At 45.5% G+C, this 220143-nt stretch overlaps 3 protein-coding genes across 11 annotated transcripts; 1 reads left to right on the top strand and 2 right to left on the bottom strand.

Annotated features, from left to right (window-relative positions):
- Positions 1-1109: 1109 nt before the first annotated feature.
- Positions 1110-29826, bottom strand: RNPEPL1 (arginyl aminopeptidase like 1). 2 transcript variants are annotated; one of them, XM_053309570.1, is made up of 11 exons: positions 28633-29826; positions 21213-21353; positions 18424-18575; positions 17222-17338; positions 15053-15288; positions 13507-13620; positions 11549-11661; positions 10367-10475; positions 9510-9737; positions 6693-6835; positions 1110-3966 (listed from the first exon to the last, which is right to left on the bottom strand). In XM_053309570.1, exons 1-11 carry the CDS (start codon positions 29680-29682, stop codon positions 3694-3696), a joined length of 2676 nt encoding a protein of 891 aa, XP_053165545.1. In that variant the 5' UTR covers positions 29683-29826; the 3' UTR covers positions 1110-3693. The 2 variants fall into 2 exon arrangements, with proteins under 2 accessions (XP_053165545.1, XP_053165546.1); XM_053309571.1 differs by lacking the exon at positions 6693-6835.
- A 5177-nt stretch (positions 29827-35003) lies between these two features.
- On the bottom strand, positions 35004-126232 carry ABCC5 (ATP binding cassette subfamily C member 5). 8 transcript variants are annotated; one of them, XM_053309561.1, is made up of 30 exons: positions 126021-126226; positions 122565-122744; positions 81719-81879; positions 81316-81471; positions 80775-80922; positions 76098-76331; positions 75473-75646; positions 73641-73788; positions 73016-73164; positions 71313-71420; positions 68971-69318; positions 67848-67919; positions 66367-66491; positions 65531-65603; positions 64796-64999; positions 63981-64124; positions 62031-62133; positions 61329-61522; positions 56493-56639; positions 56000-56129; positions 55686-55839; positions 55444-55572; positions 49166-49352; positions 48040-48129; positions 47106-47295; positions 45005-45164; positions 44469-44547; positions 43266-43379; positions 36466-36630; positions 35004-35539 (listed from the first exon to the last, which is right to left on the bottom strand). In XM_053309561.1, exons 2-30 carry the CDS (start codon positions 122688-122690, stop codon positions 35438-35440), a joined length of 4314 nt encoding a protein of 1437 aa, XP_053165536.1. In that variant the 5' UTR covers positions 122691-122744; positions 126021-126226; the 3' UTR covers positions 35004-35437. The 8 variants fall into 8 exon arrangements, with proteins under 8 accessions (XP_053165536.1, XP_053165539.1, XP_053165537.1 ...); XM_053309564.1 differs by having other exon boundaries at positions 81719-81876; positions 126021-126222; XM_053309562.1 differs by lacking the exon at positions 126021-126226 and adding an exon at positions 124748-125536.
- Positions 126233-175061: 48829 nt separating this feature from the next.
- Positions 175062-215917, top strand: EIF2B5 (eukaryotic translation initiation factor 2B subunit epsilon). Its single transcript, XM_053309553.1, has 16 exons — positions 175062-175268; positions 183895-184019; positions 186585-186770; positions 187158-187335; positions 188951-189031; positions 192195-192272; positions 193398-193710; positions 194417-194562; positions 195266-195407; positions 198128-198229; positions 198883-198990; positions 200059-200149; positions 200425-200548; positions 209725-209850; positions 212518-212628; positions 214048-215917. Exons 1-16 carry the CDS (start codon positions 175113-175115, stop codon positions 214111-214113), a joined length of 2133 nt encoding a protein of 710 aa, XP_053165528.1. The 5' UTR covers positions 175062-175112; the 3' UTR covers positions 214114-215917.
- The last annotated feature ends 4226 nt before the right edge of the window (positions 215918-220143 follow it).

Here is a 220143-nt window from a genome sequence, read left to right as displayed (position 1 = left end):
GGGGATTTGTTAATTGCCTGGCAAGCCACACCATAGGACTGGTGGGATGCATTAGTAGGACATGGCAAGACAAGTTATGCAGGCCTACCCTTGATACATTATCTTGCAGCGAGTCCGGGGGGGATCTTCCCAGCAGACTGGGCAGAACAGAACATAATTTTCTCATATTCCTTTTGGCCATACCACTACCGGTACTAGCCTTGTCGTCACTACTGGCAAAGCCAAAATAATAATCCTTAACATTTGTAGAATACTTTTGAGCACTTCACCTATATTATCTTGTGATTCTTACAACCATCCTGCAAGGTAAATATTCTTATCCCCGTATTGCAGATTGGGAGACTTGGGCTGAGAGAGGAGAGTCTCTTGCTTAAGGCCACCGCGTGAATTCAAGGCAGAGATGCGTTTCGAACTGGGTACTTTCTCACTCGTAGCTCAGTCACCTACCAACGGGCCAGCCCAGCTCCCCAAAGAAAAGCAAAAGCCAGTCTCTGCTTGCTCCAGGCAGCCTCCCTTGGGGAACTGGGACTCTGCCCCAGATGCTGCTTTGGTGGCAGCAGCGGAAGCAAGAAGCAATGCTTCCGTTTTCCACTCCCACTGTAGGTGTCCCTCTAGTTCAGAAAGGAAATCTGCAGGGCCAGTGGGAAGCACCACATGCAAACCCTTTGCATGCTGCTTCTGGAACACGGAGGACGATTCTCCCCATACCAGGAGGGCGGCACAGTGGATAACAACTGAGTAGGGCCCTTGGCAAAGTGCCCTTCCATGGCTGCAGGTGGCATCCCTCCGCCCAGATTTGTGGGACTTGGGCAGTGGGGGCGGCCAGAGACAAAAGTTTGGGCGGTATATAAATGTGATGAATAATTAAAATAAATGTTGCAAGTCTTGTTCTCCCCCCGCCCATGCTGCTAACAAAAGCACAATTTTAGGACGTGGTGGTGGTGAGGAGAATAGGGTCTCCCCTGCCACTGGCAGATGGGCCCAATCCTCCAAAGGTATATGATCCTGCTGGGATGTGGAGGCTCCGGCAGCTGTCCGTGTGTGCGTGCGTGTGTGTCCCAAGTGCTAACAGCAGGCATGCAGAACAGATGAGCCATGAGGTTCAGAAAGTCATGACATTTAGTTTAATTCAATGTGTATCAGTGATGTTATAAGGCATCAATGTATGTTTTTAAAAGAATTTCCACCAGGGTTACATACATTCTCCTGCAAAAATAAAAATGTAATAAAACCAAGGCCTAAAGCAGGGGCGGAGGGGATGCTAGACACTGCTGATCGCTGCCAGGTTAGAGCCGGCACCAAAAGGTGCTGCACGCCCAGAGGGACAGATCTTTGCAGCACGACCAACAATGCAAGGGAGCACATGGGAGTGCATCGGGGTGGGTACCAGGGGTCCAACATATCCCCCACCAATTCATGAATCCCTGTTGTGAAGGAGAAGAGAGCTTGCTGTAATTTCAAGTATCACAACATAGGTGGAGCAGTTTTCTAATGCCTGAGTTAATTATTGCTTTACTCCACTTTATCTTCGGCTAAAATTAATATCAGATTAAAAAAAAAAAATTCAAAGAATGGGTGGGGGACCCAGAACAGGTCTGGTAACAAGCCCCTCAGCTGCATGCAGAGGTAAATGGTTTTCGGACTGCTGCCTGAGATTCCACATACTCACACCCTTACACCCTATAGGATGTTTTGGACACAATCCAGTTGTTAGCACTTACACAGCCCCCATTTCCCCCCAGAACAGGTAACCTTGGCAGTCTTGTGAGCAACCCCCATGACCTCTTCACACACTGCTTTGGCACACCAGCTGAATAAGCCCATGAAAGCAAGGGGGACCATGTGTGTCCATAGCCATACACATGGACCAGAGCATCACTTCCAATAGCGACTCTCTGGGGCCAATCCACGGCATGGCACTGAGCATGTGGGGACATAGGCCTCATCTTCACGCATCACGATTTCTGCAGCAACACCACACACCCCGTCTACCACATACAGCATAATGTGGCCCCCAGGCACATCCCTCTCTCAAGAGGGCAAGCAGAGCGACTTAACACACACCTACACCTTGCCCCTGTCCCCACATCCTCTGGCCAACGTATGGCACTTTCGGCTTTAATGGAAGCCTCTTCATAGACCTGGAGGCAAGCGCTCTCAAACTTGGACCTCCAGATGGTGTTGGACTGCCTATCATATCCAGCCACAATGGCCAAAAGATGATGGGAGCTGTAGTCAAATATCATCTGGGGACCCAAGTCTGAGAATCCCTGGCTTGTGAAGTTATTAGTTGAACTGGTCAACAATCCACTCTGTGGTGCTTACAAACTCAGGGGGGTTCTAAAAATTCAGCCACTCAGTAGAAAAATCTGACCAGATGCTATTTTGCCCACCTTTGGTCATCTTCTGAAGGATGCAGCAGTGCCTTCCTTATTACTACCCCTCTGTTCATTTTGCACGGATACCGATTATGCTGGTTTGCCTGCAGAAGGCAACTGTTGCAGACTCACTATCTACGCTTAATGGTCAGTGGAGAAAGGTTTGTGTGAACAGCTCTGTGGATGGGCAATATGGTGCTGGACCCATGGGCTGGGCTGAGGTTTGAAAGCCACCTTCCTCCAAGAGTCATTTTCTCCTCTAGAGAGCACCTAAACACTGTCCCCAGCCTTTCTTCAGTAAAGCATAAGTCTCTCTGGGAACAAACGAGAAGTTTCTCAACAAAAAGGTATGCCTGGTTGTTCATTCCCATGGTTTTTAGGCAGCATGGAGAGACCACAGACACAAGGCACCAGGATCTTCTCTCATGTTGGCCTCTTTAAAGTAAGAGGAAGTTGCACAATAGCACACATGAAGAATTCCTGGTGGATTGTGTCCATGCTCATCCATAAATCCCATTGACTGAGTTGGAAGAAGAGGCAGATCACCCCTTCTGCTTCAGGGCTGTCTCCCAGGCACTAGCGAAGGCCAAAAGTTGGGTTTGCAGCAGACCTTAATTGGGGGGGGGAGTGGGGAGAGAATGGCCTCATTGCACTTTAGTGGAATCTGGGTGTCAAACATCCTGCAAAGGAGAGGGACAAGGCAGAACCGAAGTGTGGGAGGACACTGAATCTGCCAAACTATCTAGGCACTGCTAGAAAGAGATTCTTCGTTGTTAAAGTTTCTCCACCTCCCAAATCAAACAGTAAAGAGCACAAAACAAAATGCGTTCCCCACCCCTTCCTTTCAGTTTTATCAAGTCCATTCTTTGCAGAGCACTGCCCCACTTTCAAGATCTTGATAATCTCTTTTTCTTACTTCCGCAATACCATGCAGCCAGTGGCAATTTTGTCTCTCTTCAGAATCAGAGGGCACCCTGCCTCCCAAGTATCTGAAACAGAACCCTTTTCTGCTTGCACTGGGAGAACCAGTCACCCTGGAATTCACATTCATGATGCACCGTCAAGAGATCCATCCCGAAAACAGTTTCCACTTGCAGCTAAGAGGAGATACATCCCTGATATCTGGCTGTGCCAATGCATCAGGCACTTGAAGGCACATGTGCTAGGTTCTTTGGGGGCCCAGGGTTCAAGAGATCCAGTCCCCCAGTAGTGGCAGCTGGGGCACAGAGGGTAAGGCAGCAGCATTTTCTTAAGCCTTCCCCGCGTCTCCTGCCTGCACCCCCTCCAGCTTCAACACCCAGCGGGAGCTGGCAAACTAAGCAGACACATTCACGTCCCTGAGAGAAATGGCACCACTGGCAGCTTCTGGGGGCTTGTCGTCAAGCCCAGAAGCCAGGGCGTCTGCAGCAAGGGCTGTTGTGTCCATGGCAAGGAGGGGGTTCAAGCCCTGCGTCAAGATCTGCTGGATGGTTTTCCGCAAGTTGGGGTGCAGCTGGTTCTGGGTCTGGTAGAAAACTTCTAAGGCAAATGACTTCAAGGTGCCAGAACAGAGGTCCTCGTACAATGGAATTGTGTACATCCGGGACATCTACAATGAAACAGAAACAGATGAACACCCACTAAAATATTCTGACAGATGTTTATTTTGTTAAGAGACTGAGAACTGGCATAAAGTTACAGCTAAAAGACTCCGCTACAAACTGGGATGTCCCAAGTTCAAGCCAAGAGGAGCTTACAATCTAAAATTCAACTTATGGGAGAGAAAGGAAAATGGAGATGGGTAGAGAGGGGGAGACAATGCGTTTATCTCAGTTACATGTACTTAGGCTTAACTACAGTGGGATACAGGGACTAAGAGAATGTGCCAAAGATTTTGTGGGGGGAAGCGTGTTTTGAGGTGGCATTTGAAGGAAGCAAGAGAGGAGGCACCATGCAGGTGTTCTGGGAAGCAGGTTCCAAGCAAAAAAGGGGCAGTAAAGAAGAAAGGGCAAAAGAAACCTTTGGTGGGGTGAGCGTGGTGGAGCTGGAAGACATGATGTGGGATTTTCCAGAAAGTGTTGGACTGGAAAGTTTCCCCATGCAATTTTTCTCATGTATATACAATTTGCATGAGATTTCATAGAACATTTTACTGTGCAAATTTCCTTGACACCCTAAATATATTTTGACCTGATTAGACATGGTATCTTCCCTTTTTATTCAGGCGACTAATGACAGACAGTCGACAGACAGACACCATGTTAATTTTACATTCTTAAAGATTTTCAAGTAGTTGAACCGAAATGTTTGTTTTGGAGGGGGAGAAATCAATACCACACACACGTAATGCAGTTTAAATGATATATTCCAGACATATTCAAAGCTCACTTGGAAATAATTTATACTGGAATACTTGTAAATATCTTAACATGACAATTCATCTGTATAAGATTTAAAGTGTGTGTAAAGAAAAAAAGGCACTGAAAAAATGTTAACATATTCAGTTTTCTAGAATGCCCCAAAGATCTGTTATTTTCTGTTAATTTACTTCAGCCCAAGGATGTGAGTAGGAAAACCTTCTGCAGAAAAATGTGTTGGTGGGAGGTTTTCCAGAAGATTGTCATGGCTCAGACCTCTGAGTCAGAAGAGTCAGAGGCGGAACGGGAGGACTTGGTTGGGAGTACAGGCTCAGAGGCACAGCAGCAGGATTTGGCAGGGAGAACAGATTCTGGAGCTGAGCTGGAATGGCAGCAGACAGGGGAATCTGAACAGCTGGCAGAGATGAGGGCTGAGGAGACTGATCAGGAGGAAGCTGGAATTTCACCTGTGTTAAGAAGACGTCTCAAGAGAAAGGCTCAGTGGGAGACACGCAGGTACAAGATCTCGCAGGAGAGGAAATAGAAATGCTGAGTCAGGAAAGCCCGATTGGCTGTCGGTTATCTTGAGCCCTATATTAAGGAGACGCTGTTCTTGGGACAGATTACTGTCAGCAACATTGCCTATCGCAGACAGTGTTCATACTTAAGAATTATTCAACCTTTCGTGTTTCAGCCTGTCCTTGTTCTGTTCATTCCTTGTTCCGTTATTTTCAGTTATTACTCAGTTATCGTAGAGGGGGGGTACCTAGTTTAGTTCAAGGGACTTTAATTTTGTTTATGCTACTTTTTCTTTGTGAGTCGTTTTTTGCTTTCGTTCGTGCAGCTAAGCTGCTACCCTTATCTCCAGACTTTCTATTTAACTCACAGAAGTAGAGCTGAAGGGACTGTAAATCCTGTCAGGTCAGACGAGCCAACAGATTTACGACAAAGATGTTCCGAAGATGAAGTGGAAAGTTTTCAGAAGATTCCACATCAGTGGTGGAAGAGTGAAGGTCAGAAGAGGTAGGGAGGGGCAAGGCCCACAGAGCTTTGTAGGCAAGGGCAAGGAGCTTGTGCTGATCTGGAAGAAAGCAGCAATCAGCTTTATGAGCCTCCAGGCAGGTGTCTGGCTCAACTCCTCCTGCCCCAGCAAACAAACGTCACCACATCCCTGATCTACACACTTGGCCAAGTATCACAAGGTCCTGGGTCTGCTGCACATGACATGTTTCATGCCCAAATGATTACTAAAATATTTATACACCACTTTACAACAAAAAGTTAGCAATGCAGTTTATGGACAGCAAAAGGAATAAGAGGATTCCCTGTCCCAAAGAGGCTCACCATCTAAAAAGAAACACAAGCAGATGGAGGGACTCTGTGCTGGGTCTGGATAGGGACAGTTGTCCTCCCCTTGCTAAATATAAGGGAATCACCACTTTTGAAAAGGTGCCACTTTGCACAGCTAGCAAGCACCCTCATGCCTCGAGACATACAGGTGGCCCTCATTATCCAGTTCAGTTCCTGCTAATTTCCACAGATAATGGAACTGTGGATAACAAGACGTTGAGGCAATGGAATTGGGGTGCGGGGGTGGGTGGGGCTAGGTTAGGTTCCCAGAGGTGGGGAAAGGGCGGGGGGGGGGAATGGAAATCATGTTGTACCATGTTCTGCAGGTCTCCATCAATCCCCACCCCACCCCAATTCAGCCTATTTTCCATGGAAAAACTGTGGGTTTTTGTTTTTTTTAAAGAGCCACACAATGGTTCCATTTAGCAAAATGGTGGATGGCAATGACCTCAGAGGTAATTTCCTGCCACCCAGAAACCACAGGTAGAGGAATTCTTATGCATTTTTAAGACCATGGATACCGAATCGGGTCTCTATAGCCCAACCGTGGATACGTGAAACCGCAGGTGCCAGGACCATGGATAACGAGGGCCACCTGCATGGGCTTTTTCGTCCAGCACTTATGTACCTGGTTTTCCAAGAAGCGTCGGACTTTGTGAAGGTCAGGGTAGTAGTCGTTGCGGACAATGATCTGCAGCCAGCGAATGCGGACCTCTGCGTTCATGCTATCCAGCTGGGTGGAGTAGCATTCTGAGAGCTTAGAGATCACTTCTGAAGCACACACATTAAAGGTGGTTAAGAATGGGAACCAGAAGGACGGCACACTCAAAAGGAAGGAGCTGCTCTAACTTAGATAATTTAAAAGCAAGGCCCAATTCAAGTCCAACACAGATGCCCAACTGGACACAGCCACTAAGAGATTCTGAGAAGGTAGAGCAAGCCTAACCCAGCCTAAAATTCAACTGGAGGAAGGCAGCTCACACTCACTATCATATACTTTCATTACATACATTTAAAAACAACTTCTCGAGTCAGGGGCTCTCTACCTTGAATCCGTTTGGGCTGGGGATGGTGGGAGTTAGAGTCAAGCAACATCTGGGAACCAAAGGTTGAGAACTCCTGCCCTAAGTGATCTCAGCACAATAAGATGCACTGTAACATTAGGTTGGAAGACACAGCATGCAAGCTCTAATCTTTCCAAGAACAGTTAGAAGATTAAAGTATGAAAGGAGTTTCTTAGGAAGATGTTTATGGGAAAGGGATCTGTCTCAGAGCCTTACAAATCTGCTAGAGCCTTCCGATGGGCCTTGGGGGCCCTGCTCAGTGCCACTTTTAACACATTCATCTGGCAGATACAAGAAATATGGTCTTTTTGGTGGTGGTGCCACAATTGTGAAAGTCTCTTCCTGGGGCGATCTGATGAGCCTCCTTCCTAACTGCCTTTACATGGGCAATAAAAATGTTTCTCTTTTGCAAAGCTTTTAGTGGTCCATTTTAAACTAGTTGGAGAAGGACTGCTTGGCCAGTGTAGTAGTGCCACTGTTCTGTTTATTGTGGAAATGCTGTTTTATTGTTCTTTGTTCTTATTGGTTCAGAGAACATTGCAGGTTCAGCACCCGCAGTTGGGTAATGAAACCTGATCTCAGTATATGCGAGGGGAAATGGCGGGGGGTGAGTGGGTTAAACTCACATATCCGCCAGACAGGGATGGGCAGAAGTAACCTTGGTGGTCATTTCTAGCCGTCATTTTGTTTTCAGGAGCCATTTTATGGCTAATTTTAAAATGGGGGGGGGATGATTTTCGGCCAGTTTTTGGTGCCGTTTTCACTCATGGGCGACTCTGGAGCATGACAGAGAACTTTCTTTGGTCAGCTTACTGGTTTGGGAGGCGATTGGGGGCAGTTCTGGTCAGTCCAGGAATCTAACCACCCGATTCCCATAGCCTTAATGCTCCATTATTTGAAGAGTCGCTATTCGTGGCCCTGTCCCTCAGAATGGAACTCTGCAATTTGAAGTTGGTTATTGGACATTTTGGAGCATTTGCAAAGGTGGGATAAAAGTCCCCCAAACTATTAAACAAATAAATGATGGCAGGTTTCCTGCCCTGCCGCAGGCACAAAGTTCAGAGCAACTACTCACATCAGTCAGGGCCATGCTGTAGTGCAGCAGTTCCTAACCTTTTGCTTTATGTGGTCCACTACATTGTCAACAAAAGCTATTGCACACCATGACATAAGCAAGTTGTTTTTAAAGATTTTCAACACAGCCTCTGGCTGACAGGAGTAAAATCAAAGGGTATTAAAAGCACACTACATTATTTCTAGCGACCTAATGGCACAGCAGGAAATGACTTGACTAGCAGGCCAGAGGTTGCCGGTTCGAATCCCCTCTGGTATGTTTCCCAGACTATGGGAAACCCCTATATTGGGCAGCAGCGATCTAGGAAGACGCTGAAAGGCATCATCTCATACTATGTGAGAGATGGCAATGGTAAACCCCTCCTGTATTCTACCAAAGACAACCACGGACTCTGTGGTCACTAGGAGTCGACACCAACTCAAGAGCACACTTTACCTTTACAGTATTTATAACAATTGATTATGTTACAACGCAAAAGAATGCTTGTGAAGGAATCACATTGCAAATAATAATGTAACACTGTATATGATGCATAAGAGGTACATGGATATTATCTTATCTTCTCCCCACTCCCACGGACCACCTGCAGTACCCTTGCGGACCACCAGTTGGGAACTCCTGCTGTCGTGGAATTTGTCTGCCCCTGCAAGCCAATGCCATTGATACGGGACAGGCCCCGACTCTTATGACAAGCTGTTCTCAACAACCTGGCTGGCGAAGGGAAATTCATCATGGCACACTGGTCACTGCAACAGGGTTGCAATACGGCAATATTGAGACCGGCCCTCTGTGATCTATTTTAAGAAGTGTGCATTTTTGCCATCTCACTGTTGATCCTTCTGCTATGAAGAGATGCTGTCCCTCGTTTCCTCCGAGGGGCAACACGATATTGGGCACCAAGCATCCTCTTGAGTCCGGCTCTTTTGCCAAAGTCTAGTCGGATGGGTCCAGTGTTTCCTTAATGGCCTTGTGGAAGGGGGCTGGAGCCCAGTGGTCCCTTCACATGCACAAGATCCCAGGTTCAATCTCTAGCACCTCCAGGCAGGATTTGGAAAGACAGAAACCCTAAGGAGCTGCTACCAACCAGTGTAGACAACACTGAGCTAGATGAATCTGACTCGGTTCTAGGCAGGTTCGTATTGCTAATACCAGAAGAATTCAACACAACTGCCTGGTCACTTGTCCTCCAACCTTATACTTTGATTCTCCTACTCCCTGCTCTCTTTACTTGTAGCCTTTATGTTTTCTAACTGAGCCCAACAGGGGACTGACACAGAGACGCATCTGCCAAGTCAGCGAAACTCACCATGAGGCAGTGGTGACCCATCCAAGAGTCTGTCCAGGAAGAGTACAGTTTGGAACGTTCTCCACTTTGTAATGTCCACACTGCTTGCAGCAGCAGCAGCATCCAGAGGCTCGATGGTCCAGAGACTGAAAAGTGTCTCTACTGGGCTGGTCAGACTGGATCCCTGAGATAAGTCTGGCTCAATTAAAGGAGGACCTGTTGCATTGAGCCAGCGTTCAAACTCTAGTCCTGCAATGAGACAGAAGGAGAGGTCTGAGCTATGGCTGTTAAGGCATGATGGCTGCATGGAACCTCCAGCAGAGTTCTTGTGGAGTGATTGTGTATTATAACAGGACTAGTCATATGTAAAGTTTGAATACTACTCATGTGTAAAGTGGATGAATCTATTACTGAAATTCTGCACAGATATAAAAGGTGACAGCTGTGTATAAAAAGCCAGTTGCCTAATGACTCAGACAAGCAAAGGGGTTTGTTTTGTATCCTCCACCTGAATTATTATACGTTTGTTGGGTACAAAAAAACCCAGCCCCCACAACTGGGTGGGAAGGAACCCCATTTCCCACCTCCACCAGATGTAGCCGCTCCTGGACTGTGGAATGCACTCCCTGCAGACATCCATAATTTGAATTCTTTATTGGAATTTAGGAGAGCCCTAAAGACCTACCTGTTCAGCCTGGCCTTCCAGTGCTCTTAAATTGTTAAAGGGTCTTTGATGTTTGTGAACCGCCCTGAGCTATTCTGTAAGGGCGGTCTAAAAACCAAACCAAACCAAACCAAACCAAACCAAACCAACCAAACAAGATGTCCCCCTTGTGCTAATGCAAGCAACTCATAAGATCACAGACTTTCTTTCCTACCTGCTTTGCTCTCAATGCATTGTTCTTTCAGTTCTGGGAAGAAAGCCAGGAAGGAGTCCAAGAGATCTTGGGCCACAACGCTAGTGAACTTATACTTCTCGATGTATGCCTGAAAAAGAGCAAGGAGAATGGGTTCAGGAGATTATTATTATTATTTATTCGATTTCTAGGAGATGGCAAGTGTCAGGGAAAAGGGCAAGACAGCTAAGAAGCAAGATGGACAGTAATAGGGAACTGGCCTGAAAGCGATTGGGGAACAAACAGGCTAGAGGACAAAATGTAATATAACTTTTTCCCATAGAGCAGGAGTCCCCAACCTTTAGGTCCTCAAATGTTAGACTGCAACTCCTATCAGCTCCTGCCTTTGACTATTATGGGTGGGGATGATAGGAGTTGTAGTCCAACAACATCTGGGGGCCTAAGGTTAGGAACCCCTGCCACAGAGAAAATATTACGATTTACAGAAACCCAAGACGCTAACTCAGATTACCACTATGACCCCCAAACCATAAGAGCCCCTTCCCCTGGAAATTCAGCCGAGACCATGGACCTGCTACAAGATCTTGTTTTGAATTTCTGCTAAGTATATAGGACAGCCTAGGCAATGAAAGACATTATTTCAGAAGCCTGTAGTAAGTCAGTTATAGGTATGAAACACAGACACACCACACAACACAAATGGATTCCTGGACAGAGGGAAAGCACAACGAAGAGCAGAATTGCAACACAGATGAAAGATGTGAAGCGCAGCAGCAAAAAGCTACTTCTGAGAAAACTAGTGAAGGTTCAGGCAGTACAATGCATGTCCGCTGGCTCCCATGACAGCCCTAATGACAATAATCTCCAAGGACATTTGGTGGATTTCAGGGCCAAAACCCTCCACACAGAAATGCCTAGACATCTGGACTTAAAAAGCATAAGGAGAACAGGCCTCAAGACGGTGGCTATGTTCTGAGCAAGTTGTTCTACCTAGTGTGCCAAAGTAAGAGGCATGAAAACTCTTTGCCTTTGAGGAATACACAGGGGCAACCTTCCTATGATAAAGAACTACTCTCAAGTCCTCACTTGAGGTCTGCCTCTTGCTCTCCTCCCCCACAGATAGCTGGACTGAAAGACAGACAGGCAAGGGTCTCTCATACACGTACATGGAAACTCCCCAGCCCTGAAACCCAAGTTACTAACTCGCAGGAAGGCATCAAAGCACGCTGGGTCTCCACAGAGCTGAGACAGGTAGTAAACGAAGCAGTAACCTTTCTCATATGTGAAGAGGTTCATCAGGTTGCTGGGATTCACACCTGCAAATGGGGGGGGGTGGAGAAAGAGAACAATAGTAACTGGGTAAGCCACTGACAAACATTTCTTTGGGTTATGTTGTGGCTACCCCTAAAAATAACTGTTTATACAGCACCTTTACGAAGTTTTATAAACAAAAAGTAGACAAGTCATAGGAACATAGGAAACTGCCTTATGCTGAATCTGACCATTGGTCCATCTAGCTCAGTACTATCTACACTGACTGGCAGAGGCACTTCAAGGTATCAGCCAGGCATCTTTCCCAGCCCTACCTGGAAATTCTAGGGATTGAACCTGGGACCTTCTGCATGCAAAGCAGATGTTCTACCATTGAGCTACAGCCCCATCTCTGCCCCTAAAGAGCTTACAATCTTTAACAAGACACTGGGCAAGTCAAGAGACAAGGAGAGAAAGAGACTGAGGATAACAAATACAGCTCCACACAGTTGCAACTGAGAATGAGGATCCATGGGTTAAAAGCCAAAGAGCTCACCAAAAAAGTGGGTTCCGAGGAGGGGTTTTATATCAGACAAATAGTGGGCTAGCTCTCCCTCAGCTCCTTCTGTCGGGCAATCTAGGTGCTAGCTCTTATCTAAGTCACTAGGATTGTAAAGACTATTCTGTAGAATAATCTTGATAGATAGTAAAATAGACCAAACACTGGAGAGCAATTGGCTGAAATGTTGCCATGTTATGGAATGTTCATGAACATTCTAAATACTGAGCCCTCTCTCACGAGCAGAGAGAAAGGGCTACAGGGTTTGTGGGGAGGAAACCCTAAAGAGCTTACCTCCCCGCAGACTATCATTGCACCTTCCCTGGGCAGGCGGATTGCCCACCCAGACAAGCACCATCTCTTGCCAGCAGCTCCGAGGGTCGGGGTGCCGGGACGTGTCACACACACACACACACACACACACCTCTGAGCTCCAAGAGTGTGCGGTGCATTATGATTATGGGGATCCCCACTCACCTCCCAGAGTCTGACAGATCTTCAAAACAAGGTTAAGCGAGCACTCGCTCCCTTAACCTTGTTTTAAAGGGAGGCTTCATAGTCAGGTTTGCCACTGTGGTGCCGATCCTGGTAGTACACATGGGTGTGCAAAACTTGGCTGGGCTTCCTTAGCCCAGTTTTGCAAGCGCATGTGAATAGCCTCACTGAATGCAGAGAATCAGTCAAATAATGTCAACAATCAGGGTGCATTATTGCAAATCCTAAACACAACATTCAAATAATGAGCACAACATTACTCAGATATTGAACACAACATTCTTATTTAATTGCTTCATCATATCATCAGGTTACGCTTAAAAGGTTAGCTTTTCTACGCTTTCAAAGCATGCTTAGTTCTGATTAATTAACTTTGAGGACAAGTTTGATCTTACTTATGTGACAACGTCACAGGTGCTGTGAGAGACGCTAAGGTTCAATTTGTCAGAGAGGGAAACATGACACAGGGGCTTAGAAACAAAAAGCACTAAGCACAAGAAGAGAGGCAGGCTCTCTGTGTGCTGGAGTGATGACAGAGAAGGGTAAATTCTGGAGGGATATGTGTTGAATTCAGGTTAACCAGCTACATACCTTATAACAAAAAGCTTCAAGCATTTGGAAGACAAATAGCTTCTATTATTATGCTGTAATAAATTCATGCTTCATTTCTGCCTGTGACATTAAGTTTGTTTTGTGGAACTGACCCAAAAGCCAACCAGCTATTTTTGGCTCAGAAAAATGAGCAACAGTCTGAAACATTCCAAAGCTGCTGAATGGGCAGGCCAAGCCGGCCAGGATCCCTGCCTAGCTTTTTAGAAGCCGAAGTCCAGCCTGCTTCTCTCCAAACCAGACATACCTGGTTCCAGCTTAACCTGAAGCTTGCTAACAGGGTTGTCCTCTCCAAGGAGCTTCATCTGTCTGTGGAGGGCATCAAGACGGAAAGCAGTCTCTAGGCACGTGAAGGCAGCACCTGTCCTCAAAAAATGGTTTTGTTTAGACTAGTGGCCTGCAGCCAAATGTTTGGCAGGTCATTCCAAATCTCTGTGAACTTTGCCTCTCACGCCTCTGCAGCTCCTGGCCGCATGCATCTCTTTGCCTTTCACTCTCCTCTCTCAGCCTCCTCCTCTTGCCCTCACTGAGCTGGATTACTCTATCCCAATGCCTATTTCTTAAGCCTCACCTGAGCCTCTACCTATTCCTTCCCTTCACCCTTCTGCCTGAGCTGCTCAGATCACGATGGCAGCTAGAGACCCTTTTGCCTATCCCATCACGCGGCTCTGTGGCATTCCAGCAGCACACAATCCTTTCAAGCATGACCAGGTCAATTGATTATCCAGAGTGTGGACTCTGAAGGCTCAGGTGATCTCTCACAACATAGGTCTTACAGAACGGGTGAAACCAAGGGTGAGAGGATGTAGCTAGAGTAAGATCATCTACCAAGTCTCAATCCTGGGTTTCTCACCTAAGCCCAGTAGTTCTACAGAGCAGATGATATGGGATCTTGAGGAGAGAGGCTTGGGAAGGTTTTCCATTCAATTTCAGTTGTCACCCTTGCTATGGCAAGTGTTGCAATGCCCTCTGACAAGAATAAGGAACGAAGCTTTCTACATGCCACTGGAGACCTTCCTTTTTGTATATCCATAATTCAAAACCCAAGGCTGCGATCCACAGCTCATTTATGGCAGTGCAGTCTTATTGAACTTTAAAGCAAGGCTGCACATCTTTATGGTTTATTTTATTTAATATTTTTATACTGCCCAAAATTTGTGTCTCTGGGTGGTTTACAACAAAGCAAAAAACAAACAAATAGAAAGAGTTAAAACATTACAACAATTTAAATATTTTAATACAATATTTAAAATACAGTATTTAATACAATATTTTAAAACTATTAAAACAATATTTAATCAAAAGCCCGGGTGAACAGATGTGACTTTAAAGCCTTTTAAAATGCTGTCAGAGATGGGGTAGTTCCTCAGGGCAGCAGCGGAGAAGGCCCGTTCCCGAGTAGCCACCAGATGAGCCGGTGGCAACTGCAGACAGACCTCTCCTGATGATCTCAATGGGCGGTGGGGTTCACAGCGAAGATGATGTTCTCTTAAGCTTAACTTAAGCCCTCCTGAAGATGTTAGCCTATAACTCCCTATTAGCCACTGTTTACAGGGATTATGGGAGTTGTGGTCCAAACACAGCTGGAGGGTGGAAGTTGTGCAGACCTGCTTTAAGGAACAGTAGCTTCAGTGGCCCACCCTGCTATCTGAAGCAGGCCTCCCCTATAAAGGCTCATGCCTCAAAAAGGTGCCACAGGCTCCATTGCTTTTGCTACAACTAGCATGGAGTGAACATGCCATGATAAATACTGAAGTGAAACCACCCACTCTCAGAGACCAGCTGCAGCTTACCATAGGTCTCAGTGGTGATCCGGCGCTGAGCGTAAGTGGCCAGCCCCTCGCTCAGCCACATCTCTTCCCAGGTGGCATTGGTGACCGCGTTGCCAAACCAGCTGTGGGCCACCTCGTGGATGACATCGATGATGAGGAACTCGTCGCTCTCCAGGATGGAAGAGATGATGAATGTCAGGCAGGGATTCTCCATGGCAACAATGGGGAAAGATGGGGGAAGAAAAACGATGTCGTACCTGGGAGGGACAAACGAAAGAGAGGACCCAGCTCAGGTTCTCAGGATTTATTTATTTTTTTAAGCCAGACTCCTTGGTATGTGGCAATGCACAAGAAATAATGAGGAGAGGTGAAGGTTGAAGGACAAGAAACAAAGGGTAGAAATAGACAGATGGTTTTCACAATGGAAGGAAGTAAGAAGTGGGGTTGCCCAGGGATCTGTACTGGGACCATAATTCTTTAACTTGTTCATACATGATCTAGATGTTGGGGTAACCAGCAAAGTGGCCAGATTTGCAGGTGACACTAAACTATTTAGGGTACTGAAACACAAGACAGCTTGTGAAGAGCTCCAAAAGCATCTCTCCAAAACTGGGTGACAAAACGGCCTCTTGGAAAAGAGGCAACTACGGGGAGACATGATAGAGCATGTGACCGAGAATTCCATAGATTAATTACGTGCTGTGTGAGAAAGTACTTCCTTTTCTTGGTCCTAAATTTCCCAGCATTCAGTTTCTTGGGCTGACCCCCGGTTCTAGTGTTGCGAGAGAGGGAGAAAAATTTCTCTCTGCTCTATGCATGATTTTATAGACCTTTATCATGGCTCCCTGCAGTCGTCTTTCTTCTAAACTAAAAAGCGCCAGGTGTTGTAGCCTTGCCTCATAAGGAAGATGCTGCAGGCCCCTGATCATCTTGGTTGACCTCTTCTGCACCTTTTCCAATTCTACAATGTTGTTCTTAAGATATGGTGACCAGAACTATACATACTCTAAATGGGGCCGCACCATAGTTTTGTATAAGGGCATTATAATATTAGCATTTTTATTTTCAATCCCCTTCCTAATGATCTCTAGCAAGGAAGTGGCCTTTTTTGCAGCTGCCACACACTGAGTTGGCAATTTCAATGAGCTACCCACCACGACCCCAAGACCCCCTCTCCTGGTCATTCATTGGCAGCTCAGACCCCATCAGCATATATGTGAAGTTGGAGTGGTTGTTGTTTTGCCCCAGTATGCATCACTTTACACTTGCTTACATTGACCCGCATTTGCCATTTTGTTGCCCACTCACCCAGTTTGGGGAGATCCTTTTGGAGCTTCTCACAATCTGCTGTGGATTTCACTACCCAAAACAGTTTAGTGGCATCTGCTAATTTGGCCACCTCACTGTTTAACCCAACTTCTAGATCATTCATGAACAAGTTCAAGAGCACTGGTCCCAGTACTCGGGGCTACACCACTTCTTACTTTCTGCCAATGCGAAAACTGTCCATTTATTCCTACCCTCAGCTGTTGGGGCAGTGCTCGGCCAAAGTACCTCCACGTGGCACCAGCACAAACATGGTGTCCATGCATGCGCAGGTGCCATTTGCATGGTCAGCATGATGCTGCTAACGACACAAATAGCGCCTGCACATGCATGGATGCCATGTGTGTGCTGGCACCACACGGAGGTACTTGGGCCAAGTGCTGCCCCAGCAGGAAGATGCAAGGGGTGGCAGAGAGCAGGCAAGGTCCTGCTCTCCTCTCTCTTAAAGCTTCCACTCCCCTCCCCACGGCACCAAACCGGTGCTTGAACTGCGGTTTGTGCACACCCCTATCTGGTAAAAGCATCTTTAAATTTAGACTAAGACTCCCATGGGTAACAGCACCAATGGATGCATGTGCCTTTATAGGGCTCCATGTCAAGCACCACCACTCCTGGCACCAGAGATGATGGAGGAGTAGCAGAGCAGAGAAGCAGCACCTTGCAACTCATTGACTCAGACCAGCTGTTTCTGAATTGTTGCCTCCCATGTTATTCCCCCTCTTTCTGACAAGGGCATATCAAGGAGCTACACAATTCTGGCCCTCCTGCAGGTGCTGGCCACTGTGGCTGGGGAGTTGCAGCCCAACAGTTGGGAGGGTCAAATTATGCCGCTCTGGCAGATCATGTGAACAGAACCACACTTACCTTCCCCATATATAGGGGCCATAGAGGCTTTCTGCAGCACTCAGCCAGCGCTCAACCCGACCCGAGAGTTTGCTGACCGCTGTCGACAGCAGGCACCGTTCTGCCCACACTCTGCTCCTGTTGCAAGAGAGGCAAGAGGCAACCAACTGGCTTTACACCAGGTCAGGCATTAACACTATTTACCAGAAATTCTGTATGTCATAAGAACATAGGAAGCTGCCTCATACAGAGTCAGACCCTTGGTTCGTACTAGCTCAGTATTGTTTACCCAGACTGGCAGCAGCTTCTTCAAGGTTGCAGGCCAGAGTCTCTCTCAGCCCTATCTTGGAGATGCCACCAGGGAGGGAACCTGGAACCTTCTGCATGCAGGTGCTCTTCACAAAGTGGCTCCATTCCCTAAGCGGGAATATCTTATAGCGCTCACAGGTAGTCTGCCATTAATATGCAAACCAGGGCAGACCCTGCTTAGCAAATGGGACAATTCTTGTTACAAGACCAGCTCTCCTCCCAAATATAATTCAACACATACTTGCAAATCCCAAGTCCCCAATAAACGCCAACTAAAGTAAAAGTAAAGATGTGCCGTCGAGTCGGTGTTGACTCCTGGCACCCACCAAACCCTGTGGTTGTCTTTGGTAGAATACAGGAGGGGTTGACCATTGCCATCTCCCACACAGTATGAGATGATGCCTTTCAGCATCTTCCTCTATCGCTGCTGCCCGATATAGGTGTGGAAAACATACCAGCGGGGAGTCCAACTGCCAATCTCTTGCTCCCTGGGCAAGTTATTTCCCTGCTGCGCCATTAGGCATGTCCCATATTCCTTCTCCCCAAAACATGTAGATAGGAACACAGAAAGCAGCCTTATACCCAAGAGGCCATTGGTCCATTCAGCTCAGTATTGTCGACACTGACCAGCAGCAGCTCTCCAAGGTTTCAGATGGCTTTTCTCAGCCCTATCTGGAGATGCTGCCAGGGACTGAACCTTGGATTTTCTGAATGCAAAGCAGATGCTCCATCAATGAGCTGGAGTCCCATCCCAGATGAAAGCCTGTGCGAGAGATCTCTGGCAGCACAGGCAAGTTCTACAAGCCCATAGCCCCACATTAGCAGGAACAGGGTTTTCTTCCGAGCCACCCTGCTTAGCAAATCCAAAGTAGCTCTGCCCATGAACTCAGCTAAATCAGGCACAATTAGTTTACCTGGGACCAATGTCTGCAGGTACGAGGTCCCCTGCTACCAGCGCCACCAGATAGGCAGGAACTGGGTACTCCATGTGGAATCGGTAGATGCCTTCTTGCTCCTCGTAGCTGCTTTGGGTGGCACTCATCAACACTTGCATGCCTGCAGGAGCCTGGGGGAAAACACAACACCTGACACGGCTGCTTTACAGGCTGAAGAGACCAAGTGTGTGTCCATACTAGGCTTCTGCACCAAGGCAATCTAGAGGTCAGCCCAATATTCAGAGTGAGTCTAATGACACCCAGCTCTACAATTCCTTTTCACTGCAATCAGGTGAGGCAGTAGAGGTTTTGAACTGGTGTTTGGGATCAGCAAGGGACTAGATCAGGGCTGCACCACTTTAGCTCTTCTGCAGATGGTGGACTGCAACTCATGTCATCCCCGACTACTGACCACTGTAGCTCAGGATTATGGCAGCTGTAACCCAACAACTTCTGGGAGGCCAAAGTTTTGCAGCCCTGGACTCAATGAAGTCCAGTAATTTGAGGCCAACTGCAGAGAAAACAGATGTTCTGTTGGTGAGTGGCTCATCTGCCTGAGGTGGGGTTTAGCCTATATTGGATGGGGCTGCACTCCCCCTAAAGGACCTGGCTTGCAATCTGGGCGGTTCCTGCATCCAGCAGTGTTACTGGAGGCCAAGATGGCATCCATAACACACAGCATCTCTCACCAACTATGGCTGGTACACAACATCAATTACTGCATTACTATAAAATGCAACTGCTACATTAGTAACTGAAACCAGAACACATTCCACCAGTTCCCCAACAGCAATTCTGGCTGCCAGTCTGTTTCCAGGATCAATGCCCTATAAAGCCCTAAACAGATTGGGACCTGATTACCTGAAGGCCTGCCTTCTGCAGATCTGCCCAGCCCAATGATCTTCAGAGACCATTTGAAGTTAGGCAGGTGGTCACCAGACAGTGGGCTTTTTCAGCTGAGATGCCCTCAATCTGCAATGCCCTCACCAAAGAAGCTCGCCTGGAACCAGTTTTGGTGTGTTTTCAGTACTAGGCAAAGACTTTGTCTAGCATCTCATGGTTAGTTTAAATTGTTGCTATATGGTTCAGCGAGTTTATATTGATTGACGCTGCTGTCTCAGCATGTTCTCGTGGAATTAAATGTTCTTGTGTAATTTTTTACAGAGATGAAAGAATTAGACTCATCACTCCTATCTTAGTTAAATACCTGGGAAGAAGTTTGGATTGGTATCCGACCTTTTTATTGGCCTATACCAATACAATCTTGACAGAAATAATTCCTAAATTTCTTTTTGCTGTAGCTAAGACTAGCAAAAGCAGCAGGTTAAATGCAAGTCTCTGGAATGTTATTTTGAAATTTGTCTAAAGTTGGTGATTATTTTATATAAAGCTATTCTCTATCTTCTTTTTCCCTTTTAAACATTTTAGTATGCTTTTTGTGACCTGTGGTTTGGTGTTTTTGTTACTTGTTTGTATTCTGTTATTTGTTTGCATTCTGTTCAATAAACTGAACTTGATTGGCTTTTTGGCTAGCCATTAAGAGATCCAGAGAGCTGTGAAGGGCACTCAACCCCTAACCCCGCATTTGATTGGGAAAAAGCATCTCACCACACCTGGCTTCTGCCAAACTAAGCACTGGCAACTGAAAGCAATTAATAAGGTAGCCAGGCAGATCTCCCTAAGCAAAGCATTCCAGAGGGTGGACACCAACACCGAGAACATTCTGTCCTGTGTCCTGGCACAGAGGTAAGTAGAGGTGGTCTGCTGGTTGATTTCTGATGAACCATTTAGTCACAGGTACATCCAAAGGATTCTGGACTGGGTAGACCTTGATTCAATTGAGTCAGGTAGTTCATATGTTAGAACATACAGAGTTGCCTTATACCAAGTTAGATCACTGGTCCATCTAGGTAAGTACAGTCTATGCTCACTGGCAGTGGCCAGCTCTCCAAGTTTTTAGACAAGAGTCTTTCCCAGTCCTACCTAGAAACTTAAGAACATGAGAGTATTCCTACTCTCTGTTTCCTGTCCTTCAACCAGCTGCCGATCCACACATGTTCTCTTATTCCACGACTGCTAAGTTTACTCGAGAGCCTTGGGTGGGGTCACCAGGGATTCAGCGCTGCCAGGGATTCAACCTCGGACTTTCTGCATGCAAAGCAGGTGTCCCAGCACTGAATTACAGCTTCTTCCCATTCTTAAGCTAGGGTGCATATTCATAGGCACTTCACACAGAGGAATTGTGCCTTAGCACTGAAGAGAACATAAGAACAGCCCTGCTGGATCAGGCCCAAGGAGGCCCATCTAGTCCAGCATCCTGTTTCGCACAGTGGCCCACCAGATGCTCCTGGAAGCCACAGGCAGGAGTTGAGGGCATGCCCTCTCTCCTGCTGTTACTCCCCGGCAACTGGTACCCAGAGGCAACCCGCCCCCGAGGCTTCAGGTGGCCTACAGCCCTCCGACTAGTAGCCATCAATAGACCTCTCCTCCATGAAGAGATTCTCTGGTTTTGTAAATGTAACTCATATCAGTAGACCACAGAGATTCTGTCCACAGCTGCCATGAGCAGTAGTGTACTGGAGGGGCAGGGCATACATATTTTGAATAAATATATGGCCAAATGGGGATTTGAGAGAGTCCTCCTAGACCTATTCCAACACTCAGATGTGCGACATATCTGAAGAAAGCCTGCTCAGAAGGACCAACGGAACAGCCCAAATTAGTTTCCTCTAGGCCCGAAGAAATGGTCTCTGTGACTGGCTCTCTACCTTGACAATGGCAGAGTAGGTACATTTCACAGACGGGGTGTCAAAGCAGGGGAAGAAGGAGCGGTTGCACACCGAGTGGCCTTGGGTGAAGACAAAGGGCTTGGAATTGCCATAGGTCAGCTCTGGATCCAGCCACCAGATCTGAGGAGAAAAGAAGAAGGGATACATGAGAAAAACCGATGAGCGAGGGGAGAATGTCAAAAATGCATTTATAGGAACATAGGAAGCTGCCATAACTGAGTCAGACCATTGGTCTATCTAGTTCAGTATTGTCTTCACAGACTGGCAGCGACTTCTCCAAGGTTGCAGGCAGGACTCTCTCTCTCCCCCCTATCTTGGGAGATGCCAGGGAGGGAACTTTGAAACCTTCCGCTCTTCCCAGAGCTGCTCCATCTCCTGAGGGGAATATCTTGCAGTGCTCACACTTCAAGTCTCCCATTCATATGCAACCAGGGTGGACCCTGCTTAGCTATGGGGACAAGTCATGCTTGCTACCACAAGACCCAGCTCTTGGTAAAGGTGAACTGAGAGCACACTCGTTCGTCAGTATCACTACGATCAACATGCCTTGGGGAGCACCTTCTTCCTATACCAGGCATGGCTGGCGGGAGACTCCCCAGCTGGTGGGAGATGCAGCTGGCGATGATGGGGAGTTGCAGCCCCCCCAGGCGGAGAGCCTCAGGCTGGCCATGCCTGTCCTGGAGGTTCCTTCCCCTCATCTCAGAGCCTCAGCTGTGGCCTTCCACCGCATGCCCCAAGTTAGAACTTCATGGATTGGGTGCCCTCCCCGGGGAGCCCGACCCTTCTACACTTTTAGCCAGCAAGCAAAAAGCCTTTTTAAAGTAGGAGTGCTGATGGCTCCAAGCTCAACTTTATATGGATTTTACTATCCTTACAGGATTCCAAGTGGGGTTTTTTAAAACAAGCATGTTTTAATTATTTGTTTTACTTTGCAGCCATTTTGCAGAGACGAGGCAGTAAGCTTGATAAACCAACATGCACTGAGCACCAACCGAGTACCTAGGAACAAAGGAAGCTGCCAGATACTGAGTCAGACCCTTGGTCCATCTAGCTCAGTATTGTCTTCACAGACTGGCAGCGGCTCCTGCAAGGTTGCAGGCAGGAGTCTCTCTCAGCCCTATCTTGGAGATGCTGCCAGGGAGGGAACCTGGAACCTTCAGATGCTCTTCCCAGAGCGGCCCCACCCCTGAAAGGGAATATCTTACAGCACTTACATGTAGTCTCCCATTCAAATACAAACCAGAGTAGACCCTGTTTAGCAAAGGGGACAATTCATGCTTGCTGCCACAAGAGTAGCTCTCCTGGTCACTGCTTCGTCCACAGATATGACACTACCCCTGCCCAGATGGCTTGCCACTCAATGGCTTTCCCCTCCAGACCAGCCCTCTTGGCCCCACTGCAGTTTCCCTCCTCCTGGCCCAGGACTTTTCTTAGTGCATTTCCAGCTTTGTTTTCCTGGAATTGAATGTTATTTTTTCCCCATTTCATGTTCTTCCTGTAGTTGTGTGCCAGGACTTGAGAAGTCAAAATAATCCTCTTTTCCTCTGTGTTTGATATTGTGGCAACTACTCTTTGCTCACGTAGCAGAAGAAGAAACCTCTTCCTGTTGTTATTACCTCGTTCAGAAATGGGGGAGCTGGGTGGGGGGAGAGAAAGCGTTCTCTGCTTGCCCTTACCAAGTGTGGCAAACTGGAATCTGCTGCACTGGGGTGCCCAATTTATTGTGGCTGGGGGTGCAGGGAGTTGGAGTTCAGCAAAATCTGGAGGACCACAAGTTGAGAACCCCTGGAGTATATCACTATTGGTTCCATGCCTCTCCTCCAAGGAACTCAGGGCAGCATCCAAGGCTTTCCTCCAACTTTCATTTTATCCTCACAACAACCCTGTGAGGCAGGTTAGGCTGAGCGACAGCGCCTGGTCAACCAGCAAACCCCAGGACGAGTGGAGAGTCGAATGTGGGTCCCTCAACTCCTGGCCCAACACTCTAACCACACTGGTTCTTGATCACGTGATATGTAAACATGCCCCTAGAAACAACTGGCTGCAATGCTCGGAACAAGAGCGGCAGTAAGCATGAGGCTTACGCAGAAAGCCAAGGCACATACAACAGAGCAGGACCTGCTCACACTGGGCAGATACACACACACAACCATTTGCCAAGTGGTGACTTACCATGGTGCCTGGCAACCACTTTGGAAGCTCTCACTGGGCCCTGGGGCAAGAGGTGGCCACAGCACCACCACACCACGAGCTTGCACCCACCCCCCACCCCCAGTTTGCTGGGAAGCAGTGGTGGGGGGGGAGAGTAGCAGCTTCTCCTCCCCCCGCCCCATCCTCCAAGGGCAGAAGCACCCGGCACTCAAGGATCCTGCAGTGGGGGAGGCAGCTCCTTCCCGCTATGGGAAAAAGGAGAGCGGCAGCCGCCATTTGCAAGTCCTTCAGCAGCAACGCCTCCCTCTCCGACAGGGGCGGAGCTCTAAGAGGCCACACGAGTCCCCAAAAGCCGTGCTGCCTTGCCTCTGGGTTTGCCCCTCTCTTCACATCGGCCCCGCGGCGGCGGCAGCGCACGCCTTGACCCAGCAGTCCACGGAAGGCTGCTTCCGCCTCCCACTCAGCTGGCCTCTGAGCAGGCATGCATGGCGGGCATTTGTGGTCGGCACAGCACTTGGCAGCCATGCTGGTCACTCAGCTGGCCTCTGCACATGCACAGAGGCCAGCTGACTGGCAGGGGCAGGCAGCCCCCCTGTAGGCTGCTGGGTCGGGGGGCATAATACTGGCACCAGCACCACTGGGGGGGGGGGCTGCCCGACAGGCCGCCTATGTCTTCCCTACGCCACTGCTCTCCTGCCAACCAGGGCTTTGCTCCCCAAAGGTCCCCGTCTCCTTGCATCCTTTTGGGGAGCAAGCCCACTGGCCAGTGGAGAGGACAGGAAGAGGGGAAGCGGCCGCAGATGTCAAGATCGGCGTAGCAGCCTCTCCTGCCCTCTGCACAGGCGGGCACTCTCCAGCTGCAGCATGGCAAAGGGGCTTGGGGGTGCCAAGGGGCACAGCAGCAACCCAAGACGATGGCACAGGGGTTGGCCAGGTGAGCAGGCCTGGGCTGCTGGATGGGGGGGTGGGTGGGCCTGGGCTCATGCCTGACCTGGCCAACCCACAGCCCTGGCCGAGCAGTCTTGCCACATTTCTGCACTGGAGCAGTAAGACTCTCCCCACTGGATACAGCTCTGCAGATGAGCCACTTATCAAGGGTCTACACGCATTGCACACCCTGTTTCGCTGTCAGCACACTGAATGCTGCTTCCACCAAGCTTTCATCACCAAAACTCTTGGCAGTCACAACACATACTTGGGAGTTGAACACACACTTGCATGGCCCCAAACACATTTTAACATCATTTCTCCCGCAATCCAAGATTTAATCTTAATACGGAACACAACAACTCAAAGATCTGCCCAAGAAAGGCTCTTTCCACAGACACTCTTGAACCAGATCAACCTTTCCCCTCATCCCTCTGCTTCTATCCCAGGGCTGCACAGCTTTGGCCCTCCAGCTGCTGTTGGACTACAACTCCCATCATCCCCGGCTATGGGTCACTGAGACAGGGGATGATGGGAGTTGTAGTTCAACAGATGGAACGCTAAAGTCCTGAAATCAGACTCTACCCTATTTGCATGTTTGAAAATTCCAAGCTCACTCTGGCACACTGGGCCACACTTCAGAATGGAAAGATGCCCTTCATCTTGCTAATCTGAAATATTTTTCTAGTCAAGGCTACAAACCAAGGTGTCATATTCTTGGGCTTCTTCCAAGTAGGAGCCTCTCCAAAATCCCTGCTCTGTACCAATCAGCACGAAAGGGAAAAACAAAACTAAAAACATTCATCAAATGTCCATCCCACACAGCAGAACTGTGGGGAGGAGCACACGGAAATAGAAAGAAGTGAATTCAGAGCGATGACAACATCTCGAGCGAAATGGCACAGAGGTCTCCAGCTGACCATGGGCAACCTTCCACGCTGCTGCACAGAGAAAAGGACATTCTTTGTGTAACCTGATGGACGAGCATGACTTGTCAAGGAAGCACCACAACAAGATCAGGGGTTTAGTAGCAAGTCACACAGCTGGGAAATTCAAATCGATTTAAATAATTAAATAAAAATTACTCTCTACCAGATTATCACAAAAAGAGAAAGAAATTAAGATATCCTCCTACCATATATGAATGCGTGCTTCTAAAGCTGTGAAAGTCCAGCCCATTCTCTCAGGCTTACCTACTCACAATAAAAGTAAAAAGGCCCCATGTGTTTGAAATGAGGAAAAGGAAGGAAATAGAGGGGGCTAGTCGTTACTAGCTGCCCCAAGCAATAATGTACTGGAGGAGCAGGGTATAAATATTTTTAAATACATATTTTATTAGTAGTGTAATGCAAACCATTTCTGTGAGTTTGCAAGCATCTCAATATCAAAGTGTTTTTTAGAAACCATTTCCCACAGAACAGAATTGTGTTATTAAATTTGCTATTTCATCATCTACCCAACTTCTCAGACTTTAATTCCTTCAGCTTGCACCCCAATACTCTGACTTGCACTCTTGCTTCTGAGGACAGGACTAGACTAAATGGTTGAAGGAAGCAAATTAAGGCCAGGGATTCCCCACCTGCGGTCCTCCAGTTGTTGCTGAACGACACCCTGAACACAGCCACTGTAGTGGGGGATAATGGGAGCTGTAGTGGTTAGAATGTTGGACTAGGACCAGGAAGACCCGAGTTCGAATCCCCATTCAACCATGAAACTCGCTGGGTGACTCTGGGCCAGTCATGTCTCTCTCAGCCTAACCTACCTCACAGGATTGTTGTGAAGATAAAAATAAGCATGTGCACCGCTCTGAGCTCCTTGGAGGAAGACCACAGGTTGGGAACCCCTGATTCAGGCTAAATTGCAAGAGCTGTTCAACAGGGAAACAGTCTCCCTTGTGCAGTGATGGGCTCCACTGAAGGTTTTCAAGCAGAGGCTGTACAGTCATATGTAATGGTTATTGTAGCATATTCCTGTATCAAACAGAGGGGGACTAGAAGACCTCCAGAAGTCCCTTCAAACACTAAAATTATATTTTAACATTGACATATTATATCTTAATACTTCTACAGAGATGCAACTGATCACTGAAACAAATGTAATCAGCACACAATTTGCTTAAATTCTTTAAGCAAAGAATTGGGATTGTTTTTAATGAAAGGCGGTATATAAACTTAACAATAAAAACAAACCAACAAACCAACAAACCTAGTGAGATATGAAAGAATATGTAAGAACTGAGCCTCCCTTTGGACAGCAATCAAGGTAATTCAATATACCTTGCTTGCAGCCTAGAGGCAGACTCAATTTCTACATATTTTTTCATGTCTCATTCATGTCTCAAAGGACCTAGAGATCAGTGTTCCCTCTAACAGGGATTCCCAGATGTTGTTGACTACAATTCCCAGCATCCCCAGCTGCAATGGCCTTTACTTGGGAATTATGGGAGTTGACATCTGGCACGGAGGGAACACTGCTAGAGATATCTTAAACTAAATGACAATGGGCTTAAGGAACTAATTCAGCAGATGTTACCAAAACAATCTGCCATGCTGATTAATTTGGGAGGGGGGAATATTCAAAATTTATTTTGAAGTGGTAAAGTTTCAATGATTTTTTTTAATGCGCTTACATTGCTACCCGACTAAAACAGACAGGATGGGATGCAATAATAGATCTAAAAGTTATTATAATAATAATCTGAGTAATACTGGAAACAGAAGACTGGAACATCAACAACCTTTTGGGTTAAACTCTGCATGGAAAATTACAATCTCGTGATACTGTAAAACTCAGCCTCTATGCTGCAAAAAGACATTGATCCAAACCAAATACACACTCCTTCTTGGGCTATAGAAGAGGCTTTGAAGTAGCTAGGGTAACTTCATCTATTAATCCATCTGAAACAAAACTGTTCCAGGCACAGAACTGAACCAACAAAGTATTATTCTAATAAGAAAAATTCTGTTTATCCAAAGACAGTTTAGAAGCCAGCAAAAACCAGGGTGAGATAAGCAAGTACAGATATTTGGGGCAAACAGCCTCGAGCCATATTGTGCCAAACTCATGGTGGAGAAAACTGCACTGATTTTTTTATTTTTATTTTTTAAAAAAGAGATAAATGTAATACGTCACCATGTCCACCTTCTTTCAAAACATAAAAAGCAAAATTTTGGTAATGCTTATCTGGATCAGACCTAAGTTGAATGCATTCAACTGAATCCCACTGCACGCTTTTGGGAAGTCCACAAGGAGAACATGATAGCCATCCATCACCATCTCATTTGTTCACAGCATTTGACAATCAGTGGTGTATTGCCCCTGGACATGGCAGTTCCATTCTTATTTATTGTTATATGCATTGTAGTTGCATGTTGGTTCTAGGTAAGGCAGTGTTTGCAATTAGCACAGGAAGAGTTGCTCTGTAACAGAAAAAGTGCCAGTGTGTAGAGGCTAAAAAGAAGGGTTAGGCACCAGACCCACCACACAGATCTGCCTGCCATGAAACTTCTACATATTGCAGAGGATTCTGGGATGCTTTCTAAGGCACATTTCAAGTTGACAACATTTTTTGTTATTTATTACATTTACATCCTACTCTTCATCCTATGGGGAGCTCAGGGCAGCATACAGGGTTGTCTTCCCCGCCCCCATTTTATTCCATAATACAGACGCAATAAAGAGAGAAGAGCTGGTCTGGTGGTAGCAAGCATGACTTGCCCCCATAGCTTATCAGGGTCTGCCCTGGTTGCATATGAAAGGGAGACTAGAAGTGTGAGCACTGCAAGATATTCCCCTTAGGGGATGGAGCCACTCTGGGAAGAGCAGAAGGTTTCAAGTTCCCTCCCTGGCTTCTCCAAAGATAGGGCTAAGAGAGATTCCTGCCTGCAACCTTGGAGAAGCTGCTGCCAGTCTGTGAAGACAATACTGAGCTAGATAGACCAATGCATGGTCTGACTCAGTACATGGCAGCTTCCTATGTTCCTATGAAGAGAAGCAGGGCTGAGTCTGGTCAGCACCTGGATGGGAGACCATCCGGGTACACCCCTTCTAGGTCGATCTATCGTGGGAGAGCAGCAAGTCACAAATGTAATTATTAATTAAATAGCTAATTAACAGACCACCAAGCCACATTTTGACATCTGTCTTCTGCTGTAGCATAGAGGCCCCCGCCCCTCCAAGAACAGCCAGCTTTGCACCACCCACCTTTACTTTGCTGGCTTGGTAGGCCATCCAAGGCCGCTTTGCACCACAGCCCCCCTCCCCGCCCCACAAATCCAGCCTTTGGGGCCACAAGAGAGAAGGCCCCGCAAGGCAGACTTACGGCCGGCGCATCCACGGTGGTGTAGCGGATGATGATCTGGAAGGGCTGGCGAGGCTCCAGGCAGGAAGGCAAGGAGATGGTGAGGGACGAGCCGTAGTCCGTGAAGGGGTCCACCCTGAACATAAGTGGGCAGGGGGCTGGGGAGGCAGCAGAAGGGCCCGGGAAGGTGGGGATGGGTGGAGGAGCCATCTCCGGGGCCAGAGGGAAGTCGGGGAAGGAGCAGGCCAAGTGGTTCAGGGCAGGGCTGGCTGGGGCAGCCAGAGGGGATCGCCGGCCAGCCCCACAGGCCTTGGGGTCTAGGCAGAGGGCATCAGCACCGGCCGCGGGGGCAGCAGTGAGGGGGCCACCCAGGAGGACAGGGGGGCAGCCCCGGTGGGGGCGAGGAGGCACCGCAGAGGAGGGCCCATGGTGGGGGCCAGCCAGGGAGCTGAGGGGGCAGCAGCGGGCCGGCTCAAGGTCCGCCAGGGCTGGGGGTGCGGGCCCCGAGGCCGAAAGGGCGCTGGGGGTGCTGAGGGGGCAGTGGGGGTGGGGGTCCGAGAGGGGCACGCTGGGGGAGGGGCAGCCTGCCCGAGGGGGGCAGTGGGGCGGGAGGGGCTCTGGACCCTCCGAGGAAGAGGAGGAGGAGGAAGAGGAGAGGGACGAGGGGGCGGAAAGGGGGTCCCAAGCGGGGCACTTGGGGCGGGCGCCCCGCTTCTCCTCCTCGCCGCTGCCTCCGCCCTTCTGGCCCTGGGGGCTCGTCCTGCCGCTTCCCCCCGAGGAAGAGGCGGCGGCGGCGGCGGCGGGGAAGACGAAGCCGCAGCGTTTCTCGCCGTCCTGGAGAGTGCGGAAGCCCACCGAGGCCACTCGCAAGGCCGGGTGCGCGTCCAGCACCAGGGCGCCGGGGCTGCCGCTGCTGCCGGCCCGGGGGAGCGCCTGGCGGGCGCAGAGCTCCAGCACCAAGCAGCCGGCCAAGGCCTGGGCGTCGGGCCGCAGCTCCAGCCCCAGGCGGAGGTGGCGGAGGCGGAAGAGCGACGAGCTGGAGGCCGAAGCCACGTCCGGGGGGGCCGCCATGCAGGCAGCAGCCGGAGCCCGGGCAGCCGGGAGGCTATGTGAAATCCATGGGCCGGCGGCAGCGGAGACTCCGGCGCAGCGGATGGCTCAGGCAGGCGGCGGCGGCGGCGGCGCGGGAAGGCCGCGCTGGCTCGCCCGCGCCACCACCACGGAGAGGCCCGGCCCGCCCGGCCCAACCCTGCCCAGTGCGGAGCAGCGCCGCCGGGGCCGGCCGTGCAAGGCACACACCGCCGCGGCGCGGACGCCTCGGCCGCTGCGGGGCGCCAGAGAGAAGCAGGCGGTGGCCCAGAGCGAGGAGGCCGCCGGTACCGGCCGCCAGGGGGAGCCCGTCTGCCTGTCGGCGGGGCCGCGGAACCGCCTGCCTCGTGCTCCGGGGGGAAGGCCTTCTTCTCGGGAGATTTCCCTTCCCAGCACGGCGGCTTGGTGAGTGGTGGGGAGGAGCTCTGTTTAAACCGGAGCGGGACCGGATTAATAAGGCGCCCCTTCGTTCACCCCGCCTCCACCGGGCTCTCTCTCCTTCCATTCCGCCCCTGCGCAAAGGGACTCGGGCTCCCCTCCCTCCTTGCACAGCTGCGCCTCTTGCCCAGCTAGTTCCGAATCGAAAATTGGATATTCCCCCTTTGGAGGATTTCATCGCCCTCGGCGCTTTACAGTTTGTTAGGAAATAAAAGGCAGAATATGATCTCAAACCGCTTTCACCGGGATGATGTTTCGTGCTCGTGTGTCAGCACCGCCGTTATTGACTTAAATTACCTCTTAAATTTACCGTAAAGGTGGATGTAAGGCCGGCCTAAAAAAGCAATAAAATAAAGATATGGCCAGGCCAGGGTTTGCTTACCGGGGGAGCTCGCAAGTCATCGGGTGGTGGCAACAACAACAGCCGCCGCTGTGTGTAGTACGAGCTGAGGGGCTTTGGGCTTTTCAGTCGTCATTGGTGGTACCCCCAAGTGTTGGAGATTTGTTTGTAGAACAAATTCTTAATAGCAGCAGTAGGGAATTAAAATAGGCAGAACCCACTGGTAATGAAAGATTCGTGTGAATGCTTGCAAAGGACAACCAGAGCAACACGAATCTTTTCCCCTCTCTCTAATGCTTGCATTTAGGAATCTGGAAAAATAGATATTCCTGGAGGGAGGCGGGGATTTCCCGTTTGACAAGCGCCAGGGAGGAGAGAAGCAAACTTTTCCTATAACCAGGCCGCTCTCCAGCATGTGGCTAATGGGTTCTGCCGTTTCTGCGGCTATGATGAGATCCGGACACTTGTAAGGACAATCCCAGACCGATCATTCCAGTTCCCATGATGAGCGTTTAGTCCTGCAGCTTGGATCATCTCCAGCTCTGCGATAACCTTTGAGATACAGACCTTCCCTTATTCAGGGATAAAAGCTCTACACCTATTCAATTTTAATTATATTGGAAGACTGTTTTTAAAATAAAATAATGTTCAGCACCTCGGCCTCAGTGCTTCTGTGTCTTGCTCAGAGAGAGAGAGAGATGGGTGGATTCATGTTTAAACTGAAGTCTGAGATGCCATAGAGCATGCACAGAGTGTCTTTTCCCTTCTTTGAGGAGACAGCTGAACAAAAATATAATGTAATGACAGAGTGATGAGTGACCCCCCTCAGAAAAATATAATCTTAAAAAACCAGCAGTGCCCCTTCCCTAGCTCTCTCAGATCTGACCGTGGTTACCCACATACTGGTTAGACCAGAAGCTGGGATTCTCCTGAAGACTTCAGAAACTTCAACTGGTGTAGAGTGCAGCTGCCAGGCTACTGACTGGTACCTGTAACACTTTTGTTGTATCATGTGCACTGGGCAATCGTCATCATCTTTGTTAGGCGCCCCATAACAAATTGTTCTCTGGGCTCACAACAAATGATTAAAACATTCAGTAAAAACACAGCACATTACAGTAAATCATAACAGACCCCCTCAAAAAAGTCAAGTTAATCTCTGTGTGTGCAAGTCAAGGTCCTGGTTGCTACCCATACAGCCCCAATAGCTTAGGACTTACTACTTGAAGGATTTATAGGACTTGGGGAGGAGAGCTGGTTTTACAGTAAAGTGTGCTGTTGAGTTGGTGTCAACTCCTGGCGACCAGAGAGCCCTGTGGTTGTCTTTGGTAGAACACATGAGTGGGTAACCATTGCCATCTCCTATGCAGTATGAGAAGATGCCTTTCAGCATCTTCCTGCATTGCTGCTGCCCAATATAAACCTCCCCCCCCCCCCATAGTCTGGGAAACATACCAGCAGGGATTCAAACCGGCAACCAGTGTTCTCTCTCACATGTTTTTTTGATGTCCGTACAGTTAATCTTAGATCCCGCTCAGGCTGAATCAGGAAGGCCCCACTCTGAATGCATGAGCACACACACTGCCTAGATACTGCCACCCAGAACAAAATTCATTCTGCACACAGGCAAAAAAATTAGAGTACCGCTGGCAACTTCTGGCTTGCTAGTCAAGTCATTTCCCCGCTGCGCCATTAGGTGGCTCAGTAGTAAACATGAACTGTGCCCTTTGCTAAGCAGGGTCCTCCCTAGTTTGCATTTGGATGGGTGACATGTCAGCACTGTCTGCTGTTAGATATTTCCCCTTAAGGGATGAAGTAGGGCTTGGAGACACTCCTGCCTGAACTCTTGGAGAGCCACTGCCAGCCAGTGTAGAAAACACTGAGCTAGATGGACCTATGATCTGACCTGGTATAAGACCGCTTCCTATGACCACCCCTCCTCAACTGCATTTGCTCAACCCAAAATCATTGTGAGGTTTTCTTGCATGTTCAGTTGCCATAAGATGGTCTGCTTATAGCTAACATAAAATGGCCTTTTCTGCTGTGGCACCCGGCCTGTGGAATTTCCTGGCATGTAAAATTCAATCAGATCATCTTCTGCAAAAGAAAAGGGGGAGTGGGGAAGGAAAAACCTCTTTCTGGCAGGTTTTTGTCTTGGTTTATGCTCTCTGTCAATTTTGGTTATTTTGTCTGTTTTGTAGTTGATGTTTTTAGCTTAGTTCATGACTTCATGTTGATTTTGCTAATTTTTTAATTGAGTGTAAGGCTCTTTGGGCTTCTGGATGGAGAGGAAAGGTGGGATATCAGTGTGAATAGAAGACCCTCAGGAGAATAAATTCAGAACCGAACAAAGTTGTTTAGTGGTTAGAGTGCTGGACTAGGACCAGGGAGACCCGAGTTCAAATCCCCATTCAGCCATGAGACTTGCTGGGTGACTCTGGGCCAGTCACTTCTCTCTCAGCCTAACCTACTTCACAGGGTTGTTGTGAAAGAGAAACTCAAGTATGTAGTACATCGCTCTGGGCTCCTTGGAGGAAGAGCGGGATATAAATGTAATAATAATAATAATAATCTTATTTCCATTTGTGCCTCGGGTGTGGATTTTATGATCCATTATGATGTGGAAGGATTCTCTATTTCCTCTTCTATGTTCCCGTATTGTATGGGGTTTGGCTCATTTGTTCAGCTTATTGGGAGTTATTTTATAGGAACTATTCTGCAGTGCACATGGTTTTTCCTGTTGTACCTGTACACTGTGGACCGAACAACATTTTGCTTGTGGAGGCCTCAAAGCCGACCAAATAACCCTTTGGTCCCTTGCAGCTACAGGTTCCAAGTCCTAATTCTCCCATTTTACTCCTGTCACCTCACCTGCCCTAGCTAATCCTCCTGTGCCACTAATGCCAAAGCAGGAAGTCTGGGGGGAGAGAGAGCACAGCTTGTACCAATCAATGCAATGGTTATTGCATGGACTGTTTTGTCCCAAAAAACGTACACCAAAGTACCAGCTATTATTTGTACAGAGTAACGGGGCAACTTGCCTGTCTGCTAAAGTGGTACTAGCCCCGATTCAGGACTGGTGGTTTTGACTGTACAAATGACATTAATGTTACCCTGCAGATACACATGGCTTTCTGTACCTCTGCTTTACAGTGTAGTTTGGAAATACTGTACCCCAATGTGCTGGCATTTGGTGCTTTTAAAAAGGGAAGTTGACTCAATACAGTCAACTGCTGCTTTCTTCACCAAGTTGGTGCAAAGTATCCAGTTGCAGAATTGTCTAGCCAGAAATGGGGCTTACCTCCGTATCTTTTTATTAATGTATTGTTTTAAAATTGAATTGTACGTGTTATAAATTTTTGGATCTTTAGTTTTATCTGATTGTGAGCTGCCTCGAGACCTTTGTTACAGGCAATATGCAAATATATGAAACAAGCAACAAAATGCTCTACTAAAAAGGGACCTCTGTGGCCCAAAGAAATAAACTTCACACAAGTGTTTACAAACCCAAAATAGTTTTTATTCACTTTTTCGGATTTTTGTCTTGACAAGACATTTTGCAAACATGCTAAGGCTATAAAACGTCCAATTGGACAACCCCACCCCCACCCTCACACAAAAAAGATGTGCAACGCTGACCAATTAAAAAGTCACAGCTATTACAGGACTGACCATGCCCACCTGGGCTACTGGTCCCATATAACAGGGATGGAGTACAGTAACCATGGTAACGTACCACACAGGACTCAGCAACCTGAGGTAGGTCTCTTTACAGTAAGAAAATAAAACTTCCCACACCAGTGTCAAACCCTGATCAGCAGCAGCCTGCTAAAAAGTTGCAGATGAGGAGAGGGCAATAACTTTAAGACATATGCAGGAAAGGAAGTTTGCACTCTTATCACATCGTGTGAAGAGTTAATTGTTACAAAGTATCTGAAGAATTTTCCAAATGAAGCATTCGCATCTCTAGATCAATAATTCAGCAGAGGCAAGTTATGAGGACTTTTGCAGGCAGCACCAGGATCCCAGCCGGAAGGATGCTCACTGCTGTCGCTTATTCATAATGATGTGGCAGGAGGCGTTTGTATTTCCTTTCTAACAAATGACGAATCAAGCTCTACCAACAGAGAGCACTAGCATATCCCTTTTATTGCACCCAGGATGAGTGAAAACGGGGCTCTAAGGTGTCTGAGGCAAACACGTGGTGACCCCATTTGTAAAGTCACAAAAAACTCCCCTTTTCCAGGAAAGAATAATGGGAAATAGTTTCCACTACTTCCAAGCATCCTAGCAACGCATCAGAGAGTGTGACAGTTGTGATACAGACAGTTGCATCACCAGAGCCCATATCTCCCTGTGCAAGACAATGACACAGGCACAGAAGGGCCCAACTGCAGATGCTCTTCCTCCATCCGGAGACCTGGAAAAATCCAGCACTATGAGAAAACTGACTGCAAGAGACAAAACAGGGTCCAGTGCAGTGTGGCCAGAGCCAGATTCCCAGTACCATAAACTGTACACAAAATGATAGAAAAGAATATGCACTGGTATTAACACAGCGCTCATTTTAATATAAAATAAACAGCTTACATTTCCACTGTAAATATAGGCTATGTACACAATTCTGTATAGAGATATAGCTACATGTATAAAGCTTCAATATAGGCCTCTTGATACATTTATAATCCTGGCTCCCTGAGCCATTTTGTAGAGTGCATTTAATAGCAAAAATTAGTAAGAAGAATATGGAATAAATACCATAATAAAAACTGTGAAGAACCCTCTTTACAGTACTTTTTTTTCTTTTTAAAAGGTCAATCTTTACTCACAATGCTAAAAATTAAGAAGGTGGAAAGGCAATAATCTGCTTGGGGAACATGGAGATGGAGGAGGAAGAGGAGGTGCCTGCCACAGGCAGGGAGCATTACCCTCCCAATTAAAGTGACACTGCCCTGAATTCTAGCCCTTGACAGCGATCTTGTTTTCTGCAGCAGCAAAAATGGCATAGAAGCGGGAGTTCTCATTCGACAGGAGAGCTGATGGAGTGTCAAATTCCACCACCTAAAACCAATGAAGCAGGGAGATTGTTAGCAGAGTACAAAATATGTCTTGGGGCCCAAATAATGGCCACCTTCACATCAGCCAAATCATGTGCTGAGACCCCTTCTCCAGGTACCCCTGCCGTCAAGAGGGAAGCAGGGAATGACTGGAGAGCAGAGAACTTTCCTCAGTTGTGATGCCCCAATTATGGAATTCTCTCCTCTGGGAGGTTCACCTGGCATCCACTCTGCTGTCATTTAGGCACTTGACAGCTTTATTTTCCCCAAACTCCTGAGAGATTGTTACTGCTGCCAGTTTTATCCACAGTTTTATTCTGTGTGGAGTGGTAGCGATAGTCATGTATTCTTATATACCTTTTGTTAGATAAACACCTTGTGAATATTTTATATAGAAGGGTGGTTTATGTTCATTAAATAAATCACAAAAAAAGCAAGCACCATTTACAAACAAGCATTTACAAACGAATGTTCAGCAACACCACAGCACTGAACCAAATGGCACACAGAATCAAAGTTGAAAAGGGATCCAAATACATCATAGTCCAGTTCCCATCCTTTAGAAAAGCTTACCCTAGATGTTAAAAGTGTTCCCACCAAGAACCTGTCCAGTTGCTCCTGACAGACTTCTAAGGAAGGTTGTTGAATTATCTCAAGACCATTGGTTCATTGCTGAATCCCTTTTATATAGCTTGGAGGTTGTCTAGTGTTTAAACTGGATTCCCCTTCCAAGATTTTTTATTTATTTAGCATAGTTATATAACATCTACAAAAGGTGGTTCAAATTTTAATTAAAATATCCCTTTTAAATTTTATGCGTGCTGCAGAATTTTGTCTCAGTTTGAAAGCACTGTAACAGTTTGAGGACACTTAATCTGTATGAACTGGCAAAGGATTTTTTTTAAAAAAGAGCCTTCACTTCTTGCTCACCTGGCCTTGCATCAGCACCATGATCCGATCGGAGCCCAGGACTGTATGCAAGCGGTGAGCAATTGTCAACATCGTGCAGTCTGCGAATGCCTCTCTGACAGTCTCCTGAATCAGCAAATCAGTCTCCGTATCCATGGCGGCCGTTGCCTCATCCAAGATCAAAACCTGGAAATAGATAATAATCTGAGCTTCATTAAAAATACAGATACACTCTTCTCTTTGCACAAGGCATTCAAAGATGTTTCTTTCCACAGTCAACTGCGATTGCTACAAATGTGATTGAAAACCTTAAGATAATCTTCAAATTAGACTGTTGGGAGAAGACTTGCAATTTCCTTTCAAAACTCCTTGTATAAAAGAATTTGATAGGTATTCCTTCAAGTGTGTCACGTTCAGATACACTAGTACCCCCAAAAGAGAAGTGACTGTGGCGCGCAAGACTTAAATCTCAGGTTTTCAAAGCATTTGACATTTTTAAAGTAATCTAAGTTGGAGCCTTTTGCTCTATCAGCTACGTCCCTTCAGCAATCCTGGCTGCAGTGTTTGGTGTGGTTCCTCAGCCCAGCAGAGGGCATAAGAAGAACCAGCATGTGAGAAAGAGCAAGAGGACCCCCATCTTTCCTGCCTGCTACCTTAAAAACATAGGAGCAGCCCAAATTGTGCCTTGGTGCACACTGCACCAATCACATCAAGCGGTGCACTTGGCATGCACAAGGCGTGCCCCTACTTTCCCCACTCATTTTAAGAGAGTATAATTAAGGAGTCTGAATGGACAATTAGAAGAATAAGCATCTGGCTTTAAAAAATTATTATTTAGTGCAGGGTTGCTGCCCAAGTTCGGAGGTACAATTTTATATTTCTAGGTAGTGTTTGATCTTGGCATGATAGTTTTCTGATGTATATCGAGGAATTACCATTTCTGTGGATACCTACTGGGCATTTCTGGTGGTGAAGTTGTTTCATCAAAGAGAAGACTAATCTTAATAATTAACATCTAGACAAATCCAGTAAATCTCTAATGAGATGTTTGATTTACTTTGCTTAACATCTTTAATTTATTCTCTTTAAATCCCCGATTGGCTGGCTAGCTGAATGTTCTGCTGTTTGGGAACAAATGAACTAATCTGCAACTGCATTTGTTAATTAATCCTGATTACTCCTAATTCAGAAGAGATTAACTGAGTGAATCGTTGGCACTTACCTGAAAGGTCATTTTCCTCAGAGGTATGGGTTGTATCCGCAAAGGATGCTGGGCAGATACAACCCATTCCTCTGAGGGAAAATAGCATCTTCATGTTCAGATTAGCTTTGATTAATCACTCTTGATTTAGAATGCTTAAATTGAACTGAAATTATGAGGCTATTCTCACGACCAGGCGAAACTGGCCTAAGGGAGCCTAGCCTGGTTTCGCCTGGTCATGTGCTGTCACGAGAGCCACACAGCTCCCTAAATGCCTCTCCCCCTTAAACAAGGTTAGCTGAGTGAGCGCTCTGCTAACCCCGTTTATTGGATCGTGTATCATTGCGGCATGGCTCTGCGCCGCAGCAACTCACGAGGAGACCCCTGACCAGGAGGCTACAACAAGCCTCCCGGGGTCGGGGGCTCCCCAGAATGCCCCGCGCACTCACGCGGGGCATTCTAGACTTCCAGGGGCCAAGAAGCCCCTGATCTCTGCTGCCCCAACTGGCTCCATGACGGAGCTAGTAATCATGTGGGTGGTCTATCCGGCTGCCCAGGGCGAGCTGACTGCTTGTGTGTGGGAAGAATGGGCCAAGCCTGCTTTCCCCGCAAACGCCCTCATGGCCCTCCACACTGCTCATGTGGAGAGCCTTCAAGTCTCTTGACTGACTGAGATTTATTACTGCTTATCTGGGATATTTGAATTAATTTAAAACTGTGTTTTCCAATTAATCTTGACCGACTATCATCTTGGAACTGCAGCTTTAATGAGCTGAGTGACCACTGGCAACTAGATACAACCGAGTTAAACTACAGTTCAACTCTATTTTTCCACTAACTCTGGTTAATCTGTTTATCTGCATTAACTGATCTGCACCTTTGCTATTCAACTGGCTTTGATCACAGCTAAGCCAGTTATTTGAGTAATTGCATTTGTCTTTTGATTAACCATGATTGTTGCTGATTTGGAATAACTAAACTAATTTGTAACTGTGCCCTTTGATTAAATTTGGGTAACTATTAACCTATATGCTCCATCTTCTTTATTGATCATTTTGTTGATAATTTGATACCCCCCTTTTAAAAAGTTATAATAATTATTTGTTAGCATGTTGTGACAACAAGGAATGCAATAAACTGAGTAAGGTATGGAGAGTTGCAGTTTGAGAACCAACTTTCAAGATCTGAGCAAAGAAATCACACACAAATTGCAGCAAACAAGTCAGGAGATACACGATCAGTTAAAAACAGAAGCACATTTAAAAGAAATTAAGCAACTAAAAAACTCTGCCACTCAACACTCAGACCAATTAGAGAGTACTCAAACTAATTAAAAACCAATAGATTACAAAAGAATAAGGATTGTTTCTGCAACCCAGGAAAAAGAGGTTTTCCAACTTAGACATGTTGAGGATAAGCTGGCTCACAGAAGTAGGAACCTTCATATTAAAATTAGAAGGTGGGAGAAAAAGAAAAGATACGTTACTGATTTGGAGAATATATTCACTTCTATCTTGGGGTCAGATTTCTATTATTATTATTTATTTAAAACATTTATACCCCGCACCTCCAGTACACTTCTGCTTGGGGAAGCTCACAACAACAATAAAATAGATACAATGTAAAATAAAAATAATAAAATAAACCAAATTAAGTAAACAACTTAAAAGTCCCAGCTAAACCTACAATCAGAATTAAGTTTCAAATTAAAAGTTATTTTAAAAGCTAAAAATTGAGAATTATAAAAACTAAAGCTAAAGAACCTGCCAGATATAACCAAAGATGAAGCATTAAAAAGCCTCTTTTTAAAAAGCAGCTTTTAAAGTTCTTTTTTAAAAACACTGAGAGAGGGAGCATGGCGAAGCTCTTCATGAAGGGAGTTCCAAAGCCAAGGGTCCACAACTGAAAAGTCCCTGTCTCTAGTCCCCGCCAACTAGATCTTTGTGCGTGGCGGGGTCATGAGCAGGGCCTGAGACAATGAGTGGAGGGCCATGGCAGGTTCATATGGGTGAATTAGGGATGTGCACAAAACCAGTTTGCCCGGTTCGGTTCGAATTCGAACCACATTCAAACCAGGAGGTGGTGGTTCGGTTTTGGTTTTGCTCAGACCTCCTCCTGGTTTGGTTCAAACTCGAACCGTTTCAAACCGGTTCGGACATCCAAAAATTGGTAGGATGGTAGCTGGCACCCAGTGGTACCTGCCACCCAAACCCCAAAGCAATCGGACACTCGTACGATTTTTAATGAATTTTTGAAAATTATTTCTATTTTTTTCTCATAGGGTATAATGGGACACGAACCAGCCCATTATCCCTTATTGTGGAGCACCCATGGGTGCCAACAACCATGCAAACCCTGAAGCAATCGGACACCCCTATGATTTTTTATGAATATTTGAAATATTTTTAATTATTTTTCTCATAGGGTATAATGGGACCCGAACCAGCCCATATCCCCTATTGTGGAGTACCTAGGGACACAGAAGTGGGGTGAGTGGTAGACAACCAGGGGTTCCTACTGTCCACAAAGTTCCAAGGCGATCGGACACTCCTCTGATTATTGGTGAATTTTAAAATTATTTTGGAATTCCTCATAGAAAATAATGAGGATTGCAGCAAATGTATAGCTTCACGTCGAGGAGAAAGGGGTGTCCTAGAGTGGAGTGTGGTAGTTCCCAAGGTGGGCAAGGAAGCTATGAGAATTATTTGAAAGGAATTGGGCAAAAGGCTGATTTTTAAGTGATTTCTGAAGTTTACGCGACTTTAAGGTTTTTCTCCATAAAGAAGCATGGAGGTGTCAGCAAATGTATAGCTTCACGTCGGGCGGAAAGGGGTGTCCACGAGCAGAATGTGGTGGGTGGTAGTGCCCAAGGGGGGCCAGGTAGCTATCAGAATTATTTGAAAGGAATTGGGCAAAGGGCTGATTTTTAAGTGATTTTTGAAGTTTGTGTGTCTTTAAGGTTAGCAGATGAGAGTGGATTCATGGTTTGTCATTGAAAATCTTATATGCTACCAAAGAATCTATACTCAGAACACTTCAGAAACAACAAAACCCAGTACCCCATGGGTTAGCAACCCATGGAGGTAGTTGGCACCCTCGCTCTGGGCCACCCCAGCACCCCCCAAGTGCAGTTATGGGGCTGCTGGAACCTCCATTCTTCCCTATGGAGAAAAACCTTAAAGCCACTTGTGGAGTGCTGGGGTGGCCCAGAGTGACTGGTGGTCTAGTGCAAAGAGGGTGCCAACCACCCCCATGGGTTGCTAACCCATGGGGTACTTGGTTTTGTTGTTTCGGAAGTGTTCTGAGTGTAGATTCTTTGGTAGCATATAAGATTTTCAACTCAAAAGATTAAACTATCGATGAACATATCCTTGTAGGTATTGTATATTTATATTTATGAAATATACATATTTATATTGGCCTAACGAAACTTGACATTTGTAAAGCAATACGCTATTTTTATGAGGACTTCTATAGTGATTATAGTTATAACTGTTATGTCATTCATTTTGTTTGCAATAAATATTAAAAAATTAATTCGAACGGGAAAGCCAGAGTTTTCCAGCTAAACATGTACTAGCTTCTGTGCTTTCGTGACAAATCTGTAGATGCATGAAATAAGCAGCAGAGCAGCCCACAGCTCCCTGACACAGTTGGAAAGGAGCAGAAGTTTACATACTTTGTTACCTACAGAACCTGTTACCTATATAGCACTCGTCCCAAAGCAGAGACAGACGGCAGAGCGACCAGGGCGATCGCCTCCAGCTCCGCGCTCAGACAGACTCCCCCACTCAGCACCCTGGCTGAGCAGCCTGCCCTGCTCTCTCTCCTCTCCCAGTGCCATCACATGCATGAGCCCGGCTTGCATACAAAGGCAGATGCAGAGAGGAGAGATGCTTAACATGCTGTGTTCTTCCCCCACCCCAATCCTATGCACTATTTAAGTGCTTAAAGTGTGTGTTACTTTTTTAATACTAATAGTGTTCATGAAAACCAGCCTGATCCAATATCTTGCAGGATGGGTTGCATATGGAACAGGATTCAAATCCTCAGCCGCTAAAGTCTAAGCACCCTTGGAGTTCTTTGGCAGGTTACTCTTTCAACATGTCCTGCCTCACAGGGTTGTTATGAACTAGAATATAATTAACCAATGCCCCAGAAATCAATCAGAACTCAAAAGGATAAAAGCGGGATGAACATGCAACATTAATTTGTCTTCCTAAAACTTTTAGATGCATGTCCCTTTTACAGAGGCGTATCTAGGGAAAATAGCGCCTTGGGCAAGCATTGAAATTGCGCCCTTACCTGTAGCCCCTTTGAGGGGCTTCCTAAAGGCTGTGGCTGGGGGTCTGCAAAGGTCCCCCCTCCCCCCTGCTGGCCTCTAGGGCCTCACAGGGACCATTTAAGCATGTGCAGTGGCCATTTTGTTTTTGGCAGGCTTTTTTTAAATTAAAAAAATAATAATTTTAAGAAATGGCGCCCCCTTCAAGTGGCGCCTGGGGCACGTGCCCTGCCTGCCCCACCCTAGATACGCCCCTGCCCTTTTACTCCCCCAGACACCAAACGGATTCTGCAATTAGGCGAGAATCATATTAGCAAATCCCTTCCCTGTGCATCTGAATGTAAGATAAGCACACACATCTGCACTGATTCTTAAACAGAAATGCATTATATAAAGAAGTTGTGTGAGTTAAGCAGTCTCTAACAGGACACCAGGCAAATAAACAATTGGTTTTAACTGACTATGTCTTTGTTTTGTTGTTGTGAACCACCCAGAACTGATAGATGGGGTGGTATAGAAATATAATATATTATGTGGGGTGGGAATACGTTAAGTTACACACTGAAATGTTCTGCTAATGCATATCTGCATAAATAAACTTGTTACAACCTTACACTCTTGTTTGTTCAGTTGCTGTTTGGGCCCTCAAGAACTCAGGCGTTAAACAGTGCGTGTGTCACAGAAGGGTTTTTATAATTTCATGGAGGAGAAGTCTATCAACAGCTACTAGCCGGAGGACTATAGGCCATCTCCAGCCTCAAAGGCAGGATGCCTCTGAGTACCAGTTGCAGGGGAGTCACAGCAGGAGGGATGGCAAGCCTTCAACTCCTGCCTGTAGGCTTCCAGCAGCATCTGGTGGGCCACTGTGTGAAACAGGACACTGGACTAGATGGGCCTTGGGCCTGATCCAGCAGGGCTGTTCTTATGTTTGCGTAGGGGGATGATGCTTTTTGGAATGAAGGTTATGCAAAAGAGCGAGAGCGCGAGCGAGAAAGAGAAAATGAATGTATATTATATTAAAATATTAAGGAGGCTGCGCACATGCTGATTCGCCCCCAGCTCCACAACCCTCTAGGGATAGCCCTGAACAGAGGACAGGGAATGAGTGATTGGAGGTAGTGGTGCACTGCAGAAAGCAAAGGAGTTTGTCTTCTGGATCAGAGGATGAAGCCAACACACAACTATGCTGATGAAAAATAAAATTCAGACACAATCTTCAGCTACAAGTGTGGTTGCCATTCTTATACAGCCTCATTCCTTTAGAACTGGCTTCCAAGTAGATGTTTCTCGGGAAAGTAGATTTCAAGCTACATACATGGTTATTTCCCTCCACCTCACCTTACAACGACGTAGCAAGGCTCTGGCAATGCAAAGCAACTGCCTCTCCCCAACAGAGAAGTTTTCACCATTTTCCATCACTTCAGATTCAAGTTTCATGGGCAACTGAGAAATCTGGTTGAGAACAAGGGAAAAAGAGATGAACCAATGCGATGGCCTAACAAAGTCACAGCACCATCATATTTATTAGAGGCAAGGCTGTTGTGACAATGCAGACATGGGAAAATGCCCTATCCATCACAATAGTCCAAATACCTAGTAGACAATGGAGAAGAGCACATAGATATTAGTAACCAAGATCAGCCTCCACATTTCAGAAGCTTCTGATGTAGGCTATGTCAGAATGAAAGAATGACACGGAAAGATCTCTAGAAAGAATTCATCCCAATCAATATCACACACAATAATTCATGAGCATGTATAAAATTTCTGAATTAGAATACTCTTGGAAAAGAGTTGGAAACGAATTCAGAATATATTAGAATTATTTCATTATTTTATTTTCAAGTTATTACTGTTTCTGACAGCTTGTTACCCCTGTGGTTCCAGGTCAGCATAAAAGCAGTGATCTCCAGAACAATTCTACACAAGGAACACATGTCATAGCAACATAGGAAGCTCCCTTATACCGAGTCAGATCATTGGTCTACCTAGCTCAGTATTGCCAACAATGACCAATAGTGGCTTCTCTAAGGTTTCAGGCAGGAGTCTTTCCCTACCGGGAGATGCTCCCAGGGATTGAACTTGGGCAGATGCCCTACCACTGAGCTATGGACCCACTCCCTGTCGCAGGAAATGTTATCCAAATCTGTTACACAAAAAACCCCATTATCTAACTTGTTCTCCCTCATCCTTTTTGAAACCCCACATCTCTAATCCTGCTTCCAATTTATCCAGTTGTTTACAGACATCCCAGGCCTTACTGCAGGAACAGAGTCTGAAATAATATGTGAAAATTTAACAGCTGGGCTTAATTTCAAGACAGGTCATTTGTACAGAGAATGAATGAATTCTTGCTGATTATTTTAAAAACAAACCATCTACATCTTCCAGTGCCTCCTGCTCACTCTATCTTAGAGAATTATCACGGATGGTCAGCAAGATTCTTTATTGCTTGCACAAAGCAACTTTTGTCCTCATAGAAGGGGTTACAGTAAAGTTACTGCCCCGCCCCCCCATCCTGCTACCAATCCCCAAACTTACACATTCTTTCATGTGAGTCCTTTCCAAAGCATCCCAAATTTGCTCTTCAGTGTACTGTGTGAAAGGATCCAAGTTCGATCTACAGAAAAGGAAAGTAGAAATAGAAAATAACCACCCAACCTGTGTGCATCCACCATAATTCATACCACAGAAATTCACACATGAGACGTTGTTTTAAAAAGCCCTCCAGTGTGTGAAGCCCCCAAGTGAAAACCATTTATCATGTATTATTCAGAAGTTGAAAGCACCACAGATCCTTATATTCATATATATATATATATATATATATATAGAGAGAGAGAGAGAGAGAGAGAGAGAGAGAGAGAGAGAGAGAGAGAGCGCGCGCTAGCCTTGAATTAGGTGCAAAATGCAGTGAGCAGAACCAGCCTAGCACATTATGTTCTCATGTCACTTACTGTTACATGCCCCAGTACCATGGAATGTCCACTTCTCTTGTGGCTAATTGAACCTTAGTTGAAGCGAGCAGAGTACAAGAATAACGCTTTCCTATTCCTTTGCCTATGAATTCTACTAACCTCACCGTACCACTAAACAGCACAGGCTCTTGAGGAATTATGGAGAGCTTGCTCCGAAGATCCGCTAAGCCAATGTCATTGATTTTCACTCCATCAATTTTAATGCAGCCTCCTGAGAGTTCAACTAAGCGGAAGAGAGCCATTCCTAGAGAGGACTTCCCTGAGAAAAAGAGAAAAAGGAGGAATGTTTTGAGAAACACACAAATCTGATCCTGGTCCATAAATCAGACCAAAACAAATCCATTAAAATCTTACTATTACATTGTACTTGCAGAGCTGTTATGTCAGGCCTTCTGCAGCACCAAAACAGCTCTAAGAGGACTAGGACAGCTACAAAGGTGCTGCACCTGGAGGAAGCTGGAAAACTGTTCTCATCTACTGTGCTGTGAGGTATTTTGCTCAGAGAACAAGAGCCACCCACTGTTAAAGAAGGCTGCTGTTCCACTCCAGCATGCCCTTATGATAGGCAGAAGCGTGAAGCACAGACTTGCACTCTCTGTGAAGTCAACAGCAACAGAGTAAACCTCGTTTGAGAGGAAGCTGCATTAATATTATTTATTTATTTATTTATTATTTTTATTTATATACTGCCTGACTCCAAAGGCTCTAGGCAGTTCACAAAAACAAAAGTAAGAAAAACAAAATAAAACAAACTATTAAAAATAGCAATTTAAAATTTTAAAACATTCAGAGATTACTAAAAGCCTGGCTGAAAAATTGTGTCTTAAGGGTTCTTTTGAAGGCTTGCAAAGATGTTAAACCACGAATATCTATAGGGAGCGCATTCCATAGCCCAGGAGCGACTATGGGGAAGGCCAAGTCACCACCAGATGAGCCGGCGACATGGAGATGATCTTCTCTCGATGATCTCAATGTGTGGTGGTGATCATGCAGGAGGCAGCGCTCTCCTAGGTAACCTGGTCCCAAGCTGTTTAGGGCTTTAAAGGTAATCACCAGTACGTTGTATTTTGCCCAGAAACCTATTGGTAGCCAATGCAATTGCTGTAAAACAGGCATAATATGGTGTCTCCAAGACACCCCAGAGATAAATCTAGCTGCTGCATTTTGAACCAACTGAAGTTTCCGAACCACATACAAAGGCAGCCCCACGTGGAGCCCATTGCAATAGTCAAGCCTAGAGGTTACCAGAGAGTGTACCACAGTTCTGAGATCACTATTTCAAGGAATGGACAAAGTTGATAGAAAGCACTCCTGAGCCATAGCTTCAACTTGAGAAACCAGAGTCAGGCCTGGGTCCAGAAGCACTCCCAAGCGACATACCTGTTTCTTTGGGGGGACAGTGCAACCCCATTCATAATAGGAAGATCTATCACATCCCTCAAAGCATGAAACCTTACCATGAGTACCTCCATCTTGCTTGGATTCAGCTTCAATTTATTATCCCTCATTCAGTCCATTACTGCCTGTAGGAAGGCATTTACGGGGGCTATGTCATTTCTTGATGATGATGTCAATAGAGCAATAGATTTGGGTGTCATCAGCATATTGATAACACCCAGCTCCAAATCTCCTGATGATCTCACCCAGCGGTTTCACATAGATATTGAAAGCATCAGAAATAGGATGGACCCTGAGGGACACCATACAATCGCTCTTGTTTCAGAGAACATTTATCTCTGAGCGACACCATCTGGAATCTACCTGAGAGATAGGAACAGAACCACTACAAAGTAGTGCCACATATTCCCAAATTTCCCAGACAATCCAGAATGATACCATGGCCCATAGTATCGAAAGCTGCAGAAAGGTCCAAGAGAACCAATAGATTCACATTCCCTCTGTCCATTCCTTGGTAGAGATCATCCATCAGGCCAACCGATTAGTAACAAAGAGGGACTATGTGTGTGTATCAGCTGGACAGGCACATATGATAGCTCATGTTAGTCAGCCAGCAGTCTTAATGGAATCTGTTCTGACATGGAAGCAAGTAGGTTTGTTGCACTTTTCCTCTCTACTAATAGTAATCTCTACCTACATGACCACTAGATGGCTCCAGTCAGCTCTTATCAGTACTGATCGTGGGCTTTTCAGATAGAAATGATTTCAGCTTCCTGAAGGAGTCCTCCAGTTGCTTCCTTACCTGACCCTGTCCTCCCCACAATGCCAATCTTCTCCTTGGGTTTTATGGTGAAGGAAACCTTTTTCAGAACAAGGGGAAGGTTCTCCCGATACCGCATTTCTGCATTTTCAAAAAGGACTTCTCCTTCCTGGGGCCAGTCTGGAGGGGGAGATTTGTTCTTAATCCGAGCTGGAGCCTCCAGCGAAAGAGTCTTGGAAATAATGAATGGATGGGGAAAGAGACAGAATGGAGAAAAAGGACAGTCAGGCTTCAGCAGTGAATAGTCTTCTTGGGAAGGTTTCAACAGACCACAGCTGAAAGCAGTTAGCTGCGTAATGGAATACAAGCAAGATTCAACGGGAACTGAAATTTGTGTGCTAGAAAGCAAGCAGAGGCAAGTATTTAAGAAATGAGAACATGGCTACTAGTATTATCAAATCTAGAAGTCAAACAACTTGCTATTGGAACTAATTATCTGCTTGGGATTCATCCACTGGCTGTTCTCTGGCAGAAGAAGGTTGCATCCCCCCGCCACTCTCAAAAGGCAGCTAGATATATAAATATATGTATAGACAGATAGGTAAGAGATCTCTCTCTCTCACTCTCACTCTCTCTCACACACAGCTGTAGGAACATAAAAACCAAGAGGGCTCCTCTTCACAAAGGAGGTTCCAAAAGCCTCCTGATGTGGACAAGAGGAATTGCCCATCACCACAGGATGTCATCCTCTCCTAAGACCAGAAACAACCAATACATGCGCACACACACGTGTTCAGTTTCTGATATCAGTGGTATTGTGTCAGATAAAGAGATGTCCCTTGATTCACTATCTTTCAAACGTTTATGATCATGCTTAAAACTTTAAGCACTTCACAAAGTCAACTGAAGTCAATGTTAAGCACAGCTGAGAACAGCTAAAGCAATTAGCAAAACATTGGGAAAACACTTTTGATACCTTGATATAGTGATCAATTCTCTCCACGGAGGTAAAGCGGGCCTCTGTCTCTGAAGCCAGTCTGACTGTGAACTGGAATAAGCCTGTTAGCTGAGGAAGCAACAAAGAGTGTTTTAATCCACTTAAACGCACAGCTCTGGCATGTCCATTTATTAGCTTATCTAATGCAGCATTATTAGCTGTACAGCACACCTTTTGAATATTATAACTCAAGTAGTTTCCAAAATCTCAACCCAACACATTTTTCAGGCAACGGAATGGTAAACATGAGCAAGACACAAAGGAATAGCCATGTACTAAAATAAAAAGAGTTGCAATTACAATTGATACTAAACCACCAATAACGAATGCAGATGAGTCTATCCCGAGCACTATGAATGAATTTGCTATCAGAGTTAATATGCTGTGTGCCTGTAAAGCAAACACCACTATCAACTTATCAATATTTCTAAATATGTTCTTTTCTGAACATACTGGTAACAGCTTTTGCTGTCTCTCTTATCTAGGCTTGATTATTTTTTAAAAAAATTGTAGGGCTTCCTTAGTTCTATTTCAGACTACAGATATTACTTCATTCTGCAGTCCATCTCTTATTTCTTGACCATAAATGACCATGTTTCTCCCTTTTTTCCCTTTACAATAGCTTCCTTTCCATTACATATAGTGTTGTTTAAATCCTGTTTTATTTTAAATGCTTATACTCAATGGTTTATCACTCTTCTTTCATTTGTCTTTATATTCTTCCCAGAGCTTTGTGTTCTTCTGGTAGAGTTTTAGTTAGACCAAGGATTATACCTGTAACAGTACACAGTCCCTCCTGCCCGTAGGCCCTCTAAGGTTTGCCCTCCAAACAAGTATTTATTTTCCCACACAGAAGCTAAATGATTACTATTCCTCCTGCTGACAGCTTTCCTCCTGAGCATCTAGAATGCTCATAAGCATTCCATGGCAAGATTCCACCAATGGCTCAAGGGCTTCTAAGACAAGATGACATGCCAAAGAATCATTTTTAGCATACTATAATGTCCTCTGCTCAAACCAATATGCTCTGCTATCGAAGTAGAACAGCATTGTTGCATGTAATTAGAGTTCCAAAACACTTTTGAAAAACTAGAGAAACACTCACCTGAACAGCATAGGAGATTGCTAGCCCGGCATAGGCGGGAGATATCTGGCCGTGCATTAAGACAATCATTAAGCCAGTGGTTGTAATGAGGGCAATGCTGACTATGTCCAGTCTGACAGCTAGCCAACGCATTGCACAGCTGAACAAGTAGAATGGTGCCTGGTTGTCATCCAGCAATTTCTGGTACCTGGAAAGATGGAGAAACACTTGCAGAGGAAAAGGAGCATTGGTCACTCACCATGAAGGCTTCTTCTTGCTGCTGGTGTTGAAGACATTTCACATGGGTTATCCTGCCCAGCATGCTCCAGAGGGCAGGACATATTTAAATTAGTCAAAGCCTTTAAGAGGCCCGGGAGAATAGCCCCTCCCAGTTTAGTTAGTCAAGCCAAGCTTCTAGAAAGGAAGGGAAAAGACCATAAGAGATAACAGTAAGTGTGAAAAAACAAGCAAACAAGGTACAGACCAGTAGCCGCGGATGCCCCTGATCGGTTGAGATGTCCTCAACAACAGCAGCAAGAAGAAGCCTTCACAGAGTGGCCAATGTTCCTTTCTCAGCTGCTGGGTGAGGACATCTCACGTGGGACATGGCACAGCTAACAAGACCCTGGGAGGGAGGGCGACCCCGGCTACTTGGGAGGAAGGACGTGTTGAAGCACACTCCTGCCGAAATCAGCCTGAGAGGAGTGCAGTAGGTCTAGCTTGTACTGTCTCATAAACGTGGATGGAGAGAACCACATTGCCGCTCTGCAGATGTCTTCCAATGGAGTGTTCGTGGAGAAAGCCGCCGAGGTGGCTGCTGAGCGAGTGGAATGAGCTGTGAGCTTCAAAGGAGTAGGAAGGCGCTGGACTTCATATGCCAAGGAAATACAGGCCTTGATCCATCTGGACAAAGTAGATGTCGAGACTTGTTGTCCCATCATGGATGGTAGGAAGGACATGAACAACTCTTCCGTGGAATGGAATGAAGAGGTCCGAGACAGGTAAGCCTTCAGACAGCAAAAAACATCAAGCTTGTGCCAATCTCTCTCTCTTGGGTGAGAGGGGTTACGACAAAAGGACGGTAGGACTAGGTTCTGAGATCTGTGGAATACTGAAGACACCTTTGGTAGTACCAAGGGATCCGGTATCAGAGTAACCGAATCTAAGGAGAAAGTGCAGACTCTGGGATTGGTGGATAGGGACCTGAGTTCAGAAACTTGCCTGGCTGATGTAATAGCTATCAGGAAGGCTAGCTTCATGGACAGAAGGCGGAGAGAGATAGAACGCAGTGGTTCAAATGGAAGTGCATGTAGTACCCTGAGGACCTTGTGGAGGTCCCAGGAAGGGAACCTGTGAACTACCAGAGGAGATGATGATGTGGTCCCTCTCAGGAAGCATTTCAAGTGTGGGTGCGAGGTCAGGCCTTTCCCTTTGAAAAGTGACAGAAGTTATCTTAGGGCTGCTGCATGTCGTTTGATGGTGTTGGCTCGTAGTCCTTTGTCTAGGCTGTCTTGGAGGAACAGTAAAAGTCCCGGAAATTCACATGTAATTGCTGAAAGTTTGCATTGCCTGAACCATCGAAGAAAAATGCGCTAGGTCGATTGATAAATTCAGTTGGTAGAAGACATTCTGGATGCCAATATTGTATCTAGGACTTGCCTGTCATATCCAAGACAGCCGAGTATGTTGCATTCAGTCGCCAGGTGGCAAGCCTGAACCAAGCTGGGTCGAGATGGAGGACTGGGCCTTGACTGAAGAGATCGTTCTTCGGTGGAAGGAACCACAGGCTATCCACCGCCAGGTGAAGAATTTCTGTGAACCATGGGCGGTGAGGCTAGTAGGGAGCCACTAGAATCACTTGTGTTCCCATCAATCAAATGCAGCAGAGTAGTCTGCCAAGGAGTGGGACTGGTGGGAAAGTGTACAATAGTTCCCGGGGCCATGGAGCTGACATGGCATCCACCCCTTCTGCCTGTTGGCATGGAAAGCGGGAGAAGAAACGAGGTAGTTGGGTGAGATGCGAAAAGGTCCACCAACTGATGACCCAAGACTCTTGTGAACAGATGGAAGATCTGAGGGTTGAGTTTCCATTCCGCTGGCTGCAACTCTTGGTGACTCAGCCAGTCTGCTTGAGTGTTGAGGGAACCACTGATGTGATGTGCTATGATGGAGGACAGGTGCGTCTCTGCCCAATACATTAGTAGGACCGATTCGTGGTGGAAGGACTGGGATCAGGTCCCTCCCTGGGGATTTACATGAGCTTTCACTGTCATGTTGTCCGTGCGTATCAGGACATCCTTGAGTTGGACCTGTTTCTTGAAGGCCATGAGTGCTAAACGTATGGCCCTTAGTTCTAGCCAGTTCATGCTGTGGCACTTTTCCTGTGGAGTCCAGGTGCCTTGGGCTGAGTGTGATAGACAATGTGCTCCCCAACCGTAGAAGCTGGCGTCTAACGTGACAATTATACTGGAAGGGTCCAGAAAAGGTCTGCCCTGACTCAGGCGGGAAGGTTTTATTCACCAACATAGAGATTCCTTTATTGAAGGAGGTAGAGTGACCCTTGTGACATTTCTGTGTGATCTCCAATTGGTATGGTAGGAGAAACCATTGTAGAGGGCAGAGATGGAAATGTGCCCAGGGAAGTGCTTCTAAGGTGGACACCATGAGACCCAGTAGTTGGGCTAGGGTCATGACTGACACCCTCTTGAGAGACAATAAGGGTTGGGTTAAGAGTAGTATCTTGTCCTTTCTCTCCTCCAGGAGGAAGAGTCTGTCTCTTAATGTGTCTATGACCACCCCCAGGTGTTGGAGTTGTGTGGAGGGAGTCAGGTGGCTCTTGGCAGTGTTTATTAGAAAACTGTGAGAAGATAATGCAGCGAGGGTGGTGTTTACATCTTGTATTGCGGACTCTCTGGATTGTATGAGGAGATTGTCTAGAAAAGCAAAGAGTCTGACCTTTGGGAGTTGGAGGTGAGCCACTAGGAGGGCCATCACCTTGGTAAAGATCCTTGGGGCCGACAAGAGGCCAAATGGTAGCGCTTTGTACTGGTAATGGCATCTCTGGTAGGAGAAACAGAAGAGGTGGCAGATTGGTATATGAAGATATGCCTCCGTGAGGTTGGTTGATGCTGGAAGGTCTCCATGATGTAGAGTTTCCGCTATGGAGCGGAGCATTTCCATTCGGAATTTTCTGCGTCTGACCCACTTGTTGAGGTATTTGAGACCCAAAACAGGTCTGAAGGAGCCGTCTTTTTGGTGCACGGTAAATAAGATAGAGTAAATGCCTCAGAGTTGGTGTGGAGGAACTGGTTCTATTGCCAAAATGGTGAGAAGGTGGTTGATCGCTTGTTGTAGAGCCACGTGTTTCAGGTGGGATTTGGAGTGGGGCGTGGGTAGGAATCTGTCCCTGGGACGGGCGATCAACTCTATTTTGCAGCCGTGGAGGATCTTGTCTAGGACCCATTTGTCAGAAATGGAGGCTTCCCATGCCTGGAGAGTCAGGAGGATTGTTGATGTTTGGATTGTTGTCCAAAGTGTTGCTTCGTAGCGTTAGCCTTGAGGTTGATGCGAGGCCTGTTCCAGTTGGTCCACTGTGGTCTTGTGTCCCTGTCTCTGGGATGAAAAGTGGGTCGAAAGGGCTGGTTGAATCTTCTATTATGTCACTTGTCATCTTTGAAGGTGGACAAAGGGAGTGCTTTTTTCTGATCCTTCGTCTCCATTAAGATATCTTGTAAGGCCTCGTCCCCAAAACATTTAGTAGTTGTCAAGGTGACTGATGACAGGTTAGAGTGGGAAACTGTGTCGACCTGCCAATGTTTATGCCATAAGGTGCATCTGGCCACGATGCTGTTGGCTGTGGCATGTGCCCCGAAACGTACCGAATCAAGTGTTGCATCTGCTATGAATGCTTGGGCCTTTGAATTTTCAAGAGAATATGTCTCTGTCTGGGTTGATCAGGCAGCGGTGATTGAAGGAGTTTGTCTGTCCAGAGTAGTGATGCCCTAGAAAAGACAGAAGCTGCTATGGACACCCGTATGGATAAGGAAATGCATTCATTTTCTTGAGCTGGAATTCAAGCTTCTTTTCAGTGGGGTCCTTGAGCACAGATTCTCCATCTCGGGGCAGTATGGCACCAGATGTGAGAGCAGCCATGTGAGCGTCAACAAGAGGTGTCTGAAATAAGGTTGCTGCTGTAGGGACAAAGCCATAGTGTTTGTTAGCCAGTGTAGTAGTCTTCTGCTGTACAGAAGGAGCCTGCCATTCCTGTCTTAGTACTTCTTCAAAGGTTTCCGGTAGTGGAAACAACAGATCTGGAGAAGAGGTGGTGGGAAGGAGCAGTATTACCGTGTAGGCCCTCAATATTCAGGCCGAGAGTCTGTAAGGCTATTACAAACAGGTTAGAAAAGTCTTCAGATAGAAAGAGCCTGCGTGAATGGGGAGAGGGCTCCTCCTGTTTGCCATACAACCATTCTGGTTAAATGACCAGCACTGCATTTGCGGCGTGGCCTGGAGCAGCTCTTCCCTGCAGGGAAGAGCCGCTCCAGGCCATGCCGCGAACGCAGCGCCAGCCCGAGTCTAGCTCCCGAAGGGGCTGCACGGCCCCTTCAGGAGTTAAATGGCCAGCCCTGCGCCAGCCTGACTCACTCACTCCCAACTCCCGAACAGAGCTGTGGGGCCCTGTTCGGGAGCCAGACCACTCCCCCCGCATTTGACGTCAGACGCAGGGGGTGGGGTGAGTGGAGCCACCGCCGCCGCACAGGGGCCGCTGGCGGTCAGGGTCCGCCACTGGTCTGCCCTGATCCTGTGGGGGCAGGGGTTCCATAGGCCTGCCTGGGTGAGGGTCAGGGGAGTCAGTCAGTGATCAGGGATGAATGCTCAGCCAAGGATTGCTTATGCTTTCGGTTTCACTTTTTGTATTTTTTTCTCTTGGACTTACGGGAATGCTTGTGATTATGACCTGTTTTTGTCTTTTTAGGAGAGGGTCCAGAAGACACTGAAGAGAAGTCCGAGTCCTGTGAGAAGAAGGAAGTGGACTACTCCCTGCACTTGCTGTGCTTTTTATGTGGGCAATTCGGGTGGTGTTTTTCAAGCGTTTGGTTTAACAGAGAGGAAAACCAGAGATGCCAGGGTTCAGGTACTTCTCTGGTGGGGGGGGGGGGGCGCGGGACGGCAGGGCCTGTGGGAGGTTGGGGACGCACTGGTCCACTAGGGGCTACTTGCCCAAAGGGTCCTGGACTCACCAGATCAAGCTGAAGTGTGCTGGCCAGCATTGTCGGCGTCTCTATCTGCGTACTCTCTGGCTGAATAGGCGGTGGTTGTAGCGGCATCGCATTTGGAGCTCCTCCACCCACACCCTCAGGAATGGATCAAGGGGAAGGCGTTTCTCCCTGCGATGAAGAGTCCGGGAACCCAGCAGAGTTGGCTGGCAAGGAGGAGCCCATGGATACATCGTCCGTCCCTTCTCCGGGTATCGGTTTGCTTTTCTTTGGGGTGGGCTTCGTTCCAAGGGACCCAGGTGGCTTGGCCGGAAGCGGCGCTGGCCATGAGATATCCGGAATGTTGAAGACAGCCTCCTCTAGGACAACGAGGTTGGGGCTTTCAGGCCTGTTGAGGGGGGAGGCTGAATGGTCGCGATTTCAAGCGCGTTGGATTGCTGCAAGTCGGCCACTCTGGTGTCCCTTACACCCCCGCCCCCGTCATGCCCATGAAGATGCAGTGGTTCGTGGCGGGGCGTCTTGGGAGGCGTGCACCATCACACAGTGGTGACGGGGCTTACCGGGCTGGAAAGAGTCCGCTGATTTCTTCCCCTTCCACATCAGTACATAAAGGATGCCGGATCTCTGAGGCTCCATCGGCAGGAGAGGAGAAAAGAGCGGGGAAGAGAATGGAAATGGTAGAGGAGATGTTTTTTGTTGTTTTTAAAAGGTGAAGAGAAGGGTGAAGGAGGAAAAGAAAAGTGGAGTAAAGGCAGAGTGGTAATAAAAGCAAGGCAGCATCGTCCGCTCTGGAGCTCTGCAGGACAAACTAAACTGGGAGGGGCTATCCTCCCAGGCCTCTTAAAGGCTTTGACTAATTTAAATATGTCCTGCCCTCTGGAGCATGCTGGGGAGGATAACCCACATGAGATGTCCTCACTCAGCAGCTGAGAATGCTACACCTTCCAAGTATTTAGCTTATTTAAAGTTAGCTGAAAGAGGCTTCATGAGAGTTGACTGACAGATTGCCAAGTATAACAGTCAAAATCTAAAGTCCAGCAGCATACATACAATGCATTTCAGAGATAAAATTAGCTGACTAACCTCTGTAAGAACTCCTGCCCTTTATTGTAGGCATGGATCGTAGAAAGACCCTGTATGCTTGAGGTGATGTGTGAAAGGAATGGAGACTGTGTGATGTTGTCCAGGCGCTTCAGTTCCCGAATGAAGACTCTGCAGATGAACAAAAAGCCAAAGTGAAGTGAGAGATCTGGCACTGCAAACAATTAAGATCACCTTCCTGGAAAAACACAACTGAGCAGTCCCTGAACTATGCTTGTATTTACCTGGATACAACGTGCAGGATAGTGAAAAGGACAATGAGGGGCCCAACGGCCATCAGGAACCACGGGAAGACCCCAGCGATCATGCCCACACAAAAGAACACCAGGATGACGTTCTGTATAAACACTTCAGCTTGAAATGGCAGGCGGACATCAACTGGAAGACAAAGACCAAGAGATGGCCACCTTTACACAGGAAACTAAACCAAAGCATTCCAGCCAACGCGGGCAACACTTCCACCCTACTGGAGTTTTCTTTTTCTTTTTTCCTGGTGGACCAACACAGCTACCTAAAAGGTTTAAGGGAAATTAGTTACCTTCATCCATATCTTTAGAGAATCTATTGAGAATCCGCCCAGTAGGTGTGGTATCAAAAAATTTCATAGGGCTGCGGAGAATCCGTCGGAAGAGCTCATCATGGAGCCTAGAAGAGGCTCGCAACGTCCCCTGCAACAACGGTAAAGGAGGGTTACTGGACCCAGGAAAGAACATCAGCTGTCTGTGCCATGCAGCCAATCACTGCAGGCTCCAAATGGAGAGTCACCGGCTTCCCCATCAGCTCGTCTCAAAAGGAAGAGTTCAGTGGCTGGCGCCACAAAGACAAATCCCTCCTCCCTCACAGGAGCAAGACACAAAGGCTCCAAGAGAAACAAAGAGGGCAAAGCAATCGCCCCAGGAAGCTTTCTAATGTATATCTGGTGAAAACAGCCCTCCTTAGGGGACTACCAAGATGTAAGCCAGGCTACCGGGCTCTGCTGCACTGAACAGCGGAACAAAAAGAGAAGATGACATTATGTCCCCTGCACATACCTTGACAAAGACGACACCACGCACAGCTTTCAGAATCAGCATGACCCCCATTGACAGTGCATAGATGCCGGCATAGTAACGCATGTGAGGGTTGTCCTTCATACTGTTGCTCATAACCGTTTCATTTCCCAGCATCAAAGTAGTGTTCTATTAAAAACCAACACCGGTCACATGACCAAGACGGAAACAGGATATTGGTTTGTCCTGCTTCGGACAGTCAGCTGACCTACTTCTAGCTTATACAACTTTCTTAGTTTTGCCTGAATATACATCATAAAGGTTACAAGTGCTGGAAGAGACTCCTATGGAACTTGACAAATCTCCAAGACTCTGTAACCCCTATAAACCTAGTAATTCTACAAGTAACATATTGGTGGAATTGTTAGTAGCCTTCTAAAAATCCAGGGTAACGCAGAAAAATATATGCATTCTTACTGCAAGGCTGTTTAGACTGCCAAATGTATTAGATTCACAAGTGGTTCTTAAATTCCTCAATAAATCTGTAAAGCGTGGTTTCCTTTGACATTGTCTGACAATATCTTGAACACTCTTTCTTGTGTATATATACTATTAAACTTACAGATCTGTCATTCTCCATCCTTTTCCCTAGCTTTTTCTAAATACAGGACCAACAGATGCTGTCTCCCTGCAACTTGGTACTGCTTCAGTATTAAAGTCTCCCTAGAAACAGTTGTCAACAGTTGGATTACTGGAGCTCTAAACTCATTTTACACATGTTGATATTGGCTTGGCTATCCCTTTACCTCCCTTAAAGAGATTAGAGAGGCAATCCTATGCACACTTACCTGGGAGTAAGACCTATGAAACACAATAGCACTTGCTACTGAGTAACTGCATAGAACTGTACTGTTAATATGCAACTCACCCACTTTACAGTGTCTTGGGATCCACCTAATATAAGATTCCTTTGGCCACCTTAACCTTTAGTCCTCAAACAAGATATCTACCATGCGTATTAAAGATATTTTTAATCTGCCTGTCATAAAGACTATTAAATTGCCCTATAAATACTACATTAGCGGGGGGGGGGGAATCAGTCGTAGCAGTATAAGTGAGAGGAAGCTAATCACGACAAACCAAAAGACCTATGGAACAGGGGTACCTGGCCTGACATCTAGAAGTCAATAAATAAGGAGAAAGAACAAAACTTCTTTAAAAGTAAGTTCTACAAAGGTAGCCCTGTCCCATGTCACCCATGCTTTACCAGGATGTGCCTATTTTTATGGATGGATGGATGGGCTTGCTTTTCAACCCAAATTCCCAAAGTGAGTTACAATATGAACAAGCAGCAATAAATGCATGAACACTTCTCTCAACATCTCTGATGGAGGATGGCTTGTTGACTGTATGGTTGAAGACAGGCACAGCTCTGGGAGCGGAGGAGCCGGATCACAAACTGGTTGCAACCAGGCTAATGGAGGGGCCTGGCTCTCTGATGAAATAGCGGCGGATACATGGGCGTAGCGTCCATTGTGCAAGGGGGGACAAATGTCCCCAGGCCTGGAGGATCAAGGGGCCCACAAGGCCCTGCCACCTCCGCCCTTTCTGCGCCGGGCGCTGGTGCCCTACAGCTGGCAGCTAGAATGGGGCCAAAGGCAACCAGATCAACGTCACCAACAAGGAGGATGCTGGGTAAGCATGGCAGCTTTTCCCCTTGGCGGGCCGGTGTGGAAGGCTGGGCCCCAAGCCACTTCCATGCGGCCTCGCAGCAGCAGCTACCTCCCTTGCCTGCTGTAACGGAATGGGATGGCTGCTGCGCTGTTGTGTGGCACGCCATAGCCCTCTCTTGCCTCACTGTCCCACTTACAGGCTGAAAAAATGAGTCAGGCAGGCCCTCCTCCTCTGTTCTGGAGCAGCCTTTTGTTGGTGCCATGTGGCAGCAGAGGGAGGGGCAGGCGAGCCTGTCGCCTGAAAGGGCCACTGTGGACTCGCATGCCCTTCCTGGGCGTGCTTTGGGTAGCAACCGCTTCTAACTACGGGGCTTGGCTGCTTTTCTCAAACATGCACCTGCCTTGCTTCCTCTTAACCACTTGATGGAAGCTCTCTGTAGCATGCCGAAGCTTGCTGGAGAAGAAGTAGAGGACTAAGCATTGCCTCCCATGAATGATTTGACCAGCCGCATTACTGGATGTGCTTCTGTATTGCTGTTACAGGGGTTGTATAGTTAGTGTGCTTGTAAAGTTTCAGGTGGTTCACTTTTTCAATGTGCTTCATGCAACTGATAATTTATGGTGGCCAGGAGGGAGGGAGGGAGGGAGGGAGGGAGTCACTCCCTGCTGGGCGTGGCAGCAGATGCTGACTGAGCAGGAGCCATCTTACTTTGCTAATTGCCATGCCCCCTTGCATCTGACTAACATAGAGGGCATGGCTTGGGGCACTGGGTCATGCGATGGAGGCCCCCTGCCTGCACTTTGTCCCCTGACAAGCTTGCTACGCCCCTGTGCAGATGTATCCACTTCTTAAGAGAGGAGAAACCTATGCGAGCAGTATTTGTAACTTTTACTTCAGCTAAAGCACTTTTTATTATTTTATTTATCATATTTTTATACCACCTGATATGTAAATGCTCCCTTACACTTACTTTAACAGAACATTAGAGTTATTTATGCTCCCTTACATTTACTTTGTAGAATTTGCTTTGTGCTTAACATTCATCCATGACCAGAGACAGAATACCATCTAAACAGCCCAGTATGACAACTATTTTCTCCCTATCACAAGGTGCTTTTATAAGGTCCAGTTTGTGTTGAGCTTCTGCATTATGACACCCAGCAAGCATGATTCTTGACATTCGCCAGAGCACTAAGGCATAGGAGCACAAAATGAACTGGATGCATTCACAAGATCAAAGTCTAAGAGGCTCTCAATACAAATGACCCAAGCCCATTCACTATGCAGGAGATGTGGATTGTGGTGCTACATTTATATCCACTTATATTAAAGTCCGATATGAAACTATAGAAATGGCTAGTATGAAAGTATTACTTTACTAGCTAGTTCTTGTTTAACATAAAATAGGATGTGTCATCCAGAGCTTGTTCATGGAAGGGTTCCTTTGCCTGTCAAGTTAGAGATTAAAATTGCTTAACCAGTTCTGGGGGGAAGCTTGTTATCGAAGTTGTTTCCTGAACTCTGCAAGAAAAAGCCTGCTAAGGCTCTGTGAATTAGGTTAAAGGTTCCTCAATTTCAAGACTCAGTGCATTCATTACTAACTTGAATTCTGCTCTGAAGGCTTTGGTGACAGCTTTTTTTGAACCAGACTCGATTGGACGTTGGTTTTGCTAGCTCTGGGGAAATATAGGACAAGTACGTAATTTTAATGAAACCTGAGAATGACTCATGTGTGCACTTGCATTAATAGAGCGGCCTCCTCACTTAAGCGAAGGCAATATGTCAATTTTCCTTTTTGTGGTTGCCCCTTGTCAAGTCACACACATTCACACTCTACAAAGAGGGTCATAGTCAGGGGTGGAGCCACCATTGGGAGAATCGGTTCAAAGAACCCGGGCCGCCAATGGAAAAGGCCACCGACACCCTGTGGCTCGGGCTCCAGAGGAGCCCAGAGCGAACTCCCCCCTCCCACGCCCGGGCCACCGAGAGCCCGGGCAAACTCTTCCCAGTTATTTCAGGCAGCGCCGACAGCCCGATAGAATGTTTTTCCCTTCCTCTCCCTGGAGGAAGAGAAAGGGGAAGAGGTCCAATCAGGCAGCTCATTCTGGCTCTCGGCAGCCCAGGCCACGCCCCCTTGTCACGTGACGTTTCCCCCTTTCTTTCCCTCCAGAGAGGGAAAGGAAGGGGAAAACGTTCTATCGGGCAGTTGGTACTGCCTGAAATAATTGGCGAAGAGTTCACCCGGGCTCTCAGCGGCCTGGGCGTGGGAGAGGGGAGTTCACTCTGGGCTCCTCTGGAGCCCAAGCCATGCCCCCATGCATGTGATGTCATGCACATGGGCGTACTGGAGGGGGCCGCCGAGCAGGGCTGGATGCAGGCCGCTGCTTGGCTGGCTCCGCGCCTGGTCATAGCACTTAATGAGTACATGTGTGGCAGTGAGCACATCAGTGAACCAAACAGCCATTGGTTGGCCCCTTTGTCTCTGCAGGCTTCTCCTCCTCTTGGGAAGCAAAGCACCTCATTGCACACTACCAGAGATGGAAGGCCATGTTGCTTCCACATCAGATATTTGGCCGAAGGGCACTTCGCTTACAAGCAGTGACTGCAGGACAAGGAAAAGGCCAGGGGAAAGGAGGCATTCTGCTCCAGGGCATTTTTCCTTCCCTGTTTGCTCTCCCGCTGTCTTGCAGCAGCTTCTGCTGCCTCCTCCAGGTCCTGCTGAGAAAGCACCTTTTCAGATAAAGGCATGAGACAGAAGCAGCACAACCTCCTCCCACCTCAGGCAGCCTTCTGTGTCGCTATTTGTTGCTCAACAGGAGGAGGGGGCGGGGAGCAGCCCAGTCAGTAGGTGAAATATATACCAGCACTGGATTTACTGAAATGCTACTGCCATAGGCACCCTTTAAAAAGACAAAAGAACGAGAGCTCAAAGCATTTAAGGCACTAAGAGTCTTATTTTAATGTACCTCCATTTTCACCCTTAAAACTTCCCACAATATTTAAGCCCCCCACCCACCCAAGACCGAGCCAGAACACAGGGACTAAGACCTTTTTCCTGCAGATTTCTATCAAAACTTAGACTCAGATTATACCATTTCTTGCTCCTTTAATTGGGAATGTGGCTTTTCCTAGACTAATCACAAATCATCCCAGGAAGACAATTCTCTTAATCCATTAGAGAGCCAAAGACACCACTGATCTTACCCCACTGCCTTGCTTGATCCAGTAACTCAGCCACCAATTGCTGAACGCAGTGCTGCCCACATTCAATATAAAGAGTGCCATGATGATGAGAAAAGCAACTGGGCCTCCTGCTGCCTGGATATAGACGCCATAAACTGACCAAGGGACAGAACCTTTACCCTTCTCTTCCATCTGCACAAGCTGGCCTAAAGCACCTATGTACATGGGGGATGGGGAGAAGAAGAGACGAAAAAAAGGGAGTGAAGATTGATGGGTCGCACCCAGAAACTGCAAGCAATACTGCAAATGCTTTAGAGTTATCAGTGTATGGTTCTCTAAATGGGCTAGAATTAGGATCTGCTCAAGTTTTACCCATATAAAAATACAGTCCTAGCCATTCTCAGGAAACCTGTAAGCATTTACTGCAAAGCTCTAGCTCAGGGCATTCGAGGCAAGCATGCAAAATACAGCAAACACTCATCTGAATGGATTCATTACTTTAATAATTAGAAAACATATCTCTGGATGACAAGAGTTTAAGGATTTAAAATGCAAAAGTGTGTAAACAAAGAGAAGTTGGGAAATCTCCACCCAAGTCTAGTAGTAAGCTGTACTGAAAATGGCATGGGATATGCTGCATCAGAACAGAATGAATTCACCTAACAAGCCATTTTAAACCAGATCCCCAGGCAAGTGGGAAGTATTTCTGGGCAATCACTGTACCTTCTTCCTTCTTGACCACCTTCTCTTTCTTCACAGATCCTGATTTGGTGCCCTTATCTTGGTGTTTTTTTAATGAACTGTTGGTGGTCTTCTTCAGGTTAATCTGCAAAAGAAAACAGAAACTGAGTGAGACACGACCAAATCTGACCTTTAGGACAAAAATTTCATGCAGCAACGCCCCCCCCCTCCAAAATCAGGTTTATTTACAATCTCATATGAAAAGTAAGATTCTATACTCTTCCTTTTAGCCCCCAAGTTAGATTGCAATTGCCATTTTACAGTGCTAATCCTCAGAAAGAAACTTGTTTTCTTTCAATGGTCAAAACTAAACACAAGAAATGTTTTATTCTCAACACAGTCCCTGTAATGGCTTTGGAGATTAAAGGGGTTATGTGGCAACTTGCTCTCTATCCCTTTGGGCCCCTAAGGGCACTGGAAGCACTTATACAGGGCCCAAGGAATGAACAGTACAAGCTCCTGGTGGAATATGAAAGCTTGCTTTCTCTCCCCTTTCTGTGGAGGCGTGCACAAGGCTAAAAGAACAAAAAAACGGGATGGGGGGAGACGAGAAACTGGTCTCAGCTTAAAAGATGGGTCTCTAGAGACAAGACCAATCCCCACACCCACAATGCAGGTATTCCTCAACCTTAATGAGGTCAATTGCCCTGTGAAGTTTCCTTCCCTCACCCCCTTGCAATTTCTTGCTAATTGCAGTGTATACTATGTTGTGTACGAGCCATTTTGTATCTTGAATGGGGAAATGTAACTGACCAGCACCAGCTATTCAGCTATTTATGAATGTACAAAATATATCCTTATTAGTGATACTATTTCTGCAGCTGTTCTATTTCTGTACTGCCAAAAGGAAATGCTTAATGAAGGGTTGATTTCTCTCTTTGCAGCTGGTGTCATGCTCAGGGCAACCTCTTCTCCATCAGGTTTTTTATTTGGCACATTTGACCTCAGCACCAGATTAGCCAAGTACACTCTTTATTTGGGTGAGAGTTAAGAAGCAGTAGAACTGCCTCTCCTCACAACTTACAGGATTCTGGGTTAGGTTGAGGAGCAATGGGCTCAGAGGACACTTTTACAAATCAATTTCTTCCCTCATTTTGGACCTCAGACTGAAGGGAAGCATATGGCTGTCTGTCTGCTCCAGCCTGCCAGGAGCTGGCCGGGGGCTCATGTCGTGAATTACTCTCTGCTGTCAACATTCACGGGCAGCATGAGAGAAGCGCTCATGCACGGCTCTTGGTCCACACAGGTGTGCTTTTGGGGGTGAGAGGAAGAGGCAGCCTTTAAACAAATAACCACAGTATTCTCCTGCAAGTATCAGGGGTCCTCCTCCACCACCACTCCGCTTCTCTGAAGGGATTCGCTCTGGCCTTTTCCCTCTACCTATTTGAGTTCCCAAGTGTGCCTGCATTTAGGCCACCCACTTTACAAACAGAGTGACAATCTGGACACAAACCATGATAAAGAGGGGCAGATTTCATACTGTTAAAGTACTATTGCCTTATGAATATGTGAAGTTGCCTTATACAGATTCAGACTATTGGTCCCTCCAGCCCATCTTGTCTACTCTCACCAACAGCAACTCTCTCAGGTCTCAAACTGAGGCCTTTTCTGCCCCACCACCTGAAATTCTTTTTAGCTGGACATGCCATGGACTGAACCTGGTACTCTTCCATGCAAAGCAAGTTCTCTACCACTGAGCTAAGGGTCCACTCTAGATTATCTTCCAAATGGTCAGTGTTTTTTGTTAAAAGAAGTCTCTTACTATTCTCTAAAATCTGTTGGGAAAGTTCTGTTTCATGACCCTTCCTTCACTCAGCACAGCTGGCCCTTCTCTCCTATAGCATCCACTGTTTGGAACATGCTTTTCCAAAGATGCTCAACTGACCTGCACTCTGACAACTTTTCACAGAGAATGAAGAAAGTGTGGATCACCTCAATGTGTGGAGTATCTCCCAGCTGCAGGTTGTTAAAGATGGCTGCGTAGTCACCATTCAGATTCATCAGGTCCTCATGGCTTCCCCTCTCCGTGATACAACCCTCTTTCATGAAGACGACTTCATCACAATCCACAAGATACTACAGACCAATGATAGGGAGAATAACACACTCACTTAAAACTGACAAAGCAGCGGGGTGGCCTGCTGGCTGGTGGAGATTATCTGCTTCATTGAGAAAGGGAACTTTATTACATGATGTTCACATTATTATTAGAGGAGGAGGAAGAGACATCTCTCAATCCCTCTCCAACGTAAACAACTGCAAGTCAGTTCTCAACTTCTTTCTAGGCAAAGGGATACTTCAGTATGTCCATCTCAGAACTGTGTCCAATAAATCCATGTTCTCACACTTTGTGAGTAGTAGGTTCTTCCTATGCACACTGTCCACATTGCCCATGTTTAATCAATCACTTGCCATTTAGCTAGGCTAGAAATGCCAGCCCGCTGTAGCCTCTTTTCAAAAGGAATATATGCCTCTGTCCCAACCTCAAAGTTTTCTTTTCCCCCATACCTACGTTATATGCAACTGCTGTTACTCATATTCTTGACACATTTGTCTTTCCTTCAAGTCCTTTGGTGCTTTTCCCTCTGGGCTATGTTTAAGCTAAACAACCTTTTGGAGTTTTAGATGTGTAGAGCAATCAACATGTTGATCAGGTTGCACAAATTAGCCAATTACATTAACAACAGGAGCAGCTATTGCCCAGCATAATGTACCTCATTCAAGGTATGGGGGAGGCACTAACGTACCTGTAGCTGGTGGGTGATAAAAAGGACCGTTTTTGATCTCAGATGCTTTCGTATTGCACTGTTGAAGATGTGGTTTCCAACATGGGCATCCAAAGCACTGAGAGGGTCATCAAGGATGTATATGCTCTTGTCACTGTACAGTGCGCGGGCAAGGCTGATCCTCTGGCGCTGTCCCCCACTCAAGTTTGCACCTCGCTCACCAATCTAAGGAAAATAAGCCTGATTAAGACATTCTCTTTTGTATCTTTTAAGGCAAAACATAGGGCCTTACTTGTTACTTTTGTAGCCTTATGCTTACTTCAGAAGAGCTCAAAGCAGCATTTTGGCTGCACAATAATCTAACAAAACAGGCAAATTAGTATCTCTTGGCTGACCCTAAAATCCCCCAGTGAGCATCATGGCTGAGCAGGTATTGGGACCTGGGTCCCTTAGGTTTAAGTCAAACAGTCTACCCCAGCACACTGCTTTACAATAGGTCTGTGCTTTGGCACCACTGAACAGTCTACACCCTCACATTGCTACCATGTGAAGGCAGCCACATCTCCACACCGTACTGCTCACCTTTGGTGCAGGGGTAGCCCTGTGATGCCCCAGCAATGCCTGGGATAGCTCACAGAGTGCAGCAACAGGTGTGCATGAGAAGTGCTGTGAGCCACAGTCCTTTCCCAGCACACACACCTGGCACCATGCCCCACACACCAGTACTGGGCTGGTACGGTTGAACAAGTTTCCTACCTCTGTCAGGTCCCCATTAGGCAGGATAGCCAGATCAGGTCGAAGGCAGCAGTCATTTAGCACAGTGTTGTACCTGAAAACAACAATGAACAGTGAACAAGCAGCAGTGCTTCCAGGTGTGCAGTTAACTGGAACAGGAATATCCCTATAGCGTTTACCCTGAATCCATAGAAAAGGCAACTCAACAAAAACATAACACACCCACCCATGTTAGACACATGGGCCTTTTAAAGAAAAGGTGTTCTTTGGTTTTATCCCAAATGTGACTGTGGCAACATTAGATCAGTCACAGTTGAGGGACTATAGGCCGCCTCCAGCCTCAGAGGCAGGATGCTTCTGAGTCCCAGTTGCAGGGGAGTAACAGCAGGAGAGAGGGCATGCCCTCAACTCCTGCCTGTGGCTTCCAGTGGCATCTGGTGAGCCACTGTGTGAAACAAGATGCTGGATTAGATGGGCCTGATCCAGCAGGGCTGTTCTTATGTTATGTTCATTTGAAGCATTAAGATTCAATCAAAGGAATCATGCAATGGGTGCAAAAGAAGATTGCTCACTAAAATTCAATTAGCTAAATGAGCTGTACCTCCAGTGTTGGGATGCAGTTGTCGAGTAAAATAGAAATCAAGGCATAGCTACGTAAAAAGTGTGACTACACAAATATCAGCTTAGACAGGAAACCATAGTATTTTAACCAGCCACAGACTGTCAAAACAAGAATTGCAAATACTAAAGCAAATTGCAATGAAGGTACAGAGCTGCTATACAGAGCAGCGTTTCCAACTCATGCCAAACAGGCTGGACATCTGCAAAGGGTCAGCATGTTAACATAGCTTACAGACCTTTCTTCATCAAACTCCTTCCCAAAGAGGATGTTATCTCTAAGCAAAGCATTGAGAATCCAGGCCTGCTGGGCCACATAGGCAAACGTTCCATCCACAGAAATGCTGCCTTCCAGCAGAGTCATCTGGAACAGAGAGCAGCAAGTCTAGAAATGCCATTCCACACATATGGAGGAAAGGTTTTCATACACACAACTCACTGGCTTGCAAAACCAACCACAAACGTTTGAGTGCAAGAGGCATAGCTATAAAACACTTAAAGTCTTAGAATATGCCTCACTTTATTGCCTTTTAAGATCAAAGTCTGAGGTCAAATGCATCATTTGTCACTAGCTGAACCTGCACAGAGCATCTGTACGGTAGTTTACTTCCTTTTTGGATTAAGTTGGGATAATTCGTTTGGCTGGTCCTCCCTTTGTAGCCGTGCATTGCACCCTGTTCCCCTCTCCCCTCCCCCAGCTCTCTCACTTGCTCACTCTGTCTCCCCCACAGCTCGCTCGCTTGCCGCTATCCCCCCGGCTCTCTTGCTTGCCCCCGCCCCCGCCACCCCCCCGGCTGGCTGGCTCGCGCGCCCCCCCTCCGCCCCCCCCCGGCTGGCTCTCTCACGCGCCCCCCTCCAGCCCCCCCCGGCTCTCTCGCTCGCCCCCCTCCGGCCCCCCCCGGCTCTCTCGCTCACCCCCCTCCGGCCCCCCCGGCTCTCTCGCTCGCCCCCCTCCGGCCCCCCGGCTCTCTCGCTCGCAACCCTCCGGCCCTCTCGCTCGCCCCCCTCCGGGCCCCCCCGGCTCTCTCGCTCGCTCCCTCTGGGCCCCCCCCGGCCCTGGGGCTCGCTCGCCCCCTCTGCCCCCCCAGCTGGCTCGCTCGCCCCCTCCGGCCCCCCAGCTGGCTCGCTCGCCCCCTCCGGCCCCCCCCGGCTGGCTCGCTCACCCCCCCGGGCTCGCTCGCTGGCAGAACAATGGCACTGCGTTTTTTCTTTTTGGGCAGGAAGGTCAGCAGTGCATCCTCACAATCACAACGGTTTTTAGCAGCCCCTTACCTCCCAGTGATTTGGGGCTTCATTTGGTTCTCTGTTCTGTCGTTTACCCACCAGCTGCCCACTCTCTGTGGTCCGTTTCCTCTGCCTTTCCTTTCCGTTCCCGTCTGCTGATTCCCACCTCCCTCGCTGCTGCTCCCTCCCCAGGCAATGGCTCTTCCTTTCCCCTCTGTCATTCCTCCTTTCTTCTTCTGTCTCCTGAGTCTGCCGATTCCACCTGCCTCCCTAGCTCGCTGCCCCTCCCTTCCCAAGGCAATGGCTTCAGGCATCCACACGGCTCCAGACGCCTCTGGACATAGTCCTCAACTCGGTCGTCCATAAGCGAATTATATATATAGATGTTGACCAATGGTACATTGAACAAAATGCAGCTACTGGTTTCTTGCAGAGAGCAAACATAACCAGCAGTACTGACAGCATGAAAAGGAGAAACAAATATATTCTCTCTCACCTGTCCCAAAATGGCTGAAATGAGCGAAGTTTTTCCACTCCCCACACTGCCACAAATTCCAACCAGTTTCCCCTAGATCAGAACACAAAAAGAAATAAATATTAATGAACGAGAAGGCAGTACTTCATACCTTTTATAATACTATCCGTAACTTAAAATGTTTAACAACTGAACAAATGCATGAAATAGAAAAAGAAAAACAACTAGACTGTATCAGTTCGTACGAATTGGAAGCAAATTCACACTTTGAAAGTTAGCCCTCAGCATAAGCACTTGGAGGCAAGTTGTTAATTCCTTCCTGACCTAGCTTGCAATATTTTGGAGGGAAAAATACTATAAAACTCAACATAGCCAAGATATTCATTGTATAAGAGAGAAGGCATTTTAACCTCTGTGCTACAACTACAGTTGGAATGACCAGCTATGTTCCAGTATCTACAGTATTCCCTTATCACAACCTCTCTGCTCTTCTCTCCTGATGCATCCCTGTCTGTGACCTTTGCTTGTCCAGGTCCATCACCTTCAACTGTCCCAAAATATCCTGCTCCTATCAATGACTCTGTTCCTTATGCCTGTAACTACCTTCCAGAATACCACCACTCATTGATTCCCTTCAAATCAATCCTTAAAACCCACCCAACTCCCTAGTCCCCATAAAGTGGTAATTAAGCCCAAGCAAGCACACACTGAACTAATGGCATCTTCTTCCCTAGTTCTATCCTTGTCCACTTCCTTCCCCTTCTTCTGTTAATCTTCCTTGAGTTTTTAGACTGGGAGTCCCTTGGGAAAGGGATCTGTCCTCCCAAGAACCATACACATGGATGGCATATAAATAAAATAAGGTAATAAACCATAGAGACTTGGGAGAACACAGGAACACTTGCAGATACCCACAGTGGGAAGCTGCAGAGGGCCTCAGCTCTCCAACATATGCCTGTTGTGTGTTTAACACACATCTTTCTTTCCAAAGTTTAGAAAGTATTTCATTGTGTGGATATGCTGAAAGTAAGTTTTCAGCATGAAGCATGGAATACCCTTCAGTAATCATCTGCTCAAGTCCAGGAAGATGTGCCATTATTCTTAGAGAGCTGATTCAAAGAGACAGAGAATTTTAGCTTCTCACCTTTTCAATTTCCAGGTCAACGTTGTAGAGAACCCTCTGCAGTCGGACGTTTGTCAGGTGGACACGACTGTTCTCTTCTTCAGGGCTTGGGGGATCACTGTCCAGTAAGAGGTGGCCCTTCTGCTCAGCCAGCATTGCCTGCTGTCCCTCACGCTGCTGCACCTTCATCTTCTCTTTCTTGCTTTTTGCCATCTTGTCTTTTTTCATTTTAGGGGTCATCTTGGGTGAGCTCTGGACGCTAGCATGGGAGGATTCCCATGCCAAAGTGGCATTTTTCAACTCTATGGCGATGTGAGGACTGGCTGGTTTTTTCTTTACCATATGAACCTCCTCCATTAGAAACAAACTCTGATAGGAGTTGTGAGAGAGGTGCAAAGATGAGACACCTGGTCAAGACTGAGGATGGGGACAAGCCTACGGCACTCACACGCAGCAAAACACATGAGGCTATACAGTGGGAGGAAGCTGAAGAGCAAAAGGTAGCTCATTAGTGACAACTAACTTTAGGTCCGCAAAAGGGCCTGGTTATCCATGGATGAGGCAGCTCTCAGATAGAGGAGACTTCTGCAGTGTTACCCTACTGATGTGCACAAAACATGGTTATGTTTAATACTGCTTGCCTTCGTGCATCTTGCGATTCAGGGCTTAGAGGAAGGGCTTCCTCATCAGAACCACCACAAAGCTTAAAATGGATGGAAAAGGTTTCTTAACCAGCGTTTGGAAAATTCTATTCCCTGCACAAAATTCAGAATTTGACAATATCAAGTCTAGACATAACACAGTACTATTAGAGAAGAACCTCGATATCATGCTTCCCCACCACATTCACCTACTCATGCTCTCAAAAGAGTTCTGCAATATCTGTCAGACAGTTTCAATAGACAAGTCAATTGAAGACAGAACCTATTCTAGTTAGTTAATTAGTATTTCCAACATCAACTGCCAACCCCAAAGTAACTGTGATAATTATACTGAAATGCTGCCCAAATGAGCAAGCTACAAGTCCCTTACTTAATGAGACAGGTTCACTCAGGATTATTCAAGCTGCTTCTCTATTCTCTTCTACCAGATCATTTATTTTAACATATTACTTTAAAATGGTTTTCTTGGAGCCCTCACTTAAAAATAAAAAGGTTCACGTGACCTAAATCTGCTTGTGAACTCCTTCAATACCAGTGGCTTTTGTTCCATGCTCATAATAAACTGTCTTTAATTTACAGTCTTGAATAGAACATATTATTTACTGGCAAAACAAACAAACCTGGGTCCCATATTTGCAGTTGGGTTGCCACATGCACCCAGAACCCCAGAGAAAAAAAGGAATGGGAATAACATATTTCCCTTGCAAAGTGTAAACATTTTCCTTGCCCCTATCCTTACTTTTGCATTATAGTATCAAGTCCTTTCCAGCATGTGAAAGGCACTTTAAGCATTAAAGTTACAGGCTAGGCATTTCCAATAACTTGGTGAGAACAGACACCTGTTGACTTTGTTCCTGAGAACACCTGTGCTATTCATGACTGTGGGAGAAAATAAATTTATACCCAGTTTTCTTCCCACTTTGCTCCTTGGGTATTCCAACTGGAACTGTGCTCTCCAAAAGTGAGCATCTAAGACTACATGAACCAAGCTCTTTGATGCACACTTAATTGACAGACTGTGGATGTGAAGGCAGGACTTATCTGCCATTCAAGCTCAAAAGCAATCGTTTTCAAACTGTTCTGGGAAACCCTGAGGATTCCTTGGAAGCTTATCAGTAGCAGCAGATAAATTGCCCGCATTTACCAATCTGGAAAATATTAGTTGTGTTCCAGAGTGCACTCCCAACAGGCCTGGGCAGCTCTCCACCTGTATGGACTGTGCATCTTAAAACATGATCCACATTTTATTGCAGTGAACAGGAGTGCCACAGAGCAGGCAAGCTAATATGGAAAGGGCTTGCTGAAGGTCCTTTGAAAGCCACCACTCTAAAGGATCTACCACCATAAGCTATTATGCAACTTGTATTCCTTTGTCTAGAAGCTACAGAGGTTCGTGTATGTGCATTTATCATAGCCTATCCCATTTCCTTGCTCTATAGGCTTACACTTACAGGTTTGCATCCCTATTTGAAAGTGAGCGTGCCTAGTACTTGAGGCGAAAGTTCATCAGTTACAGAGAAAAGTCCAGCATTGTCAAGGTTCAAAAGTAACATGCCCAAATGTGGTGTGAAAGGAGCTAAGAAAGCAGCAAGGAAAGAGGTTTAGCATGGATAATCCTTGAGTTTTTCCCAACAACAAAACCCATGATACACTGAAGGCCTTCACCCCTGCTAATAAGAAACTAGCAAGAGGACTACTCACCTTAAATCTGTCAGCTGCCACAGATGCTTCAGAGAGAGATTTCACAGAAAAAGGTGTGACTTTCAGAGCAAAGGTCATTGAATTGAATACTGTGACCACTGTAAAAGCCTGAACACAAGTGGAAAAAAAAGTTTTCATTGCAATATCTGTTAATATAAATAAATCTAACAAACAAACAGTTAGGAATAGCAGACAAAAAAAGGGGGGATTGCAGGTGAAATTTAAGGGTAAAACTTAAAGGTTGTTCCAGAAAGTTGTAATGTTGCGAAGCGGGGAGAAGTTCCAGTCCAACTGTACTTCAGTCTTCCTGCCCCACTGCTTAACTATAACAAGAAAAAACTAGGCACTTCTATAGCTGCCCACTTGGATGGCCTTGCTCATTCAAACCAACAAAACAAGGGAGGACACAGTTCCATTCAAGCTCAGCTCAACCTTGCAGTAATTTTAGACTAACAGTTGGCTATCACAAGGGCCATACATTCTTTTCAGGAACACACCTGATAAGGACTCAAGAGCAACTGTATGCTGCTGCATACTTGTGCATGTCAGAGAGACTCTGGTTACTGAATTAGACTTTTGGCAAACAAAATGCAAGTTCTGCCTTTGCTCTTTTAAGGCAACAACAAAATGTACCATCCAGAAATACACACTCTGTATGGGCTATTTTCAAATGCAGCAGAAGCCATAGCTGGGAGAACAGAAATCAAGGACAAAAAGTGAGTGCAGGATGAGAAGAGAGAGACTTCTGCAGGAACATTTGAAAAGAAAGGAAGGCAAAAGCATTTCCTGCCATGAGAACCATCCTCGGCCCAGACCAAACAGTGACCTGGAAGAGGAGTGTCTTCTGTGTCCCCACACCATACTTCCCCCATTTGTTTCACTTTTGAATATTTTGCATTTTTTAGTGTATCTATAGTCCCTTCATGATGTGCATGCATTATATGCCTTCATGATTAATCTGTGTCATATAAATATACGTTTGCATGCATGAATCTTCAAGTCTGCACTTATGCCACATACAAATCAAGTAAGAAGAAGTTTATTTGGTCTAGTCTTACAAAAACTGTTTAATCTTAAGAAAACTTGAAATCCTGGGTATTTCAGGTTTTCTTAAAATTGATTTATTTGTGCCCCCCTCCAAAGACAGCTGCCTCTATCACCTGCTCCTGTCCAGCTCTGCCCACTTCCTATCACAATCTGAGAAGGCAGCCACTACCAGCATACTAGGCACAACCTACCATAACATTGATCCTTTCTAGTTCAATATGTCCCCAGCTTGCAAATTTCAGCACTGGTATTCATGCTAGGGACTAGAGATCAGCGTTCCCTCCAACAGGGATTCCCCGATGTTGTGGACTACAGCTCCCAGAATCCCCAGCTGCAATGGCTTTTGCTTGGGAATTATGGGAGTTGTAGTCAACAACACCTGGGAATCCCTGTTAGAGGCAACGCTGCTAGGGATGTGCCTGAACTGGCTCAGGCAGCTGTCCAAGCTGGTTTAGCGCTTCCCTAAGGAGACACTGAACTGGTTCAGGCACATCCGTATTAGGGACAAAATCTGCCAGCCATTAAGCTGGAGGACTGCCCTCACACCCTTTATCATGACAGTAATGTGCACTAGTGTTTCGGACCATTTTAGAAACAGGTTCAGGATTCCAGTACCACATCTGAAGTGAACATGCCCTCATCCACTGAGAAGTTACCTGAGCTGCTGTCAGGTCATGGCCAAGGATCATATGGACAGAGAAGGTTACCACACTGGCAATAACCACAACTATGGGGGCCACTCCCACAGTGATGCTCTGGAAATAACCAGCACGCTCCAAGATTTTGCGTTCTTCCTCTCTAATTTCTGGAGACATGGAGAGCAATGCACACACATGAGGTAATATTCAAATAAGCAACACACAAAAATACAGCACATGCATGAAGCCCTCCAAGATAATTAGACGTTCCTGTTTTGACATTCACAGCATTACAGACGTGTTCAGAAGCCAAACATACAAAACAACAACATATTGTTATTTCCACCAATGACAGGAAATGCGATCATGTTTTACATTTAATCATATATACCACAGGAATGAGTCTGTTTAAGACTAACATTCCCAGGCAATGCAATTTCACCATGTATGAAGTTCCTTGTACTTCATAACCAGTCACAGAAGAGCAGTGAGAGTAGAAAAGCCAAATTCCTCTTTTCAAGTCCAGGATCAGAAAAAAAACAGAGCATGATCTAGCATGAACTTTTTCCTGCCAGATGGCTTGGGGGTGCAGGGGAAGTAGGCACTGTACAATAAGTAATGGCGAGGGAAACCAAACACTCACTTTGAACATTCTGGGAAAAGGCTTTGACCCAAGCATACATTTTAATGAACTTAATATAAGTAAGAACTTCATTCATCTTCTGAACACGCTCATCAGTTGCCGATACACATTGTCTTCTGAAGTAAGCAGTGAGGCGAGATGCAAACATCTGAAACAAAAACAAGGCATCATAAAAACAGAACTGGCTGGCTGGAGTCTGGTGCAAGGCACAACAAGGATTGTGCAAGGAAGTTTAACATAGAGAGTGGAAAATGTATTTGCCTGCCATTCTACTGTGTTCCTCTCTAGGCGTGCCTCTGCAGAAAAGAAGGGGCCACAGCAAGACTAGTGCCAAGTTTTCACTATAAGGAACTAATGAAGACTGCCTTGAACAAACCACATTTTACTCCTCTTGCTTACAGTCACTATGGCCATAATTTTCTATAGTGTACACGCATATTGTGAACCACCCAGGGACATTTTTGTATGGAGCAGTACATAAATGTTTTAAAAAGAATAAATGTGAGTGCGCATGCATGCACCTACATACACACACACAGTCATGGCCATGACCAAGAGAAATGAGATGTCTGTTCACAGTAGTCTTCACAGTTTCCTTGTAAGGAAAAGTTGGTACTAGTCACCCTACTCGACACAATCATATGACTATTGGCAGAAGTACAGTGCCACTCAAGCAAGAAATTAGTCACATTTGAAGCAGACCTTCCGCACTCTCCCCTCCCTTGATATGTAGATTATGCAAACTTTCAAGTTTATAGTAATACTCAACAGAAAGGGAAATGTGGTCAATCCTCAAGTGCATGCATGATCTCGTTACTGCTCAGTAATGTCATTTGCTTGATTTCCTTTTAGGTCTCATTGAATTTGGATAGGGTTTCCTACAAGTTTCCGACAAGGGTTTCCTAATAGCTTTAGGACCAGACTGTCAGTCAGTTAAGGCCGGTAGGAACCTCATTACAAAGTAATTAACACAGCGCTGTTAAGTGTAACATACTGGAGTTCCAAACTGAGTTAATATTCCTAATGGCTATATAAGCTTAATTTCAAAAATTCGAGTTATTGATTTCATGTCAAGATTGTAGAAGCAGGGGTTTATTTTATATACATACATATCTGCATTTGTCCCCTCCCAGGAAACAGCCTCTCTTGTCCCTTTCAATTATTTCAATCCCTTGCAAGGGATGTTCCATGCACATCCCTAGCACCCATGTATAGGACAAATGAGTGCAAGTAAAACATAGTAACATAGCCTAAAATATGTCACATAATAGCAATAAACACAAGATATAAAATACAAAATGAAGACAAGGTTTCCATCAGCAGCATCTAAAAGCAGCAGAGGAACTCTCCACTTACAACCAGGCCAACGAAGCCCCTACTCTCTGAAGAGCCAGATGAAAAGTACAACATTCCACCATTGGCAGAAAGCCAGGAGTGTAAGGAAAGAACAGATATTCCCATGCAGAGCAGACCAAAATCTGGGGGAAATCACAAAAGTGGCCCTGTCCCCCATGCACAACAGAGTGTCACCTGGCACTGGCACTTTGAGTGCCCACCTTCTCCTACAGAAGACAGTATAGGACAGGTTGACTCAGCACTGCTGAGTCAGTGAGGAGCAGGCAGTCCTTCAAGTAACTGGTCCATGCCAGTTGGAGCTTTAAAGGCAATAACCTTGAATTTTATTTGGAAGCAATTTGGCAGCTTGTGAAATAAGCTAAATAGTAATGTCTCAACTGCATCTCTCTCAGACTCTCCTCCTCAATACTCTCTTCTCATCCACCTGCAAAAGCAGCCTTCACTTTTTGTATATATGCCAACAGCCACCTACTCACCATTGCTGGGTAAAAGAGGATGAAGACTGCCGATCCCAAGAAGCCTGTTGGTCCCAGAATAATAACGTTATAAACCATGCCTAGGATGGCAACAACAGGACCTCCAGCCAACAAGCTACCAACAGCCGCTGCCTCAAACATTCTCTGTCCATCATTGGAACATATGTTAATGAGCTGGAATTCAGAACATACAAGTGAAAGATGTCAGAGGCAATGATCGGGTTCATCCTCAAAGGATGAAATGAAGAACTATGAAAAGAGCTTTCAGACAGGCACTGCAGCTTTTGGAGCATCCCACCAGCAGCAACACAGTTATTCATTTTAGATTTAGACTACCCAGCCAGGTCAGTTGCAGACAGCTAAAACAGCAGCACATCTTATTAGATTAAGCCTAGGCAGGGGTAGAGTGAAACCTTTTGGGAGTCTCTGAATAGCTGGTTTGTGCTCCCTGTGTCTAGCTGTAGGCAGACTATACTGAAAATAATTGGACTACTCATGACTTAGTCTGGATGGCAACCAGCATCTATCTGCTCGACTCGTAGGAGATTCAGAGTGAGTGTTGGATACCACTACACCCACCCACGTCATTCCTCACAACACATTTGTTTGATTATTATTGGCTTACCTCCCCCAAAGACTTCTCCTTGATATTTTTCAGCTTGAGTATTTTCTTAAAGGCCATGGTCAGGATAGCTCCTCGCAGTCTGACCCCAGTGCGGTAATTTAAAGCCCAGGTTAAAGCCAAGGACCAGGAACGCACTATTTCAGTTATTAAAATGCCAAAAACTAACAACAGGCTGTACTGTAGGTTGGGATCCGTTTGCTGTGTGTATTCAAGGAGATGTTTCACAACAAATGCCTACGGGAAGAAATGCAAACCTGCATGAACACCCCAACATGCTAGAGGAACCATCTGATAATTTTATGTTAAGTTAGAAATAAGTGAGCTACTTCATTTCCAATAAGAAATTCCATATTTTTAAAAAGAGTGAGCCTTTGGATAAGAAAGAACTGCAATTGTTAAACAAACCCTGCTGAAATAAAGCAGTAAAATCCAATTTAGCATGGGGTGGGGGGAGAGTAATTTGGAACTTTCCAATTCCTCACACCAGACTCTTGCTCCTTCACATCTTCTAACTTAACATAAATCTGTCAGTTAGCTGAAAGCAATCCATCATTATCATGTGCTTTAAAATAATTTGTACTTATGCAAAAACAGAGCACATTAAAAGATATATATTCCTTTTACATGACATTAAGACCTTGTTTCAAACGTGCTTATTTTATAAAAAGGAACAAATGTACCTACAGTTGAACTGGGGAAGAGTGTGAGAAGGATATTTTGCAAAACATTCCTGAAAATAAACATCAGCAGTTTAATAGTAAAGCAAAGGACAAGCAGCAAAAAAATAAAAAAAGGTGATACCACAGATTAATTTTTTAAAGACCCTTCACCCACACCTCCCTGTCCTCCCCCCTTCCAAAGACAAAAACTATTTTACCTCAGAAACCACATTTCAAACACGACCTGCAGAAAGAGAAAATAGCCCCCAAGCCACAAATCCCCCATCACGCTTGCTGTGTGAAGGTACAGTGCAGTATCACAACTCACGTTCATCAGCAATATTAAATACTAATAAATAAGAAGCAGTAAATTTTTATTCTTTGTTGTTGTTGTTTTAAGTGTCATGTTAAAATGGGTAACATCTCACAAACACTGTACAAAAAAAATAAAGGTACTGTGGAAACGTACACATCTCCATGCACAAGGGAAAAAAATATACAGGGCCTGAATCCAACATACAGTCTGGCTTCCAACACAAAATCGTTAAACTTCACATACACACAAAAAAATTAAATACAAGAAAAGCAGAACCAATATTTGTTCACAGAGTCCGGCAGAGTGAAATCTGTATAGCTAGTCAGGAAGACTTACACGGCTGGGGTGGGGGGCAGGGTTTCTCACATTTGATTAACAGAGCTTGGTTAGAGTAGGCTTTCCAGCTGAGCTTTTCCAACAACGATGCCTACAGATGCTGGTGCTTAGGGTTCTTTAAATCAGAGCTGATAACTATATTTTCTCACCACAAAAATCCAAAACCAAGGAAGTGGTTTGGGAAGACTTTCAGAGTCCATGGGAAGTCCTCTGAACTAACACAGGCTTTGCAAATCAGAGTTCTGTGCAACACAAGAATGGATGGAAAACAAAAGCACACTGCTTCAAGCAAAGGCAACAGTTGCTAAAGCCCAGCATCAAGTGATAAGATTTAAAAATAAAGGCAGAATGAATATGCAAGTCTTGAGGTAGTTAATTCCGAGTGCCGCAATTGAGAATTCAGCTGTATCGCATTTCTCCCATGAGTGATCCACACGCACATGTTGAGAACCAGATGTCCAGAAGGTTCCCAAAGTGACCACCATTTAGAAAAAACAACAACAACACCACACACACACACACACACACACACACACACACACACACACACACACACTTACACTAATCTCTGATCAGAGTGCAAGAGCTTATGTTCAAAGGGTTCTCTATGCCAGTTTTCTCCTTCATCGGCTTTGTTTTAAGTCCTGTGTGTGGATATGTTAACTGGCTACACAGCTGATTTGCTCTTACTCAGCAAAAAGATCTTTGGTTCTTTATCCACTGTCAATCCAACAAAGGCAACTGAGTCATCAGAAGGGTCAACAGCCCCTCCCTGCTTTAGGTTCACGAGCCACAACCCAGCCGTTTTCACATACGCCATGGTATAGAAGGGAGAGTCTCCAGGGGAATGTGTGTAACATCAGCAATAATTCTTTTCTCCCCTTATAACTTAGAGGGTAATGTTTTGGCAGACAGGATCAGCGGCTCCAATGAAGAGTAAGAAACATGGCTTGCTTGTTAAAAAAAAACTTGAAGAGCAGTTTTTAAAAAATTGAAGGGGAGAAGACAACATTTACAATCTTAAAACATTGTTCTTCATTAAAGACATGAAAAGAAATACCTACGCATACATTTTATAAGAATTATAGCTATTCAGACTAGCAGAGGTATGGGAAAGGACTCCTGAGACTATCATTGTAGCAGCTGTCCTTGGTTGCTTGGCTGTCTTAAGCATTCCCATTGAATAAATGTCACCTTACCTTTCATCTTGGCGTTGGATTCTGCCCAGCTTGACTGTCTCATTCTGATCGCAGAATACAGCCATCCTGGAAATTCTAAAGAACAGCTTCTGTCATTGGTTCCACTACAGAGCAAGATTCCCCCAAACCACATCCAGCATTTTACAGCACAAAGCAAGCTGTGACTGGAGCGGACCTGGAAGAGTGGGAGGCTTACCTCAAATGACTCCCCGATCCAGCCACCCTTCCCACACCCCACAATATCCTCAGAAACTGAATGAGTACTCAAGATGGGCTTCACTGCAACACAAGTTTTTACAGGTCATTCAAAAAAGGGAGGGCTATTTCTGAGCTACCATGCTGGATTTACACCTTCGTCATCTTTCAAGCCCAGATTTAAGACCCCTGGCTGGATCAAGCAACAATTCTTTGTCCCAAACCGGAATATGAGCTGCACAGCAGTACTCATTACAACTTTGTTTTTAATTATTTAAAGGCACCTTTTGTTCTGACCTACTGAATCTTGAAGGCTGGGGGGGGGCGGGGCTGTCTCAGCTGGATGAAGGGCAAACTGAGAGGGTGCCAGACAAGAACATATATGTATATGTGTGTGTCGCACACACACACACATATAGAGCTTCCCCCCTGCCCCAAGGACAGGGCTATTGCAAAGTTGGATATGCAAAGAGTTATGAACAGCAACACCCCCACTTTTAGGCATAAATTACTACCAATAATTTTAACAACCCTTTATATCACTTCCCTCTAGCATTCCAATGTTTATGGATCTTCGGAATGTTAGATCACAAAGATGTTTTAACTTAACTTATCAATACAAATGGGCAAATAAAATCCCCCCTCCTTCTTATATTTTCCAGGCACCACTCTCCCCTGAAAGGATGAACATTTTTTTGTTTTTGATTTTTAATGCACTGATATTCTAAGCAGAGACAGCACTCAAGGGTTGTTTTTTTAAAAAGATATATATTAACGAAGGTTATGGTAAAGATTTTTCTTTTGTTCCAAATGATGAAATCAATAAGAGAGCTCTTCATTCAGAGAACACAGATGACTGGACAATGGTGGACGTGCAAAGGAAGCCTCATACATCCAAATGATTGCATACTATCCCGTTGCTTCATATCTCATGGTTTGGACCTGATGGAGTGGAACCATGCAGCCTAAAGACATCGGGGACAACTCTGCTAGAGGTAGAAGCATCCACGGGGCCCTGTAGTGAAACAATGACAGAAGCTCTTCTTGGGGGAAGCTGGTTCTGTTAAAGCCTCATTCTTACTGGCAATTAACAGCACATCCAATAAAACTGGTTCCAAGTATTTCCGTTTCCAACATTAACAAGAAGTACAATGACAAGCGATTTACTCCCTCTTGACAAGGAATATAAGAAAAACTTTGTCAAGATTTTAAAAGACAGATGGGATTTGGTAATTTTAAAAAAAGACAAGAGACAAGACTGGTTTTTAACATTAACAGTGCACCTCAGCTGTACTTACCCAAGCACTGAACCATTCCGCTTAACAGCACACTGAAATGTGTACTACAAGTAATAACACTGCTCCTACTCCTCAAGGGAAATTTGTAGAGAACAGATTTAGTCAAGACGTCAAAGAGTAAATCTTGCACAGCACGTGCAACAAACAGGTGACAATAACATGTTGTGTATGTCCAAACCTATACGCTACATCTTCATTACCAACTAAGAGTGGCAGCAACAACCTTCCAACCATGCCACCAAGAAGGTAACCTACCCAACTGTCTTCATACAACTTAGCAGAAGCTTCTGGGCCCTGTTACTATGAACTTGAAAGTGACTTAACACCAGCACTCTGTTCCATTTCTTGACGCACAAAGCAAGTGACCTGCAAAGAACTGCTTTGCTCATTGGTAGCTGATTCTCAGTCAGAAGACCTCAACACCCTCCCCTATCCAACCACCTGGTATATGCACACACAAAAAAGTCACACACACAACTACAAAAGTTTGAAAGCCTTCTCAAGATCCCTGCAGCATTCTGGAAAGGCCTACTTTCTTTCTGCAAACTGCAAGGCATGTTTCTATCTAATCAAAGTGTTTAAGGAGATCCTCTGCAATGGAACTTGAAGACATTAGTGCTGGCCATGGGATGGAGCCCACTGTGGACATTAGACAAAGGACTGATAGTACTTACTGGTCCACAGAAGCCAGCAAGTTGAGTGACCATCAAGCACACTATGGAAATGATGAGCCTGGTGCGACAAAAGACCCACACAACCCTTCTGAGAGAGGCTTCATCTGGCCCACGTTCTTGCAATTCTTGGTGCCACAACCGTTCTAACCTGGAATAGCATGAAACACAGATCAATGGAAACTTTCTGCCAAGACAACTAATAAAACAAAATACTGTTTGTTTGCTTTTTAAATTAAGGTAAAGGAAAGATAACCAAAAGAAGAATCAACAGTGGAGCTTTTATAAGTACACAAGAAAAATTGTATTCAGCTCCTTTCTGGAGGAAGAAAAAACAGAGACCAAAAAGAAGTATGTGGCCAGCTTCCACAGAGGGTCTTCATGTTGGAAAGACTCTCAGTCACCCAACATGAGGCTTATAGTGGGCTCCACTAACAGCTGATGGAGTTTAGGAGACAGAATTCTGTGAACCGAGGACAGCCACCATTAAATAAATAAATATGCTCTGTATATACAGACAAAAGAACAACAAGCATATCCGTACCTTCTACAGTTAACTTCTGAACACTCGTGCGTTGACAAGGTACATACATCTTCTGTCAGTAGTTCACCTTTCTTGTAGGCTAGACGTGCCAGAGGGGTGAGCCAAGAAAAAGTCATATAGGAAAAAAGTCCAGCATTGTCTATTGGGTATGGATGTCTAGAAGAGAAGAGAAGAGAAGAGAAGAGAAGAGAAGAGAAGAGAAGAGAAGAGAAGAGAAGAGAAGAGAACAAGAGGATGAATACCAATTTCTCTTTGAAAGTATAACTATACAAGTGCAAGCACAGTTTAAGGTAATGCTCCAAGTTCTTCACACACAACCGCCCAAAAAGCATATTTCTATCACATTTTACTATTCCTGATTTCAGGCCAGCTTAGTCTGCAGCTTATTAACAGAAAGTCTTACTTAGAAGTAGTTCGAATGGGTTTCAGCAAGTTCAAGCCATGGTGATATTTCCCTTTGTGATGGCTCTCATCCAACACTCCCAAGGAAGACTTCGCTGTGACATCCAATGGAAGGCCTTCTGCACGAGCAGCTATTTCCAATGCATCTTGGAATTCCACCTGCTTGACAGAAATGCGGGGGCGGGGGGGGGAGAATAAAACTGAAAATATGCCACAGATTTGACTTTAAAGCCATTGTTTCTGTCTCAGGCCATTGAATTTCATAATAGTTCTCAGAAAAAACAGGAACTAGAAAGCAATGCCCTGCTTAACTGGGCAGAAAAGCCACATTTTGCCCTCAGCCACTATAGCAAAACCACAAGCGGAATCTTCCCTGAAGGGAAATGCATCAGATCATCTGTTTACCTCCTCTGACAGGATATATGTTGGCTGGCAAATAGCTTCCCAGGACATCCTGTATGTTAAGTACTCCTAAAGGTCACCAATTGTTAGCTATAGCGTTTCTAGTCCTTCTAGTTATACAATCAAGTTGGCTTTACTACTCTTCTCCCTCAGGTCATGCTCATTGTATAAAAGTATTATACAGCCAGGGGATTAGAACTCTACATTAGTATGATATACCCCTCCATCATTTAATTGCGGGGGGGGGCACATGTGCAGAATCCAGAGCATCTTAGCTTTCTGTAAAAAACAGAACAGGACACACCAAACCATCACTCAAGAATTCAGAAAGTGTTAAGAGAAGGCAATGCTGTAAGTTCAATATTGAGAACATAAGAACAGCCCTGCTGGATCAGGCCCAAGAATGCCCATCTAGTCCAGCACCCTGTTTCACACAGTAGCTCACCAGATGCCGCTGGAAGCCTACAGGCAGGAGTTGAGGGCATGCCCTATCTCCTGCTGTGACTCCCCTGCAACTGGGACTCAGAGGCATCCTGCCCCAGAGGCTGGAGCTGGCCTACAGCCCTCCAACTAGTAGCCGTTGATAGACCTCTCCTCCATAAAGTTATCCAAACTCCTCTTAAAGCCATCCAGGTTGTTGGCTGTCACCACATCCCATGACAGAGAATTCCACAAGTTGATTATGTGTTGTGTGAAAAAGTACTTCCATTTGTTGGTCCTAAATGTCCTGGCAATCAATTTCATGGGATGACCCCTGGTTCTAGTGTTATGTGAGAGGGAGAAAAATTTCTCTCTATCCACTTTCTCCACACCATGCATGATTTTATAGACCTCTATCACGTCTCCCAGCAGTCATATTTTTTTCTAAACTAGGTAGCCCCAGGTATGAGGCCTTGCCTCATAAGGAAGGTGCTCTAGGGCTGGCCCCTGATCATCTTGGTTGCCCTCTTCTGCACTTTTTCCAGTTCTGCAATGTCCTTTTTAGATGTGGTGAACAGAATTGTACACAGTACTCCAGGTGTGGCCGCACCATAGATTTGTATAAAGACATTATAATATTAGTATTTTTATTTTCAATCCCAGTCCTAATGATCCCTAGCATGGAATTGGTCCTTTTCACAGCTGCTGCACATTGAGTCAACACTTTCAACGAGAAACTGAAGCAGTCTTTGTGGGGCCTCCAGGCACCCTGGAGTCAGAATTTGCACATACTCTCTTTCCAACTCTTTCCCATAATCCTGTTTATCACACTGCATTTGATATTTATTGCCACCTGTTCTGGCTTTATGGTCTCATTTTAAGATGTTCATTTTGTTGAATTGTGGTTTCAAGGATTTATGCTAGCTGCATTAGAACTGTTGCAAAGAGGCAGGCTAAAATACATTTTTCAGCCATCCATGCAAGCACTCTGTCCCTTTCAACACCAAGCCCATATGCTCATTTTCAAGTTAGGCAACTTCAACATTCTGTAACGATGCTAATTCACAGCACAACTAGCCGATCCTTAAAGCTACTCAGCGTCACAGGTGGACTTGGTTCAGATATAAAACTGGAATCACATGAGGCTATCAAGTGAGAATGAAGCACTTTGCAACTTTCATTCATTTTAATTAATTAATTTCTGTATGTAAACCTCTTTGGGAACTTTAGTTGAAAAGCAGTATATAAATATATGCCGTATTCATATGCAAAGAAATATTCTCAGGGCAGATATTTTGGGCAACAAGAACTCAGAGAGAAAGAGCTCACACCTCCTCTAGCAACTATATGCATGTCCTTAAGCTTCCAATCTGAATTTTATTTATTTCCAAATATTTTATTTATTTTTACAGTTTTATCCCTCTCTTCCTCCAAGAAGCCCAGAGTGGCCTACATGCTTGTGTTTCTCACAACTACTTTGTGAGGTAGGTTAGGCTGAGATAAGTGACTGGCCCAGAGTCACCCGGCAAGTCTCATGGCTGAAAGGGGATTTGAACTTGAGTCTCCCCAGTCCTAATCCAACACTCTAACCATTTGGTTAGAGTGCTTATGTTCTCATTTACAATCCTAATCAATAAGACCAAAGAGCTTCTAATCCAGCATTCTTTCCCCAACATTGATCAGCCTAGCAGCTCCGAAGTAAGACATGAAGTCAACAGTCTACCACTGCTGTATGCCCCCGAGCCCAGCATCTGGTATTGTTTCTGAAAATAGAAGCCATTTTTAAAAATATGTATATACCACTTGCCAATGAAAAGGTTCAGTTAGTTTACATAAAAAGAGAAAGGGGAAACTGGCTCCCTGTCCCCAAAGGGCTCATAATCTGATAAGAAATGTAAGGAAGAATGCAGCAATGGTCACTGGGAGAGATGCGATGTTGGGATAAACAGGGATAGTTGCAAGCAATCCAACCCTCAATCAAATATGTGGAGTTTGTCCCATTGACAGTAATATGTCAGGGCGTATATTCCATACTTTTTTTGTTTTGTTTTGTTTTTTAAAAAAGGCACAGAGGGCAGTACTAGATCTCAAGGTGCTGAATTATCACATTCTCAAACAGTCATACAGAGTGGAATCACTGCAGACCATCAAGGAGGTGGTGGAGAACAAGGATATTTTGGCCTCAATAGACCTTTCAGAAGCATACCTTCATGTCCCAATCAACCCAGACCACTGCCACTTGCTCTGTTTTTTAGTCAACAATCTTCGCTTTCAATACTGACCAATGCCTTTCAGGCTCCCATCAGCCCCAAGGGTATTCATGAAGATCACGGTCACCCTAATCAAATTTATGCGCACACAAGCCATTCACATACACCCATGTCTAGATGATCTTCTGATCCGATTCAGAGAACCCTTCGCTTGCTCCAGTCGCATCGGTTCATTGTAAACCTACAAAAGAGCCATCTCCTCCCGACTCAATGATTACACTACTTCAGGCCCATTTTTGACACTTCGATCAGACTAATCTCACTCGCACAGGATTGAAGGGAAAACATCTTCAGTCTCACCTCTGCAGTCCTACGCAACCACTCAGTGAACCTGATTCTTCTAGCCCAACTATTGGGCTCTGTGATCTCCTGCCTAGAATGCATCCCCTGCGCCAGATGGCACTCCCACTCCCTCCAGTGGTTCCTCCTTCCCTTCCAGAAGATCAAGGCCTGCACCACAGGGAACTCCCCATCCCTCTCCACCTACGCTTCTCCCTCTGCTGGTGGAGATCCACAGCACTACTAGAGAGCTTCCCTCTAAATCCTTCTCAGCGCATTACCATCACCACAGATGCCACAGCCTGTTGGGCTGGGGAGCCCACTGCCTCAGCCACTTTGCACAAGTCAAGTGGAGCCTACGGGAACAAAGGAGTTCAATCAACCTACTAGAACTGAGAGCCATCCGGCTTGCTACGATTAACTTCTCACCACTGATCAAACACACCCATGTCCTTGTCAGGACAAACAACCTGACAGTAAAGTCTCATGTGATCGGGGGGTACAAAGTTGAGGTCTCATGTCAGAGTCCGAATTGTTCTTCCTGTGGACAGAGCAGAACATCCTCTCCATAATGGCCAAGCACCTGAGCGGGTCCTCCAACCTAAGAGCAGACTGGCTCAACTGTCAAAGGGTTGAACCAGTTGAATGGTTTCTCAGTCCACAGGTATTTCAGCAAATGACCAAGGTCCTAGGAACTCTAGTACTAGACCTGTTCACGTCCAGCCAGAACAACCAAATACTCAGGTTCTTCTTCCAATTCAGTCATCCTTGTGCAGAACCCAAAGACGCCTTAGCACAATGGCCCAAGGGCCTTTCCCCTTGGGCCACCGTGTCTTTCCTCCCACGGCGATACCTGCAAAAGTGCTTCGGAAGCTATGTCAAGAACAGGCCCTCATCATTCTAATGGCCCCTCACTGGCCACAAAGACCATGGTTTGCCGAACTAGTCTCAATGTCCACCCGCCCTCTATGACAACTTTCCAAATGCTGGGAGCTCAAGGGCCAATCCAGACTGGCTCCAACTCTATGTGTGGACATTGAGCAGATGTCACTAACTTATCACGGCTATAACACTAAAGTTCAGGACACTAGCCTTGCATCCAGATGACCATCTACTACAAGCGTGGATGACTTTCTCCTTTTGGGCAAGGAGAAAAGGTTTACTTCCTACTTCAGCAGGTGTCCCAGAGGTCTTGCCTTTTCTTCAGTCTGATCTAGACTTGGGCCTCTGCCTGAACACACTTTGAAAACAAACAGCAGCTCTATCTTCAGTTCTAGACATCAACACCCTGGGTTCTGCTTCCCTCCTCCATCCCCACATCAGACGCTTCCTCAAAGGGGCAAACAACCTGGCTCCTCCACCAGTACACAGATTTCCAACTTGGAATCTAAACAAGGTCCTCAGTGCTCTCATACAACCTCCCTTCAAACCTCTCTATGATGTTTCCCTCAAAGTCCTCTCCTACAAAGTCCTGTTCTCAGTGGCAGTCACTTCAATCAGGCAAGTGTCTGAACTGGGGGCTCTGTCAGTCCGCAAAGAGCTGTGCATTTTTCAACAAGATGCAGTCATCCTAAAACTCAACCCCACATTCATTCCAAAGATCAATTCTCCTTTTCATTGATCTTAACCTGCTGTGCTTCCCTCCTTCTGCCCAGCACCAACCCACGCCAAAGAAAACAATTGGCACACACTTGATGTAAAGAGGGCTCTCCGAATCTATATGTCAGACCAAGTCATTGAGCAAGTCCGATGCCTTCTTCATTTCCTTCCTTCCGGCATCAGTAGGTAACGAAGTCTCCAAAACAACTCTGTCCAAATGGATGTGAGCGACCATTGCTCTGGTGTATGAGTATCTACATATTCCAGTTCCTCAAGGCATCATGGCTCATTCCACCATAAGTGCTTCAGCCTCGGCAGCATTCTCTGTGAATGTCCCTCTTCAGACTATGTGCCAAGCAGCAATGTGGTCTTCCATCTCTCCATTTGTATGTCGCTGTAAGATATCCTCATTCCATGTCAGCCAAACAGCCCTGGGCCGAACCGTTCTGCAACAGGTAGTGTAATATTTGCTTCCCTCTCTGATACCTTGGTGCTGGGTTTTGGTAGTTCCCTGTGATGAAGGATGGGCTCAGAACACAGTGGAAAAAGAAACACTGGCCTTACCTGTGAAAGGTTATTTTTCGCTGTAATCGGAGCCAATAAGGCCCATTCGCAATATTACACTACTTCATTTTTCCCTTCTGTGAGTGCCCCCAGTCCATGAATCTACATGGTTGTATTATTTGGGGGGAGGTGTTACCAGTAAGGGTGGTGGCCAACGCTCAGGGTGATCAGTTGGTTTTTTCCCTTATTACTAAATGTTTCCCTTATTACTAAAAGGATGTGCTCCAATTGCAGTGAAAAAGAAACCTTCAAAGGTAAGACCTATGTTTCTCCATCACATCAACATTCTCCTTGCTGAAAAGCCCCTCCCCCAACAGCAGGTACTCAATTTTATCCTGTATATCTTGTTGTAACAAAGATGACCTGAGCCAGGCATACCTGCAAAGCGAGACTGCCCTGGACACGGTGCAGGACTCAGTCTCTGTCAAATGTTTTTTTGTGCTCAGAGACTGTCTTGTCACACCTGCTAACCTCACAAGAAGTTATTTCAAACGAGCCTGGAGGCAAGCATGTGCTTCTTACATGTCCTCTTTAAAGCCTTCCCATACAGCATAATGAAATCTGGACATGCTGGCCATATAATTTGATACTTTCATGCAAAGCGATGAGGAATAGATTTTGCAGTCCATCGCGTCCAGTTTCCTGCCCTCTTTGTCTACCAGAGTAGAATGGCGCTTGCCTGATCTTGATGACAAAGTAGAGTCCACCACAAGAGAATATGGCAGTGGATATTTAAACTAAGATTGACAATCTTCCTCCTATACATGATGGAAGTTTTCTAGTCGACAGGAGGGGGAAGACCACTGATGAAGGGGCCTCCCAGGCTGCCTTTGCTGAACTAACAAGGACCAGCAGCATGGGTAAGGCTGACCGTGTGGAGATAGTAGATGCTGCCATAAAAATCATAGACTGGATCACTCAGTCTTTGCAAGAGATTTTAATTCAAGACCAAGTGTCTTCACCATTTTGGAGACATGTATCCTACAGGACTTAGTCTTTTGCACAGGTGGGTCTGGTGGATTATTGGCCACATTATCATCTGGCAAGGTGCCCGAAGATGTTTCCGTAATGTCTGAGTCCATCTCAGTCAGATGAGGATGTGTAGTCCTCATCAGGAACTGGATTTCCAGGTAGAACGGGTTGTACGGGCGGTGTCACAGGGTCAATAGGTTGTTCAGGTTCAGGTTGCACAGGCTCCTGAGGTGAAAGAGTGGGCTGGGGATGCAGGTATAGCAGGTTGAGCTGGGGGCAGATTCAAGCGTCCAACTGATCCTGTCCCATTGTAAGGGTCTGAGGGTTGACCCGAGGGGTAAGGGAAGCTGTAAGGTTTTTTTTATCTTCCACAAATGCAATTCCTCATAATCATAAGATAGAGGAGAGTAGCCCATCATGCAGTCACGAAAGCAATCCATCCTGCGCATGTAACCATGATCTAGAGCTCCTGGAGAACTCCGGTAGTCAAGGCAGCACCTATATGGAGAGAAAGGTAACATTGAAAAACCTCAGTTGCTCTCTCCACAACTGTGGCACAGGGGCCAGTGGGGAGACAGGAGTAATTCTGGAAGAAGAACCTGCTAGAGTTACCCTGGCCGGAGAGGCGGATTGGGTCTTGGAGACCTAAGGAGTTTTGATGACAAGCTCATTTTTTATGTCTAGTCCATGGAGAGGGACACCTTTGAACGTCAAACCCTATGTCATCAACAGCAAGTCCAAGATGGCGTCAAAGTCGGGAATCAAAATGTCCCGTGATGACGATGCCACCAAAGAAATTCTGACATTGGAGGCTAAAGTCAACAGTGAAGAAGGCTTTAAAAGATGGGTCAGAGTTGACAGCATCAATTGCGGGTGAAGAGCATACAGTTGATACCAGCGATGTCAGAGGAGCAGTTGGCATCAACATTTAGGCAAAGGAGAGGAGTTCGCTTGACTTCGGAATAGGAGATGTGACCAGCTCCAGTGACGATGAGGAGTGAACTACCACTGACGGAGTCGGCATAACAGGTATGGATGAAAATTGTTGATGGGGCAGAAACTGTGATGCTGAATATGAGCAACATTCCACAGTCGACCACCCCATAGGACATGACAGTCACTGTTGATTGCACTTTTGGTGGCAGGTGCTTCAAAACCATCAGCTTCAGTGGAGCCTTGGACACTGAAGCTGAAGGAGGCTCAGAAGGCTTACAATGCTTTGAGGAAGCAGAATTAGAATCTCTGTGCTTCCTTTTTTGAGCTGGTGTTCAGACTCCTTAGAAATGTCCTTGGGCTTTTTAAAAAGACTATAAGGCAGAGTCTGTCAATGATCTCAGCATCGACGCTGGCTTCAATATCAATGCAGTCGAAGTAGAAGGCATAGGCAGTCAGAGAGTTGACTCTGGAGGGTGGCCCTCAACCAGAGTTCTTGGATTTTCCTAGTCTGCTTGGAAAACAACAGGCAAAGCTTGCAAGTTCTTATGTTATGGTCCTCTCCTAAGCACAGCAGACAGAGCTTGTGGCAGTCCGAAGATGGTAAAGTGCCATGATACAAGGTAGAACATTTAAATGTTTTCTGTGAGTCCATGAGGCTGAGGTAACGGGAAATGTAGGAAGCAAAAGCAAGGCTGAGGCAGTCCAAGTCAGAGCTGAGAAAACATCAAAGTAGTTCAAAGCCAAACAATAGACAAAAGACTAGGTCAAGGGCAGTCCAGGTTTAAAATAAAAAAAAAATCACCAATGTAATGAAACCAAGCAATAAGCAAAAGAGTTGGTTGAGTCAGTCCGAGTTCAAAGTCCAGAAATTCACCGAATTAACAAAGTTAGACAGGAAACAGATAGGAAAGTCAAATAAGCAGTTGGAGTCAAAAAAATACCAAAAACACTCACTAACAAACTCTAATTCTTTTTCGTAGGAACTGAGGATGTGCAGCAAATCCATGGGGAAGCACACAGCATGGTGGACTGAGAGAAAGAGGTGCTTGCCGTCCAGGAAGATCGAGAGCGCTCTGAGCATAAAGTGCAGAGCTACAAGCACCTTGTGGAGCTGTTGAATCCTTCCGCAGGAGCAACTGCGCAGATGCAGAGCCCAATGTTGGGAATGATGCCTAGCCTCAAAAGAATCTACAAAATATCCAGGATCCTCTAGTAAAACCTGCCAGGTTGGCCAGGGTGATGGAGTGCTCTCACGCCTTCCTAAAAAAAGCTGGTCAAGCAAGACTCAAACAGAGACAGAACAGGGGTCAACAGCTTCCAAGGGAGCCAGTTTCCCAATAAAGGCTAGGTCTGACAGAGGCATTGTGGACAAAGACAACTGAGCAGCCACTCTCTGCTGCTACTGCTCCAAGCTGTTCAATTCAGCAAAGCCAGTGTGCATGGAGAATACATGATAGAAAAAAGATCTTGGCCTATTTATTTTTAAAGTGATGTATAGGCTACCCTTCAGGAAAATCTACCAGGACAGCAAAAAACAATTTAAACACCACACACACACACAAAGCAAAGCTTAGTCCAAACTGCAGAAAGAAGTCACTTTGAGCACTGCTTCTACCAAAAGAGCCACAACTGTGTGATCCAATTCCGCTTATACAGAAGAACCTCGCTATTCGCAGTTCTGCATATCCACGGGGTGTCTTACTGACATCTGTTTTCAGGATCCGTAGATACTAATGGGTTAAAACCCATGTATGCATGGTTCTTAGAGGGTGGGAAGTGACCACAGAGGTCACTTCTGGCCATCATTTTGTCTCTAGGAAGCAAGGAAGAGACAAGATGAGCCATTTTGTGGCTCATTTCTGGGGGGAATTGACTTTTTCCTTTGTTTTTTACAATTTTGGGGAGCAATCTGACCTTTGGAGGACCAGTGCAGAATGCCAGAGTATGTTCTGGCCCATTTGGGGGCTGTAAAAAATGTTTCCTGCCACCCTGGAACTTAACCCCACTTTCACCATAGACCTAATGCCTCGTTACTTGCGATTCTGTTACTCACGATAGGTGAGGAACGGAACCCCTGCAAGTAACTTGTATGTGAATAAAGAATGGTCAAGGAAGTCCAACACAGATTCGTTGGACTTCAGAAGAGGAAAATTCTCAAAAATGAGGGCACTGGTAAAAAGGAATCTGAAAGGGAAAGTCAGGAGGGTCAAATCACTCCAGAAAACATGGAATTTATTTAAAACCACAATAATAGAAGCTCATTTGGAATGTATACCAAGGAGGAAAGGTACCACCAATTTCAGGAAAATGCCAGCCTGACTAACAATATATAAGCTATGAAGGGGAAACTATGAAGGGGGAAAAACTTCCTTCAGAAACTGGAAAGCCTGCCCAAATGAAGAGAACAGAAAGAAACACAAACTCTGGCAAAAGAAATGAAGGAGACAATAAGGGGTGCAAAAGACGGAGCATAGAAGTGTCAAGGGGAACACCACAAAGTTAGTTCAATATATTAGAAGCAAAACACCTGCCAGGGAGGCGGTTGGACCCTGAGATAATGAGGACATGAAACTGATTATTAAAGAGAATAGATTGCAGAGAAACTGAAAGTATTCTTTGCATCTGTCTTGACAGCCAAGGCTACTGACCATATACCCTCTCTGGAATTGAGCTTCTCAGGTTTAAGGGATGGACTGGGCCAATTTGAGGTGATGCGGAAAATGATCCAGTTGACATAGTATACTTGCGACTTCCAAAAAGCTTTTGACAAAGTTCCACACCCAAAGGCTCTTGAATAAACTTAGCAATCATGGTTCATGTGTGGATCGATAACTGGTTGAAGGACAGGAAACAGAGGGTAGGAATAAATAGACAGTGTTCACAATGCAGGGAACTAAGAAGTGGGGTTCCCCAGGGATCTGTACTGGGACTAGTGCTCTTCAACTTGTTCATAATCGAGAAGTTGGGGTAAGAAGTCAGGTGGCCAAATTTGCAGATGACACTAAACTATTTGGGGTAGTGAAATCCACAACGGATTGTGAGGAGTTCCAAAAAGCTCTCTCCAAACTGGGTGAGTGGGTGATAAAATGCTAAAATAAGCAAGTATCAAGTCATGCACATTGGGGCAGAACACCCCGACTTCACATATACACTGATGGGATCTGAGCTGTTGGTGACAACCAGGATCTTGGGGTCGTGGTGGACAGCTCACTGAAATCAGTGTCGACTCATTGGTGTGTTTTTTTAAAAGGCAAATTCCATGCCAGGGATCATTAGGAACATGATTGAAAATAAAGATGCTAATATTATAATGCCCTTATACAAATCTATGGTGTGGCTATATTTGGAGTACTGTATACCGTTCTGGTCATTGTACCTTAAGAAGGATACAGGAGAACCTTGATATTTGCGAGGATTCCATTCCAGGCTGCAGACGCAGATATGGAAACCGTGAATATCAAGTAATGGAACCAATGGGATTGTGAAGGTTAGGTTCCTGGTCATCCGAATAATGGCCGAATTTTTTTGGGGGGGTACTCCTTTCCTTGCTCTGTTGCTCCCAAGTCATGCTGTGCCCCAAAATCGGCAGAAATTGACCAAAAATCGGTGTTTTGTTCCCTAGCTTTCTTTCTTTTCTTTTCTTTTCTTTTCACACAAAGACAGGAGCCATTTTATGGCTCCATAGAAGAAAATGGCCAGAAATTACTTCCATGGTCATTTTTATTTTTAAAAACTTTAAATTGTTTAAATTTTGTTTTTGTTTTAACTAATGTTTTACTTTTTCTGTTTTTACTTTGTTGTAAACCACCCAGACACACACGTTTTGGGCAGTATAAAAATATGTTCAATCAATCAATCAATCAATCAATCCCAGCCACCTCCAATCCACAGAAACTCAAGGTCAGCATGTTTTATTCTTTTGTTTTCATTGTATGCTGAGATTGTGTGTCTTTTCCCCCCGACCATGGATATGCGAATCCATGGATGACAAGGTCCACCTGTATTATAAAACTGGGGAAGGTGCAGAAGAGGGCAACCAAAATGATTGGGGCCTGGGGCACTTTCTTTATTTTTATTTTTATTTTATTTATTTTTACATTTCTATACTGCCTTTAGTTAAAAGAAAACCCCAAGGCGGTTTACAAAAATTAAAACATACAATAAAAAGCAATAAAAACATCAAGCAAAAAACATCAAGCTAAAAACATATAAAACAGGGATAAAAACAATACAACAGATAAAAACACACAGAAGCAGCAGTAAAAACGATTATGTAAAAGCCTGGGTAAAAAGCAAGGCTACATCATCTGGGGCTCTTTAGTTTGGAAAAGAGACGACTAAGGGGAGACATGATTGAGGTGCATATAATTATGCATGGAGTAGAGCGAGTGAACAGAGAAATCTTTCTCCCTTCTTACAACACTAGAACCAGGGGTCATCCCATGAAATTAAACGTCAAGAAATTTAGGACCAAGAAAAGGAATTACTTTTTCCCACAACACATACTTAATCTATGGAATTCTTTGCCACACGATGTGGTGATGGTCACCAGTTTGGATGGCTTTAAAAGGGGCTTAGACAAATGCACGGAGAACAGGTCTGTCAATGGCTACTAGTCAGGTGGCTATATGCCACCTCCAGCCTCAGAGGTATGATGCCTCTAATACCAGTTTTAGGGGAGCAATAGCAGGAGAGAGGATATGCCCACACCTCTTGCCTGTGGGCCACTGTGTGAAACAGTATGCTGCACTAGATAGGTGATCCAGCAGGGCTGTTCTTATGTACTGTGTTGCATTTGGCAACGGATTGCTGTTAACCACCTAGTTAATAATCTCAGATTCAACAACCTGGATGAAACAGATGGAACATCAGTTAGTTAGATAAAGCTGAAAATTAATGCTTCCCCACTCCACACCCCACCCCTTAAGGAGCTTTTCAGAACCATTTTCTAGCTTGTATACTGTTTGAGTGCTTGGGATAATTTGAAGAGATATCTTATGACATGCAAGTTATTGTGCTGCATGCAATCTCTCTCTTTGCTCTGCCCGATTTGAAAGTGTTTTACACACACACACACACACACACACACACACACACACACACAGAGGAAACAGTTTCTGCTTTTGTCCTCAAATATATTATCAATCCCCCCTCATCTCACCAACACAACTGTGGAGAGATGCTTGCTGCAAAATGTGAACTTCAGATAATAAAATTTCCAATATTTTCTCAATTTGTGCTTGGTCACTCCAGTCATCATCTATCCCTTCCAGCCTTGTAACTTAGAAGAAATAGATATATTCCTCAACATAAGAACAGCCCTGCGGGATCAGGCCCAAGCCCACAGGCCATACGTGAGGGCATGCCCTTTCTCCTGCTGTTGCTCCCCTGAAACTGGTATTGAGAGGCATCGTGCCTCTGCGGCTAGAGGTAGCCCACAGCCACCAGACTAGTAGCCATTGATAGATTTGTCCTCCATGAATTTGTTTAAGCCCCTTTTAAACCCATCCAAGCTGGTGGCCATAACCACATCTCATGGCACAGTGCATTAATTATGCACTGTGCAAAAGAGTACCTCCTCTTGTCGGTCCTAAATTTCCCGACCTTCAGTTTCATGAGGTGACCCCTGGTTCTAGTGTTCTGAGAGGGAGGAAAATTTCTCTGTCCACCCTCTCCACTCCATGCATAGTTTTATACACCTCAATCATGTCTCCCCTTAGTCACCTCTTTTACAAAGTAAAAAGCTTCAGATGCTGTAGCCTAGCCTCATAAGTTAGGTGCTCCAGGCCCCCAATAATCTTCATTGCCCTCTTCTGCACCTTTTCCAGTCCTATAATATCCTTCTTAAGGATACTGACCAAGGATATTGACCAAAGCTGGTGACCAAAGCTGTACACAGTACTCCAGATGCGGCCGCACCATAGATTTGTATAAGGGCATAGTAATATTAGGAGTTTTATTTTCAGTCCCCTTCCTAATGATCCCTAGCATGGAATTGGCCTTTTTCACATCTGCTGCGCACTGAGTCGACATTTTCAATTAGCTTTCTTCTACAACCCCAAGATCTCTCTCCTGTTCAGTCACTGACAGCTCAGATCCCATAAGTGTATGGAAGGACAGGTTTCCTACCTGTAACTGAAGTTCTTCAAGTGGTCTTCTGTGCATTCACACTTGGGTTATATGCCTGCACAAAGACCAGATTCCAGAAACTTCCATAGCTTCACCATAAAAGGAAAAAAGAACAGCAAACCTAGTTTCCCCTATAGGACCATACCTCACTCTACCTCAGTCAAGGAGACCACCGCAACTGAAGACCAGAGAGATAAGGATAGGCTGCTGCAGGGAGGTAGGACAGGAAGTGTGAATGCACAGAAGACCACTCGAAGAACTGCAGTTACAGGTAGGAAACCTGCCCTCTTTCTTCGAGTTCTCTGTGCAGCACACTTGGAATCATAGCAAGCTGTCCTTACCTAGATGGAGGGAGCAGCCTATTGAGAGACTGACTGGAGAACCCCAAATGCAGCCTGCAACCTGGACTGAACATCCAAGCGTCCCCTTGGCCCTCAGAAGAGGAATCTGAACCCTGTGGGTGTTCCACTTGGGCAGAGTCAGGGGAGGTACCATATTGTGACTGGATAGGTAACAAGCAAATTGGACTAGGTGCCAGTGACTGGGGAAGCCACATGTGTTTTGTTTTGTTTTTCATTTTGTGCTTCTTTGGCTGTTGAGCCTCTGCTTCCGCTAGTGTTGGAGATTTGGTATTGCATTTTTTCTTCTTAGCTGGCTCCTCCCCTGCCACCATCTTGGTTTTTTTGTGCTTCTTAAGAGCCTGCCCCATCAAACCCAACACCTGGTCTGATCTTAAAAGCGCTGTCGGTACCGATGCCTCCTGCTCAATACACAGCTTCTTGGCCTGAGGCTTAGCCTGGTGTGAGCCTGTCGGCTTCGGGATCGGCTGCTTCTGAGCCGGAGGAAATGTTGTAGGCAGTCCCACCCTGCATGTTTGGTGTCCCTCCCAGCAACATTGAGCCCAACAGTGCTCCTGGGCTAACAGTCGATATCAGGCCCAGGGGACAGTGGTCCCTCTAATTTTTTTCATCTCTGTGCGGAATGAGTTTTGATCTGGGCGGCAGTATCAAGGCACTGTGTGAGTACATTCATTCAGAGTGGGGCCTTCCTAATTCAACCTGAGCCGGATGTAAAATTAACTGAGCAGACATCAGAAAACTTTTGAGTGTGTGCATGCCTTAGAGGGAGCAGTGCCACGGGAGCAGTTTGCAGCGGGGCCCCACTCTGGGTAACAACAGCGGAAGGCACCGAGGGTTGCAGGACAGTCACGGGGTGCAGCAGGGTGGTGATTAGTCCCAAGGCAGCCTCCGTCCCGGGCGTGCCTGGCGCAGACTACCCAAGGTTAGTTTTGGAAGGGTGAGTCCGCATAATGCTTGCTCCTGTTGCAGTGCTCCCCAGCTTAGCCGCAGTATTGGAAGCTTTCAGGGGGCTACTGTTGGCTTCCATCTTACTAGCCTGGAGAGCTCACTCCCAAAGGAGGGCCCCCAGACAGAAAGCTCTGTTATGCCTGGCCTGTTTAGTGAATCCCTGGCAGACCACGCAGGCTTCCACTCTATGGGCTTCTCCAAGGCATGGAAGGCACTTTGTGTGCCCATCAGAAGTAGGAATTTTAGCAGCACAGTCAATGCAATGTTTTAAAGTAATTTTTGTTGCTGTGGCCATAAAAAAAACAACGGCCCAATGGCCTGCCGAGCCTAATATTCCCTTGGAAGAATAGCGGTGGGGGGGGGGGAAGGGGGAGACAAGAGAGAAAACCATGCGCAAGATGTAAAGAAAGAAATACTGAGAAATAAGAAAGGAAGGAAAATAACGAGAAAAATTAACCAGATATCAAGCAAATATGCCTGATTTAGAATAGGTGATGCCTGAGGCATGTTCCAGGATGCTACTCCAGCGGCTGTTGACAAAAGACTGAGGTAGAGTGGAGTATGATCCTATAGAGGGAGCTAGGTTTCCCGCTCTTTTTTTCCTTTTATGGTGAAGCTATGGAAGGTTCCAGAATCTAGTCCCATGTCAAGTTGGGGTTTTTTGCCCCAATGTGCATCACTTTACAACTGCTTACATTGAACTGCATTTGCCATTTTGTCACCCATTCCCCCAGTTTGGAGACATCTTTTTGCAGCTCCTCACAATCTGCTATGGATTTCACTACCCTAAATAGTTTAGTGTTATCTGCAAATTTGGCTACTTTGCTGCTTACCCCAACTTCTCAAAACAGGTGGTAAGTATTTGAAGGAGGGAGAGGGGGTTCTTGTACTGTCAAGAATGTTTAGAGCCCAGCTGTAAGTTGGGCAAGGATCATTCCTCATGAGCAAGGGCCTATGATGAGCAAGAGCAAGGGCCTATGATGCATCCTCTCAATGTCGTCCAGCAGGGCTTTTCCGGATGGTGCAGGGGCTTTTGAAATTTGACCCCAAGCAAGATGTATTAGAACCCGCAGTAGAACACTGCCCAGCACTTAATGCCTCCTTGAGAAAGGGAGTGGTCCTAGCTCTATTGAAGGAAGCTATTTTTTGACCACTCCCCACTCCTAAAAGAAACACAGTCTGGTCTGAGAGGATGTAAACAACTATAGGCCTGTGGCAAATATTCCCTTCCTGAGAAAGGTCCTTGAGCGTGTAGTGGTTCCAGACACTCTTGGACGAAACTGACTATCTAGATCTATTTCAATCAGACTTCATGTCCAGCTTTGGAACAGAACTACTTTGGTTGCCCAGTGCAATGACCTGTGCAGAGAGAGGGAGAGACAGGGGGAGAGCAACCCTGTTAATTATCTTGGATCTCTCAAAGGCTTTTCAAAAGGATACCATTGACCATGGTATCCTTTTGGATAGGCTGGCCGAGTTGGGTGTAGGAGGCACTGCCTGGAGAGGATTCCGTTCCTACCTTGAGGCCCATTCCCTAAGGGTGCTGCTGGGGGATTACTGCTTAACCCCTTCTTAGTTGTGCTATGAGGTTCCACAGGGTTCCATTCTTTCCCCTATGCTATTTAACATCTACATGAAACTGCTGGGAGAGGTCATTCGGAGATTTGGCCTGAGGTATCATCAATATGCGGACGATACTCTGTTGTATCTCTTTTTCATCAGACACAGGTGAGGTGGCAACTGTCCTGAATTAGTGCCTGGATGCAGTAATGGAATGGGGGAGGGTGAACAAGCTGAGACTCAATCCGGACAAGACAGATGTACTGCTGGGTGGTGGTTCCTCTGCCTGGGTGAATGATGTTTAGCCTGTTCTAGATGGGGTTGCACTCCCCTGAAGGACTAGGTTTGCAGTCTGGGAATGCTCATTGATCCAGCACTGTTGCTCGAGGCTCAAGTGAACTCCATGGCTTGGAGCACCTTTTATCAGCTTCAGCGGATACACCAACTGTGAGCTTACCTGGATAGAGATAGCTTGGCCACAGTTACTCATGCTCTGCTAAGATTACTACATTGTATGTGGGGCTGCCTTTGCAAACCGTCTGGAAACTGCAGCTGGTACAAAACAGGGCTACAAGATTAACAACTGGGATTGTACGTTTTGAGTATATCACGCCAGTACTTCATCAGCTGCACTGGCTCCCAGTTCAAAGTGCTGGTTTAAACCTTTAAAGCCCTAAATGGTTTGGGATCGGGTTACCTGAGAGAGCTCCTTGCCCACATCTCCCAACCTTAAGATATTCTTCAGAAGCCCTCCTCCAAATGCCTCTGCCAAACGAAGTGAAAGCAGGTATCTACTAGGTAGAGGGCCTTTTCAGTGGTTGCACCACGTTTATGAAATAGCCTCCCCAGTGAGGTTTGCCTGGCTTCATCATTTTGTTCTTTTAGAGGCCAGGTAAACATGTTTTTGTTCATTCAGACCTTTTAAATTTTGATTTTTAAATTTAATTTTAAAACTGACTTTAAGAGTTTTTAAAATTGCTTTGTATTGTATTTTGCATTTTCTTTTTTCCCCTTTTAGTCTGTTATGATTTAATGTGTAGTGTGTTTTTAGTTTGTGTTTTAATGCTGTGTTCTGAGCTGCCCAGAGACTAATTTGTTATTGGGCAGCTAACAAAGTATTATTATGGTCACAACAGGCTTAGTGAAGTAGGATGCTCTCAAAACAAAAAGTAGCAGAGTTCAGTGAGCTCCAAGAGTAATACAGCCACTAGCAGCCCCTGAAGCCAAGTCTGGAAGAGGGCTTTTGAAGCAATCAACCCCTCCCTTAACCTAAAGAGCGAACCGGAAGTGAACCCTGTCCTGTCAGGCAGTAACCTCCAAGGATCAGCCACTCAGCACACAGTGACTGGGACCTAGAGGGGCCTTGAGGCACAAAATGAAGAGATTCTTGTTCAGTTGGAGCCAGGCAGGGAAAGCAACAGGTTGGCTGGTCAAACCATGGCAGCAACCAGGAATTCTGAAGGGGCCTGAAGTCTCTACCATGGATTTGGTAAGTTCAGGGAAGAAGTCAGGACTTGGCTTCAGAGAAAGGTTTAGCCAGGGAACCATGTGTTAGGTAGCTGGCATCAGATTTCTTTATTTTAGTGCTTTGCAGATCCTTACAACTGGTCTATTGTCTTTTATTTTGTAACGTAACTTTCTAAGAAACCCTAAACCTGAGCCCTTTTATCCAATTAGGGCTCTGTAGAAGTCTCTGTATCCTGTAAAGTTGCTTTTAAAGGTTCCTTACAACTGGGAGTGTTTTCTTTTGTATTTTCTTGCATTAATGTTCTATGCAACTGAGTAATCAAGATCTATAAAGTGTGCCACTCCAAATACCAGTGGAGTGTTCTTTGGAAGTAATCTTGTAAAGTACTGAGTGTTTGCTGTTACCTGTAACTGAAGCTGAGAGAAAGCTTCAGACTGAAGCAGTCTGTAGTATTTTGAATAAAGGTTGTTTTTTCTTTTTGGTCCTTTACAATTTTCCACCCTTTGAGTGGATTTTCAACTCAGGAAAGGGGGAGGGGCTCCAAAAGCATTTTACTGTGGTGCCTCAAGTTAGATTGCTCAGCAGCACACTACCACGTTTTTCTCCTCAAGCGTAGGCTACACATCGCAAGTTCCCTGGACATTTACCCAAATCCAGGGGGGGCAAACTCTGTAATAATTTGGGTGTGATGACAGTGATTACCAGAGGGACAGCCTTTGTTGAGCAAACATGGAGGGAATGAATCAGCAATTTTCTTTCCGCCACATGGACCTGCTCTGCCATTCATTAGTTGCTATGTGTTACTGTTTCAGAAGTATGATGTTAACAAGCAAACACCTCTTTCTTGTTTTCTGGTATGATGCACATTTTGAATAGAGCAAACTGTCTGTGTGGTATAGAGACAGGAGTGCTGCAAGGTCCAAATACAGACGGCCCAGGTTCAAATCACTATTCAGGTTGCTTCCAACTTACTAGTGGCCTTGGGCAGCCCATTCTCCCCCAAATTGCCTGCTACACAACCAAAGCACCATTCTTGAGCTCCCTGAAGGAAAAGTAGGATACAGATGCAAAACCAACCACCTTTCTCTACATGCTTTCCACTACCCAGCCCCAGTTCAGTGTCAGGTGTTATAGCAACAGATTCGATAGAATATGAATATGACATATCTATATACCGCTTTTCAACACAAGTTCCCAAAGAAGTTTACATAGCTATAAATAGCTAAATAAATAAAATGGCTCCCCGTTGCTAAAGGGTTCACAATAAAAAGAAACCTAAGAGAGACACCGGCAACAGCCACGGGGGATGGATAGGGCCAGTTGCTGGGGATGGATAGGGCCAGTTGCTCTCCCCCTGCTCAGTAAAGAGAATTGCCAATTTTAAAATGTGTCTCTTTGCTCAGTTAGCAGGGGATAGAAGGCCCTGTTGGTGCAAACAATGTCTAGCTTCCTGGCCAGTATACTCTCATCAGGCAATTAACCAAAAATCACCCCTTTGCCCAATTCCTTTCAAATAATTCAGGTAGCTTCCTTGCCCACCCTAGGAACTACCAGCCACCACACTGCACTCTACGACACCCCTTTCCCCCCGACGTGAAGCTATACATTTGCTTCAATCCTCATTATTCTCTATGAGGAATTCCAAAATACTTTAAAAATTCACCAATAATCAGAGGAGTTTCCAATTGCCTTGGGATTTTTTGGGTGGTAGGCACCCCTGCCTGTCTACCACCCACCCCACTTTTGTGCCCCTAGGTGCTCCACAATAGGGGATATGGACTGGTTCGGGTCCCATTATACTCAATGAGAAAAATAATTAAAAATATTTCAAATATTCATAAAAAAATCATAGGGGTGTCTGATTGCTTCAGGGTTTGCATGGTTGTTGGCACCCATGGGTGCTCCACAATAAGGAATAATGGCCTGGTTCGAATCCCATTATATCCTATGAGAAAAAAATAAAAATATTTTTCAAAAATTCATAAAAAATCGTACGAGTGTCCGATTGCTTTGGGGTTTGGGTGACAGGTACCCCTGGGTGACAGCTACCATCCTAGCTACTTTTTGAGATCCGAACCAGTTTGGTTCGGATCCGAACCGGTTCAGATCCGAACCGAACCAGGGGGTGGTCTGGACAAAACCAAAACCAAACCACCCCCTCCCGGTTCGGACCCGAACCGAACCGGGAGAACCGGTTTTATGCACATCCCTAGTTTTATCACATTTTAGATTTTGCCTTCTGTGATTTTGAAGTCTGCCTTACTACACTTTGCAACACTGCTTCAGTATCTCTTTCCATTTCTTCAAGGAAAACAGTCTACATAGTCAGGGATGGATGGAGTTACTGCTCTCCCTGTTATATGCCTCAGTTTCATTCCCCCAACTGGCTACATAATGCAGACTCTTATTTATGAAGTTATTTTAAGGTATGCTTCATAACTCTTTCTCCAATCACACTTGCAACTGCTTACCAACTTGAGAGGTAGAGGATTTGCTGCCATTTTACAACTAGGAAATCCAACATGCAGTACAGCTCTCGTGCACAATTATAAAATTGGCAAAGTTTAACACTGAGCATTTGATCAGTAAGTATTTGAGATCAAGTGGTAGAGTACACCAGTCAAATCCGAACATGTCAGAACACGCCCATGCTAACTAGGCTACGAGCCACCTTTTAAAATGGTGGTTCTTTGGTTGGTGGATAGCAACTGTTCTTATTCATCCCAGCACCCTGCTCAATGGCTGCTACTAACATCGTGTGTGTGTGAGTGTGTGTGTGTGTGTGAGTGTGTGTGTGTGTGTGTGTGAGTGTGTGTGTGTGAGAGAGAGAGAGAGAATATGAATTATTAGCTCCTTAGAGTACAGGGAAGCATTTTCTCATTCCTATTGCTATGTAAACCACTCCGAACTTGTTGCCATCATGATAAAATTGTTTGACCAGAAACACTATTGAATGGTTGCTTTTTCATTCAATTAAAAAAAAGTATTCAAAACCTTTATGGCCCTGCCATTATCACTGTATCAGTCTCCCTGCTACAGAAGGAAGCTGTCATCTTACATCTTCATCTATAGCCCAGTTTAGACACAAATGTGACTTGGAATAGCACAGCCTCAAGTGAATGACTCAAGCCCTGATTAACTTTTCAAAAACATGCTCCGGTTTGTCTCGAAGCTCCCCCGAGACATCATAATTGAAAATCCTATCATCCTCTGTAATCCCACACACGCTGCTATTACATGTGATTTGAAAATCACAAGGCCTTTATATGGTAGCTGTTCATTTTTCTGAAGCCATGAAGTAAGGAGGGGGAGGAGCAGCACACACACACACACACACTCGAGACATAAAGCCATGCGTGCATACACACACACTGGCTCAGCATTAGAGAGAAAAGCAGACACAGGCTGTTAACCTTTGCTCACCTAGATATTGCTTCCATATAGGAAAGGGGCTTTGCATACTTCAGTTAAATGCCTGATAGGGATGTAACAAGCCTGCAATATGTTCAACAAGTCTAGAATGTCTTCTAGGAAGTTTGGTTTTGCTTTTTGTTCTCTGCCAAAAGAATTTAAGCCCGCAGAGACATCTTTGTTACAGGAACTATACCAATCTATTAAATAAAGAAAGTTACTTGATCGAGGAGAGGGAGATCTCTCATTAGAGATGCAGACCGTGGCAGTGTCCCTATGATTGACTGATTAAATGTTGTCAAGTCGGTGTCGACTCTTAGCAACCACATAGATAGATTCTCTCCAGGATGATCTGTCTTCAACCTCGCCTTTAAGGTCTCTCAGTGGTGAGAGAGACCTTTAAGGTCTCTCAGTGTCCATATAGCACTTGGCTATAAACAATTTTCACCTGTGGGATTTGTAAACAAAGCAAGCTCAACCTTTTAGTTGGTCATTTGCAGACTCATCTCCTATGCTAGTTTCAGACATAGGGTCTGAAACAATATCAAGGAACTTTTGTACTTGTAAAGTGCTGCACCTCAGTCCTTAAAGGCCATGAGGGCACCATGCACAGCTGCCACAAAGCCACTTTCCAGTGCCCTTTCTTCAAAGAATAGAAAATAATTAATGCTGGTATGTATAAGTACACTGTTCCCTCTAAGAGGGATTCCCAGATGATGTTGACTACAACTCCCAGAATCTCCAGCTGCAGTGGCTTTTGCTTGGGGGTTATGGGAGTTGGACACAACAACATCTGGGAATCCCTCTTAGAGGGAACACTGGTACGGTATACTACTCCTATGGCCTTCAAGCAACAAAAAGCTCCTCAGTCAACTAGGCCTGGTATGACACTGGTAGACAAATAATTATTTGTAATCCACTTGCAAGGGTTAGGAAGGTAAGAGAGAAAAAGCTGACTATGCAAAAAGAAAGATAATCTGCCACAAAATTTCTTCCAGTATGGTCTGTAAGAAAACACAGAAGCCTGCAAAAGCAAACATCTTCCAGTTCTAGAACTAAATAAAGATTTCTTAGCCTTGACAAAAACATTAACTGGTGTAAGACATATAATAGAGCAATGTATTTTCCACATTGTAAAGCACAAAATGGTACATCAAGAACAAAGAAACCAGACGGATCTTAGGTTGAACAGAAGTCTTTTTTGCCTCTGCATGGCCAACTTTCTTCCCTTACTTCAACAGAAGACTTGAAAATGCCAAGTGGCCCAGACAACCAGAAGGTAATGTCGGCACCTAAGGATTTTAGACATCATTCTGTAAAATCTTTTTCATGCAATATATATCATCTCTGGATGATAGTGAAAGACAGATTCAAATTCTGGAGAGGCTTTAAAAGTCTATCAGAATGAGAATGTAGTCTGAAGACATTGTTGTGGTGTTCTCTGTGCCAAATTTCAGGCAGATTGGACAGATGGTTTGGATGTTTATGACCAATACACTGTTCAGGGCTTATAATGGTAGAATGTAGTTTTTAATATTTCAGCTTAACAATACAGTACCTCTATAATAAGATACAGACTTCCAGGGCTGTTTCACCACATCTAGCCACTCCATCCTTATATTTGCTTTAACATCCAGTCTGCTGAAAAGTTCTGGAGAACTCAACTGCTTGCTTAAGACTATATCATTTCCATTGGTCCCAAGATATTGCTTTTAACACAGGAGTTCTTGATTTTATAGCCTACATTATACATACATAATATGAACCAAATTAAGTACGGCTGTAGCAACACATAGGGATGCCTCAATGGCATAGTTTGCAATGATTTCATTCACCCCGATTCAAGATGGCAAACGCATGAATGTTTGGGGTGCAAGTGGGCCAATGTGTGAACCATCTAACCGATCGGAACCAAATTTGCTACAATTGAAGTGACACATAGGGATGCATCAATGGTGTAGTTTGTGATGTCATCCACCCCAATTCAACATAGGGGATGTGTGAAGACATAAGGCTGAAGTGGGCTAACTTGTTAGGATGGTATCATGACTCCTACCAGAGCCAGAGGAGCAGGGGCGTGTTCACTGGAGTTGAATCCTTATCTGTAAGGGATTTACAATAGGTTGCCACCATCCACTTCATTTTGATGTGTGAAAACCCCATATAAGTTTCTGGGGGGGAGGGGGTAAAGTGGCAAAACCCTCCCCAAAAGGGCTAAGCAGTCCTAGGCCTTCCAAGGCATGTGACTAAAGCCAACCCAAAAGGAAGAGTACCACGCTTCACCAGCAAGGGTTTAGTTATTAAAAGAAAAACAAGATTATGCTATAATATCAGTTGTCTCTTCATAAAGCAGATTGTAAGAAAGAGAGAGTTGTCATTAAACCTGACAACTCAGATTCCAAGTGATACAAAAAAGAAAAGAATACAAGTTCCCTCACCAGTCTAACTGAACTGGTCCTAACGTAATACTTATAGGCTGCAGCCTTCCCATTTCCCCAGGAACTCTCACCCACTGCTTCTTCAGAGCCCTCCTGGGACAGAACTAAGCTAACAAAGCTTTCTCTTCTTCAATAGGTGGCTGTGTGGATAGTTCCCGCCCAGTCCTCAGGATTGGTCCTTTGGTTTTGAATTTCCTGGGCTTCCCTCCCATCCCCAATTAGGAAAAGCCTAGACTGCCAGCAGTTGCTCTGAGTGAGGCCTAGTCCTCCCCCAAAGCCCTACCATCACTACAGATGGTAATTAGTAATTAAGATTATAGTGAAAGGGTAAGTAGGCAGTTTAGTTCTTACCAGAACAACTTGTTCCAAGAATGCATGCTTGCCACCTAGACATACCCCCTTCCTCTCATAACTGCAAACTACATGTTTCATATTTATTTCTCTTGGATGTTATTGCTTGTTTTTACTCTTTTTTAGAAGTCTTCTTTCTTCCCTCACTTATACCTCACCTCATCTCTTTTGAATATTTAAGTTCTGTCAGCTGCAATTTAGAAACCAATCTGATTTCTCCTCCTTGGCACAGAGCTACCAGAAATTTCAAATAGTGTAATAGGATTTGGCACCAAGTTACTTGCTCTCCTCTTAGTCATAGAATTAAAAGTTTCTGGCTCACTAATTGTATCTGCAGTTGAGGGTAACACAGCCAACAGCAATGAGCTCGCCAAAAACCCAGGAAAATTTAAGCATCTTAGATGTTATGTAGGCAGTTCAACAAATCAGAGTTTGGGAGTCATGTAAGGTAACTTGTCAGGACATCAGGAAGTTCCTTAATTATTTAGAAATAAAAAGAGCAGCGAATAATGCATTAAGAGGCTGCCACATCTCAGTGCACAGATTCTTAAGTTTGCTTTAACATTTGTCAAACAATCAAAGCTCATGGGATTCTGGTATCATGGATGTTTCAATGCTTGTTTGAGAGTTTATTTCAGATTGCTACAATGCCCAAATTTACAGGCTATCGTCAGCATACACTTTACCACAAGTGGAAACAGCAATCAAACCTCTCCCCCACCTACCATCTCCAACTTTATACTCACTAATGCTACTCCCAGATCTCCAGCAACCTGCTCCTCAAAGGCCCCAGCAGACAAGATCAACTCAAGATCAACTTGGGGAGTAACAGCAGGAGAGAGGGCATGCCTTCAACTCCTGCCTGTGGCTTCTAGTGGCATCTGGTGGGCCACTGTGTGAAACAGGATGCTGGACTAGATGGGCATTCTTGGGCCTGATCCAGCAGGGCTGTTCTTATGTTCATCTTTTACAGGTATGCAAATATGCTGAAATAGTTTTGTCCTTGCAGAATCTCTTTTTGTACTGCAGAATTTGAACCCATGCAAAACATTTAAAAGGCTTGGCTGCAACATCTTATTTATTTATTCGTTACATTTATAAACCGCCGCATCCAAAGGCTCTGGGCAGTGTGCAACAAATTTTAAAACACATCATTTAAGACACAGTGCTAAAAACAATATAAAAACAATATTAAAAACCAATTAAAACCATTTAAAACCAATTAAAATACTTTAAACACCATTTAAAAACCTTGGAAGGTTTATGTATGTTCTTGAAGAACATTTCACTTAAAGGATAAGGAATTAAAGATGCTCACTGTTTCAACAACTTGGTTTTCTAAATGTTTGTTTTTACTTTCTGCCAAGGCCCTTCAGTACCAAGACCACTAGCACTTTCATGCAGCAAACAGTTTAACACTTATATTTCTCAGTGATGATCTCAACCAGGTCCGAATTGTCAATGAATGCAGGGACTGAAACCCGTGTCTAACAAAGAGGTTCATGCACTCATGAACCAATCAAGTGTGTGTGATCTTTAAGAAACAAAAGGTGGAATGGCTGGTCAAGAGGGTACTGAATGGGTGAACTCAAAAGCTTTATCCGAGACTGGGACATCTCTTCCTGGGAGAGTTTGCAGCCCCAAAATGAGCTGTTTTGGTAACCCCAGACTGCCTTCCACCATCGAGAACATCCAGAGACTAGACCAGTGTTTCTCATACTGGTTATGGACCGGTACATTATTTATGTGCAGTTTCCTGGACCAGCAGTTAGTAAGGGGGTCACCTCCCTCACCCCCAGGCACACACCACCACCCCCTGCAAAAAGCCAATTTCAGGCAGCTCTCTGGAGCCCATTTCCAGGCAGCCATCACTGCTGGATAACGTTCATTTCGAGGAAGTAAAATGAACGTTATCCAGCAGTGAAGGCTGCCTGGGAATGAGCTCTGCAGAGTTCCTGCCAGCCCCTGCCAGCCCCAAATTGTTTCTTGGGGGGGGGGTAATTTTTATTAGTGAGGCCTCACGGATCGGTACCCAACACCTTGTGGACCAGTGCTTGAGAAACACTGGATTAGACTGCATAGTGGCTGAAGTGTAGTGGACAGAAGAGAAGAGTGAGAAACACATGATCTGACTGCCAAATGGCTGCTGGCTTGGCTGGAAAAGGGAAGGCAAAAGCTCTCAATAGGAGAAGAGAGACAATAAAAAGTTTGAAAGGGGCAGTTAGAAACAGAGGTTGGTGCAACAAGAATTTAAGAAACACATTCTAGTTAAATAAGCTCTAGAGGTGACATAATGCACAACCAGGCAACATATAGCAACAGAAGGAGCAAGCATTACCACCACTTTGGGGGTGCACAACAGCCTTCAACAATATTTAGAGTGCCTAAAACCTGCTCAAGAGCTCTACAATTGAAGAAGAACCTACATATGAAGAAAATAGAGGGAAATGAAAACAAGAAGCAAGGTACAAAGCTAGAAGCAAGAAGGTACAGGGGGGAAATCAGCTAGAGAACAAAGAATGCAAGTTTAGGGCACTGCAAATATAGGGAGTGGTGAATTCCAGTATTCAAGTGCTCCAATAGATAGGTACAGGAACAAACTAGGAGGAGATAGAGTTTACCCCAGCTAGCTGAGCAGAGAGTTACCTCTTAAAGTAGGGATTCTCTTCTATTTATCAAGAGGAGAGAAACTGTCCATACACAACACCCGGACAGTGTCTTTGGTAGTTGCTGTTGCTAGTGTCTACTTTGTGTTTCTTTTTAGATTGTGAGCTCTTTTGGTACAGGAAACTATCTTATTCATTTTTATGTAAAAATTAAGTGTTATATAAATACTCATAATAAGTAACTTAAAAATCTGTACCAGCAGAATGAAGAGGAAGAAGAAAAAATGAAGTTATGTGGGAAAGGCATGAGAAGGGAAAGAATTAGACTTAAAATAAGCAGCCTACACTGAATGCAAAGAGAATGCAGCAGAGAAGGAAGTAGCAAAAAGGAAAGATATGATTGGTGTGGTGGATGGAAAGAACAAGCTAAGTGGAGTGACAAAGCAAATAACAGAAACAAGAAGGTAGAAATAAGAAGCAGGGTGATAAACCAGATACGAGGATGTTCAGAGCTAAAACAGACAACTAGAGCAAGTACAGTGGAAAGAAGAGATAAAATTTAAGATGAGATTGAAGTGACAGGACTTCACTGTTGAAATCTGAAGAGAGAGAGAGAGAGGAAGAGATAAGAACTAAAAATGATTTTCAAATGACATTTTGGCGAATCTACTTTGTAAGTAGATGTATACCACCTGCAAGGTGGGATGTCAGATTCAGGTTTCATAACAGAAGTCTTGCTAGAATACATCTAGTTTCCAACAGCATCCAGCGAGATGCTTCAAGGAAGCTAACCAGCAAGGTAAGAGGGTAGCTGCCCTCCCTTGTTTGCAACCCCCTTAACTGGTGCTCAGTGGCATACCCCTGAGCCTAGGGGTTCCATTTAGCTACCATGGCTGGTAACCATCAATAGATCTTTGCTCCATGAATTTGTTTAATTCTTTTAAAGTGATCCAAAAAAAAAGGTCATCACCTACTCTGGCAGTGAATCCCATGCATTAATTGGAAGTACTGTTGTGTTTGTGTGTTGTGCTTGTGTATTGTGAAGTACGTTTTTTTGTCAATCAACTGCCTACTTTTGTCGGGTGACTACTAGTTCTAGTATTATGAAAGGAATCCATTTTCTCCACACCATCTGTAAATTTTGATTTTTAAATTTAATTTTCTTAGCTGACTTTTAAGATGTTTTTCAATTGTTTTGTATTGTATTTTGGTGTGTGCATGGTGATTTTATGTTTTGTTTGTTTTTACTTGATGTTTTAGTGCTGTGTTGTGAGTCGCCCAGAGAACAATATGTTATGGGGTAGCTAACAAATAAAGTTTAATTTTATTTGATTGATTGATTGATTGATTGATTGATATACCACCCTTCCAAAAATGGCTCCTTAAGGCGGTTTACATCAAAATAAAAAAACAATTAAAATCAAAACTATAAAAACAGCATAAAACAATTAGTTTTATTGTTAAAATATTTAAATTTAAAATATTTAAATAGTTAAAAACCCTGGAGAACCAGGCCAAACAATTACAGCAGTTAACAAATTTTTACAATCAATTAAAATCCCTGGAAGTCCAGGCCAAACAGATAGGTTTAAAGGTCTCTCCTGAAGGCCAGCAATAAATCCAGATTACGGATTTCTGCCGGGAGTACATTCCACAGCACCAGGGCAGCTACAGAGAAGCCCCGCCTCTGAGTCACCACGAGACAAACCAGTGGTAACCGGAGACGGACCTCCTCAGATGACCTTAACGTATGGTGGGGATGATGTAGAAGAACGCACTTTCTAAGATAACTAGGACCTAAGCTGTTTAGGGTTTAAAGGTAATAACCAGCACTTTGTATTCTGCCTAGAAACACATCAGCAGCCAGTGTAACTGTTTCAAAACAGGCATAATATGGTCTCTCCGGGTTGCCCCAGAGACCAATCTGGCTGCTGCATTTTGAACTAACTGAAGTTTCCGAACTACGTACAAAGGCAGCCCCACATCATCCTCTTCTCATCATCCTTATTACTATTATTATTAGTTTTGAACACCTCTATCAAGTCTCTAGTTAATTGTCATTTTTCTAACCTAAAGCAGCCCCAAACGCTTTCATGGGAAAAGAGCTCCAGTTTCTTGATCAGTTTCGTTGCCCTTTTCTGTACCTTTTCCAGCTCTACAATATCATTTTTGAGATAGGGTGATCAGAACTGTCTTTATATATATCTTTTTCTAAGGCATACCCATCACTAATCCCATGCGTAGCAGCTCTTGTGAGAGTTCGCGAGCAGCTGCCTGAATAGCAATGGGGGGGGGAGGGAAGATATATATCACACACACACACACACACACGTGCGCATACACTAGTCAACCCTCACAGAGCATCTGTGTCAACCCTCACAGAGCATCTGTGTGTTCTTTGTGGGCCTGCTGTTCCCCACCTCCAGCCCCACTCTATTTTGCCCCCCACTCTCTTGCCCCCCACTCTCTTGCCCCTCTCCCCCCTGCCCCACTCTCTCTCTTGCCCCCCTCCCACCACAGTCAGGTCATTCTTACCCGGGCAGCGGGCTGAAAAGTTTCCCTCCCATCCTGGCTTCCAATACCTCCGGCGGCCAGGCCTGGCCGCCACCTCTTCCATATCTGGGAAGGCCAGGCCAGGCCGTCCCGCCACCTCTGGCTCCCACTTGGTCAGGCCGCCACCGCCTCTCATACTTGGGACAGACTGGCGAGGCCGGGACAGACTGGCGAGGCCAGGCCACCCTGCCACCTCCCGCCAGATCGGGCCGCCGCTGCCGCCTCTTCCATACCTGGGACGTCCTGGACAGGACAGGCCGTCCCACCGCCTCCGAGCAGCCAGCCGAGGCCATGTCCTCTGTCCGTTTTGTGGCCCGCCCCCACCACCGCAATTTTTTCTTTCCCCTCAACTCTCGCAATGTGTCGCGAGAGTTCCACAGCCAAATCCAGGAGGACACACACCAGCTAAAAGAATTAGATAGATAGATAGATAGATAGATAGATAGATAGATAGATAGATAGATAGACAGACAGACAGACAGACAGACAGGAATACTGTGTACTAGCTGGGCCGGGCACAGAGCATCTGCTCCTTTAGTTTGCCCACTGCTGCTTTCTCTCCCCACACCCGCCACTGCTTTCTCCCCTCACCCCTGCCACTGCCTTTTTGTCTGCCTGCTCACCTCCTTCGCCAGCCATCGTCTTCACCCACCCACCAGCCGTTATCTCTCCACCCCCGCGGCCTTCTGCCCTTTTGCCCCGTCATTTTCTTTGGCTGGTGGGCATGGGGGGGAGAAAGCGGCAGCAGGCGAACTAGAGGAGCAGATGCTCTGCGCCTGGCCAGTACACAGTATTCCAAATGTAGCCACACCATCCATCTGTATGAAGGCATTACAATACTAGCAGTTTAAATCCCCCAGCCCCAGTACACACACACAGTGCACACACACGCACACATACTATATTTTTATTTAGACACATATTTATACTGCCCCATACGCAAGTCCCTGGGCGGTTCACAATCTAAAAAACAACAATTAAAATATTAACACAATTAAAACAGTTTAAAATACAGATTAAAAAGCTTTAAAACTATAAACTTAAAAGCCTGACTAAACAGGTATGTTTTAAGGTCCCTAAAAACATCCAGAAGAGGATGTTCTCTAATTTTGTTATGAAGTGTGTTGAAACTCCTGGGGCAACCGTAGAAAAGGCCCAGTTTTTATTTTATTTATTTGATTTGATTTATATACCGCCCTTCCAAAAATGGCTCAGGGTGGTTTACATCAAAATAAAAACAAAACAATTAAAATCAAAACAAAATTAAACAATTAAAATCATTTAAAACCAACATGAAAAACTTAAAACCATAAATCTAATTAAAATCCTGGGTGAATAAGTGTGTCTTCAGTGCCTTTTAAAAAGTTGCCAGAGATGGGGAGACTCCTATTTCAACAGGGAGCACATTCCAAAGTCCAGGGGCAGCAACGGAGAAGGCCCGTTCCAAAGTAGCCACAAAACGAGTTGGCAACAACTTCAGACAAACCTTTCCAGATTATCTTAACAGGCGGTGGGGTTCATGGTGAAGAAGAAAGGGCCTAAGCTCTTTAGGGCTTTATAGGTAATAACCAGCACCTTTTCTTTTTCCCGGAAACTTATTTGCAGCCAGTGTAGTTCTTTCAACACAGGAGTAATATGGCCTCTCCTAGATGACCCAAGACCAACCTGGCTGCTGCATTCTGAACCAACTGTACACTGCGGTAATCCAGCCTAAAGGTTACCAGCATATGTACCACTGTTTTGAGGTCATTCATCTCAAGAAATGGACGCAGCTGACATATCAGGCGAAACTGATAAAAAGCACCTCTGGGCACCGCCTCAACCTGGGATACCAGGGAGAGTTGCATTCAATCAAGCTGGTGGCAACCACAACCAGATCTCTCCATATTATCTTAATAGGCAGTGGGGTTCATGAAGAAAGTGTTCTCTTAAATACCTTGAACCCAAGCCTATCAGGGCTTTATAGGTAATTAACTAACACATTGTAGTTTGCCAGGAAACTTGTTGGCAGCCAGTGTCATTCTTTTAAAATGGGCGTAAAATGATCTCTTCGGGTAACCCCCAGAGACCAACCTGGCTGTTGCATTCTGTACCAACTGCAGTTTCTGGACTACATACAAAGACAGCCCCACATACAGCACACTGCTGTAGTCAAGTCTGGATGTTCCAAATATATGCACCATTGTTCTGAGGTTGTTTATCTCCAAAAATGGATGCAGTTGGTGTATCAGCCAAACCGATAGAAAGCCCTCCTGGCCACTGCCTCAACCTGAGAGACCAGGGAGAGGTTTGAGTCCAGAAGTACTCCCAGACTACATACCTATTCTTTCTGGGGCAATATAACCCCATCCGAAATAGGCAGATCTAACCCACTTCCTATGCTCTGACCTCTCACAATGAGTACCTCTGTCTTGCTTTGATTCAGCCTCAGTTTGTTCTCCCTCATCCAGTCCATCACTGCCTCCAGGCAGGCATTTAGGGAAGTTCATCAGCATATTGATAACAAACTGCACCAAATCCCCTGTTGATCTCTCCCAGAGGTTTCATGTAGATGTTAAAAAGCAATGGCGATAGAATGGAGCCCTGCAAGACCCCATACAATAGCTCTTGTTTTGAAGAGCAACTATATCCAAGTGACACCATCTGGAACCTACCTGAGAGGGAGGAGTGGAGACTGCAAAGCAGTGCCTCTCACTCCCAATCCCTTCAGGTGCTCCAGGAGGATACCATGGCCAATGGTATCGAAAGCCGCCAAGAGATCCAAAAGGATCAACAGAGTCATACTCCCCCATCAATTCCGATGGAGAAATTCTGTGATTTCTCCGTTTGTTTAATGAGCAGAGGCCAAACCATCGATCAGGTCCAAGCATTTATTGATCACGACATGCCGGGTGTCTCTCTTCCAGGAGCACATACACAGGCTTTTGGCAGAAGTCTTTTATACTGTTTACAGGCTATAGGACTGAGTACAGAGCCTATCAGAGGCCAAAGTTTCATGGTATACACCAATCATACTTGTACAAGCAGAATAAAGCTTAGCCATTGGTAGATAAGGTGAACCAATTACAAGGCAGAAACCAGCAATAATGAACCAATCGGTTTTATCTGTGCTTATCTCTAGTCAGGCAGGGCAAGCTATGGTCAACCTGTGCTTATCTCTAGTCAAGGGGGGCAGAGTATTGTTTCCCAGAAGAGGGGCCCTGTAACAGCAGAGTGCAGAAACTTGTGGCCTTTAGGGCTTAGGTAGGTGACACAACTAGGTGAAAAGGGATAGTGGAGTTTTCCTTCATCAGTTCCTAATTGGAGATAATCCAACAGGCCAACCAAGGCCGTCTCAACCCCATAGCCTGCCTGAAAGCCAGTATGAAATGGGTCCAGATAATTTGCTTCTTCCACGATTGCCTGGAGCCGATGCCACTACTCTCTCACTCAACTTGCCCAACTATGGGAGGCTAGAGACAGACCTATAATTGCCCAGTTCTGAGGGATCTAATGCAGATTTCTTCAACAGTGGTCTAATAACTGCCTCCTTGAGACAAGGAGGCATCCTTCCCTCCCTCAGAAGCATTAATGAGCTTAACAAGAACCTCTCCAATAACTTCCCTGCTAGGTTGTATAAGCCATGTAGGGCAAGGATCAAGTGAATAGGTAGTAAGATGAAGTGCCCCAAGCAGCCTGTCCACATCCTGGGAAGTCACAATCTGAAATTGATCTAATTTAACTATGCAAAAGGAGCTGCTGGGGACCTCCAAGTGGGCTCTGCAGTAACTGTAATAAGAGAGTAAAATATCTTATTCAGCTTGAATAAGAGAGATTTCATCAGCCCAAACACTCATTAACGGGTAATTGATGGATCCAAATTCTCATTCAAGGGAGATGGGGCACGTACTAGACCTCTCACAATCCTAGACAACTCCACTTTGTGTGAGCTTGCAGAAACAATGCAAGCAGTAAAGACCTGTTTCTTTGCTGCGCACATTGCCAGAGCATAGATCTTAAAATGCACTCTGTGTTGTAATCTGTTGGACTCGAGATAAGTCTTACTCCACTTGTGCTCTAGCAATCTACCTTGCCCCTTCAGCCCCATAATTCTTCCGTATACCAATAGTTCCCAACACAGAATTTGCCTTCTTCACTGTTGCCACACACCAGCTTGACGTCTTCCATTGGCCTATCCACTAGGACCCCAAGCCATTCCAAATGCTTTATTTCAGGCAAGTAAACACAGCCAGTGAATCACTCTGGATTAAAAGAACATAAATGTGAGGGAAGCAACTGTCATGGCTCTGTGTTTGTTCCCAGAACAGTCAGGCTAGTTCAGCCCTTCGGACAAAAGATTAGAATGTTCAGGATAGGAGAGATGGAATTCAATGGTCACACTCACCAAATTAACAAGTGTCTATCAGCACCCCTACCTCCATACACATTACATGCCTTAAAGCAGAGCAGAAATGTTGCCTCTTTGGTCAGCAACTCCCTTTGATTCTCCTGAAGCCACTTGCCATTTCACATTCATATAAAAGTCTAATTTTAAAATAGAATGTCCTGCAATGCTTTTCTGAAAACAGACCTCTTTTCTTGCCATGTACTATTTTTCATTTCACAACCGATTTCCTGGACACAATGGGTTCTGCTCTCCCTCTGGGTGAGCAGCTCATATTAAGATTGCACTGGCGGGGGACCCCACAATCTAGTCTTTTGCACAGAACCCTCAGTTTTTGTTGTCTGAGCCTACAGAAGATCTGCCCAACATGCGCACTGCAGAACACAGTACTCCCTAGTTCACTCCTAATATTGAATTTGGCTTTGCAATGCTGTTACCAGGAATCACATGATGAAGTCCTTCCTCATTTTTTATAGTATTTTACCAGAAAAAAGCCCACCTCACCTTAAAATTAGTTGACTATCAGTACATGAACAGAGTCAACATTTCAATACTTAACTCAGAACAGAATGTTTGAAATGTCACTGCAGAATAAGCTCCAGCATGTTAACAAAAGCACCCGCCTAGTTAATAGCTCCAGGCATTTATCCACCTTAAGCACAATAGGAATCATGATCTTTTGAATAAGAGTGCCTAAAAATATCTTTTTTGAAAACAGATGAAGTGTTACCCCTAGAAACGAGTACTGAGATTTAGTTTTATGATAGGTTCCTAAAGAGAGAGACCTAAACTAAAATTCCAGAACTGGTGGTAAAAGTCAAGGGTCCTGGTTTATCCTTGTCTGCTTGAAAGAAAAATACAGGTATAACAAGTAAGACTCATTGCTCAGCACACTCTTGCCTTTATGCATCTCACATCAAGATATTAATCGTAGGGGTGACTTGAAGGTCTCAACAGGTCCTTCGTTTACTGAAGAATAGTAATAAAAGAGTACCACAGATGGAAAATCCATCCAGATTTTGCATAAGAGATTACTAAGAGGAAACCAGATCCCTGCCTCTTCTCGCTCGTAGATGCTTCCTCAAGATTTACATGGAGGAATGCAACTCTTTCCAGGTGCATTACTTCAAGGAAGAGCACATTCCAAAGACTGATTCAGATTACTCATACGATTTTGATCTGTTTAGATAAATGGAATTTAGTTGTACTGCAAGGAGGATGCTCTCAAGATTACTGAAAGGTATTATTATTATTCTGGCAAGAATTCTGTGAGCGGTGTTAGGAATGACATCTTCAGCTACTACAGACAAAATATACTGACGGTCACAATAGTTAGTCTTCCATAATGGCAGAAGTAAGAGCACATTCAATGGAAAAATAACCATTCATGTATCAGAAAGTGAGGCAAGGTGGGAAGAGGAAGAGAAGAGTAGATAAACAGATTCATCAGAACACTGTGTGCTACATGCACTCATTGCTCCATTATTTTGCCCATGACTGGCTATTACAAGTTTTAACAAACACTTATTTAGACAATTACTACTACTGATTTTAAATTAAGTTTTAGCACATTCTAAATATTGAACAGAAACTAGTTCCTGAAAGAACGCACTCAAACTCACCCATCTTTTCGCCCAAGCTTTCTCAGCTTCCTAAAAAAAATTACGTTTTAATCTCTGGTTTATTTTTAAATTGTTAAATTGTTTTAAGTTTTTTGTATATGTTTTTAACTTGTTTTATGCTATTGTTAACCGCCCAGAGATGAAAGTTTGGGGCGGTGTACAAATTTGATAGATAGATAAACAAATAAATAATTAAAAAGGGAAAAAATTTCACGTTTGCCCAGCTTCAAAAGCAAGGAGCTGCCATATCCATCCATCTCCAGTTTTGTTCTTACCAGTGAATACCACAGGCTGCAAGATATTGCCTTGAACAGAGTTACTCAGGGAAACCATGGCTGAACTGGGATTTACTTTGGGGTGTCACAGATCACATACACTGGCTACCTTTAAATATAGCATATGAGAGAGAAGGCAATGTATTTTATTGGATGGTAGCATTTATCAATCCTGTTGAGAAAGTTTCACATATTTTCAGATTACTTTTAATCCTGCCAAGTTCTCTATATCTTATTCTCACAACATACATGCCAAAACCATTCACTAAGGCAAACATATTAGTAATTTCAGGTAAAAACAGAAAAAGGAAAAAAAACCCAAACCAACTGTCTATCAGTCAGCAAGGTTACGAAGTTTGTTCCAGGAACTAAAAAGGTAAAGGTAAAGTATGGCATCAAGTTTATTTCGACTCCTGCCACCCACAGAGCCCTGTGGTATTCTTTTGGTAGAATATAGGAGGGATTTACCAATCCTGCTCCCGCACAATCTGAGATGATGCCTTTCAGCATCTGCCTATATCACGGCTGCCCGATATAGGTCTGGGAAACACATTCGAACCGGCAATCTTCTGCTTGTTAGTCAAGCATTTCCCCACTGTGCCACTTAAGGTGAACTGCCCCGCTAAAAAAATAAAATAAATCCTGCTCAATTTACAGACTTTTGTACGTAAACAAGTTGTTTTGTATCTTTTGTACAACTAAGGCACAAGGAGAATGTTGTAAGTTTGGAAAAAATGTGGGCTCGCAGTGACAAGTAATAAGCATTTCTTCCCACATCGCACACTCCTTCACAAGCCTTTTAGGCAAATTCATTTCTTGAGAAACATTCAGTGATAACTGAATGGTAGTTACACAATTTCACTTGTTGATTGTTCCACAGTTGCACTCCCCAAGGAAGAAGCTGGTGGTACCACTTAAAGATTTGCAACTTTCAACACTCTTGTAGCATTCTCAAACTATTCAGCATTACTTACATTGTTATGAAGAAGAAATACTTTGCTTTTTAAAACCCATTCTGAAAGTATAACCTAAGTTGCCAACCTTTAGTTTATTGCAACTTTAGTTCAGCTCTCTTGTGTTTATGTCCATCCTGATGCCATATATTACCCAAACTTCAAATACCGGTACCTTATTTTTACATGCCTTTCAGTGCACAATTTTATCCTTGTAGTTTACAGATATTTAACAGACATCCCAAGTTCTAATGCCCAGATCTCTAAGGATAACAGAGGACATTCAAGGCACATTGTGCTAGCTTTAGGCTGTGCAGACAAAAAGCCGCTTCTAGCTGCTTCAATCTGCTTTGCTGAGGAAGTTACACAATGCATAAGCACAATTATGGGCACAAGCCAATTGCAAAAGGCTATAGCTTCAGCGAGGTTCAAATCCTTGCAACTTTTTTTTTAAAAAAAGGCTGCCTGCCAATAGTAATACTGTTGTCAACAGCAACATGACAGTGAAGTGCTCCTATTGGATCATGGATTTTGCTAACAGCACCAGAAGGCTACTAAGCAGCTCAGTCGCACTGCCAGCATTTGAGCACAAGAGTCAGATATTCCTACTTCCCCTCCCCTCTACAGCAACAGTCATATTTTGCTGAGTCACAGACCAAAGCAGGAAACCAAAGAACAGAATGCCAACAAACTGCAAGCTGACACGGCACTTGGTATTATGTCCAAGCTCTTGTAGTACATACCTGTTAAAAGCATTTTTCTTTATTAGCGACAAAAAAAGCTTCTAATCTGTTCACACAAGTAAGACTCAATTAACCACCTAGAATCTTATGGCATAATCTTTCATGGACCACAATTGCATCATGTTCAGGTGTAACACTAATGAAGTTGCAATTCTGGCCAAAGAACATTCACTCCACAATAAATTTGTTAATGCTTAAGGTGCCACAAGAGACTCTGCTTTTGCTCAACATAGCTACCCCGCTAGCAGTTTATTTGAATCACCCTAACTAGCTGCCGGAAAAGCAGGCTCTTAATAGTGAGAACTAGTAGCATTTTCCCCATTGAGGAAATTGAAGTCTTTTCTGAGGTGCTGACCATCAACCTGCCTCCATTGCAGAGGCGATCACCATAATGAGCTCCATAGAGGACTGCACTTGGAAATCAGCTTTGTGTGGGTGCAGAACACAGCGTCCCTTCAGAGGGAGAGTGACTAGAATATTACTATATTACCAAAGGAAAAGAGAGAAAGAGTGAATGGAACTGCCCCATGGCTGCCTCATTCTTGTAGCTACAAACGATAGTTTCCCATTACTCCTAAACGCAAACTATATCTTTAAGGAAACATTTCTAAGAGAGTAAGTGGTCAATCATCCAACATAAAACTGAATAATTGCACAGACCACTCTGAGCTGTATTATCATAAACTAACACTTTCCACCCTGCTCAAGTTTATTTCCTATTGGTTTTTTTCTTTCTAAAATTAATCTGCTTACAAAAGCCGAGTTTGTGTCTGTTAAAATTATTAGGTCTCCCCATACTTTCTAAAAGCCAACTAGAATGTTTTTCAGCCTGGGATACTTGAATTGGTCTACACAACATTGCAAGAACAGCAGGTCATCAAAAAGGCAAGAAAATATTTAGGGACAACATTGATTATTAATACGATGTATTTCCCAATTAAGTATACACATTTCTGAGGACAAGAATTGGGATCTTACATCTTGAACAGCATGCAGTGAAGAATCACTACTAAGTATTATATATGAAACATTCTTCACACTGAAAACTCACACTAAGTTAAACATTAGCTCTAATGAAATATTTTAAGAGGCAGTGCATGATTAAATATGTATAAAGTGCCAGCTCTGAATCAATCATAATTAGTCAAAAGCACTTGCTAGTTAATTTGGTTTATTTACAATTGCTTAAACATCTCACCAGTTATTTAGGTTAACTTTTATCTGGAGATTTCCCCTTGATTCATCAGCACTTACCACAGATCTCCACATATCAGTCACACCATAGGCAGACAAAACTGTACTCTCTCCAAGGCTCTCAAGCTCATCAGAACCTCAAAAGTCCCAGTTTTAATGTTGGCAGGAACAAAAGTAGGTTTCTAGCCCTCATTACACAAATGATAACTATGATCATGTGACAGCAACAGCATCCATTTATAATCTCATAAGATGTTGTAGTGATCGGACTCCCCTCCCACTAGAGTGAACTGGAAATGAACCCTGTCTCGACTGACAGGCTGATGAACTCCAGGGCTCAGCAAATCAACACAACAGGTGGATGGGACCTAGAGAGCTGCTGCCAGGAAGAAGCTAAGTAGGAGATGCATAGGACGACTTGTGGCCATGGAAGTTGGCTGTAGGAGGAAGACTGCAGCTCTTGGAAGATAGAGCTGCAGGGGCTTGTTTCTCAACCAGAGTTTGGTGAGTTCAAGGAAAATGGAAGCCAAGGTGGCTTCGCAAGTTTAGGTCAGGAGAAAATGGTTTAGTAAAAGTTTGCATTAGAATGGCTCTGGCGCATGTGGTTTGGCACCAAACCATACCCAACAAACAAGAGTGAATCAGTATTCATTCAAGAGATGCATGCATGATTCAAAAGCATCATTTATTAAAGCAACCTATAACATTCACAAAACAACTCAGTGATGTAGTATAAGTTCTAAGAGGTCATCAGTTCAATCTACAGCATCTTTGCCTGTTTTTTTATATGTTTTTATATTTTTTAGCTTGATGTTTTTATTGCCTTTTTATTGTGTGTTTTCAACTTTTATAAACCGCCTTGGGGTTGTCTTTTAATGAAAGGCGGTATAGAAATGCAACAATGAATAAATAAATAAATAAATCTTCTTTAAGGATGGGGAAATACTGGAGAGCTGCCACCCAAGCAAATCAAATTTTAGGGGGTAAACACATGAATCACTGGTCTCTCTCCATACAAGACAAATTCCTGTATCTTTCACTACTAAACATGCACTAATACCAGCAATAATTGTAGAACCCAATAATCAAGAGTCCACAAAAATGGTTGCCAGAATAGCTGTACCTTTAATTTTAGTGACCAGCAGGGGAAACTACTATGCATGGGAACATCACTTCCAAACTGAATTACCTTGCTCTTTATGATCTGCTGGAGAAAGGCCTTGCTCCATGAAGCAAAATCTAATGGAGCCTAGGGCAGGGCATTCACTGTAGTGGCAGCACCACCACTTTGGAAGCAGCTTCTCAGGAAAGCCCACAACACTAGATCATTGCTGATCTTCATGCACAAAATTAAAACCTTTTATGCCTTGTAAATTGGTTTTTAATTCAAGGCTTTCTCCCATTTTTGTTGTTGTTTTATTGTATAAGTTACTTAATTTTGACTATACATTGCTTTCAGTGCATGTTTTTAAAAGAAATATAAATGATAAAAAAGTAGTATAGTCCACCAGAGGAGTAAGGAATTTGCTAGTTTATGCCACTGACAGAGACGGAGTGCATCTTGTGCTTGGATACAGCATCAGTGTCACAGGTTGGAGGAACAAGTTGTTTCAAGCATTACTCCCTCTTCCACAAATGATACAAAAAGGGACAGACTTACTTTGGCTTTGTGAAACAGGCAGCAAGATAACAGAAGTAAATTAAGCTCAGCTACTAAGCTCAACCAAAATATATGGAGTCCAGTCAACGGTGGTATAGTTTCCCTCATTAGCTTGCTTTTTCTTTGCACAGAGAGGAACTATTTGGCTGATATCCTAATTAATGGTGTGCATGTGCAATCATAAAGAGCATGTGTGCAGCACTAGCAGCCTCACTTCTGAAGTGTGAATGCTCAGACAGGTGGGAGGTGATTTTCACCAATCTCCCCTCCATCTGTAAGTGCTCTGTAAGACCCAGAAGTAGGTCTCTGAGGGTCACACAGACTGCAGGGACTACTTCCAGGCACAGAGTGCTCCCAGTGGGAGAGAAGATTGGTAAAAATCGCCTCCCTACCTGCACAAACATCTGCACTTCAGAAGCAGGGCCACTCGTGCTGAGCATGTGCTTTTTTGGCTACACATGCACACCATTAGTGAGAATGTTGGCCACTGTTTTTTGAATGTTTACAGTTAGGACTCTCCTCCCAGCACATATTGATATCAATCATCAATGTACATTATGTCCTTTTCAGTGATCATAAATGAAAGTACAAACAGATTATAATTATAATTATCATTACAGTTAAAGTTGATTAGGGGCAAAGTTGACATCATAAAATTTAAAGTGAATACATTATGTAATCCAATAAAGTGCCACACCGGTCTGTAAGTGGAGGACGAAAAATCAAACCAAACAAACCCATAGCTCCTGACCTTGTACTTCTCTTGCTGGTACTTCTGCTCTTCTTCTTCATGTTGGTTCAGGCTGCTTCTCTCTCTCACATTTCTATATCCAGGACTTGGTATAACATACTCTTTCCCCAGATCGATATCTTTCATCTTCTCCTTCCGTAAACGCCAGGGTTAACAAATATATTTGCCAAGCAGAAAAGTCTGGGTGGTGGGGGAAAGAGACAAAGCAATGTTGTTTGAGAAACAGTTGCACCCTGCATTTTCTTAAACAGGCTTGGGTTACAGTTTTGAAATCCCATTGCAACATATGGTAGGCCAATGTACTTCTAGTACTGCCAAGCAGAAGACAGATACTATTTCACACGTACTGCTACTGAGGTGACCCCAAATGATCCCAAAGTACACTGGCTACAAAACTGGGTTGGAAACAGTTAACACAGCAGCTCTATATATCTCACCCATATTTTCTGCAATATAGAAAAGAAAGTCATAAAAGAAACCCACCCTTTCCTATAAAAGGTTTCAAGCACTATTTGGAGTTCATATTTTTTTATTTTTAAGTTGAACCAACCTATCTTCAAAATTCATAACATACATCAATCTCTCTACAAACACAGATCACCACATCTTGGCAAACAGTCTTATTCACACAAAGAATCCCTCACTGTACATGCACACTCCAAAAACGACCAATGTGTAGTATCATAAATCAAGCTTTATCTTTTGTTGGAGCAATTTTCTTATGTGCAACTATGCAAACATCAAAATACACAGAACTTTTCATCATGCATTTTAAAAATGTAGCTATCTTCAGCAAAACAAGGAACACAGATGGTTACGAATTAACCATATTTTAAGGGTTAATGGTCCTCCAGCTGTTGCTGAACTACGACTCCCAGCATCCCCAGCCAAGCTACCAATAGCACAAAAACAGTAACAACAGCTCTAAAAACCCCACAATGTAAACACATTTGGAAGTTACTTGCTAGTTTGTCTCCATCATTCTTCCGCAATATTAAATGCCCCTACAAAGGGCAATAATAACATATTAGCCCATCTTCCTTTACTTATTCTTTACTCTTTCCAAGCCTATTTCCCAGACATGCCCTTCATCGGTATGTTTCTTTTTCTTTTTAAGGCAAGGGTCAAGGAATCAGAGATGATGTGAGCACTTTGAGAAAAACGCACACTAAATAAATAAATAAATAAAAATAATCCAGCTACTTAGTCCCCTCTTTTGAAGCAAGATCTTCCTATGTCCAACAGTTCATTTAAGATTTTAACTGGCATGTTGTATTCATCACACTGCATGTTGTGTGCAGAACAACAAGTACTTAAATAAGTTACATACATTTCCATAAAAGCATAACTGCTCCTCTTCATGTTAACATGGTATTTGACTTCCTCGAAATGTTCTCATCACTCACTCTCTCTATTTTTAAAGATTATGATAAATCAACTGACCTATAAAGCTCTTGCTCGAAAGTCACCTTGTTCTGCTGCCATTATACCTTCTACCTCTAGCGCATTTAAAGCAGCCTTTAGGGTTGGATATTTTTTTAAACATACTACATCACAGGGGAAGAATGCCTCATACTACATGAGTCAGCAAATCTTGCCTGTTAGGAGGAGTCACAATTTTTTGTAACACACACAAAAAATCTTACATCAAGCATTTAAAAGATAGTCAGCAAAGCCATTTTCCTAAGATGACAACTAGCAGGTCACTGCCTACTTTCATCTTCAGCTCAAGGTAGTTTCATGAAAGGCATTTCAAGAAGCCCATACCGACATCTCCCACACAGAATACAACATGCACACCCGGCCTTGCAGAATTGTTTTTGTGTGAGCTGGAAGATTATTCTGCATCCTCTCTCTGCTGCCAGATGTGTTGCTGGATCATACATTACCTCTTTTGTAGCACCCTCTGTGGGGCCAATTTGTAAACAGCACTGAGCAGTTTACATTTCAAATGTATCTTCCTTTTAAAAAAGCATTATTCCAGAACTGGAGGGCAGCAGCGTCAACCGCTATCCCTGCAACCTCTACATCTCCCGAAATACAGCTATCCTTTAAGTGTTTCAGGAAGAAAATAACCACTACCCTCTCCAGGCAGCTTTCCCCTTGCAACTGCAGCAACAAAAACAAGGGAGAGGTCCTCAACCTGCAAAAGCCCTTCTGCACACCCACTTTTATAATCTCACCCATGCTTTGTAGGCGTACACAGCAGGGATTTCCTTCTAAAGAGTCCAGCAGCAGGTCAGACACCTGAAAAATCCTTGGATTGATGATGATGATGATGGATTAGCAAAAAGAAACAGAATAACCTGTTTCCACTAGACCTGTGGGAAGTACTATTCTGTCGGTGGGGAGCGGAGGCTGAAGGCCTCCCAGCACCAGAACTGCACAATCCAGGGGTCCTCAAACTTGGGTCCCCAGATGATGTTCAACTACAACTCCCATCATCCCCAGCCACAATGGCAAAGGCCATCGTGGCTGGAGATGAGGGGAACTGTCGTCCAACATCTTCTGGGAACCCCAAGTTTGAGAACCCATGGCATAATCTGAAGGGGAAGAGATCCCAAACAACACATGAGAACAGCTGCCTCTTGAACTCCCCCACTCCATCCGCCTGATATGGCCAGTATCTCTTCCCTGCAAAAGGCTCCCGACGTCCTTCCCAAGTGAGGAATGGCACTGCCCACATAAAGCCACCCCAATACACCCTGGCCTCAAAAGTCCTCATCAAGGATCCACTGATCAAGGTGTCACCGAGGTTGCCAAAAAAGATAAGTTAGCAGCCACGGGGCGGGGGCGCGATCTGGCATCCCAGCGGCACTAGGGGAGAGAAAAAATGGACTCCTCTTTCACACAGGGACAAAAACTGTGACTCTCTAGGCACAGAAAGGAATAGGTCATGCTGTGGGAAGGAATGACTGGGAGGTTTTTGGTTTTTTAGAAGTCCCCCTCTGTCCTCCTGCAAGAGGGCACTCCCATTATTTTCCCCTTTGCCCCCCCCCACTCGTATATCCTGGTACTGTAGTCAGTCCCAGTTCTAAACTGGACACACACACACACACCCCGCAATCCAACACATCTCTTGCAAAAGAGGCTTCTTAAACAATCTTAAGAGGAAGTCCATTCAGAATCCGGGGTGGGGTCCAGATGGTCACAGCTCCCCCACCCCTCAAATTATACCATGAGCTCCCCCCCCTCCACCCAAAGAAGACATTCTCTTCCACCCACAAGCCCCTCCCCCTTTCCTCTTGGGGGGCTCCCCTTAACATGCCCCTCCCTTAAAAAAAAACACCCCCAAACACCCCACATTTTAATCGCCCCAAGATTACTGACAGCGCTTGCCTGCCGCGAATCCTGCCCCCCACCCCGCTCAGAAAAAGCCCCTCACACAATGACAACCCCTCCACACACACACACCACTTCGCGAGCGTGCGCGCGCGCGCGCGCGCGCGCTCTTACCTGGCCCAGCAACAGCGCTGCAGCCCTCAGCAGCCCTCGAGCCCAGAAGGAATAAAAGCGGGGGGAGAAACCGCCCCTACCACCTTAAAGCAGCTCCGCTCTCTCGCCCCGCCCTCGATGCGCCTGCGCGGCCCCCCCAGCCCTCCCTCCGGCTCTTCCCTCTCGCTGAGCACGGCGGGGATTGTGGTCCAGCTCGCCTCCCGGCCCTGGCCTCAGCCTGAAGGGCAGAACTACGCATCCCACAAAGCACCCTGCGCCGGCCAGCCGGCTAATTTCCATAGGCCCCGCCCTCCTCTGGCTCCTCCTCTTGTCTTCCCTTTCCATCCCTTGTCCCCGGTGCCGCAGCGCGCCGGCCGGGCTGAGGTTGCGGGGAAGAGCGGGCAAGAGTGGCGAGGACACGTGAACCGCCAGCGCCGTACACGTGCTCGCCTGGGACGGGAAGGAAGCGAAGCGGGGAATTTCCAGAGCAAGCGAGGAGGGGTGAGGAAAGATGATGCTCAAGCGACCCGCTTCCAGAAGGACTGGCGGCCGGGCTCGTGTGATGCCGCTGCAGAACTAGAGCCGAAGAATCCTGTGGCTGCATGAAGGCAGCATGCATGATGGGTGGCACAAGCTTCTGTGGAGTCCAGAGCAGGCCACTCACCCTACTACTCCTACTAGGAACTGCTTATCAACAAAAGTTCTCAAACTGGTTTGCATAGAGAGATTAGAATCAGGGCTTCTCAACGCTGGGTCCCCAGATGTTTTTGGACTTCAACTCCCATAATCCCCAACCCAAGGCCACTGGGGCTGGGGGTTATGGGAGCTGAAGTCCAATAACATCTGGGGACCCAAGGTTGAGAAGCCCTGGATTAGATAGATAAGATGGCCGCCTGTCCCAAAAGGACTCGCAGTCTAAAAGAAACCCAAGGAAGAAGCCAGCAGTAGTCACTGGTGGGAAGCAGGTGCTGTGTGTGTTAACTGGACTAGTTGCTCTCCTGCTTGATATAAGAGAATCACCAATTTTAAGAACATAGAAACAGCCCTGCTGGATCAGGCCCAAGCATCCTGTTTCCTAGCATCCTAGATGACCCCATCTAGTCCAGCATCCTGTTTCGCACAGTGGCCCACCAGATGCTGCTGGAAGCCACAGGCAGGAGGTGAGGGCGTGCCCTCCCTCCTGCTGTTGCTCCCCTGTGACTGGTACTAAGAGGCATCCTGCCTTGGAGGCTGGAGGTGGCCTATAGCCCTCCGACTAGTAGCCGTTGATAGACCTCTCCTACATGAAGTTATCCAAACCCCTCTTAAAGCCATCCAGGTTGTTGGCTGTCACCACGTCTTGTGGCAGAGAATTCCACAAGTTGATTGTGTGTTGTGTGAAAAAGTACCTCTGTTTGCTGGTCCTAAGTGTCCTGGCAATCAATTTCATGGGATGACCCCTGGTTCTAGTGTTATGTGAGCGGGAGAAGAATTTCTCCCTGTCCACTTTCTTCAGCAAAGGGTGCCCCTTTGCTCAGTTAGCAGGGCCTTAGAGAGTTTAGTTTATTTATTAAATCTATTATGGGGACCCTGCTTTTAATCAGTGATAACTATCAATTCGATTTCTATACTGCCCTTCCAAAAATGGCTCAGGGCAGTTTACACAGAGAAATAATAAATAAATAAGATGGCTCCCTGACACTAGTTAAAACAACCCATATTAGAACACCGAATAGAATAATATTTATCTATGAGCCAGAAACTGTGTTTGAATCTCACCTCACCTCTGCAATGAGGCACTTTTAGCTAATGTGAGTGCAGATGCTTATCCCTATTTGAGGTCACTGGTGATTCTATCCAGCTAGTTGCCCAGAACAAGAGCCAGACACTGCAAAGTGCTTTATGGGTCATTCATTTTCATAATAACTTGGCAAGTCAATACTCATTCATTTTCATAATAACTTGGCAAGCCAATATTCCTCCCTGTCCTGATTTTAAGGACAGACTGTAGGGTACAAATTCCCAGTGCCATCCACTCAGCCTTTGACTGAGCATAGATATTTATCTAGGTTCAAGTCCAAAATTATCCGCTATGCCTTGATAGGCTGCTTTACACATTATAGCAGGATGGAACACACATTTTCTTTGTTTAGTATATGGTGAACACAGGAAACCTCCTAATTGGGAGTTTCTTGCAGCATGGAGCCATATCAAACAGCAGCTTTAAACACATTTTGGATGCTAAAGGTCCTGTTTGTATCATGTAGGATACAGGCACATGCTAGAAACATAAGAACGGCCCTGCTGGATCAGGCCCAAGGTCTGTCTAGGCCAACATCCAGTTTCACAAAGTGGCTCACCAGATGCCTCTGAAGCCTACAGGCAAGAGGTAAGGGCATGCCCTCACTCCTGCTGTTGCTCTCCTGCAACTGGTATTGAGAGGCATCTTGCCTCTGAGGCTGGAAGTGACCTGTAGCCACCAGACTAATAGCCATTGATAGGCCTGTACTGTGTGAATTTGTCTAAGCCATCTAAGTTAGTGGCCATCACCACATCTGGTGGCAGAGAATTCCATAGATTAATTAGATGTTAGAGAGCATCTTCTTCACTATGAGCCCCACCACCCATTGAGATCATCAGGAGAAATTCATCTGCAGTTGCCACCGGCTTGTCTGTTGGCTACTCGGGGACGGGCCTTCTCCGTTGCTGCCCTGAGGCTTTGGAACACGCTCCTTGCTGAAATAAGCTTCCCCATCTCTTACGACATTTAAAAAGGCAGTCAAGACAAATTTGTTCACCCGGGCTTTTAATTAGATACTGTTTTAATAGTTTGATGGTTGTTAATAGTTTTAACGTTTTAAATTTTAAATTATTGTTATGTTTTAACCTTTATACTTGTTTTTATTGTTTTGTTGTAAACCACCCAGAGACTTGTGTTTTGGGCGGTATACAAATATGTTAATTAAATAATAACAACATAAAATAATTCTGTGCCCTGTGAAAAAGTACTTCCTTTTGTTGGTCCTAAATTTCCCGGCCTTCAGTTTAATGGGATGTCCCCTGGTTCTAGTGTTGTGAGAGAGGGAGAAAAATTTCTCTTTGTCCACTCTCTCTACTCCATGCATAATTTTATACACCTCGATCATGTCTCCCCATAGCCACTGCTTTTCCATAGTCTCTGCATTTCCAAACTAAAAAGCCCCAGATGCTGTAGCCTTGCCTCATAAGGAAGGTGTTCCAGGCCCCTGATCAGCTTGGTTGCCCTCTTCTGCACCTTTTCCATTTCTACATCATCCTTCCTAACTATGCACAGTACTCCAAATGTGGCCGCACTATGGATTTGTATAAGGGCATTATAATATTAGCATTTTCATTTTCATTCCTCTTCCTAATTATCCCTAGTATGGAATTGGCCTTTTTTCACAGCTGCTGTGCACTGAACCCACCACGACTCCAAGATCTCTCTCCTGGTCAGTCACTGACAGCTCAGACCCCATCGGTGTCTGTATGAAGTTGGGGTGGAGTTTTTTTGCCCCAGTATTCATCACTTAACACTTGCCAACATTGAACCGCATTTGCCATTTTGTCACCCGCTCACCCAGTTTGGAGAGATCCTTTTGGAGCTCCTTGCAATCTATTTTGGATTTCACTACCCTAAATAGTTTGGTGTCATCTGCAAATTTGGCCGCTTCGCTGGTTACCAAAAGGATATAAAAGTGCCCTGCAGCTCACACAGATGAGAACAGTATCTTCCTGTGGTGTTCCCGGAGAGGTCCAATGCAGTGTTCCCTCTAACAGGGATTCCCAGATGTTGTTGACTGCAACTCCCAGAATCCCCAAGTAAAAGCCATTGCAGCGAGGGGTTCTGGGAGTTGTAGTCAACAACATCTGGGAATCCCTGTTAGAGAGAACACTGGTCCAAGGGAGCAAACTGACTCAACACTAGCCAGAGGCAGGCTGAGCCCTTCAGACTCAGCTAGCATCCCAAGCTCAGACTCAGGGTTCTGCTTCCCAGGCTGGAGTATGAAAGCCTTAATGGGGCAGCCTTCTGGCTTGGAGTCCATCACTACTCTTCTGCTCCATCTGCTCCTCTTGAGCTTGTTGTTGGCACTGGCATACTGATATTGGTGGGCAGGATGGTGTGGGAGAGACCCGCTCCGGAGTGGGCTCTGATTCCAAGAGTGCTGCCACAGGGGCTCATGCCCTTTGAGGATGGGGCCATAGTTCAGTGAAAGAATATCTGCTTTTCATGCATAAGGTCCGAGGTTCAGTCCCTGGCAGCATCTCTGGGTAGGCCTCGGAGAGACTCCTGCCTGAAATCTTGGAGAGCCGCTGCCAGTTAGTGTAGGCAGTCCTGAGCTAGATGAACCAATGGTCTGACTCAGTATAAGGCAGCTTCCTAAGTAGGTTCTAGGCTGGTGTCGAGATCTGTGGCTGCAGCTAGTCCTATCTGCTAAGCAGCTGACTCAGTGTCACTACTGAGTGGGGATGTGTTCGAATTGATTTTTGTGATTTGATTTGAGTTCAAATCAAATCAGCCTGGCTTGATTTGAGCTTGAATCTGGGGTGATCTGATTCAAATTTGGTTTGATTCTGATCGCTCGAGTCGCCCAGATTTGAGTCAAATTGATTTGGCCACAAATCAATTCTCACATCCCTACTACTGAGAGCAGGAATTGTGACAATCTGGACCATGACACAGGGGAATCTGAGACACGCCAGGGTCGTAGGGAGCAATGATATAACCCACCTCTGAATGTTGGAACAGCATTCCACCACTTCTCTAAGAAGCAATCTGAGAATTACATTCCATGGATGTGGCTGAGAGAGAAGTTATATTGGCTTTCCCCCATTAATTGGTCCTGAATACACTTAGCATCCTTGCATGGCTGAAATTAGGTAGACTGTTCTCTTGGCCAGGGGTATATAGCTATAACTGAGCAGAGCAGATGGGTTCAAAGAACCCAGGCTCTCCAGCTCCTAAGGGCCGCCCAGCTCCACCCCTCCCTACTTTCTTCATTATCTCCCTCACTCCAAGGGGCTGCCAGGGAGAGGGGCTGCCAGAGAAACCAGCCCCCTCTCCCCTAGTTACACCCCTGCTCTTGGCACAACGTTTCCTGCATGCACAAAGAACAAATGCCATGGTATGTTTTCCCACAGCTACACCCCATGCAGATTCTGTGGTCATTCACAAGGGAAGCTTATTTCCCTAGGGAACAACCTTGTCACTGCTGACAAGGTTTCTTTCACTTCGAGCAGGGAATCAGCTCTTGGTTTTGATCAGGGGTTGTTGACTGCCAATCAGCAAATTTCACCTTCTGATTAATCACTTAAACAAGTGAAGACATTTCAGTTGGAAGCAAGATTGAGACTTGTTGTTCCAAGATAACATTTTGCCTACACAACTCCAGGAAAACACCTGGAACATAAGAACATTCCTGCTGGATCAGGCCCAAGGCCCATCTAGTCCAGCATCCTGTTTCGCACAGTGGCCCACCAGATGCTGCTGGAAGCCCACAGGCAGGAGTTGAGGGCGTACCCTCTCTCTTGCCATTACTCCCCTGCAACTGGTACTCAGAGGCACCCTGCCCTTGATGCTGGAGGTGGCCCACAGCCCTCTGACTAGTAGCCATTGATAGACCTCTCCTCCATGGAGTCATCCAAACCCCTCTTAAAGCCATCCAGGTTGTTGGCTGTCACCACATCCTGTGGCAGAGAGTTCTACAAGTGGATCACGCATTGTGTGAAAAAGTACTTCCGTTTGTTGGTCCTAGACCTCCTGGCAATCAATTTCATTGAGTGACCCCTGGTTCTAGTGTTGTGTGAGAGGGAAAAGAATCTCTCTCTCTCTCCACTTTCTCCACACCATGCATGATTTTATAGACCTCTATCATGTCTCCCCGCAGTCGTCTTTTTTCTAAACGAAAAGGCCCCAGGTGTTGTAGTCTTGCCTCATAAGAAAGGTGCTCTAGGCCCCTGATCATCTTGGTTGACCTCTTCTGTACCTTCCCCAGTTCAACAATGTCCTTTTTAAGATGTGGTAACCAGAATTGTACTTAGTACTCCAAGTGTGGTCGCACCATAGTTTTGTATAAGGGCATTATAATGTTAGCCGTTTTATTTTCAATCCCCTTCCTAATGATCCCTAGCATGGAATTTGCCTCTTTCACAGCTGCCGCACATTGAGTCGACACTTTCAACGAGCTGTCCACCACAACCCCAAGATCCCTCTCCTGGTCCGTCACCGACAGCTTGGATCCCATCAGCATATACTTGAAGTTGGGGTTTTTCGTCCCAATGTGCATCACTTTACACTTGCTAACATTGAACCGCATTTGCCATTTTGGCGCCCACTCCCCCAGTTTGGAGAGATCCTTTTGGAGCTGCTCACAATCCATTTGGGATTTCACTACCCGGAAGAGTTTGGTATCATCTGCAAATTTGGCCACATCGCTGCTCACCCCTGCTTCTAGATCATTTATGAATAAATTAAAAAGCACCGGTCCCAGTACAGATCCCTGGGGGACCCCACTTCTTACTTCCCTCCGTTGTGAAAACTCTCCATTTATCCCTACCCTCTGATTCCTGTCTTTCAACCAGTTAGCAATCCACACATGTACTTGTCCCCTTATCCCATGACCGCTAAGTTTCCTCAGGAGTCTTTGATGAGGAACTTTGTCAAAAGCTTTTTGGAAGTCCAGGTAGACTATGTCAACTGGATCACCTTGAGCCACACACTCGTTGACCCTCTCAAAGAAGTCCAAAAGGTTGGCCCCTGGATCCCTTCTTGAAAATCGGTGTTACATTTGCTACTCTCCAGTCCTCTGGTACAGAGCCCGATTTCAGGGGTAAGTTAAATATTTTAGCAAGGAGGTCGACAATTTCACATTTGAGTTCTTTGAGGACTCTTGGATGGATGCCATCCGGCCCTGGTGATTTGTTAGCTTTCAGTTTTTCCAGACAGTTTAGAGCATCATCCCTTGTCACTTCTATCTGACTCAGCTCTCTAGCCTCCATCCCTAAAAAGCCTGGTTCAGGAGCAGGTATATGCTCAGTATCCTCTGCCGTGAAGACAGACGCAAAGAACTCATTCAGCTTCTCTGCAACCTCCCTATCCTCCTTAATAATCCCTTTCACTCCCTCATTGTCTAATGGTCCAACTGCCTCCCTGGCAGGTTTCCTGCTTCTGATGTACTTAAAGAAGTTTTTGTTATTCCCCTTGATACTTTTGGTTAAATGTTCCTCAAACTCTCTTTTTGCCTCCCTTATTGTCACCTTGCATTTCTTTTGCCAGAGTTTGTGTTCCTTTCTGTTCTCTTTGTTTGGACAGGCCTGCCAATTTTGGAAGGAAGTCTTCTTCCCTTTTATGGCTTCCTTGATGGTACCCGTTAGCCATGCTGGCATCCTCCTGGACTTAGTGGTACCTTTCCTCCTTTTGGGTATACAATCTAACTGGGCTTCTAGTATTGTGGTTTTGAGTAAACTGCATGCACTCTGGAGCAAAGTGACTCTCCTGATTTTCCCCCTCAGCTTTCCTTTCACCATAGGTTTCGTCTTCTGAAATTCAAAATGTCTGTGTTAGACATCCTTGGTGATTCTCTCCCCGCATGTATGCTGAAATTGATGGCACTCTGGTCACTGTTCCCTAAAGGGTCGATGACACTGACATCAGTGACATCAGTGAGTACCCAGAATGTTGGGGGCAATATGCTAAATCATTGTAAACTGCTTAAAGAGCTCCGGCTATAGAGCAGTATATAAATGTAAGTGCTATTGCTATTGCTATTGCTATCACGCACTAGGTCCTGGGTGTCACTCAGAATTATATCCAAGGTCGCCTTCTCTCTGGTCGGTTCCAAGACCAACTGTTCTAGGGCACAGTCATTTAGCGTATCTAGAAATTTGACCTCTTTGTCCTGACTTGAATGTGAATTTACCCAGTCTATGTGTGGGTAGTTGAAACCACCCATAATTACAGCCCTGCCTCTCCTTGATGCCTCCCTGATTTCCTCCTGCAACTCCCAGTCACTGTCGGCATTTTGATCCAGAGGGCGATAGCATGTCCCCAGTAGCACGATTCCTTTCCGGCCTTGTATAGTCACCCACAGGGTTTCTGTGGAGGACTCCAGTCCACTTGGGTTTTCTAGCTTGTTAGATTCTATCCCTTCTTTAACATACAGTGCTACCCCTCCTCCAAGACGCCCCTCCCTGTCCTTTCTATAGAGTTTATACCCAGGGATAACAGTGTCCCACCGGTTCTCACTGTTCCACCATGTTTCTGTTATGCCCACTAAATCTATTTCTGCGTTAGCAACCAAGCACTCCAGCTCACCCATCTTGGCTCGGAGGCTTCTGGCATTGGCATAAAAGCACCTATACACTGAATCTCTCCCCTGATGTATGCTGTTCTTTTGACTCTTTGATCTGCTGGCACAGGCTCCCATCTGCTCTTTATGCAGTTCTGCTCCGTCCCCTTCTGTTTTATTTGAATTCAAGACAGGTGTTGGGAATATCAGGTACAAATGTACTCTTGGCCTATCGGCATTTGGTTTGCTGCTTTTATAGAGTTAATCCCAGAAGTCTCCAATCCAGATTAATTTTGTGATTTGTGTTAAAATGGGTTCTCAAACATGGGTCCCTTGGTGTGTTGGACTAAAACTCTCATCATCCCCAGCCACAACGGCAGTCACCCGATAGTGTTGGACTACAACTCCCATCATCTCCAGCCACAATAGCCATCACCCAATAGTGTTGGACTACAACTCCCATCATCCCTAGCCACATTGGCCAAAGACCATTGTAGTTGGGAGGGTGGGAGTTGTAGTCCAACAATACTGCAGATCTGCATTTGGGAACCTGTTACCTTAAGGCTAAAGTAGTTAGGGCATTTTAGTTTAGAAAAAAATATTACTTAGAGGGAACATGACAGAGTTTTATAAAACCAAGCATGGTGGGAAAACAGTGGGTGGAGGAGGAAATAAAATGTTCTCTCCCAATACTAGTCCTCAGAGTTACCGGAATGACTAATAGTAGATTCAGGAAAGACCAAAGCAGGTTTTTCATCATGCAGTGCTTATATATGGGATTCACAACTTTTGCTTGGTGATACCCCCTATCTTAGATGGTTTTAAAAAGGGATCTGACAGCTTAGTGAAGGAAGATAGGCCTTTTACTAGCTATTAGTTGTGATGGCTATATGGAACCTCCATTTTTAAGTGCAATGTATCACTGAATACCTGTTATGGAGGAGCAACAGTGGCTATTGCCTTCATGCCTGCCTGTGGGCTCCTGGGAGGCATCTGGTTAGCCACTGTGTGGGGAGCAGGATGCAGGACTAGATGGTCCTTTGGTCTGATCCGGTAGGGCTCTTTTTATGTTCTTCAATCCTGGTTTGTATCATGATACTGAGCATATGCATTGCAAAGCTCCATTGACTTCAGCTGAATTCACTTGTAAGTAACTGTGCTCAGATTGCAGCCTAATTTTCAGGTGCCATTCCCACGCCCTCCAGTCCAGGTTCCCACACCACAATGCCGCCCTATCAAATTCTTTGCTAGTGTTTAATAACAGGGTAAGAGAAAGGGTTGCAAAACAGCACATAAGAACAAAACCACAGAACATCTATCTGTAGTGGGAAACATGTATCAGCCTTAAGCAACAGAGATTCACCTAGAGGGTTTTTTAAAAACTCAGTTAAACCTTGTTTAACCTCCGCTAACCTTGTTTAAGTGTGGGGGCAGTTAAGGAGGTTTGCTGTAGGGAGACGCATGGCTCCTGTTTCAGCACACAACCTCCGAAAACCAGGCTGGGCTCCCCTAGCCCGGTTTTTAATCGGAGGTGGTGAGAATAGCCTCCAGGAACAAGCAGTGTTTTAACACGAGTTTGGAATAACCTAGGAATTCCTGCAGATGGGAAAGCACGGCCAATGTGTTTTACTCCCATGAGAGTCCAATACAGACTCTCTGATCTATTAAATTCAGGCTGACCGCACGGTTCATTCCCAGCAGCCTCAGATGCAATCTCCATTGCTCAGGTCCTTCCAAAACAAGTCTCCAACATTTGACACGCATTCAAGTATCTAAATGGCCCAGTTTCCTCTTGGATCTATTCTATTGCCCTACATTGTAAATCTGCAAAATCTTTGGCATAATAAAATCATGATTCACATGATATGAGTGTGAAGTCTGAGTTTTCTTGGTGCAAAATATTGTTTCTACCTGCCTTCTCCCTATTCCTTTTCATGCATGAGACCCTACTGGGTTTGTTGTTGCTGCTGTTTTGGACAGAATTAAGAACAGCTTTGTGAAATGTTCATCTTTGGAGACCTGAATACTGGCTGGGAGGTTTGATTAAAAGCACCAGCTTTGATGCATCAAGATTTGATTAAATGCACCATTGTGATTAATTCCACAATTGACAAGATACCTTGTTGGGGAATATTCCACTGGAAGCTTTGAGTGTGTAAATATAAACTGGTTAGGCTGTAATTGTGCTGTAATTTGAGATTATTTTATTTCAAGTGATGCAGGTGTACCTGGTCTTTTGTAAACAAGGGGGGGGGAATTTGAACATAACCCAAAAGAGCAAAGACAGGTAACTTAAGCCACTAGTACTTTATTTGCTGGAAGAACACATTTCTTATTGAAATTGAATATGCAGCTACTGAACAGACTACATGAATGCAGCTAGTGCAAAATCTCGTGTACAACATCTAAATGTCCCCCAACTCAGCAGTATTTTCATTCTCATGACCCAGAAAGCTAGGGTTGCCGACTAAGGATTTTTATAGAGAACATGCAACTATTTGGGGGACCAAACAACTAACTTTCTAACTTTCTTTTTCTTTCTTTCTTTCTTTCTTTCTTTCTTTCTTTCTTTCTTTCTTTCTTTCTTTCTTTCTTGCATTAGGAGGAATAGAGACTCTTTGGGAGACCAAATTAATTAATTATTTTTTTTGGTGTATGTGTTGTGGTGTCCAAAGCTTCTGGGGAACCGCTGGAACATTTTGTTCACTCGGAAGAACACTTTACTCCTATGAGCAGCTTCTCTTCCTCCGTCTCCTTCCCCTGCCTATTGATCATCCATCCGTTGGAGAAGCCAGAGTGGAGGTTCTGCTTCTGTGGCAGGTTGCAGAGCCACGTGATACAGGTGCACAGATAGGTGGGCCCGGCAGGTGCAGCTGGCTTCCTTCATGTGGCGGCAGTGGTGGTAGCAGTGGGGAATTAGCAGTTAGCTAATTAACTTTATTCAGTTAGCAGCTACCCCTGCTTACTGAGTAAAAAGGGACCTTTTAAAGGGATGAATCTCTTCTATTTATCGATACGCTCTGTGTGTGTGTGTGTGTGTGTGTGTGTGTGTGTGTGTGTGTGTGTGTGTGTGTCCCCGTCTCCCTATCAACTTCTCAATGCCTGGACCAATATGAATCAAACTGGGTACAGTTGTAGGGACTCATAGGGATAACTCAGTGTTTATGATGATGTCATCCACCCCAATTCAAGATGGCAGATGTGTCAACCGGGGTATTTGAGGGACCGCCTGCTCCCAAGGGTTGCTGCCCGCTTGACGAGGACATCTGAGGGGGCCCTGCTCCGGGTGCCGACAATGAGGGAGGCCCGGCTGTCGTGCACTCGGGACAGGGCCTTCTCTGTTGCTGCCTCCAGACTCTGGAATGCTCTCCCAGTGGCCATTCATTCCTCGGACTCCATCACGGCTTTTAGAAAGCTTGTAAAGACTTGGCTTTTTACCCAGGCCTTTACATAATCGTTTTTACTGCTGCTTCTGGGTGTTTTTATTTGTTGTATTGTTTTATGCCTGTTTTTATATGTTTTTATACTTTTAGCATGATGTTTTTATTGTGTTTTTATTGTATGTTTTTAACTTTTGTAAACCGCCTTGGGGCTATCTTTTAACGAAAGGCGGTATAAAAATGCAAAAACAAACAAACAAACAAACAAACAAACCTTCAAGGTGCACGTGGGATAACTTGCGAACCTGCCTAACCGATTTGAACCAGATTTGCTACAGCTGAAGGGACACATAGGGATGCCTCAGTGGTGTAGTACGTAATGAGGTCATCCACCCTGGTTCAAGATGGTGTGTGTGTGAATGTTTAAGGCACGTGGGCTAACTTGTCGACTACATAACCCATTTGAACCAAATTTGGAACAGTTGTAGGGACACTTCAGCAGTGTAGTTTGTGATAATGTCATCCAGCCCAATTCAAGATCGTGTGCGTGTGAATGTTTAAGGCTGAAGTGGGCTAACTTGTGAGGATGGTAATTATCAATCAAAATTATAGTGAAAGGAAAGTGGGCAGATTAATTCTTACCAGGACAACTTAAACAGTGACAAAACATAAGGAACTGCCATGCAGATCTATAATGTCTTCCACCCCTTGACAGAGAAAAATAAGTTCATTGGCTTAGAAGGGAATTGTGGAATTTCCTGCCATGGAATGTGGAGATGATTAGTAATTTTGATTAAAACTATCAAAACTACTAGTCACTGTCACATTCCACAGCAGGAAATGCCACAATTCCCTTGTAAGCCAATGAACTTATTTTTTTCTGTCAAGGGGTGGAAGACATTGAGGCTATTCACACGATGGGGTGAAATTGGGTTAGTGGAGGCTAGCCCGATTTCTCCCCATCGTGCGAAGCACTGGGCTTGGCTGCGAGCCCGGTGGTTCCTAGGCAAGTAACCCACCTAAGTACCCTTGCCCTAAAAACAGGTTTGTGAAGCGAGTGCTCCACAACCCTGGTTTTAAAAATCGTGAGTAGCCATGCCGCAGCTCTGCACCACGGGTCCTCACAAGGAGACCCCCAGAGGGGAGGTGAAAAGCTGCCTCCCGGATCTGGGAGTCTTGCCAGAATGCCCTGAGCACAGGGCATGCTGGAGCTTCCGGGGGCCAATTGGCCCCCCGTCCCCCAGCCCCCACCAGCTCCATCACAGAGCCAGCAATCGTGTGGACGGCTGATTTGGCCGCCCAGGACTCCCACACGGATCATCTGCAGGGAGAGCAGGCTTAGCCCGCTCTCCCTGCTCAGCTCACCAAACCGGGTCTCACCGATCGTGAGACCTGGCTCATTATAGATCTGCATGCCAGTTCCTTATGTTTTGCCACACCTTAGCAAAAGCAAAAGACAGAATCCTTGGGGGGTGGGGTGGGGAGTCTGACTGGGAGAAGCCTGACCTCACGCCACACAATGAGGGTCGGAGAAAGGGAACGGCTGCCAATGTCAGGGTTTACCCAAACACCAACCCAGGGGAGACCAATTCAAAGGATGAAGGAGAATCATCTCAACCTGGGCCCCTGCCCCTGATGATAGCCCCGCCCACACACATACCCAATGATCAGAACCAGAGCAGTCAGGTGACCTGGAGCCCCCTAGTGGAGTTTGGACTCCCACTAGCGGAGTCCATCATTTCTGGTCCTCAGAAGCACAGGCGATCCCAGACCAGAGCAGAGCTCTGGCTCTGAAGGCAGAGCACACAACTGGCTCTTTGAGGCTCCCCTCTTGATGGGTCTCCTTGAGAGGAGGGAGAAGCCAGCCTGAATACCTCCTCAGGAAGAGGGCTGCCCTAGATGTTCAGGAAGTGATGGGACCCCTGCAAGCTCTAAAGCAAAGGTAGGTCATTTTCAACTGTAACAAATTGTGGCTGAGGGTGCTGGGAGTTGTAGTTCAGCAACATCTGTAGAGCCACATGTTGTCTACTCCTGCCTCGAAGGTCTTCAGCCATCAACAGCTCTGTCTATCCTGGTTCAACAGCTTGCATCAGAGTTCTCCACCAGCCTGCCCTGCCTGGCCCAGTGGGGAGAAGTAGAGTGTTGCACCTGTGTTGCAACCTGTGTCCAGAACCACCCAATGGGGCCCCTCTAGTGACACCCTGTGCACATGATGTCAAGTGCATGGGGGCGTGGTCCGGGCCCCAGAGAGCCCGAGCGAGCTCTCCCCTGTCCATTTCAGGCAGCGCTTGCTGCCTGACAGCATTTATTTCTCTTTCTCTCCCTCGCTGGAGAGAGCAAAAGGGAAATAACGTCTGTCAGGCATAAAACACAGCCTGAAGTGGACGGGGGAAGAGTTTTCTTGGGCTCTCCAGTGCCCAAGCCACGCCCCTGCACAGGAGCTTTGGGTGGCCTTTTTCATTGGTGGCCTGGGTTCTTTGAACCCGTTCACACAATGGTGGCTCTGCCCTGGCACTGGGCACAAAGTTGTGCCTTGCCACCCCTTATTTTCACTGATGAGGATCTTATGGAGGAGATGCACAGAGACATATCGCACATACATGCCTCAGAGGGGGCAGCTGAACAGTGTTCCCTCCTGTAAGAGGGAACCCCAGATGTTGTTGACTACAGCTCCCAGAATCCCTAGCTGCAGTGGGCTTTGGCTGAGGATGCTGGGAGTTGTAGTCAAGAACATCTGGGATTTTCTGTTAGAAGGAACACTGCCACTGAAATATCTAGTCCCTCCTCTGTCTTCCTCCATCATAATGACACAGCATTTTACAAGCCACCTGCAACAAGATGGCCTAAATCTGCTCATGTGAGTTTGCATTAGAAGCCTGTGACCACACCTCTGCTCACCCAATAAATCTGCAGGTTCAACTTCCTCATTGCAGTGGTATTTTATCATTTATGCAACCCTCTTATGCTGATATTTTGTATGGAATTTTGCCCTCATGATTCACAACCTGTATCGCTACCGCTGCAATCCTATGCATGCTTACCTGAAAGCAAGCCCAATGAACACAGTGAGATTCTTCTGAATAAATGTGCACAGGATTGTGCTGGATAGTGGCCAGCTAGGTGATGAACCGCAGCAAAGGTAGCACCTGCCCATGTCCACACACTGAACGCATGGCAGAAGAAGGGCTTGCTGGGGGTCTCTGGTAAACCTCTCACTCACTATACAGCCTTCTCCCAATTCTGGGTTTTGGAATATAGGCTGAGAAGTGCAAGAATAATCAATAGTTGTATCCCCTGCATTTTACATCCTGTACAGAAAGCAGGATTTGGGAGTCAGGGTTCAGTGTGAGGTGTCTTTTTTCCTATATTTTCCCTTTATATATATTTTTAGAAATTTATTTTTATTTATTCTTACATTTATATCCTGCTCTTCCTCTAAGGAGCCCAGAGCAGTGTACATGGTTATGTTTATTCTCACAACAACCCTGTGAGGTAGGTCAGGCTGAGAGAAAGGTGATTGGTCCAGTCACCCAATAAATTTTATGGCTGAACAGGAATTTGAACTCAGGTCTCCCTGCTCCTAGACCAGCATTAGCTGCTACACCATGCTAGCTGGTGTAGCTCAGGAACAAATATAACACCAATCAATCAATCAATCAATCAATCAATCATCATCATTTTTCTTCTATATCATTAATTCTCTTAGCCAGAATGCGTGGGGATGCGGGGGTGAATAGGGATGTGTGGCAAGCCCCGCCCCCGGCGCAGCTGTGACCAATGGAAAGGCAGAGAGGAGCTGCACCCAGCATTAAGGGAGCCGAGGAGGAGGACTCAGAAGAGACTGGGGCAGAAGGTGGGGGGAGGGCAGGAGAGACTGGGGCAGCAGGCGGGGGGAGGGCAGGAGAGACTGGGGCAGCAGGCGGGGGAGGGCTGGGGAGCCTGGGGCAGAAGGTGAGGGGAGGGCAGGAGAGACTGGGGCAGAAGGTGGGGGGAGGGCAGGAGAGACTGGGGCAGAAGGTGGGGGGAGGGCAGGAGAGACTGGGGCAGAAGGTGGGGGGAGGGCAGGAGAGACTGGGGCAGAAGGTGGGGGAGGGCAGGTGAGACTGGGGCAGAAGGTGGGGGGCGAGGGGAACAGATGGTGGGCGAAGCCCTGTCGACTGGGGCAGAAAGTTGGGAGAGTGTATTGTTGCACAGATGCTCTGTGCGGGGTCAGCTAGTTATTATTACTTTACTTAAACCATTTAGAATGTTTAAAATAAAATTATAAAATAAAAATCATTTTCAACCTTTCAAGTAGGTCTTGTATGCACAGGTTTTTTGGCATCAATAAAATGAGTTACCAGTGTTCTAAAAAGAAACTCTTCTGATGGGGATGACCAGAGGCTTTTAGCTGGGAAACACCAAAATTTTATCAACCAACATTTAATTTCTGGAGAGTCCCTCCTTTTCCATTCCTTCTCATCTTTATGCATAACATGGGCCTGTCTCCCAACAATTTGACCTTTAGGAAAATATAAAAACAAAATTGTTCACACGCCAGCCACTAGTGTCTAAGAAGATTCATATCTTTTCCTTCACAGGGAAAATGCAGCTTGTGTGGGGGGATTTTAGTGGAAACCTTTATAGGCGATGAAGGGTTAAGAGATGTTCTTCCTGTATATGTTTGTCTTCTGCTGCAGATTGCAGCCTCCACAACTTACAAAAGGAAACAAAAGATCAGTCAAAATCATACACACATCTAACTGAACATCATTTATACTTTGGTCCTCATTCCCAGAGGCTGGAAAGAAAACATCATCATCTCTCCTAAGACCAAACTTAGTGGCCTGTAACATTTTGCCGTGAAGACAGTGATTCCTGTAAACTCAGGGGACTCCTCCAATGTGCTGGGGCATATTGGTTTCTAGAGGGAAAGAAGGGGAGAAAACAATCAAAAAGTGCCCAAATAAAAGAGCACTGAGCAAGCTGGCAGGCATTCAGGAGCTGTGACATGTTGAGAGGATCATTTGGTAAGGGGAAAAAATGGTTGGGAAGGGAATTATCCAGCTTGAGCTTTTAACGGTTTGTGGCAGGGTTTCCCAACCTTGGGTCTCCAGATGTTGTAGGACAGCTCAAGCATGCTCAGTCACACCCAAAAGCAAAGGAATAGTGAGGGTGTTCATGGGGGGGATGTGTGTGAGCACTGGAAGATCTCCCCCTTGGGGGATGGGGCCACTCTGGGAAGAGCACCTGCCTGCTTGCATGCTGAAGGTTCCAAGTTGCCTCCCTGGGATCTCCAAGATGTTGGAATTTACTGCATGAGCATTGTTTCTGCTCTTGTCTAGGATAGTAGGGGCATGCTTGTCTGTATATGTTGATGTCTATGTTTGGGTTTGGGGGTGGAGACTAATCTAGCTTCTTGCTGTCTTGAATTCAAACTGAGAGGTTCTCCCTTTCACGGCATAAGATACTGTTAGTCTAGTTGTTGTTTTCTTTTCCTATGTTTCAGTTAGTAATAAATATCAAACTCTTGTTTCTCAGTTAAAGTTGCTTACTGTACAATTACTTATAGAGGATAAGTAATTTCTCTGCAACACAAGATAGGGCTGCCTGCATCCTGGGGATATGGACAAATTGCTTGGAATTGTGTGGCCTACCTCCTGCCCTCTTGATCCTTGCCCAACATGGCTTATACTATCAGGCCAGGAGATTTTTAAGAGGGCCTGGTAGAGATTATAAATGCTTCTCTGAGGGAGGACAGGATGCCTCCTTGTCTCAAGGAAGCAATCATTAGACCGCTTCTGAAGAAGCCTACCTTGGATGCCTTGGAGTTGAGCAACTACAGGCCTGTTTCCAATTTTTCGTGTCTGGGCAAGGTGATTGAGAGGCTAGTGGCCTCCCAGTACCAGGTGGTCTCGGAGGAAACTATCTATCCAGACCCATTTCAAACTGGCTTTTGAGCGGGCTATGGAGGCGGGGGTGGGGGGGAGACTGCCTCGCTCAGCATGATGGATGATCTCCAAGTGGGAATTGACAGAGGGAGTGTGACTGTTGGTCCTTTTGGATCTCTCATCAGCCTTCGATATTACTGATCATAGTATTCTTCTAGAACATCTGATGGGACTGGGGTGGGAGGCACTGCTTTGCAGAGGCAGATTCCAGATAGTGTCTCTTGGAGACTGTTGTTCTTCAAAATCTGAACTTTCCTATGGTGTCCCTCAGGGCTTCATATTGTCTCCAATGTTCTTTAACATCTACATGAAGGCACTGGGAGAGATCATCAGGAGATTTGGTGCAGGCTGTTATCAGTATGCTGCTGACACCCAAATCTATTTCTCCATGTCAACTTCATCGAGAGAAGGCATAACCTCCCTAAATGCCTGCATGGAGATGGTGATGGACTGGATGAGGGATAACAAACTGAGGCTGAATCCAGGTAAGACGGAGGTACTTATTGTTCAGGGTTGGAACCCAGGAGACAATTTTGATCTGCCAGTTCTGGATGGGGTCACACTCCCCTGGAAGGAACAGGTATGCAGTCTGGGGGTGCTTCTGGATCTGAACCTCTCCCTGGTGTCCCAGGTTGAGGCAGTGTCCAAAGGTGCTTTCTATCAGCTTTGGTTGATATGCCAACTGCGTCCATTTCTTGAGATGAACGACCTCAGAACGGTGGTACATATGCTGGTAGCCTCCAGACTGGACTTCTGCAATGTGTTCTATGTGGGGCTGCCTTGGTACGTAGTCTGGAAACTGTTGTTGGTATAGAATGCAGTGGCCAGGTTGGTCTCTGGGTCATCTCAAGGAGACCATATTACTCCTGTGTTGAAAAGGTTACAGTGGCTGCCAATAAGTTTCTGGGCAAAATACAAGGTACTGGTTATTACCTATAAAGCCCTAAACAGCTTAGGCCCTGGGTTTTTAAGAGAACGTCTTCTTTGCCATGAGCTCCATTGAGATCTTCTGGAGAGACACGTCATCGTCTACGGTTGCCACCGGCTTGTCCGAGGGCTACTTGGGAATGGGCCTTCTCGGTTGCTGCCCCTGGACTTTGGAATGTGCTCCCTGTTGAGATAAGAGCCTCCCCATCTCTGGCAACGTTTTAAAAAGCACTGAAGACATATGTTCACCCAGGCTTTTAATTAGATTTATAGTTTTAATACTTTTAATGTTGGGTTTTAAATTATTTTAATGTTAATGGTTTTAATGTTTATATTATTTTAATTGTAAACCACCCAGAGTGTTTTGGGTGGTATAGAAATAGGTTAAATAATAGTAATAATAAAATAAATAACCTTGGAGAACCTGCTGCCAGTCTGGGTAAACAATACTGAGCTGGATGGACCAATGATCTGACTCAGAAGGCAGCTTCCTATGTTCCTATGAGCCCTAAACAGTATTCTTGAGGTAAGAATTAGGGCTGGACACATGCACATACAAACACACCATGCTGAAGTTCAAAAACTCCCCTTCCAGCATTATATGGGAACCGCCCTGAGTGGTATATAAAATAAATAAATAAATAAATAAAATAAAATAAAATAAGGAATCTTCAGAAGAGTGGAAGTGGGGGATGGGGAGTACACCTTTTGTCTTTCCCACTCACCAGAAACTTCCCCACATTTCTATTTAGTTATTGACTTATTTGTATTTTGACATTTATAATAACTTGGTCACTTTCCATTTCCTATGAAAGCTCAAGGCAATTTACAAGACTTAAACACAATAATACAATTCACGAGGCTTAAACACAATCACTACAGCAAGTGATATTTGATATAGGTTGTCAAGGCAGCCCACATTGAACTTAAGCCCTTTCGCTCTACATCTCTTTCAGCAAGGAGGGTTTCAGAAAGGTGGGAAAGAAAACAAGTGTCCCTTTTCCTTAGAGGAGAGCCGGTCTTGTGGAAGCAAGCATGACTTGTCCGCCTAGCTAAGCAGGGTCCGCCTGCCCTGGTTGCATTTGAATGGGAGACCACATGTGAGCACTGTAGATATTCCCCTCAGGGGATGGAGCCACTCTGGGAAGAGCAGAAGGTTCCAAGTTCCCTCCCTGGCAGGATCTCCAAGATAAGGCTGAGAGAGATGCCTGCCTGCAACCTTGGAGAAGCCGCTGCCAGTCTGTGAAGACAATACTGAGCTAGATGGACCAATGGTCTGACTCAGTATATGGCAGCTTCCTATGTTCCTATGTACTCTTAACTCGATCCATATTGTCTCTCAAGAGGGTGTCAGTCATGACCCTAGCTAGATAGACCAATGGTCTGACTCAGTATACAGCAGCTTCCTATGTTCCTTTCCTGGCTCCTGAAATCTCCCTCCCCTCTGCAAGCTTAGAGCAACATTGCAATCTAGCTCCTAATCTACACTGGTTGTACCTGGGACAGGGTCACTCCTGATAGGGGTAACTATAGAAACATGTTGTGATTCCTTTTTGTTTTCTGTATATTGACAAACTATTCAAAATTTACTATTAATTTTATAACTTGATATATTGATGAGCTAATAACGTTTTTTAAAACCCACATATTTTTCTAAAAGCGTTCTCTAGAAATTAACACTGATCTCCCTCTTTTGAACATTTTGCCCCTTAGGTTCTGTTGACGTCAAAGAGCCACAATACTTGTCCTCTTTTCCTCTCATCTTTCTTTCATAATCAGAGCTGTTGAGCCAGAATCCTCAATCCAGTCTAGGCAGCAGAGTTGGCATGGAAAAGGGGGAATGTTCTCATATACTTTTCTTCTAACTAAACTACCATTAATCATTATTCTCATTTTCTTATAAACAGACTACAATTAATGAACACGTTTGCATATAATAGTTACATTTTGTGCAGCTCAAACCAAGTCAAATATGTAGGCCTCCTCTGCAATGCCTGACCCTGTGCATCTCTCTCTCTCTCTCTCTCTGATTTATATACCGCCCTTCCAGGGTGGTTTACATTAAAATTAAAAAAACAATTAAACTAAGTTAATTAAAATAAAAAACCAATCAAAAGCAGATAAAAACCACCATTAAAACTAGATAACATTAAAACTCAACATTAAAACATTAACATTAAAACTCAAAAGCCAGGCTAAAAAGATGGGTCTTTAAGGCTTTCTTGAAGACCTCCAATGAAGACAATCCTCTTATATCCACAAGGATCTCTTGTATCCACAGGGAGCACCTTCCACAACCTAGGGGCAACAACGGATAAGGCTCTCTTCTCTCTGCCCTTTCTCTCTCTCAGATCTCTGCATTCCTCAACAACCAAGTATAGCAAGACAGCAGCTACAGGCAAAGGTTGAAGATGTTGCTGCTGAACCATCAAAAGCTGGCTGCAAATGGAAGAGTTATGTCAGAACCAGGATCCCACCCTTCCTGGAACTCAGGTTGGCCCTGATCCAAACCCTGATGCCTTAGCTGGCCTCCCCCTTTTCCCAAGTAGGCCCATTGGAAGGGAGGCTCCAGACAGTTAGGTGACCATTCTACTGGTGCTGGAGTTCATCCCCAGTACAGTGTTGCCTCCGCTTCTGGGGTCCCGGGGGCAATGGAAGGGGTTTTAGGGACAGGACAGGAGCCTCGCTATGGGGCACCAGGTCCCCAGAGCTTCAGGGCTCCTCTGAGGGTCCCAGAGCATGGTCTAAATGGACACACAATACAATCCCCTTGATGAAGCTAAGCAGGTTTTGATGTGGTCAGTGCCTGGATGGGAGACCCATGTTTGCCATCTTTGGGGATGGGGCTGTAGCTCAGTGATGGAGTATCTGCTTTGCATGCTGAAGGTCCCAGGTTCACTCCCTGGCCGCATCCCTGGGCTGGGAAAGACTCCTGCCTGAAACCTTGGAGAGCCACTTCCATTCAGACAATCCTGAGCTAGATGGACCATGGTCTGACTTGGTATAAGGCAGCTTCCTAAAAGGGGACAACAAACTCTAGCTGCACAGGATCTGTTGGATATAAGGGACTTTCCTTGGTGCTAGGGGGTCTTGGCTCAGGTATGCTCCTCCTCCTCCTCCTCCTATTTGAGGGTCTCCTTGGGGTCAGAGACAGGCCTAATATTAATTGCCTTCTACTCCTTGTTGGTCCTAAACTTTTCTGTCTGCCCTGCCCTTCTCTAGAATCAGAGCAGCTCAGCCAATGGAAGCAAAAGACTCTTGGAAGGAGAAAAAAATCACTCAGCCAGAACTTTCTGCTTGCTCCGCTGCTCTGAGTCTTTCGAACAGCTCAACACATTCCTCGCTAGAAGCTTCAGCACCACCATAAAATCACTGAGTGCCTCACAATATAATTTGACAACAACAAAAGTGTAAGAATCTGTAGGGATGACATTTTGTAGCTATCTGGCTGGTGGACATACATTTCCCAATGATTTGCGGCTGTTTATTACACAATCCATTTCAGCTGCCAAGAAGTTCCAACTCTACAGCCTTATATGGCAGCAGAACATCTGAGCCAGTTTACCCTTCTGAGGTCCTTCTCTGCAGCAGGTGTGTCTACGCCACCCTTATCTTTATTGACACTAACTAGACCTATAGGAGGACAAAGATCTGTGTGTATTCTGCATATGAGGCTAGATTTGACAAACAGAACAAAGTTCACTTCCTTATGCTTACGGCCTTCCTTAACAACCAGAGCAGAGTGGAACAATTACTCCTCACGGTCTGGACCCTGTCCTTCTGCTAATGCCGCCTAAACCGGCTTTTGCTTTTTGCAGAGCGGCTGCATCACATGGCTACCTCGTGTTCCACTTGTTGTCCACTAATACACCTAAATCTAAGACACCCAGGTAGGACGGACTGGTCTGTCCGGGGGTTTGTGCTCAGCAAGCACTCACTCCAGCCTGGAGGCTCCAGCTCTGGGATTTCTAGCTCTGGGGTCTCCTGCCTGGTATGAGGGGCTGGGTCTGGGTTCAGGATGGTTCCTTCCAACCTGACTGCTCCCCCTTCCTCAGGGCTGGACTCTGAGCTAGTGCTCAAAGTGGGGTCATGGCATTTAATTTTTCTTTATGCTCCTCTCCATCAGAGTCCACATTTTCCAAAAATCAGTTTCTTAGCTAGACCAAGAATTATACTGCTGGGCTTCTGCCTCTGTCCATTTTCTTTGGCAGAACCTTATCTTTGGAATTCACATTATCTGACATTCATGAGACCCAGTCCCTTCTATTCTTTAAGAAACACGCTGCGACACATTTTGTTTCTCCCAGGACTTCCCTGATATCCTCTAATTTTAGCACAAACCTGCCTAGAGAACTGGAGACTGTTGGTTCAAATCCCTGCCGGTATGTTTCCCAGAATATGGGAAACTCCTATATCGGGCAGCAGTGATATAGGAAGGTGATGAAAAGCATCCTCTCACATTGTGTGGGAGATGGCAATGGTAAACCCCTCCTGTATTCTACCAAGAAAACCACATGACTCTGTGGATGCCAGAAGCTGACACCGACTCGATGGCACAACCTTTCCTTTCCTCTCTTTATCCAACTGTCCTTCCATCCTCCTTCCTTTCTTCATTTTCTTTATGTGTCTGTTCATTTAGATTGTAGGCTGGGACTTATTATGGTTAGCTTTATGTATAAGCAGTGCCTTATAATAACAACATAATAACAATAACAAATATTTATATACCGCTTTACAACAAACGTTTCCAAAGCGGTTTACATAGAGATATGACAAATAACAAACAAACAAACAAGATGGATCCCTGTCCCTAAAGGGCTCATAATCTAAAAGGAAACAAGATAGACACCAGCAAGTCACTGGAGATACTGTGCTGGGGGCGAATAGGGCCAGTTACTCTCCCCCTCTAAATAAAGAGAATCACCATGTTAAAAGGTGCCTCTTTGCTCAGAGGTCAAAGACCCATCTATGATCTAGATGCTTAAGAAATTTTTTTTAAAAATTATTATATTATTGCAGATTTTATTACTAAACTCAAGATTCAATTTAATTAGATTTATGCTAATTAAATCTAATTAAATGCTAATTAGATTTATGCTAATTAGCTTTTAAATTAGATTTATGGTTTTAAATTTTTAATGTTGGTTTTAAATGATTTTAATGTTAATGATTTTAATTGTTTAATTGATTTAGTTTTGATTTTAATTATTTTATTAATTATTATTAATTTATTTGATTTATATACCGCCCTTCCAAAATGGCTCAACAAAATTGTGTTATTTTTATTTTGATGTAAACCGCCCTGAGCCATTTTTGGAAGGGCAGTATAGAAATCAAATAAATAAATAAATAATAAGATTCAGACAAAGAGACTCAGAGGGCTGAGCATAAGACAGAAATCTTTCCCCCTCCCGTTTTACATAGTTCACATTCAATGACGGGCCCCTGGGTGCTGAAGGCTGGGACAGAAATGGGATAAATAAAAATATACATAAAATAAACTGCAGTGATAACAACATTATCGTTTCAGGACCAGTAGCAACCCTGTTAAAGGACATGCTGAGTCATGCACTTCTGTGACTGGTCTCATAAAACTCCCATTCCCAACAACTCCTTTGCATGCAAGATACTACCCAACCTTCTTGCACAATATCTAAATGCTTTTGACACTCCTGGGCGACTCAGGGAGGTCCAGTTCAGGGCTGGGTAGGTAAGAAACAGAAGGCGAGAGGCAGGAGGAGCAGTCGAAGATAGGGCAGGGTTGGATTGTTGTGCACATGGGACAGGGCCTTCTCTGTTGTTGCCCCCAGGCTCTGGAAAGCTCTCCCAGTGGGTATCTGTTCTCTGCTGTCTGTGGCTGATTTAAAAACACACAGCTGAAAACTTTTATTTGTTCAGGCTCTTACCCCTTAGGGGCTGCAAATCTCTCCTTTCTAGCCACTCTGTTTTTATGGCTGTTGCTTTTTGGTGTTTTTATGTTTTGTGGTCCAAATTGATTTTAATATTTTAATATGATTTTATGAAATTTTATTGTATTCACTTTTGTAAACTGCCTTGGGATGAGTTTTATGATGGGTGATATATAAATTGAGCAATACATACACACACACACACACACACGAACTCTATTATCCATGGGGGTCCCATTCTCTGCTACAAGCGTGGATAATGGAATTGTGGATAATGAGGTATTGAGGCAAAGAGACTCGGGGTGGGGGTAGGTTCCTGGAGGCTCAAAAATGGCAGAAAATGGTGGGAAATGGCCCTAAATGGGGGGGAGCACCCCACTGTGTTCCATGGGTCTCCAGAGGTCCAGCAATGCCCCCCCTCAAAAGTCCCAACTGTGTAATTTTTCCATGAAAAATCATGGAAAGAACTTTTTAAAAAACAAATTAGCCACACAATGGCTCCTTGCCTCAAAATGGTGACTGTAAATCACCTCAGAGGTCATTTCCGGCCACTCTGGAGCTGCAGATACACGGAAATTAACTCTCTTTTTACATGTATACTGAGATCAGGTATCAATTGCCCGACTGCAGATACACGGACTGTGTATAGCGAGGTCCACCCATATATACATACATACTAGATTACAATCAAGCACAGGACTTGAAGCAGAAGGCTTCAGATTCGAAGCTGAGATTGAGTACCAAGGGATGTGTGACTGATGTGACCCATGGTCACCCCTAAACTTGACATTATTATAATTCTGGAAGTGCTCTGCTTCTGTTTTCTGTGTCAGGAAAGTAATATGAGTAAGTGATTATGATGTATCCATATAAGCACTGTGACTGATATAAGGATTGCCTAGACCAGAAGTTCCCAACCTTGGGTCCCTAGATGTTGTTGGACTACAACTCCCATTATCCCCAGCCACATAGCATTTAGCCATTCTGGCTGGCGATGATGGGAGTTGTAGTCCAACAACATCTGGAGGCCAAAGTTGAGAACTCCTGGGCTAGACTATTAGGGATCTGTACCTTCCTTTGAAGACACCACAAGAGTCACCAAAAACCTCCAGAGGGCCCTTGTCAAGCAAGAAAACTCCTGGATTATTCACCAGCTGCCCTGAATATGTATTCAGGTCTTTCCCAGCCCTGCTACTTGAGAGCCTTCAACCAGAAATGCCCAGAATTAAAACTGGGACCTTCTCTGTGCAAAACCTGTACTCTGCCACAAAGTGATGGGCAAAAGGATGTTGACCACATAGGTCTTAGCTGTTACCTGAATATTTCCATGGAAACTATGCTTCACTCACAGGGTCTTGCTGTTCTCTGAAAAGGAAGGAATTTTCCTCCCAGGCCAGATTACAAACCACCTTGGAGGATTTTCTTGTTTTGTTCACCTTTCTGCTGTCCCTGGTGGCTTTTCCTCAGTTGAAATAGTAGCCATTCTGTTATTTAAAACTATTCCTTGCCTGTAGGCATCACTCTTGCTCCTTCCTCTGTTTGTGGCTTGTTGATAGTATTTGATCTATAGAGAAGTTCAAGGGTGAAAGATACTGCCTTAGGGCAGGATCCTTTCATACAGGACCTCCAGACTTTCTTTCCAGCCCTGCCTGTGTTTCTGTGAGGTCATCAAGAAAAAGAGTATAAAGGCATTTATGTTATGTCTAACATAAAGATTAAGAGGACCATATAGAAAAGAATAAAGGTTCTTTCTTTCTCCAACATGTGAAGAATATTTATTGGTTTTGTGCAAAATTGACCTGCATATCCTGTACAGGTACAGCTTATATTACATTCTTTCGGTAGCTTCACAGGGATGTATGTCAGGAATTCTGGCTGTTGCTCTTTATAAGAGTTAATGGGAAAGGGAGTGGCTAATATGACAGCTGGATTTAGGGAGAAAACAGGGGCACAATGCAAGATTTGTAAGAACTGCTTCTTAGCCTTTATCCCGTTCCAGTGACGTTCGAGGCAGAGAAGGACTCAGACCTTGGACAGCTCCAAGGGAGGAGGTCAGGACCTTGGATAGCTCCAAGCAGGACTACAAAAGAGTTGGTTATAAGAGGAAATGTTGCTCCAGCAGCTTCTTAGAGCAGACTGCTGATATTTTTGTGACAGATGCCTAAATAGAGTGGATTGACGCCCCCCCTTTCCCTGGGGACTTCACTGTTGTTTAAAGGAGCCTTGCTTGATGGTATAAGTGTTGGCTCTGCTTAAGGACTTCTGCTTGGGGTGGCATGAGGGAATCCTTCCAAGCCAGAGGATGAAACAGGGGAGGAGGGCCTTGAAGTAATTAGCATGAATTGTTAAGCAAGGTCTGTCCTGGTTTGCATTTGGATGGCTGCCTACATGTGAGCACTGTCTGCTATAAGCTATTCCCCTTAGGGGATGGGGCCATAGCTCAGTGATAAAGCATCTGCTTGATTGCAAAAGAGCCCAGGTTTAATCAATGGCATCTCCAGGTAAGGCTGGGAAAGCCTGAAACCTTGGACAGCCACTGCCAATCAGAGCAGAAAATACTGAGCTAGCTGGAACAATGGTCTGACTCAGTATAAGGCAGCTTCTTACGTTTCTATGAAGGCAGGACCATGCCCTTGAATTGTGGTGCGGATGCTGGCTCTGGTTCTCTTGGTTCTCCTGATGGGAGGAGTTCTGAGCCTTAGGAGCAAAAAATATAAATGCATCGGGGGATGGGGGATTGTCCCACAGCTCTGGGACAATCACAGAGAAGGCCCTCTCACTTGCAGCAAATATTCTCACCTCCAAATGAAACCTGGAATTGAACCTTCAAGGAAGATAATCTCAAGCTGATTATCAATGCTAGATCTATCTATCTATCTATCTATCTATCTATCTATCTATCTATCTATCTATCTACACTTTAGAATTTTAATTAGAATATAGAAATGCTGAGTTGGGGTAGGAAAACAGATCATTGTGGCATCAGGATATGGCTTGTTATACTGGACATTACAGGGGAATGGGCGGTTAGACATACCCACTTGTAACTGGTGTACTCGTAGATCCAAAGTAAACAAGGAGTTAATGGAAAATTAAAAGCCATGGTTTCCAAACTGTAGTTTTGTAAACAGTGAAGGCTGTAGCACTGACACAATTCCCACAGCTTAGCCTTTCAAGATAAACACCTATCACCATGGGATTAATGATAAAATGTCAAACATTGGCAACATTTGTTGGAACAACAGAGTAATAAAGGATTTGTTAGGAAGGGGATTAAGTGTGCTTTGAGGGGAGGGGAATAGAGGATGGACTATATGAAGGGTGGGCTGACCAGTCTCGCATGGTCTACTTTAAAACACACACACACACACACACACACACACACACACACACACACACGCCACAGATTCTTTTCAATTTTTTTGTGTGTGGACATTTTGCATTTTACATCTTTCCCAGTTCCTCCCCAACCCGCCCCCGAGCCCAACTGTTGTGGACACCCTGACTCCAACATTAAACCCAGAGTTACCAATCCAGAATTATGTGGAATCCAGGCCTGTGTCTGATTCCATTTTATTAAGGAATCAATTAATGCCTGAACTCACATGAACTGACCAGTACATGACATCCAGGTCTCATGAATTGCCTCTGGGACAGCTGGTAACTGCTTTGTGAAGGTAGGGCCAATCCAGCATTGTTTCCCAATGTTTGTGAAATGGAAGACACAATGGCCAGGCTTGCTTTCCTGACTCACACGTATCCAAATGCTATCACTGTGGCGCTTACACCAATCATGGGTGATTGCTCTGCTATCCAGTGAATTGTCTTGAATTGCTAGGGGATAATCCTGTCTTTCACCTCAGCGAAGATATTTGCTATGTAGAACCAGAAGCATTATTTATACCCTATTGCTGTCTTTAGAATTCCACCCTAGGTAGATGCACACAAAAGAAAATGATTTAACTGATTTCTCACACCTAAAGCTTTGAATTTCCTTCCTAACACCTTTTAACACTCTCGGGGGACCAGGCGCCATAAAATCTGGGGACAAAATCTGGGGACAATTTCATTTGCAAGCTCAAGAGATGCAGATTTGCTTTAGGAATGTCAATAGAACAATACTCTGCCCAAACAGGAGATGGGACCCGGATCCTGCTTACCCTGGACTGACCTAATATCCTGAACTAATATCAATAACTAAAAGACAGTATCGAGATAGTGACAGCAGATTGTCACCTTTTTGGGATCCAAGAAGGATGATGATATTTTGAATAGACTCTATGGAGATCAAATGATGGAACTATAAGAAGGGGGTCTCTGGACCTGGCAAATCAGCAATCTTTGCCTAACAAGCAATATTTGCTCATGTGTGTATCCCAAGTGCCTGCTGTCTAGCTGTGCAGCAGAGGCTTGGAACCTGCAGACAAGAGACTGCTCAGTGATTCTTGCCACAGAGTGAAGAATCAAGGGCTGACTCTGTCTGTGAAATCTAGCACCAGCCTTTTCCATCTGAAGCCTGCATCACTTCCAAGCCCCAGCAATGAACAAGTCCTTTGAAGTCCTTCTTCGTGAACCTGGTGAGATGCCTATTCAACACACAGTCCAGTCTGCTCACCCCCTCCCCTCCCCACTACTAATCACTGCCATCCCTTGCCTAAGCCCTCTCTTCTTTCTTCTCTCTCTGTTTCTCTCTAAATGTATTATTAAGATTTGTTAGACAGCTGTATTATTGATTGCACACACATGTGATAGTCAGGCACATTGCACTACACCTTGAATCGGAAACATGTTTAATTTAGATGACCTGTTTGAATTTTATCCTGATGAGCAGCTTTCTATAATAAAGCCCACTGCATTATTTGAGAGTGTTTTTGGTCTTCTTTCTACTTTCGTTCCCAGACTATACATGGTCACGATATAAAGAACTGGTCACTTTGTGACACTGGTGAAACAAGCCTAATTTCATATGCTAGCTCTGGAGCATATCTGGTGTACAAATCAGGCTTGGTTCACAACACAACCTTCCCTTCCCCTTTCAACACTGGTTGGGGGGAGGTGAGAAAAGAAAGGAGAGATGGAAAGAGAAAAAGGGAGAAGGAGAGCAGAATGGGAGGGAGGGAAGAGGAGAAGGGATATTCACCATTGCACTAGTAGGTGTGGGTAGATCAGAGGGGTTTCTATTCTAAGGATAGTTCAAGGAAGTTGTCCCAGATTTCTGACCATTTATCCGATTTATTTACTTTTATGAGGGCCCATTTTTCATGTGCCGCTAACTCAAGCAGGTCCTGCTGCACCCAATCCTCACTCCTAGGGGCATTGAGAGATTTTCACTGCCTCAATATTAACTTCTTGGCTACCAGTTAACTCCTCAATAGCCATTGTATAGAACTGGATTTTAGTCCCCAGTCGGATGGGATATACCCCAACACTACATGCAGATCCTTCAGTGCAAGAGATGAATCCATCACCAACTTAATTCGCATAGTAACCTCCCTCCAGAAGCCTTTCACTATGGGACAGTCCCAGAACATATGTGTTAAATTGGCATGAGGATTACTGCATCTCCAACAGTTACTATTTGAGGCCATTTTTAATCGCTTAAGATGTAGAGGGGTCCAATAGGCCCTGAAAATAATCTTCTGTTGGAGTAGGCGCAATTTAAGATCCAGTTGTGATTTAAAGCAAGACTGCAAACTTAGCATCTCTTAACTAATTGGTATTAAGCGATTCTGAGAATGCAACTCTTGCTTAAGAACCTAATGAGTATTTTGTTGGATCACACCAAGATCCACCAAATCCAGCATTCTTTGCAAGAATCCCAACAAGAGCCAAATGGACTATTGAACAAAAGAGCATAAGCAAAGCCTTGCTCGTTCAGGCCCAAGGCCTATCTAGTCCAGCATCCTGTTTCCCACAGTGGTCCACTGGAACCCTTCCAGTAATCCACCAGGGAATCACTGTTTATATTCTGCCAGTGCCTGGACCATGTGACCACCTTAAGTCTAAATGATCACTTTGCTGCATAACAATGAACAAAATATTGAACAGATTATTATTTAATCAGTAGAAGACCTATCTCTTTATCACAACTAAATTATAGAGTTCTAATCCAAAGATTTTTTTAAAAAGGGAATAATGGTATGAAAAATCATCCCAATTTTTGGTTGGTAATAATGGATGAACATTTATACCATTATATCTCTGTAACTGTTAATCTTCATAAAATATACCACCCTAATAGTGCTTTGCACAGACTTCATATGTACTGCATTTCAAGACATTTGGAGTTACGGTTTAGATTTTATAGATGACAGAACATGAAAATCTTCATTGAAAACTACATGGGGAAACCACCTGTGCAGTAGGGCACAAGATTTTTGTGCATTGAGGCCAGGCACTAAATGCTGCTTACCTGCATGCATGCATACATGCACACACACACATCTACCTCCACCTTCTCCTTGTTGGCAGCAATAGCCACTGCTGTCTGTCTCCCTGGATGACCTCCTCAATCTCCCTTGCAAGCTGCTGGTCTAGTTAAATAAAAGGGGGAAGGAGCAAAAAAGGAAATGTTGAAAGACGTGTAGACTACTGGAGACACCCCATGGAGCCTCCCTACTACTCTACTGCCCTTTCAACATTTCCTTCCTCTGCTCCTTTTCTTAATTAGACCTGTCATGGTGTGGGGGAAGGGGGTCTGTGCACCAAATCAGGTGGAGGTTTGAGGTTGTCCATCCATACATTTGCATGCTAAGAGAATAATCCCATTAAATTTCAGCCAGCACATAGGACCTTATCAGGGGGAAAATGACCACCTTATACACAAGCAGGAGAGAAAATTGGTTTTGTTGTTTGTCCCATTGAAATTCCTGAATCATTAGTATTAGGAAATAACCTTTACTGATACTAGCAATTCAGGAATTTCAGTGGCTTCTTTTGATCAGGTGGTTGCCATGGTATGGGGGCACTAACCATCCCACATCCTTTCTGCCCTGCTGTTATCTGTATATTGCAAGTGAACCAGAAAATCTCTTTGATGCCAGCTGCTTGAGGACAGATCTGGATTCTGGCATTGACTCAAAGGCATTGGTTTTTCCTTGATACTTAAATCTGATCTTACATGCCCCGGCAGGCATAGCCACACACCTAATGTTTTGAATAAAGCAGTATGCTGATTCTTCCAGTTATGAAATTCTGACGTTCAAACAAAGTGCACAAAGATCAGCTTGTTTGTTTTTTAGCACAATTATTTGCTCAACTGACTGCTTGAGATACCGAAATACAGCTAGCAGCATGGTCTGGTGTGTGTTTTATATATGGGGGCTGTTCACACTATTGATCAAATGCCATTTTGCCAAAAAACTGAGATCCTGCTGCGCATGTGTTTGTGCAGAGCGTGTATCATAAGCCCAGACAATTTCCCCAATCTCCAGTTGGCAACGCACCAACCTGACGTTCAGTTCAGCTGAGATTTTCAAGGTGACTTCAGATTCTAGATTACAGAAATTGGCTTAATGTTGGGTTGCTGCATTACCAACCAGAAATTAGGGAAATTTTGTGTGTGTGTACATGACACACTCCGCAAGAGCATGAACTTGTTGGGGATCTCTGTTTTGGCAAACGGATATTCAGACCATTGTGTGAAGAACCCCATATATTTCTCATTACTGTTAACTGTTGAATGTGTCCTTGGATATCTTAAGCAACAAACAATACAGGGATTTGTGTGTGAAATGAATTATAGAGGCACAGACACAGGGGTGGTAGTTCCATGAAGTGAAGTGAGTCAGTCGTCTCAAGTGGTGGACACTGGTGGGCCCCTTGCTGCCTCACCTGCCCCCCTCTGCTACCTATCTGCTATCTAAGCTGCTCTTCACTGAGCAGTGAGTGGCACAGCTGCTACTCATCAAAGAGGCACTCTGAGATGGTCCTCCTCCTTCTCTTCCTGGGTTAATAGTGAAGCAGTCTGAAGCAGTTATTTGGGTTAGCAGATTCCATAAAAGTGCCATCTTCCTACTTCCAATCATCATCTCTCTGTCATCTGATCCAGTTCAGACATCACATAGAACTAGGCATGAGCAAAACCGGTTTGATCGCAAAGTGGACCACCGCGAACTGGGCCGGTTCAAGTGGTTCATTGAGCCAACTGGCCCAGCTAATTGTTTTGACCAAACTAGTTCACACATACCCATGGTTTGGTCCAAATTTGGACCAAACTGTGCCAAAGGTCATGCACACCCATACATGGAACCATGGTTTATTTTAACCAACCTAGACTGGTGCCACAGATGATCACCAGATCTAGGTTTGTTCAGGTTCTGCAACTTCTCCTTACTGCCGTGATCTAGGCGTGCCATGCCTCTCTGTGCAAGAGCTCCTGAACCAAACCAAGATGAAACCAATTGTGGGTTCAGACATAACAGGAGACAGACAAACCAATTTCAAACCTTGGGTTCAGATTGTGGTTGGATTGCCCATGATAAATCACGGTTTGTTGACTGATGCATTTCTTTCATGCATGGGAACTTTCATGCATGGGAAGAATCTTTCACACTCCTTCCCAAAGGTCCCAGGTTGAAGAGACGGCCAGAGGTCCTTTCTATCAGCTTCAGCTGATATGCCAGCTGCGTCATTCATATCAAGAAATGGACGCAGCTGGCATATCAGCTGAAGCTGATAGAAAGGACCTCTGGCCGTCTCTTCAACCTGTGACATACAAACTAGCCTCAATGAGATGAAATAAACCAGGGTTTCATGTGATGTCTGAGCTCACGCAATTGAACTCCAGTCAAAAACAGAGTGAGGTTTGCATCATTTTTCTGCTTTGTGTTTCTGGTGCATAAGAATGTAAGAACAGCCCTGCTGAATCAGGCCCAAGCCTATCTAGTCCAGCATCCTGTTTCCCACAGTGGCCCACCAGATGCCTCTGAGAAGCCCACGGGCAAGAGGTAGGTACATGCCCTCTCTCCTGCTGCTGCTCCCCTGCAACTGGCATTTAGAGGCATCTTGCCTCTGAGGCTGGAGGTAATTATAGCTGTATATTATTAATTAGCACACTTTTATCTTCTCCTTCCTGCAAGGCACTCAGGGTAGCACACATGAATTATCTCACTTGAAGATATTTCAGTTTAGGCTGATGAGATACTGGCTATCCAATGAACTTCTTGATGGAGTACAGATTTCAATCTGGGTTTTTCACATACAAACCAAACATGTTAGCCACGGCACTACATTGGTCTGACTGGAGGGAATGAGGCTGACTTGACAGTCTTTGAGGAAGAAATGTCAAAATTTGTAAACAACCAAAGTTGGTCAATTTTATTTTTAAGACATTTGACTCTTCTGGCATCCTGGTCCTAAACACAACCACTCTGATCCAGCAAATGAGATTAAACTTTTATGCACAGGAAGTTTCTTTCACACTCATTTCCCATATGGGGTCCTTCCCAATGGTCCCAGGTAGAGGAGGTAGCCAGAGGTGCTTTCTATCAGCTTTGGCTGATACACCAGCTGCATCCATTTCTTGAGATGAACAACCTCAGAACAGTGGTACCTATGCTGGTAACCTCCAGACACATTTTTTTCACCCAAGCTTTTAAACTAGGCTGTTGGCTTTAATTAGTTTTAAGGTTTTTATGTCTGTTTTAATTTGCTTTATGTTTTTGTAAACCACCCAGAGACAGAAGTTTGGGGTGGTGTACAAATATCAGTCAGTCAGTCAGTCAGTCAGTCAAACAAACAAACAAACAAACAAACAAGATGCACTATGTATTTGTAAGGACCCTGCTCTACATCTGAACAGAGGATGAATTTGCACTGGGGGGAAAGATCAATGTTGGTGCCAGTGTGTGAAGGGTGAGTAAATTAGTACTTGGATCATGTACATAAGCTTCTCATGTAGTGCTTCTTATTGCCATCTGGAGGGATCCGTGGATGGGCAGCTGGGTGAACATCCCAACTGCAATGAAATGGTCCATCTACGGCACACTTTTGACGTGAATGAGGAAAGACATGCATCTGCCTTTGGGGAAGTTCTTGTTATGCATTATTAGGTGGTGCCCAAGTCGACAGATGACTCAAGGGCATTATTTTAGAAGTCAGCACCAAACTAGATGTGACTTTAATCACATCCTTGTCCCTGATGTGCTTGCTTCCCCCTCCATAAATTGCATACCCTGTAAATAACTCATGTTGTTGCGGGAGGGGTGATTGGATCAGGATCATTGCAGGAGGGAAGCGGGACTCTAATCCCACACCCTTGTTACCTGGATCACCTCTCACCATGCATAATTAATTAATTAATTAATTAATTACAGTTTATATCCCGCTCTTCCTCCAAGGAGCCCAGAGCGGTGTACAACATACTTAAGTTTCTCCCCACAACAACCCTGTGAAGTAGGTTAGGCTGAGAGAGAAGTGACTGGGCCAGAGTCACCCAGCAAGTGTCATGGCTGAATGGGGATTTGAACTTGGGTCTCTCTCTGGTCCTAGTCCAGCACTCTAACCACTACACTATGCTGGATCTCTTTATATGACCTGGAAAAAGTTCCAATTGGAGCCAATGGGAGCTGCTTTTTTCCTGGGCTAATTGCATGCGTAGGGAGTCTGATTTGGATCAGGACCACAGTGTGTGACAGGGGGCGGAACAGAAGCCTGTGGAACACTGAGAACATTCTAGGTTTGGGGTTGCAAGTCAGTGCATTTCATGAGGAGGTGTATAGGCCCAGCAAAGTAACAAGAACTTGACCTGAAGACCTGCAAACTAGGAAGGAGGCAGAGCAAGAGCTCCCACCTGTGGCTGTCAGGTGCATAATCTGCAATAAAGGGAAGTAATGAAGGTCAGGATGCAGACTATGTTAGACCTGGCGAAACACTACGGAAATCAACGAGGCAAGTTAGTCCTAACTGATTGAAATCCCACTAATTCCAGGGAACTTCAGTCATTGTAGAATCCAAAGGAAAAAGTTGTGGCATGCAAGGACAAGGCAGTGGAGTAGAAGCAGGAATATTAACAGTTTAATGAGACAGATATGATTTAAAATGAGTCAACTGCAGTCTGCATTCAGTGCTCTTGCTGCTGGCTGTTTGTTAGCCCCGCCTCTACTCCAGGACTGGATGGAATACAAGTAAATAAAGCCCCATTCAAAAGCTGGCCTGGATGACAGGATCCAGAAATGGGTTAACCAAAAACACCACAGTAATGACTAACTTAGTCTGGATGCTGCCCATTAGAGGGGTGGCCCAAGGTACTATTACTGATGATGATGATGCTGTTTACGCACAGTCTACCAGATGTTATTGACTGGATTTGGTACTTTAATTATCGGGCCCTTTCCAAGAGTCTAGGATAACTAAAGAAAAATTAAAGATAGTGATGCCCAAGGTAATTTAATTTTTATTTATTTATTTAAAATATTTCTATACTGCCCAAAACTTGCATCTCTGGGCAGTTTACAGTTAAAATCATTTAAAACATCAAATCAATTAACAATTAAAATCATTTAAAACATTGAACACATTTAAAACCCAATATTAAAAATATTAAAACTATAAATCTAATTAAAAGCCTGGGAGAATACAGTGGTCCCTCGACTTACGAAGATAATCCGTTCCGAACGCACGTTCGTAGGTCGAAATTTTCATAAGTCGAAAAGCGCACCCACGGAGGTCTGGAAACATTCGTAAGCCGAGGAAACCGCATCTAAAAATTCGTAGGTCGAGGAAGCCGCATCTAAACCGGCAACTACTTCCGGTCATTTTTGTCGTTCGAAATCTTTGGATGTCGAGTAGTTCGTAAGTCGAGGGACCACTGTAAATGTATCTTCGGTGCCTTTTAAAAAGATGTCAGAGATCGGGAGGCTCTTATTTCAATAGGGAGCACATTCCAAAGTATTGTGGCACCTGAGCAGTGCTCCCCCTAAGGCGTGCCCATGTGCGCGCGCTCACAAGTTGTTGTTTTTTAATGTCCGCTCAGTTCATTTTAGATCCCGCTCAGGTTGAATCAGGAAGGCCCCACGCTGAATGCACATGGTGCGCACACACTGCCTTGATACTGCCTGCCGCCCAGAACATTCCACACACTGTTGAAAAAAGTTAGAAGGAACATTGCACCTGAGGCCAGGTGCCAAAAGCTGCCTTGTCTTGTGCCCCTGGTGGGAGCCAGCCCTCTTCCAAAACCTCCCCCTTGCAAGCGTTGAAAATGGTGTGGGGAGGGGAAGGAAAGTTGGCCAGCAGCCTCCTCTTCGCCTCTCTTTGTGCTTCTTGCAAGTGTTGCCAAGAGCTGCTGTGGGGACAGCTGCAGTGGTGACGGCAGGGGGTGATCTGACACCCTGCTGGTGCCCTAATGGTCTCCTGCCTGAGGCAACTGATTGATTGATTAAGTGCCATCAAGTTGGTGTTGTTGACTCTTAGCGACCACAGATAGAGTCTCTCCAGGATGATCGGTCTTCAACTTGGCCTTTAAGGTCTCGCAGGGGTGCATTCATTGCTGTCATGATGGAGTCCATCCACCTTGCTGCTGGTCGTCCTCTTCTTCTCTTTCCTTCAACTTTCCCCCGCATTATGGACTTTTATTTTTATTTATTTTTTATTTTATTTTTACATTTTATATCCCGCTCTTCCTCCAAGGAGCCCAGAGTACTACATACTTGAGTTTCTCCTCACAACAACCCTGTGAAGTAGGTTAGGCTGAGAGAGAGTGACTGGCCCAGAGTCACCCAGCTAGTATTATGGCTGAATGGGGATTTGAACTCGGGTCTCCCTGGTCCTAGTCCAGCACTCTAGCCACTACACCACACTGGCTTCTCAAGGGGGAGCTGGGTCTTCACATAATGTGTCCGAAGTATGATAGTTTGAGCCTTGGCCATTTGTGCCTCGAGTGAAAATTCTGGATTGATTTGTTCTATGATCCATCTTTTTGTTCTCCTGGCTGTCCATGGTCTCCTCAAAAGTCTTCTCCAGCACCCAAGTTCAAAGGCATCAATGCGTCTTCTATCTGGCTTCTTCAAAGTCCAGCTTTCGCATCCAGTGAGCGACTGCCTGACTTCAAATGCAAGGTGAAAGGGCCGCCTCGGCTCCATTGCGCTGAGGATTGCTAACTCTGCCTGACTGCTAACTAACAGCAGTCTGACATTTCTGCATGTCAGACAGCTGTAAAAGGCAAGAGCCGGGTCAATAAAAAGCACCAGGAAACTATTGGGAGCTCTAGCACGGTTGCCAGCAGTAGCCATGTTGTCCTCGTTTGCCCTCCCTCCCCTCAGAAAGAGAACAAACACAATACCCATCAGCTGAGTGTTCATCTGTCCAGTGCTAGAGATGAGCCTGCTGTTTTCAACAGCCCAGCGAGGCAGCCCACTTTGCCTGACGGAACTGCAGAGGCATGGGATGCCAGTCAAGGGGGGCAAGGTCATTCCGCAACACTCCGCCCTGCCAGTCCCATCTCAGCTGCTTATGACAATGTAGTGTGTGCAAAGGGGTTGTACTGGAGTGACATCCTCACTGCACCAATACAGGACACTAGCCCTATGCCCACCTTATGCGGAATACTCCTACAATGAGTTCACAGTGCATGCAGGTACAGGACAGTATGCAGAGACAGTTATTCCCATGTTAACCCCTGCTAACTGAGCAAAGAGGCACCTTTTTAAAGTGGTGATTCTCTTTTATTTAACAGGGGGAGAGCAAATGGCCCTATCCAACCCCAGCACAGCATCCCTCCAGTGGCTGTTGCCGGTGTCTTTCTTATGTCCTTTTTTAGACTGTTTGCCCTTTGGGGACAGGCAGCCATTTAATCAATCAATCAATCAATCAATCAATCAATCAATTAATTTCTCTATGTTAAAGAAATAACATGAAAGACAAAGTCCGCAGCTTGGGGGTGCTTCTGTACCCAACACTGTCCTTGGAGGTGCAGGTGGTGACGGTGTGCAGAAGCGCCTTTTACCAACTATGGCTGGCATGCCAGCTGCAGCCCTACTTGGAGAAGTCAGACCTCAGTCACTCATGCATTGGCAACATTCAGATTGGACTACTGCAATGCTCTCTATGTGGGGCTGCCCTTGAAGACTGTTTGGAAGCTTCAGCTGGTTCAGAATGCTCGTGGGTGCAAGTCACTACATGAGTATTACACCCATTCTGCGTCAGCTTCATTGGCTAGTGGTCCGCTTCCAGGCTAGATTTAAGGTGCTGATATTGACCTTTAAAGCCCTACACGGCTTGGGGCTGGGATACCTGTCAGACCGCATTTGCCCATATGAATCTGCCAGGACCCTCTGCTCATCATCTCAGGCCCTGCTCATGACCCCGCCACTAACAGAGATCCGGTTGGTGGGGACTAGAGACAGGGCCTTTTCGGTTGTGGCCCCTCCATTTTGGAGTGCCCTCCCTGAAGATCTTCATCATGCTCCCTCTCTCAGTGTTTTTAAAAAACATCTTAAAATGCACCTTTTAAAGGAGGCTTTTTAATACTCCATTTTTTTGTTATATCTGGTAGGTTCTTTAGCTTTTTATAATTTTCAGTTTTTAGCTTTTAAAATAACCTTTAATTTGAACCTGATAATGATTGTGGTTTTTAATCTGACAGCTTTTCTGTTTAATTTAGTTAATGTTGTTACTTTTATTGTATCTTGTGTCTGTCTTATTGTTGTGAGCCGCACCAAGCAGTAGTGCACTGGAGGGGTGGGCTATAAATATTGCAAATCAATCAATCAATCAATAATATGTAAACTGCTTGGGGAACTTTGGTTGGAACGCGGTATATACATCTATATTTGTTGTATTCGTATAGGTACAGCAGTATGCTTCCTATCTGCATCCTGCATTTAAGGGACCGGTACCCAGGTTCACTTTTTAAATGAATGCCGGTATAAGCCTAATTCAGCCCTTATTGAAAAAGATGCTGTCCTAAAGGGTCTCAGATGGGCTCCCCCCCATCCCCAGCCTTTATTATTCTTGATAATGCTGCAGTTTGTTCTTCTCATCCAGTTTTAGGTCGGAGTTCTTTTTTTATTCTTCACTCCACTCCTTAGCCCAGTGCTCACATTTACAGCCACCTCTTATCATGCAAGCAGCACTTGCCTCTTCAAGCATGAGCAGCAGGCTGAGGAGGTGAGTGATGGGGTTGGGATGGGAAGGGGCTTCCGGCCCCGTTGGAGACTCTGCACAGCATCTCTTTTCAATAATATCTGAATTAGGCTACATCGATCCACACAAAAACGTATACAAGTGTGCAGACATCTGAACACAGGTACAACACAATGAGCCTCTTCTCGTGAGCAGTGAGAAGGGCTTGTGGGCGGGCTGCAGGGAAGGTGGGTTAAACCTACCTTCCCTGCAGATGATCATCCTTCCTTCCCTGGGCAGGCGGATCGCCCGCCCAGACAACCAGTGGCTCTCCCAGCATCTCCAAGGGTCAGAGCGCTGGGACGCATAGTCACATGTTGCTCTGCCCTGCCCACCAAAACTCAGGTAATATGCCGCATAAGTGCACAGTGCATTATGGGACCCCTCTCCCCTCCCCAAGTGTGCCAGCGACAGCTGCAAGCAGCCACGGCAGACAAGCCAAAAAAAAAAAAAAAGGAGTTAAGGGACCTTAACCTCATTTTAAAAGGTGGCTAAATAGGCAGGTTCGCCACCATGTCGCTGCAGAGATTGGCTGCAGAGATTGTCGCTGCAGAGATTGATTGCAGAGCAGTTCACATGCCCGTGTAAAACCAGGCTGGGCTCCCTTCGCCCGGTTTTGCACATGTGTGAATGAGTTGAATGTCTAAACCAGACTCAAGTCTCCAACCTCTCTATGTCCCCTGCTAGGGGAGCTAGACAGGAATGGAGCTTAAGACCAAGAGTGGTTCGTTTCTGGAAGAGAAGTGCCAAAGCTCAGGCCTACCTCCACTCATTGACCTGGCAGTCTCGGATTGTAGAAGCAGCATGTGGTTACTCAGTGTTGATGGACATGCACTCTGCATATTCTCAGAGGCTCTTTTGTTTAGGGGAGCTAAAAGAGGAAGATGCAGGACTGAAGTGGTGGTGGTGGGGGCCGCGGAACCACTGATAGCTTTATCCCTGCGAGTCCAGAAAAATCTGGGGTTGACCCTCCTTCTAACAGCTGAGTAGAATAGTTTGGCTTGTTTACTCCATCATTCTGGGACCAGATTCCTGCTGATTGCTGAGACAAGGGGAACAGAAGAGGAGTTGTTTACTGGCAGTATCCCCTTACTGGTCAGGTCCAGCTGAAGCTGTTTTGAAGAAACTACTAAATACCCCTTATGAAATTTAATGACTTGATGTGCAGGAAGCTCCTGCAGTATCCAGCTTCCTGTTGCCATGGATGAAGGATGTTCTCCATTCATTCCCTTTCATTAATCTGTCTTCCATGTGTGGCTGCCTGCCGATGGTGCTTGTTCCTAAGAGACAAGAGCACATGCAGCATCCTAGGGAGAAAGCAAGAAAGTCGTCCTCGTCTGCGTTGCATTTGATTTCTGTTCCACAAACGGCAGAAGAGAGTGGAGGTCGGAGAAGGCAAGCCACCGGAATCTGTGCAAAAAGCAGATACACAGCTATTGATTTGCAAAGAGGAAGTTCTGAACTTTCAGGCCAACAGCTGGGGTCTGCAATGGGATGTGTTGTTCAGGGAAGGCTCCCCCTCCAGTTATTACATCTCTTTGCAAGTAAGTGATGGAGTGGGGATGCTCAGTTCTATGCCTTTAAGAAAAATTGGTTTGAGTGGTACAGGGAAGAGAGCTGGTCTTCTGGTAGCAAGCAGGGATTGTAGCTAAGCAGGGTCTGCCTTGGTCTGCATTTGGATGGGAACCTACATGTGAGCACTGTAAGATATTCCTCTGAGGGGATGGGAAGGGACCATCGCTCAGTGGAAGAGCAGAAGGTTCCAGGGACATTACTATACTTCCAAAGGATCCGTGGCCTCGTCCCGCAGTCCAGGCCACTACAGCATCTGTGGCACTGCAACATTGTTTTAACCTCATTTTTAAGGTTCCTCCAGGGCCTGGACTCATGTGCTGCCTTAGGGGGTGCCCTTCATCACTGCTGCTGCCATCTCCGTGTTCAGAGGCAGGAGGCCTCCAAATACCCGTTGCAGGGGAGCAACAGCAGGAGAGAAGTCATGCCCTCACCTCTTGCCTGTGGGCCCCTGTGTGAAACAGGATGCTGGACTAGATGGGCCTGATCCATCAAGGCTGTTCTTATGTTCATTGCCACTTCCCAGCTTGCTTTTCACATGCCCAGTGGAGCACGGCTTAGCTCCTCTGCTGCCACCCTTGTGGCGCCACCAATATGAGGTGAGAGGCAAGGCAAGGTGGGGGAGATCCATCGTTCTCCCAAAAACAATGGGCGTCTGTAGCCCCTGGGCCCCCCTAATGACGCCACTGTCAGGCACATTCCCTGGCAGTATCTCCAGTTGGGGCTGCAAAAGACTCCTGCCTGAAACCTTGGTGAGCCGCTGCCAGTCAGTGTAGACAATACTGAGCTAGAGGGACCAAGGGTCTGACTCAGTATATGGTAGCTTCCTATGTTCTGGCATAAGTCCCTTTTTGCCAGCAGAACTCAAGGTACACACCACAATCTCCATGTGCAACACCACCATGACACCAGTGTAACTGCATCTCCACTGTAACTCTGCCAGCAAAGTTTCAAAATGAGGTGGGGAGATGGGCATCTCATGGGCAGGATAGGGAGAAACAGACCTACACCCAGTTCCATGCTCCCTCTATACACACCCCTGACAATAATATAATGTTACGCCAATGCTGGGATGCCAGAAGTAAAAAAACACCAATTGAAACATTGGGTATCTGTCTTGAAGCTGGGCCTAGTTGCCCGGACAGTTCTCCCATCACAGGTAATACTGAGCAAAGCTGGGAGAGGGTCCAATCAGCACCTCCCTGCATGGTAACAGAAGGTGTGATCTCCTCTCTATCTTTGGTGGGTGGATGGAATATCATTCTATTGCCATTCGAGCAAGATTTGAAAAAGTCTTCCATAAAGAAAGGTTCCCAACTTTGGGTCCTTAGATGTTGTGAGACTACAACTCCCATCATCCCCAGCCACAATGGTTAACATTGTGCTGAATGCCATTTTGGCTGGGGATGATGGGAATTCAAGTCCCACAACATCTGTTGACCCAAAGTTGGGAATCCCTACCATAAAGAGTAAGACACAGTTGGGGGATGCTTTGTTGGGACCATGTGGGGAAAACAATGTGTGTCTTGACCTCTATTGGCTGTTTTCTGTCATGACAGAGGCCTTGAATGATGACTCAGTTGCAAGAGGATCTGCCACACAAGTGCTGGGTGAGGACTGCCACAACTCTTTTGGGCCCCTAAGCCTCATGGCATCAGAGCTGAGCACTGCCCCAAAGATGGTGACTCAGAAACTAGAGTCAGTGATGGTAGTAACACCGGCAGGTAGCTTAAATCAAGGGGTGCTCCACAATAAGGAATAATGGGCTGGTTGGAGTCCCATTATATCCTATGAGAAAAAATAGAAATAATTTTCAAAAATTCATTAAAAATCGTACGAGTGTCTGATTGCTTTGGGGTTTGTGGGCAGGTACTCCTGGGTGCCAGCTACCATCCTACCAATTTTTGGGTGTCTGAACCAGTTTGAACCTGTACGAATTCGAATCAAACCAGGGGGAGGTTCGAGCAAAACCAAAACTGAACCACCCCCTCCTGGTTCGAACTTGGTTCGAATTCGAACCTAATCGGGCAAACCGGTTTTGTGCACATCCCTATCTGCCTCCTCCTGATTGGAAAAATGGATTGTAGGGAAAGAGGTAAGCATCCGCTCCTCTCCACTGATGCTTTGATCAGCCTCCTTCAGGAAACTGTTCACACACCTCCTGCAAGTATCATCTCTAGTTTAACTTTCTTTACAAGTCCCATCAGCAATGGAGACTACTTCAAACTAAACCTGCATAGGGTTAGCAGGTTAGGCTACAGCCTTATGTAGACTTACTGGGAAGTAAGTCCCATTGAAGTTAATGAGACTTACTTTTGAATCAAGAGACATGTTTATTTGTTTATATCCCGCCCTCCAGTGCACTAATGCTCGGGGCAACTCACAACAATAAGACAGATACAAGATACATTAAAAGTAAGAATAGAATAGAATAAACTTTATTATGATCATAGATCAGACAATACAATAAAAATGTTACATAAGACTCGAGCGTTTAATACAAACAATGTAGCAAAATCTAGACACATTGAAAGTGATCTCTTTGCAAAAGTTAGACAACAAAAACTCTAAATAAAATTCATCAGAGTGACCTGGAAACTTCCCCCAAAGAGGAGAAATTAGTTTTGAACGAGCATCACTATAAAACTGACCGTATAAAATAACATGAGGGGTCGTTTCTACGGCACCCAATCCACAGGGGCAAATCCTTAAATTAAATGGAATCCCTTTATATCTACCATCCCTAACAGCCGTCGGAAGGGTGTTTAGGCAGCCAAGAGTGAATGGACGCCTACATTTAGGGATAAGAATGTTATCTAAATATGCTGCCGGTTTGGAATTAAACAGTTGTTTAGTTAATAAAATTAACTAAATTAAACAGTTGTCAGATTTGAAACCACAATCATTATTAGGTTCAAATTAAAGGTTATTTTAAAAGCTAAAAACTGAAAATTATAAAAAGCAAAAGAACCTACCAGATATAGCAAAAAATGAAGCATTTAAAAGCCTCCTTAAAAAGGTGTGTGTTAAGATTTTAAAAAAACCCAAAACAAAACACTGAGGGAAGAAGCAGAGGGGGCATAGGAATGACCAGGCTACAAGAGCTGTTCAGCTAGGTAGAAGAGCTAAAAGGGTGCAAGACGTTGCAGCTGTCACAGCCCAGCTGTTACCAGCCTCTCTCCCCGTAGTGACTCCGTCAGATGCTGAGGGGATGGAACTGGCACCAGCCCCGACCTTGGATCCTAGCAATGCAAGCAGGAGGAGCCGGCCCTGACCCCAGGCCTAGACCATGCTACTGAACCAGAAGCCAAGGAAACCCTGGAACAGAGACCCCACCCCCACCCCCAGAAGCCCCCTCAGTGTCAGAAGCCCCTAAGACAGCACCCGTGGGACCCCAACCTGCCACAGACCCAGCCTCTCCTCCATCACCACACCCCCTAATCTCAGCATGCCAGCACTACCGGGAAGCCAGGGAAGAACAGCCGGAATGAAGGAGGAGGAGTGCCAGACTCTAGGCAGCAGCCCCTTTAGAGTTCAGACAACCCAGGCAAGGAGGCAGAGCCCAGTAGTAGTCTGAGCTCCAGAGCACTTAAGAGCTCAGTTTGTGTTCAGCTTGCTCCCTGGGACCTCTCCAGGGTCCTGCAGCCTCTGCCTCGGGAGTAAGAATGTGCACCTTTCGAGATGCGATTCGGAACACATCCCCTGCTCCTTATAAATGGAGGAGAGCAGGTGTATAGCTGCTCCTCCCCTGCTTGCCGCCATTTCCTGAACTGGCAGCGCTCCTCCCAGCTATCTTCATGTGCCAGCGGCACTCTCCCTCAGCTGCCCCTGCGGGACGCTGGCACACTTATGGCCGCCGCACATTCATGGGCTGGCATGTGCGGAGGCCATGTGTGTGCCAGCATCACACAGGAGCAGCTGGGGGAGAGTGCTGCTGGCACGTGAAGATAGCTGGGAGGAGTGCCGCCAATTCAGGAAGTGGTGAGAGGCAGAGGAGCAGGTATGCACCTGCTCTCCTCCGTTTTAACAGGGCAGGGGATGTGTTCCAAATCGCATCTTGAAAGGTGATTCGTGCACATCCCTACTCAGGAGCAGCTAGGACAGGACAGCAGGTGCTTATAACTGGAGTAGCGTCTGCTGCCTGGTTGCTGTCCTAGGTCCTGTAGAAACTGCCATCTGCCTCATTGCTGACTTATTGTCTCTGTTTGTCCATGACTTTGGTGCAATCCACCTGGAATGCAAGGTGATTTTCTGGCCTCAAGGGATTTGCAATGAGGGCGCTTTTTTCCTCTGCTTTTCTACTGCACGGGATCATAATATCAAGGGTAATGTTACTGGCACCTTTTGATTGAGGAATAGCTCCTTTGCTGATATTGCACAATTTATCCTAAGCAGGTGCTCTTTTGTGCTGACATGCCATCTAATCCTCCCCTGCCTGTTATTAATAAGATCTGGCTGCCTCATTTCCCCAGGGCAGCTGGTCTCTGATGCAGCATCTGTTTCTCAGCAGTTATGACTTAGCTGTTTTATTTTAGTAAACCAGGCAGCAATGAGCACAATTTCCACTGTCAAAATCCAGGAACACACAATGTCCTCGACTTTCTCTTCAGTGACGCAGACACTTACTTTGAAAATCCTTGATACAGCTACTATCCAAACAATTCACTCCTCATTTCTGCCAGTCTCCCCAGGTCAATGAGCTCTATCTTTTGCAACAAATGACAAAGACGTTATCTTTTCCTCGACCACCACAGATCTACATGTATTGGGAGTGTTAATTCAGTAGAAAATAATGTATCTAGAAGATCTAGTTTGCTTAGCATTCTCAGCAGGTAAAAAATTCTAGACTGATTCACACAATCAAGAATAGGGTAAGATAAGCCTCCTACTCTAGCTCAGGAGATGTACAACAGCACACGCTCCCAATATTTGATCGTCTGTCAGTTAAAAACAAGGCCAGAAACACGGCCCATGATTGTGTTCTAAGCAGCAGCTGGGTTAGAGGGCTTCCTCTTACCCACCAGCTCTACCTAGGTCTTTAACAAGATAGGAGGGAAAGCCATGCAGCCCAGGGGCTGCTTAGTACATGATCACAGACAGCACCTATGACCTGGTTTTTAACTGACAGGTGATCAAATACTGGGAGTCTGCACAGTTCCCAAGCTAGGGTGGGGGACTTCTCCTACCCTGTTCTTGATTGTGTGAATGGGCTTCCCGAGTAGCTGAGCTGGAAAGCCTTTGACGTATGACCTTGGAGAGCTGGATTGGTGACTGACAGCCTTCAGAGGCAACAGTAGTGGAGCAGCCAATTGGCTGATGGTAGGTGGCATTCTTTTCCGAGTTGATTCTTGCAGCCCCCTCCCTGCACCAGGTGAGAAGCAGGCCATGTCTGATCCTAAGAGATGCCCCTCCTAAATAAGATGGCATCTCTGTGTCATACTCTCTCTTGCCTTGTGAAAGCCACATGCCATGTCCTTCAGTTGTATGTTGGCAGGATGCTCCCCAGCCAAGGGACTTGGGTCTTCTCAACCTTGTTGATGAGGAACTTGGATGAGAACAGTCTGGCCCACAATATGCTAGGTGTAAGACCAGGTGGAGCATTTTGCTGTTTTGTTGCTGGAATAACAGGAGGCTGTTGTCATTACAAGCATGCATTTTGGCCTGCAAAAACCAAATCACCTGAATAGTCACAAAAAAAAATTCGGCTCCGTATTTTCATTAAGTCTGAATAATCAGTACTTTGGCTAGGACTTGGCCACGGTTTGAGTTACCAACTGGCACACCTTACATCATAAAGGGACGTAAACATCAACTTGTCTAACAGAAAAGATTACAGCTGGCGGCACCTCATGGCCCCAGTCAAGCATGGCTGGAGTGCCTTTGCTCCCTAAGCCTTCTGCATTCAATAGTTGGGTCACCCAAGTATCTCACTGTAGCCTAAGCTTGTGCTTCGTATTTCAGTAATGTAGTGAAATTTCAGCATATGGCAGAGTTTCTCAAGCAAATAGTTGGCAATCTCTGTGCCACTCTATATCTGGACCTAGCCTTAGAGGGAGAAGAATAAACATGTACAGTAAAGCTACTATACTACCTTATCGGAGAAAAGGAGAGAGAGATTTGCAAATCTCTTGGTCTCAGCATGGGCTGTACTTTAGAACAGTCACTCCAGGCAGTAAATGCATATTGCACTCCAAAACAGAATGAAGCCGTGGAATCTTATTGTTTCTTTATGAGGCAACAGGGTACTGAAGAGAGTCTGAATGCTTATGTTGCTGCCTTAAGGACACAAACTGAATCCTGTAACTTTGGAGCACTAACAGACTCTTTTAAATCGGGATGGAATTGTATGTGGAACGAGAAGCAGATTTAACACTGTACTAGCTGACCCTGCACAGAGCATCTGTGTAGTCGTGCACTGAGCCTGTGGCATCCCCCCCCCCCACAACTCTCTCGCTTGCTCTCGCCGCCCCCACAACTCTCTTGCTCGCTCTCACCCCGGGGCGCATGCCTGGGAGTTACTTCCGCTTTTGGCAATCAAGGGGGCAGGGGCGGCAGAGAGGACCGCTGCCTTCCTGAAGATTTTGCCAAAAACTGGAGCACTGGAGGGGGAAAAGCAGTGGAAGGGGTAAGTACAACCCCCCCCTTAAAGCGACACACACCCCTGGCGCCGGACTGCACCTCCATAGTCCGTGCACATCCCTACTGAACAGGTAGCCTCATGAAAGGATGCCTGAGATACAACGCCTACATTGTGGGAAGCATCATGAAAAGAGAAAGGAAAAATATCCCACGTATGGGCAGCAATGTAATATTTATTATTATTATTATTAATTATATTTTATACCACCTCACTCAAATGGCTCTAGAAGGTTCACAAATATAAAAACAGATATAAAAAAACAAACAACTCAAAACAGAATTAAAACCAGTTTACAATAATTTCAATACTCACTAAAGGCCAAGCTCAAAGGACATATTTTAGGGCTCTTTTCAAGGCTGCTAAAATTCTTTAATATCCATAGGGATTGCATTCCAGAGCCCAGGAGCAGCTACAGAGAAGGCCTGATCCGGAATCCACGGCAGCCAGAGACAAATCTCTCCTGATGACCTTAAAGTGAGGTGGAGAATGATCATACTAGAAGGCGCTCTCCCTGGTAACCCAGTCCTAAGTCATTTAGGGATTTAAACGTAATTATCAGCACTTTGTGTTTTGCCCAACTTTGCATATATCAAACTGTACATAGTCTTTACAGCTTATATGGCACAGAAGTTAAGATGGGCCCCTTAACTTGGAATTTCCATTCTTTATAGAGCTCGAGTGAAAATGGAAAGCATCTTAACTCTCATCTTACACTGAAGGTTTTTGGATGACTGAATATACTCCTGCTTGCAAACTTTAATGACTGCAAACCCCACTTGCAACAGGGGGCATGAGTGGGCAAGCGCACCCCACCCCCTCATTTCTCTTCCAGAAATCTCACATGTGGGGCACAGCTCACCCACCCACAAATGCCCGTTGGCCCTGCTGTGCTGCTCACCGCTCTCAATTTCCCCCCCTGAGCCTGCCAGAGAACAAAACAACCGCAAGCGCCTGAAGCCACCTGCTACTACTAATATTTATTATACTGCTTGTCAACAAAAATTTCCAAAGCGGTTTACATAGATAGATAAATAGATAGATAGAAAGAAAGATCCCTATTCCCAAAGGGCTCACAATCTAAAAAGAAACATAAGACAGACACCAGCAACAGTCATTGGAGGAATACTGTGCGGGGTCAGCGCTCAGTCATTTAGTGACCATCATCAACCTGGTTTGCAAAATCAGGATGCAATCACGCATACGCCCATTGGTCCCTCTCCGTCCCATCCCCTTCGCACTACGCGCTCTTTTGTTCTCTCAGAGGCGCCGTCGGGTCCTCCTGTTTCCTCCGGAAGCGGAAGGAGCTCGCCGACGAGGCCGAAGCGCGTGAGAGAGGGCAAGCGGGAAGCGATGGCGGCCCGGGGTTCCTCTGGGAAGCGTGGCGCCGGGTCCGGGGGATCTCGAGGGCCCGATCCCCAGGAGGAGCCGCCGCCTCCTCTCCAGGCCGTGCTGGTCGCCGACAGCTTCAACCGGCGCTTCTTCCCCATTTCCAAGGACCGGCCCCGGGTGAGCCTGCGGGCGGCGGAGGGATGCCAGCTCGGCTGGCGGGCTGCCTTTCCCTCCACTCCCCCCACTTCCCCAGGATCGGGCTTGTCTTGGCCACCAGCAGGCATTGCAGTGCTGCAGTATCTGTTGTTATTATTAATCATGAGTACTAAATTATTGAATTAAATTTGCAGTATTTTAATAAGACGGTCTCCCGGCGAAAGTGACACTAGTCCGTTCAAGTCAGTGTTTTGCCTATTGCTGCCTTTTTAGCCCGCCCTTCTTCAGGGCAGCATGCATGTTTTCCTCCCCGCCCCCCCTTACCCTCACAACAACCCTGTGAGGCAGGTTAAATTGGGAGATCGTGGCTAACCCAGTGACAGCTACAGGGCTGAGGGGGGATTTGAACCTTGATCCACCTGGTTCTATATCCCCCTCGTAACCACTGTGCCCTCTGGCTCTCGATACTTGAAATTCATACATGGCTGGTGTGTGCTCATTGCCACTTTAGGATTGCCAGGCTGGCATGCTAAAAAGGCAGTAGAAGGAACAGCTGCCAGGATACCTCTTTGGTGCAAATCAAGTCTTCCTCACTTAACATTTAATCAGGTTCCTGTTTCTTGGTCTATTGTCTACTTTGCACCTTCAGTGTCACCCTTTAGCTTAGCTGGCTCTTGGAGTGCCTTCCCAGTCCTAATTTTTGCCTCACAAAGCTAGTCTGTCTGCTAAGTCCAACATGCAGTTTTAATAATTTTTTAAAAAAGATGTTTCCTTCTTTCATAGAAACTGGACTGTAAACATTCTGGCAGCTTTGTCTCCTAAGCATTTGCAGTGTTCATGAACATTCCACACCAACTTAGCCAACTGGTGTCAGAAGTATCATTGCCACATGGGCAACACAACATAGATTTCTGTGATTTTTATATCACAATTTATGCTTAATATTAGTCTGATTTTATTTATTTATTTATTCATTCATTCAGTTTTTTTAATTTATTCAAAGTTTGTTTATTTTGGATAAGTGATTGGATAGGGTGGACTAGACACTGGCCCCATTTACTGTATAAATTGGTCAAATAATATTGCAAATCAGATCACACTTTATGTGTCCGGAAAATTTGTATAGGGATTTCTTTTTGAGAACAAAATAATGCAGGTTTTATGCAAATGAGGGAAATTTGCATTGGAATTTTTTAAAAAAGGTTTCCAACTCCAAATATCCTGGAAAACCCACATATTAGTTCTTATATGAATAGTTCCAGAGTTCTGTGCTCATTCATTCTCAAAACACTGTGAGGTAGTTTAAGATGAGACTGATTTCTCAAAGGCTAACGTTTGTACTGATGCTGTTTCTGTGTTTTTAACATCAGCCTCGTGTGTAAAAATGTAGCAGGTGAAGGGTTGGTCATTTTTCTTTGTTTCTTTTCCCCCCTCTTTTTTTTTTTTTTTTTTTTTTGGAAACTGCATGTTGAGATGCTGTTAAAGTCCAGACTGGTAGCTGGATTGGGGGGAAACACACTCCAGGATCTTGAAGAACCCCTGCCACTTTGAATAGGCAATAGTGGGCTAGGCTGATGAAAGGCCTGATGATATAGAAGGCAACAATTTTCCATTACACCCACCAGCTTTTCTCCCAGCCATTTAGAATTCCAGATAAAAAATCGCCCAACATAGGAGTTCTGTGAATGCATCTTGCCTAGCCTGTGCTACAGAGCTTAGAGGGGTGGGGTGATTTGTATGTTAAGAGAACATTAAAAAAGGTAAGTTGTTGGTTCATTGAGAAGTTCTAGCAGTCCCCTTCCACTCTGACTGCCACAAAACGGCTGATACTTCAGTCCCCTTACTTTCTCTCGGCTACCTACTACCTAGCCACCTAATGGCGCAGTGGGGAAATGACTTGCCTAGCAAGCAAGAGGTTGCTGGTTCGAATCCCCGCTGGTATGTTTCCCAGAGACACCTATATAGGGTAGCAGCGATATAGGAAGATGCTGAAAGGCATCATCTCATACTGCGCGGGAGATGGCAATGGTAAACCCCTCCTGTATTCTACCAAAAGACAACCACAGGGCTCTGTGGTGGCCAGGAGTCAACACTGACTTGACGGCAGACTTTACCTTACCTACTACTTAAGCAGCTGGCACTGGACACTGAAGAGTCAGTGTCGATCATGCCATCAGAGGACTTCTCTCTTCCATCCTCTGAGAGATGGTCCACTGTTTTCGGATCCCATTCAGAACACCCTCTTTCCAAAAACAAATAATTTCAGGCCTCTCTTACATAGGAACATAGGAAACTACCATATACTGAGCCAGACCATTGGTCTGTATAGCTCAGTATTGTCTTCACAGACTGGCAGCAGCTTCTCCAAGGTTGCAGGCAGGAATCTCTCTCAGCCCTATGTTGGAGAAGCCAGGGAGGAAACTTGGAACCTTATCAGAGTGGTCCCATCCCCTGAGGGGAAGATCTTACAGTCCTCACACTTCTAGTCTCCCTTTCATATGCAACCAGGGCAGACCCTGCTTAGCTAAGTGGACAAGACATGTTTGCTGCCACAAGTCCAGCTCTGCTAATTCTCCTTCTGTATGAAAAAATTCAAGATGTTGACCTGGTCTCCTCAATGCCCCCACATCCAATGCTTTAAACATTATTATTATTATTTATTATTATTTTATATCCCGCTCTTCCTCCAGGAGCCCAGAGCGGTGTACTACATGCTTAAGTCTCTCCTCACAACAACCCCGTGATGTAGGTTAGGCTGAGAGAGAAGTGACTGGCCCAGAGTCACTCAGCAAGTGTCAAGGCTGAATGGGGATTTGAACTTGGGTCTCCCCGGTCCAAGTCCAGCACTCTAACCACTACACCAGAAATGTACACATATGTGCCAGGAACCTTGGGAAAGAAAAAAAAGATCTGAGGTGGGATAATTTCTGTGGGACAGGAAGACCATCCTGGAGTGAGGGTCAGGTTAGGTCCTTTTCTACTATTAGAATGTTAGTTTGCATGTTTTTTTAAAGTAGAGGAAATCGTCCCTGTTTTTCCCATAAGGTGGAAGGGTTTGTAAATTAAGACAAAGCTTGTTTAGATTTTGCTTGTTTAGTGTTGGGGAAAGTAATCTCTCTGGGATAGTAGTCTGATCCTTGAGCAGCATGCTTTCCTTTGGAATTACTGGTTGGCATTGCAGATGTGTCATCCTTTGATCTTTTGCTTTACAAGAGTGGGAAAGCACTCCCAGTATTTAGGGAGTACATGTATTCTGTATCATTGCTGGTAGTCGAACAGGCTTAGCTGGATAGTCCTTAGCAAGTGACTTGTCAGCATAGAGTTAATTGCTGGTGAGACTTGTCCATTTAGAACTGTGTTTTTAACTTTAAAAAACCCTTAATAGAAAGAGATGTTCATCATTATATTGTGAGCATTGTAGATGGGCTTATGTGAGGGGAAAGGGACTCAACCAGCTCTTGAGCAGTTCTCCTTGTAGCCTTGAGAATTGAACTACTATCATATGCCAGTGATGCATGTGAATGCCACTGAGGGTTGCTACACAAATGCTGTCAGGAAAACGCATTTCCTTTTTGGGTAAGAACTACAGCCAGTCAAGTGTTATCTGCAGCATATTGCACACTTTTTTTTTTTTTGGAAACACACTATGTTTTTGATATGTACAATATGGAAGCATGCTAAAAATAAAATTTAAAAAATCATGAAGAAGGTGCCCTACAGCTCTTTCCAGCAAGACGCTTTCAGTGACAGATACCACATGGCATAGGCAGGAACTGATTGGATTAGAGTCAAATTATTGCCTTGGCTTTGTGCCCAGGTTTGCTGGAGGAGTGGTAAGGGAGCTGAACTAACACTTGGCAGCAGGGGCGTACCAAGGTTGGGGTGCGCCCAGAGATGAGATTTTAAAATGGGCCCCTCGCTGCTATATATATACACACCAGGGGTGCACAACTCAAATGCCCTGGTGGGCCAAAACCAACTGTGACTTGGCTTGTGGGGACTGAAGTCAATTTTTAGGGTGCTGTTTATTAAAGTAACACTTAATGTCAGTTGATTAATTAAATTAATTAAAATTAGAGTGAATTTAATCAAAATTTTTGAAGTTCTGACAGGCCCAGATTAATTTAATTTAAATTAAATTGAATTGAATGAAAATGAGTTCTAATAAAACTCATAAATACAATACAATCTGTACAAAATACATAACGATGGAAACGGCATTGCTCTTCCTTTCCACCTTTGCTAAATCATCCCACTTAACATGGGATGTTAAGTGGATGATAAGGAAAAAAGAGGAGTTTTTCTCTTAATTTTTGATTTAAAAAATTACACTTTGATTCTCCACCACACACTTTTTGATCCTTCACAACAAACCCACCAGTGTGGATGGGCATGGGGCAGGCATGATGAGAGGGAGAGAGAAATAAAGAGGAAAAGGTGATGGGGCAGGAGAGAGAAGAGGAATGGAGGGAGAGAGAACCATTGGCAGCATTTCCTGAACTTTAAATGACTTGCATGTGGAAAGAGCACTGATAAGAGAGAGAGAGAAAAGGAAAGAAAGCAGGCTTGGTGAGACGAAAGAGAGCGGGAACGCAGTCTCAAGGGGAAGAGAGGTGTCAGTGAGAGATAGTTGGGAGGAGGGAAGAAATCAGTGTGGGTTCCCCCCCTTCACTTCGGGGCTTGCCTCCCTCTGCCCGCTACAGCTGCCTTTGGCTCCTGAGCCCTCCTCGGGGCTCGCTTTCCCTCTTGCAGACTGCTTCTCTCTCTACTGATCTCCGAGCACCTCCGCTCCTGCCGGGGGCAGGAGCTTCTTGGAAATGAGGGTGCATTCAGAGCAGGAGCAGAGGTGCTCGGAGATCAGTTGAGAGAAGCAGTCTGCAAGAGGGAAAGCGAGCCCCAAGGAGGGCTCGGGAGCCAAAGGCAGCCGTAACTGCCAGAGAAGCGGGCAGGCGGGGGAAGCGTTTTCCTTGCTCCTCAGAGCAGCCGAGGCTTGCTACTGATCTGGAGCTTCTTCTCACCAGTTCTCCTTGTCTCCCCCTTCTCTGTGCCTTCAATTCATTCATCCATTTATTTATTTATTTATTTAGCAATTCCCCCCTGGCACCACTGACGTCGCTACTGCCTAGCTTCCTGCACCTCAGCCTGCCTGCTACTCCTGTTGCTCACGGCGCACATCAGGCAGGCAGGCGGCTGCTGACCCACCCCACCCGACCCCCGCCTGGTCCGGAATCGACAGGGTGCGCAGGCGCAGCTGGTCAGTTCTTGCCTTTTGAAGGCAAGGAAAGCTCCCTCCCATTGCTTCCTCGCCACACCAAGGCCACTGGCCATTGCACAACCCCTGGGCTGGCTGCCAATCAGGCGGGCGCTGTGGGGTGTGCGTGCCCTACCCTGCCATACGCCATGGGAGACTGGCCTCCTGGGGGTCCCCTTGAGGCAGCTGGGCCAGGAGACAACTGTCTGCCCTTGCCTAATGAACGTTATGCCCCTGCTTGGCAGCGGTTCCTGTGCAATACACCGACACACAAAACCTCAGAGTTACACTTTTAGAATCTCGTTTGAAAGAGTTAGTGATTCCTCTAAGGAAAGGAGATCCCCAAGGAGGATGCCAGTACTGAGAAGCCCTTGTAGCCACCCACCTAACCTCAGAAGCAGAAAGCGAAGCACTTCCTTGATGATGATGATGATAATAAATAATAAACTTTATTTGGTCTTTACCTGGCATCTAAAAGGTTTTGAACCAGTGCTCTGAATTGTGCCAGTACTTCTTGAAAATGGTGTTGAAAAATTTGAAGGCTTCCCGAAGGCATAATTAACTTGGAGTAAGATGCTGAAATGAGACATTTTATTTAGATGGGATTATATACATTAGGCATTCTGACAAAACATTTCACATTGTGCAGGTCCTCTCGTAGCTAAACGTTTTAGCATGAGAGAGTCCCCTTTAGATTGGCAAACAATCACCTTACAGTGAGGAAAGATAACTGCAAACTGAGATTGTTATCAGTAGAAAAGCATACAATAAATTTACAGTAATAAATAATACCAGCATTTCAGACACTATGGTTTTTCTAGCTTGCTGCTGATAGGAACTGCTGTTTTGTGTCTGTGGGGACAGGGATGGAATGTATGCCTTTGAATAAGAGAGATGAAACCATGATTCATGATTATATTGCTTCCCAACATTGGAACATCCAGGCAATGCAACAAGAGAACACTTTTAGGACCTGAAATGTGGTCGTGACTGGGATGTGACTAGATGTCAGGATACTCCCCACCTCTGCCCAGCACAGAAAGAGAAGTAGGGTATAGCAACTGGGGTACAGTTCTGTCTTATCTTGTTAGCTGCAAAATGAAAGGCTGGGTTTAGGGTTAGGCAGGATTATAAACCAAGATTTCTAGCAAAGGTTTCATTGGTTTGCTTGTCTAGACTTTGTGGAATGCAGCCATTTGGTGAGGAATGTGTGGGAAAGACGGGCTTGTTAATTGGTTCATATGCATTAGTTTATTCAAATAGAGTTTTACTGTGTGGGATGGGGGCGGGGGGGGGAAGAGCACCAATCCAGACTGTGGTCAGTAAAACAACTGCCTGGCACCAGCAAGTATTTCTTCTTAACTTGCTGATGTAGGAGCTGCTGCTGTCATGCCTGTCTGGTGAGAATTGGTCTGTGCTTGTGAGAGAGGAACGCTACGAAACCAGTGCACAAAGCTGCATGGCTTGCCTCGAGTGAAACGGCCAGTGTGGCAAGCAAGCACTCCTAGTGCCTGAACTCTGATGATAATGTGGTGGCCTGAGTTTGGTTGCCTTTTGCTTGAGCTCTGCCTCATGAGGCCCTCAGCAACTGATCCGATGTTCAGGGCAAGCAGAGCCTGGCCTCTGCCTGCTCTGGGCTGATTCCAAAACAAGAGCAGGGCTTATGTTTATCATGAGCAGTTGGATCATAAGATACTAGCCAGCAAATAAATGGATGGGGCTCACTGGTTGCTGCTTCAGTGAAACAGCGCAGAACAGGAATTCGTGCCAGTCTGTATATTATTATTAATAATAATAATAATAATAATAATAATAATTCGATTTCTATACCGCCCTTCCAAAAATGGCTCAGGGCGGTTTACAAAGAGAAATAACAAACAAATAAGATGGCTCCCTGTCCCCAAAGGGCTCACATTCTAAAAAGAAACATAAGACACACACCAGCAACAGTCAATGGAGGGATGCTGTGCTGGGGGTGGATAGGGCCAATTATTCTCCCCCTGCTAAATAAAGAGAATCACCACGGTAAAAGGTGCCTCTTTGCCCAGTTAGCAGGGCGTGAGTCTGCTTTTTCACAGTATTCGATTAAATGAAGCCTGTGTGCTGCCCCAGATAAAAGCACACATGACTTTCATTATGCCATATAGTGTGAACCTATGCATGGAAGCAAACCCCATCAGTGGAATAGGTCTGTATTCCAGGGTTTCTATTCCAGGGTTTCTTAACCTTGGGCCCCCAGATGTTGTTGGACTACAACTCCCAGAACCCTCAAGCAAAAGCCATTGCAGCTGAGAATTCTGGGAGTTGTAGTCCAACAACATCTGGGGGCCCAAGGTTAAGAAACCCTGATCTATTCTACCTGTTAGAGAATCACCTAAAAGGTTATCTGATTAATTGGTGGGGCTGAGACTAAAGAACAGACAATTGGAGATAACTGTGCCAAGCATGATCTAGTAATATTGCTTTGCTGTTGTTGCACCATAAGGCCCTACTAGAGAATCAAGGGCATACCTCTGATATTTTTTTTAGAAGGCATTTTGGCTCTGGGGCATTAGTAGAATAAGAAATGGCAATATGAAAGGTGGCCTGAGTTGCAGTTTTTATTTAATCATTTTCATGTTCTGTATCCACAAGGAGGCGCCTATATCATTCCTAAATGGCTGGTTTTGCAGTTTAATTGGCTAAGAGGCAGTTGGGATTTTATTTATGTTTCTTTCACCTGATTGGTCAAGGTATAAAACATAATCGGAGGGTCACAGGGTTTTCTCTCCTCCTGTTTGTAACTGGTTTTTCAATAAACTTCCAATCTGTATAAATAAAATGGAATGTCTGTCTGTCTGTTCCCTATACATTCCAACACCCTTTGAGCTATTGGGACCAAACATCTTATTTGTTTTATTTCTCTTTGTAAACCGCCCTGAGCCATTTTTGGAAGGGTGGTATAGAAATCGAATTAATAATAATAATAATAATAATAATAATAATAATAAACTTTGCAAAGTGACTTCCTGTGACCCTGTGAATAACATAGGGTACCCAGGAACCCTGACAACCACCCTGCACAGACAGACAGATGGAAAATCGGATGCTCTAAGTTTCTGTAAACTGTTGTTATAAGCCCGAGCAATGCCAGGTACTTAAAACTTGTTCAGAATAAAACTGTCAAACTTGGCAGTGATCTCAGTGAAGAGAGCACTGTTCTAAGAGCTGTTCTAAGAAGCTGTAGGTGTCCGGGGCTACTTTGACGGCATGAATTCTGTACGCCTGCCATAGCTTGTGACTGCATTGTTCACTGTGGTCTCAGTTTCTGTTGGTTGCATGTTTGTCATTCAGCTAGCTTAATCTGTCGGTTGCGTGTGGGTTTTTTGTTTTGCTAAATTTTCTTTGCTTCCTTAGGTGCTCATTCCTCTGGCAAATGTGGCTATGATTGATTACACTTTAGAATTCCTAACGGCAACTGGAGTGGAAGAAACCTTCGTCTTTTGCTGCTGGAAGTCAGCAGAGATCAAGGAGCATTTACTGTAAGAGCAGATACCTTTTCTCGTTATTTTCCCTTCTGTCTTTCTGAGCTGTCTATAACATCAACTGCCCTTGCTGACATCAGACAGTTTCTGCAGGTCAGAGGTGCTCAGTGTCTGACATTTCGTGCTATAAGTGGCATGGGAAGCCGGGCTTTGTGGCATGCTGGGGAAGAACCTGGAGAACCCCTTGTACCAGTATGGGCAGCAGCCAGATCTGCTACAGACTCCTGTATTTTTTACCTGCTTTCTAGATGCATAAAGTTTCACAACAAGGTTGTAGACCGCAGTTTTGACTGTACTAAAGAGACAGGAACTGAGGCAGAGAGACTGATCAGGGAGAGGGGAAAAGCTGGGTGTAGAGTGAGAGATCGGAGACCCGCCCATTCTTTCCCTGAAGTCTGCAGCACACATTCCTTGTTTCATTTGGCAGGCATCCAGCAATTTAGGCTTTGCTCACTAGCCAGCCATTATTTTTAGTCGCCACCAATCCAATCCCTTTCCTCAGATCCTTTTCTGGTACACAGGCAGAGTGCTTAGGAAAGAAGGGAGCCTTCTGTTGTTTGCACTGGGATATGGAGATGGTAAGAAACTGTGGGAAGGGTTCCTGCTGTTTCTTACCACCTTAAAAATGGCAGTGTAAATGAGACCTCTGGTGAGGAGATCTGTATGCTGCTGGGTGTGCTGCTCGCCAGAATGCTGGGGGCACTCGCCACTGGCGAGCTGGCAAGTGGATTTGTAGCTGCCTGTCAGTTGGGTTGGCTAAATAGTTTGGTAAAAAAGCTTTTTACTTGTTTCCATGAAAACTCATTTCCATTTTAGTGAGTGCCTCAGAGGAAGTATTCCAGTGGATAATGCTTTTTACACCACATACAGAAGAATATGGCATCATATCCCATGCTATTTAATCTGAAATAACTATGAACCTCGTTCTAAAGTGCAGCAGGGTGGTTAAAAAGAGTAGCTATGGGCTAAGTGATCTTGTGTCTGTTTCTGTATATTCTGTTCTGGTAGACAAATGAAATTATTTGGGTTTATGAAGATGATTTTTCTTGTGTGTATGTATTTGGATTTATTTCCCACCCTATCCTGAAGGCTCTAGGAACAAATGGTGATGTAGTACAACATATGGATCTGTGTCCTTTAAAGGGCTTACTAGGGAGAAGAAGAGAGAGAAAACCTCAAATGGCCCAAAGAGATGGGTGAGGGAGAGAGAAACAGAATGTGAAAGGTTACAGCTCTACAGAAATAATTTTTTCCGTAAATGGAGAAGATTTAGTTCCTTTGAACATGGAGAGAGGTGTAGCATAAGGGACAACTCTCAGCTGAAGCTGGAGTAGGTACCTGATGCTGTCTTATCGTGATTCCACTTTCTTGACTCTGTCACCAGGCAGACTGCTGAGTTACTGGAGGGGTCAGCTTAAAATAGCGATAGCCAAGGCTTTCAGCAAGTTATAGGAATGACTGTGGCTCACGTTCTTGCCTTGTAGTAACTTGCTGAAAAGCTTGGCTATCGCTTCTTTAAGCATCAGTCACAAGGTAGTGTGCAGATGTACGTTTGTATCTTGCATTGCTCAATAGATCCAAACTAAGAGTTGCACACAAGGAAATTTTCTGTGCATGGAGGGGAGGGGTGACTTTCAGCAAACCCCCCTTCCCTCTGCAGCCACCTGTGCCTGCTGAAAATATGTCCCTGAGAGTCCTGCAACCCTTGGGGACATTTTCAGGAGTCACAGATGTCGAGAGGAAAAGGGAGATACCCAAATATCACTCTTTCCCTCCATGCATATGTGGAAGTATTCAGTGTCTGCAGCTCTTAGTTTGGATGTAGGTCAGAATTTTCCATTCTACAGAGAATAAATTCAACAGTGTAGGAAGAACCTGTGTCAGGGAAACTGCATGATTGTAATTTCTATAGGGTATAGAATACCAGAGTTTTAAAAATTACTTAATCTGCACGTTCGTGACATAGACTTAAAAGGGGCCCTGATTAATATTATCAAAAGCTTTGAAAATGTTTAGTCTTAATCACTTCAACTCCTGTAACCAGAAGGTTGCAAGTTCGATCCTGATCAGGGGCTCAAGGTTGACTCAGCCTTCCATCCTTCCGAGGTCGGTAAAATGAGTACCCAGAATGTTGGAGGGCAATATGCTAAATCATTGTAAACCGCTTAGAGAGCTTCCAGCTATAGAGCGGTACATAAATGTAAGTGCTATTGCTATTGCTATTGCTAACATGGCAGCACTAGTCTTAACAATAACTACCAGATATTTTATTTTATTCTATTTATCTACCGCCTTGCATAAAACTTATCCCAAGACCAAATATTTTCCTCGGCAGCTGTGAAAACTCGTCTTTAAGAAACGAAAGCTGGGATTTCCAGGCTTCTGCCCATTCTGACCACTCCCAGCATGGCTGTGCAAATACTTCAAATACTACCGTGCAAATACTGTCCCCAACCACCAACTACTGATTTGTAATGTGGTTGTTTACTGATACCAAAAAACCACTCAGGTGCTTTCTATTGTATTGCTTCTGCCTATTTTCCCCTCCTATTTTATTGGCAGGAAATCTAAGTGGTGCCGTCCGACCTCTCCAAACACAGTGCGGATTGTGACCTCAGACCTCTACCGTTCACTTGGTGATGTGCTAAGGGATGTTGATGCCAAGTCGCTTGTTCGTTCTGACTTCATCCTTGTCTCAGGAGATGTGGTGTCCAATATTAATGTTTCCACTGCTTTATGGGAACACAGGTGGGTGTCTGGGAGGAAGATGCCTCAACCTCTCTCATTGGGCCCATCTGGGACTGTATCCTCCTCACAGGAAGACAGGAAGCTGCCATATACTGAGTCAGACCTTTGGTCCATCTCACTCAGTATTGTCTACACAGACTGGCAGCGGCTTCTCCAAGGTTGCAGGCAGGAGTCTCTCTCTGCTCTGTCTTGGAGATGCTGCCAGGGAGGGAACTTGGAACCTAGATGCTCTTCCCAGAGTGGCTCCATCCCCTCAGGGGAATATCTTTCAGTGCTCACACTTCTAGTCTCCCATTCATATGCAACCAGGATGGTCCCTGCTTAGCTAAGGGGGCAAGTCATGCTTGCCACCACAAAACCAGCTCTCCTCCCTTTTCTCCTGTATAGGCGACGACGTAAGCAAGAAAAGAACATCTCTGTGATGACAATGATTTTCAAAGAATCCTCTCCAGGTCACCGAGCCAGGTGTCAGGAGGATGACATTATCCTTGCTATGGACAGTGCCACCAAGAGGGTGCTGCACTACCAGAGGACCCAGGGGCTGAAGCGCTTCGAGTTTCCTGTGGTATGTTAAGAGTGCAGTTGGAGACAGGAAACCATCTTCTCCTTACTATTATTATTATTATTTGTCTAGGGAAACTACTTTGAGAACTTTCTTTTGGTTGAAATGTGGTATAATTGTAAGAAATCGTTCAAATTCCAGAGAAGCCTGTGCCACTGGGGGAAAGATAGCAGCACTTTTAGGGCCCCATCAGTCACTGGTAGAGCATGTGTTTGACACGTCTATTATCCCAAGTCTGAACTGGTGATGCTTTTGTTTAAAGGCCTGTCTGACGAGGCCGGCTGTCCTTACCTCCGAGGATGGAGTGGTGAGAGGGCCCAAGACAACAGGGATGGGTGGCAGCTGGGGAGAGACGGAGGAAAGACGGCCAGTGGGCAGGGACTCAGCTCCAGTGGAGGAGGAGCGGAGCCCTGATAAGACCGAAGGGGAGGCATGCAAGGAGCAGGAGGAAGGAGAAGGGGGAGAGGCATTGGCAACAGCTGTAAGGGGTGATCAATTACAAGTAATAAAGAGGGGTGTTGACCCCATAATTGGGGGCCGGCGATGCATAGCCTGTGAGGAGGCATATAACGAAGCCAGGGATGAGAAGGAGGCTGGTGGAGAGTGTCAGGGCCCCCTGGAAGGGGGCAGACACAAGGAACAAGCAGCCTGGGACAGAGGAGGCACAGGTGACACTCAATCCCCTCCCTGTCCCTGCTCGGAGGCCGGTCCCGATAAGCCTAGCCAGGCTGGGTATAGGAGACAGGGCTGTGTAGCCGGACAGGGCCCTAGGCTGTAGCAGAGCTGGGAAAGGCCACTGCCTGAGACCCCTGGAGAGCTGCTGCTCCTCAGAGCAGACCGTACTGAGCTAGATGACCCAATAATCTCTCTCGGCACGAGACTTCTTCTCCTGCTGCTTGCACGCGTTGCTCTCCTAGACTCTGTTGGCACTTGACACATTACCTATGGAGCTGTTCTCTGGAAACTTGGGGGAGTTGCTAGTTTTAAATCTCCTTTCACAGGTAGGGAATGGAGGCTGAGTTTCCCAAGCCGGGCACCCTGCCAGTGTGCGGAGTTCCCAAGAGCCTTCTAGAGTCCCTTTGTGGCTGTAATCCACTCATGGCCTTCCTTGAACGGAAAGGCAGGGTGAAATGCTGAAAAATTACTAGCATATTCTGAGCCCTGATCCTGGTTTGTCTTGCTATCTCTTTTGTAGAGGTGTCTGTCTATTGATCGTGCTGATGTTGAATTCCTGTCCTTTCCTTTCCGTGTGCTTTGTACTGTATTTACCGGAATCCAAGATTAGGTTTTTCCAAGTTATTTGATGTTAGAAATCAGGCTGTCATCTTAAATTCAAAGTCCTCTTCCTTTCAGGTAAATACAGTATAACCTGTGTTTAACCTTTATTTTAAAGGGGGTCTAAAATTCAGAGTCGTCTTCTCTTAGGGTCAATGTGGTATACCTACCTGTACACCATGTTGCTGCTGGTGTTGTTCCAGTGCAGCTAGGCTAGGTTCATGTGACACCCTCCCCTTCCATTCACCCAGATGCTCCATGATTGCCTCCAGTGAGTATAGGGTGGTTTTGATATTGAATGCTATGTGAGGGGCTCACAGTGTCATCACCTTGTTCGTTCCAGAGCTTGTTCCAGAGCAATACGGAAGATGTGCAAATACGGCATGATTTGTTGGACTGCCACATCAGCATCTGCTCTCCCCAGGTAGGCTCTGAAAAACATCAGCTGATGTTGCTGTCCAAGGGAAGAGAATCCATGTAGATATACACTGTTCTCTGTCATTTCCTCTTTGAGTGGGGTTATAATGTGTCTGAATCCAGATGAAGCGAGGCAGGCTGGAGGCATGAGCTCCAAAAGGGAGCTGCTAAGCTAGCAAAAGATGGATGGCAACTGAGAATTTTTATAGCTGGTGACATCCTTGCCATTTCTGGGTCTCCTTTTCCTAGGAGAGGAGAGCTGGTCTTGTGTCAGCAAGCATGACCTGTCCCCTTAGCTAAGCCAGGTCTGCCCTGGTTGCATATGAATGGGAGACTAGAAGTGTGAGCACTGTAAGAGATTCCCCTCAGGGGATGGAGCCTCTCTGGGAAGAGCAGAAGTTTCCAGAAGTTTTCTCCCTGACAGCATCTCCAAAATAGGGCTGAGAGAGATTCCTGCTTGCAACCTTGGAGAAACTGCCGCCAGTCTGTGAAGACAATACTGAGCTAGATAGACCAGTGGCCTGATTCAGTATATGGCAGCTTCCTATGTTCCTGGGTCATCAGGCCAGCCTTACTCCAGAGGCGGCCCCTGAGCTGACTGCCTCCTAAGTAGGCCCATTGGCAGGGAGTTCCTGAGCAACCAAGCGAACACCCCACCTCCAGGTCCTGCTTTTTGCTAAAGAGTATCCGCCCTGCTTTGCATTTGAATGGGGGACTAGACGTGTGAGCACTGTAAGATATTCCCCTTAGGAGATGGGGCCACTCCAGGAAGAGCATCTGCATGTTTGCATACAGAAGGTTCCAAGTTCGCTCCCTGGCATGTCCAGGAGAGGGCTGAAAGAGACTCTTGTCTGCAACCTTGGAGAAGCTGCTGCCAGTCTGTGTAGACCAGGGGTGCTGAACCTTGGCCTTCCAGCTGTTTTTTAACTACAACTCCTACCATCCCCAACCACAATAATTGTGGCTGGGGATGATGGGAGTTGTAGTTGAAAAACAGCTGGAGGGCCAAGGTTCCCCACCCCTGGTGTAGACCATACTGAGCTATAAGGACCAAGGGTCTGAATTGGTAGAAGGCAGCCTGTTGTGGGGCACAGGGTCAGTAGTGCTCCAGGGTTCTTCTGAGGGGGCCGACTGGCTCCGGCTGCTCCAGCTCAGAAGGATCTGTGGTGCTGACGTCAGGATCAGGGATCCAGGCTGGAGTGGGCTTCTCCTCAGATTGCGTCTCCTCTGGGTGGGAGTCTAGATGGACCCTGGCTCAGTAAAACAAGGTAGATTTATTTCCCAGTCCCGATGCTGTTGACCTGATGGGGGAAATAGCTTGTGTGGAAGGAGCTGGAGCTTTGCCTCGGCTGAGGGGAATGGGTGCTTCAGCCTGAAGAATACGAGCAGCAAAGGATGTGTTGGGAGCACAAGTTGTCCCTTCAATCCGTGGGCCTGGGGTGCTAGGAAATGGCAGTGCATTCAAGCCCTGGGAACCGGGAAGTGTGTGAAATGCGTCCTGGTGGGATTTTGTTCTGCATTCCATTTGCTTGGATTGCTGCAGCTTCGAGTACCCTGAGATGGGGAGGAAGAGGAGGAGGGTGTTCTTAATTTTTGTTACAGAAATTGAAAATGTCTGTGCTTGTGTATATACACAAACGTATCCACATTTAATCATTTCATTTATAACACTGACGACTGATCAAGTAAGGTTTCCCAAATCTAATGACAGCCCTAGAAAAGATTAAGGAAAATATAATTGCCCTTCTTGAACCATTGATGGAGAAGTCAGCATGTACCCAGAGGAGGAGTTCGTTAATTTGAGTGTACTTAATTAGTTCCAGGTAGCTGCTGAAACAGGCATGGCACTTCTGGGCACATATGTCAGAACTGAGGGGGGAGTGCTGGAGTTCTGTGAGAAAGCATTTAAGAAGTATATATGCAGCAACAATTGTCTTCCTTCTGCAGTTGCTGCTAGGGAACTGTAGGGGTAAGGCTTTATGTATTCCATGTATATCCCTCCTTGCTTCCATCCTGGAACTCCTGGGTGGTATATAAATTTGATTGATTAAATAATTTTTTTAAAATAAATAAATAAATAAATAAAATACATCTTGCATCTAGGGATTGTTTTTACACTGACATTCTGCTCCTAAGTAACTCCAATCCTATGCTCAGAACATATTTCACAAGTTAATACATTCATGAAGATTTGCTTCAAGGATGAAAATGAAGACATTTCCACCGTGCTGGGAAGGGGTGCGTTTGTATGCTCACACATAGACTGAGTAGGATTTCGAGGGGTCAGGAGTAGTATTTGCTGGCTGCTTTTTCTCCCATGATTGGCAGAACCCGGATGAATTAAACGAGCAAACCGCTTACTTCTCCCTCTACCCCCACCCTTGCTTCTCAGGTTCCATAATTTATAGACAGGTTTGATTCCCAGAGCTTTGCTGGGTCCATGAAACTTGATCAAATAGATTCCATGTATATTTCTCCCTTGTTCCATGGTGGAACTATGCAAACAGTTTTCTTCATTGTGGATACAGTGTTCCCCTGCTTTCTTCTTGGGAAACAGTGCTCTCTCTAACTTTTTTCATCTGTGTGTGGAATGAGTTTTGTTCTAGGTGGCAGTATCAAGGCATTGTGTGCGCACATGCATTCAGAGTGGGCCTTGCTGATTAAATCTGAGCGGGATCTAAAATTCACTGACTGGACATCGAAAAATGTGTGAGTGCACACACATGCCTTTGAGGGAACACTGGTGGGAAAGGCAATGCCATAGGGTGTGACATAGCTGTAAATGGGAGGCACTGAGCAAAACACTGCCTACCTATGTTATGCTCCCTTTTTGATGTTTGGTTATTAAGAGAGTTTCCCAGGAAATGTTCTTGAAATGCTCTGTGCTGTGGCTGGGTGTGTGAACAACCAGTGAGAGAGCAGCCTTGGCCTGTAACCAGTAGAACTCGTTTCTTTTTCTTTTTTAAGAGAAAGAGGATAGATGGTAAAGTTTGAAGCTTCATTTGTTATATTGACGCAATTACTCTTTGCTGATCTGTAACTGCAAAGAAGTGTTTGGGAAGTCAGTGCTTCTGCCTTATCTCAAATCCAAAACTTTTGAGAGAAATACTTGTAGCCCTGGCTTTCTCTTATGACTTCTGTTTGTTCTCATGTTGCTTCTCTTCTCGCAGGTGGCTGAGCTGTTCACTGATAACTTTGATTATCAAACTCGTGACGATTTTGTGCGTGGCCTTTTGGTGAACGAGGAAGTAAGTTTATAACGAGGGGATCAACAGCTGGCATGGAGTGATAGTAATGTTGGGGATTAGCAAAGGTGTTTGTAAGTGGAAGAAATAAATTCTGGGAGCTGTTCGGTGTACCCAGGGCTTTATATATTCTGTGCAGAGAGCTGTGATTCTTTACTTGGAACAAGTTATGCATGTATGCCATTCATTTACCTTATTACAGCCAACGGCCTCTCAATACAAAAAACTATACATCACATCAGTGGCATAAAAAAAACCTGCAATAGGAACAATACAATAAGAGTATCATACATAAGAAAGTTTTCAATAAATAAAATCTGTTCACCCTCCTAATATACTATGCCCGCATCTAGCCTCTCAACATATCTTCTGTGAAGTTTACTTGCAATACAAAGAAACTTGGCAACTCTTGCAGAGATGAAATCATCCAAGTCTGCAAGTAAAAACTCCACTTTCTCCTGGCCTGGGGTCAATCTGCGATATCTTAAAAGGGGAGAAATTAATTCTTCTCTTATCTCCTTATAAAAACAACAATTCAACAAAACGTGTTCAGTAGATTCAACCTCTCCTGCATGACACAGGCACAATCTTTGGAGATAGGGGATTTTCTGGAATCGCCCTCCCAGGATGGCAGAAGGAAGGGAATTGAGTCTGGCTGCAGTCATTGCTCTACGATGTTCAACAAAGGATAGCTTTATCAAGTATCTAGCCGGGAGCCGTCTATCAATTTGGGAGTTATGCATGTATGTGTTTTGCATGGCCAGTTGTCTCCAGAGATTCCGATTTTGGGGGACTTTGGGGCCATTTGGCCAAGGACTAGGAGAATGGAAGTGAGAAGTATGGTGACTGGCTGCTTGTCAAAGTGGAGAAGCCAGAAAGTGAGGAGGGTGATGGTGAGGAAAAGACAAGTTGCTTATGGTGGAATTGACATCTTATCCTCAAAGCCCATTCTGCTCCCTGCCGTCAAGCTCCAGAGATTTTCCCAGACATTGCCCCCAAGTATTTCCAAGCTCCAAACTTCCTTGCACAGGGCTGTGTGTATTCTGTGCCCCCCAACCCCCTAATTAAAATCTGTGCCCAAACAGTCCAGAATCTCCACTAATGTGGAGACATGGTGTCTGTCTCCAGGTCTTGGGCAACCAGATCCATATGCACGTGACTTCGGAAGAGTATGGTGCCCCTGTATCCAACTTGCTAATGTATGAGGCGGTGTCCTCCGACGTTCTTCAACGCTGGGTTTATCCAATGACACCAGAGATGAACCTCACTGATGACAAGAAGCAGAGTTGCACTCATTCCCGGCACAACATCTACCGGGGGGCGGAGGTGAGCCTGGGCCACGGCAGTGTGCTGGAAGAGAACGTCCTCATCGGGCAGGGGACGTCTGTGGGCAGGAAATGCACTATAACCAACAGTGTCATTGGCCCCGACTGCAAGATAGGTGAGTTCGCTACGCAAGGAGATGTGGGTGGTTGAGTGAAGGAGTCGGGTGCCATTTTCATAGAAGGTTAAAGCTAGAATGCACCTTGGAGGTCGTTTGGCCCAACCCCCTGCTCTGTGCCGGCAACTGCTACAGCATCTTTGAGAGATGGCTGTCCAGCCTCTGTTTGGAAACCTCCAGGGAAGAAAAGCCCCAGTAATTTGGTAGTCCAAGTAACAGGAGCTGTGATGGGAGGGCACCTGGTTAAACAAGGAGCTAGGTACTGTTCCATTGGGAGTCAGGCTGTGGAGCACCTGCTTTGAGTGCAAAAGGTCCCAGGTTCCATCCCTGGCATCACCAGCTAGGGCTGGGAAAGATCCCTCCTTGTTTGAACCCATGGAGAGCATCTGCCAGTTGACACAGATCTGTGTTCTGACTTCATATAAGGCATCTTTATATGTTCAACACAGAAGGTGATGCAGCTTGCAGTCTACGATACATAGATGAGAGGAGGATAGTGGGAACCATGGAACTGAAGCAGGAAATTGGGGCAGGCTGGAGTGATTCAGGGAGTACATGCACTGTTGTTCCTCTGGGTTTTGGCACTGAATGGCCACAGGATACTCACGGTGCTGAGTGTGCTTCTGCCAGTGAATGTTTGGATGAGAATGAATGAATATACCCAGAATGGCAGTTCTGTTCCACACACATTGGTGGTGTTTGGCAGGTGATGAAGTCACTCTGGACAGGGCATTCCTATGGAACGGTGTCCGAGTCGGAGACCATGTAAAAATCCAGCAGTCAATTGTTTGTGATGAAGCTGAGGTGAAGAAAGGGGTAACGCTGAATCCTCGCTGCGTCCTCACTTCCCAGGTGAGTGAGTTGGGTTTGTTTTAGTCTCTCTCTTTTTCCCCCCCCCTATCCTGCCTTTTCACAAACAAAGCGCCTAACACACAAATGAAAAGATGGTTGCATAGTTAGAAGAGCTGCTGCTCTGTGTTGGTTTGATTCTCCCGATGGTAGTCCCAGCAGTCCTAGTGGTGGGCTTCTTTCTCCAAGACGTCTTCGGAATCTCATCTCACTTGAAGAGTTGCTGGATGCCCTTGGGCTGCACTGACTCAACTTTGGTTCTCCATCAGTAAAATAGGGAGGATGATGATGATGACGACGATGACAATGACAACGCCAGCCTGCCTCACAGATGTCTTTATAACATGGAGATTGTAGAGCAGTTGGTGCATTAGGAAGCAGCGTATCAATGAATTATTGCTGTCAATTTTGCTGGATTGCCAGGTAGCAGTGATCAGAATGGCAACCTTAGACTGCTTAGTGGGCTCCTCTTGGCCCTTGGGCAATAACTTCTAATCAATGGAATGCTCTAAAATTCTGGGACTAGAGTTTGCAAGTTTTTTACCTTCTGCTGGAGGCAATGCACTAGATGTACCTGTTATGGATGTAAACATAGGGTAGCATCCAAAGTTGTGCTTAGTCCGCGACAGGAGTTTTTACTCCAGAGCAAGCACAGCTGTTACACACTAAAGACAACCCTGGATACTATCCATTATTGAATTTCTAGGTGGTGGTTGGCCCTGACATGGTTCTTCCAGAAGCCACTGTCATCTCTCTGCATCCCACGGATGAGGAAGAGGATGATGATGACGACCAGTTCAGTGATGATTCCAGCGTGAACAAAGAGGAGAGCAAAGTGAAGCTAAAAGGTGTGTGAGCTCTTACCTGTCTGGATTTGCCAGGAGAGTGGGGGGCTCTCCTCTATCCTCTGCCTTGTATTCATGCTGTCTGTTGTTCTTGCAGAACCTTCTTTCCCCTACACAGAAAAATAGGAAATACAAAGCTGCTTGGAATGGATCAAGCCTCCGGCTAAAGTATCCACTCCTGAGAGTGCAGGGACAGGACAGAGAGTGCTTCTTCCTTTCCGATGTGGCACAATGGTTTCAAATCCTAGCTCAGTCACAATCTTTCCACTTCTGTTTTCACATATGAAAAATGCAAATTTTAGCTGCTTTAGCTAAACTGTTAGCTTATGTAACTAATGTCCCATTTGGTAGCTGAGCTTGTCATGCCTCCCCCCACCCCCGCTTCTTCCTCCAATTAAAACTTGGTTCCTCCTTTCAGTAAGGGGCTATTTTACCTGGTTCTCTTAGCAGGTGGGGATTCTTGGTTCATGGGAGAATGAGCTTCTGTGATAGACAGCTGCAGAAATATTGAGTCATTTTCGCTGTCTGGGAGCTAATGAAATTTAGAGCATGAATTTGTGACTTGGAGCCATATTCAACCTCAAAGGCTTTATTGCAGTCTGTGAATTCTTGTGGGACTCCTCAGAATGGGACTTTATTAATTTGTTCCTTTAAAAAAAAAATTGAGCACTTTCTATGAGGAAAAGCTGAAATTATGGGCTTTTTAGTTGGGGGGAAAAAGATAACTCGAGCTATAATTTTGGCTTATGAAATCCTGCTGGAAAATGGATAGATAATTTCCCCTCTCCTTATCTCATAGCACTAAGGGTCACCCAATAAAGCTGAGTGGCAGGAGATTCAGGACAGACAAAAGAAAGTACTTCTTCACACCACATAGTCAGCTTAAGGAATTTGTTGCAACAGGATGTGGGGATGGTTGCTAGCTAACATGGTCTAAAAAGGGAATTAGGCAAATTTCTGGAGGATAGGGCTGTTGGAAGCTATTGGCTGAGATAGTTAATGGAACTCTTGTCTTTCTGAATACTAGTTGCTAGGGAGTGGCCAAGGAGTGGAAGGCTGTTTTCCTCCGCGTGCTGCCTCTTGAATTTCACAGAAGCATCTGCTTGGTCACTGGAAAGCAAAATGATGGACTGGATGGGCCCTTAGGTTGTTGATTTGAATATTTTAAAAGTTTAAAAAGTTAAAGGACATGCACCCACGGTTAGGGATGTGCCCAGAACTGGTTCAGAGGCCGTTTATGGGCCTCTGAACAGTTCGAATGACCGGTGATTCCGCCGGTTCAAAGGTGGGGGTGGGGGTTGACTTTAAGGATGAGGGAGGGTGCACTTACCCCTCGCTCTGTTTTTTAAGGGTCCATTGGGGCAGCAGCATACCTCCCTGCCGTCCCGTTGCCTTGTCGGACCCTATGTCAGCGGAAGTACCCGATGTGCCTGCTTGCGCTGGCATGCACACACACACGTCAGGCGCGCGCAAGTGTGACATGCGCACGCCAACTATTTCCGCTGACATAGGGTCCAATGAGGCAACGGGGCGGCAGGGAGGTATGCTGTCGCGCCGGCGGGGGGGAAGCAGAGGGCGGGGTAAGTGCACCCTCCCCTGCCCTTAAAGTCAACTTCCACCCCCCTTCAGATTTCCCCTGCCCGGTTCTGTGCACATTCTTCCCCAGGGTGCATGTGCACAGATCCTTAATATAAATTTTAAAAATGCCAAATTCTGCACATAAGCCCCTGTAAATATTCATCCCCAAACTCTCCTATTTATGTGATTCCCAAATGACAATCTCAGGGTTAAGAAGTCCAAGCTACATCTGCCTCATGCTTCCCTCCCCCGCCCCCCCGCCCCATTAATGCCAGACTGTTCCTATAATGCTTCTTCTTCTGACATAATAGCTTGGTCTTTAAAAAACAAAACCCAAAACAACAAATAGAAACTTGATGTGTAATTTATTTTTGTTTTAAAACTCAAGCAATAGCATTTAACTGCTTACTTGTATAAAGAAATCTTTTTATATTAAAAAAATGCAGCTGTTGTGAATATGTGAAGATGCAGTGACAGAAATATGCAGTGTTCTCTCTAGTAATCAGTGGTAGCTACCCCCTGCTTAACTGAGCAAAGAGACGCCTTTTAAAGTGGTGATTCTCTTTTAACAGAGGGAGAACAGCTGTCCCTATCCAGCCCCAGCACAGCATCCCTCCAGTGTCTGTTGCTAGTGTATCTTTTTTGTTGCTTTTTAGACTGTGAGCCCCTTTGGACAAGTGACAATCTTATTTCTTATTCTATGTAAACCGGTTTGAGACCTTGTAGAAAATTGTAGAGGGGCTTGAATAACTTCATGGAGGAGAGGTCTATCAATGGCTACTAGTCGGAGGGCCACCTCCAGCCTCAAAGACAGGATGCCTCTGAGTCCCAGTTGCAGGGGAGTAACAGCAGGAGAGAGGGCATGCCCCTTTCAACTCCTGCCTGTAGGCTCCCAGTGGCATCTGGTGGGCCACTGTGTGAACCAGGATGCTGGACTAGATGGGCCTCCTTGGGCCTGATCCAGCAGGGCTGTTCTTATGTTCTTAAATATTTGTTGTAGTAGTAGTTGTCGTTGTCGTCATTGTCATCTAGGGCCATGCAGCACGTATGTTGGTCATGTCAGCCATGACCAAAAGATATCTCTGAGGCCAGTCCCTTTTTCCAGTGGCTGAGGTCAAATCAACATTGCTTCCTTCTCTTCCTAGGTTACAGTATAGCAGAAGTTGGCGCCGAGGGCAAAGGTTACCTCTGGAAAGCAGTGAGTGAGAATGATGTGGATGAAGAGGAGCAAAGGCAGTCCCTTTGGGGTGAGGAAAAATGAAGTTCAGGCGAGTAGAATCAAGCCAACACCTGCCAGCAGAATGTCACTGCCACTGGGGGAGAGGTTTTATGCCCAGTGGCAGTCTTCGCTGCACAAATTATTGAATTGCCTGTATGTGGAGACAGCTGCAAAATGGTGAAGTATGGAGCCTGGTGCATTAAGAAGATATGAGCAGGCATGTCCTTACACAGGGGGCCAGGTGAATGCCCTTGACAGATGGGGCTGTAGCTTAGCATCAGTCCCTGGTGGCATTTCCAGTCAGGACTGGGAAAGACTTCTGCCTGAAACCTTGGAGAGCTGCTGGATCTGTATAAGGCAGCTTCCTGTGTTCCTATAGGCAAGGTTCTGCATAGCTAAGAGATTTTTTACAATCTGCTGTGTGGTCTAAAATCAGTCAAGAGCACCCCATTAGGCATAATACCTTGAAGGTTGAACAAGAGTCCATAAAGAGACATTCTCAGTGGGCAGCTCCCTGGCTTGGGAAGATCACCCAGCCGGCTGTTGGGGGTCGGCTGTCTTCTAGGTTGTGGAGGAGAGAGGACCTTGAACTTGTGAAGGGTTGCTTGGCAAAGCTTGAAGGCTGGCAGCTTCCATACCCAGACGTGGTTGTGTGTGTTTTGCTTTCTACATCTTCACCAGGTCCAACTTTAAATGTGGAAGAAGAAAGTGAGACAGACAGTGATATGAGTCTGGGGTCTGAGCAGCCAGACAGTCGGACAGCTTCCCCTCAGCTGGATGACATCAAAGGTGAGACTCTGGGTTTTCACGTACGGCATTCGCTCTGCAAGCATGCACCTCCCTGCACTGCCCTAAGCCATCTGGGTGAATTAACAAATTGTTCTAGTAAGAACTAATCAGCCTACTTTCCTTTCACTGTCTCTACAACTGGACTAAATTTGGTTCAAATCAAGGACCACAAGTTAGATTTCTTGGACCTCAGGTGTTCATGCATCCACCATCTTGGTTCGGGGTGGATTACATCATTACAAACTACATCACTGAGGTGTCACTCACTACAACTGTATCAAATTTGGTTCAGATTGGTTAGACAGTCCTCAAGTTAGGACACTTGCGCCTCAAAAGTTTACATGTCTGCCATCTTGAATTGGGTTGGGTGACATTGTCACAATCTACGCCATTGAGGTGTCGCTATGTGTCTCTACAGCTGTAGCAAATTTGGTTCAAATCAGTTAAGCAGTTCACAAGTCAGCCCACTTGTGTCTCCAAAGTCTATGCATCTGCCATCTTGAATTGGTGTGGATGACATCATCACAAGTGCTATGCCATTGAGGCTTGCCTGTGTGTCACTCACTCCAACTGTATGTAACTTGGTTCAAATGGGTTAGACAGTCCATATATTAGCCCGCTTGTGCCTCAGATGTTCACGCGGCCCTCATCTTGAACTGGAGTGGATGACATCATCACACACCACACCATTAGGGCACCCCTATGTGTCCCTACAGTTGTAGCAAATTTGGTTCAGATTGGTTAAGTGGTTCACAAGTTAGCCTATTTGCTCCTCAAAAGTTTACGCATCCACCATCTTGGATTGGGGGGATGACATCATCACAAACTATGCCATTGAGATGTCCCTGTGTCCCTACAGCTGTACCTGATTTGGTTCATATTGGTCAAGGCATTGCAAAGTTGATGTGGGGGACACACACAGAATGCCTGGTGATCTCATAAGCCTACTGGAAAGTAGGCTAAAAATCCCAGTTTAACCACAAGATTTTCCCAATTTGGGAAATGGTGCCACCTGCTGATGGTGGCTGGCATTCTTGAGTTGTGATCTGTCAATCTGTTTGCTTGCAGTTTTCCAGAATGAAGTGCTGGGTACTCTGCAGAGAGGGGAAGAGGAGAACATCTCCTGTGACAACCTGGTTCTGGAGATCAACTCACTCAAGTAAGATGATGCCCCTCTGACTTTGTGAATTTGGAGGGGGTAGCTTTCTTTCAAGCCTTGCAACTTGCCAGCAGCCACCTCTTTGGCAGGCAAATACCTCTTTGCCTGTAGCTGCATGTTTGCAGCCCACAGCTCTGTGGAATGCGGCACTGATCCAGCATTGGGACATGGGCTTCAATTACTCTCTTTAAAACCACCCAGCCAGAGATGGAGGCAGGTGTGGCCAGTCTAAAAATGTTCTGGAACACCTTGATGTCTCTCCCTTCTTCTTATAGATATGCCTATAACATTGGTCTGAAGGAGGTGATGGAGGTGCTCAGCAAAGTGGTCCTGGAGTTCCCCCTGCAGCAGATAAACACAGAAAAGGATCCCCAGCACTACTGCATGTTGATAGTCCCTGTGAGTATGCCTCATCCCTTGTGGGTTTTAATATTGAGGAGTCCACCTCTTGCCTCAGCGTGTCATGGCATTTGTTCTTCTAGAGATGTCTGTCTAAAAGAGGCATCTGAGCCAGCAGCCTCGGTTGACATACTTTTAAATTCTCCCTGCCTTTCACTCGCCTGCCTGCCTGTCATGGAGTTAGCTCTTCCAGCATGCCACCCCCGTTGTACTTCCCTTAGTTGCAGCCAGTTTGATCATGTGATGATGGCTTTCTTCCATGACAGGCAGGGTGGATTGAGCAGTGTGTCCTCAGAGGGATGATGGATAGAAAGCTGAGCTTTCCACAACAGATCCATTGGTCCCTAGTCTGATCCATGGAAGATTTCCTGGGGTGTGAAAACATGATGTGTCAAGAAGGGTGGGTATCAATCATGTTGCTGGCCCAAAGAAAACCAGGGTGGCATCTTCCAAGAGGCTCTGTGACTGCTAACCTGAGCTTGCTATTTAGTTTTATAGTATGTACAGCTAGGTTGCTGAAACCTAAGGGGTATACTTGTGGGTCAAATGGGCCGTAACCCAAAGTTTGGCTTAAAAAAAGCTAAACCTGCCAAAATGTTGAGAGTACCAAGTGTACATGCACAGTATTGTCAGTAGACAGCGGAGGCTTGGTCTCTGGGGCCGAGAGCCCTCAAGAGTGGAAGGAAAAGCGGGGAGGGGGTCGTAGTGATGGAGTCAAGGAAGGGAAAAGGTAGGTAGGCTCGGTGGCCCTGGTGGGGTCCATGAGCGGCTTACTCGGGGAAATTGGCTGTACAGCCTCTGCTTGCTTTGCCCAGCTAGTCTGCAGTCGTCCAGCCTAGTCAATACTCCCTGCATCTACTGCCTTGGAGACCCGTAGATTAAACGGCTGCTTCCATGCCACCTTCAATCCCTGCTTGTGGGTGCACTTAGTTTTAATCCTGCTCAGAATGAGACAGGCTGCCTGTCTTTCTTTGAACATTTTATTTACAGCAATTTTGTGACTGAGCCAGCATGATTGGCCCAAGATCACTCAGTGAGATTCACATCTAAGCGTGGATCTGGACTTTGCTATTTCCAGTCTGTCCAGCAGTCTCACCACTAAACTGCACTGGCTAGAAATGGGCGGAGGTGAAGCCTCCTGATCCTGTAGGAAGTGCATGTAGGATGGGACTGATTGATATCTGTTGGTTTCCAGCTCGCTGGTTTCATGAGCCTTTGTTTGGCCATAACGACCTTGGAGGAGGCATTCTTGGCAACTCTGTCCATAAATACTCCAACGAAGAAGATTGCACAACTGTTTTAAATGTATTTATGACATATGTTGTTCATAGATCTAAAATCCGTGTCTCTGTGTGTGTAGAAGGCACTGACTACCACAAGTAAAGAGCATGAGACCTTCAGATTTGTACTTAGACACTCAAATCAGGCATCAAAAAGAAGGCAGGGCAACTTTTTGTGAGACAGCAGGAGGCATGGGAGGTGGGGGGGGTCCCTAAATCTTATGTTCTTATAAGACGACTGTGGGGAGACACGATAGAGATCTATCAAATCATGCATGGGGTGGAGAAAGTGGACAGAGAGAAATTCTTCTCCCTCTCACATAACACTAGAACTAGGGGTCATCCCATGAAACTGATTGCCAGGAAATCTAGGACCGGCAAACAGAAGTACTTTTTTACACAACTCATAATCAACTTATGGAATTCTCTGCCACGAGATGTGATGACAGCCAACAACCTGGATGGCTTTAAGAGGGGTTTGGATAATTTCGTGGAGGAGAGGTCTATTGATGGCTACTAGTCGGAGGGCTCTAGGCCACCTCCAGCCTTGGGGGCGGGGTACCTCTGGGTACCAGTTGTGGGGGAGTAACAGCAGGAGAGAGGGCATGCCCTCAACTCCTGCCTGTGGCTTCCAGCGGCATCTGGTGAGCCACTGTGCGAAACGGGATGCTGGACTAGATGGGCATTCTTGGGCCTGATCCAGCAGGGCTGTTCTTATGTTCTTAAATCATGCCTTCTGGGCCTGGTGCTCATCTTACTTTCTCAGTATATTTAACAAGACTTTCCCTGGTTTATTTGATATCCTGAATAATTCAGTGAGCTTTCAGAATTGTGGGCAGGGAGCAGCTTGTCAAATGCACATATACTGGCTTCTGGTACATGGTATTTCTAGCTTTTGGCGGGGGAAACAGTGTGTTTTCTATTATGCACCCTGCTGGTGCTTTGTAGACAAATGGTTATTGGAGACAGTTTTGGAAGGAGAGTTAAGCTTTAGATGTTAAGGGGAAGCGCTCTTCTATTCCTGCCTCCAGTCAGCATGGGATTGGCACCCTAAGACCAAATCGCTCATCACTTCCAAGGCATCTCCATCAACTCCTTAGGGAGAAATCTCTCTAGCACGGCTTCACCATGCTCTGGTGGCACTATTTTTTTCTGGCAACCAGTAGAAGGAGAGAGCAGTGAATTGCAAGCACCTTCTTTGAAATAACAGTAGTGACTGAGTTGGTGTCACACACTCAAACTTCCATTTGCTGCTGTCCTTAGGGTACAACCTGGACTTCTCCCCTGCCAGTCCCTTAGCCACCTTACCATAACTTACCTGAATCTAAGTCTAGGTTTTCTCCAAGTTCTTTGATGTTAGAAATTGGGAGGTTATCTTTAATTGGGGTAACCAGCGAAGCAAACATATTTGCAGAGGACACTAAACTATTTAGGTTAGTGAAATCCAAAACAGAATGTGAAGAGCTTCAAAAGGATCTCTCCGAACTGGGGGAGTGGGCAACAAAATGGCAAATGTGGTTCAGTGTTAGCAAGTGTAAAGTGATGCATATTTGGCCAAAAAAACCCACCCCAGCTTCACATATATGTTGATGGGATCTGAGCTGTTGGTGACTGACCTGGAGAGAGATCTTGGGGTCATAGTGGACAGCTCGTTGAAAGAGTCAACTCAGTGCATGGCAGCTGTGAAAAAGGCAAATTCCATGCTAAAGATCATTATTTTGTTTTATTTATTTATTTATTTATCACATTTATTTATTTATCACATTTATTTATTTATCACATTTATTTATTTATCACATTTTATATCCCACTCTTCCCCCGAGGAGCTCAGAACAGAATGCACAGTTATTTTTATCCTCACAACGACCCTATGAGGCAGGTTAGGCTGAGAGATACATGACTAGCCCAGAGTCACCCAGTGGGTTTCATGGTTGAATGGGGATTCGAACTCGGGTCTTCCCAGTCCTAGTCCAACACTCTAATCGCTACGCTATGCTGGCTCATTAGGAAGGGATTTGAAAATACAAATTCTAATATTATATTGCCCTTATACAAATCTATTGTGCAGCCACATTTGGAGTACCGCGTACAGTTCTGGTCATGGTACCTTAAAAAGGATAGTGTAGAACTGGGAAAGGGGCAGAAGAGGGCAACCAAGATGATCAGGGGCCTGGAGCAGCTTCCTTATGAGGCAAGGCATCTGGGACGTTTTGGTTTGGGGGAAAAGGCGACTATGGGGAGACATGATAGAGGTGTATAAGAATTATGCATGGAGAAGAGTAGAGAGAGTGGACAGAGGAATTTCTCTCCCTCTCTCACAACACTAGAACCAGGGGTCATCCCATGAAACTGAAGGCTGGAAATTTCAGGACTAACAAAAGGATGTACTATACTCACACAGCATGTAAATTAATCTGCCACGGGATGTGGAGATGGCCGCTAACTTGGATGGCTTTAAAAGGGTCTTAGACAAATTGATGGAGGACAGATCTATCGCTGGCTACTAGTCTGGTGGCTATATGCCACTTCCAGCCTTAGAGGTATGATGCCTCTAATACAGTTCTAGGGGAGCAACTTCAGGAGAGAAGGCATGCCCTCAGCTCTTGCTTGTGGGCTTCTCAGAGGCATCTGGTGGGCCACTGTGTGAAACAGGATGCTGGACTAGATGGGCCTTGTTGGGCCTGATCCAGCTGAGCAGTTCTTATGTTAAATTCAGAGTCCTCTTTCTTTGGGGTCTGGGTAGGCATGACCTGTATTTAACCTGTATATTTTAAGGGTGTTGTATTTAAATTCAGAGTCATCTTCTGTTTGGGTAAATACGTTAATATGATAGTTTTCAATGTGTGCTTTGCTCTCCTTTTTATGTAGCCCCCTTATTGTTGACTCTTCCTTCTCTGCCAGTAGTATATGTTGCTAGATAAGAGAGATGAGAGCTGCTTGAAGTTTGAAGCTGCTTGAACCTGGATGTGGGAACCAGTGATGGGACTTGGGCTTCTGTTCCTCTTGGAGTGACATCCCGAACCTTCAAGCCTGGCTGCCTTGTGTTTGGCACAAATTAGCCCCCTTTTGAATAGCAGAGCTTGCCCCAGAAGCTGAACCACCACCTCTATTTGGCAGAAGCTCTCCTCCCGCTTTGCAAAAGGCTTTGATAGCTTCCCTTATAACTCCTCTTTCCTGGAAGCGTAAAATAGCAAAGCTGTTAATAGGCCCTGCCAGATATGCCGTCTTTAATGATGCTGCGTAGCTGCTTCCAACGTGTTAATTAAATCTAAGTCTTGAAGGAGAGAAAACCTCAGATCAGCCAGGAATGTGGAGGCTGCCCGCCTTTCATCCCATCTCCTGTTCCTGGCACTCAGTTCTGGTGGTTATTGCAGTGTCCTGACATGCCTTGGGGAAAGCAGGCAAGAGATTCTGGGAGGTCCCCTGCCTTCAGCAAGCAGCCTCTCCGGAGTGTCCTGGGAAGGTCTCACTGCAACCCTGCCCAGCCAGGCTGGCCACCTTTGTCCCTTTCTTCCACTCCTGCCCCTGTCTTTCAGCTGCACTCCCTCAAAACCTTTTCGTGCACCAGCCTAGACCCACCTTTTCTGTACTTCCTGCTGCCAGTTATCCCTCACTTTGCTTAACTTTTCTGCCCTTCCTCCTGCCTTTCTCTTGCCTGTTGCTTGGGGACCTCACATATTTCCTGTGAATCAACAAGAGGATCTTAAAATGTTACACTCCTTGGGTAACAGCTGTCTTTGCATTCCTAGGCGGTCCTTCAGTTCCCTTCTGCTTAGGAGAGAGTGTAGCTTCTCTGTAAATCTCAGAAGATCTCAAAATGCATCATAGTTGTGCTAATCTCTTGTTAAAATTGCTAATGCCTTTTATTTATTTATAAATATTTATACTCTCCTCCTCAATCCTACTGTTCAGGGCAGCTCATAATCAATAAAATGAATACACCATTAAAAAGATATAAAATCAATATAAATTAACTAAAAACAAGCTTCAGTTAAAACCAGATTTAAAACTACAAGTTGAAAAGTTAAAATCCACCAGATATAAACTGCAGCTAAAGAGCCAGCGTGGTGTAGTGGTTAGAGTGCTGGACTAGGACTGGGGAGACCCGAGTTCAAATCCCCATTCAGCCATGATACTTGCTGGGTGACTCTGGGCCAGTCACTTCTCTCTCAGCCTAACCTACTTCACAGGGTTGTTGTGAAAGAGAAACTCAAGTATGTAGTACACCGCTCTGGGCTCCTTGGAGGAAGAGCGAGATATAAAATGTAAAATAATAATAATAAAGTACCATTACTAACACGTCTCTCTAAAGTGATGGGTCTTCAGCAATTCCTTAAAAACTTTGAGGAAGGGAGCATGGTGTGGCTCTTCCAGGAAGGCATTCCAAAGCTGAGATGCCACAACCAAAAAGGCACTGTCTCAGTATGTTGATATTTAGGCATCTCTTCTCCCTGCCCTGCTCTCCACTTATAGGACTCTTATGTTGCTCTCCTGAAGGCATCTGTTTACATTAAAAACAGGCGGCCGGGCTAGATATACCCTTGGCCTGATCCAGTGGCGTATCTAGGGAAAATAGCGCATAGGGCAAGCACTGAAATTGCGCCCCCTGTCCAAACATCTGACACCCATCTTTCAGATAACTTTACCATAATATCAGATCAAAAATACAAGTCAAGCTTGTTAATCATTTAATATTTCGAAAATTATTTAGCAGTGGACGTAGCCAGACCAAAAAAAGCTGGAAAACTACAAATTTCAATATGATGGGGCTCATGAAATACCCAAATACTATGTGGAGGTGTACTTGGAAAACTAAACAGAAGTGCCTGTCTAATTCTCTACTATGCATTGTAGCATCACTGTTACATACGTTTTAAAAATAAATGGAGAATTTGACTTTTCCCAGATACTCTGAAAATAATTAAAGGATATGCAGCGTAAACTTTGTCACTGCTTGGAATATATTCTAGTCTTTCAGAAAGACAGTTAAAATGAGAGAAAGAGAGCAAGAAACTCCCAGTGGGCCTTAATACTAAGGATTTCACACTGATTCAGAGACAAACTCACCATTAATAGCCATATTAGCAAGACATCACATTTAACTCACTTATCACAAGAAGCAAAGTAAGAGCAAATGAATACAATCCTAGCTCATAAGCTTCAGCTCATTATTCACAAGCCCTGATTCTCTGTACATACTGCCAAACTGAATATGTGTACAGTGATTTATATTATATTGAATTAAAAATAATACTTGTAGTCCCTTCGGGGGGCTTCCTAAAGGCTGTGGGGGTTCTGCAAAGGTTCCCCCTCCCCCCACTGGTTTCTAGGACCTCGCAGGGACCATTTTAGCATGTGTCATGGCCATTTTTTTTTAATGGCCTCTAAAAACAAAGTGGCCACCGCGCATGCTCAAATGGCCTCTGCGAGGCCTGGCCTGGCCTAGGGCCTCACAGAGGCCATTTGAGCATGTGCGGTGGCCATTGTGTTTTCAGCAGCCTTTTTTTTTTTTTTTAATTAATTTTAGAAAATGTCACCCCCCTTCAAGTGGTGCCCGGGGCATGTGCCCTGCCTGCCCCACCCTAGATACACCCCTGGCCTGATCCAGCAAGGCTGTTTGATGCTCTTAGGATCTGAGATTATGCTGTGTGGCATTTGGAGCTGGCTTTCACAGTAGTGCCACCAAAGCCATGGGGCGGCCTTTTCAAGATCTGCCAGACCCTCCCTTTTGCATGTATTTTCCTTTAGGCACCACGTCAAAACCTTCCTATTTTATTTTTGATGCTTCTAATATTTAATATTGCTGGATTCTACTGTGGGCCAGCATAATGTTTTCAGTAGACATCATGTGGAATTATAGTTTATTTTGTATAGCTGTGGTTAGTTGGTTGTCTGAAAACCATGTCACTCAGCAAACAGTGGCTTATTTGAGGCAATTGAACCACAGTCTGAACCCAAGCTTTGAAGTTGGCTTGTTTGTCCTAACCATGGTCTCACATGATGATTGAGCTCTTGATCATGGTTTAAGCTTTGTTTGTATGGCTCTTGCCTAGAGAAGGTAAGTCTAGATAAAAGGAATTAAGGAGAAGGGGTGGGATCTAAATAAACCACAATATGCAAAACAAACAAAGTTTTGTTGATTGTCTGTGGTACCAATCCAGATTTATTAAATAAACCATAGTCAAAATAAACTCTAGTTTCATGTGATGTCTGAACCCACTTAGTGTCTCTAATTGGTTTTATTATTTGGTTCCTTATGTATCACCTTACTACTTGCAAAAGGTGATTCCATCAGTGTAAAATCTAAGAAAAAACCAACAAATATTTATATACCGCTTTTCAACAAAAGTTTCCAAACAGGACATTTATTTCTCCTGGTCCATATAAAACAGGGCTGGTTACCGAGAACATCCTCATTCTTGCCCTGTGGAGGGCACTGTCAGGAAGATGGCTTTTGGTTTTAGAGCTGCAATAATAAAACAAGGCTTAAGAGCAGAGTCAACATTATCAAATACTTTTGTAAAATACTCTATAATAAAGTGCCTGGGTGTGCGCCCGTGTCCTCTGGTGTCTGCACCCGTGTCTCCCTCAGCTGTTCTGGGCATGCGCAGAGCGCATGCCCAGAATGGCCGAGGGAGAAACGGCCGCAGGCACCAAGTGGCCATGTTGGCCACATGGCCGGCCTGGCCGCAGGAAGGCCAGAGGCGGCGGCCGCGGGAACGGACGGCCTGCGGGGAGGGCAGAGGCAGCGGCGGCGGCGGGTCTGGCCCGGCCGCAGGGAGGGGAGAAAAGACAGCCGCGGGGAGGGCAGAAGCGGTGGGCGGCACTCTTGGTGGCGGGGGAGGAACCAGCCCGGCCACGGCGAGGCCAGAGGCGGCGGGTCCGGCCCAACCGCGGGGAGGGGGAAGATGGCGACGGCGGGTCCGGCCCAACCGCTGAGAGGGGAAAGACGTCGGGGGCAGGTCCGGCCTGGCTGCAGGAAGGACGGAGACGGCGGCGCCCGGCCTGGAAAGGGGAGGCCGGCGGGGGCCCAGGCCCGGCCGGTGAGGCGGTGGCGGCCCTGGATACTGGGGAGGAAGGTGTGGGGAGAAGGCTACTAGCGCCCGTTATTTTAACGGGCTGAAAAATACTAGTATATAATATAATGACAGAATGTGCAGCAGTTTGCTTGATAAAAATAGACCAGATAGTCCACCAAGCACCTCATTAGAATATTCATATATTTTCGTAACTAAACAAGCTGGGAGAGCATGAGCTAACCATTGGTGTCATAGTTGCCTCTGAGGCTTTTGAGATAATGCACTTGGCTATAAAAGATAATCTAAAAATAACTTCCTTTCTTTTGGCATTGCCCAAGTTTGTGGTGTGTAACCTGATAGGCATTTGTGGGGAAGGAATCAAAGGAGGAGGAGAGCAGCAAGTTCATATAATTCTTAACTTTCAGCCAGAGCGCTGTAATAGTTTTACAGTGCCCACAATGCATGTGATAGATCTTCCCTGTGGAGCTGCACCAGTTGAGCTGCCAAGCCTTTAGATGGCAACTAAGCGTGGAGGTTCATCAAAACCGACACATCATCTTGAATTATTTGCGTTTTTAAGCTATTACCAAATGTGGATGTTGTTATGAATGCTAAAGAAGAATTTCACTGTTGCTCTGCCAAGGCAGTCCCAGTTTCTTGGCATCAAAAACACCTCTCTCAGAATGGAGCTAGAATTTCACACTGTAAGTACACGAATGTGACTGGCAGGGGGCGTTTGCCTTACACCCCACCCCCCGCCCAAACATTTGGGAATGTTGGGGTCAGGAGTGATTGCCAGCACATTTGGATCCAGTTAGCTAGCAATCCTATGATGCCTTTCAGTTGCCTTGCTTTCTCTCCCTGCCCCTTCCAACAGCTATTGAAGAACTGGGCTCCGGTGTTCAAGAACTACATAAAACGAGCATCGGATCACTTGGATGCTTTGCATGCCATTGAAGAGTTCTTCTTGGAACACGAAAGCCTGTGCATGTCGATGGCCAAAGTAAGTTTCCAGAGCCATTGGGAGTATTTGTGTTTTCACCACAGATGTGGACGCTGTCCTGAATTACGGCTTGTTTTCTGTACTAGTATTCAGCCATACGTCTTTTCTAGAAGGGGCGTGCCCGTGTGACTGTCAGCAGGAGTTAAGAAGCTGCTTGGCAGTTTTTGAAAGGGCCCTGTGTTTTGCCTAAGGCTCTGAGTTGGCACAGTGGCCCGCTGAGTTCTAGTGCAAAGAATTATAGAGCTGGAGGGGACCTGGAAGGCCTTCTAGTCCAACCCCCCACTTGAGGCAGGATTTTCAGAGCTAGAGCATCCCCAAGAGATGGCCGCCCAGCCTCTTTTTGAAGACCACCGGTGAGAGAGCCCACTTCCCTCAATGACTGGTTCCTTGTCAAACTGCTCTTACCACTGAGACACTTCTCCTAATGGTCAACCAAAATCTACCTTCCGGTAACTTAAGCTTATTAAATCTAGTCCTGGCCTTTGGGGCAGCAGAGAGCACGTTTTGGCCGTTTTCTATGTGACAGCCCTTCTGGCACTTCAAAAGTGCAGTCATCTTCTCCTTTATCCCTCTACCCTCACTCAGTCCTTTCTTTTCCAGGACTAAATACCCAGTTCCATGAACCATTGCTGATAGGTCTTGTGTTTGACCATTTTTGTTGCCCTTTTCTGCACCTGCTTCAGTTTACATCCTCCTTAAGGTGTGGCCAGAACTGGATGCAGTACTCTGGATGAGATCAGACCAGTCAGAATAAAGTGCAACTATTACTTCATGTGACTTGGAAACTATGGGTCTGTTAGTGCAGCCTAAAATTGCATTAGTCTTTTTTTGCATCTGCATCATACTGTTAACTCATGTTCAACTTGTGATAGACTGCAGTTCTAAGAACATGCTGTTTGTTGGAGATGAGTATTATTGACATACAAATCCCAATCCTTGTTGTGTAACAAGGAAACAGCAACTCTAAAATCAGATCACAGAACTTGGGGGGGTGGAATTGGTAAGGATGTGGAGGTCTGAACTGCACAGATCCCAAGAGTCCACCTAAATGTTCTATGTGTTCTTTATTTTTGATAAAACTTTCACATTTGTAGGTTTCTTATCTACAGCCATATTAACTAGAAATCTGAGTTTGAAAAGGGTGTGTTAAATGAAAGCTGAACTTTTTGGAATTCTGAAACTGATGGATTTCACTAGGTGCCATGTTTCATACTTTGTGTTTTCTTGTGTAAGTTTCATATCTCTGACTTATACTCTTGATCGTTATTATTTTTACAAATATTTATATACAGGTGGACCTTGTTATCTGCAGTTTCATTATCCGCGATTTCGCGTATCCGCGGCCGGGAAAATGACACCCAACCTTGACATATGCGGCAGGGGTCGGGGGGGAACACGTTGACCTCACATATCTGCAGGTTGCAGGTGGCTGGAAATGACCGTGGAGGTCATTTCCGGCCACCATTTTAGGAATCAGAGCCACAGCATGGCTCCCCCCCCCCCAAAAAACCCACCCCAAACCACGATTTTCGGCCATATTTCTGCCAATTTTCAGCCACTTTAGAGGCACAGTGTGACATGGAGGGAGCAGCAGAGACTGACAAGGTGCTCCCCCAAAAGAATTCACAAAGTGGTTTACATAGCAGAAGAAAGTTAGTTCCTTGACCCAAAGAGGCTCATGGTCTAAAAACAAATGCAGGGAAGACACCATCAACAGCCACTTGAGAAATGCTGTGCTGGGGCTGGATAGGGACAGCTGCTCTCCTCCTGCTCAGAGTAAGAGAGCCATCCCTTTAAAAGATGGATCTCTGCTCAGTTAGCTGGGGATTTTGAGGAAAGGGTGTTGTGGGGTTGAGCTCGGTGGACATGCTTGGCATGTATGAGAACTAAGATCAGTGCCCAGCATCTCCATTTCAGGGATTCCAGGCACCAGCCCAAGTGAGATCTCTGTTTTTGAGTCCCATGAGAGAGTTGTTGCAGTCAGTCAGGATCAGTGAGCACTGGAATAGGTGGCATTGCTTTGGTCTGAACACCTGCCTAGTTGTACCCACATTTTGCTTGAATTGTCATAGGACAACCTCTTTTGGGTTCAGAATGCTGCCATAATCACTTGCCTTTCCTCAGCTGATTTCTTTGATGAGCTAGATCTGCTTTTTTCCTCTAGGTGGACATCTTCAAAGGAGGATACAACTGTCCAGCTTTCCTTTCCCCCCCTGCAGAACTTACACTATCGCCATCTCAAGGACTAGGGATCCCCTTACCTTCTCACTGCCTTTTTACTCTCTCTTGGGCTCTAGGGCTGCTCCCACCCCCACCTCCCGTCCCGAGAGAGAGAGAGCTGTGCCCTTCCACCAACACAAGGAAAGTGACCGGTAGCTGCTACCAGTTGCTCTCTCTTCTTCTTCACACTAACCTTGATGGTGGGAAGAAGCATTTTTTCCCAGTGTGCTGGCAGTGTTCTAGGAAAACTCCAAAACTAGGCTTGTGCAAGCCTCCTTTTGTTCTGCCTAGCTCCCTAACCTTCCCTCAGCTCTGTCACCTTGCACTCTCTTTTCAGTCATCCAAGACACAGAATCTCAGCTATAGTCGCCTTCTGGCCACAAGATGTACTTGATCCAGAACAAATTGCCCATCATACGTAAGCTACATGTGCTCTGGTTGTTGCAGGTACTGATGACTTTTTACCAGTTGGAAATCTTAGCAGAAGAGATGATTCTCACCTGGTTTTCTCGGCGGGACACATCTGACAAAGGCAGACAGCTTCGTAAAAACCAGCGGGTGAGACCCTGGGTGTGGGGGGACTGCTGGATGGAAGCATTTATTGACAGTTGTGCTTACTCCTTGGTGTGCACTCCAGAAAAGCAGAGCATTCCTCTTTGGAGAGCACTGCTAGGGAGCAGTGCTCTTGGGCTGCACTTCTGCGCACATATAAGTAAGCCCCATCCATTTCAGTGCAGTCAGTGGGACTCGCAGTCACAGGATTACCTTAGATACTCCTGGACAGCCAATCTAGAGGTGCTTGTGTGTGATTACTTCAGAGCACTTGAGCTAGATTCTTGTCACTTTTTTCTTCTTCTTGCCAGGAAGAGGAGCTTCCTTTCTGAATACTGAGCAAAGGCTATCCCATTTTTGGTGGGGAGCCCTGCAAGTTTGCTTTCTGGCATGTGGCAGACCAGTGTCTGCTCTGACTAAACAGAATCTGCCTTTATGTGTATTGGGACATCCTTTACTGCTGTAAGGTAGCCATCCACACCTTAATTCAGTGTTGGCTTTCTTCCTTGGAGTCTCTAGATCTGTATAAAAGTCTCACTTTAGGGTTCTAAAAAGTGCCATATGTTGTGTTTGGGAGTAAGATGGCATGTGCTCTTTCATCACTTAGTAACATCACCTGATGGCTCTCTCCGTTTGTGAAACAGTCATTGAAACACCATAAACTGAACGTGCACATCACCTCAAACACTATAGTAGCAGTTGACAATGGCCGCATTTGCATGTAATGCAAAACCAGAGTTGAAGGAGACAGAGGTTGCCAAACCTGAATGTCCAAATGCAGGACACCCCATCCAAACTCCAATTCCGTACGGAGAGCGACCAAAGCTTTTGCTCTTCAAATTGCAATTTGTACTCTTGGGTTGTAGTGAGTTTCGCCACCCCAGCCCGAGGTTGAATGCAGCCTGCATTACTTGAGAATGCAGAACTGCAGTCAGGGTTCCCTGCAACCAGAGTTGAGGGAGGAAGCTCTTCCCTCTCTCTGGCTGTGATTGGCTGTGTGGGCTGTCCTTCGTGCAAGAAGGAAGCCTGCACAGTCATTTCTCCCTCCTCTCTGCAGTCTCGCTGACTGCAGAGAGCTTGCTCTCCGTTGCATCTGATTTTGGACAGAGAGTGCGGTGGGGGTGGGGAATTGAGGAGCGGAACACGGTTCCACGTTATGTGCGAATTGTGGCCCTGGTCCTCTCATGTTATGGAATGAAGTGGTAGAATCCTGAGATGGTAAAAGTGGACTATACTATGTCTGACCTTAGGTGAAAAATTCCACTTTTACACATTTCCCTGCATTTAAAGAAACAGCACTACCATCTAGTACATCAGCAGAAATGTTCTAGTCTGTTCTGGGGTGAAGGGGTTTGAAGCTAACATGTTCTATGGAGTAGCCACTTGCACTTAATTTTATAACCTCCTGTTCTGTTGTTCTTTCAGCTTCAGAAGTTTATCCAGTGGCTGGAGGAGGCTGAAGAAGAGTCGTCTGAGGGAGAGCAAAATTGACATGGCAGCTTCCATCAGAAAAAGACGCCCCAGCTACCCTTCCAGGAGGAAGGGAGGGCCACAGTGCCAGGCTTTGCCTAGCAAGGTGGGGGAGCAAGAGCAAGACCTGGCGCATGGTGTGTACGTGTGGGACCCGAAAAATCCAAGTGGACTGACAATCCCATTGTTGTTTATCTATGTACTCAACACCCACCCCTGGAAATGCACCTCATGCCGAGACGGCACGAGAGCCATTGGTTGGAAAAGCCAGAGACCTGTATAATGTGTTAAGATCTTTCCAAGGCCTGTATATATATCGATATCGATCTATATATATATTTCTATATATATATATCTATATATATCTGATGATGTATAAATAAGCTATCTATTGGGGTGGGGGCTTACTGCTGATGTCTCTGGTGACTGACAGGCAAATACATACCAACTTCTTGTCAGCCTTTACTGCTGGGGTTTGAACCACTTCTGAGTTGCATAAAGGAGGCCCTGTGCATCCAAGCATACTTGAAGCCTTTGACTTCCCTGGAGTGCTGTAAGTGCAGGTGATTTCCCCCTTTTGGGCTTAGGTGCCAATTGGTCATGCAGGAGACACAGGAAAACATAGGTCAGCAACGTGAGCTCAGGATTCTCGCTTGCAGGCAAAGGCAGAGAGATTCAGCCACATGGGAGAGGACTGCCTTTCCTGAAGGGAAGGTGGCTTTGCAGTCTGGCTTGCTTTCATATGGGCTCAGATGTCTACTTGGCATTGCAGCCTTTGCCAAAATCATGGAGCCTCTTCTGTTCGTACAAAAATGGGGCATTCACCTACCTCACCAGGAATTTGTTCATACATGAAAACGGGTGAAGTGTTTTCGGAAAGGTTTCACTTTACTGAAGCAAGTAAGTATTCTTGTGCTCCTGATGGTGGAAGTTTTCTTCCCACGTCCAACCTGCTTCCTGACCAGTCTGGTTCTTGGGATCTGGAAAGGTGGGTCTGTTACCACCCTACACCCCACTCTGTAGAGGAACAGATGTTGTTGGTATTAACCAAGAGGCTGCTAGAGTGTGTCCCCACAGCTTTTGGCAAGTGTGTGTACCATTGTGGAAATTTTTGTGTTCTGCTTTGGTGCTTGATTGGCAACGCTGACAGTTCTTAAAGAAACAAAGTGTAAAACACAGTGTAGATCAGCCACCACTACACATGGGACCCAATAATTTCAGAGGATTTCAAACCATGATTTTTTAAAATCTAAAATATGCTTCTGTTTCCTCTTAACCGTTGGCATTGGAAGGCCTGTGGTTCCTGGGTTGGTATAGGAACGTGTGGTACCCTGTCCTTTCCATCCTGTTCCTCTTTGCACCTTTCTTCACTGACAGAATCCTCAAGCAGCAGTTCAGTGTCCACCCACTAGCAATGGGGACAGTAAGGTACAGTGTACAACAACTTGGGTCGGTTAGTTGGGGCCTGTCTTACTGATCTTGCAACTGTTAACTTCAAGAGAAGGTGTTATAGTAGAACCCATGTTGTCAGTCCAGGGAGTGAGGGTGGGAGCGGATGAGGCACTGGATGGTATCATGGCATGTGAGCCCAAGTGGAGTCACTAAAGTATAAGGGGAAACATTGCCAGTTGGGAGAAAAGAGCCAAGTCAAGTCAATATTTATTACGGTCAGTGACCAGCAAGAAGGGAAGAACCTAAACACTGGCAATGGTGTTGGGCTTCTTTTGACACCATATCCTCTTGTAAATGTTGGGAAAGAAGTGCTTTTTCTGTGTCTGCCAATATTTAGCTTGGGGAGCAATTAAAACATCCCTGGTATAAAGAATGGGCTGTCTGTTCCGTAATATACTGGAATCTGCACAAATATTTCAAGACTTGGTAGGAGAGTGAAGTTCACAGCTTATCCCAGATAAGGACAGTTTTAAGTCCCCTTGGCACGTAGTTTAATTGATGTGGTTGCCACAGACTTTGTGGTTGCTCCCACGCTGGTCTCTGTACGTGGAAAGACGACTGCCCGTGTGGTTCAACTTCTTGGCATGTTTACAAACCACACAAGTGATGTCTGGATCTTTGGGAGGTCCACCGCCAGGGTGGTTTGTGAACATGCCAGGAAGCTGAACAATGTGGGTAGAAATCTTTACACGTTCCTATACATGTGTGGGGGAGCACCTATAGACAAGGATCCACCAATTTTGGCTGAACTCACTAGCCAGCCATTTGTAGTCTCTGCCAATCCTCTCTCTTCCCTCAGATCCTTTTCTGGCACACAGGCAGAGAGCTTTGGAGAGAAGCGCGTCTTCTGTCATTTGCACTGGGATACAAAGAGGGTAAGAAACAGTGGGAGCCCTTTGCAGCTGCTCAGAAAGGATCCCTGCCTTATCATACCTATTCAAAAAGGGGAGTGGAAATTAGACCTCTGGGGAGGAGATCTCTGTGTGTGGTGTCAAGTGTCCTGCTCACCAGAGGGCTGAGTGCACTCTCTATTGGCAAGCTGGCAAGTGGATTTGTAGATACTTGCCTATAGAGACAACAGCAACCATGCCTGTTCAAGGTATTACTACAATGTATATTCATATGCTGCTTTTCAACAAAAGTTCTCAAAATGATTTATAGAGAAAAATAATAAATAAGATACTCCCCTGTCCCCAAAGGGCTCACAATCTAAAAAGAAATACAAGGTAACACCAGTATCAGCCATTTAAGGAATGCTGTGCTGGGGTTGGATATGGTCAGTTGCTCCCCCCAAATAGCCTCTTAAATTGGGCACTTTTAATAGTGCCCAATTAGGGTTATGTGTGAAGGATTCCTTAGTGTGAGCTTGTCTGTCTCTCCTAGAAATTCCAGTGTGTGTGTGATGAGTGCATTCTGGTAGGTGCTGGCTTAAGGACTAACCATGTGGTGGTAGGTGACACAGCCAGCCTGGTTATACAGTATTCAAAGTGCGTTGGCTAATGTGTACAGGAATGGAAATGAATAAGAACAGCCCTGTTGGATCAGGCCCAAGAATGCCCATCTAGTCCAGCATCCTGTTCCACACAGTGGCCCACCAGATGCCGCTGGAAGCCTACAGGCAGGAGTTGAGGGCATGCCCTCTCTCCTGCTGCTACTCCCCTGCATCTAGTACTTAGAGGCATCCTGTCTTTGAGGCTGGAGGTGGCCTATAGTCCTCCGACTAGTAGCCGGTAGACCTCTTCTCCATGAAGTGATCCAAACCCCTCTTAAAGCCATTCAGGTTGTTGGCAGAGAATTCCTTGTGGCAGAGAATTCCACAGGTGAATTATGCATTGTGTGAAAAAGTACTTCCGTTTGTTGGTCCTAGATTTCTTGGCAATCAATTTCATGGGATGACCCCTGGTTCTAGTGTTATGTGAGAGGGAGAAGAATTTCTCTCTATGCACTTTCTCCACACCATGCATGATTTTATAGAACTCTTTCATGTCTCCTCATAGTCGTTTTCCCCCCTAAACTAAATAGCCTCAGGTGTTGTAGCCTTGCCTCATCTGAAAGGTCCTCCAGGCCCCTGATCAAATTGGTGGCCCTCTTCTGCACCTTTCCCAGTTCAACAACGTCCTTTTAAAGATGTGGTGACCAGAATTGTATACAGTACTCCAGGTGTGCCTTGGAAAAGCCTCTTGATTTCAGCCAATGCACCTTGTCATGTGATGTTTGCTGACCCACAATTCATCACACAACTTTAGCTCCCAAAAATGAGTTTGTGGTGTTTCTAGTAAACTGGCTACAGCCCCACCCAACCTCACAGAGAGAGGCTCTGATGCCCATGCACCAGGATAACATGCAGAACGGGCTGTAGTATTGCTTGTGTCCAGCAATAGAAATGGCCCACTGAGGAAGTTAGGAGAAGGTCCTGCAGTCTTGAAGGCTTTAGAGCAATTTTCCTGGTTTTGAAACATCGTCTCTACTGGCTGCTGGAGATATCTGGTTTTACGAAAGCTCCCTTTTCCCAACATCAACTTAGAATGCTTTAGACTTGGTAAAATACTTACTGTTGCTGCTGCTCTGCTATAAGCTTATAGTATGTGCATGATTGTCTCACTTGGACACTCCCCTCCGCCCCCCGCTTGGACACTAGTTAGGGAAGCAGATATGACAAAGCTCACTTTCCCCCCAAGAGTGTTTACAAGCTTGATATAAAACACAGGCATTTAAACCTCTCTCTGGATGCCTGAGGTTTCTTTCTGTTTGTTTTTTTAAAACAGTTTTAAAGATAGGTTAAAAGTGGATTTGGCTTGCAATTCTAGACTGGGCTTGTTTCGGCCAGAGGCAGAGTATACTTTTCGGACAAGTAACAGTTCTGTATGTTGCCTTCCCTTGCCTGAATTTTGTGCTCTGAAGGTGCCAGTCTGTCAGCGGTGCCAATCACACTCGCTTGCCCAGTGAAAGGCATGTGCAAATCGGAGGCGTTTCAAAAAGGGAGAAATTCATACACTGCCAAATTCTGATTCTCCCCCCCACCCGCTCCTCAGGCTCTCCTGGGTTGAGGGAAATGTCAGACCGACATATTTTGGACCCTTCCACAAGCCAAAGGCTAACTGAAGGCGATTTTTATTATCAGTTGGTTACTACTGGACTTGGGACATTCTATGGTTTCTAAGAAAAAATAAGAAAATGAGCCTTTGAAATCACTCGCTACCCTGTCTTTTGCATTAACTTACCTTGTAGAAAGGTCTCTTGTAGAACTTGGAACACAAGTTCCCAACCTTGGGTCCCCAGATGTTGGACTGCAACTCCCAGCATCCTTGACCTCTAGCCATTGTGGCTGGAGATGCTGGGAGTTGTAGTCCAACAACATTTGGGGACCCAAGGTTGAGGACCCCTGACACAACCATTCAATGCTAGCTAGCTAGCTAGCTAATTAATTAATTAAAAGATTTACTATAACGCCCAATCCACAGACTCAGGGCAATGTACAAAACACGAATAGCATCAGATAGATAGATAGAAAAAGCCCTTCCACGGGCCCTCGTACTATGGACCTCTGAGAAGATCTCAAAGGATGTGAAAAGACTTTTGAGCCTGCCTAGGTCATGTCCAGTAAGGACACTAAAAATGTAAAGCTTTACATTTTATATTCGCTTTACATCTTATGTGCACGTTTTTAATCGGGATTTGGTTAACCATTTCAGTACTTGTAACTGAAGAGGACTTGATGAGAATGGAAAATACAGCATCTCAGTACTTACAACATGGGCCTGGCCTATTTCCATCTGATGTGTGTAAGTGAGCAGAATCTGCCCCAGGCCTCTCATAACCTTGGGCGTTCTGCTGGTTAAAAAAGTGAAGCATTGTCTTGGGTTGAGTCATACTGTAGATGTATCATAAGCATGCAATTTTATATGAAATGTATTAATGTGATAATGATAGGGCTGGGGGAAAAGCATTCAGTTGCTTTTGTGATGCTGTTCATGCTTGTGTCAGGACAGAAAAGGAGATCCAGGCTAGTTAACAAAATCCCTTACGTTGGCAATGGAGTTTGGGCTTGTGGACAGAATCCTCCTTTACAGCCAGGATGGGCATGTTCCCTGTTCTGGGGAAGGGCATCCATTAGGTTCTGTGTAGAAACAAGAATAACAGCCTGAACTCTGAAACTCAAACACAGCCATTTCTGTGCTCAAGGCTGTGTGCATGCTGCCATGCCATGCTCCAGGCAACCTTAAAAACAAAATGGTGGATAGACCTAGATTTCTGTTTGCTGGCTTTTTTGGTTCCCCACATTTTATTATACTTTTAGCAAGGATCATATTTTTTAAAAAGCATTGTAAGTTGGATTTATTTAAAATTCAAGATAACATGTTACCCAGCACAATGAAATAAGAGATGAAAGCTCTAACTCCTGAAAGGTTTATCCAATAATGAACCCAATAATGATAAACAATTTTAAGAGAGATAAATGGTAAAAGAAGCAATCAATACCACAAATGATCAGCGATTAATAAACATAAAACAAATAATGGCGAATGATGCTGAACACAACTCCCCCCAAAATCTTCTAGGGATTTTAGCTTTCTGGCCTATGAAGATACTAGAGGAGTT

Source organism: Hemicordylus capensis, chromosome 3, assembly GCF_027244095.1.
Source record: "Hemicordylus capensis ecotype Gifberg chromosome 3, rHemCap1.1.pri, whole genome shotgun sequence".
NCBI classification, from domain to species: domain Eukaryota; kingdom Metazoa; phylum Chordata; class Lepidosauria; order Squamata; family Cordylidae; genus Hemicordylus; species Hemicordylus capensis.
Note: the sequence above shows the minus strand (reverse complement) of the source record. Positions and strands in the feature narration are given on the sequence as shown.

Coding starts and splice junctions, on each gene's coding strand:
- RNPEPL1 (XM_053309570.1), bottom strand. CDS start 29,682: ATGGCGGCCCCCCCGGACGTGGCTTCGGCCTCCAGCTCGTCGCTCTTC. Junction 11,662..13,506: donor TCAGGTTAAGCTGGAACCAG/GTATGTCTGGTT, acceptor CCCCATTTGCAG/GTGTGAATCCCAGCAACCTG. Junction 3,967..6,692: donor GACGCTTCTTGGAAAACCAG/GTACATAAGTGC, acceptor GTTTCATTGTAG/ATGTCCCGGATGTACACAAT.
- ABCC5 (XM_053309561.1), bottom strand. CDS start 122,690: ATGAAAGATATCGATCTGGGGAAAGAGTATGTTATACCAAGTCCTGGA. Junction 81,880..122,564: donor ACCAGCAAGAGAAGTACAAG/GTCAGGAGCTAT, acceptor ATTTCTGTCAAG/CAGGTGGAATTCCAAGATGC. Junction 56,130..56,492: donor GTGGTGTCGTCTTTGTCAAG/GTATGTGCAGGG, acceptor CCGTTGTTGCAG/GGGACGTTGCGAGCCTCTTC.
- EIF2B5 (XM_053309553.1), top strand. CDS start 175,113: ATGGCGGCCCGGGGTTCCTCTGGGAAGCGTGGCGCCGGGTCCGGGGGA. Junction 195,408..198,127: donor GAGCAAAGTGAAGCTAAAAG/GTGTGTGAGCTC, acceptor TTCTCTTCCTAG/GTTACAGTATAGCAGAAGTT. Junction 209,851..212,517: donor TGTGCATGTCGATGGCCAAA/GTAAGTTTCCAG, acceptor TGGTTGTTGCAG/GTACTGATGACTTTTTACCA.